Source organism: Aphidius gifuensis, linkage group LG1 (assembly GCF_014905175.1).
Source record: "Aphidius gifuensis isolate YNYX2018 linkage group LG1, ASM1490517v1, whole genome shotgun sequence".
NCBI classification, from domain to species: Eukaryota; Metazoa; Arthropoda; class Insecta; order Hymenoptera; family Braconidae; genus Aphidius; species Aphidius gifuensis.
In genome coordinates, this window is record NC_057788.1 from 1,661,815 (window position 1) to 1,950,172 (window position 288,358).

At 24.0% G+C, this 288,358-nt stretch overlaps 9 protein-coding genes across 15 annotated transcripts in view; 6 read left to right on the forward strand and 3 right to left on the reverse strand.

Moving 5' to 3' along the window:
• Positions 1–5,305: 5,305 nt before the first annotated feature.
• Positions 5,306–8,634, forward strand: LOC122860823. Its single transcript, XM_044164823.1, has 4 exons — positions 5,306–6,838; positions 6,895–7,170; positions 7,248–7,309; positions 7,379–8,634. Coding segments are annotated over exons 3-4 (1,089 nt in total). The 5' UTR covers positions 5,306–6,838; positions 6,895–7,170; positions 7,248–7,308; the 3' UTR covers positions 8,467–8,634.
• Positions 8,635–40,495: 31,861 nt separating this feature from the next.
• On the forward strand, positions 40,496–43,416 carry LOC122860824 (segmentation polarity homeobox protein engrailed-like). The gene is made up of 2 exons (XM_044164824.1): positions 40,496–41,691; positions 42,860–43,416. The coding sequence occupies exons 1-2, from the start codon at positions 40,962–40,964 to the stop codon at positions 43,210–43,212; spliced, it is 1,083 nt and encodes a 360-aa protein (XP_044020759.1). The 5' UTR covers positions 40,496–40,961; the 3' UTR covers positions 43,213–43,416.
• Positions 43,417–61,640: 18,224 nt separating this feature from the next.
• LOC122860825 (homeobox protein 2-like) lies at positions 61,641–95,120 on the reverse strand. Of its 3 annotated transcripts, XM_044164825.1 has the most exons (3): positions 92,939–94,582; positions 65,359–65,364; positions 62,609–63,022 (listed from the first exon to the last, which is right to left on the reverse strand). In XM_044164825.1, the coding sequence occupies exons 1-3, from the start codon at positions 94,506–94,508 to the stop codon at positions 62,667–62,669; spliced, it is 1,932 nt and encodes a 643-aa protein (XP_044020760.1). In that variant the 5' UTR covers positions 94,509–94,582; the 3' UTR covers positions 62,609–62,666. The 3 variants fall into 3 exon arrangements, with proteins under 3 accessions (XP_044020762.1, XP_044020761.1, XP_044020760.1); XM_044164827.1 differs by lacking the exon at positions 65,359–65,364 and having other exon boundaries at positions 61,641–63,022; positions 92,935–95,120; XM_044164826.1 differs by lacking the exon at positions 65,359–65,364 and having other exon boundaries at positions 61,733–63,022; positions 92,939–95,103.
• A 3,097-nt stretch (positions 95,121–98,217) lies between these two features.
• LOC122860828 lies at positions 98,218–153,301 on the reverse strand. Of its 2 annotated transcripts, none has more exons than XM_044164832.1 (5): positions 153,236–153,301; positions 104,556–104,875; positions 103,909–104,120; positions 98,916–99,226; positions 98,218–98,537 (listed from the first exon to the last, which is right to left on the reverse strand). In XM_044164832.1, the coding sequence occupies exons 2-5, from the start codon at positions 104,872–104,874 to the stop codon at positions 98,408–98,410; spliced, it is 972 nt and encodes a 323-aa protein (XP_044020767.1). In that variant the 5' UTR covers position 104,875; positions 153,236–153,301; the 3' UTR covers positions 98,218–98,407. The 2 variants fall into 2 exon arrangements, with proteins under 2 accessions (XP_044020767.1, XP_044020766.1); XM_044164831.1 differs by lacking the exon at positions 153,236–153,301 and adding an exon at positions 121,770–121,975.
• LOC122860829 lies at positions 124,508–134,917 on the forward strand. Of its 2 annotated transcripts, XM_044164834.1 has the most exons (5): positions 124,508–124,610; positions 131,269–131,493; positions 132,239–132,556; positions 132,963–133,087; positions 133,222–133,361. In XM_044164834.1, the coding sequence occupies exons 2-4, from the start codon at positions 131,272–131,274 to the stop codon at positions 133,083–133,085; spliced, it is 663 nt and encodes a 220-aa protein (XP_044020769.1). In that variant the 5' UTR covers positions 124,508–124,610; positions 131,269–131,271; the 3' UTR covers positions 133,086–133,087; positions 133,222–133,361. The 2 variants fall into 2 exon arrangements, with proteins under 2 accessions (XP_044020769.1, XP_044020768.1); XM_044164833.1 differs by having other exon boundaries at positions 132,963–134,917.
• Positions 136,559–143,306, forward strand: LOC122860826 (breast cancer anti-estrogen resistance protein 3 homolog). Of its 3 annotated transcripts, none has more exons than XM_044164828.1 (6): positions 136,559–136,893; positions 139,991–140,153; positions 140,603–140,851; positions 140,930–141,553; positions 141,643–142,480; positions 142,552–143,306. In XM_044164828.1, the coding sequence occupies exons 1-6, from the start codon at positions 136,805–136,807 to the stop codon at positions 142,881–142,883; spliced, it is 2,295 nt and encodes a 764-aa protein (XP_044020763.1). In that variant the 5' UTR covers positions 136,559–136,804; the 3' UTR covers positions 142,884–143,306. The 3 variants fall into 3 exon arrangements, with proteins under 3 accessions (XP_044020763.1, XP_044020764.1, XP_044020765.1); XM_044164829.1 differs by having other exon boundaries at positions 140,930–141,382; XM_044164830.1 differs by lacking the exon at positions 136,559–136,893 and adding an exon at positions 139,480–139,765.
• On the forward strand, positions 148,173–199,779 carry LOC122847820. Its single transcript, XM_044145677.1, has 21 exons — positions 148,173–148,266; positions 167,540–167,764; positions 181,385–181,442; positions 182,204–182,340; positions 182,426–183,152; positions 183,220–183,535; positions 183,613–183,754; positions 183,820–184,000; positions 184,067–184,271; positions 184,363–184,474; positions 190,534–190,636; positions 190,833–191,005; positions 192,353–192,836; positions 192,984–193,380; positions 193,454–193,688; positions 193,777–193,996; positions 194,106–194,261; positions 194,818–194,972; positions 195,048–195,157; positions 195,233–195,757; positions 195,829–199,779. The coding sequence occupies exons 2-21, from the start codon at positions 167,671–167,673 to the stop codon at positions 195,979–195,981; spliced, it is 4,683 nt and encodes a 1,560-aa protein (XP_044001612.1). The 5' UTR covers positions 148,173–148,266; positions 167,540–167,670; the 3' UTR covers positions 195,982–199,779.
• A 1,051-nt stretch (positions 199,780–200,830) lies between these two features.
• On the reverse strand, positions 200,831–203,868 carry LOC122860830 (histone acetyltransferase Tip60). The gene is made up of 5 exons (XM_044164836.1): positions 203,737–203,868; positions 203,573–203,630; positions 203,053–203,121; positions 201,713–202,892; positions 200,831–201,623 (listed from the first exon to the last, which is right to left on the reverse strand). Exons 1-5 carry the CDS (start codon positions 203,779–203,781, stop codon positions 201,515–201,517), a joined length of 1,461 nt encoding a protein of 486 aa, XP_044020771.1. The 5' UTR covers positions 203,782–203,868; the 3' UTR covers positions 200,831–201,514.
• Positions 203,869–286,009: 82,141 nt separating this feature from the next.
• Positions 286,010–288,358, forward strand: part of LOC122860831 (putative uncharacterized protein DDB_G0277255) — a 19,708-nt gene continuing 17,359 nt past the window's right edge. The window contains exon 1 of the mRNA XM_044164837.1: positions 286,010–286,660. Within this exon, the coding sequence (XP_044020772.1) occupies positions 286,624–286,660 (37 nt within the window). The 5' untranslated portion in view covers positions 286,010–286,623. The remainder of the gene's footprint in view (positions 286,661–288,358) is intronic.

A 288,358-nucleotide genomic window follows, 5' to 3' on the forward strand; every position in this document is an offset into this window, starting at 1 on the left:
CAACACTTTGACGCAAAAATATATGTATCCCAAAATATATAACAACAACAAAAAAAAAAGTAAACAAAGAATTTAAAAATAAAAAAAATATAAAACAAAAAATGATGAGCAAAAAATAAAATAATATTATTACCCAGAAAAGGTTTGAGTTTTTGAGAATTTGCGATGGTAACGATTGGTGATTTGTAAACGAACCTGATTTTTCAATGTGTATCTTAAGAATATATATATACCTGGATGATATTTTTTTCTTTTTTTTTTTCTTTTTCTGTTTTATATGCTCCGTGGTACCGATAATAATTTCCTTCGTTAACGCGTTTTTGCAACGTGCAAAATTTCTCTCTCACTTTAGCTGATGTGATGCTGTTGGTTGCGAAGCCAATGGTGCTCGTTATCCTTGCTTTGAACGACCGCAACTGTGGGTATCCTGTGGTTCGTTAACTCTCCACTTTCTGGTCCTTCTTGAGAGAGATCGTAACATTATTCTACAGAACAGTGTAAATTTTTTTGTTATTTATATTTATTTTTTTATTACATTTTACCTTGAAAAACAAATTTATTTTATATATATTTTTACAATTTTTTTTTCTAAGATCTCCATCAGTATATATAAGATTCATCAAGCTTTAATGCTTTTTTTCTTTTTTTGAATAAATACGCTCTAACAGGTGCTGCCATCTATTCGAAATTTAAATTGATAGTCGTATTATAGGTTATTTTTTTTGTTGTTTTTGATGTTGAGAGTAAATCAACATTTGTGAAAGATCATCAAGTAAAATCATATAATAAAATATAAATAAATGAAAAAAAAAATAAAAAAATAATAATAATTTAACATTGATGTATTTTGCATTACAATGTTTACGATGATGTTGAAGATGGCTTGAGGCATTTATCAGTTAAAATACAAACTGCATCTCACCTTTTTTTATTTTATTATTTTCAATGCCAACACAAACAATTTTGCAATGCCGTTACCAAGGCGTAACCAAACAGCTAATCGTCGGGTTTACGCCCCTACACGCGATGCGTAATGAATACGTAGATGCAATTCAACTCTCTCTCGCGTAGGTGAAATCCGTCCACCCTTTTTTATCTTGTGTTCTTCTTTGTTTCTGTCTTTATTTTTATTTTTATTTATTATTTTCCAAACATATCAGGCAGTGTGATACGAGACAGGGTACTCCTTCAAAATTCCCCGAGATGATAATGAATTATAATTTTGATTTTTGATCAATTCAAATTTCAAAGTATATAAATGTTTCATCGAATTTATTATAAATTTTCGCGGTCATTGCGTCATCGTGAATAATGAAATTTATGTAATCATGTGCAAAGAAAAAATGAATAATTTAAAATACCATTGAAAAAAATTCAGTAGCTTTTTGAAAACAAACAGAATGAGATGTTGCAAAAATATTTAATTGATGAAGAAGATGTTGTGTATGATTGACGCTCTCTCACGATAAGAAAAATATATTTTTTTGATAGTTCGATTGGTCAAGACTGAAGTATTAAAATGATGACATAAAATGCCGTCTGATTATCATCAAAAAAAAAAAAATAAATAAAAACTTGATATTATTGCGCTTGGAAAAAAAACTGTGTTCAAAATTTTCTGAATCAACGAAACAATTTTGTTGATAAATACTTTATAAATAATTGAATCTTTCTGGTTTCTATAATTAATAATTTTTTCCCTTCTCAACAAACCTTTCTTAAATTCTACGAATTTTTTTTACGCTAAATAATTCATTTCAATTAAAAAAGTTGTACCGAAATAATTATTATATACCCTTATAATTATTTCAACTGCATTTAGTCAAAGTTTGAAAAATTTTTATTTATAAAAATTAATTATAGGGATGAAATTGTTATTGTTCATTTTACAAAATATTTATATCCAAAGCCATTTAAAATTTTTCTCAGCGTAAATAATCGCAAGGACAATGCTGAAAAAAGTTAAATAAAATTTGAATTTTTGAAGGTGGAGATGAGGAGGCACGCCTCGATCTATATTATTGCCGAGACTCGAAAATATAATAAAAACGCGTTTGTAAAAAAGAAAAAAAAAATATATAATACATATAAAAATAGAGAGTTATAAAAGGAAAATAAGAGAAAAAAAAAAAAAAAAGAGAGTTACACTGTGAAAGAATAAGAGTGGCGGCAGAATCTTGTGTGGTGCGGTGACATCAATAAGAAGCTTGGATACCCCACAGAGGACACTAGGATTACCTGGTCCATTTCAGGTAGTATAGTGGTATATATCGTGGTATAACTTGCTAGTCAATGTCTCAAAATAAAAAAAATATATAAAAAAGGTGCCTATATATATGTATAAATATATTTTGAGTTGAAAAAGCTACGGGATGCGCTTAATAGACCCTATAGAGGAGGCATGTTTGGACGTTTGCGGTAAACAGAGCGACAACGGGTGATCTATACCTCTATAGATTCTCTACAGCTTTTTTTTTTTTATATATTTCTTCTCTATTTTATTTATTTGTGGATAAAACGATACCGCTTTTCTTCAGGGCCAGGGTGGTCTAGGAGCGTCAATGAGCCAGAAGTAACATCAGTCAGCTGTTATGTATAAAACCAAGTTTAAAAAAATGATCCATTTATATATTCACTTGTCTCTTTTTGTCTCTTTTTTATTTATTTATTTATTTATTTTTTTTTCTAAAGTAACTCAATGCTTCTTTATATTTATATGAACACCTCATTTTAATATATTGATATGTTTCGTGCTTGGAAATAATTATAACCAACAACCCTCTTTATTTTTATGATCTCGAGCTTTTCATATGAATTTTTTTTTTAGTTTTTTTGTTGACGTTGTCATCAATTGCCACAACGGGTTATATATTTTATTTATAATTTCTTTTTTTTTCATGCATTTATGCAAGATATATACACAACATGTTTAATATTTGTTGAAAATATTGAATGCCGTTTTATGAGGCCCACCCAAGGTGATACTTTGTGCATATATTTTCATTTCCATGATGTTGTTTGTTATTTAAATATGTTTATTTTTTTTATTTATGTATAAATTATATATAAATATTTATTTTTATTTTTTTTTTCGGGATGATTTTGTTGCATCGTGCTTGCGGCAAGTTTCACCCAGCAGGGGCGATTAGCGTCTCATCTTGGCACTCTTTGATGATGATGATGACGGTGGTGGTGGTCGTGGTGGTGCACCATAGTGTTGTAGATCTTGTGATATAGATTTGCCTGCCACCTGTGACCTTCGGTGTGAATCGTTTGATTTTTTTATATTTTCGATTTCTATTTTTACTTTTTTTTTATTCTTTCTACATTTTCCGATATGTCGATTTTCTCCCACACACGATTTGACTCTTGAGAAAATATATATCACCAAAACTATTCACAAAAGAACTAAAAAAAAAAAAAAAGAACATATATATTTTTTTACAGATAAATTTGTTTAAATTCTTGTCACATGGTTGTTAATATAATTTTTTTTTAAATTCTCTTATTTCTCACATGACATATAAATATAAAAAATCAAAAAAAAAAAAAAAAATAATATTTATATTTTTACATTACCCATGGGGGTGATCATATAACTAGTCATTTAACCGAGTCGAATGAATTAACAATAAGAAAAATCCTAGTCATCCTCTCAATTTGCTCAAAAAAAAAAAAAAAATTCATGTATATATTTTGATGTGACAATAAGGGATGACAAAAAGAAATAAAAAAAAAATACATAAAAAACCAAGTCGGTACGCATCAAGCATATACAATAGTAAACAATTACTTTATTTTGACTTTGTGGCTGGCGTTTGAATTTATATTTTCGTTTTATTCTATTTTTCATTCATTGTTCTCAACAATTTGAACTCTTATTGAATTGACAGTGCATGAAGAAGAGCAAGAAGATGAAGAATAAAAAATTGAAAAAAAAAAAAAGAAAAAGAAAAAAGAAACGACAGACGAAAGACGTCTTCAAACATGTCATTTGGTTGGCGTAAGATCTAACCCAAGATCCATAGATCCTGCGACAAATGGTTTAGGTTACCTTTACTCATTGCCGAATTCTATAAGGGTGTTTTCAACCCCCTTTTATATATATGACTTTTACTCAAGTTCCGTTTTTTTAAACATACATATATGAAAAAAAAAAAAAAAAAAATTTATCCCTGTCTCTTTTACTCCCTTTTAACAAACACATACAATTTTATTTTTTTTTCTCTTTTTTATTATTCGTTTTGTAGGTCGTCTCTTCTCCCTCTGCCCTTATACCTTACCCTCGTGACTTTATATATATGTATATAAAACGGACGCCCACCCTGAATAACACGATGCAATGCCACCATGTTGGCAAACAATCCATTCGATGAAGATTTACGATCTACAATATACTCGCGCGTCGTCGCCAGCAATGTGGAATTTTATATACTTTTGTCCTTATTTTATTCATTGCAATGACATATATATATGTGTGACTGAATATACGAAAAAATAAAAAAAATGTTTGCCACTTTTATTTCTGATTGTATAACGTGGTAACTTTACCATCTTTTTTTTTTTTTATTTTTTATTTTCTTACCTTCAAAGTGTTTGTCCGACCAAATAATACAACAACTGAAAATTTGTATGGAACATTGTGTATCACAAAATGGTATTTTTCGTCTTCATGATTATTTTTTATTCTTCTTTTATATATAAAGCGTGTTACATTCTTGAATTAATCAATTATATTCACTCAATCTCATTACTGATGCTCACATTGCTTTATCTCTTTCTATATGTGCATCAATTTTTTTATATTTATTTTTCATTTAATAATAAGGATATATTTATTGTCATAATTTTTGGAAAAATAAATTTATTCATTTTATGTACTTGGCATACTTTTGAGTGTGTGAAATATATTTTTTTTTTGTATTTATCATTATCATGGAAATTTTAGAAAATATTAAAGGTTATTTATTTTTTATTAATATTTATTATTGTATATAAAATTGACAAGAAAAAAAATTATTTAAATAGGTAAAATTAAATTAAATTAACTCACCTGTTTTGCACTTGAATGAATTTTTTTTTTATTTTGTGGTTGAATACATAACTTTTACTTGAATTTATTTATTTACCCTATTTTGCAAGTGAATGCATTTTCAAGATGTCAAGGATCATATTGTTTGTTGAACCTTTTTTATTTTTTTATTTTTTTCAATGATTTTTCTGCTGGGAAATATTCTTCTCGTTGACTTTTCATGATTTCTTCTATTGTCATGAGTTGATCTATACGCTTGTCATTGAAAATAATAAAAAAAAAAATTATACATATAAAAAAAAAGTCAAAATCTTTTAACAAAAATACCATAGACAATAAATTTTTTAAGTGTGAATATTCAGAAAAGCGTATGATTAGCTTTCACGCTGTTATTTTCATCCAGCTATTTATAAAAAAATTATTCACAATAAAAAAAAAAAGCCACATTTCATCGTTCAATACACAGCTATTCATCTTTTTTTTTTTTTTGTAATCATGTTTTATTTTTTTGGTGTAAATATGACAAAACATGGAGGTTAAAAAAATCAAAATACAATGGGTAAATGGAAAAAATTTTTAACACGTTTGCGACATGGATCATCTGGATTAAATCATAATAATTGTGAAGTAAATAATGTTGGTACATGTGTTGTTAAAAAACAAGACAACAAATCTACAATAAAATGTAAAATAAATACTAAAAAATTAAATAAAAAAAATGATACTTCTAAATTAAATTGCAATGATAGACCAGGACCATCAATGATTAAAACAACAACAACAACAACAAATACATCAATAAATCATGATAAACATATGAAAAAAAAATGTGAAATTAAAAAATGTAAAGGTAAAAGAGACAATGATAATACATGTGATATTGAAAAATTAAAAATATTAATAATAAAAGTAAAACAACTTAAAAAAGACATTGAAGATTATGAAATAATAAATAAAAATAATATAAAAAATTTTAATAAAAAAAATAAAAAATTTGCAATTGTACAAACATGTGAAAAAATAATTGATAATAATCATGATGCTTTATTATCAATTGATTATTGTAAAAAACAATTATTAAAAATTGAGGAATATTTTAAATTAGATAATAAATGTGATGTTAAGTTAAATAAATGTTGCAATATATTGAGTCAACATTATCATACACAAATTGATGGTTTACCATCAATTATAAAATATTCATCAAATAAAAAATCACAGCTAAATATTAAACCATCAACATCAAAAAATTATACAAATGATAATATTATTGATGATTATATTAAAGATGAAAAATCATTGACTACATTTAATAATGATGATACATTAATTGATGGTTATTTTTTAAAAAATAATATTATTAATAATAAATCATCACAAACAGAAACATTTCAAAGTTTAAATACTCCAAGATTAAAATCAAAGACGATCAAGTCTGAAGTTAATCACAATACAAAAAATTAACTCATTGACAGAATTAAAATCTTGATTAAAAATTTTAAGAATTTATTGTTTTGTATAAAAATTATTTAAATTTAGAAATTGATTTAATTTTGAAATTAAATTTTCAAGTCATCGTGGTTGGACAATTGATGTTTTTTAATTTTTACTGAGACATTAATAAATGAAATTATATAAATTTGAATGATCAACAAATTGACAACATAAGGTTATGATTTTGATAAATTATCATCAGATTATTAACAAAGCAACATCCTGCCTTCCAAAATTAACAAGTGGTTGCGTTATTGGCGCAAAAAATTACACCTAAAATTTTGTGCATGTGAAAATATAATAAAAAAATCGGTTCGTTATTAATTATTGTGTTAAAATTATTATTATTATTTGTTTTTTTATTAAAGATAATTGATTTTTTGAATGAAAATTTGATAAATATGGATGTTGAAATGATTGATGCTCAAAGGAGATTGATATGGATAAAATTATAATTGTTGTAAGATGTACACCGCCAAGTTATCGTGATAATTATTTACCAATGGGATCAAAAACAATATTGACACTTCGTGAAAAAGCTCAATTTAGATATTACCCAGTATTATCATCATCATCATCATCATCATCTTCAGCCTCGTCTTCAGATCAATCCTCAGTTGAAAAAAAATCTACCAATTGGACTGGTTAATTTTGTTAAATATTTATCAACATTAAAACAATAATAATATGTTGATTCAATAATTTTAAAATATTATTTTAGCAATGTTTAAATCAAAATTGGGAATGTCAAAATAATATTGTTCATAAAAAATAATACTAAAAGTAAGTTTTTATGATGATTTATTTGAAGTTGAATAAATTGGTAATTTGGATTTGTTTTTGCTATTTAAGTGGGACAGTCAATTTCGTGTCTTAAAAAAAATTCAAATCATTTAATTGATAACAGACGAATTAATAATTCACCAGTGAGTCTATCAAAAAGAGGTATTTCAATTGAATTGCAAAGAGCATCAAAAGTTGAATCATCAAATGAGCTTTCAAAATTATTTAATTCAACTAAAAAATTAAAAAATAAAACAACATCAACTCCAGCAAAAAGTAATTCACCAAGAAATAGTTTTGAAAATAAAAATACCAAAGAAGAAATACCATCTATTAAAATTGAGGCTTTTGTTGATGCAAAAGGTGAATCATCTTCATCAAATCAACAAAATGCTTCTCAAAAAGTGTCAACAAAAATTAAACCCAATGCTTCATCTGTAAAAAATAAGCCATTGATTATAAAAAAAGAACTTGATGATTCACCACCAAAAATAAAACAAGAAAAATCATCAAAAATTAAATTAAATGGTATTAAAAAAGAGCCAATATTATTATCTTCAGATGTAGAAACTCCAGTAGCTCCTTTGAGATTAAAAAAATTAAAAAAAGAAAATTTATCATCTTCTAAAATAAAAACCGAAACACCATCAGATAATTTGTTAAAAAAATCATCAAAAATATCAATTAAAAATCAAGAATTACCAGTACCAATTTCACATTCAAAAAAAAATAAAAAAAAACCATCATCAATATCTGAATCAGCTTCTTCATTATCTTCACAAATTTTTTCAAAATTTATAAAAAAAGAAGCACCATCAGAATCATCAAAACAATCATTAAAAATTGATTCACCACAGGCTGGTTATCAAGTGGCATCAACTTCAGATGTTATTCATGAAACAGATGTATACCCATCAACATCAATGAGGACATCAGTGGATTCAATGATAAATCAACCAACAACTTCAAAAAATTCATTGTCATCTGGAGCCAATCAACAAGTGGTTCAATCAATTGGTAAAAAAAAATATCAATGTTCAGCAAAATGTTCCCGTTCACTTGGTAATGATAATAAAAATTCAACACGTACAAAATGTCAACGACAAAGGCGAGTTTATTATTATCTCGCTGAAGATTTTGTTCGTGGATTTTTTTGATTAATTTTTAAAACAAAAATAAATCTCTTTAGAATCACAATTGAATTTTGTCATAATGGTCAACAACCAGAAAGATGTGCCAATAATAAATATCAAAAATCAACAATTACTGATGAACTTATTGATATTACCAGAAACAGCATACGTGGTTTACAAAATGATACAATTATAAATATTTGTGATAAATCAAGACATACAGCTAGAAAAATTAGAGACAGTATTGCAACATCAGCAATTGATACAATGAAATTTATAAATATATGGAAAGAACCAAATACATCATACTCATGCAAACGTTGTTGTGGTAGTCCTGGTAAAAATAAATATATTAATAATGATAATTTATCAACAAAACGTGATAAATTTATATTTAAATTTATACAATCAATTTGTGAATGTGATGACAATCCACTCAGAATTGATGATTCAAAACCAGCAATTTGTGGTTGTACAAGTGAAATTTGTGACGATGAAATACAATGAAAAATATAAAAATTTAATTTTTTTTTTTTTTTACTTTACTTTAGTTGTTGATAATTCTTTCTTTTTTTTTTTTAGAACAAATGATTGAAATGATAATAACCCTCATTTTACAAAAGTCATAAATTTTATCATGTTTTTTATTTTTTTTTGTTTTCTTGTTTTTTACATATATTAACGATTTACGTACAAATCAACCACAATTTATGACGTGATTCACGATAAACGATGAAATGGAAAAACAATTTTCTAATCATCTACTTTATTTTTATTATTTTAAATACATTTTTTTTTTTTTTAAATGCTATCGTCAAGTGTATATTCTTTTTTTTATGTTTAAAAATGAAATTTTTCATCGGCATTAATTTTAAGATGTTTTTTTTTTTTATTATCGGTTTGACTTTTTTTTTTTTTTAATGCCTTGTGGTATCCGGGGTAAAAAAAATTAACAGAGTATTAGCGTGGGATTGGTTTATTATTTTTTTTTATTTTTTCAAAGTATGATAATGTTGAAAAATTAACTATTGCACCAGTTTGAAAATTTGAAAATAATATTTTTTAAAAATTATAATTATTTTTTTCTGTAAATTAAAAATATTTTATTCTTTGGAAATTAATTAATTTTTGTAAAATTATAAATATAGAATTAAAAAAAAAATATCATTTGTAAATTCAAATATTTATCAGTGCTGTATAATTCTTTAAAATTATATTTTTATTAAAATTTAATTTCTATTATTTATTGACAAATTGGTTATCCAAAAAATTTCTCTGGTTATGATAAAATTTTATGAAACATCAGGCTAGTCTGTCATTGAGTAATATAGACTTGAAAAATTGCGTGTTTATGTAGTTAATAATGCATTGATAAACATTGATATTGTGAGGGTTGTTACGACACACGCAAGGGTCATTTTTTTTATCCGGTCAATCAAATTTTAGGTCAAGTGTCGATTTACCCACTAAATTTATTATTTTTATTTATTTATTTTTCTCTATCTATATTCAAAATTTAAAAACCATATACAATTAATTTATTTTTTATCAATATAACCGTTAATTTCTAATTACAATCAGCTGATTTATTAATATCATTTTATCGATTAATTTTTTATTTTAATTTATTTTCAAATAACTGAAAACTCTCTTGAAAAAAAAAATATATAATCTCATCAATGTGTACATATATATATTTCCTTTTTTTTTTTTTACTTTGAATATCATTTTTTCTTATTTCACTTTTTCATTAGTTGATTTAAAATAAAAAAAAAAAAAAATAGTGTCCATAAACAATGTCGGTATCTGTCTTTCCAAGTTACCCATAATTTTCCGCTCGTTAACCGCATTTGAATCACTACGGTATTTTTTTTTATCATATATTTTTTTGTAATTTAAAAAAAAAAAACACAATTTATTTATTTTGTTAATCATCATTAGGATACAATAATTTTACAATAAATATAAATTGATTTCACAACGCAACATCGATAAATGAAAATAAATAAATAATCAATTCTCACATTTATTTGGAAATATATAAATTATTAAATTACATAAATCATGATAATAATAAGAGGAAAGAAAATTAATTTTTCTCTCTCTTTTATCACTGGTATATGAATTTGAAAAATTAGACATATGCATGATGATATACAGGGCGTGTTTTAATAATTTCTCTTGAATATACTGAACACACTGAAGCCCGGAAATATTACGTCGGATGTGGGCGTAACATCCACATAGTCAAAGCATCATGTTTTTCATTTTATCTACAAAATAATTTATTTTTCATAAGCAAATAAACAAATAAATTTATTTATCAAATAAAATAATTGATTTTTCAATAAATTAACAATTAAATTAAATTTTTCACTTAATAAATTAATATAAATTAATAAATGATCATTATCATAAAAATTATAATCAAATAAACTCTAAAAAAATTAAATAAAATTAATTTTTATATTTGCTAATAAATAATTAATTAAATAAATAAAAATTTTACAATATAAAATTGATTATATTTATTTGAAATAAAATTTAAAATGTAAAAAAAAAAATATACAATTGTGTTTGATGATGTGATACTTGTTGAATATATTCTACATGCGAATAATCACCTGTCTCGTTCATCATAAGATGCATAAGTATATTGGCGAGAGAGTTTTGACCAGATGTAGAATATTATTTTTCAACCTACGCTAAAAACAACTCGTCTACCTTACAACATTTCAACACACACACCCACAGTATATATATGTATAAAATCAAGTCGGCTTGCTTTTATAATATCGTAAGTCAAATTGCCATCAAGACCTGCAACGTTTTATCATTTTATTATTATTATTTTTTAAATCAATCTTTATATGTATATAAACTCTTATTCATCTAATTTTATATATATATTTTTATATGATCCCTCGGTTTTATTCTCATGTGATATGTATTAAATCATATTTATTTATTTATATACACACATACATGAAAACATAAACGATAAATGTGTATAGTCACAAAACTTGTATGATCATCGTGTACTCTTATATATTTATCGTGTACGTTTACTTTGCGCTCTCGTTATACCCGCTGAGAAAATTATATCCCATAGAGAAATATTTTTTTAAATCTTTTTTTATTTTTTGATTTGTCATTTTATTTATTTTCTTTGTTTGTTTTATATTTTTTTCATTTGTTTTTTATAATTGTTTTAAAATAGATTATTTTTTGTTTATTTGATTTTTAAATAGAAGCATTAAATTATTTAAAAAAAAAATAGATTTACAACTATTTTTTAATAAAAAAAAATGTACCTTTTTTTATTTTTAAATTAAAAACAAAAAAAATTAAGAGTTTTGTTTATTTTTTTTTATTAATAATGCAGACGCAAAGTCGAGGAATAAAATGATAAAACAATAATATAAAATAAAAAACAATTCTCACAAGTCATAATGGTGAGAATAGTATTTTTTAATTTTTTTTTTTTCAATCAAATTTCAATCATCTTTAATTCCACCAAGTGTCCGGACTGTCTAGTTATATTTCCTCATGTGAGTCCAGCACTCTTGGCATATTTCTTTGGATATATTTAATTCCAAAGGGATAGAGAAAAGGCAGAGAGATACCCGCCGGGGTGAGAAAAAAATAAATATATATTTTAAAAAAATAAAGAGAAGATGATTCAAGATGAAGAAGACACTCCGGTGTGTGAATTAGCCATTTAAAATTGACATTTGGACAAGCAAAACTCTTGAACAATTCAACTCTCAAATTTAAATATAAATTTTTAAAAATTTTATAAATAAATAAATCAACCAATTAAAAATATAAATAATAAAATTTAAAAGTAAAAAATAAATTACAAAATATGTTTATTTTATTTTTAAATTTCATCTAAATTAATTTTTCGAAAAAAAGTAGTACAAGCCAATATTTATCAGACAACCTTGTGTCTGTAGTATATCTCACTTTTTATCCCGATAAATTTATCATATAAATTTTTTTTTATTTATATAATCAATCAACTGACTTGACCACTATTTTTCACATTTCTTTAATCCATATATACCACCATTTTTGGTCATTCATCCAATTAGTCTCAGAGGACTTCCACTGTCTAGCGTGAAATTCTCTATATTTTTTTTTAAACTTTTTTACAAAATCATACTTAATTCTCAAATCAGGTTATTAAAACTATTTTAAAATTTAAACAACAATGAAGAATACAAGTTAATGAATATAAAAAAAAAAAAAAACATATACCAATGAACAAATATAGTTTTATTATTAACATCAAACATGAAAATTATAAAAAAAAAAAAGGGAATACATCTTTGGCACGCGAACTCACAAATGGTATACAAGATGGATAATTGTTTTGCTTTAATTATGACGTTTTTATAGTACTTAAATTACTCATATGTCTTGACTTAATTTTCTTTTTTTTTTTTCATTTCCATTCTTAACATTTTGTTTTATTCATTTATTTTTGTAATTTCAAAGTTTTTTGTTAATTTTATTTGTATTATTTGTATTTCTTGTTATGGAAAAACTTGATTACAAATGAAAGATGATTGCATTGTGATGATAATTTTTATTTTTAAAAAAAATTTATACTTCTTGTGTAAATAATCATCAAGACAAAGTTGATGAACGAGGTCGTGCTGTGTATATATATTGAGGTACATTATATTTCTCATTGCTCCAAGTCACGTTCGTTTGAGTATGCGCGTGGGAACTCTCATAAGTTTTAATGTTTAAACTAATTAATTCTTTAACTAATTAATATTTTTTTCTTATTTCAATTTTTTTATTTTAATTTTTAATATATACATATATATGATTTTATTTGTTCATTGGAAAAATGAAAATATGTTAATTCAATATTTAAATTACAGCTAAATTGATATATTATTTATTTATAAAAATTAATAGTTTGATAAATTATTTATTACAATATTTATTGAACTATTTATTTACTTATTTGACATTGATAATTCTATTATTATTATTTAATTTTTAATTATATATTTTAATCAATTTTTGACGTGTTTATTTATTTAGTTAATTAATTTTATTTATTTATTTATTAAACACATTTATAGAAATATTACACACACTTGCGGTTATATTTTATAGAGTTAAGAATCCGCGATATAATTAAATTTAACATTGTACTCAATTTCCAATTGATATTAATAATTGAAAAATTAATTTCCAATTTCCATTGATAAATATATTATTCAAAAATAAATTATAATTAGAATTAATTAATTAAAATTAAATTACAATTAAAATCAAGCAACAATTAATTATTTATAAAATTTATTTTTATATTTTTTATTTTCCATAAAATTATAAAAATAAAATAACATCGTCATTTTGCGGTTAAATTATTTAACAGAATATTAACTTATAATAAAATTCATACCATTTTCATGGTTAAGTAACTGACCGCAAAATTAAGAGTTAACGAATGTTGTGTTGTTTGTGTATGTATATACATTAAATAAAAAAAAAAAAAAATTTTATGTACACGCGTAGATAAAGGGCAAGCTTGTGAACTTGCGCGTGATTGCGCGTGGTTCACTGTGCTCCTGGCTGCTCCTGTCGTTGCAACAAAAATAAATAAATAAAATTCCAATATATATGTTCAACAGACGTATATATAAATAAATATATATAAAGAGAGAGAGAGCGAGAGATTTATCAAGAGTGAATGAGTCGGTAAACAGTGTGAACGAGACTTGGAGAGTTGGTCTCAGTTGACGGGCAATTTATCGAAGTTGAGGGTGAGATATATTCGCATGAGATCATGAGATCGAATTTCTTCACATGTATATAAATTATACATATGTATTTGTACATACACGTATACATGGCTCTCACAGAAGCATCAACATCACTTGCTATTTAATACATTATATGCGATTGAAAATTGTTTGTAATATTTTTTTTTTTTTTTTTGTTGTTTGGATTTCTCTTCTTTTTTCTTTAACGCTGTTCTACGAATACATTGATTGATTGATTGATGATGAAGAAATGATGATTAAAAAATATATACACTTATATATTTAAGCTGTATTTGTTTCTAGTTATCGTTGGTTCTTGGTACAATTTATCTTTATTGATATATACTCGAGTGAGAAAAGTTGATAATATTGTTATAAAAAAAAAATCTTATAACTATACACTTACAAGATTCTTTAGCTGGAATTATGAATTTATTTTGATTTTATATTAAATCGAGGTATAATAGGCATATCATAAGCAATTACACATATTATTTTGTATATTTTATTTTTAGTAATAATATCAAAGAAAACAAATTAAAATAGTGATAAATGCATATTTTTGTTATCTAAATTGTATAAAAAATTATAGAAGGTAATCTTAATGGTTATATCCAAGAAATCTAGATTGTTTAAAATAAAAAAAACCATCGAAATGGATCGTGCTTGATTTTAACCCTCTTTTTTTTAAATGCCGATAAAACGACGATATAATCTCAGATCACGTATAAAGAAATTCTTGTGAACACATTTATATATTTACACATAACGACAGTTTGCATTTGTTGAGTATATTATTATTATTTATATTTTCAAGTATAAAAAACGTCATTTTATTTAATTATTTATAAAGTGGAAGAAAATTTAAAAAATTAAATATTGCAGCTTAATTATTAAAAAGTATATAAATTAAATAATTCACAACAAGAAAAGTCTTTAATTTATTAATTAATTTTTCTATGAAATTAATAATAAATAGCATTTATTGATGAAAAATAAATTGTGAAAATTGTCAATAATAATGTTCTCAGTAAAATAATAATTACATGAAGTAAATTATTATTATTATTATTAATAAAAAAAAGAAAAAAAAAAAAGGAATTTTGATGTCCATTAGAATTTAGTATATGTCAAAATAAAATTGATTCTGTTAGATGTGGATCAGTGGGAAGGCAAAAATATATATAATAAAAGTTTTGTAAGACTTAATGTTTAAGGGGGCGTATTGCTTTTCCACATGGTGCTTTATCCCTCAGGACAAAAATATAAAAAATATAATTAGTTTGACTAGCCCCCGATGTGTAGACAGATATCATACACACATATTGATTCCCAGGTATACTTATAAACAATTTATACATGCCTGCGATTTTAAGTTTGAGACGGTCCCCATCACCTCAAAAAATAGTTGTTGGGGTATTTTTCATTATTTTATTTTTTTGATGTAGCATATATCGACGTGTGATCCAGCTGCTGCACAAAGAGGCGCGGCTCGTTCTTACATCCCTATAATAGGAGGGTCCCTGAAAATAAATAAGTAAATAAATAAATAAACCTTATGTGAAAAAAAAAAAAAAATACTAATGGTTGCTTTGTTAAATAGATACTTTTTCAAAATACTTATCTCCGAAACAAATCTATGTTCAATAAAAAAAAAAAAGTTCAATTTTCAAACTGTTTGAGATAATTTATCTGAAAAATTTTAAAATTGATTATTTAAATAAATTAAAAACAATACAAAATAATTGTTAAATTTTTTGGATTTTAATTAATTTATAATTTCATCTAAATTAGTGAATATATGAAAAATTTTTTAAATAAAAAATGGGCGGTACTTTGAATGTTGTAGCATGGTCAAAGATCTAGTCCTCGAGGCTGGCCTTAGTCGATATCTGGCCCTTCCCCGTCTAAAAAAAAAATCAGGTTAAAAAATAAAAAATCATTAAAAACAAAGAGAAAACAAAAAAAAAAAAAAAGGAATGATCAAACGAAAGAAGAAGAAGAAGAAAAAGAAGGTTGTTAAAAAAAAAAAAAAAAGGATATGTTAGGAAGAGAGGGGAAAGGATCAAGCAAGTATCAGCGCGCGCAGAAACAGGGTCTTATATACTACTGATCAAGAGATCCAACCCGAAGATACACATATCCTAGATGCGTATACCTTGATCAATCGATTCACCGTCGCACACAATCGTTTGATCTTGCAACGGTTTCTATTAGACGATCGAATTTGATCATGAAGAAAATCCGTTTGTACTGTTCATTTTTTTCTCCTCAAATTATTTTCTCAATATAGTTTTTTTTTTTTGTTATTTATTCTGCGCGTAAAAAAGTCAATTGAGAAGCAAAGAAGTATACAGAAAAGAGAAGCAATCGTTTGCGGCATACAAAAGCTTATTGATACCTCTTTTCTCCCTGTATTTCGTTGTGTGTCGTTCAAGATGTCGACGTGATCTCCAACATTTTATAGCCACGTATGGCTTGTCGTGGTCGCTTGTTAGTCGAGCAATCTTTTGTCTTTTTCAAAAAGAGTTAAAGAGAAACGACAATCCACTTCAAAACCTGCCACTGTGTATATACATTGAGGATAATTCCTTCATCAACAAAAACAAAAAAAATTTTAAATGCAAAACAATCTCTTTCGAACAAAAAAAAATAAATAATATGAATATATAAAAAAGAGGTAACAAAGTTTGCCAGGTAACACGATCCGGGATTAATCAAAGAGATTCCTGGCAGGGCTAGCTGCCGAGCTTCGAAATTCTTTGGTTTGCCCGCGAGTATCAATTTTCGAAGTGGTTGGGATAATGTTGAAAATGTCTCACGATGAGGGGTACAAAAGGAGAAGAGGTCAAAAATAAAATAACTATTTATATACATGTATTAAAGACATAAAAAAAAAGAAGATTAAATAATAAAGTATAGGTCTCTTTTATTTTTGAAATAAAAAAAAAACACACAGGTTTGTTGTGTGCAAGTAAAATCGCATTGATTCTTGGGAGCCTTGTCAAGCGGGGGCTCTCTAACGCGACGTGAAAAGATAAGCGCGAAATAAGAGATAGGCTTCCTAACATTTGAGTCATCTCACAAGAAGCTAAATCCTTTATTTATTTAAAAGCACAAAACATCGCACAAGATATCAAAATTTATTTTATTACCGTAGATTTTTTTTTTTTTTCAATCTATTTTTTAATATGGTTTCAAAATATTTTGTTGTACATATTAATCACAGAATTCTTCATTATGACCATTAACCTAAAATACAAAAAAAAAAAAAAAAAAAAACAAGCTTGAAAAATAATTGCAAAAAAATAAAATGACTCGAAAAATTCCATCGAAAGAATAAGATAAATAATGAAAAAAAAAAAAAAAAAAACAGAATATATATTTCGTTTGTATACAACAGTTGAATTTAAAATTAGACTTTCAAATAATTCACATATTAAACACAAATTTGAGGTTAAAAATTTGTGATTTTAAAAATTCCAATTATATCAATCATATTTATTTATGATATTCATGTGATTCTTTGATGCATTTAAACATTAAAAAAAAATGACTATCGGATGAAAATTTTCTTCATACCTCTGGATGAATTTTAACCATTCTGAAATCCTCTTAAAGTTTATTCAGCCACGTTTCATTTGCGAAAGCCGAGCTAATTCCCATCGTTCTCGCAGCGGGTACGAATATATACGTGTTCAAGGGAACAAAGTGATGAAGGGGGAAAAAAATGAAAATAAAAAAATATACATATATACTCTCTCAAAGCCGAATAAGAGACCAGTTGCAAAAAGAAGAAACAAGAAAGAATGTGAATAAGAGTAAAAGGTATATATAAAAAAATAAATAAAAATAAATAAATAAATAAATAAATAAAAAGATGTTTGAGGGTTAAAGAATAAGATGATACTATAGTAAATTTCTTCTTGGGTGGTCCAGAATTGCTGTTGAGTCCCCGCGCCGCGCGCGTCACCTTAGCTACTTTTCAGGCCCCGCAATTTATCCCCACTTGATTTTTAATACTCCGCATATATTTCCCATCTTTTTACCCCTACCATTATATCACACAACTTTTGCGTCAATACTCACCACACTGGTATAACTTTATCCCCACTATTTTATTTATATATACGTATATGTATGGGACCTCGCAAGCCACTCCTGATTCTCTAACGTGCCCCAGCCGTTCTTTTCACTGGGCCTAACATCTCCCTCTTTATCCCCCAATCTCCCACCATTCTTAATAATAATTTTCTTTTTTTTTTTTTATCTTTTTTTACCGTCTCTTATTTAACTTTATCGTTTTTCTTTCTTATTATATTTTTCTACCTTCATTTATATATGCCTGTAATTAGATAGCTCCCTAATCTCAGTCACTGTGTGTTTGTATACCGCGGTGTTGGTTTTTTTTTTATTTTTTTTCTTTTAAATAACCCTCTCCCCCATTTCTATAGCTTGTCCGTCATTACTGAATTCAAAATTTCAAAGACTGTTTTTCTTCTTTTGTCTTGTTTTCCTTTTTTTTCTTCAAATTTTTTTTTGGTTATTCAATGGATTTATATTTTGAAATTAGATTTATATACGGACTTGTTTTTTTTTTATTTTCTCAATCAGTTTTGTTGGTGTATAGATGCATTGAAAAAAAATTTATATATCAGATGGTGCGAGAATTGTTGAAAAGTATATATAAGCATGCAGTGCGTGTAGATATCGAATAATCATGCTGCGGCAATGATGGAAAAACAATGGAAGGATTTACGATAACAAGCTGAATCGATGTAATTTTCCATCTCTTGACTGTATATATTCATTCTTCAGATACACAAAAAGACGATGATTTTTTTTTTCTTTTATCTGTATTCAATATTGCTTGTTGGAATTAATGAAGGGTTAATTTAACTTTTGTTCAGTATCTCACCCACGTTGATCTAAAAAATTTGCATTATTCTGTATTATTCAGATATAATTTTTTAAATAAATAAAATATAATAAACAAACATAATTTGTATTTTACAATGCTAAATTTTACAATAAATTATTTATTTATTTTTTTCAATTATTTATAATAAAAGAAAAATTTCTTTTCAGTTGATTATGTAGTAATTATTTTGCAGTTCAAAACGTACAAATATACACACTCAAAAATATTTCGATTTTTTCATGATAAATTTGATAATCGTTACTCGATATATACAGCTTGCGTGAAGTTAAACGCATCCGTCGGATCTCCACACAGTGTAGCCAGTATTTCGGGTGTACAACAAAGACAAAAAATAATACAAATTAAGCGAGACAAAGAAATAAAATCACAATAAAAAATATGAAAACACAATGATATTTGTGTGTGATGAAAAAAAGTTTAAAAATAAAAAAAAAAGAAGCGCTTGTATCAGCCACCGGCGATTTATATTACTACTATGAATCACGCGATATGTATACCACCTTGTCGCTGAAACAACACACACAAAAAATATATATAATAAATGTAAAATTTTTGTGTAGCGTCGGTAGATTGTTTGCAGTCAAACAGAATAAAACGTTCATTAGCCAGTTAGTCTTCAAAACCGACACCTCAGTTTGCAACGTTCTGACGTTCATCACGCAACGATAAATATTCAAGAAATATATTAAGAAAAAAAAATATATAAATTAATAACTAAAGCATCTTTTTTGCAATTTTATTATTTGAAATAATTTCATTATTAATTATCTAAATATTAATAAACAAAAACAAATTAATTAAAACTTCAAGGAAGAGACAAAAAAAAAAAAAATGAATAAATTATTTAGAATAATTTTTTCTTACATTATTATTGTATGCTTGTTATTATTATTGTTAAAATTTAGCAATCGGCATCAGTCAATGTCAAAAGTATGTTATTAATAAAGATACAAAAGGGTATATTCATTTAATCTACGACAGGATCGGCAGAAGGCCAATGGCCTCGAATTCATCCAACTTATTATATATATCATAAAGTGAGTGCGCGTGAATTTTCCAACTTGTAATTATTTATTTAGACGTTTATGTATGAGTGAATTAATTAGCAATGCAATAGTTGTACATATATATAAATATAAAAATACAGTAGCATTTTATAAATTATGGAATTTTTTTTATAATTATTATATTACATGAAAATAATATTTATGTTATTTCTTTTTTTATTATTTTATGTAATGGTAAATTAAAAACTGTATAAATACCATTAAATTGATTAATTCATTTGTTATTTTTTATGAAAATTTATAAATTTATATATTGAAAGAAAATTGAAGCATGTTTTCATGGAAATTTCTTGAATTGAAGTAAATTATCGTAGAAATTAAGAAAAAATTATTTAAACCAAGAGATAATTATATATACTCAAAATTCATTGGACTTTATTTGAGTATAGTCACGCTTGGTTTGAGAAATGAATTTCTTAAAAACAGCAAGTAGCATAAAAATAAAAATTATAAATTTATTACAACCGGAGCGAACGTTTGTTTAAATTGAAAAAACAATAAAACAATTTAGATTTTGTTGCAGTTACACTGTGAAGAATTTGAACCATGTTTGAATAAAAATTTTCCATATTAAAGTAAAGATGACTATACTGAGAATAAGAAATTATTAATAACAGGGATATGAATAAATTTAATTACATAATTACGCATACCCGCTGGGTCTCATGATTTATTAAACAAATGCTTATTTCAATTTTTGATCAACAAAATTTTAATCCATTTAAATTTTTGTCAGTGTGTTTCATATGACACTTGTGTTTATTTTAATTGATCAAAACTTTACATGATTTTATTATTTTTTTTATATTTTTAATTTAATACTTATTGGCAATATTAACTTACATTTGTGGCAGCAATTAATTTGAGTAATCAGTGTCACTGTTGATTGCAACGAATGGGATATTTTATATATATAAACAATTTAAAAAAAAAAAAAGATACTTGCTTTAAAAATAAAAAATTAAATCCAACAGAATGAAGATAGAATGAAAAAAAAAAAAATTATCAAGAGAGTTACAATGATGAAAAATAAATATAAATAAAAAAGTGACATTTATACACGTAGTTAATAGTTGTGCACATGCTGTGGTATACCTGGAACAGTTGCAGAATAAAAATTCACTTGCAGAATAAATTTTTTTTTTTTTATAATACACAATAATTGTTTATTTTATATATATAATTTTACTTTTGGTTGGACATGTGTGAGTTTGCCTAATTGCAAGAGTTCTATATCAATTGAAATATCTTAGCTTCCATGAAACTGGATGGCCTCGATCCGTCCTGGCTGTAATTTCATTATACGTGTTCAAGATGCTGCAAATGAAAAATAAAAAAAATATTACTCGGATGGTAACACCACCATCACTGGTTAAATACGTGTTTGGTTAAGCACCAGTGTATTGCCATTTGCCAGGAATATATAGAACTGATGATGACGAGTTAACGAGAAAAATTGTGAAAAAAATAAAAAATAAAAACAAATTAAATTACAGCAAAATAGAAATACAAAAAAATACAATTTTCAGCAAGTGCATAATTGAATTTATGCATTTAATAAAACAAAAAAAACCTCATTCAAAAATACCCAGTTGATGAATTTATTAAAAATATTATAAACCACTCGACTAACTTGATTTAAAAATTATTTTTCATCAAATTTTTTAAATGAATTTAATAAAATAATAATAATTTAATTATTTATTATTTTTATATTAACATTTAATCGTCGATTAAAATACATGAAAGTCATCATGTGTATAGTACAATGATTACTCAATTATATATTTGCCCAAGCTCGTCAAATTATATGGATAATTTATTTACGCAATTAAATCATTATAGAGTATGTTATAGAGAGAAAATAAAAATAATAAAAAACAACATGCATTAATGATTATCAAGTGTTTTATGAATTAATGAATATATATGTGTGAATTTTTATAAATTCATTTGACTAAATAAAACATCAAACAATCTTGTTTTCTCGTCGTTGTCGTTCACACTGAAATTGTTAGTACATCCTGACATGTACCTTGTGTACAATCTCGTTTCCGTCTTATATAGAATGACTTGGTTGCAATTCACGTTCAAGCTTAATGTGTATATATAAAATACCATGATATTATTTTTAAACTTGGATGGAATATATAAAAAGTAACGAGAGGTGATAGAGAAGCTTAAGCCAAACCAGGGTGTCCATCAATGTCTTGTATCTCAAACAACAGTGGACAGTGGTGAATTCAACGAGATAACAACTATACACACATTCAATTTATTCACACCCATATATACACAAGCTTAATGCACCTTTTTTTTTTTTTTATTCAGTACATTTACAGAGTTATACAAAAATAAAATTGAAAAAAAAAATTATATACACTTATTTCATTTTCAATTTTTTTTTTGAAAGAAAAATTTATTTTTCAAATAAAGTTTCATGATTTTATTTTTAATATTAATATATTAGTATTTTTTTTATATTAATTTAATAAAATAAATTTTTTTTTAGCTTTTTTATTAAATTTTTAAATGTTTTTTTTATAAATTAGTTTTTTATTTAATTGTAATAATTTTATTTTCTTTTTTATTTTAATTAAAAAAAATAGTTTAATAATAAATTAGTGGTTTTTTTTTTTTTCTTCATTAATAAAGTCTTGTTTAATATTTAATTTTTAAATATTTGTTGCTAATATTTATTTGTAGAGAGAAAAAAATTTTTAAAATTGAAAAATGTTATGTGCGTGCGTGTAAGAAAATTTTATCTTTAAAACAAAAGACATTCCATGATCTTGTTTTGATAATAATGAAATAAAAAAAAAAAAAATGTATATATGAGAAATAAAATGTATGAAAAATGATATATATTATGGAATAAATCTTAAATTGTTGTCTTTGTGAATATGTGCGTTGCGCGCGTGCATTCGCGTGCAAAAATTTATATCGATCGATACGATCTAGCGTTTAGTTAGCGCATGCGCAATTCGTATAAATACATGTACATGTATTTGTGTGTTGGATAAATCGGTGAATAACTTGGAAAAATAGAAGTCGAGGATAGATGGGTCGATGAGATATCAAATGAATATACCGGTTAGTAGTCTCTACACTCGTTTTCAAATATGCGTTTGCTTCCCTCTTCAAGTTTGAAAAAAAAATTAAACAAAAAAATTACATAAATATCATACTATATACGTATAAATAATTTAAATAACAAAACGGTTTATTTAACTCTCTCTTTTACGATTTATATATATATATACAAATAACGATAAAAAAGATTTTTTTTTTTTGATGCAAATATCTTGCTGATCGATCGACGACTCTTGACTGCAAAATCAATTTCAACTATAAATATATATTCTTTTTTTTGGAGGCTATAAAGGGCATGTGAAAATAACAATCATTTTTTCATTTCAATTTCTTAATGGTTTTACTAAATTTTCTTCTATAAAGCTCCATCAATTTCACTCCGAAATAAAACATTTCTGTTTCAATGATTTTTTGATTTTTCAAAATTTAAAAAACACATTTTTTTTATCTACCATTGGCTTGACACAAGTTCAGTCAAAATGTTCAATTTTTTTTTACATTTTGAGTTAATAAATTGAAGATAAAAATGACAATATTCATAGAGAATTTTTTATTATAATTGTACAGTTAAAAAAAGAACAAAAAAAAAAAAAAATTTGTTTTGAAGAAATTTTACGATTTTTGACTGGTAGAATTTTTTTTCCCTCAAGTAATGTTATTATTTTTAAAATAAAAACTTGAATATGTCAATGCATTTGTGTAATTATAAATACAGACATATTGTAAAGTCTAAAGACATGTATTTATAATCAAAATTGATAATGCATTATTGAGATATATCGATTGATGACCTCTTTTATATATTTTTTCTTTTATCATTCTGTCAAACTATCTTTATTATATTTTTCTTTGAATTGAACGTGACTTTTAAGTAATCTATATAACCACACAATATAAATTATTCAGAGTTTAACGATATATAAAAGAGGAAGTGATTTAAAGGGTGGAAATATGTAGGTAACAAGTACGTGAACGTCAGGCCATCGTCATGGCTACCAATATTGATTTTTTTTTTAATTTTATTTTTATTCACTGGTATTTTTTTTTTTTTTTCTCAACCAATACCATATAACCAATAGAAATCAACTCACACCCTCTTAAACAAACTGGTACCATTTTTATTTTAATTTTTTTTTTTTCATTTTATTAAAACACTTCAATTGCATTTGAGTTTTATTGATTTTTTCGTTTTTTTTTTTTTCATTTCAATTCAATTTTCAGTCTGTAAACCGATAGTAAAATTATTATTATTATTAATAATTATTATTCAAATTTCAATATACTTTTAGAGAAAAAAAAAAAATTTCTTTTTTTTTCATTAAAAATTAATTTTTTATTTAAATTTTATGAGTAAATGAAAATAAAAAAAAATTGATAATTTTTAATTAAAATTTTATGTTATTTATAATAAAAAAAAAATTTATAATTTGATATAATAATTTTTAATTGAATTTAAATATATATATTTTGATTTTTCAGAATAAAAAAAAATATATTTTAATAAATAATTATTATTTAAAAATTAGTACATTTTTATGGAGTAAGAATTTTTTAATAAATATTTAAATAAATAAATGTAAATAATATTATAAAATGACATTCAAAATACTGTTTTCAATTTTTAAATAATGTTTAAAATATAAATTTTATATTTTTCAAATAAACAACAGCTTCTTGTGTGTATTGTTGATGTTTATTTGTGATTGTCGTGTCAAAGGTTACGCAAACAGAATGATTGATATATTAGGCTGATGGGTAGGGTGACTTTTCTCTTTCGAAATTTTATTTATTTTTATTTTTCACTGCGTGTTGATATGTATTTGTCCTCATCCCACATATTATCTATTATTCGATACCGTCAAATTGATTTCTCTACATAGGGTTCATCACAAAAAAAAAAAAAAAAAACACGATAGTATTTCTTACATTATTTTTTCATGCGTTAAAAGGGTCATGAACTTTTTTTTTTTTTCATATAGAAACTTTCTTTGAATACCAATAAAAATTAATTATTTATTTAACAAACTATTATTTATTTTTAAAATAATAAATTCAGGGGAAAAAAAAATTGTATACATATAATTTCTTAATTTTAATAATAATAAAAAAATAAAAAATTATATTCTTTGATCTAATTCATCCAATTGTGTTTATACAATTTTCAATAGTAATTTTTATATTTAAAAATTAATTATTTATTTATATATTCATAAAATTAATAATATTTATTTAAAAAATACAAATTTAGCATATTTAATTTATTTATACAGTTTATATTTAAAATAAAAAAATATAAAGATCTGCTATTGATAGAAGTCATCACAAAGAAGGAAGACGATTGTAACGAAGAATCGTAATGCAAATGCGATTTGATCTTTGGTAAATTTTTACTGAAACCCAAGGAGGATCTCCATTCATTAACGATGTTTTTCTATAGCAGTTTGTCTCTTATCGGATCTTCGGGGGCTGAACTCATAAGGGCCTCTCTCTTTTTGCATTTACTCAGACATTAAAGAAATTACTTTTTTATTTTTTTTTATTTTAAAACTATATATAATGTGGTTAAAGAAACTTTCAAGGTAGTCGAGGTGTTACAGTTCACGTTTAATTAGGACCAGCGTGTTTAAATGAATAAGTTAATTAAATCCTTGGCTTCTAGATTAATGAAAAACTTGTGTAATTACACAAATGAAAAATAATAAAAAATAATTATATGTCATTTACATTTTTCATTTAGTAATTTTCAATTTACACTACATATTTTTTTTTATGTTTTAAAATTATAAATCCATGTCAATTAATTTGTATCAATCACGTTTATATTTTCATAATTAATTTTGTATTTTGAATAATTGTTTGCAAAAAATTAAAAATTAAATGATAATTATATTACAACATATTTAAAACCAATTATCATTTATAAATTAATTATTTTTTAATTATTAATATTATTCACAATAAATTAATTACATTTTACAATAAAAAAAATTATAAATAAATTCATAAAAATTACATTTAAATAACAACAATAATAAATAGTTTAAAGTTTTTTTCTTTTTTAAATTAAAACAAGCTTTCTATTATTAAAACTATTTCTTTAATTTTTTTTTTTAATACTATTTTATTCTGTGAAATAGATAAACTTAATATTTTATTTTTTTCATTTTTAATCTAATTTTTTATCTAGTTTTTTTTATTCAATTTAACTGTGTGTTTTAAATTTTTTTAATATTGTTTTTTCTTACACTTGTTTTGTTGAGAATAAGGTGTGTTATTTTATATTTATTTATATTGCCTTAAACAGACGTACAGAGTAGATTTACAGTGTGGAAAATGGTATTAAGTTGGTAGCCGATAGAAAAAAAATAAAAAAAACGGAAACGAGTGTGTTTAATGCATTGCTCTTTTTTTTTTTTATTATATACCGTTGTGAAAAATGTGTGTGTATAGTTTTTCTGGGGTGAACCCTCTTCATTAACAAGCCAACATCGTATAAACGCACTTTACGATTTCCTCAAATGCGATTGCATCGACATTTGTAAGACGCTGATGAATTAAATAAGCTGAAAAATATAAATATATTAAATATATTTATCAAGTGGCAATACACACGGCTTGTTATATTAATTTTATCTGGTTAGCATTTGCTAATTATAATGTAAATTCATTGTAGGTTTTTAAATCCTACACACAATGGATTACAAGTTGATGAATATATATAAATATACCAGCTGAGTATGGTCTTGCGTGGTTCTTGACTGGCAGCGTTAAAAATTGCTCGATAAGCATCCATCGTCAAAACGAATTGGCTTTAAAAAAATATTTCTTTTTTTAACTTCATGTTGTTATTTTATTTCAAACCAAAGTTTTAATGAAAAAAAAAAAAAAGAGAGAAATATGTTTAAAAGCTTGGTATGGCGAAGAGAAGATGTATTGAGTGAAGAAAAAAAAAATAAAAAATAAGACAACGTTTTCAAATAAAAGCAACATTGCTCTCTGACTTTAGCACAAGAATTCAATTTTCAGCTTGATTTGTCAGAATGTCAGAGTCTCATTCTCCTTTTTCCAAGCTTAAATTTGCTCTATAACATTGTTCGCTTGACTGAATACTTCCCTCTTTTATTACGACTATACTCCACTATGCAAGGTCGATTTTATATCTAATTTTATATTTTTTTTTTTTAAATATAATTATTGTAAAAATATTTAACTATACTCTCGCGATGGTTATAATTTAAAAAGAAATATACATAACTGTATAACTGCATTGAAATACGCAAATTTAAAGTAGATTTGGATTTTCAATCGAAAGAATTGGATCAATGTGTTAATTAATTTTTTTTCTTAATAAAAAAACAGGTTGTTAATTTTTCCATTTGACCAAATCTTTTCTGTATCGTCTCAATTATATTCTGTTAAATTAACAAGTCATTTAAACTTTGCAAAATTGGTTGTATAAAAATGTTTTTAATAAGCTAAACAAGCCAACGTTATTTTTATAATTTAGCTTTAATTTTTTTTTCTTTCGCATATAAAATAAAATAACAAGTCTATTCTCTTTTTTAATTACTAAATTTTACTTTTTTTAATTATTGTTGTAGATAACGTTAACGTCATTGGACAAGTAAAAAAAACTAAATAAAAAATTTCCATCATCAACTTCAACAAGAGTAAATTTTTCAATTTTTTAAATTTATTTCATTTCGATTCCAAGCAATCCTTAATTCCTTAAAATTATTTTCAACTCACTAAAAAAATAATAAAATATGTAAATTCTAAAAAAAGTTACTATCACTAAAACAATTATTTTCTTTTTTAATTTCAAAAAATTTTAACTAGTCATGGTAAATTAAAAAAAAAAAAAAAAATTCACAGTGTCTCCCCAGACTCTAAATATTTGTATATACATAAAATATAATTATTTCCCAAACCGTGAAAAACATATATAAAAATAAAAATACCAAATTTTTTCTTAAAAAAAAAACTTCCAAAAAACCATGTATGTATAAATAAAAATATAAAACAAAATTATGTAATTTAATATATAAACGGCGTGGATAACAACATAACACTAGTTGATTATTGAAGATGAGGGTGGATTTAATATACATTCACTCAGTTACATGACCCTTCCTTTAAACCCCAAAAAATTGAATAGGGTTGTTATGTACATCAGTACATTATAGAGAGAGACTGGGCACATAATCGACTCGACGACATGGCTTATCTCTGTAAACCTTGTCCCACACTTTGTCACGCGACAGTTTTCCAAAACCACCCTCTCACTATCACAATAACCACTCTATGTATCATCCCCAATATTTTGTCTATTTTTTTTTATTCAAATAAAATTTCACTCAGTCTACATTTCACCAAATTTACCTCGCCTAAAAACACCCCTAAAAATAAAATTATTTCTTCAACGATACATCTATTATTTTATTTAAAAAATCACCCATCAAAATAAACAATTAATATAAATAAAAATAAATTTAATTAATTAAAAATTTATTAATTCAAACCGGATATAATTGTATAATTAAAAAATAATTAAACCACATGTTTTAATGGAAAATACAAAACAATTGTATGTATGTTTTATTGTTCTAAATAGGATGTTAAAAAGCAAGTAAATGTTTTTTTAAAAAAATTAAAAGAAAATATGGGAATTGAGTAGTAAAGCCAACGCCTTATTTTGGTCAAACTTGCGGAACGTCAACAGACAACAATGACTTTTAATTCTTTATAGGTAAAATTCACAGAGTAGTTTTTTTATTTTTTTTATTTTTTTCATTTTTATATACCACCTGATTGACTTAAACTGGTAGAATGAAATTATTATCTTCAGGGCGTGCACACCTTTTGTATATATCCAGGTTATTTATATATTTTTATGAAACAACATACTTAATATGCAGGTCGTTGTTTGTTACAATCATCATTTAAGGGGAATAACATGTAAAAGTATTGTCGGTTGATGGTGCGCGCATATAAGCTTACAAGTTATATTTATAAAAATAAAATAAATAACAGACATACAAAAAATACTTGACTATTCTAATGACAGCTCATTAGGTTTCATTTAATCACTGGTATTAGTGCAATCTGGATAATTGCAAGACCAAAGTTGTACAAATGATTCAAGTCCCGCGCGCTTTAATTACAGACATCTTTTCTATGTACAAACTCATTTTCTCCATTTAATTTTTACCTTTTTTTTTTTTTTTTTTCATTTATAATTTTCTTGCTACTTGATGTACACGTCAATTTAAAAGGATGACTTCCGTATTTGAGGTTAATAATATATTAATGAGAATTATATGAACTTGTACTTGATGATAAATTTGTATTGTTATTTGTTTACTTTGGAATTTTTAAATTAGCACAGCTTTTTATTATTGTTGTGGTTATTTAAAATTGACATGGAATTATAGAATTGTTGGATACCAAATTTTGATATAGTAAATTGTAATTTTATGATAAAAGTTTAACATATATTTATCATTGTCAACCGTGATGGCGAAAAAATTAAATTTTATAAATTCAAAATTTGCTACACCGTTTAAAAATAAACTTTTCCATTCAATTTTTTTTTACAATGGCTTAGTTAAAATTCCAACTATATTGTGAAATAAATTTTAGTAATTAACCTTGAAAAATTAACAAAAAAAACTGACAATTAAAATAATTAATTTTTCCGATATTTATTATAAAAAAAAATTTTTTTTTAATTAACTATATCAATTTTTTTGTTGTTATTTTTCCAAGGTTAATTACCGAAATTTATAAAATAACAAAATTGGTATTTTAACTAACCAGTTGTAAAAAAAATCAGACAAAAGTTTATTTTTAAACGTTGGAGTAAATTTTAAATTTTTTTTGCCATCACGGTCTGCGATATGTGCCAATACCCACTAATTCCCCCGGCATAAAAAATTTCTACAACAGAAAAAAAATAATTCACAAATTAATTTAGTCCATTGAACGACTCAAGTAATTCATTGCAAAAATTTAATTTATTTTTTTAATTTTTTCATATTAAAAACAATTTTCTTGAATATTTCTGTGATTTCTATTTTTTTTTTTTTTTTATCTTCACATTTATATTACTCGCTAGATTTTTTTATTGTAGAAAAAAAAATATATAATCTGTATAGTAGTCTTTGGGCTGATGTTGTTCATATAAGGGTGTGTCACTTGAGTATTTTACCATAAGGGTGCCAAGTGTCTGGTATGCCAGACACGCGTCATGATTTGTTTTCCCTTCTCATGTAGCTGAGCTTTTGCTCATCTTCAACCCGTACATGTGTGCATATTCATTATAAAAAAAATAAAACCAGATATATACATAAAAAACTTGAAACCGATGATCACTTTGCGTTATTGAAAAAACACCTATACATCTTGAATATATATCAAAAAACTTGATATGTAAAATGGTCGAATTTCTATGTAGGATCAAAGTAATGATCATCAGATATATATATTACAAAAGAAAATTATTTGAGAGTATTTAGATGATACGATATTGCTTAAAATAAAAAAAAAATAATAAAAATTGAAAAAGTATTTAATGAGGTGTTTTGATTTTTATTTCATTTATTTCGCATTTATTTTATTTATTTACTTAATCATTTGCAGATAGCAATAAATGTAGATGCGTTTTAACTTTAATCTATTATTTCATTGTTTCTGTGTATATAGTTAAAATTGTTAGAGATTATTATAACTTGTATATTTATATTTTCTTATTTTAATTCTCTTATTTGCTATATGTGGTTTATTTATTTTACTTGATATATATTTTTTATTGATCTTTAAAACACAACTGAAAATCAATGCAAATGAGTTGGCCAATTATGTTTCGAGATCGTAAAAACTGCACCTTGTTAGGGCAACTCGTATGTGAAATAGTTTGGATATGTGAGTTGACTAAAACGCGGTATAAGACACGTGACGCAACAACAGGGTGGTCAGTCGGCATAAAACACACTCAGAGCCGTGGAATGGTATTTTTATGTCACTCCTATGTTGCCGAAAATTTCTACCAAATTCAAAACTTTTTTTTTTTTATTTTTTATTTATTTTGTTAATTGTTTTTTTTTTTTTTGTTTCATCATTCTTGGTTTGGTTAAAATGACATTGTTTAACTTAATCAAAATGCTTATTTTAAATTAATTTATACTGACGAATAAAATTGTTTTTTTTAAATGAATTTATTTATTTATAAAACAAAAAATTCTACTCTACTATTTCATTTGAAAATTTTTTTTTTACATATGTGTTTCTATTATTAATATACAATGTAGCCCATAAGTTTATGTGGCAAGGGCATGTATGAATTAAATAAATAAATAAGTAAATAAATAAATAAATAAATGAATAAATAATAATTTAGAAAATATTTTTTTTACATCTTGTTTTAATGCTTGTATTATATATTAATTTTATTCTTGATATTTCAATAATTTTTCATGAGAAAAAGTTACTTTATTTTTATTAAAAAATTTTAATAAAATTACTTATGAAATTGAAAAAAAATATAATTTCTTTTCAGTAATTATTAATTAATTAGAATTAAGAAAATTATTTTTACCTGTAGTTGATATTTATATAATAACAGAATGAAAAATTTTTAAATAAATAATTTCGACCCAAAGAAAACATATACCAACATAATTTATTAAAATACATATTATTCCCTTAAAAAATGAATTTAAAAATCTAAAAACTATTGATTTTCAAAAACGAAAAATGCAGTTGCTCAAATCAGTGAAAGTAAAATGATAAAATAAAGATAATATATTGAAAATCAATTCTAAAAAAAAAAAAGACAAGGTAAAAGTAGGAAGAGATTCAAGCTGGTTAAAAAAGTTTAAATTCATAAGATAAAGTATCTCAAAGTAGATTCGTGCACAAGCGCCCGTATATAATGATGTGCGAGTTAAACAAAGATAAATTTATATTGTACATAAAATACATACAAGTGTAAGTGAGTTCACCGACAATGGTGGCCACTTTAAATAATCCAAAAAAAAAACCATAATAACAACAGTAACAACAATAAAAAAAAAAAAAAAGCTCTCATATGTATATATATGCAACAAACATGAATAAAAAAATGAAAAAATATAGAATAAAAAATAAAATAAATAAATGGGGTTGGAACAAGAATACGAAGACGAGGAGAGATGATAGTGGAAGGGGGGAAAGCTTCGAGTGTCGGCACCTCGCCGCCACAACGGACCACACACGTTGATTCGCGGTTCTCAATCGGAGGATCTTTTTACCTCATCATTTATTCCATGAGTTATCCACAATATTTTTTACATTAATTTTATATATATATATATTTTTTTTGTTATTTTTAATTCATTAGAGAAGGCATCATTTGAAGAGCTAACTACATTTTAACTTGTAAATTGTTTTTTTTTTTTTTTAAAACAAATTATTATTTTTATTTTTCAAATCTATGTGTTATCAATTTCTACAATGAAAAATTAAAACTTGATATACCGGAATTTTTTCGTTAGATCATTAATTATTTATTTACATTTTTTTTTTGAATAAAAATATAAATTAAGGTGAGATATGCGCAATGAATATTGTCGGAAGTTTGAAGTTATATTTTTTTACAAGCTACATAAAGAAAAAAAAAAAATAATAACCGGTTGGTATTATCTAGTTATCAATGATCATTTTAATATTGAAAATAATACGATAAAAATTTTTTTTTTTATTATACGTAAACAAAGTATTTACTGAAAATTTTAATGATTATAAATTAGCTATTATGATAATGATTTTTTATGTATATATTAAAATATTTATTTTGAATTTTTTTAAAAAATATATAAATCTGTTTTTTTAATTTTTAAATATGATTTGATTATTTTTTTTTTTTTTATGCACTTGTGTATGTTTGAGCGTAAAATGTAAAATATGTTGATCGACAAAAATGGAGGTAAGGCATTTTGCAGTGCCTTTTGCTTATGGGCTTATTACTCTCCTTACAGCCTTCCTCAACTCGTTATCCACGTGCCCTCAGGGTCCATCCACTCATTTTTTTATTTATTTTTATTTTATTTATTTCTCAGATATTTTTTTTTTCTCATCATGTTTCTTTGTCTTTTTGTATTTAACTGTCTTTGTTTTCATTGTACGACATCGAATTATTCCGTTGCTCTTGGCTGTCTTTTGTGCATAGCTATAATTTTTTTTTTATTTATTTTTTTAAATGCAGTTACAATGCGTCTTCCACTTCTTACTTCGTAAAACTTGATAATTTGATATAAAACATTTTAAAACAAAAAATATTATTATTAAATTGTAAATATTCCATTTTAAATTAACAGAATAAAAAAAAATTTTTTAAATATTATTGAACATGTATTTATTACTGTTTAAATAAAAAAATTAAAATTTTTTTTATCACACTTTTAAATGATTGTTTAAGTTTAAAAAAATAATATTTTTTTTTTAACAATATAATTTTGTTTTTTAATGGTTAAAACTTTAAACTGTAATTATGACTATTAATTTTTTTTTTTTTTTTTTTTTCCTCTGTTCGTTCGTTTATAATGGTCCTATTAATGGTTTTTTTTTTTTTTTTAACAGTTGACTACTTTTTTTTTCTATAAAAAGCATGAGAAATATTTCAAGGTTAAGATACATTTCCGGAGCTCTAAAAATTCGTTCCATAGACGCGAAATTAACAATAGTCGGTAAAAATATTTTCGTGAAAAATTCGTTACGGAAGCCACAAAAAAGAAGATAAAGTATATAAATAAATAAATAAATAAATAAAAATAAGAATAGAAAATAAAAAAACATTATAAAAAAAAAAAGATTCAGGTCTGACCCTGACCCAGTATCCCGAAGGATTTAAAATAGGCCAAATATTGTTTGGTCACCTTGAATCACACAGAGGGGAGTGTTCCCGAAGGAGTTAGAAAAACCGTAGCAAGTTTTTTTTCAACTTCTATGAAAGCGTCAGTATTGTAGAGACTAATCGCTAAATCCCGTTTGCTTCGGATGCCTCTCAACATTGACCCCACGGTGAGATATATATCTTACATCGACCTTCGGTTCATCTCTTTGACCAGGTACTTTTAGCTTGTGTTTAGACTTTTCACGTCACGCCTCGTATCTTACCTGATGTCTCACGTCAAAATACTAAATTCTTGACGAAGGTTTTGTCCTCATTTTTTTTTAAACAAATCTCTCCATATTTTTTTATTCATTATCTCATACTTTAAGTGGACATTATCGCATTATTTTAGACTTAAATTGATAAGCAAAAATTAAAACAATAACAACAACACAAAATATACTCTTCATATCACCAATCAGGGCTTATGAATATATTATTTATTTATTTTCTCATGATTAAAATATTTCGTTGCCTATTTCTTTTTATGCTATATCTCTTAGGATTTATTTTGAATATATTTTAAATATTTTTTTAATAACTTATAACATACGCAAATAAATATTTTCATATCTATTTCTGAGATTTTAAATAATGGATTTAGTGATAGGGACAATAGAGTTTTCATAAAAGTAAAAAATTCTGACTTTTAAATCCGGATTAGTAAAATAATGCCAAAAAAATAAAGAAAAGATTTAAAATACTTACATGTCTTAGTTACATTCAATGTTTTCTCTTTAATAATGGGAAAAAAAAAAAAAAAATTATACAAAGCGTACTAAACGTTTGGGGTTTTTACTGTCAGTCATGGATATTGAAGAGTCAATTTTTTGACATCTCAGTCACTGGAAATGAGATTATCTCTTCGAAATAACACTGTTGTAGGTAAACCTGTCAGCTTTATTTTTATTCTTGTTTTTATACATGTATTTTTTTTTTTTTTTTTCGTCTTGTAACTATGGTTTGCTACCTGAAAGAAGTAGCATTTACTTTTGGGTCTAATTTGCTCCGGTGTGTGTTGCAAATAGTAAGTGCAACAGTGTCACAACAGGGGTTGCTATCTTGAAATTAAGAAGAAAAAAAAAATCGCTCATGGGGGTACATGTACTATTGGTTTCATCAATAAAAGAAAAAAAAAATAAAATGTATCCCTTGCCTTGTCAATTGGTCACAACTGAACAACAACGAGACCCCCCTCTGGTTGTGATGAAAATAAACAAACCCCTTTTTATAAATGCTACTACTTCTACTTCTGCTGCTCCTGTAACTGAGGAGACACCAAGCATACCAAAAATATCATTGTAATTCAAACAGTGATATATATAATCTTTTGTTAATAAACATCAACCTAAATGCAACTCTTCCAAGGATAAATAATTTATTCAAAACATTTGCACTGATGGATATCTCTTGACTTTAAAAACTTGCCTTTTTTTTAAGGTTATTTTTTTAAATTTTAAAAAATTACTTTAGCTACCTGTATCGGGGACAAACTACATGCAATTAGTCTTTGTTACTTTTTTTTTGTCTCGTCACAGTGAGGTTCTTCATTGCCGAAACCCACTGAACTTGAATAGAAAATTTAAAGGATATATTGTGCCAGCAGAAAAAAAAAAAAGAAGAAGCAAGATGTGTGTGTGTGTGTTGGCAATAAATTTCAATCCATTGTGACTGGTATATAAAAAAAAAAAAATATAAAACAGTTTTGACATTTTGAGAATAAACTTGCCTACTATAAGGATGCCCGACGGGATGGGTCACCGTGACGAAATGTCGGGCATCATCCAGGTAAAACGCCAGTGTCTTTTACCTTTCACCCCCTGATAACAATCCCTTTGCTTCACTTCTGGATGGAACGAATTGAGTTTTTTTTTTTGTTAAATTGAACGCCTTTTCGCGATTGTAGTTTCAACATCCGTGACGTTAGTTTGACCATTTATCGGCACCTGCCTTTTCTTTATTTATTTTTTTCTCAAAATAGGAAAAACTTTTTTTCCGTATTTTTTTTATTTTAGTTGCATACACAAAGAAGCTATCAATGCAATCGTTTTGTAATATTGACCACTGTGTCCAACTGAATTTTATACTTTATTTTTACCAAGGATATTAACTGCCAAGTTCAATTTAAATTTATAAAAGAAAATAAAAAAACGGTTGTTTATTTAAATTTAAATTTTTATTTAAAAAAACTTGAATTAATTTATTTTGATCAATTATTTTCTATAGAAGCCAATTTACTGTTTTATAAAAAATTTTGAAATTAAAAAAATAATAAAAAAAAAATATATCAATATATTAGAATTGTTTCAATTTTGATAAAAAATTAGGTAATATGTGTTGAAAAAAAAAAAATTACTTGATGCAGCATTTTTATAACTAGTATCAATAAATCAGAGCACCAAACCGAGAGAATGTTTTTGCGGTAAAACACTTAATAAATGTGTGAAACAGAGAGATGAAAAGAGGGGTTTATATCCCGGGGGTGCGGTTATCTTTTCATGTACCGGGTGTACATTATCTCAGGGGCTTCATTTTATTTTTATTCTGAAACCTACTAACAGTAGCAGCACATACAACCATCATCCCAGTCACAAATGAATAGATGGTTATAAATAGTCAAACAAACTGCTTCAATATATATTCAACCAAGGGTTGTATCATATCTCCCCTTCTATACAATCTATCTATATCTACACAAAATGAGGGCTTGAAGCGCGAAAGTAGGTGTGGTCGTTGAGTGTTTTAATAAAATGGATTAGAAAAATCACCATTACATCTGGGAGCTTTTATAAACATCAACTGTTATTTCAATAATCATATCATGCTTATTTGATTTGTAAAATCAAGATAATTCAATTATATTTTCTGCGCAAAGAATTTATTTCTAATATTTATAAATCTCATTGAAATCTCTTGTAAATCATTATCAAATTAATTAACAAACACCTTTAGCAATTTTAATATAATAATCAAGTATATCCACATTTTGCAAAAAAAAAATTTTTCAATTAAATCGAAACAGTTTGAAGAATTTTTGGAATATATTAAAAATTTTTTAATTATAAATTGTATGCTCACTTGTTAACACTGTTTTAATTAGATTGATAGCAATATATAAAGTGGTGAGATATTTTTTGCGCAAAAGTCAATGACTCGTGTTGAGATTAAATTTGGCTTCCCCTGCCACATTTGTAACTTGATATTTTTTTCATCATTAATTCGCATGTGCGCTTCTGCTTTTACCCAAAGGCTTCTGGTTATTTCAAATTTGTGTATGCGAGTATATACTGTGTAAGTATAAATATATGTGCATCAATTTACTGAAGAATAAAAAGCATTTTAATAAAAAGAGAAACAAACAAATGACAATGATGATAATTTATAGCACGTGTATAAAAAAGAGTTTAAAAATGGTATTTGAAAAAAATTAGAATCTAATAAAAATATAACAATAATGATGCTGATGATGATGGTAAAAAGTGAAAGAGAGAAAAGGCGGGATTTAAGGATGCCCTTAGCTCCGCCTACATTACCTACAGTTGATGATAAAGTGGGGATATATTTGTTACGATTCGCCAATAACCGGTTAACATGGGTGTGGCTTGTATTAATTATTCTAAATAAGTCGTTGCCCAACGGCGACTGATTATAGAGTTCGCAGTGCCATAAATAGAACCCAGTTTACAAAAGCCCCGTCCTGGAATATAATCAGGTGGAACTTGACTTTCTGCTTGCTTGCTTGCTTACTTGTCTCATTTATTTTTTATATATATATTTTCTGTCTTTATTTAAACCATTTTTTATTTTTTTTTTTTTGTATTTTCTATTTGCTCAATTTGGCCTGTCAAAGTTTAAATAAAAAATGAAATAAAAAATACTAAATCTATCCGGTCTCGATACTTCTATATAATCAAGCCAGACGATTGGCCCATTTTGTACATTTTTTTTCTTCTTTTCATCCGTCGTTTGTGCTCTTTTCATTTGACGTGATTACTTGAATTCCATATATCCAAGAATGGCTTGTGTCTCTCTAAATTAAATTATTATTATTTCTAATTCAATACGTAAATTATATTATACACATCTTTTTTATTCGTCTTTTTTTTTTTTCTCCATTGGCTTTTTTTTTTCTCCTTTTTTAATTAACTTTTATTGCTATAATCTGGTTTTTTTTTTTCTTTCTTTTCATCCATGACAAGTATATTTAATTAGACAACTTTTATATATGAAAAAAAGTAAAAAAAAAAAAATATTTCAAATTATAAAAACAATTTTAAATGCCGTGATAATATAAACGTATATATCTCAGTCAACAAATAAATTTTCAGCGTGACTATTTTGTCACAAACCACATTTAATTTACAATAATATATATTTTTAATTATTTCAAGCGATATTTAATAATTATTTCAATAGTTTTTTTTCGAGTATGTGTGTGATTATTTGCGTGCGTTACAAATAGCCGCGGGAAAACATGTTTTATTATTATTATTTTTATTATTATTTACTTAAACACATATATATTTATTTACACACACTCGCATTGCCATAAAGGTTGTTCACTTAACCGTTTCAACATCCAGTAATATATATCCCTCCATCAAGTAATTGTTTATTTTATTTTTTTTGTTTCTCTTTACTCACTTTTTATTTATTTATTTCCATTTGTCTCGGAATTCGTAATTTTCATTTACATAAGCAAGATATATCCACCCGCTGTGAAACAAACAACAATTATATTTTTATTGCCTTGATATTATTATTATACATTGAAATAAAAAATGAATATATATAAATTGTATATTAAAAATTTGTAAATCCAATGAGCCTCAGGTACGCGCATATACAATATGTCTATACGTTTATTATTATTATTTTTTTTGTATATATAAATTTGTGGTGATGCCTATAATTTAGAAATCATAATTCATTGATATGTCTTTGAGCAAGACAGCTGCTTCAATAGATGTGGCATGCTTTTCATGATTTAAAACATCAAATTTTCGAGATAATAATTTTACTTATAATCATGAGCATATGTCAATAATTTTCCTGCTTTTATATATTTTTATTCATATTTTATTCTGTTTATATACAATTATTAGTCTGTGTCATTATTTACGATACAATTGTTCAATAATAATTTACACATTAATCATTTTTGTTCAATTTTCGCAATGATATAACACAACATCTTGCATTAATATCAGAACATAACGTATCGTATCTTATAATTATTTCCATTGTCTGGAATTCGTAAATAATGAAGGGATATAAGCTGTGTTGAAAAAAAATTATATTATTTATATATTATTAATTATTAATAAAATAATAAATTTGATAAGGATGAAAAGGACAGAATAACATAACAAATGTATATATAAAATATAATTAGAAATCATAATTCATTGATATGTCTTGGCAAGTGTTTCAGAGTATGTGGAAATTTTCGATTATGAATAGAGTAATTCCCTTACTCATATATATAATAATACAATGCCATGTGAGTCAAGATGAAGAAAAATGCAACAAATTATCAAAAAAGAGAAAGAAACATCTGCTGTTTTTGCAGCGTACAGACAATAACTCTTAAAAATTTATAGAATATAAATAGAAATAATGAAGGATATAAGTTGTTAGTTGAAAAAAAAAATAAGTTAATATATTATTAATTATTAATAAAATAATAAATTTATAGGAGTGGATGGATATATAGAATGGTAAAAATTAGAAATAATTTTTATAGGCGGTTTGGGAGGTCCAGTGGGCGGAGTGAAATTGTGAAGGCGGCTACAAATTTTCAGATCATCCTCCAATAAAATAAAAGTGGGGATAAACAAATGGTTAAATCAATTTTTTAAAAACATGTAAAATATAAATTTACAAATTTTTTTTTTTCATTTTATTTATATATAAATTTATTAAATGAAATATTTGTCAAATGATTTTTCAATTTAATATCATATGAGTTGTAACGAATTTTTTTGTATTATTGATATTATTATTATGATGAATAATGGTGGGGAGAAAAATGATCAAAGTATCATGTATCCCTACTTTGTGGCTGTATGAAAATGGTAAAAAAAAAGGAACCAAATTTGTTGAAAAAGAAAGAAAAAGAGTGGGGAATATTAGAGCCTGCGAAGTAAAGGGAAAAATGGGCGTTTACAAAAATTGAAAGCGTTAATAGAGATACAATCGAGGGTGTCTAGTGCACTGTACCCAAAGCAACTGTGTAGGAGGAGTGAGTAAAAGACAAGTTTGGGTAAAAGAGGGGAGCTGTAAGTAGGGACTTCAGGCCCCTAGTTTAGACATCACTGTGCGACGGATGGACAGCCAGTCAGACCCGTCACGGCACTCGTACGACTACTCGGCACTACTAACTAACTGAAATATCTAATTCTAAAAAGAATACTTGTTCAAGTTCAAAAAATATTCAAACGTCAATATATATTATCAATTTTTTTTTCTTTAATTTGATTTTTTTTAATTTTGATATTATTTTAAAAATATCAAGTTAAAGTGTGTAATATATTGTGAATTAAAAACAAGTTAATAAAGCAACAAAAAATATACAATCAGTGATATATTAAAAAAAAAAAGTGACTGAAAAAAAAATTTGAATTTCAAATTTTAATTGAGTGAAAAAAAAAAAAGGAATAAACATTTAAAAAAAAATTATAAATTAATAAACAATGAGCGTGGCATTAGCAGCAATGGAAAGTGCATATGGTTTGCGACTTCTTGGTAGTCATCAACTGCCATTTCATCATTTACATCATCATCATCATCATAATATACATAATCAATTGCACACATTATCAGCATCATCACCAAGTAATTTAAATTTACGACAACAACCAGTACAAGAAACAGAAGCACCATTACGTTTTAGTGTTGTTAATATATTAAGACCTGATTTTGGACGTGATGCAATAATTAAAACAACAAACAATAAAGCAATAAATAATAAAAAAAAAATTAATAAAACAAATAAAAATTCATTAATTGTACCACATGATTTAAGTTTATCATCATCATCATCATCAACGACATCTTCATCAAGACTTTCACCACAATCACCACCGACAATTTCATCAATACCATCAACATCAAGATATGAGGTGGTTAACCGTGATAGAGATACAACATTCACAGAAACAACATCACCACTTCAAAGACACTCAACAGGACTCAGCAGGAGTGGTAGTCTTGAAAGTCTTGCTAGTAACCGCAGTTCAATAAATGGTTCTTTAACTGGAACACCATCATTGTCTTCAGCAGCATCAACTGTCGGTACTGAATCAATAAGTGGAGACAGTGTTGCTGGTAGCACTGCTGGATCCCAGACATCATCAGCTAATGGACAAAACCCATGGCCTGCATGGGTCTACTGTACAAGATATTCCGACAGACCATCCTCTGGTAAATATACAACTTTCAAATAATATACTTCTCATACACATGTTTTTTTTTTTTTCTTCTTTTTTTCCATTTTATTTTATCGGTACTATTGTTCCTTAAATCAGTTGGAAACCTCAACCCCATTGTTCGCTTTTTATAATTCCCAAAAAGCTTTCACCAATTCCCCCTGCTGATCACAGAAAATGAGAACACCCGCAAATTAAATAAGAAATAACCACCCCATGTTATGCGGAAGAAATTTAACAAGATGTTCCACCTTGAAAATTCATACATATTATTTTACTGTGTGTCTTACTATTTTGTATTTTTGTTGCACATGATTTTGCTTTTTGAATTTTTTTTTTCTATATATTTTAAACACACAGAAATTTATCGCAAGATGATTTAAGAATAAAAATAATTCTTAGCTTAGTCAACATAACACTTGATTCAATGATGAAAAATTTTCAAATGCATATATCAACATCCAAAGGCACCGCGTGTACATGTATCTGTTAATCGAACGCGTTCGCGGATAATAAATATTCATTATAAAAGTTGTAAATAAAAAAAAATATATTTTTATATTGCCTTTGGGTATTTTTAAATTATTTATTTATAAATAAAAATTTATAAATTTTTAATCAATGATTAATAGTATTAGATAATTTTTTTTTTTTGTATTTTTTTTAATTTTTTTTTTAGATCAAAAAATGAAAATAAATACAAATATAATTTAACCGTGGTTTTTATAGTTTATGGTTACTAGTTAGAGGTACTTATAGTCGCTTTTGTGGAGTCTTTGTTCATGTAGTTTTTATATTCACATGATTTTCAATTATGCTGCCTTGAGGCGTCGGCTATGTACAAAACTAAACGTAAATTTCTAGAGTGCGTCATTAATAGTTAAAGACCAGCTGTCTGCACAGTTTGTATACAGCAACTCAAGTTCGTAAAAATTATAAATAAAATAAAAAATTAAGTCTGTTTGTGTACTTTAATAAACAGGGTATATACGTATTTAACATTTGAAAATTCTCATGGATGTTGGGGGTCAGCAGGGCATTGACAATAAGCTCATGTAAAAAGGATTTATTTTATTGATCAATAAATTAAAACTATACTTTTATTAATTGTTAAATTAAATCAGACAGCATAATTAAATTTTTTAATTTTATTTTTGTTATAGGTCCAAGAACAAGAAGAGTCAAACGCACATCAACAAGTGAAAAAACACCTGCAGTTGTCGATGAAAAACGTCCGAGAACAGCATTTAGCAGTGAACAATTGGCAAAATTAAAAAAAGAATTTACGGAAAATCGTTATTTAACTGAACGTAGAAGACAACAGTTATCAAATGATCTTGGATTAAATGAAGCACAAATTAAAATATGGTTTCAAAATAAAAGAGCTAAAATTAAAAAATCAACTGGTCATAAAAATCCATTGGCATTACAACTTATGGCACAAGGACTTTACAATCATTCAACAGTACCAGTTGATGAAGATGGCGAAGAAATATTTGACCCTTCAAGTCAATAATTTTTCAACTTTAAACCACATTTTTTTATTATGAAACTTTTTTTTTTTTTTTAAATTTTTAATCAAGCTTGTTTGAAATGATGACATAGGGAAAAAAAAAAAGAAAAAAGTTTATGCAATTTAATGCATATTCAATAGACTGAAAATTGCATATAAAACTTTTTAAATTATTTCAACAATATGCAATTGACAAAGAAAAGTTTTATTATAAAAAAAAAAAAAAATGGTATTTCTTTTTTTTTTTTTATGTTTTTTAAAAAAGAAAAAAAAAAAAAATTCATATTCTCATTGTTTGTACGCTTATAAAAAATTATATATTTATTTCACTTGTATATATCGCTGTGAATAGGGCAATTGACGTACTTAACAATATTAATAAATATTAAAATAAAAAATTATATGATAAAATCATATATAAAAGTTTACGAGAACGTTATAATTATAATTAATTCTATGTAATTTTTCATGTAAATAATGCATCAACATAAAGCTATTATAAATACTCTTATGTGTAATTTAAAATTGCACGATAAAAAAAATAAATAAATAAGAAATTTTAAATTATATTAATTCAATAAATAAATAAATAAATAAAATATATAAAAAAAAAAATTAAAAAACCAGTGTATTGTAAATATACTATTTCACTTATTAAAAAAGTGATAAATCCTTTTCTTTTTTATTTGTGAAATTTGAAAATCATGATAAAATTATATAACAAATAAATTATATTATAAGAGACTAGTGAGTGTTTGCTGTTGTCACTGATTTAATCAAATTAAATCTCAACAGTAATATAAATATATTATGTTAATAAAATAAAAAATATAAACACTTTAATCATAGAATTACATTTATTTTAATTCACCCAACGCAACAAACGCGATGATGGAACGCAATGTGAAGTCATGAAAAAAATAAAATAAAATAACAACGACTCAAAGAGATACAGTTGAATAAAAGAAAAAAAAAAATTAGTAGAGTAGTGAGAAAATATCTCGACTGTGCATAAAGTCAAAAGAATCGCTAATTATATATAAATTTTCGCAAGTAGTATTTTACGCCCCATTTTCTGGTGACACATTGCCACGTCCACGATAATTGATCTCGAATTAACGAGCACCATTTCTCTAAGCAAAATAAATAAATAAAAATAATATTAACTTGAAAGACTTTGACAAATGAAATTACTTAATTTATTATTATTTTATTTTTTGTTTCTTTAAATATGTCACTAAGCATTTAGTGCAAATTTGTCAATTGTAAATGTTTTATACATCATTGCATTACCAACAAAAAGATCTATATAACTGACTTGAGTAATTTTTTTTCTTTTAATTTTTTAAATTTTCACATTAATTTAAAATGCAGGTGATGAAAAAATTTTATAACAAAATGACTTATGTTCGCAAAGGCAGTCTTTTTGCAATTGAAATTTTTTATCTCAAATTGAATAAAAAATTTCTAAAATAAATTTAAATTCATATTTCATCCTAAATCGTTAAACTAAATTTTTTTTTTTTATTAAAAATTTTTTTCATTTATAAAACAAAAAAAAAACACTGGCCGTGCACATAAAATTTAATTTTGTCATTTTTATTTTTTGGAGCTTTTCGATTTGTGCAAATAAAAATATAATAGAATTAATATTTTCTTTGATAAAAATTTAAAAAAAAAGCTAGAGAGAGAGGGAGAGAGAGGGAGAGGGAGAGAGAGAGGCGCATGTATATATTATCCAAAGGAGAAATGATGTATTTTATAGAAGCATGTATTTAATACAGTAAAGTTTTCAAAAGGAATGGGTAAAATAGGTTTTGTAGCAATTCGCAATTGTAGGAATTCCAAGAGGGCGATACTATTATACACGCAAGGGTGTAATGGTCGAATGTGCCACAGGCATCATGATGGCCATTAGGGGTATTCTAGCTTGGCCGCCAGTGGCTTACTAAATTTTCACTTCTTGTTTCCACCTTTGCAAGCCGCAAATTAATGGCAAATTCTCCCACATTGTGTTCTTGTTAATCGTAAAGTATGATCTCCTTTTTTATTTTATTTTTTTTTTTCATTTTATATATATAAACACATGTATAGACAAATATTCTAGTCGTATAATTTATAACATTAAATAATGAGAGAAAATAGCTGAAAAAAAAATTTCTTTGTTGATGAAAAACATTTAAAAAATATATTTATTGTTTTTTAATTATGAAATATTTATTGTCTTGACTTTGGAGAATATTTCTTTGAAAATATAATATTTTTAATTGTATAAAAAAATTAATTTTCATAATGATTTTAAGACTGATTTTTTTTTTTCTGGTGTTAAAGTATAAATGATGATTTATTGTCGGCAAGGGCTTTTTGAAAATTAAATGACGACATGTTATGAACGTGAAAATGTACTTGGACCACTTAGCTATATGTGAAAAAAATTTTTTTTAATTTTTTTTTTTTGAATAGCACAGATGTTTACAGCATAGATCATCCAACACTCATAGATCTTCTCTTTTGGTATATATCTCTTTTCGCACATTGAAAAATAAATATAATAATACAAAGATATATTTTGTATGATGATAAATAAATCAAAATATATATTTACATTAAAAAATGAATATTTCGAAACTGAACTTAACACAAGATGATTCTTCATACATTGGTTTAATGATATTTATAAACAGCCAATTGCCGAAAGACGTTGCCAACCAAGCACTTCAATGTAATTGGCCAGTGTACCATATGATATTAGATACTCGTTATCCTAACGAGCATAAATATATATACGCGTTTTAAAAAAATTATCAAAGGGAAATGTTTTTTTCTTTTTTAAATAATTAGAAAATATATATGAATATTTTTTTTTTTACATGAATATTCATTCGAATTTCGTAGAATTTATTAATGAAAAAATATTAATAAATAAATATGTTTTAAAAAAAATATATAATAATATTTAATTGTCGTGAGAAAATTAATTTTTCAATTTTTTCAAAATACTGAAATGTATTTCATTCAAATTATATTGTTTTTTCAAATTTTTAATTGTTTATTTTATTTTATTTTTTTAATTTTAGATTTGATAAAAAATTTATTGAATTTTATTTTTATATTTTTGGCAATTTATTAATAAATTGGTGGATTAAATAAAATAAAAAATTCCATTCAAATAATAAATATTTTCTAATTTTCTGTTCAATTTTCTTCAATTAATTTTACAAATTTTCCCTATTTCAACATTAAAAAAAAAAAAAACTTAATTTTTCATTATCAACAATTTATCAAAAAAAAAGAAAAAACCATTATTAATTTTTAACAAGATATTAAAATATGTAATTCAAATAATTACAACATTTTTTTTTCATAAATTATTTATATAATAATTTTCGTTAATTTTCTTAATTTTAGTGCTGAAAAAAAAATAATTTTTTATATTTTTGCTAATGCTCAGTAAAGAGGGGGTTAAAAGGCAAATAAAAAAATTTAAAAAATAAAAAAAATCCCCATTTATATATATGTGTGTGTGTATTTAATGTGTACAAGAAAAGAACGTTGAGAAGCTAAAAGAGCAAAGAGTAGCAAGACCACCCAACGTGATATCTCGCGCGCGCGAGTATATATACTGTTACTGTATTATATACACTTGGTATTGGTTAGTGAGAAAGATATACATACATTTTATTCATGAATATATTGTTAAAGGATAAAGTGAAATAGAGTATCATCATATGTACGTGGAATGTATTCTTGTTGGGTCATTAATGCTACCTTGGCTATGCACACTTATGGATCGGACCAAATCAGTGACCGATTGCCTTCTCCCCTTACCCACCAATCCTCCCACCTTTTTTTTTTTTTTTTTTTTCAATCTCTCTCTCTCTCTTTCTCTCTCAACTTCCCTAAGCCAAATTATTATTTTTTTTTTCTTTAATTCTCAGCTTCTTCGAGAAAGCTACCGCACAGACTCATTAAAAAAAAAAATTTTTTAAAAATATATTACTGTAAGTTGAATAGGGTTAATTTTTTATTTATTATTATTAATTTTTTTTTTTTCTTCTTTTTTACTCTTTAGAGCAATATACATTTGTAGTAATTATTTTTTATTTATATTTTATTATTGTAAAAAAAATTTAAGCACTGTGTTTCGTATTTTTTATTTTTTTATTTTTCAATATTGATGAGTGTAAATTTGGAAAGGAGATTTTTAATAATTATTAGTTAAATTAATTTTGAAAAATTAAGGGATGAAAAAAGAGATAATAAATTGTATATTGAGTCAAAACACTATGCTGTTTTTTTATTTTTTTTTTAAAAGTTATTGGAAAAATAAAAATGCAAAAATAAAGAGATGAGGGAGGAAATAATTTTGGACTAGAGTAATTATCGTCGCGATAGGTCGCATATAGGTAACAAACTGGTAATTAAATTCTTTGTGAGAACGATACTGGAATGTTAGTGTACGCGCAAAAAAGAGGGTGAGGTATCCATGCAATTAAAAGAGAAACGTTTCGTTTCTTGTCATCCCTTCGTTTTTTTATTTTTTTCATTTTCACTTTGTCTGTTTTAACATCCCAACTGCAAGTATAATACTATCATGAATTTCTGCGTGTTAGTTTTAGTTAAAAAGTGTCGGTAATTAAAATAATATGGAGTCGTAATCGGCAACTCACCCCTCTCTAAAGTTATTTTAATTTTTTTTTTTTCCTTTTCTTTTCTGATGGCTACGTCTTTTTTTTCTCTTTTCTTTTTTTTTTTTAGAGAAACGTGAGTCGTATAGATCAGAGAGTCGTGTTCCATGCTAATTTTCTATGAACCCCTCGACCCGTTTAAGAACATCACCGTTAAGGGACAAAGAAAAATTAAAAAAAAAAAAAAACATGAAAAGCAGGTTTTATATACATTTTTATTTTCTAAAGTCATTTCAAATATATATCTTAAAAATCCTATCTCATCCCTTACATTTAAAATTCAACTTTTTATAAATTCAAATTGTTTTGAACAATTATCATTTTGCGAGCTACAAAAATACCAACGAAAAAATATTTTTTATTCATTTTACAAGCTCTCATTATATATCTTGTTATGTGTTTTGCGATAAAAAAAATCTACCGGAAGTTGCAGTTTGCACAAATATATATTTCAAAGAAGTCAAGATGCATTTAAAACAATTAAATACAAATTTTTTAATTTTTCTTTCCAACTGACAATTTATTATTTTTTATTTAAATAGTTACAAGAATATTTTGAGCTTTTTTTTTTAATGTTAAACAAGTCAGAAGGGGGTTGGAATATTTCTTGATAGAATGAAAAATATGCGTCGCTAATTTAAATCGCGATAGAGCAAGTGTGAGAAAAGCTCTAGAGCAAGGAATTTTTTTTTTTTTTTTTTTCTTTTGGAGTTTTGGATAACGTGAAAATGCATTATAGCTTTAAACAGATACAGAATGGCCCCTTTTTTAGAGTGTCAAATGAGGGGGTGTCGACAAGCCCACTTTTGCTATTTTAGACGACAAATATACACTGTATACAATCTTGTGTACATATTCACCCTAACCGACGAAAGATAGAATGGCACGCTTGACGGTAGATGTTTATTTAACCCGAAGTAATTTGATCAAAAATTTAATCAAGTTGGATACTGTCTTTTTTTTATTTATATTTATTTTTCTTTTTTGAACGACGTGATCCACGACGAATTGCTCAAAGCAATAAAACTCAAAAGAATTTTTCTTCATATTGAAATAAAATTTGAAAAAGTTTTTTATTTATAAACAAATCAATGCCTATTATTGATAAATTTTTATGACGAAAATAAAATAAGTTATTGATAAAAAACTTTGTGTTTTTAATAAATTACAGTATTTTAATTTTTTTTTTTTAAACGAGGTTAATAGACACGTAGCAATCGTAAAAAACATCCCTCTAAAAGTTCTTGAAATTTTGCATTAAAAAAAAAACATTTCAAACAACATTTATATATTTTTTTTTTTAACTTTTTGCACTTATTTAATTAACTTTTCTTTTGGAAAATGAGTATGGAGTTTTTATGATTATTTATTTATTTTTATTTTCCATCAACAAACGTGTTGATGCGAGTGAGTTTAGTACTAGAAGTAATTTCCATCTCATTGAAATTCACCCTTGCAATACAAAAAAATAGTGAAAAAAAAGCAGCAAAATTAAATATACACACAGTAGTAAAAATATAGAGATATACACAAGTCATGCACTCGATTTGTTGCTTTCAATTCATTGTGGTTGATTGGTGAAACATTTATTCACATAATCATTAAACAAACTCAACTAAAATATTTTCACAAATGATCTTACGTTTGTTACCAAGAGATAGAGGGTGCCTAAAGTGGGGTCATCTTGCATTGTCACATTGTGTTAATATGTATGAATTTATCAAAGGGAAAAAGCAATGATAGTATATTCAAAAAATTCGAGCCAACTTGTGAGAGTTGTGAGTGCATAGGACACCATTATATAGGGGATGAAATAAAAAAATTAAACAAGTGTTAAAAAATTCAAAGAAACATTCGTCGGATCACAATTGTTGAGTGTATATTTTTTTTTTTTTTGGGATTTGTTATATGGATTCAAGAGGGGCAGCAATTCAACCCCAATCTCTGAAACAATATGCCACTTGCCGCAAAGTTGATATACACTTTTCTAACTCCCTTTTATGTACAAATTTATCTGGGGTTTGTTTCATTCATAAAATATCATTTGAACTTTTTCAAGTGATATAACATTTATCTGATTATCGTACACATTTGTGAGGGTGTTATCTTGTAAATATTATTACCATATTAATTATTTATTAATTAATTATTATCGTTTTTAAAATTGATATTAATTTTCATCATAAATTAAAATTGAATTGTTAATTTGAATAATGAATTTTTTCTATATTGTAAAATTAAATCACAAAATAATAATATAGTTATATTTTAATGTAATTATTATTGCAATTTTATTAACTTATTTTTGTTTTTTTTTTTATAATTTTTTTGATTTAAAATTACGAAAATTAAATTCAAGTATAATTCATTTATTTATAAGCATAAAAATAAATTCTTTTTTTCAATAATTCAACGTTGTTTTAATAAATTAAAAGTTCAAGAATTATAAGTCTTTTTTTTTTTTTATAAATTCTAGGGTTGCTATACAAAAAAAGTTAAATACGACTTGCGAATATTGACTTATTGTTTAAAAAATTTATAAAATAAATTTTAAAATTGACGGGTTAATTTTAAGTAACTTTTTAAAACTCAACCTCAATTAAATTGCTCGTATTAAACTTGTTTTTAAAATCAATTAAATTCTTTTTTTTTTATTGTTACAACAAAGAGTCCAACGACATTGACACTTTCTCTATAAATATATACAAAATCTGTCGATATATATCTTAACAAAAAATAGAAAAAAAAAAAAAAATTGTATTCTCAATATAATATGGTTACCAACTTTAGCAATTTGAAACATTAAAAAATAAATAAAAATTTTCAACGTGAAAGTCATTCAAGTGTGAGTTATCGTTAACATTGCTGATGCGGTATATAAAATTTATATATAAGAGAAATGATCTATCGTCGTGTTTGTTGTCGTGCGATAGTGCTCGTTTTATTATATTTAAAAATAAAATAATATAAAAAATAGTTGTAGTTATATGCTAACCCTATTTACGTTACAAGCTATGCCAGGACACGATCTCAGGGTCCTTCTGTATGTTTATATATCAAATGCGCTATGGTTTTATGCGCACGCGGTACTTCTTATCGGGGATGATGCAGTCGCACAATATTAAACAGCGTATATTAACCAGCATATATAAAATTTTATATATACAAATAAAACAAGACTCATTAATCAAATCACAAAACCTTTCCGGGACTAATGGCCAATGCAATTTCGAAAATAAAAAATAAATAAAAAATCAATTTCTTTTTTTAAAAATTTATATTTACTCAATAAATTTTTATAACCCAATATTTTATTACATTTTTATTTATAGTTACTTCGTAAAAATAACATTACACACTCATCAAATATATAATAATTCATTTAATATTCTGTAAACGTTTTTAATTACTCAAAATAATTTTATATATATGTCTTTTGATTTTCAATTGATTTATCAACTTGCATCATTATTATCTGATATAATTAAAAACAAGTTTTATATTTTTATATATGATTATTATTAAAATGTGTAATTTATACTTTTGGAAAATTTTGATAAAAAAAAAAACTAGTTTGGTTGAATGTATTAATGCGCTATGAAAATCGTTTCGTTTAAGAATTTGTCTTTTTTTTACTAGAGGCAAATGATAAATTAAAAAAAAAAAAAAAATTAATGCAACCTGTAATATTACAAGGGTATATAGGTGTATAATTAAAGTGACTGACTTATTTAGAATATAAATCATAATTATTTTTTAAATCTTGAAGATATAATGCTAATGAAAAATGAAAAATAAAAAAAAGTTGAAAGAGAAATAAATAGTTTATATATTTTTATTTTTTATATTGGTGTGTGTTGGATTATCTTATTTCTTGGTCAACTGTAAAACTTTACGAAAGTGTCATTCGTTTTATGGGGGATGACAACCGAACGCTTTTATTACCCGTAATCGTTGAACGTCAGACGCTCAAAGTCGATAACGCGGCGCCTTTATATAAATACCAGACGCTGATTTTTCCACTTTACAAAAAATATAAATAATCTTTAAAATTATATTTTTATTTTTATTCAATAAATATAAAATATACATGATGTTTTAACATGAATATATAATTTATTTAATTAATGTTTAGCCAACATGTTAGATAAGAAAATAAAAAAACGAAAAAAAATAAAACTTTTTTTTTTTCTCTCAAAAAGTTATCAACAAAATAAATAAATAATAATTATATTTTATAAATCAAAGGATATTTTTTTTTTTATTTTATATGAGGCAATCTGTCATTATTCGATTGACGATACACGATTTTTAAAAGTCCAAAAAAAATTAGACATATGGAAGATAGAGAGCTTACCACATCAAAAAAAAAATAAAAAAAATAACCACAATTACCAAAAATAATAATACAAATTAATTTAAATTGTTGCAAATCATGCAAGTTAAATATCCATAACTGTCATTTTATTGTTTAAATAATTAACTCATATATTTTAACCCTAATTTTTTCATCCATTGTATTTTTTTTTTCGGTATAAATGATTTCCATTAAAAAAAATAAATTTACTAGTTTTATTTTGGACTATTTTAGCAATTTAAATTTACCACAAAAAAAAAATTTACCATCTGGATTTTAATAATCTATATTATTCTTCAGATATACTCGATTGTTATACTTGTGTTTATTTAATGTATATTGATTGATCAATGGAATATTTTAAAATTTGATATAAAAATAAATGAAAAAAAAAAAATTCATTTTTCTCCGATTCTTTTTTTAAAGATGACAGACGAAAGCCGGAGGAATAAGGCATGGAAGAAATATTCGCGTGTAGCAATATTTAATAAGGTCTTTAACGAGTAAGGGAGCTGGGGTAGCAGTCGAGATACCAGCGCAGTGAACGCGTCAGCGGAATGGGACCACCCAAACTGGCCCTAGCACGTGGTATATATACCTGTAGCATACACGCACGCATCGACTACATGAACCCACAACTCTGTAAAATTGATTTTTTTTTAAATTTATTTATTATTTTCTCAAGCACTCTGCCTTCACTGTCATATTTACCCTTTTTACAACTGTACTACCAACTTTTCATTATCATTATTATGTTTAATTTTTATTATGAGCATGTGCGTGGTTTTTTTTTTTTTTTTTTTTCGCTAAACATATGTACATGATTTTTATTTATATTAAACAGTATAATTTTTACAAAATTATACCCTGTACTTACGCATTTACGATATACCAAATTTATTAGGGGATTTATTTTTTTCTCTTTTTTTTTTTTTATTTTCATTATCGATAAAGCTTTAACATGTGTATACTTGAATAGTTTTTTTTTGAGAATTGAAATGTCGTTATGAGTCAGATTTAAATGAATAAAGGATTAATGTATATACGCACATTGATCAAGAGCTTCTGAATACGCCTTTTGATAATTAAAATTTTAAAAATGAAAAAAAAAAAAAACCTACAAACAAGATTCATAAATTATAAAATAGCTCGAGGTATTTTTATTAATTTGAATAAATATTTATAGAAAAAAAAAATCATATATTGAATTATCTCAAAAATATCTTTCGATCAATTTTGGGATAGAAAGTATTAAGCGCCGCCATACGCACTTTTTAATCGATCAAAATATATTGCCCGATTGATAAAACAGATTCCTCTATGATCTCAAACCAAAAAATAATTTAAAAAAAAAAACCTATTACGTTGGCTCTAATTATAAATGAAAAATAATGTCCCTAGTTGACGATAAATAATAATTTACAGTCTAAAAAATGATCAAATGATTATTTCGGAAAATCAGTGGCTATATTGTATATATATAGATAATTGAAAATGTAAATGAATTAATGATGGCCTTGGTAAGAAATATGCCCTCGTGAATTGAACGACTAAAAAAGTAAAACGATAGACGTGGACTGGTTTCGTGCGGATAAACGATTGGCAATTACTGCGGCGATAAATTCAGGCAGGGCCTCATGTGAAATCACATTGAACCAGGCATTATCATTGCGAATGCCAATATATATATAGCATTTGTATGACCATATATAAATAAATATATATACGCAAGTACATATATACCAATCTACATGTTTATACCATTCATGTCTGATATATAAAATTATGTATATAATTAAGCAATATGCCAGTAAGATAACATTGATAAGCAATACAATTACAGCATACTGAGCGGAAGCTGATTACTCTGCAGCATGAATTCAACACAGCTGATAATTACAGCAGTTATGAGACGCACATTTAGGTAGCGACTAACGATTATACATAATATTGATTAATCAAGTGTTGAGTTATCTGTGACAATTTGAGTACTTTTATCTTATTTATAGATATCACTAGTATATGAACATAATTTGTGTGCATTTTCATTTGTTTATCGTGAATTTGATCAGTATGTCTCAATTTCATATATAAACAATATTTAATGATCAATATTATTTTATAACTTATTCGTATTTTTAAATTGCATTATGAAGTTTATTTGTCTTAGATTTGTATATAATTATGTTTATATCAAATACATTGTTAAAATTGATATATACAAAATTTTGAGTATCGTTATTTAATTTCATTTATTTTTAAGCAATATTTGATAATATATTTGGTTATTAATCAAATAATAAAATTGTTATATATACTTACTTATCGACTATATTTTTTATGTATGTATAGTTTTACTGTGCTTGATTTTTGTTAAATCGGGATTATTGCATTGAATATATGTTAAACTTACAAAATACCCGACTACGGCACAGTAATTTTATTTGATTTAGAATTGTTCTCAGTGTACCAATCTACATGTTTATACCATTCATGTCTGTAATAATTAAGCGATGAAGTGGCCAAACGCCGGGAGCGTCGAATGAAACACACATATATACAAGTTGATTCTAGTGACTATCGATTACACAATGATTAGTGGAATTGATCAGATCAAAAAAAAATAATGACATTGCTTATTTTCTTTTGAATCATCATTTTCTTTTTTTTTTTTTTATTTTTGATTATTATTTCTATTCAATCATTTCAAGCGGTGTATTAATTCTCACATTGAAATTTGATACTTTTATTATTATCGAAAAGTATTTTTTTTAGTATTTTTTTTTTTTATGGGATTTTTCCAGTTGATCCATTAGTTGAGGAGGACACGCGGGGTTAATTTTTATTTGATGGGCGGACTGTTATAGGTTATATGCGCGAGCGGTCGCGTACCCGCAAAGAGGGGGCTAAAAAAAATGAATAAAAAAAAAAAAAAGGTATAAGGTGGCACGGTGATAGATGTGAGTGAACAACAGCAACATGGGTGGCCTGGCACGTCCCGTGGATAAGTTGGTACCTACTATAGCCACCCTGAAGACATCCACTTGTACATTGCTCAGTATGAAAAATTTTGTGGTTCCCTTATCCCCCCCCCCTTCAATGATTTTTTTTTTAACTCTAAAATAAAAAATAAAATTGCCAAGTTGGGCACATTTTAACGAGCACAATAAATCCTCATTCTATATATCCTACTCAAAAACCTTTTTTTTTTCTTAATTTCAAATCAAAAGTAAGATTATTTTATTTTGTTGGATTTTTTTGTATTAAAACAAACAAAAAAATGTTAAAAATTGATTATGAAAAATGAATAATTAATAATAAAATATATACTGGTTAAATTATAATGATAGAAAATAAATAAAATACACGTGTTAGCAACTACTTAAAGGTAGCCATCGATTAGGTTATAGGCTGATGGGGATTCCCCTTGGGGACCGATGGCGACCAACGGTCTGGTGAATTTTTGCGTCTTCTTTTTTTTATACACTGGTTTCTCAGTAGCGCCATGAAAATAATAACCTCAATTTTTTAAAAATCATTTATATCATATATTGTATACATTTACATGATAATTATATTATTTCAAAATAAATATATTATTTCATTTAATTTATATGTACTCTTTGCGATTTTGTAGCTTGATTATTTATCTATAATTTTTGGAATACATATATAAATCGAAATTTAATCAAACCGATTTGCATGGAAATTTTTTGTTGTGACCAACCGCAGAGTACACAGAAGCCGCTAGACGGAACTTTAATTAGTTGGAATCACCACTTTTGGAATGGCTACAATCGTTGGAATTAATTATGTCGCGGATAAGCACGGCCCTTTTGCGTAAACTCTTTGACCCTCCTCAATATTCAACCGAGATAAATAACCATCGCTCTGTATTGATTAACAAAAAAAAAAAATATATATACATAAAACATTGATTTTTGTTTTATTTATTACAAAAAAATATAAATTTATAAACTGAATGACATGTATGTGTGTGTGTGTGTGTAGTTGAAATAATTTAGAAAGTTAACAAGTGCTAATTGTAATGACAAAATTTATGAGAATTTCTTTAAAAGATAAAATTTTTTTTTTGCGCACAATAAAAGAGGTTGGTAATGTAGAAATAAAATAATAATAAAAATAAATACATGAGCACCACTGGGCCGTTTACAATTAAGCAATGTAACTGAGTCGCAGACGCGTGGATCATCGTGTGTGGTCCCCATCATTTGAGTCCCACCTCTTTACTCCCAGGGCATTGAGTCTCGTAGTTTTGTCTTTTTTTAACCACTGCAAAACTATATATATATATACATAAAATACTTTGGGCCCGTTTATATTCTCCCACTCTGTATATTACTATATCATAAAACGGGGAAATTTTAATCCCCACTATATTTATACCACTGATGCGGCGCCACTACCGCGTGGTAAATTCTTTTCTTATTATTTCTCATCTGTGCGTTCTTTTACCTCAGATGACTCATCCATCTGGCACGATTTTTAGTTCTCATCCGATTTCTACTGTGTTCAAAGAATAAAAATATATTTAAAAAATAAAAAAGAAAGGTAAAAAGAAAAAGAGTTAACACAGCATGAAGAAAAAGACATCAACGGCCTTGATTTTATTATTTTTTTTTTTTATATATATATTAATTTAGTTTATTTTTAAACAACGTGGGAAATTGAAGATGAAGCTGTGACAAGAATGAGCTGAATTGTGGTAGACGGGTTTTGAGTTCTGACTTGTCCAAAGGCGCGGATGCATAAAGAGGGACATGGCACCAGAGTAACTAAATACCTGAGGGCTTGTGTGTAAATCCACCAAGAGAAAAATAAAAAAAAATTTAATATAGAATAATAAATATAAAAAATAAATCTATATATGTCAAAGTGATTCCTCGTGCCGATATCGAGACATGGCCCTACTATATCTCACTCAAAGATTTCATATCTGTCTAGTCTCACACGGGACTCGAATAGCCCTATGGATCATCTTACAAATTTGATGATCCTCAAAAGAAAAAAAAAAAAAATAAACTAAATATAAATAAAAACAATATTATCATATTTCAATATGAAGAAAAAATTTGGTTTCATTATTAGATTATGATTTCCTAAATTCATTCAATATTTTTTTTGAATTCCTGAAATCGAATAAATAATTTTTTGAAATTTCGATAATAAATATAATATTATTTTACAAATCAAAAAGCCCAACTGCCAAAAAAAATGAATGCAATTAGAGAATATAATAACAGCAAAATTTTAAATAAAATTTTGAATATTTTTTAATTTTTTTTCCAATAAATTGAAGCTATTTGTGCTCATCTTAAAAACTTTTAATTTCATTTTGATAAAAAATTAATAAAAAGAAAAAAAAGTGGGTCTCTTAAAAATTTATTGATTGATTATTTGTAACGAACAAAAATTTATTTATGATAAATAAGTATGTGTGCACTTAATAAAGACTTTGATCATTGTTATGAAAAACTCGTATTACAAAAAATAGCAGGTGAAGTTGCAAGCATGATGACAAACTAAAAAAACAATAAATAAATATATGAAAAATAAAAATAAAAAATGTGTTTTATTTAAAATGTATATTTGATTTTGGTAAGGATCATGTAACATCATCAAAATATATAACATATATAAATATATAAACAATATTCATTGGTTGTGAACAAGTTTAAAGAAAATTTGTTGAGGTCCAGTGATCCCATCATCAGTTGGGCCCACACATCGTGTTGCCAGAACCGTGCAGCAATGGATTGAGCCATTAAGTATGGGGCCCCAACCGGATCATTCGCGGAAGTCAAAAAATACTGCTTCACAACATGCGCAGTTTTGTTAAAATAAAAAAATGTAAAACAAAAAAAATTATATCCAAAACAACAATATAATAATATTTCGCACGATTATTGTATATTTTTATTTAATGTTACATTTATTACATATGAAGTTTGTTTTTTTTCTTTTGAATATATAAATAAATATATTTATCAAGTCACGCTTGAAAATTGTGTATGCCATCTGAAGACCAACTGTTTTGCTCATTCCAAATATGGATCATTGATACATGTTTCGTTTATGGAAACCCGGAGAACCCAAAACACACATCAGACAATAAATTCGCTGTGGGAATTATAATTAGTCCATGCCATACAGTGTATGCATTTGTAATTGTTAATAAAAAATATATTTTTAAAAAAAGTTCAAGTTCATTAAAACCTTGTTTATATAAATGTTTTTAAAAAAAAATATTATATTACCATAAAAAATAAATTACCATAAAAAATACATAAGGTTTTAATCGATTGATTCAAATAAATTTTTAACTTTTGAGTTTATTTTCATTTTTTTTTTTTTTTGTTAATAGAGTCACTAAAAAATAATTATTAAAAATCATTAGATCTAATAATTATCAATAAAATTTAAATTAAATTTTTTTAATAAAAATAAATTTATTTATAAAATTAAAAAAAAAAAATTTTCTCGTTTAATTAATTTTAAAATTAATTAAATTATTATATAATTTTATATTCTAAAATAAAAAATTAGCATTATTTAGTTATTTTTATTAAATTTCATTTTAAACTTGAAAATTAATTTTAAAAATTTTTAAATATTTTTTACTGAATACTGATATAAAACATACAAAAAAATTCAAAAATATTTATCAAAAAAATTCAACAATACATTTGTATAAAGATAATTTAACAATTGATCCACAAAAAATTAAATTCATTTTTTTTTTTGATTATTTCTGTAGGGTATGTATAGATGATACAGATGGTAGACCTTGATTTCATCATGGTGATAATTTATTGGTCAATCAAAATGACGCATGACGGTATAAGGTGACACGTCAGCATTCGCGGCCGATCATTAATTTTAATACAAGTATAAACATTGTGATCGTTTTTTTTATTTATTTATTTTTTCTAATAATACCATGGTGTATACCAGTGGCCTCTTGAATTTTTATATATATATTTATGTACCTGAATCGACCTCCAGTGGATCATCAGTTGACAGTAAACTGGAAAGTGGAATTTATCAGTTTTTTATATTACAAATAATTTTAAAATAATAATAACAATAATAAAAAAGTCGTTGTTAAACTGTTTATCATCAGATTTACTGTCGATCTACACACCATTTCAAGATGATAGTTATTTTAAATGTCTCATCATTACCAACAATTTTCCATGAAATACAAGACATTAAATATTATTTTATTTTTTCAACTTGTATATTTTTAAAATAGCATTTTCAATTTTACAAATAATTTAATGTTAAATAATATATAATAAATTAAATAAATATAATGATGAAATATTTATTTATTCATATTGTAAATTAGATGTTTATTATTGTAAATATATATTCATTCGTTGGATTAAATAAACGTGATCAAGTTGAAGAACCGGATGAGTGTATGGAAATGTTGTTGGTCGTCGAGTAAATAATTAATCGAACCATAAGAATGTTTTTCTATATCACACACACATACATGTATGAATTTACAATATATATATATACAAAACTAAACATTCCTGTCTGATTAGAATCGTCTGGTTGACAGGCCTCGCGCTTCTGTCTGTCAGTGGACACTGTTACTTAAGTCTCAAAAGGTCAATTTCAAAACCCTTACCCCTACCTTAAGTTTAAGATTCAAATCATTGATAGTATGGATTTTTTTTAGTTTGCCTTTAACATTATACAAATGATTGTATATATCTGGCAACATGAGAAATCAGTAAATAAGAAAAAAGATCTTTCTCTCTATTCTTGTATATATTTTTTATTTTTTTTTTTATATATATTTTTCTTGTTTTTTTTTATTTGTTTTTAACTGGAAGAAGGCATCATTAACCTAGTACATTTCAATGCTATATGGTAGGTCAAATTTATACATATTAAGATAACATTTTTTTAGATTTTATTTAAATGTGAAATACATTTGTGAATGTCTATTAGGTCGATAAGAAATAAATCAATGACACATTATTGACGAAATGTAGATTTTATTTTTTGAAGATTTAAATGTTTTTTTATTTATCTGGAACATCTTAAGTAATTATTGAATATTTCCGGTTGGATTTTAGGTTATTTTTTTGTGGAAAATTAATGGTTGGGAAAATGCATTGAGATATTTTTTCACGACTGAATAGTTGTCAGTAATTTTTTAAAATTTTTCTAAATCGGTAAATTATATTATAAAATTCATTGAAATTTAAGTACCAATTAATTCTAGGAGTATTTAATAAAAAAAAAAACTCCCCCAAAATTAATCAATTTACGAGTAAAAAAATGTAGAAAAATATTAGCAGAAATTTTTAAAATAAATTTTTAATATTTAAATAAAAAATATTGACACTTTTAAAATAAATATATTAAATGTATAAAATAATATTTTCATTTTCAATTAAACATTTATCATATATTTTAACAAAAAAATGTAAAAATAATAATTTAAAATTTTCTACAAATGTTACTACAGTATATTAAAAATTCAACATATTAATTTCTATCATTTCCTAACTGTAAATTAACTTTTTTTTTAACTTTGTAAATTACACTTATCCCCAAACAAAATTCATAAAAAAAAACCATAAATTCAATTTTCCTGAAGTATATATATGTATTTAGGAAATTAACAGATCTTTCATCGATGATTATAGAAAATTAAAAGCACTGAATAACAAGATAAACTATATAATAAAAAATATAAAGAAAAAAAAAAAAGAAGAAATCCATGAGTTAATGAATTTAAAATCACGTACATCTTGTTGGTAATAAATAAATTCTTATCTTGCAACTTGAACAAATTGGTTTAGGTAATATTAGTGTGAGATGAAGGGTGTATTGTTTGGTAAAGAATACATTGTTAATAAGGCTTTCAAGGGTTGAACAAATTACTCTGTTGTATACAACAATAACAACAATATAAAAATGAATAAATAAATATATATCTTGGATGAGAGTAACCATAATTCGTTGGCTTGTTAAATGTGTGTATACAGGGGGAGGATTTAATAGGCGTGGCTGGTTTTGTTGATATCAGCTATGGCCACCTTTTGACTGTAAATCAATTGATATCTCTTGCTGGCACAACCCCAACAACCCCTCATTTTTATTTTCCTAAAAATACGAAGAATATTCAGCTGAAGCATGCGCCAAAAATAAATGCGGAAATCGACCCGCCTCTATGTGTGAAAATAATTCAACGCCCACTCGTTCAAATATTATAAAAAAAAAAAAAAAAAAATTTCAAATTAACAATTAGATAAATTTATAAACAATTTAATAAATTTTCTGGATCGGGTAGTTTTTTTTTGTATATAATTTACAAAATAATAACAAGACAAAAATAATTTTTTTTTTTTCGTTTTTTAATTTGAATATTTTTAAATAACTTTATACAGATAATTTAATATTTATTAATTCATTTGAATTTATTTCTTGGGTACCTAGACGTACATGTAAATAAATAACTAAGATACTTTTTTATATTTTTTTTTATTATTTATTTAAACAGTCTATAGGCAACGTTACCACTAAGGGTGACTTGAATATTTACATGTCACAGATTTTTTTTTTTTATCAATTTTTATTTTTATCAATCACATACACGCTATATATATATATTTTTTTTTCATTTATTTATTTTTATACATCTCATTCGTTCAGATAATTTCTTTTTTATTAAATTTTATAAATTAAATTTTTTAAATTTATTTAAAATTTTATCTATCTGATACTATGAGTTTTTTTTTTTTTGTCGTTTCTATATATTGCACAATTTGCAATTATTTATTTTCATTTTTTTACAATAAATTAACAGGCAATATCAAAACACAGCGAGTATCATTATGAGTCAAGGATAATATATAAAAACAAAAATTATTAAAAAACATTAAGGGAGAAAGGATGAACGTAAAATGGCACTGAACGTTGCAATTTTTTTTTTCTTTTTCATATTTTAATTTAACAATAATTATTTATTTCGCAACAGGGAAGCGCACGTATGTATACAATTTTTTTTTTACTTTTTTTTTTTTATTAAACTCGCATGTGTATATGATAATATGTACGAATCATTTAACTACATACAATAAATATATTAAATTCAAATTTAAAATACGAAAAAAATAATAAAATAAAAAAAAAAAATATGAGGATAATCCTTTGGAAATATATTTATCAACAATACATTTAAATAATTTTTTGTTAAATTTAAATTTGTACACTTAATTGATTTTACAAAACACGAATGTTTTTTTTTAAATTAAATTTAAAAAGAAAACAAAAATTATGTACAATTTAAATAGTCGTTAAAAAACAATTTTTAAAATTGAAATTTATATATTTTTTTAAGCTAAATAATAATTAATTAATATTTATTTAGCTTGAAGTTCAGCAGCTTGTTCTTCTTCTTCTTTAGTAAGTGGCACTGTTGAATGATTGTAAAGACCCTGAGCCATAAGTTGTAATGCCAATGGATTTTTTTGTCCACTAGCTTTTTTAATTTTAGCTCTTTTATTTTGAAACCATATTTTAATTTGTGCTTCATTTAATCCAAGATCACGTGATAGTTGTTGTCTTCTACGTTCAGTTAAATAACGATTTTCAGCAAATTCACGTTTTAATCTTGCCAATTGTTCACCACTAAATGCTGTTCTTGGCCTTTTTTCTTCAGGCGTTGTGCCAGCAGCTCGCGTGTCACTCGACCTTTTCACCCGTCTCGTTCTTGGACCTGAGGGCACACGTGAACATCCTATTGTTAGCTGATATCTGCATCGTTAACTCACAATTATATATTCTATAAAAATTTCTACTAAAATTATTAATGATTCACAAAATCATCATTATCTATACTTAAAAATATATATATGAAAATTATTTTGAAAATTGATATTTATAGATTAAAATTATTTATTATTAACTCTATACTTTTTTTTTTTTTTTCGACTAATTTAGATATGACATTTTGTGAATTTTTAAAAATTGTAAAACCCACTACTATATATTTTTTTATTTAAAAAAATTAATGTCTAAATTTTGATTTTTAAAGTGAAAAAAAAAGGATTATTGTTTTTATTTATTGGTCAGTAATTAAATTTATTCTACTCAAGTGGAAAAAATATATTTAATTTATATTTAATGGAAATATAAATTAAATTTTGAAAAAATTTAGAAAAGATTTAGAACAAATATAAATTAAATTTAGAATATGTACAAGTTTGAACATACTAAAATTAAACTTTTTGTAAATATTTTTTCTTAATTTTTTTATTATTTTTTGTAAATTTTTTTTAAATTTAATTTTAGTATGCCCAAAACTGTGTATATTTTAAATTTAATTCATATTTTTTCTAAATTTTTTCTAAATATAAAGTAAATTTCCATTAAATATATTTTTTCCACTTGGGTATGGCTTGATTTTATATTTTATAAATTGAAAAATATTTTCTATATTTAGCTATTTTTGGCAATATTTCTGGTGTATTAAAAAATTATTAATATATTTTCCTAATTAGTTGAGTGACTTGCAAATACAACCCTTCGAGATGACTAATTTTCAAAATTTCAAAACGACTAAAATACTTGTTAAAAAAAATTCTAAAATATTATCCAATAGTTGTTGAAGTATTACTCTATGTAAAAAAGCATTTAATAAATTTATATATCTACTTGAAATAATATAATTTTTATATTCCTTATACAGCAAAATATATTCAAGACATGAAAATAATTCCCACAAAATTTCTAGTACAAAATAAATAAATAAATAAAAAACATGTTATAACGTATTTGAAGTAAATTGGATATAGTGCATAATACATGTTGCCAATAATTCACGTCAAAACAAGCAATAATTGTGAATAAATCAAATCATAACGATCAATGCTGACGTTATCATTTTCCAAAGATCGCGCAGCTACAGTAAAAATAATACTCGTGTAATTTTTCTTCTACACACCACACGCTGTGTGTGAATAATACAAGCCAATAATAAAAAATATAAAAAAAGCTTTCAATATGGCCTTCGAATAATATACAACATATATGTGAAAGACCCCAAGTCATACATTTATACACAAACTAATGTGGCAATTCGCATTTTGTGGCATCATAGTCGGCAAAAAAAAAAAAAAAATACGCGTGAATATTTATTTATTTAAACTAAAATGTTAATCAGATATTTGAAGGACTATTCAACAACGATTTTATCATTTGTATTTTTTAAAAAATATATAAAATAATTGTCCAAGTAAATCCAATAATTTTGCAATGAAAAAAAAAATTATTACACACAAAATTAATTGTTTAAAAATTATTTAAAAAATCATTTAAATTGTGGATAAATTTTGGAATAAAAAAATTGATTGATTAATTTATTTTTATAATATTTTTAAATGATTTTAATTATTTTTTTTTTGATGAAAATTTTAAAATTAAAATGAAAAATTTATTAATAATAATTGATTTAAAATTAGTTAAATGAATTTTTTTTTTTAAATAAATATTAATTAAATTTTTTTAAATAATATTTCTGGTTATTAATTATTTTTTGTTTTGTGAATAATTGTTAAAGAGAATGACTTGAAATAACACGTGTATGACAGTATAATTACTTTAGCAAAGACTCTGTAAACCCTTAACAAACTCATGATAACTGAACTGTAGACAAATACTTAAATGAATTTTAGTAAAGTAGAAGGGTGAAATGAAAACCAATAATGCCAAGATGTCTGTAATTTTGCGTATCTTGGTATGAAACTCGTCAAAATAACTCAAATACCAAATAAACACTTGAACTAAACCACTAATTTTCATTGCTACATTTGAACTTAGACATTAAACAATTATCACCCAATATATATTCATAATTTTCCATAATAATTATCTTTGATTTACACAAACCAATTAATAAAAAAATTAATTACTAAAATTGTTTAATTATTTTGAATGAAAAAATTTGAATTTCGATTTGAAAAAAATTATGTTTTTCATGAATTTTTTAGCTCACTTTCATTGATGATTTATTTTTAATTTTTCTTATGATGTTTTTTGAACTGGATTACTTACTTCTTCCTGTGAACAAACAAGAAAAAAAACAACAATTTAGTATAAATATATAATATTTAAATATAGTATTAATAATAATTTAATTTTAAAATAAATATATAAAATTATTTTTATAAAATTATAATAAACATAAAAATTAATGTTGCATATATATTTATTATTATTTAATTCATATTTATTATATTAACTTTTTATTATAAATAGGTGAAATATATATATTTATTTTTATTTTTTATTATTCAAAGGTAAAGTTAAGTCAGCGTGAGTAATGACTGTCGATTGGTCACTCGTCGATCGTTACCATGAGTGTACGTGACTGCGTTTACGTTTCCACGGGTCGTTAACTCGTTTTCATTAAGGCGCGGCATATACAAGTACTTTTTTTTTTTTTTTTTCACTATTACAATTGCCCTTTTTATCATACAAATATATTTGTTATTTTATTATTATTTAAAAACATCAAAACAAATCAATTGTCGTTGATGTAAATTTTAATTTTTCTTTTAATTTTTTTCTATTTTATTATTAAATCGTGCAGTTGTTAAAATTATTTATAATAAAAATTTATTTATTGTTAATTTTAATACGTTAAATACACGATGTATAAATAAATTTATAAATTAATAAACAATATATTTTTTTTAAATCAATAATCTTTTGTAAAAGAAAATTTAAAAAAAAAAAAAAAAAATTCAGTAAATCATGAAATTATTGAAAATGTTTTATAATAATTAATAAAAATTAATAATTTATATGACTTAAATAAAGCTAATAAATAAATAAACATTTTTTTTTTTTTTTTTTTCAATTAATTAATAATGTTTTTTATATCATAATTTTTTAAAATTAAAAAAACATTTTTTTCTTTTTTTTTTTTTTTCAATTTTAATTATATAATAATACATTTACCGATATTTAATTTACTTAATTTATATTTATTGAATTGTTTTAAATTAATTAAAGAAAAAAAAAAAAAATTGTTTAATGTTATTTTATATGATTAAAATAAAAATTCAACTAATATCTCTATCGTAGCCTTAAGGCTTGCTTTCGAATTTGCTGATCCGGTTTTCCCCTTCAGGCTCTTTTGCACACCTTTACACTCGTTCACCCTTTTTAAAAATTTTTTTATTTATTTTTATTTGATTCTATACTGCGATTAAAACACATATATACATGTATATATATAATCAAATTTATATATAGCTGGCTGAATATATATTACCTCAAATTCATCAACATTTTTATATCCAAAAATGGATAAATTGAAATGAATACATAGCTAATTACCAACTTATAAAATCTTTAAATGGTCAAAACTCACATTTCCAGTCTTAATCATTATATAAAGTCATCATAAAGATGTACTACTGTAATTTTTTTTTCTTTCTTTATTCTTTTCCTTTGACTTGAATAAAAAAAAATTGAAAAAAAATACCGACAATATACTTGTTTTTGTAGAATATATATTTTTATTATTTTTATATATTATTATAAAAAATTTCAACATATTTATACATGTGAAAATAAATACGTGTATAATAAATATTCAAAAAAAAAAAAAATTTTTAAATTTGAGTCTCATCGGGGCGGCGCCCAGTTGATCATTAGGAACGTAGAGACAATTCAAACTAAATGTGAATATATAAATTGAATGACCTGGCGTCTAGATAATCACCGGTGCTGACCATAACAAAATCTTAAAAAAAATAAATGAATATATATAAAAATAAATTATTTAAAATTTTAAAAATATTAATGCATTTATTCATATGCCAAAATTAATAATTAAAATAATTTTTAAAGTACTCATTAATTATCTTAAAAATAAAAATTTTATTATTATTTCTTTTTTGCTATTTTTAAACACTATTTTTTGTGAATAATTTTTTTTTTAAATAATAAAAATTAAGTTTAATTTGATACCATATAAATGTATAATTTAGAAATTTTTTTTTTCAATTAATTAATAAATAGTTAATGATGATTTAATTAGTCAAAAATTAAAAATTTTATGTTGAAAATTTATTTATTTAAATGTACATTTATTGATATTTAATATTTTTTAAATGATGAAAAAAATATTGCTTTGGTTACTTTTGAATTTCGATTACATTTCTATGATTTTTTTTGAATTAAATTGGTAAAATAACGGAAGTAAAATCAGCGCTAGTTGACAAGATGTAACAAGACATTTAGCATAGGGAGAAGTGTATACACTATACATACTTGAATCACCATCATGTACAAGTTATTTTTCACGGGATGTATATACAAATGTTTATAAATTTATACACGTGTACACAAGAAGATAGTAACACATGTATTTGTGAAAATCATCAGCCCTTTTCTTGGCTTATAAACTCTGCAATTTTTTGTATGTTTCAAATAGTTTTTTTTTACATTTGTTTTCTGCATTTGTTTAAATGTTTAAGATAAGCATTCAAAGTTAAACAAAGATTCAAATAAAAATATATAAATTCATTTGTATGCGTGAGAATTAGTGTAGGTGTATTAGATTCTTGGTATACATATATATTGCTCAATGAAAAGACCAAACGAATGAAACTAACCGTCGGCTTTTAGGAACTGGGTGGTTGAAATTAATGTTGTTCGCTTAATTGGAGCCACCGCGAGGAGTGTTTGTGTGGCCAAAAGTGGTGCTCAATTATTATCTTTAACCCTTGACTTATATTTTTTTAAAATTTATATACATTTTTTATTATAATTTTTTTCCAAATTAATTTTAAATAATAATTTATAATGAAAATGAATTTTCATATTTTTTATAAATTTTTGTAACTTTGAATTTTTTTCTATAAAAATATAAAAAATTTAATAATTATATTCCGAGAATTTTTTTCATAATAATTTTGATGTAAAAAAAGGTTTTTTTTTTTTTGTTTCACGTGACATATGCTGGGTTTATTAATGCTTGGCATGTTGAAAGTAATTTTGATTTTATTTTTTCCTCAAATGATTTTATTGTTAATGTTTTTTATTCATTTTCTTTGTTTGAAATTTTTATTTTTGCAGGTGAAAAAAAGACATTACTCTGTCGGTATAAACGGTGGTTAAGTTTGTTCGAAATAATGTTTACGTACTGGGTAAGACCGACATCTCGTTACACTATCGAGAACACACACGCCAACTTATTATTATTATATTATAATTTTCTCTACGATATATTTTACATTTATAAAAAAAATTCGTTAAAATAAAAATTTACTATTTCATTGTATGAGCTTCATATTATATATTTTTTCGATCGACATTAAAAAGTATTTCGAATAGAAAATTAAGCTGATGCAAAAAAAAAAAAAAAACACAAAAGATTAATTTATATTAAAACCTATATGTCTCTTTAAATTTGAATTTTTTTTTTGACCTTTTGTTCAATGATGCATAGCTCCGAACTTTCTATGTCAAAAAATTTAAATAACATTTATTTTAAAACCGATAGAAAAACCTCAAAAATTAAACTTGAATAATAAATGCATTTGTCGAGAAAAAAAAATATAACAGAACCAATAAATTTACGTTAAAATATTATAATTTTCAAGTTTTTAAAAATATAATTATTCAGGGATACGCATAATAATACTAAACCATTTAAATAGCTCAAAGAAATAAAATAAATTTTTAAACAAAAAAAAAAAGTTATTCAGACTAAAAATAAAATTATAAATAAAATATTTAATTTAAACAAGTCTATTATTAAAATATACACAATTGATTGATAAATAAAAAAAGAAAAAAAAAATTTAAATTTATAAATAATAAACAAGATCGATAAATCAATTGAATGCTGTCAATTGACGAACATCCAAACTTGGAATATATTATTATTGATAATCAATGCAGTGACCTGGTGGTACAAATACAATTGAAATAAAAAAAAAAAAAATACATATTTTTATAATAAAATAGATAAATAATCCAATGATAGTCACGCTAGAATTTATCGACCTTGGCACTATTTTGAAGATGGTGATTCTCTGCAGCAAAAAAAAAAAAAATATCCAAACAAAAAAAAAATACTAGAACACCAAGAAGTAGAAGAAGAAGACGAACAAGAAGAACAAATAAATAATAACAATAATCATATAAATAAAATAAAAAATAGGAATATAAAAAAAAAAAAAAAAAGGGAAAAAGAACATTGACAAGTCGTGACGAGAACGTCAACTGCGGGTGGGCCTTTTTGGATCTCACGTGTATTTTACTTTTTCTTGGGTGTTGCTTTGAGCGTAGGCGTCCCAGAACATGCAAATTACCCGAACCAGATTTGCCGATACATCTTAATTTTGTGTTACAATAATCCATCCATATATATATTTAATTTATTATTTTAAAAAAATATAAAAAATCAAAAAAAAAAAAAGTATTAAATTTAGAAAAAAAAAAAAAAAAGATGAACATCTTGATTCGAATGAGAAAGGGGACTAGACTGAAATTTATTAATCGACTTTCTAATTAACGAATCTATTAATTTCTGACTCAGTGATCAACAAAAAAAAATCTTTTTTTTTAAATATAAAACACGCACATATATTTTATTTTTATTTTAATACCGTTATGTGTGTATATTATGTATTCGAGACGAGTTGTTTTATGTTTGTTGTTTTTATAACAACTTGACAATATACATATATGAATTCAAAATATTGGAGACGGGTAGCTCGATCACATTTATACTATATGAGATTTTTTTTTGAGCTCCTGGGAATGATATTATATGTGAAACCTTTTAAAACTTCGTTGGCGGCATTCGTGAGAATAACGACTTCCTGAAAGGTGAAAATTAAGCTATTAATTATTTAAGATATAGCCAGTAAACGCCTACTGGTCTTGAAATTAATATAAATAAATATATTAATAATTTTTTTATTTAAAATATAGATCAATTTATTTGCTCATTCGATAAATTAATTTAGCTTATTTTTTTGTCATATGACAGAATTGAAAATTATTATAACAACTCAACTTGTAATCAATGTAAAAATAAATACATAAAAATTCAATTGACGTATATATAAATAGTCAAATGACTGTCAACAACTTTATATGTATAATGGGTCAGTTGAAGATTAATTTTAATTGGCCAATAGGCATAAATAAACTCATAAATATAAATTAAAATTTACTAAATAAATTTATTGTTCATAAAGCTACTAAGTAGACCACCCTGAATTTTTTAATTATATATTTTCTAATAAAATTGTATCACTAATTATATCATTATGATTTATAAATAAAATATAATCACAAAATTGTTGATAAAAATTTTTAAAACAATCAAACTACTGTCTTTCACAAGTCACATTAACAAAAATTAAAAATTAAAAAAATTATTATTATCTCCAGACATTTCCCATCAAGATAAAATTAAATAAAAAAAATTTATTTATATATTGCAAATTTAAAAATAAAAAATTTTTATTAAATAAATTAGCAAATATAAAATTAAATGATTGATAAATATTATTAAATTAAATGTATAATTTAAACAAAAATTTACATTACAAATAAAATTTTTAAAAAGTGATTGATATATACATGACATGTAAAATACGGGATGTTATATTCAAAAGTATGCAATTTTAACATTGGAATAAATATATTATGCTACCTTGATTAATATTAACCCCGGAAATCACTTAATTTCTTTGGCTCGTATAAAACCACACAGTTGAATTTAATATTCTTACATATAATAAAATATAATCTTTCTTGATTTGATATATATTTATCTCTTTCTCTCCTCGTCTCTCTTATTCATTCATACATTTAACAAAATTTAATAGTTAAATTTACTGTTTCATTTTAACTTCTGTATTTCAACCTATATTACGGATGACTTGTGAGTGATGAGAGTCAAAGCATGAGTTTACATTGAGAGGTTTATACTGGTAGGGTGAATTGGCGGAAGTTGTACGAAATACATATATATTCATTCTATCTTTATGTTTATTTATTATTATTATTTTTATTTTTTTTTTATATATTTTACAATCATACTCACATCTGTGTAACTCTTTCTGGGTTCATTTTTTTTTTTTTTTCTTTTGAATTATTTCTCGACGAAATTAAATAACATTGCATCAGGGAAAAAAAAGAGAAGGATATTTTTAAGCACAACGGAAGTGTTTTATATTTTTGACAGTGAATTAGTGCATCAAAAGACATGTTGACAAATATTTTACCTTTTTTCCCTTTTTCTTTTTTTTTTTTTTTTGAATTTTATTGTCCCAGTTTAAATATCAAAGAATCTCAGGGGGGTCTAGTCAAGGTTTTTTTTTTTTTGCTTTTTTTTTCTAGGTCAAAAGAATTATCTCTGGGAATTTCGAGTATATCAACAAAATCGTTTGGATAAATGTTTTCTTTACAATAAAAAAAAAAACAAAATAAATAAAACTTTGTTGAGTATAAAAAAATAAATAAATAAAAGAACAATAAAAAAAAAAAAAAGAATGAAAAAAATGTGCAAAAGATTGAGCTGTAAATTCTGGGCTTTTTTTTTCTTTTTTGTCCATTGTCCGAGACAGAGTCATCAACCCCCTCGAGACTGTCTGTGTGTTCTGTGATTTATAAAAATAAAAAAAAAGATTTTTTTTTTGAAAAAGGATAAATTAAAGTATGCAGACAATAAATTAATATTTCATTTTAAATATTGACTGAGGGTGTGAGTCAGCCAATAATGATGATTTTTTTTTTTATTTTATTTATTATTTTCAACGAAACGATATAGTAATAACTGAGAAAGAGTTGAGATATATATCTCGTTGTAAAACGTCATTTCTTGGTTTATTCATTCTCAAAGTTTTTAGTGTGTCGATGTGACAGGAGGCCACAATATGACCTTGTTGATATAAATTAACAAACATTTAAAGCTCATTTTTAAAAAATACATTTTCTCTCATTTTACAAAACCATTAATGTCTTGAATTATTTTTTAAAAATTCCAAGAAAAAATATTCACATTATTTTTACATACAAAATAATAAAAATATATGTAAAATAATTTACAAATCTTTGAGTTTATTTATTTTATAAAATAACATATTTTTTTTTCAAAAGCTACAAGTGCCTTAGCGATCTCTTAATAACTTTTACAACAGAAGTTGGAATGCAATATTCATAAAACAGCTACCGTCGACACAAACTGCCAACAAATTTGAGTTAAATATCAGCATAGTACTATGCACAAAAAAAAAAACCATATATACATGACACACACATAAAAATAAAAATCCATAAATGAAATGTATATCTTTCTTTATAATAATAATTACATACTTTTTTTTTTTTTAAAACTTAATTTATCTGCATTTTAAAAATGAAAAGAAAAAACAATTTAAAACATCATCATCTTTATTTTCATGGATGTATCAATACCTGTAATAATATGTGCGTGTGTGTTAATATTAAATATATAAAAGTAAAAAATAAATAAATGATTAAAATAATTTTTTTTTTTTTTATATTCATGTCCTCGTTCAGTAGCATGTATACTAGATGAAAAATATTTCGAGGACGTTATAAACGATAATCATACTCTCTCAAGATGATGATGAATAAACTTTGTTTTAATGTGTATATATTTCAAAGATAAAAAACAAATGGATAACTATTTTTTTTAATACAAACATATTAAATATTTATGTTTGTGTGTTATATATAAATTAAATATGTATTTATCAGTTGATGTATGTCTTGGTTAGCTGTTGGTAGTTTGTTGAATATATATACCAACGTCTCAACGTTCGCAATGGACCACCCAGTTGTTTGACTCCACTATGCTGACGTTTGGATCCAACGAGAAATCGATTCTTGTCGAGATCTACACAAATGATATTGACTCTAACTCTCTAAGAATAATCATTGATTCATATAAACTTTCTCACTCATTCTAATTTTTTTTTTTTTTAATTCTTTTCAACTCGATCTCACTTTGTCACTAAATAAATTTCATAATAAAATACAATTTTTATATTTAAATTAAAATGTTTTTATGGCTTTACTTAAATATTTTACAACATACTAATGACGATGTTTTAAAGTTGTTTATATTTTTTAACTGTTTTATTTACTTCAATTTAATTAATTTATTTTTAATTATTTACAACATTAAATTCGTTTTTATTGTTATTTAAGTTTATGCAAGTTTTTAGTGGTTTTTTTTTTTTTTTTTTTTTTGAATTTGCCCGGCAGGCCAGATCATTCTGAAAGCTCAAATATATATATCTCCCATTAAGGAATTAGTAAGATGATAGACCCGTCAATGAAGGGACTGAGTTGAAAAAAAAAAAACAGCACGGCGCTTATGTTTGCCAGAAATAAAAGAAGAGGGGTAGCCCACCACGAGAGAAAAAAATAAAATAAACATAGATATATATTTTGTATGGTGGATGAGAATTTTGGATGAGTGCCGCCAACTTGGCGGGGAGTCTTTTGAGTGAGACAAAAATATCATAATATTGTTGTATTAGAATGAGAAAGATAAACAAAAAATTCACAAGATAATAATGATAGTAATAAAAAAAAAAAAAAAAAATACGTCTGACCCATAAAAACGTCAAACTTCCCTTAAACTAGAGAAACGTCTTCATCAGTCTCCAGACCAAAGAAACGATCCGTTACATTCTCTTCTTCAAATATGACGTGAATTGAATGAAAAAAAAAAAAATTAAAAATACATTTAAAAAACAGAAAAAATATTTAAATACAGTATTTAAATAAAAATTATTCGAAATATTTAAATAATATTTTATTCTTTTCATATTTAATTTCGTTTTTTTTTTTTTTGTAGAAAAAAATATAAAATTGATGGCTTTCATTATTTGATGTGTGTATCAAATATAATTCTTTTTTTTGTTTATATTTTTTTTTTGTATTTATAATAGAGCTTTAAAGTACATGTTAAAAAAATTATATATTAAAAAAAAAGTACACAAAGACAAGCACACACGTACAGTGAAAAAGGAAGTCGTAATAATATAATTTTAATGTCAGACCACTAGCACTCTCATTCTTCATTTCATATCTGTGGCTGTAATCACCACAAAATAAGGAAAAAAAAAAAAATAAAAAATTCAAAAATATGCAGAATTAAATATTGTAATTATCTGGCTAATTTGTCGTCAAGCCTATCAATTGCATTAATCCTCAATTATCATAATCATAAAACTCGAGCGAAAAAAAAATAAAAAAAATAATTAAAAAACAATAGTTAATACTAATTAAAAATAGATAATAAAAAAAAAGTATAAAGCTGAATAATTAAATTAAGTATTTAGAATAATTTTAGAATAATTAAATTTGATAATTTTAGCTGTTAATCTATTCTATAAATAATTTAAATATAGTTAATTTTTGTCTCTGTTTCATTTTGAAATGTTGTCGAAACAAATTGACCACGACGCATGGTAACAACCACTACGACACGTGCTAATATATAGGGGACATATTTAATATATATAAAACACATATACACTTAATATCATATTTACCAATACAATTTATAAAGTTAATATATCATATTGTTAATTCATTTATATATTTATTTAACTTGCAATCTCATACACGACCGGTTTTTCAACCTGTCCATTACTCGACAGATATATCACCACAAAACCACAAAAAAATATATATACAAGACACTTTATTTACAAAATATTATCAACAAATATTTATTAAATAATCCAAAACGAAAATTATAACTATTGTATAATATAATAATTGTGTCAAGTGTATTTAAATAATATCAAAATGAAAATTTTTAAACAGTTTTAAGTAATTTAAAAAATTCATATCTATTAAATATATATTTTATAAACATTAAAAAATGCAACTCAATGCAGCTTTAATTTAAATTTAAATAAAAAAAAAATTTAATCAAATGAAAATAATATTTAATCTAATCTTGGTGTTAAATTTCCATTAATAATAATTTATTAAATTAAAAAAATAATAATAATAAAATTGATATTTTAATTTAAAATTTTTTTTTTTTTATTTTGCATATTTTATAATAATAATAGTTTTAAAAAAATACAGTTGCACTTTGTACTTGAATAATAATTGTATAATTTTTGATAGAAAAAAAAAAAATAATAATTTTTTTTTGTAAATTGTGTGATATGGTTTCATGAAGTAATAGTAAAAAAAATTAAAAGTAAAAAAATGAAAAAAAGTGTATGAAATAAAACGGGTGGAAGCGCGCACATCAGAGGGGAGTGCCTTGATGCCAAAGAGGAAGAACTGTGTGTATAAAGAGGTGGAGAACGTGGACCACCCACAATGTGCCGCGAAGACCACCGTGCTAGGCCCACTGGCATACATTAGGCGATCATGGTTCGTATATATATCTCCCCCAAAAACTATATACACCGCGTGCATTTATTCTCGCCCTTTTATATTTCTTTCTCTCATTTACTCATTAATATTGTATTCATTTTATCTCATACACTTGTTCACTTCATCACCCTTTCTTCTTCTTTCTTTATTTTTTTACTTTTAACTTTTCTTTTTTGGCTTTCTTTCATCAACCCCATCAACAAAAAAATATACATCTTTTTCTAAAACTCATCTATGTTGAACTGTATCAATGACAACAATCATTTTTATTTTTCACTTGTCATTTAGACAAGTATTATAAATTATTTCATCATCAATTTGAATTATATTTTATCGTTTTTATAAACACTTTGGATTTCATCAATATTCAATAATTTTTTTCCATTTATTTATATTTTTAATTTGAAAATTACGACACAATTTATAATGCGTTTTATAATTTATTTTTATTTTATAATTTTGCAGTATATTTTTTTCCCTGGATATTTTTTTTTTTATACTAAATTTAATATGTCATTTGTGTAGTGTTGATTTGACGTAAATAACACAATAAATGTCTTGAATTTTATAATTTTTATAAAATTATTATTATTGATAAATCTTGATGATTTTGAATTTTTTTTTTATTGATATGGATTTTTAAATGTGATGTAAATATAATAACAACGTGTTTCTCATTATGTAAATTTTTTTAATATCAAAAATATATATATTTTAATTTTATTTTTTATCTTAAATTTTATTTTTGGTCTTGAGATATATATGAAAGGTTACGGTATAAATATTATGAGCTTTATGGATAACAAGTATTTTTTTTTAACGATAAAATTTATATTGGAAAATCAACACTTAAGTAAATATCACAGTGAAAGCTTTTTAAATAATATTAACAAAAAAAAATTGAAAAAATAATAATAATAAATTTATTTTTTAATGTTATTAGGCTAATGTTTATATATTATTACCATAAAAATAATTTAAAAATTTATATTCAATCAATTTTACTTTATATAAAATAAAAAAAAAATAAAAAAATTTTATTAAACTAATTTTTCATATGTATACATTTTAAAGATTGTATATAAAATATGACTTTCTAGTCTGTGCAATATGGACATAAATATATATACATATTAAACAAATGTTAAAGAAAAAAATACAAGCGGTAGAAAGAGGCGAGTCTGAGATATATTTGCCTCCTAATGATGATTAACCTCGCATCTCTCAGGACCCAGGCAAAAGCAGGCAATAGTGCCTTTGGCAAGGACATAATGTTATCTTCCTCTAACCCATCTCAAACACACACACACATATTCACTCACAAACATTCACTGGTATTCAAGATTTTTGCACAAATAACCCTCTGCAATATTAACAAGTGTCCGCTTCATAATGAATCAAACAAAAGCAAAAAAAAATATATTTATTTATTTTATTTATATGTATTGCATGTATACCAAGACATTGCCTATACATAAAATATGAAATTAATAATAAAAATAAATCGATTCAAAGTACACAAAATGTTACAGTATGTCCAGAAAAAAAAATATAATGCTAAAAATGTTTATCGATATTTAAAAAGGAGTGAGTGAATGGGAAAAAAAAAATTGCACGTTTACCACTTGACAGGTGCTTTCAGCAAAACATTTGTGATGTTATATATATATTTTGTAGGACCATCATCATCATCATCATTGAGAAAGAATTTTGCAAAGCCATAAAAAAATAACATGAAAAAATGATAAATAAATTAGAACGGAAATTAATTAAATATATTGTTATTTTAAAATAAATGAAAAAGAAATTAATAGATAAAAATGTGTAGTATAAACTGTTAAATATAAAATAATAAAAATAAATAGGATGTCGATTTCAAGTTGCCTAGTATGTCGTATCCATAAACGCACAAACGGGCAATGGCCTTTTGCACATCCTCGCCCTCGTTTCATCCGGTTACGGACGCCATTATACGCCTCCTGAGAATTCAATATATATATCTCTAAACATTTAGAAAAAAAAAAATTTATATCTTTGTCAATATTAGCCTCAGGCAATATATCCATTTCATCGTTTCTGTCACATAAAATCAATAGGCTACTCAATCAAAATTAAAAATTTTTAAAAATATCAATTTTTTTTATTTTTCATATATAATACATATTATTGATTATAATAATAATATATTTGACAAACCTATCATCACATGTGTAATAATAATCATGATTTTAATAATGTTAAAATAAAAAAAAAATTTTAATATATTAAAAGTGACATATGGCTTATCGAATAATAAGATTCAGGACATTGCCAGAGGGTTTTATTATTATTTTTATATATTGTGAATTTTGTATTTAACTGTTTTTTAAATTTGTAATAGAAATTCCATCGTAATATATTTACTGGAGCTATTAGCACTCAACTCTCAATGAGGCAGTTTGACATTGGCTAAATGATTACATATAGTTTCACTTGTATTTAATATAAAAATAATTTTAAAATATTATACTGTCAATAATGACCTTATAAATATTATTAAATTAATTATAATTAATAAAAGAAAAAAAATTACTGGCAAACAAAAATTTAGAACAAAGATCTTTCGAAATAATTAATAAACATTTGTTTTTTGATGAAAACAAAATAATTGTAAATTAATAATTAAATAATTTTTTGGATGAATTATTAATTGTATTAATGTTTTTTAATTTTTTTAATTAAATAAAAATTATAATTGTTGTAATAAATAATATCTTTAATAGAAAAATTTATTTTTAAATTATTAAATTTTGTTTTTAAAATTTAATAGTTGTTTAATATTTTTATAAATAGGTTAAAAAAAAAATTAATTAATTAATAGAAAAATAAATAATTGAATAAATCAATTGATTAATAAATTGACAAGTTAATTTGTAAATAAATAAATAAATGTATATGAGAATTATCAATTAATCAATTGACAAATAAATTTATGAATAAATAAAAAATTATAAAAATATATATAAATGTGTTGGTTAATTGTTTTAAAAACAATATGTATTATTATTGTTATTTTAATATGAAAAAAAAAAAAAATAAGCGCGTGCTTGTTTGGTGATCATCATCAGGTGCCTCAAATACCACATGTTATTTTTCAAAAGTTTGTTATTTTTATAATTCCCAAACATCATATACTGTATTCTTTCGATGTCACTCGACACACTCAAATATAATTACTCTCAGTGTAATTTATTGAGTCTTTAGAACACCGACTACAAAGAATGACTCAAAAATTTAAAAAATATAAATATATATTTACTGCGGCGTTCTTTTGATGAACAATAAAATAAGTAAAAATATAAATCATATATTAAAAATTCGTGGAAATTGAATAATAATTTAAAACTATATCATTTGATTTTAAATGACAAAAAAATAAAACTAATTTTTTTAAAAAATACATGAAAATAAAAGCAAATAAGAAAAGTAAAAATAGACAAGAAGATATTTATCATAGATATTTTAAAAAATAAAAACATAAATGAAAGGGATAAATGTTAAATAATGAATATTTAAATAGAAAAAAAATATGTATATTTGAAGATGAGAGAAAGGAAATGAGGCAATGAAATGAGAGTTTGAAAAGGCATCGTGTGTTTGTGGCTCGTCGTAACTCAAGTCTAGTTAAGGGAGCCATAATTCAGTGGATAGCACCAGGTCGTCGTTTACTTCAAACGAACCATAAATTATGGCCTTTTAATTTTGCGATATTAAATGAAATATCAGGATGACTCTTAAGTCACCTTTCTCTTACACATAAAATTATTTTTTTTTCATCATTTTAATTTTCTCTAACCCCAGTTTTTAAAAATTTCCCTCCTCTCAACCCTCCCACCCACCCTCATCATCAATAAGATTTATTTATTTTTATTTACAATCCAATCGTGGTCATTGAATTTATCAAAGTGAAATTGTGGGAACTCTTTATATATAAACCATGAAATTATTTTTTTTATTTTTAATGAAGTCGTAATGTTTACAATTTTTTTTTTTTCTATAAAATTTTCCAGTTTTATTATATTAAAACAGTTAATGTAAAATTTATACTTATTCTCGTTAAAATTTAATCGAAATAATAAATTTTAAAAAATATTTTATTTTTCTTTAATTTTCCAAACTTGTTTTTCCATTTTTTTTAAATTTTTTTTTGTAGATATATCATACACTAAATGATGTGTGAAAGTTTTCAATTTTTTTTTTTTTCTTTTATTATTAAAAATTAATAAATTATAATAAATTTTTTTAAATTTATCAGTTGATATATTATGTGAATATGTAAAACGCTTATACCAATATAAAAAATTAAAAACTTGCAAGTATTTGCAAAATATTTCATGTCAGTTTTTTTTGTTTGTTATTTTATTTTTTTTTGTTTTTAAGTGCCTGAAGTATGGAAAATTCCAACGATGAGGGGTTTACCATGTCCGGAAATGTAAGATGAACATAGCTTGTAAATGAAGACGTGATGATGATTGATGATGAATAGTGATGAATATTCTAATTTAATTTTGACATTGACGTACAAAAAAATATTCAAAAAAAAAAAAACAATTTTCATATTCATGCGAGTGGGATTATAATGGACTAATTGTGACAATGGGCAAATTGTAAATTTTTTTTTTCTCACTCTCATATGTATACGCGAAATATCTTGAATATTAACACACACACATGCACATAATAATATGTATGAGTGTTGAATAAGATCGAGATACCGTGTGTACGCGACGTCCCGTGACGAATGCATCCAACAAGCACGCCCGCGCGCTCAACTGATTGATATCTCCGATTTACCAACCCGTTAATTGAGATATTTTTTATTACAAATATATATCTTCTTTAAAATATATGTATTATCTATTTTTCATTTTTTTTTTTATATAAATATTTTCATCATAATTATCATAATCAATTTTTTTGAAAAATTAAATTCGAAAATATTTTTATAAATAAATTGACCAGTGTTTAAAAAATTATATACAATAAATTATAATTATATAAAAAAAAAATATAAATTTTATGTATAAATGATGATCGATAATAAATCAATCCATGGATATTAATATAATTTAATAAAATAGACGTATCACTCACAGGTGTTTTTTTTTTTTCCTCTTTTTTTCTAGCCTACCAAATTTTTCAATATGTACATTTAAAAAAAAAAAAAAAATAGTATACACATCAAATTCAAGTTACCAAAATAAGAATAATTTTATTTCACCCACATCACCAAATAATACCATTAATTTATATATTATTCCAAAAAAAAAAAATAAAGAAAAAATGATAAAATATATATTTAACAAATTTACACTTCAAGAAAATAAATATATCTATTTTACATTCATTAAATAAATAATAAAAAAAAAAAAAAAGAAAATACATTCATAGCATATTAAAAATAAATGTCTACCATAATTTTCCAAATACATACATAAATAAATACATACATTTATGTCAGTCTGTACTTGATATACATGATATGAATTTGTCTGTATGTATATATAAAATAAAATAGTTGGTGTTAAGTATGTTTGTGTGGTCAAGCATTATATAGATATTATACACAAATACATAAATAAAATATAAATATATATACACAGCCAAACACATACACACACTTGTATGGTATCGCGTAAGCCAACGTCAACTTGGGTGGTCTGTTAAAGAAGGGACCGCACGCGGAGTCCCACAGTTTTATTCCATCTCACTCTTACTTCTCAAGTCATATAAAAACTTTACTCGATTGCTCTAACCCCCTCTCTTTTTCTCCTTACAATTCTTACAAACCCCCTCCCCCACCTCCCAACTCCCCCTTTCCCTATTTTATTTAACCATCATCATTGCAATATGTGAGTCGCGCGGGGGCACGCATGTTACAAACTCTCAAGAGCTCCCTGACACGCACTCTCACATATTTTCAAAAAAAACAAGTACATGAATATGTGTATGTGTATGTATTTACCTCTATCACTCTATCCTCTCACCCCTTTTTTTTTTTAATACTCCCTTTATTTCTTTTTTTTTATTTTTTTATTAAACCGCAGAATTGACAGCATCTGCGATACATTCAAACTCAATGATTGTATGTGTATACCGACTTTTAAACATGTTGTTACTTTATTTTAATGTTCATGTATATTATGCTTATTTATTTGCGTATATGTGGGTGGGAATTTTTTTTTTTTTTCTTTTAATTGCATGATCAGTTTAATATCTCTCAATTTAGTTGGACAAATTTTTATTCTAGTAGAATTTTTATTATTTAAATGAAAATTTCTATTTTTTTTTTTTTTGCAAAATAAGTAGAAGAGGTTTTAATTTAGTCAGACATGAATTTTTTTTTCATATGTATTGTTTATTTTTATTTTTTTTGTTAATCTATTATACTGAAAATATTGTTACAGTAAATAAATATAAATAAAAAATATTATTAATTATAAATAATTAGTATTTATAATTATTTAAAAAAATTTGAATTAATTTTTTTTTTTTTAATTTATTAAAATTGATAGAAAATTCAATTAGTTTGTTGGATGAATATTAGAATATAATTATTTTATTGCGAAATTGTAAGAAAGAGATATAAAATAAATAAATTTATTTGTATGTATGTGTGTGTGTGAATAAAATATAATATATATACCATCAGAAGCCGTTTCGCATTCCGAGAACTTTGTCACAGGCAATCATTCTTATTTCTTCATCTTTATTGTTATTATGATACTTGAAATGAAAAAAAAATAAATAAAAAAGAGTCAACGGTTCCATCTGTTGTACTCGCGTAATTGTTAATTGTTGATAATTCGTTGCAGAGTATTTCGTGATATTTCACGCATGCAGTTCTTCCTATAACGATTTTTTTTTATTTATTTTATCATTTTTTGTTTATTTTTAAACGCATTTTTAAACTGTTGTTAAAATTTTTATACTTTAAATTGTATATATATATTTTTTTTTGTCCTTCTTTGGCAAACCGACACAGATCGTTTATAGAAACATTTTCGATCAGAGCTTACTCGGATATATCGAAGGGAGAAGAACAATTTAAAATAATAAAAATAAATAATAATAAAAAGTACATTCCGTGGGTGATATGCTGTGTGACGCGAGTAAAAGACGATAGTGAATTTTATACAGGGGCTAAGAGAATGAACGTGCACGTTCGATTTGTTGTGGAACGCGGAACGATGTTATAGCCATCAGGGTGAGAAAGATAGAGTGAGATATATATATATACACAACTTATCCCTCTTCATGTATTCAACACTGAATGAATGGTAGGCAATTGCAACGCGTCAATGCGCCATTTATTCACAATGTTTTTTTTTTTTTTAAATTCAACAATATAAAAAATAAAAAAGCATTTTTTGTGTAATTAAAAAAAAAGAAAGTATTTTTTCTTCATTGTATTTAAAATGAACGAAAAAAAAAAATTTCAATAGTATATTTAAATTTGTATGTATAATATTTTAGAGTGAATATAAATCATTAATTGATGCGTGAAAATAAAAAAATATATTGAAATATAAGTTAAATTGAGTAAATGATGAATAAAATTTAAAAAAAAAAAAAATTATTTAAATGAAAAATAATGGATAATTTGTTGTTTGAGAATGAAAAACACACACGTTGCGTATCGATAGTGATAAAAGGTAAAATTGCATGATAAAAATAAAATTGTTTGCTGCTGTTACGACTGATCGTGGTATACGCCTCCAGCATTAAAGTGAGAGATGAAATAAAAAAATAAGAAAAATAAATAAAAAAAAAAAAAAAGATATAATGAAGTGAAGTGAGAGAGACAGTGATATATTGAAAATCAAAGTAAAGAAGCATGAGACGACTAATCGCCATCCGTGATGTGATCTCTTTCTTTTTTTTTATTTTAATTTTTTTCTTCCATTTTGCTATGTGCATGGGGTTTTTTTTTTTTTAAACCTTTTTATTTGTCTGTTACCGCAACGGTTACTTTGTTTAAGTACCGGGGTCATTGAGAAAATTGTGGGTCTGTTTGCACTGTCAGCCAAACGGACTGGTTTCATTCGGCTCAAGACGAGATAGACAGCCTATACTTGTACATGTATATCCACAACTAAATCGCTTTATCAGCCACTTCTTTTTACAATAACACAACAGGTTCATTTTATTTTTTATTTTTTAAATTTATATATCCATAATAATTTCCTTTGTTTATGATGAAAAATATATATTTCAATTTATTTTTTAATTTTCATACTAAAAAATTTTTTTAAATGTAATAAATTATTAAATTACACAGAAAAATTAAATTATTTATTTTAAAAAATATTCAAATTTCATTTAAATAAATAATTTTAATGATAAAAATAATTTTTTTGAGCAAAAAAAATTGATTTTTGGAGTAAAAAAAATTGATTTTTGGAGTAAAAAAATTATTTTTTTTTTTAAAAACTACTAATAAATTTTTTTTAAATTTAATATTAAATTTTTTTAAATATATATTCATGTTGTTGTTATTTAACAATAATGAATTTTATCAAAATATATCTCATATTCCATATCCATCCGGTTGTAGATGGAATTTCGCGTGTGGGATTTATTCCAAGAAACTTGACACTTTGATCTAATCCTATACCACTGAATGATCCTACACAAATTTATTATTTTATATGCATATACATATATAAAAATTCAATGTTCATGATTAATTAAATAAATAAATAAATAACAACAATAATACCAACATCAAAAAAACAAATTTATAAATAATGATAAATATTAATTTCCATAAAGAGAGAGAGTGACACGACGGGTGTGAGTCAAATGTTAAAAAGAAAAATAACAATAAAAAATAAAATTTAAACAACAAAAAATCATGGGTCATTTAAAAAGGTATTTTTATAATATGCATCTGGTTATTTATCAAACAGTCAAGTGAATAACGTCAGACAATCTCAGTTGTATATAAATTTTTTTAAAAATCCAGCTATCATATATTTATTTTTTAAATTTATTTATTTTTCAAATTCAATGGTAAAACAAATGACATGTAATAATCAAAATAAATATACTTCTTATTCAAAAATATTTTATTTTTGATGATGACTGAAAGTTATTTAAATTTATCAACTGATTAATTCGATTAATGCATGTAGCTGATAGTTTTATTGTTTTGCGGAAGTTAAAAAAAATTAAAAAAAAAAAAGCATAATGATGATAAAGTTGGACCAGTCATTTTATGAAATCCAATCACACAAAAATATTTTTGTATATATATACACACATTGATAAATTGTATATATACTTGGTATAAAATGAAAAAAAATAAATCGACGGGTCGAGAGCAATATTGTCGGGGGGCTTTTGAGAATAGCCCCAGGGGCAACACACACACACATATTATCATATACATGTTTAAGAGATACTTGTGTTTATCTCTTGAACGATAAAAAATATAAAAATAAACAACTCATGGAGTCTTCTTCTTCTTCTTCTTCTTACTTTTTTAAATCTTGATTATTTTTTTTTTTTTTTTTTTTCATAGACAGTAGCTTGTATATTGACAATACATGCTCAACTTGTCTCTGTTTCATCCTTTGTACCTGTCGTATTTTCATTTCAACTGGAGACAATAAAAGCACATCTTCACGATACAGATTGATGGATAAAAAAAGATTAAAAATAAAATAAATCAAGTTTTATTTAGAACGAAAAAAAGGCTTTTTACTATTTTTTTTTCTCCTTGAAATTTGAATTTGTATAAATCGATGATTTTTTATTTATAATAATTACGTAATAAGTTTAATTTATTTAAATAATATAATTATATATTTTTATATTTATTTCATGTGTCATGTCAGATTTAATGTCTCTATTTTTCATGATCAATTACCGGATATTCAATTTAATCAAAATGATCGATTGACCACATAATACATATATTTATTTATTTTTTTTTTTTCCATTGAATAAATTAAATGATTATTGTAAATTAAAATATTAATAATAAATTAATAAAGCTCATATTTGGTAGTTTATTATAAAAAAAAAAATTTTTAAATTAATATATAAATCATGTCATTTGCGAATGAATGAATTTTCATGTTTTTTATTGCAGTACTTTTATGACTTTTATTTATTTGTTTATTTTTTTTTTTTTATAATGGGTACAATATGAAGAGAGTCGAGTGCACGCTTTTATTCTGGCACGGGTGTACCATAGGCTATTTATAGACACTTATTACTTTATTGCACTCCACTTTGTATGTATTACACCCACGTATATATTAAGCGGCAACTTTTTAACTTGTTTGCAGATGCTGTCTTACATTTTTCATGTTATTTATTTATTAATATTAATTTATTTTTAAATGTTAAGGGTAATATATATAATTAATTTTTTTTTTATCTTAATAATTTATTTTAATTACAATTTATTTAATTTTAAATTTTAAAAATAAAATTTTCTTTTTTACTCAATTTTTGTAATTGTTTTTAAATTTTTTTTGGCTATTTTTATTTAATTATTGGTAATGCTAGTTATGTTTTTTTCTAAATTATATTATTATTGATATAAAATAAATATTTTTCAATTTTTTATTTGTAAATTTACAAGTGAGGGGACGTACTGCGCATGTTGAAGAAGAATTTCGCGCTTCAGGGGCTGTATAAAAGAAACTACATCTGTCTTACTCTTATGTATGTTGTATGTATGTATTGTATGTATGTATACATGCAACACTTTTGTAAGAACTACATAGCAGGTGGTAATCATTACCAAGATAGTGGGATACGCTCAGACCAACCGATAAATTATTTCATTTCATCGACGCCTTTGTTTCTTTTTTTTTTTTTTACTTTTTTTTCAATTTGATATACGAAAATTGCTGGCTGATTCGTTATGCCAAAGTGTTTTCCCATAATGAGTCGCTTGATATAAAATTATAACCTCCCACTTTGATCCTCTCTCTTTCAATAATTATTGTGAAAATAAAAAATAAAAATTTTAATATTATATAGCAAAAAAAATATGTAATTATCGTTTTTAATGTAAATATTATTCTCAACAACTTTACTAATTGATTTGAAATATAAAAATTTTTGTTTTTTAATTATTATCATTGACATGCACATCCGGATGATTTATTGCAATGATATAATATTTATTTCTACTTGAATATAATTTTTTTCGTTTATGATAATAATTATATATTTTCTAACAATTATATTTAATTATTTAAAATTTTTTTTTTAATTTTAAACTTACATGATATATGGCGCTTGTTAATTCTTCCAATTCACTGTGATAATAATTAATAATTACAAATAAAATTTATAAATACATCATGAGATTTTTAAGATCAATATTTTAAAAAATTTTCAATCTGATTTTTGATTTTGTTTTGTCATTTTAGTTTGGTAATTTTATAGGTATATATTGTGTTGAATATAAAACAAATTACTTTTATTATTTTGTTATAATTTAATTTTTTTTTTTTCAGCCAATATGTAAGCGTCATTTTGACGTTCGACAATAATTAGCGGCGCCGAGAGACAGGTGAAGAATGAGAGTCACGCCTCTTTGCTGTAACTGCACACGCAAACTTCGCATATCGTGAGTCTGTTAAAAATTTTGTTATTTTTATTATTATTATTATTTATTTAAACATGTACACCCTCATAGTATTACGACTGTAACATTTGAGAAGTGTATAAATTTTATTTTCATTAATAATACACACCTAAACAATGACAAATTGAAAAACTAAAATTACTTAATTTACAAATCATTGCTCGCAAATATAAATAAAATAAAAAAAACCTCAAATAAAAAAATTAAACACCTATTAAAAATCTGAATATTCAAAAAGTTTTAAATCGATTAAAGGGTGGTAGTTACAAACCCTTATCAATGATATATATAATTTAAAAAAAAAAAAATAAAAAAATAACAATCAGTTATACAAGTGCCACAAAAAAATTTTTTTTCAGCAATTTGATGCTGTAAATTCATTAAAACAACCCTTCACTAACTGTCCCTTATAAAGGCAATTGAATTCCTTAAATTTTTGGCTTTAAAAAAAAACAGGTCGATTAAACAAGGGTCTATTTTCGAAGGGTCATACCAGTTGAAGAAAAAAAAAACATCAAACTTTTTGACTGAGCCAAAAATGTTAAAATAAAAAATTACAATTCAATGGTATGGAATTAAATTTTATTATTCACTTAAGCGTGATATCATTACGTGCAGGACATATTAATAGGGTGAAAAAAAAAAAATAAATTTATCGATTACTTTTGGTCATGAGTTGTTTCAGTGAATTTATATCCAGTTATATGAAAAAGGCTTAGCATTTGTATTATTAATGAACTCGTCAGGTTTTCGTCTATTATTATCACTTTCAATTCTCAAAGTATTATTTATATTTTTTATTTTTACATACAGACGTAGAATTTAAAAAAAAAAAAAACCTGAAACTTGTGAATGATTAGCTTATAAAAAATTAATTTCGATTTTATCTTTTTTTTTTTTTTAAATAAAATACAGAATGTTTAAGAAGAAATGTTAAGTTGTATCTTGGACTTTTGGTTTAGAGATTCTTCTCGTGACTCATAGACGGCACGATTTAAAAATAAAAAAAATATATTATATATTCAATCATCATTTATGCATTTGTTAGTAACATGCTGACGATTATGATGGCTTAACAAGAAAATACATTGCTCATTATGTATTCATTATTTCTGAACAATTTTATTAGCAGCCGTTGTTATTATTCATATTGTTTTTTTTTATTTATTTTTATTTTCTTTGTATTCTTTATGTTTATTTCGAAATTAAATAAAAAATTTTATATCACTATTCACTAGTTTTAAAAATTTAGTTTTTATAGTGTTCATATTTTTTAATATATCAAAATAATGACTGATTTTTTTTTTTGATAAAAAAAAACAAGTATATTTCTCATTTTTTTTCCATCAGAGAATTTTTGTTGGCTAGTTTTTTTTTTTTTTTTTCACCTTTTGATTGTTGTTATTTTTTTTATCAATTATTATATTTTTTTTTGTTTTTTGTATTATATTATTTTATATATATATTTTTTAATTTTTTTTTTTTGCCTACCTTGCGCTTGATTACGCAAGTCCATACGTATCTGTCTCTGGAGACATCTCCAACGGTTGGACATCAGCGAGATGCGACCGTAAACGGATAGGTCTGATGCGCATATATATATATATAAAATATTTTATATATGTATGTATATATATTCTCTCAACAGTCGTAAAAGCCAACAGTCGTTCATCCTGATTTCTCAACGAGCAATGAAATGTCCCGAAGAACGCTCGTTAACTGATATTTTTTTTTCATTTTATTTTTATCATTCTATACATTCTATATACTTTCTTTTTGATAATACTTGATTTTATTTGAAAATATATATTACTGTTCTTTAAGCAAAATTATATTTGCTAATTTTTTTTTTTAAATATAATAATTGTTGTTTCGAAAAAAAATTTTTTAATATTTTTAATGATTATGTTTAGTAATATTTTTTTTTTATTATTAAATATAATTCGATGTAAATATGTAATTATTATTTAATGTTTATAATTTATTTACAATGTAGAAATTTTATTCTACAATGTCAGTAAAATGTCACGACATTTTCCAAAAGAGGGATACATTTTTATAAATTTTTTTTTTGATAAAACAAAATACTTAATTTGTGTTTATTCAAAAGAAAAAGTAATTACTGTATTGGAAAATTATAATTACTATTTTTTATTTAACCTAATATTGAATATTTAAAAATAAACAGTAATTATATTTTTTCGAGAAATATAATTGTTATTTAATGTTGATAAATAATTACCAATGTGAGAAATTTAATTTCACAATAATATACATAATGTCATGACATATAACAAAAAAGGGATGTCAAATACAACCCTAAACAGTGTTGAACAAATTTTCAAATAGCATGACGTGATAACTGAGCAAATAAAAAATTTTAAAATGACAAAAATAAATATGTACAGAATAATAAATATAAAAAATGAATAATAAAATATATTAACAAGATGATGAAGAATAGTTTAAAATAATTAATCACAACAAACATGTAGAAATTTGTCATCGATTCATATCTCTCATTTTAATATAAAAAAAAAAAAATAAATATATAAAATGAAAATTAAGTTGCGCGAGACTTGTGTCCCATAAAGAATCATAAGATTAATTCGTAGTGTCACAGCAGGAACACACAAGTTGCTTTTTTTATATTTTTTAAATAAACTTTTTTATTTTCATTCTTAAAACTATTTAAAAAAAAAAATATAAAAACCATTTATGAACACAATAAGTGGGTGTTATTAATAAAAATAAAAAAAAAAACAAACAATAATATAAAAAATAAAAATTAATCATAATTTTTCATAGTTAAATTATAAATTAGTACGTATTTTTTGACATAATTATTTTATAATAAATTAAATATATTTTAGCAAATTAATAATAAATTTGTATTACACGTGTAATATCGACCTAAATAATATTCTTATCAAAATAATACATAACAGTTGGTATTAAAAATATAAATGCGTGACTATTAAGTACATTTGATAATAAACAGCTGAATAATAAATAAAACTTATTACCCCTGTTGTCATTCATCAAGTGTAAATTAAAAATTTATATATTGTCCAAATTCCAAATTAAGTGAATAAAAAAAATATAAATAAATTAAATCAAATAATAATAATAAAAGTATAAATATATATTTATTTTTCTTGTATTTAATGTGAATAATTTTGTTCACATTTGAATGGGTTTTTAATGTCAAATTAGCATTACTTAAAAACACTCAAAAATTGATATACTGTGTTAACATGTCATTTAAATTGTATGTACACTTGATGCTTTTCACCAGAGTGTTTAAGTTTATTTTTTATTTATTTTTTTTTATATATGTGTATCCACGTGCCTTATTTCTATCGTTTTCCAAATTTAATAAAAAAAAATAAATAAATAGGGAGGGGGCCCACCCACGTATTTCGGGTCTTCTTTCATCCAGGATCGTAACAAACACCTACCAACCTCTTGATGTCACGTTTATATACCGACTCGTAAACTTTGCTTTCACGCTTTCCTATATATATACATGTTTTGAAAAATATATATACAATATTATATGAGTGTTGTGTACCAAGTAGTTGTCGCGTACGAACCGACGACAGGTTCACTTCCGCTTCTCGTGTGGCTCGTTTGTCCTCACTCATCTCATTCTTAAACTCATCACTCAGCATCATAAATATATACAATTGCAATTGATGACACTACTTTTGACAATGTCGATGAGACATTTATTGTTATAAATGAATAAATAAATAAATAAATAAATAAACTATTGAAAGAATAAATAAATTAACAAGTGGCTAAATAATTAAACAAACTATAACAAATAAATAAATAAATATATAAAAACGTTTCAATAAAAAAATAAAACAATGATTCTATATACAAATAAATAAACAAATGGATAATTTAATAAATACATAAATAAATAAATAAATAAACTAGTGAATAAATAAATTAACAAATGACCAAATAATTAAACAAACTAACAAATAAATAACTAAATAAAACGAAATATCTTTCAATTGAAAAATAAAACAATGATTTAAATACAAATAAAGAAATAAATGAACAATTAAATAATTAAATAAATTATAATAATTTTAACTTTAAATTTTAATTAAAACTTTATTAAATAATTTAACAATTATTTTTTAATGTAATTATTTAAATTTTGAAATGCTATTGTTTATGTTGTATATATTTTCAATTGGAATAGTAGTTTTATATTTTTAATAATAAATAAAATTAATAAAATTGATAAATAAATAAATTTATTGATAATAAATATATTAATTATTATATTTAATATTTTTTATTAAAAATTGGCTGACTACATAGAGTTGCAACCCCTTTTTAGACAAATTTTAAATTCATATATTTAAAAAATATATATCGTTTGAAAATAAATATAAAAAAAAAAAAAATTTGCAATTAAAATTTAATTGACTGATAAAAAATTTAAATTGTTATCTAAATAGTTTTTATTATTATCATTGGGCCAATAAAGATAATTACAATTTGCTATTGAATTATTATAAAAAATAAATAAAATTTATCCTTGAATTATTTAAAAATATTATAATAATTTTATAAAAAATAATAATTATTAAATCATGGCAAACAATAGACACCAATTTTTTTTTTATATCAAATAAATTTCCAACAAATTTTTTAATTAAATTTATATTTTTTTAAAAAACAAGTATATTTCGTGCATCAGCTGTTATTAATTGTTTTGATACCACTTGCCAGACACGAAAATACGTTATCCTTCAAAATTAGACAATATAAAAATATATGAAAAAATAAAAAATAAATTAAGTCTCGATTACAAAGATTCCATCGATGTTGTGCAGTGATAGAAACGTGCGATACCAAGTCACGATCGCCTTATTATCCAGAGATAATTAACCGTCGGTTGGACAACGTAAGTAAACTGGTCATTTTATTAAACAAAGTTAAATCGTTATTAAAAAAAAAAGTAAATATTAATAATAATAAATAACATACAAGACATAAAAAATAAAATATTATTTGTCATTAATCATGTTGAAATGCCACAGTGAATTAACATTAAATTACAAAGTTTAAAAATTATTTTATTCTCGTTTGTGTAACATGCAAGTCTCTGATGCGGTCTAGTCTCAATTGCCATTGAGTCTCTTATCATGCTATTTTTACCGATTTAAACCTCAACAAGATCGATGAATCTCACGAGACCAATGCACTCTAACAACCATTTAAAAAATTCAAACACACATTTGTTCATTTTCTAAAAAAAAGAAACATTCACTCTGTAAATTCATGTTCATTTTGTGAAATCCAACATTGTCTAACATTGATTTATATTATTTTCAATAAATTTATTTTAAATTTAATTATATATACTTAATAACCGTCAATTAATATGATATGAATTATCAATGCTTCTGGCAGAAACTTGGCGTCAAACGTCACGGTTACACGATCAATTAAAATGATAAAATCTTCATGTTTATATGCAGTAAAATAATTTTTTTTTCATAAAATAAAATTGTATTAATATATTTTAATTAAACTTACCAGATGATGGTCTGTCTGAGTATCTTGTGCAATAAACCCAAGCTGGCCATAACATATTTTGTTTTGATTGTTCACCATTTGTTGTTGTTGTTGTTGTTGTTGTTCCACTATTTGCCGCCGGTGTTGATGATGGTGATGCTGTTGTTGTTGTTGTTGTTGTTTCAGAACGTGTATCAGAACTTTCTGATGATGTTTCAATAAAATCTTTGGTAAGATCAATTGGTCGTTGTATTATTTTTTTATTTCTTGATTTTTTAAATGATATTGGATCTGTTATACGTCTACCAAAATCAGCTTTTAATATATTGTCTATACTGAATTTTAAATTACCTTGAATATTGTTATTATTATTCATATTAATATTATTATTATTAACATTATTATTATTTCGATGATGACTATTATTATTATTATTTATTTGTAAATTATTTCCAGGTGATGTGACATTATTTCTTCTTGATTCAGAATCGTCACGGATACCAGGTGATACAGGACTACTTGGTTGTTGTTGTTGTTGTTGCTCTCTAACTGGTGAATCTTGTAGCAATTTGTTGATTGACAAACGATGCTGTTGAATGTGTTGTTGATTTGTTTTATGTGATTGTGATTGTAGTGATTGTGAATGATTATGATGTGATGATGATAGTTGATGATTATTATTGTCATTATTATGATGATGGAGTAGCGTTGTTGATGGCACATGTTGCACTTGGGTGGTTTGATGAAGTAAAGGATGTGTTGTTGATGTATGTGAAAGTAATAATGTATCACGATTTGTTGAATTAAATATTGCAGCAGGTGTTGTTGGTTGTATACCAGTAACAGTTGTTGCTGTTGGTGGTGATAATGATAATCTTGTTACAATTGGTACACTTATTGGTACACGATGAAGTCTTTCAATATTTGTAAATGACGATGTATCATTATTGTTGCTATTATTATTAAATCCTAGTGTTGTTAATCTATTGGCTATTGGATAATCATTTAAATCAGATGAATCACGTGAATATCTTGATAATAATAAATGTTGTTGATGTGATTGATGTAATATTGATGTTTGATAACGTGGTATTATTGCTTCTTGTAGAGTATCTGGTCTACCTGGTGATGATGTTGTTGTTGCTGTTGATGATGCTGGTGATCTAATTGATGATGGTGCTGGTGATGATGATGATGATTGTCGTCTTTGTTTTTGTTGTTGTTGTTGTTGTTGTTGTTGTGGACTACAATAACTTTGTGGACTTTGAGGTGGATTACAACTACCAGAATCATTTGATGATGGTGATGGTGATCTTGATAATGGTGATTCATCAATTTGTTGTGTATCAATTTGATAATCCATACGTGATGATGGTGTTTCATTTGTGTATCTTGATGTTTCACAATCATTTATATCAATACCCAAACAATCTGGTGTTGGTTCACTACCGACGCTCAATACTTCGCTTGTTTCACTATCACAATCCGACAATAAATCATCATGTTCATCTTTTTCATTTTGTTTTATTCTATTATCACTGTCCTCGACAATCTCCATACGTGATAATACACGATGTTCCACTAATTCCATTTTTTTTTTTTTATATTAAATTAATTTAATAACAATAATAATAATAATACAATCTTGTTTTCATTTTAATCAATTTTATAATTATATATTCTTAGAACGAGTTTTTTTTTTTATAAAAAATTAAATATAATTGTAATAATCATTTATTGTTGATTAATTATTTTATTTCTAAGTTTAAATTAATGACTGAATTATTATATTTTAATATTAATTAAAATTATCACTGTAATGTAATCATTTTGGAGTTTTTTTTTCCTCAAATCACCATAGCACTTTAATTAATTATTTCCAAGAATTTTTATTTATCAAGATGTAGTTCAAGATGTAGCACATTATTGGCAATTTTTAAAATCACTTTTTTTGAATATACATATGTGTTTAAGGTTGCACTGAACAATATAGCCTAGTTGAAAATGAAAAAATAAATATAAAATAAAAAAAAATACACGACAAGTTCAATAACTTTTGAATAATAACACTCGCGATTGTTTAATCCACGAGGATAATGATACGCGACAAAAATTCCGTCTTTCGCGTGTATAATATGACGATTGTAAGGGACCTGGTACGTTAGTCGCTGGCTGTCCACTTGGTTGTCGCGATACGTCTGCTGCAAATATACAGTAGAGGGCTGGCAAGGGGCGTTACAGGGTGTTAACAATAAAAGTTACGCCTGTTAAACCAACCAGGCCCCTTGATCAAATTTAAATCACGACATCTGGTGGATATATGAGTAAATTTACAATATGTAACGCCTCTAATAATCTTTTGTTTCACTTTGATCAAGTATATTTTTGATATTTTATCTCTATTTTATCCGCAACGATGGACTGGCTGGCCAGTCATTTAAAACCTGTACATAGTGGACTAGTTCCTCCCTTTTTTCTTCCTACTACCTTTCACTAACTATACCAAGAAACAACCTTTTCATGTAATAGCCCCTATCTACCCCCTCCACCGTTACTACTACTCCACTTTTGTACTTCAGTTGGATCCCCATTTTTGTATGACTGCTTTCTCTCTCTTCAATTGATTTTTTTTTTTCAAATTTGAATTTTAGCTAATCATTTAATCGATGATTTCTTATCACAATGTGTTCAGAGCTTTGTTGAACCATTCAATATACATTTTAGTAATTGTTTTATTCGAAAATTTTAATAACTCTACGTGAGAAAAAAAAATTGTTTCGCAAATTTCAAAAACTAGACATTTTTTTTCTATAGTCACCTTCGAAAAATATACATAATTTTTTACAAAGGTTCAGGCTTACAAGGGTGCAATAGAGTTTTATGATTTTTCTATGAAAATTTACATTTAAAAAATGTTTTATTGATTAATTTTGATGAAGCTATTTATTTATTTACAATAGATAAGTATGATATTTGATTGTCCAAAAAAATATTCTATATATTCGACGAAATAAGTAACAAAATTTAGAACCAACCAAGTTGGTAAAGTAGAACCCGGTAGATTGTTTTCCTTCTGTGAATCAGATCCCTATTCACAGTATACTGTGAATTATTTTACCTGTTGCTGAAAGTATTCCAGGTAAAAACGGGATTCCAATGTAACATGTGAAAGTAATTTATCGGCAGTTTAATAGTAGCTACAGAATATAAAACTATCAAGTACTATATAACTACTGTCAACTACTTGACAAGTTACTATTTTAAAAATATATATAGAATATTGTTTGTGATGAATTTGTTTGTTGAAAATAATTTAATTAGTCTTAATTGAGTATTGACATGAAATTTTATCAACCGCAAATCTGGGTAATGCTGAATAAATTGCAGTATCATTGTAATCATCATTTTTATTATGTTCTTGGTCCACTAAACATTTACAATATACACAACAGGTAATTTATATTTAATATTAATATGCATATATTATATTCCAATATTTCCAAAAAAAAAAATTCAGATTACATTATTGGCGTTGTTTATTTCATATACTTTTTTTTTTTTCATAGCACAATTATTCAATCCTTGCTAAAAAAATTTCTATACAAAAATACATTTCAAACATACATCATTCCCTGGCGGTTTCCCTCCCCTTTTTCATTGTGCATAAGTTGTTTTTTTTTTTTTCATTTTTTTTAATCAATTCTAATTCATCATAAGATTCTATTTTTTTTATTTTTCATTTTATGATTTTTTTCAATTTTCGTCTTGTATGTATACGGAATATAATTAATTTTCCATAAAATACTTTCTCATATATTTTTTTTTTTTTATTAATTGTTTTTATTAAATATAAAAAAAAAAAATAAAACTTATTCAAATTATATAATGAAAAATTAGAAATACATATAAAATTGAAATAAAAAAAAAAATATTACAAATTTAAATGAAAAATTTGATGATTAATTTTTAATTTTACGTATTGCTTTTTTGATAATTAATTTTTGGCAATGACAATTTTATTAAGTGTTTAAAAAATGAAATAAAATGGCTTTTAATTTATTAAATAATAATATTTAAAATCAGATGGTTAGTTTTTTAAAATATTTCATAAATAAATTTAGAAATTTTCAAGTGTTTTTTAATTTTTAAAAAACCCAATGATTTATTTTAATTTTCTCATGACTTTTAAAATAATTTAAAAACATCATTATAATATTTTTTCTGTTTTTTCAGGTAAAGATCTACACTAATTAAATTAACATTTTAAAAACACTTATGGCCGACAATAGATCCTATTTTTATATCTAAAAAAATGAGGAATTAATCCTTTGAATTTAAATTGGACCTATAGTAGTTTTTTTTTTTCTCATCAATTATTGTTAACCAATAAACACTTGAATTTTTCATTGACGATACTCCAAAAATTATAAAAGTATGTTTCATTATCCAAAATAAAATAACATAAATTTTTTATTTTCATAAATTAGCATTTTAATTTTTTTTTCAAACTGACATCATGGCAACTCTTCTAATATATTTTTTTTTCAGCAGGACATTAACTACCCTATGTAAAACAATGTCTTAAACATCAATATTATTTATTAATTAATTTAATAAACTACAATATATTTTTTTTTTTTTCTCCATGAATTCTACAACATCAATACATCTTACTTCACGTCTAGAACACTTTTTAATTTTAATGTGTAAATAACTATATCAAACATGTTTTTCATGATATTAATTTTAACGATTTATATTTAATTTATGACAATTGATTACTTATTATTTTTTTTTTTTTTCAACATACAGCCTTTTTAAGAACAATTCATCAAAACTTTATTTTTTATCATACTGGACTAGTTTATATTTTTTTTCATTCTAATGTTACTTAATTTAATGAATTAAATGAATCAATCATTTTATCGTGACATTTTTTTTTACATACTATTAATTCATAATTGCAAAAAAATAAATAAATAAATAAATCAACTGCGCAATAGTCTGATGCTCTTCAAGAAAATAAACATCAATAATCAATAGATTTTTTTTGTTTTTTAAATTTAATTGTTGTTGGTAAAAATTTTATAATAAATTTATGTATATTCAAATATAATTTTCGATTATAAATGATACATTAAATAATGTAGAAAATTTTTTTAAAATTAAATAATGAGAATTAAAAATTACTAATTGGGAGAGCTTATCAGTGTGCGCTTAATCTCATGCGATTATCTGGACCAGCCAGTATAATGCGATTATACTATAGCGCAGTCCAAGCTGTTGTTAATTTTGTTTCATTTTTTTTTTGTTTTTTTTTTTCGTCATTATTTATTTTCACGTTGTTATATTCACTGACTTAAAAAGTCGGTGAAATTAACATAAATACTTGTGGTGTTTTTATATTTTTTAAATTTTTATTTATTCAAGTATTTTAAATTTAATTGTAAATTTCTCATTTTTATGAGGTTTAATGTTGTTTTTTATTTTTTACATTAAACTGCAAAATGCAACTCCATTTTCGAAGGCTGATTGTATAACTGTTGTTTCCATGCAAAATGCACCGTCTTCACACATTGTTGCAAGTCTTTGTTGATGTGCTCGACTTTCACTCAGTGATCTTTAAAATATTAAATTTATAAATTAATAAATTTTATTTTACAAACTTGTTATTGATTTTAAAATTCAATTCTGAGTTTGTATAATAAATTAACGTATTTCAAATTGAAAAATAAAAATTATTTAATTAATTATAATTTTAAAAATATAAATTTTTTTAATTCTAATAATTTACAAAATAATAATAAAAATTAAAAGTTTTATTTATTCCATTAACTTTATTTTTAAATAAACAATCAGATAAATTTTTATGAATTTTTAAAAATACTATTATATTAATAAAATAAACTGTTAAAATAATTATCTTGACTGTAAAAACATCATCGAAATTAAATAAATTAATTATTGAATGTTAGAAATTGTTAGAAATTTTTCTTACCTTCGATTCATCGCTCTTAATTTTTGTTGTTTAACATGTTTACGTAATGCTTGTTGTGACGTTGAAATACTATCATTATCATCATAATTATTGTACTGATGATGTGAATTTTGTTGAATATTATTAGCAAGTGCTAACCGTGCAAGATATTCACGTAATTCTGGTTGACTTGCTAGCAAATCACGTCTTGTATTTTGTATATTAACTGATTGATTTGTTGTATCTGACCATGGTGGTGGTGGTGTATGTGAACGTGAAAACATTGCAAATTTTGTACATAAATAATCTTCATATGATGGGGGCATGCCATTCTGCAAATAACATATTCATTAAATACATATTGAAAACACATTTCAAAAATATATTTAAAATAAATTTTCAATTTTACAATTTACATGATTTATTTAAAAACCCATTACAAAATACAATATTATTTTTAAATTAATTAAAAAAAAATTTTCAATTTACAAGAAAGCTTAAAAAAAAAACCATCAATAAATTTTATATTTCAACTCCGGCTATTTTATATTCAATATAATTATGAATCCATCCATGAGTCTTCTTTGATGTTAGAAAAAATTTTAATTGCTTAAATTAATTATTCAATTATTATCATCATCATCTCTAGTACTTGTGATATATATATAAATTTAGATAAAACAATTTAATAAGATCGTGTTGAGTTGTGCATGACAAAGTGTCACGTAAATACAACGTGTTAGTTGAAAATAGCAAATGTTTCATATTCTGATCGGTCACGTTTTGCATCTAGTTTTATCCTATAATATATTTTGAGTTAGTGATGCATGTGAAAGCTCGGTTAAGTTTCAAAAATAAAAATAAAAAAAAATAACAATTTATAATATAATACTTGACAATTTAAAGCATATTTGTTTTTTTTTTTTTTTTTTTTAAGGAAAATTATAGTTTCAAAATAATAATATATTGATTTAATAGCATTATTATAAATTTATTTAAATATATTTATTTAAGAGTAGAAAAAAGTGCTAAAGTTTATGTTCTAGTTCGTAAATATTATTGAATCAGCATGGATTTCCTATTAGATATCATATACATATTACATTTTGGCATTCGATGCGAGAATTCAATTTGTTTGTTCGAAAAGCTTTCTATATATACTTGATAAAGCTGAACGTGACTGTAGAAAAAGCCTTGCAAAAACTTTATCAGATATAGGGGGACAGACTTATATATGAATCTAGTTTTTTTTATTTCTTTTATTTTACTTTTTATTATTCCAATTTTTATTTTCATATATCAATTCTTTATTTATTTTCTTTTTATATATATTTAAATTTATATTTACTCTATTTTCATATATATTTTTTACTTATTTTATTTTCTCATATACTTGACTTAGTTTTGGTAAATCAGCGAAAAATTTTCTTTATAGAGAAGAGAATATTCAATTGACTTAAATCTTTTTTTTTTTTTATTGAGATATTTTCAAATTGTGAATAGGACATTTATAAAAAAAAATTGGAGAAATCTAAGTGTGTACCCTCGTCTCAAAGTCAGAGTGCTTGTCCGAATAAAATAAATTGCTTTAAGATTCTGTCAAACGTAAAAAGCTATTTTCTTGTTAACCTAAATTTTATTAAATCTAAAATTTTTATATACTGTTAATAATATTTCAATTTTAATTGATAAAAATATCTATATTTTTTAAATTTAATTAATGATTTTAAAAATAAATAAAAATAACTAAATAAATAAACAAATAATATTTATTTTCTTTTTAAAAATAAAATTAAACTATATTGAATATTTTTAAAATAAATAATTTATATTTTACATAAATACTACAAATAAATAAATAAACAAAATAAAGTAATTCGTAAAATCATAATGTAAAAGTTAAATAAAAATAATAAATTTCATCTTTCAACTAATTTTAAATTTTTAATGTAAAAAATCAATGTAAAAATGAAAAATCAACTAATGAAAAAAATAATATTTATCTTGATGTTGTTTTTAATTTTTCAATTTGATTATTTAATTATATTTATTTATTTAATTTTACATTGAGTATTGATTTTACTTTTACCATGATAAATCCATGTGCGGTTTATTAAATAAAAAAAACCTAATAATAGAAAAATAAATTCATCATGTTATTGTGATGTCATGTAATTAGTATAAAATAATAGAACAATTGTACTTTTGTTTTTATTGAATAAACATAAACAATGCTATGAATGACTAGCCTATAGCATTGTGTTTTGTGTGTGTGTATTGTTGTTATTCATCAGTGAGCATGATAAATGTATCCATCATAAATCATCTTATATTTATATAAACATATATATTCATTTTACAGCACATCTTAGTATCATAGAAATTAGCTTTATATAAATTTAATATATATATCACGTAGTTGAAACGTTTCAAGAATTTCAATTCATTCAAACACAAGTGATTTTCAAAATAATAGAATATTCAAGTGCAATTTAAACTAAGCCGATTTTAGCTTTTGTCAGTATGTTGGTATTCTCCCTTGGTTATACTCGATATGCATATTAAATATATCAATTAAAAAATTTTTTCAATCATTTAAATTTTATATTTATTCTATATATTGATTAAAAATCAATCCAATTAAGCTTTTTTGATATTTTAAAAAATTAAATTTCATTTTTTCTTTGTGGATTTATTTAATTTTTTTTTTTTATTTTTAAAGTGACCTCAATGTTAAAACTAACGAATCTACAAATGATTGTTGTTATTCTCCTGAGGGATATACAAAAAAACTTGGTTAACCTCCCGGGGAGAATTGTACACCAATCGACACTCTGTGAAATCGAGTGCAAACATTGAAAACAAATATACAACTACTGATCAATGAAACTATATAACTAAATGCCAAGTTGTTTATTTCTTTATTTTTTTTTCCATGTTATATCCAGTCCAAGGTTTTGTAGAGGATTTTATTCCTTGTATTATTTAATAGTCCATTATCTATCATTGACAATGAATTTTGTTTTTCATCTTTTTATCATTTTAAATTCGACTTATATTTTTTAATATTCTCAAGGTTTTTTTTTTTTTTGGTAAACACTTAGTAGATGTGTTTAATGTAAATGATACTAATGGCTTTATAATTTATGATGAGATTTATATGAATTACAAGTAGCCTCGATATAAAAGTTATTAAAAAAAAACCTAATTTTTCAATTGCAAATTAATTATATTTTTGATGAGAAATATCTTTGAATTTTGACCAGTAAATTATTGAAAATAATTATAAACATTAAATAGTTATTCTAACACGTAATATTGAAATATATAATATGAAGTCTGACATAGCTTGACTAGTACTACTGAATTACGAAATTTGCCATGTAGAATAAAAAAAAATAAAAAAACCGTTCGACTATTGCTTGAGTTGTACTACTGAAATTTGTAATGTCAATTTTCCATGATAAAAAATTTTCAAAAAAAATCATAAAATAATCATTTGATGGATTTTAATTAATTTTAAATGAAAAAATTTAAATTTTGGGTATTTATTCAAGTCTGAGCTATATTCAATTATCGAAATTGAATAATAAAATGAAATTTCATTGCAATGTGCTCAATAATAATAAAATTCATTGACATCTTTACACTGTGATGACTGATGATAAAATAAAAAATATTTATCACAGTAATAAATATAAAAAAACGAGTAAATTTTCTGTCGAAAAATCATGCATATATATTTTAAAATTTATTTATGCCCAACTATATTATACATACAATTTTACATGAATTTATAAATTTAATAAAAGAAAAAAAAAAAAAAAGAGCCACATGTAAGAACATTGAAAAAATAAAATCATCGATAATTTGGTAGTGAATTTAAAAACATTGATCGACCTATATTTTGAATATTTTTTCCTCATTATCTTAACCCTGAATTTTCATATTTTTATAAAAAAAATTAGTCTCAAGTCTTCTTATCTTTGTTGCTACACTTTTAATTGACGAAAATAACAATTTATAATTTTTTATTGAACGTTTTATTTGATGATATCAGATAAGATTTAAAAAAAAAAAAAACCAATGTAATTAGTGAATTTAAAAAGAAGGTAAAAAAAGAGCTTGAGACTCTTGACTAGAGACTGATTAAAATTGCCAGGAGGCCAATGTATTTTCGTGATTGCAAACGAAAAGAAAAAAAAAACCGTTTATATATATATTTCACCTTAAAGAAAATAGGATGTAAATGGAGGTCCTTAAAAATATATATATATATATTTTTAAAATATAAAAAAAAGGAGGAAAAAGAAAAAAAGTATAAAAACTTAAAATAGCTATCAGTTGATGCTGTGTTTGGTAAAATGATGGTATACCAAGTTGGTGGTGAATTTTTGGTTTTTAAGTGGAATGAGAGAAAGCATTTATTTTCTTTAGCTAACATATTACGTGGTATGAGAAAATGTGGTTGTGCTAGTGGTAAAAATTTATGTTACGACAGGCGCCGTATAAAACTCTGTATGCAAGTGGTAAAAGACTTGGGGTGCTTGAAGGCGAATAGTCGAACTTTAGAAGATTCAAAAAAAATAAAATAAAAAGTATAAGGGCAAAGTTTAAATTCTAAAAATTATACATACATAAAGTAAAAAGTATAGACAAAAGTTTTCTCTATATCATTCAATTTTAAGATGAAATTTATTTTCATTTTTATGAATAGGAAAAAAAAATTTAATTTAAATAGATAAGCCAATTTAAAAGCACATGAAGTTTTTTTATCTTTCAACCAATTGAAGATGAATTTTTTTATTTTTTAACTCAAAAAACCATTTATTTTTAGTATTATATTTAATTTATTTTTTCTTTTATTATTTAAATTTTTATTTGTAGGTTTTAAATTAAAATTTTTGTTGTATTTAAATTATACATGGATTTTATTTTAATTTGGACATGTTGAAAATATATTTTGAAAATTGTGGGGTAAAATGTGAGTAATTATTTGTATATATTTTTTTACCTGCCACGTTTTTGCAATTGCAACGTCATATGTTGGTGGTGGTGATGTCATTGATGGAATTGAATAAACTGGTTGTGCACGATTTAATGATGTATCTGGTAATTCACTTGTTAAATTTGAACTTGTATTTGGAAGTTCTGGTATTGTTGCATAAATTGCTTCAGGAATTCTATCATCACGTAGTCCACTACCAACTATGCTTGAACCAGAATCTGTTGACATTTTTTTTTTTCAATTATAATACATGATTATAATTTTAAAAATATATTTGTATTTCTCGTTTATATATTGAGCTTTTAAAAATATTTTTATAAATCTTGTATATATTAAATTTTATTATTTATGAATATAACAGTTTATTAAAAATTATAAATTAATTTATGTTAACAATAAATATATATTGCATTAAAAAACAAAAATTTTTTTGTATTTTTTAAAAGATTTTGACACTTGTAAATTTTGAAATAAAAATAAAAATATAAAATAAATTTAACTCAATTTTATATGCTCAAATTTGAATGCAATTAAATTTTTTTTTTTAGTATCATTTATTCTTAATTTATATATCGTTTTAATTTATTTTTAATGCAATTTATAAATTTATTTTTTCACTTGGAAATATATTTAAATTTTTACTTCATAAATACCTATATAAGTATAATGTGATTCATTTCGTTCAGCACTTCTTGTTCTTCTTGTTGAATTTAGACGTTTTTCTTGTTTAGTACTATTTTTATTTGGTCTCAATTGTTCAGCAACTGAACTTGTACTACCATTATCAAATGTTCTTATTTTTGATAATTTTGTAACATCTCTATCATGTTTTTTTGAACGTACATCTTTACTATTTTTAGATGGTTTTGGCATGACAATTGTTAAATTTGATATTGATGTTAATCCATTACGTGGTTGTGGTAATTCAAGTGGTTTTCCACAGTCACAAATTGGTGCATTTTCTTTTGGCATTCTGTAATCAAATAAAATTTTTCTACATCACCAAAAAATCATCAGGTAAATAAATTAAATAGTAAAATCAGTTGAAACTTTTCAGCAATAACTTTCAAGTATTATTCAATAATCTTGCTCTTTTCTTTGTCATATTTTCTTGGCATCTCTTTGAAAGATAAATAATTATATCCTAATTGAAATTTTCAAAGTTTCACGAAGAAGAAACAACCGCAATTAAGGATAAAATTACATTACAAATATTTTTCATACATGTTGTATGGTTAAAAGTTTATAACAAATATCTAATTAAATGCTCTCACATTGCCAGTTGTAAAAGTTAACCTTACATTGCCAACTAAGTAATGTAATAAATAATAATAATAATAAAACCACTTTTGAGAAGAAAACAATGCAGATAAAATTTAGTTTAGAGGTCAAATAAAAGAGAATCGTTCACTTGTTCGTTTGGCAGCCGGTATTATTTGAAAATACAATTGAAAACTTGAACTAATTGACATCAATTAGTGACATAATTTAATTTAATTATTTCCTATGTATTTTTATAATTATTATTATTAATTTAAAAAATAAATTACATCAAAACTTTAATGTTTTTCAGATAAATTTTTAAATTACATTAAAAATTTTTAACTTCAATTTGAAAAAAATTCTGTAATAATTAATTTACAATATTTTTATTTTAAAAAATTACAAAGTAATTTAAAAATTACTCAAAATATAAATTGATTTATTATAAAAAAAAAAAAAAAAACAAATTGTATTTTAAAAATAAAAACAAAGAACGTAAATAAAAGTTGAAAACAATCGTATCAACAATAAAATCAAATTACGTGCAGTTTTGAAAAGAAAAAAAAAATATTATAGCACTTTTGTCTGACTAAATTCATGGTTCTATCCCTTTCAAAAGTTTTAGTTAACCATTGGTACATACAATACAGAATAGTATTTTAAAATTTTAACAGTCTTTATTTTGTTTGATTACATTATCGAATGGACATACTGTATTTATAATTTAACGATATTTTTTATATTGCATTGGACAATAATAAAGTCGTTTTGCAATAACGTTACATTAGCTTTTATACACAGTGTTTATAAAAAGGTAAAAAAAAATATTTATTCGTGAATTATAAACTGAATAAAAAGTCAAATTATTCTGTTATCTTAAATATATAAAAAATCTAAGACTTTGAAATAACATAGAAGCCTTTTTGTTGGCGATGCAATGATGTTATTTTAAATATAATTGAAATAGTTTTTAGTTTGGGCTCTAATTATATTTTTTTTACTGTAATAAAGTTAAGTCTTGTTGGTGTCAAGTTAGTTATTCTTTCTTCTGTAACAACACCATTATCATTTATCATCGGTTTGGATTATTTTTGAATGAGATATGTAGATATGCAAATATTATGAATTTAAGTGGTAAATTAGAATACCTTGAAATTTACTTGGCATATGGAATAATCTTAGTCTGTTGAATATTAATTTATATATTTGAATTCTTAATTTAATTAAAATGTCATTTATGATATTGTTTGATAAATTTCATGTAATTTTTTTATCAGTTTTAAGTCAAGTTTAGAAATTATTTATTTTGTCTTTTTATTTTATTGTACTTTTTGCTTCAAATACTAATTCGAAATAATTTATTTAGAGAAAAGAAGGTACATACTATTAATAATAAAAAAAAATTGAAAAGAAATATTAACTATGATAATATGGATTAATTTAAAAATTCAAATTTTAAAGTTTTTAAATTGAAAAAAAAAAAAAAAGGATAAATCGTATTTTGCATGTCCTAAGGGATGATTTAACGAGCAACAATTTTGCATACGTTAAATGAATGATTATGAATTAAAACTTTTAAAAGAATAATAAAATGAAAAAAATAAATAAATATTAATGGTCTATTAATTGTCCTTTATTCATTAAAAATTTTTCCATCAAAAGTTCAAAAATTAAGTACTTGAATAATGATTAAAAATTAATAATTTAAATTAAAATGAATTTTGAAAATAGAGTTATAAATTGTCAATGTTAAAAATTTAAATTGTTAGAAAAAATTAATTAAAAAAATTGACTAAAATATATAAATTAAATTTGAATAAAACATTTTCATAGGAAATAAAATATTTAAACTATAAAATTATCATTGAAATAAATCAATCCTGCTAAATAAAATGAACATTAATGCGTTTTTAATTTCCATTAAAACTTAAAAGTATAACAGTTTTTGTGTAGCCTTAATTTATCAATAAACAAAATAAATAAAAAATAAAAATAATTTATTGATAATATTATCAAAAGATTATCATAAACACTTTTATTTATTTTTTTACAATATTATTACAAGGTAATTTCAAAAAAGCACGTGCAAGTTATATAAAATTTCATCGTATCACGTGTAAAAAATTGTAAACACATTCTTCTTTTTTATAATGCTATAAAAAATATTAACGAAATTTTTTTTTTATTTACTATAATGGCTCTGCTTTATAAAATTCTTATTTAACAACTTATTTTTTTATTATTTTTTATACTTTGTTCACTAATAAATTACATTGTTAAATCTCGGTTTTATTCTATCAAAAGTTTTTCTTTATTAATTATATAAAATATACTTTTGTTATTAAAATTTGATATTATGTAAATATTTTTGATGTATTATATTCACGTTATTATATTTACAAAGTTATGTATTCACTATCATGAAAAGTATTTTGAAAATTGATTTATAATCTCATTAATAAATGTCTCTTTAATTATGCTGGATATTAAAAATGAATTGACAAAAACCAACTTTATTATTATCTTCACGTTTCAATTAACAAACTATCGTCAAATATGAAAAGTTGAAATTGAATAAGATGAATTATTAAAATTCCATATCAATGGTTTATTTTTCAATTTTTTTTTCTTCAATAAACTCACGTTTTACTGCATCAGAATAAATGATTTTATGACATTATCAGGTTCACTGTGATTTTTTTATTTTTACTCTCACTTGTATAATAAGAAATATTATTTTATTATTTTTTTCTTTCTTTTTTTAGTCACTTTATTTCTGATACTATCGAACAGAATAAAAAAAATTTTTTTTTAAATAATGTAGAATTATTTTAAAAATAAAAATTTAAAAATTTAATAAAAATATTATAAATACTTTTCAACAAAAATTAACTTTATAAACTTTTAAAACTTGAACTTTTATTTTAATTATTTATTTATTTTTAAAAATTTATTTGTTATATTCGTAAAACAAAAAAAAAAAATTTCAAATAAATTTTTGAATTGTTAATAAGTCTAAATGATTTTTTTGAAGACAATAGTTTTATTGAAAAATTTTTTTTTTTATAGTCAACGATAAAAAAATTACATAAAAACCTTCCGAGATTAAGGGCACACATTGGAGTTTAAAGTTTAAACCTCATGATTTTCCAGTTAGCAGTTTTTGTGTGGCTATCTTTGAAATTTTACCATCTGATATATCTGATTAAAAAGAAAATAATAATAAAATTTTCATTTATAAAATATAATAAATGTTTTACTTCAACAACTCTCTTTAAAAATAAATAAAAGTAAAAAATGTCTACTATAAAAAATATGCTTCTACAGCTTCCTTATTTATTTGGATGATTTTTTTTTTTTCACAGTATATTTCATATTTTATTTACTGATCATATATTCTTCACCTCAAGCTACAAGAAAACATCAACATTATGTCATGACAATAATTCAACTTCCATTTCGAAAAATACCTCTTTTTTTTTGTCACAAAACTATTATTATTATTGATATTATTATTATAATATAATTTTTTTTTTATTACAAGTACTATCCTCTGTCGAATTCATTCAGAAATTTTACAATAGAATATTTTCTTCTTTACAAAATGAAAAGGACAAAAAAATATGAAAATAAAAATAACAAAAATAGAAATAGCTACACTATAAAAACATATATATATTAAAAAAATATTTATAAAAATTTTTCATAATAAATTATGATGAATAGCAAGACAAAACAACAATGTGATTATTCAAATATGAAATAATAATAATAATAATTTTCTTGTTTATCTTGAAAGTGTATAATTTGTGGTTTTATGAATTAATAAAACAAACACACTAATGTCAATGTACATAAATATATGTGTGATGAGTATTAGAAATTGTGTCATTCAAAATTTCATGACACGTAACATCATTCAAGCTTAGTTTATATTGTTGATGAAAGAGAAACATATATATCTTATCTCCAAATACATAATTTAACGTATAAATATTTTGTTATTATTGAACTTGTATTATTTTTTTTTGTTTGTATTTTTATTGTTTATTTTGATGGAGATATAGATAATATGAAAAATAAATAGTGATGATGTTTAATGGTGATTCGGGTAATGAGGATATTGAGAGTTATTTTTTTGATAAAAAAAAATTAGGTCAAAGAAAATATTTAATCAGGTCAAATCCGGAATGACAACCAACAGCGCAATGCTGTATAGTAGAATAAAATTTACTCATTTTATGACATTTTTAAAAATTTTAAAAATTATTATAAACGTATGGTTATTATTTAGCTCAATTTTTCTTATTCAACTGCATCTATTTATTTTTTTAATTTTACTTTGACTTGTTTTTTACTCTAATTCATTTCTTTTACGTTATAATTTAAATGAAAATTTATTTCAATAATTTTTCTTTATCATATAAAAGTATAAAGTTCATAACGTAAATATATTTTTAAAATAAAATATCAAAAATTAATAAATAAAGTGTTAACATGAGTGTCAAATGAATTTTATTTTATTATAAAATTTACTATGTGTATTTATTTGAATAAATAATCATGAATGTGTTAATTTTTTTTTGCAAAATTAATAGGAAAAGCTTGGTTCAATATACATCGTATAAATACTGTGAAATTTATTTTCGAAAAATTGAAAAATGGAAATCATTTAAAATTTAAATTTCGTCTGACTATAAAGGGATATTTTCACTTGAAAAAAAAACCTCAAATTCGACAGTATTATCTCAATATAAAATTATTAACATAATACTCTATATACAACTATCATCATAATAATTTATTATTACTACTAATAAATAAAAAACAAAAAAAAAAAAAAATTTATTAAAATTATTTTTAAATTAAATTTCAAGTTACGTCTGACTATAGAGAGTTATTTTCCCTTGGCTATGAAATTTAATGAAAAAAAAAAATTTCATAAAATATAAAAATTGCTTTTTTCTTTGACTTATTTATTTAGAAAATTTTCAAAATCATTTTTTAATTTTATTATTAATTTTAAAAGCTAATTTTCTAGTTTTTTTTTTTCATTTTATTTATTTCTTTATATTTTTTTCCATGATACAAATTTCTTTTAACTTAGAATATTATTTTTCATAAAAATATCAAATATTTTCAGTATAAAAAATTTATATATTATAACGAAAAAAAAATATATATTTAAAATAATAATAACAGTATAAAAACATAGATATCATCCGGTCTCAGCCACATGAAATAGCTCTTTATTAAACAAGACAATGGATAAAAAATAAAAACAAAAATTAGTATAAAAAACTAAGTGAGAGACTGGAAGGTGAGTATAGATAGTAAAATACATGTATTGGGGTCGTAGAATAAAGATAAATAATAATGGTGATGATAAACAAACAAAAAAAAATTTTAAAAAAAATATAAAATAGTGGGGGTTAGTTTTGTGCCAGGGTCGAATGAAATATAAAAAATAAAAAAAAACATTGAATGTATATCTAGAATAAAAATACAAGTGTACACGTATTTAAAGAAAAATAAATAAATAAAAAAAGGGGTACATTGAAAAGTGCAAAAGAGTATCAAATACTCACCCATGTTCATTGACATTTCTAATCAATGTGATATGTATTTTTTTTTATTTGTTAAATTACGTGTTCTTTTATAAAACTTGCTAGAAAAAAAAATAAATAGTTCAGTAATTATGCAAGCTCATTTGTGTAGAGAATAAAAAAAAAAATATAATAAATAAATCATTTTTTTTTTTGTTAAATGTATAGTGACATTGTTAGTCTAATTGTTTCATTTTGTTTTTTTTTAACTTTTTTTTGCAAGAAGTTTGAAACGCAGTGTAAAGTTGCTAAGAATTTTTATTATTTTATTTTTGAGTTAAATTTTTTATATTTTATTCTTTTCGAAAGGAAAAAAATAACAAGAGTTGTTATTTTTGACATGTAACTTGTACACCAGAATCATGAAAATGTTTTGTATGAACAATTGTTTTGTAGCATCATGGCGACATAAATGGAATTCACAAACTTGGTTATCCTAGAGATGACAAAGTTTTAGCTACTATATATCAAAAAAGTGTATATATATATTTATGATAAAAATAAAAAAAAACAAAAAAAATGTTTTTAATGCACGTGTACACTTGGGCCAGAACACTCTTGACATGTACATAACAAATTCTCAACGGAACTTGTCTCTATCTGGTTTTAAATTCCCATGGTAACTTTGTACATCATTAAAACTTACCCAATGGATTACATATTGTTCTTTGAAAAAAATTCTTTAAAGAAATACAAATAAAACAAAAGCTACTTGCGTGTAAAAAATAAAAAAAAATTGTTGAATTTTATATGACTCTAGAGATAGCTGAGTGTATTTTTATCGCTATACTTAACTTAAAAGTTTCTAAATTTAAAAACTAGATGATAATAGTGATATTGAAATAAAAAAAAATTCATATAAATTGAAAACTTGGATTTAAAAATTAATAAAATTGTAAATGACTTTTTATTTTATTTTTTTTTTCAACTTTTTTTGCACAAGCACATTTTTGTACTCTCACTGGACCGATGAATTATAAAATTTTTAATTCAATATTTTACTATCGCTGACAACGAGAGAAAAAAAAATTTTTTAATTCAAAAAAAAATATAGATATACTATGTTTAATGTATTTTTATTTTTTTTATTTTATTTAAGCTATTTATTTATTTTTAAATTTGAAAATTGATAGAAATAAAAGTGTATAATAAAATTGAAGGTTTTTATTCTACTTGACACTGAGCTTAAGTTAAATAAAAAATAAAAAAAAAAATAAATTGTTACTGTCTATTAAAGTTAGGGCTTGTACGTGTTGTTCGTTCGATGTCACCTTGTTGAGTTAATTTCAAGTTTCTGCAAACGATGCAAAATATTTTTCAAGATTTTATAAAAAAGTTTTTTTTCATTTTTTGCATCCAGGGTTGTATTTTGCATGCTTACACAATATATAATCTTTACTTTTATCAACTTATATACAAGATACCCAAGCATTTTGTAATTTTAAAGAATAAAAAGTATATATAAATTTTTTTTTATTTTGTTATTTCTAGATTACGCCAACTTGCACATTTGAGCTAAGAAAGCTGTGTGTGGCTTTCATAAATTTCTTATTTATTTAAAAAAAAAATAGAAGGACTTTTTGTAAGAAATAAAAAATGTATAAATAAAATGAAATTTTAAAAAGAAAAATAAAACATAAATAAATGAAACATAGTGTTTGTCACCTTGCAAATATATTTTTTATTAAAATATAAATAGAAAAAGAGAAAAAAAAAATTATAAAATATAATGAAAATATGCGGGAAGATAAAGCCGGAAATGATGAAGTTACAGAGGCATGTCAAACTGCAACTCTCATTTTAATAGACAAAGAACTGTGCACTCATGTCGACGAGTATTTAAAAAATAAAAATAAAAAATATAGTTAAATCTGAATTAAAAAAAAAAACAAACATAAAATGTTAATTATTTGTGGGTAAATTAAAAACTGAAAATTGAAATATAATTATTAATAAAATTTAAAAACCAAATATTTATGTTAACAATGTTTTTCAATACAAAAAAATAGAATGATATATTTGAAAATAAAAAAAAAAAATTTACTCTTCTGGTTGTTAATATTTAAATGAACTTTATTTTAAAAATCCTCCCGTTATAAAAAGAACAGTCGTCATCGACAACTGTGAAAGAGAGATAGATAGAATATGTTCAAGTGTGTTACATTATATTTAAAAAAAAAAAAAAATCAAAAGAGGTACCCGGTGTTTGAGGCAGATATATCCTGGCGTAGACTAAGTGCGTAGTTCACATGGTCTATGCTAGATTATATTTACCCCAAAGAGCAGAGGACATTTATTACCTATAATATTGGTTATTACTAATATTAAATAAGTATTAAAATAACAATTTCAGATATACGCAATTAATGAGTCTCGAACTCGAGAATAGAAGCGCTAATAATTTGTCTTACCTAGCCGACTTAACCATCAGCTCACTGGATGAATTATGAAAAAAAATTGTACTATATTATTGATTTGAAAAAAAATTCAACTTGAATTAAATTAATCATTATGTCATTGAATTTACTCTCGTTATTTAAAATAATAGGTCATAGTTATCAATAGTACTATAAATTTAATGTTTATTTTTTTTTCTTTTCATTCAAACTGAATACAAAAAAAAAAAAAAAAAATGCAAAATAAAATTGCATATATGAGTAGAAAAAACAATGTGATATTTATTTTTTTACTGTAAAATAGGTAAATAAAAATATAACAATAAAAATATATTTAAATTACAAAAAGTTAATAATTAATTGTAAAATTTATAAAATAAAAATAACTTGTAAATTAATATTTCTTTTGTAATTTTTAATTTTATAAGCTGATTATTATTCAAAAATTTACGTGAGTAATAATAAAAAAATATGTAATGAAATATTTAAATTTACCGGATTATTTTTATTAAATATTTCCTTTTTTTTTTTCATTTTTTATTGTTAAAATCTAGGTTATCTTGTTATATATATATGGAATATAATATATACATTGACGTTGCCTAATTTTGTAAGAGGATTTGGGTTCCTTTGACGATTTTGTGTCTGTCGTCTGCGGACAGTCCATTAAATTTATAGAGCACGAGTGACTTCTAGTTCTGAAGCTCTTCGAGAATACAAAAGCAAATTGCAAAAATAAAAAAAAATATATAATAAATATATATGATAAAAATAATAATACATCAGAGTGCATATGTGCATGTACACATGGCATCACATTTTCCAGACATTGCTCTTATTTTCGTGTTTCATTTTACATTAAATTAAATAAATTCATATTTTTTTATAAAAATAACAAATTCAAAAGACAAATGTTTTAAATGAAATAAATAAAATTGAAAATAAATATAAATACATCAAATTATACTTAAAAATTCTATGAATATCCAGATTTAAAAAAAATATATTTCAAAAATAATCCAATCATAAATACTTTATAAAAAATATATAACTACATTTTTTTTTTCAAATTTAACAACTCAATCCAGTAAATTAAAATAATATAAATAATATATTAAAATTTAATTTTTTTATAATTAATTTAAAAAAAAAAAATAATAATAATACTCATAATAATAATAATAATTCATTTTTATATTTTTTTTTGTTTAATTTAACGGAAAAAAAAAAAATAAATAAAAAAACATACAATAGGGTGAATCTCTTTTTTTTTTTATAATAATTTTTTTTTATGTACTGCACTAAAAAAATTTCATCCTGGTATTATTCTTTATTATTATTTTTTTTTATTATTTTTATTATTATAACTATTTTCTTTTTTTTTTTTTTAATAAAAATGTTGAAGAGTGGTATTATTGTCAGGTCTGAGAATATTACGTTCAAGCTGCACTAAAGTTGCATCTTTAACTCTCAGTCTGTGAGAATTTTCTCCCTCATCTCAATGTATATTCACATTTTTTTTATGTATACCAATACCAACAGGAATGTTTTTTATTTAAAAAATCCATCCATATATTTATCATATATATTGTTGCGTCGGTTTATATTTATCTAAAAATCTTTTTTTATTTTATAATAAACAACAAGTACATCTTTAACTGGCACTGCCCTAAGCTATGCGAGTATATTGAAATGTATTTTTTTTTTACCTTCAATTCATCGAAAAAATATTACAATGATATTAAAAAACAATAGCAGCATCTATTCTTTATATTAAAAACTATATGATTAAATAAAAACAACTGAATTTATATTTCATTTTATGAATATGTATTTCATTTTTCATAAAAGAAAATAATAATAGATCAATTATAATGAAGCACATTATCGTATTATAAATGATATTAAAATTGAATTTAAATATTTGTTTAATAATAAATTATGGTTAAATGATTTTCAAATTATTATTGTATTATATTGAATGTGTACATTTGAAATTGGGTCATCAAAAGGACAATAGATATCTACTTCCCTTGGTTTTCCTTGGTAGATACACAAAATCATGTACAACACCTCCTGATCCATGTTACAATAAATATATGTATATTTTACTTGAAAGTGTCAGGTTCAGTTGATATTAATTATCTAATGTTTTCTTACCACAATCTACTGATTAATCATGCTGAATAATCCTTCTATCATTTGTAAAACTAAATATTTTAATTTAATTGAAAAAATATATAAATATAATAAATTAAAAAAAAAAAAATATTAACTAAATTCATGAAATTTTAATTAATATATTTTATATATTCACTTCTTTTTCATTATAATAATTGAACTAATTAATTTCAAAAATTATTCAAATTAAACTTGAACCATGCTGTTTCATAATTAACAAATTAAAAAAAAAAAAATATTATCAAGTGACAATGTATAGTCAATAATAATACTGTAATTAAATCAAACTAGATACAAAATTTTGAGCAGATGAAAATTATTTGAGTCGACATAATTTAATAATGATCACTTGTGATTGAATAAAATATTTTACAAAAAGTATTGTCTTCCATTGAGTCAATAGCAAGTAAAGTCATTATTTATTTTTTTTTTTTTTCTTCATATCGATATACATTATTACTAATTTTTTTCATTATTATTTTTAACATTTTTTTTCTCTTTAAAATGCCCTGAACATTTTGAGAAAAAAAAAAATATTATAGCAACAGTTATAAATGAAAAAGCAGAAAAAAAAATATAGAAAAAAAAAAAAAAATCAAGGCTTTTTAAAAGTCAAAATCAATGCGAGAATATATTTTTCATGTATGTATAAAAAATACAAGAGGCATATGAAAAATAAAATAAAAAGAATTGAAATTTTTTTTATTATCATGATTCATTTTTAATTATCAGCATCATTATAATGTGCATGTGTTTTAATGACAGTTATGATGAATAAAAAAACAAGTGTTAAAGTAATTTTAACTTGATATTTCAAGATGAGATATTATGTTAATAAATTTGATATATATTTTTTTCCATTTTATAATTACTTTGAAAATTTTTATACATTTATATTGAAGTATTCGTAAAGCCCCTCTGTATACACATTATTTTATTTTAATTTAATTTTTTCATTTTGCTTTTACCGACTTCTCTTCACTTTTACTCTAATGCAAATAAGCTTTTGATTGTTCACTATATCTATACACTGAAATACACCATCTACGTTGTTCGCTTTTACTTCATGATTCAACAGAAACGACGAGAACACTTCTAAAATTTAATGCCATTAAATACTATGAAATTTTGTAGACTCTTGTGATTGTCTCTACTACTTTTATATATATTAAAAATTTTATTATTTTTACCTACTATTTATAGTGTCATCATCCTTATTATAATTATTTTTTATTTAAAAATATTTTTAATATTTAAATGAATTATTATTTTAGTTAAATTACAAAAAAAATTAATTAATATAATGACTTTTATTTTTTTAAATAAATTTTTTTTTTCTTTATTTTGTTTAAATCTAATGGAAAAAAATTTTTTTTTTTTTGATTTATTATATTTATTTAAAAAAGTTAATTAATAATAGTTAAAAATATTTTATTTTTAACTTTTTTTTTATCATTGTTTTGCTTGATGAAAATAAAATTAATATTTTGATAAATTTCATTTTGAATTTTTTTAGTTTTTTTATATTATTTTATAGAGCAATTTTTTGGGCTAGTTTGAAATGTCATACTAAGTGTGATAAAGTATGAAATTTAAAAAAAAAATATATAATAAAAAATGAAACAAAAAAAAGTCAAAGTAATGTGTCAATGAACGATAGTGTATCCGGAAGTCAAGTGTGAAAAATGGATAAAAATAAGGAAGGGGTATAAATGTCGATGGCATTTCGATAGAAGAAACAAAATAAATAAATAAATATAAAAAATATCCAGGGTGTTAAGTTTCTCCGGTAGAAAAATGAGGTCGATCGAGAGTGAGTCCACACCCCTAATGCCCTCTTGCCCTTGCGTCAACTAAACCCTCTCAGTTACTCAATAGAAATTTTACAATTGCTGCGCAAGTCCATTTTTAATTTATTCAAAATTGCATAGTTTCTATAATCGACAATCAATGCATCTATAAATGCATCTATAAAAAAAAAAAAAAATTGAATATTTAAATAGACATATTTGATAATTATTTTACGCAAATTTTTTTTAATTTTTAATTATAAAAATAAATTTTTAAAAATATTAAAAATAATTGTTTGAAAAAAATATTTAAAATTTTTTATTTTCAATGATAAATTTTGTTTTTTTTTCGTGTAATTTTATATTTCTAATTATTTATTTTAATAAGTGTGAAAAAGATAAATTTAAGGAATTTATTTCTATCATTAAGTAAGTCAGTTAAAAAATTTTTAAAAAAATACTAAGCCAGTTGAAACTTATTGCCAGTGATTTTTCATGAAACAAGAAACCACGCGAATACTTTTTTTTTTTAATTTTTTCAGCAGTGGTAGTAGTTAAGATGGTAGTGGTAAGACAGTGATTGTATTTTACAGTGTTTCGTGTGAAAATAATTGTTAAGGAAGAAGAGCAATGTTGAACAAAAAATAAAAAAACAAAAAAGGTAAAAATATAAAGTAAGAGTTAAGCGGAGATTAAGATCTAGTCACGTAGATATATATAGAGATGTATTTATTATACAGTGTAATTTTTTTTCTTTCTTTTTTTATATTTTTCTCTTCGCTTGCATCGAAACCAATTTCCGCTTATTATCATTATCCCCACGGTAACCGATTAAGAGCTTTACAAATAATGTTAAAAAATTTCTAGCTCGGTGTTTTATTTTTAAAGCTGGTTATTAAAAATTTATAAAATTACAATTGTCATAATGATAAAATATAAATATATCAATAATCAATTGTAAATTTTATTTCATTTATAAAAAATTAATTATAATTTTGTTGATTTTAGTTGAAAATTTTGGCTATTGTAAAATGATTTATTTCATTTTTTTTCTTTCAGTTTTTATTAGACTTTTTTATAAAAAATTAATTATAAATAAAGATTGAAATTATTTTTATTTTTTTTATATCGTTGGGATGTAGAGCAAGCTCTTTATATGAAAATAAAAAATATGAAAAAAAAAGTAAATATATATATTCTAAATTTCATATTGAAATTTTATTTGAAATACTAAATTTTCAAGGAGGAAAATTAATTAAAACTTGATATATTTAATGACTGATTTATACCTGCCTCATATTATATAATGACAAAATTATTTTGATCCTTTCATGCTTTTGAGTTTAGTTATACAATATTGTTGGTAATAAATTATCAAAATTACTTTAATCATCATAAATTTTACATTTTTTTACATATTACGTATTTTTTTTCTGAATAAAAAATTTATATACATTTTTAAAATATATTATGTCAAATTCAATTGACGTTAAGATGAAAAAATAAAAAGTTCATTGTTAAAAAGACTCATGGGAGTTTCTAAAAAAAAAAAAAAATTTATAAATAGAAATCTGAATAAAAACAGTGTTGACGTATTTTTTGAAAAAAAAAAAACACAAAATCAAGAGGTTCAAAATTTTTTGTTGGCCTAAAAAAATATAATGTCTAGCTCGAAATATTTTTACTTTTTTTCACATTTATTCTACGCATTATGTTCTGTCAACTGTATCCTATATCAACATTTTATATATGTGCAAATTCCAATGTTCAAAATTGTACGAGAACAGAATAAATTTTAAATTTGTCAGAATAATAGTATGCCAAAGGGATTCAACATTATCGATTTTATTTATTCTTTTTATTTATTTTTTTTTCCATTTGACTGATACAAGGGGGTGAAAAATAAAAAAATTCAAAAACAAAAAAAAATTTCACACTTGAAATAATAATAATAATGAATTTTTCTTTTTTTTTTCAATACTCGTGAATAAAATTCGAAATTCAGGTATTTCAAAAAAAATATATAGACCTTATTTTCAATTTTTTTTTTTCTTTTAAAGTCTCCCCAGAAAACGTGTAGACATTTTACAATTTTTTCAGGTCAATAGAGACAGGCACTGACTATTTCTAAAAACATTTTCGCCATAGGCCAAGATTTATTTTTCGCTAAGCAATATAAAACGTATTTTCAAGTTTTGATTTTTCCAAAAATTTTCCTTGGGAAAATGCATCAGTAGATATTATTGAAACTTGTCAAGCAAATAGATACTGGCTCTAATTATTCTCAGAAAAATTCCTATCGTAGACTAACCATTTTTTTTTCGTTAATAAATATAAACCCAATTTTTAATTTTTTTTTTTTTAAATTACTCCCAACGCATGAGTAGATATTATTAAAATTCATCCGGTAAATAGAGACAGTCTTTAACTATTGTAAAATAGTAATTATAATTTTTCAGTAAATTTACCAAAAACTGTGAGTAGTTTCATAAAATATAAATCAAAATTGAACGATAATATACAAGTTTTCAGAGCTGTTTATCTTTAGAGTATAAATGTATATAAAATTCAACTTTTAAATGAAAGTTTTAAATAATATAAAATGAATCTGTAGATAGTAGTTGAGTTTACTTAAACCTCTTAATGCTTTTTGAAGGGTTATTGCATGTTTATATTATACAGATATACATGTATACCTAATGATAATCAAAACTGCTTCACAGTTATCTCAAACTAAAACCATTCCAAGTGCAATACTACAAATTATTTCAATAAAATTACAAAATTTTATCTTATATTTAATAAAAAATACTCTAATTATTATTTCATTTATTTATTTGAAAAATATGCTAATAAATTTTCACTATAAATTCTGTATATTAATGTATTTTTTCAAATAAAAATTAACGTAAATTTTAAAATCACTATTTCAAGTTAAAAAATAAAAAAATAATAATTTTCTTTTATTTCAATAATAAAAATGAAAAACCTATTGGTGATGTCGTTGATGGATGTCAATGGGTTAACTCTCGAGGTGATGAATCGTAATGAAACTATCTCCTGGGATTGAAATGGAAAAATAAAAAAATAAAAAAAATAAAAATTATCGATTGAATGAATAGTCCGTAAGTTTATTAATGAATCAATGTTGTTTTTTTTATTGCTTTAATTTAAAAATATATTTATTTACTGATGATATTTTTTTTCTTATAAATTATAAAAATATATATAAAGTAATTTGAATTTTTTAAAATCGAATATTGAACGTGAAACACTCGAGGGAAATTTCCCGCCTTATTTTCAGTATCGTAATAATTTCACTGGGTTTTTGTGAAATGCAGTATTTCTTATTATCAAGAACGTCTTTAAATTAATAAATTAATAATTAATAAGTACAAAAAAAAATAATAATAATAATTACTATTTATTTATATGTTATTTATTTATTTGAAATATGAAAAAAATATTTGAAAAAGAAAGAGTAAAAGAACGGATAAAAGTAGTTGGAATAAAAAAATTTGAATAAAATAAAATATGAAATAAAAAAAATGGAAAAGTATATGCAGCATCGACGAAAAGACCACTTATTCGGTTCGACGGAAAAACCAGTCGAACAGTGAATGGTGGAACTATTTGATAAACTTATTGATTCTCGAGATGGGAATTTTGCCAAGTGGATCGCCACTGTATTCTACTTGCTAGTTTTATTCGTGAAAGAAAATAAAAAAAAAAAATTTATATTTCTGTATATTTATTTTTCTATATATGGAAAATACACACAAGACCTCGGGCAAAAATTTTTCATAAGGATTTTAAAGCTTTCTGCATAGCTTGACATTTGAAAATGAAATAGAAAAAATTTTACAACCACGAAGAGCATCTTCATTCCCAAGGGTAAATATTTTTTTTGTCTAATTTTTTTTCTTCTCAAATTTATAATTGAAATGAACTTTCATCAAAGTGTAAATATTTTTTTATTCTTAAATAATAAAATGTAAATAAAAATACAATTGAAAATGAAAAACGAAGTAAATTATTATCGCTTTATTTCATTCAACATAAAACTCACGTATCACCGGTAAAAAATAGTGAATGAAGTTGAATTTTTTTTTTTCAACAACGTAAGTTTTAAATCTTGCACGTGAGTGAACCATAAAAATAATTCAAAGTCCAAAATAAACATTTTAAAAAAATCTAAAATTATCATTTAATGATCAAATTCATCAATCAACATTTATAAAAAAAAAATCATATATTTTTCCATCCACAGTATATTTATTGAATGGTAAAGAAAATAAAAATAAAAAAAAAAATTTAATATAAAACCAAATTTACCAAAAGATTAATCTCAATAATATCAAAAAGGGATTTATATTTCACCCCATCATAGTGATGATTTAAACGCAAATAAAATAAAATAAATAAAACTTTATTAATATATAAATTTTTGAATTCACAAAAATAGAAAAAAAAAAATTAATAATTAATAAAATAATTAATCCAACACAAGAATCGTATAGTAATAAGAAAAAAAAAATTATAATTGTTGAAATTTATAATAAATAATTCATAAATAAAAAACAAATAAACAAATAAATAAAAATTATTTAAAAATTTAACAATTAAATTACCTTGATTATGTTATTACAGCTTGACAACAGCAAATAAATTAATAAACATGCATGACAAAATTTGTTTATCAATTAAAAAAAAAAGCACAATATTATATTAAAAAAAAAAAAAAATTAAAATATTATTATTATTATTAAATTTTTGAATGAATTTAATCCGTTGATGTTGCTTTTCAAGACAGCAGCGAACGACTGATTTTGCACGTGAGCGGGAACTTCAGTTGAATTTTGTTGGTTGGCAAGAAGGGGGTAGGATGAGAAGGGAAGTTATAGGAAGAGAAGAGAGTAGAGTAGACAAAGTTGGTGGGATAAGGGTGAAACGGAGGGCTAAAACAGACTGAAGTTTTAACTTGGCTTAAAACAAAGATAACATATTGATACTCATCGTTGAATGAGAAGGACAGTTAATATTAACAGTAGAAAATATAAAAGTCAAAATGAAACAGAAAGAGAAAGAATATTAAGAGAGAAAAAAAATAGAGTGGATAAAAAAATAGAGGATAGTAAATAGGCAAACCGCTTCATCCTTTCTCCCATCGATTTACTGATAGTGGCGCGCGCGCTTCAAAATTCACAACGTTTCTTCTGTACAACTCCTACTCTATTTTTTTCTTTCACCTCTTTCACAAACCACCACCATCACCACCCACCCACCCACCCATCCTCCAGCTTCATCATCATCTTTTCCACCCTTTCAATACTCACTCTGTTTCTTTTTAGCTTTTCCTCTACTATTTGTTTTTTATTTTTCTCTCTTTTTCTTTCCTGCTTTTTTTTTTTTACTTTGGATTTCTCTTTTGAAAGTACATACCACCTCTTTTGCTACTTGTCAACTCATCTTCTTCATTCTTGCAAGTTGTACGATTGTGGCCGGCAGTTCAATTTCCACGATTGTCGTTACGAAGATCAATTGCTTTGTATAACTAAACCAACTTGTAAATTTTTTTTTTTTTTTTTATGAATGTATATATTTTTTATTTTAACAAATATGATTGATTATTAATTTAATTTTTTCTTTATTAGAATTAGTATAGGCTGATGATGAAGATAATTATTAATAAAATAAGTAGATTGATTTAAAAAAATTTATAAATTAATGAAAATTTAAATGACGTTTTTTAAAAAAATGTAATTAAATGAATTTTTTTATTTTATTTTTGTTGGTTTAATTTAAATAATGATTGGATGATTAATTTTGTGTATAGAAATTTATTTATTTCAGAAAAGAGTGTTAGATGATGTATTGAAATTGAAAATGAATTGACTTTGTATCTTCTAGCTTGTGGTTTAATTGAAGAAAGTTTGAGATCTTTGATGTACAAAGGATAAAATAAATATGACCGTTGGGCAAATTTCCGTATCCAATATACAGAATGTTTGAAAGTTTTACTGGTTTTAGTTGTCCCATTGGAATTAGAATAATTATTTAGCTTGTAAATTTCATTCATCTTTTCCTTAGATACATTTTTAGTTAAAATTGTTAAAATTCTTGTTTTTATTTTCATATTTTTGTTTTGTAATAGTTAAATTGTTAACGTACTGTAAAAAATTGAATATATAAACAGCTTTTTTGATATGATAAATTTATTTATCGATTGATTCATTCATCAAATTGTTTTATTTATTAAATCATTCATTTATTTGTTGTTTAAAAAATATACTTGTTTATTTTTCATAATAAATAATTATAATATTTTAATTTTGTTTTTTTTTTTTTAAATATTCAATCTATATCATTGAAATATTTGCAAATATTTTTACATTTTTTTAAATAATTGACTGATGTATTTAATATATTGAAAAAAAAAATTACTAATTGAAAAATAAAGTTGTAAAAATAATTATGAAATTTGATATTAACGAAACATGTAATTGAAGTTTAAAAAATACCCGAAAATATTTCCAAATACTGAGAAATGCTTGATTAATTAATTTATTTAAATAATTTATCAACTCTAAAAAAAGTTTTTATATATATTTTTTTTAAATAAAATAATTATAAAATCAATCACTCGATAATTAATCATGATATTGAAACCTCAAAATTATAAAACAAAAATAAAAAAAAACATATTTAAAATCTTAAAACTAACAAGTACAACTCTACACAAAGTTTTACCAAAACTTGCATATACATTGTACATAAACTCACGTTAATTATAATGATAGTAAAGATCAAAAATGCCCTAAGGACCTCCATCCAATATTCTCGAAAACTTGACACTAAAATTTACATGCTCAAACATTATATTATATTAAATCAAAAACATTAACTTGTAAATTATTAAAATCATAAAAAATAACTCGACAAATTCAATATTTTAAATTTAAAAAATATTTTTCAAAACAAATAAAAAACAACAACACTAAATAAAAATAAAAATAAAAAATTTTTTTGTCAAATCTCAATAAAATAAATGAAAAAAAAGTTATAAATTTATCAAATTAAAATGTTCACTGTACAATGCAATTTATATTCAACATGACAAATATCGTGATTTTAAAAAGCCAGCAATTTCCAAATGAAATAATAAAAATAAAAAAAAAATTTGAAATGACCTGAGATTTATGAGATAAATTTAAATTAAAAAAAAAAAAAAATTAAAAAAAAATCTGTTTGGTTTGTGAACTCATTGCGGGTCACGCAAGTCCATACAACCCCCCCAAAAAATATTATCATGTGGTAGGGATGATATAAAAAAATATTTATAAAAAATAACCACAGCACGGCGCCACTAGTAATTTCAATATGGCTGTTGAGCTTTTTATCGTGCGCACATCGTGTTGAATAAATTTTGTGTGTTGATTGATATTTTCAACTCATTATAAGCATATTATTTGGTAAGTAGATAATAAAATATTATATCAATTTAAACTATTTTCATATGGTTATTTAATTAGCTAACAATGTAGAATTAAATTTATAAGCGAAAAAAAAAATAACATAAGACGTTTAATGTCTGAATGAACCCGGTATAAGCACACAAAGTGTACGATCAATAAAACTATGGCGTCGGTATGTTTTGATGGAAAATTTGTTGTCATTCTTTGGTATGTAACTCATTTATTTATTTAATTTTTTTTTTTTTATTATTCGAAAGCTTTGCTACGTTTATGTAATTAATTTTTAAAAAATTTTATTTTAAAATCATTAGATGTAATTATTTTTATGTAATGTATCGTAACAGATGTTTCATCTTGGACATGCCCATTACGTTAATGACGTCTTTAAAGTCTACTCACTAAATTATCCTTCAAAATCACTTTACCGTGAGATAAATTACAAGTTGCAATTTGCTGTAATTAAATCAAACTTTTTTATATTATGAATAATTTTATCTTTTTTATTTGTAAATACTTGGACTGATTTTATGTATCGTTGACTGTTAAATATTCATTAAAAACTAACCTTGAAATGATCATCAAAAATATAAATATCATTTTGTTTAATTAATTTTTTATTTATAATTAAAAAAAATTTTGTAAAATTAAAAAAAAAAAAATGTCAATGTCAAATGAAATTGAATTTTTAATATATTTTTTTAAAACATTTGAAAAAAAAAGACATGTGTAATTTTATATTTTTTTATAATTATACTATTTATTTTGTAAATGAATTTAATTCAAATAATTTGTGTTTGGATTAACAATTATTTTATTCAAATGCTTTTACATAAACAAACATTGAATTTGTTCATCGTTGAAAGAGAAAAAAATTAAAAAATAGAATAGAAAACAAAAAAAAAAAATTGAATTGTACAATAAATGTAGTTGAAAAGCGCATTCGTATTTATACGAGTGGTTGAGTATATATATATATTTATGTTTGATCACATCCAGCTATGTATTTCGATCATTAATTGGTAGATAGTACGCGTGTTTACTAGTCTACTCGATTATTGAACATCCGGTTTTGTTGAGAGCCACGTACGCAGCTAATCGGTAACTATCTATCTTCAAATTCACTCATCCACTATATAAATCTATTTTTTTTTCTCTTCAATTTAACACAAATTTCTCCCACATCCACCCATTCGACCCCTGTACCCACAACTCCTATACACATTGAATATTTTTCTTTCAAACAATATCTATATACCACAAATTTTTTTTTTTTATTCTCTGGTTTAAACTGACATGTACACTTTGCAGTTTAATTGTTAAAAAACAAAGAGAATATTTAAAAGAAAAACTGAGCTTCACAAAATGAGAGGTTAATCCAAGTGACTAGACAGGTAAACAAAAAAAAAATGCATGAAAAAATAAGCAGTGTTTGTTATTAAACTGCCAGCGAATAGAGTGATTCAATCATCAAACTTTCATGCTTTTAAAAAATTTTAATATTCGAAATAACAGCAAATAATCTTTTCCTCGAAAAAAACAAAAAAAAAATAAATTATTAAATTTCAAAAATATCTTCATTAAATTTTTGATTATTATTTTAAAAAAAATATCAATAGATAATAAATAATTTAATTTCAATCAGAGTATTTAATTAAAATAAAAAAATAATCAGTAGTATAAGTAAATAATTGATCAGCCATGTTTTGCATTTTAAATATTAAAAAAAACGAACAATAGATAATAATTTTATTTGATTAGCTAGAGAATTATATTAATTAACAGGATGATATAATTAGTAGTATAAGTAAATGATTGATCAGCCATGAAGCCATTAATTTACTCATTGTATATTCCATTTGTAATGGATAGGAATATAGGATATAGCCAGTATGATATAGAAATAGACAGTATGATAGATTGTAATATGAACTGTTTGATATGTATTGAATATCCTGGATTCTTTAATGGTTCAACAAATTTCGCCACTCAAGTTGAATACGTAAAGGGTTGAAAGTATTGTCAAACATTATGTAAATATCAATATATAAAATACAGAATAAAATTCAGGAAATAAAAAAGGATATTATATATATGGCTGACTGTATTACATTTCACTTGTACATAAGGCTTCTATCTCATCTGTTTTTTTATACCATGCATGTCGATGTATATTTTCACAATATGTGAACAAGCTTCCAAATAACATCTGCAACAATTCGCAAGATTTCCTTTATTTTTTTTTTTCTAGTTTTACTGTACGACATGACAAAAATCTCATATAAAAAATTCAACAACACGTGAGATTAACATTTGAAATAAAAAATAAAATACAAGGTGGAAAAAAAATATATATCCTATATTATTTTTCGAGTGTTAGTTCCACTCTATCAACTAATAATATTATTTGATAAATAAAAATAATCCATCATATGTAACATATGCTACAAAAAAAGCTAACGTCATGATAAAAATAAAAGAAAAAAATTTTTTTACACGAAATTTTTTAACGAAACATTGGAAATGTTTTTTTTTTATTTTTTTTGAGAGTTTGTATATTGGGATTAATTTTAAATTGCTTAATGTTGCAATAGAATTTTTTTTTAGTGAAGATATATTGGTTATATGAGAATTAAATTAAAAAATTTCTAAACTCACCCCTAATGCAATTGATTGACTTGTCTCGCTGAAATTAAAATATAAATTTTATCATTTTAAAAACGTTTTTATAAATTTCATTTGCCAATAAAATAAATACAAATAATTACAGCAACATTTGAAATGTAAATATGAAGGGATTTATTTTCAAGCTGGATATTTTAATGACAGAATTATATACCTATCATGTACCAGCAGTTTCAAATTTCAACGAATATTATATTATCAAAAGTCCTTGTTTTAATTATTTACTCAATTTATAAAATAATAAATTAAAAATAAAAAAAATTCTACAAGCTGTTCATATAATATTACTAAATGTAATTATCAATCACAAAAACACCTGTCATAAAAACCTCTCTCAAAATATAACAGAAAAAAAAAACAAGCCACAAAAAAAAACACCCATGTTAAAAAATATAAAGAAAATTTTTCTACATGAAAAAAAAGTTATAAAAAAAAAATCCATAAACATATAACTTGATTCAAACTTTAGCCAATATATAAAGTCTCGAAAAAAAACATGTCTACCATCATTAATTGTGAAACAAGTAGAGTTGCGTACAAGTCTACTCGAGTTACTCACTGTAACTTTAACAAAAAGATAAACTAGATTAATGAAATAATTTAGAAACCTATGCAATCAAGATAAAAACTTATCTAAATATATTATTCAATAATAATAATACTGAAAAACAAAATAGTTTTTGTTTTTTAATTTTACTTGATAGCTAGATAAATTGTTAATATCGAAGAGATGTCTATCATCAAGTACCGTCTGAAGCTAAATTACTGGCTCCTTCAATCTTGAATTGAACGACCTAGTTTGTCTATTCAACTGACAGTCCAAAGACTTGGAAAAAAAAATAGTAATATACATCAAAATATTGTAGCACATTTTACGGAAGTAAAGACAAACCTTGTCAATCTCAAATAAACGTGTGAATATCTCAGCCTGAGAGATTAAATTTCCTTCCGTAAGTTAAATTTTGATACTCTATATTTGATGCTTGATTTTCTAAGCAACAATTTATCAATAATAATATTTAAAAAAACAAAATAATTACCATTAAAATAAAAATAGTATTGAAATGATAAAATAAAAAAAAATCATTGATAAAATTTTTGAGAACAATTGAATGGCTTACAAAAGTTTTTTACTGGTACTGCAGTTTTTTTTTTTTGAAAATTTTTTTAAGTAAAAAAGAGGATTTTAACAAACGAAAAGTATAGAAAAAGAAAAAGGAAGAAAAGAAAAATGTATATAGGAAAATGGAAAAGGGTTTGATTTGTGAAACTAGGACAGAAGCCTTTTCGATTTAAAGCCCAGGATGAGTGTTGGTGGTATTTGTGAGTTGATAAAGTTGTACACCACGACAAGCATGGAGCACTGATACTAAGCCATCCACTTGGCTAGCTACGTTTTCCAGGGCCCCCCTCATTTTGATGATGGCTTGGGGTGTAACCGGATTTTCCCTTAACCGGGGCAACCTACTTTACCCGCCAACTTCCTGCCCCACCTCATCATTTTACCTTCTATATATATGTTTTTTTTTTTTAAGTCACTTCTCTCTACTACACTCGCATTATTTATTTTTTTTTTTTTGTTTTCCCTTTTATTCAGTAAACCCTTTCTACAGTTTTCACCAAAAACAATTGAAACAACTCACTCGTAACAAACTGATGCAGCAGTTCGTATAAACATCAATTTTAAAATACTGAATTTTCAAAAAGTTTAAAAATATGAATTTTGTAATTTTTTATTTTTATCATTTAGTGGGTATTATATTTTAAATCTTTAATGATATTTTAGTGGGGATTTACAGAAATTCAGTCTATTGAAAAATAGTGATTATGTGTTTTTAAAATAAATTTTGTGAAATATTTAATGTTACTTTATTAATTATTGTGGGAAATGATTGAATAATTCAAATTAAATTTTGTAGAGTTGCAGTAAAAATTATTTTCCAAGAAAAAAATATTTAGATTGAATTACTGGCTATTTGATAAATTACAATTTTAGCTTGAAATTTTTATAACGTAAAAGTATGATCAGAAGATTTTTCTTTGGAATCACTGAGCAGTAAAATTTGTATGAATTTTTTTTTTTTTTTTATTGAGATAAATTAATGAAATATTTTATTTGAAAATTTTTAACCGGCAATTTTGATTGAGATATTCTCGTGAAATAGCAAGTAGTTTTCATATAAAAATATATTTATATTCTCAGAAGATATTTTCAAACAAAATATATTTCTTTATATCGATATGATAATAAAAAATATGTCTCAAAGTTATTTGATTCAAATAAATAATATAAATATCAAAATCTTATACTTTATTAAAAACTTTTTATATAATTTTAAACTTAATAATTTTCTTTGATCAATAAATAAAAATTTACATAAAAATATATAATTTTATAAATAAATTTCAAGTAAAAAAATAAAATAAATAAATTATCTAAAAATCTTTTTTTGAAAATATAATTCAAAGGTATTCTTCGAAGCACAATAATTTAAATTTTTCAAATAAAAATATATTATTTATAGCATTCCATAAAATCAGATAAAAAAAATGTATAAAAAAAAAATGACAATCACGTTTTATTTTTGATTAATGCATCCAGACTTACTATATATTTTTTTGACCTTTATACTCAACGTCGGGGTTACTGATCTAAACCCACCTTTTATTATCAACATGTCACCCACTATCTTTTTTTATTTATATATTTTTTTTTTTTTTCGATCATTATTAATATACTTCCGTGCTATATATATATTTACACTTGTCAACAGACTTTCATTCTTTTGATAAATTTTTTTTCACTTTTAATATATTTTTAAACATTTTTTTTTTTCATATAAAAATACCTATAAAGACAACAACAAGTTTTTAATAGCTTTTATATTTTTTTAATTACAAAAATTCTTAACTTTCATGGATTAAAAATTTTTTTTTTCAAATTTTATCAATTTTAGTAATAAAAAATATATAAAAAGTCAATAACAAAAAAATTTATGTTCAATAAAAATTGGTAATGACAAAAAGGCATATATCCAGCTCTTTTTTAAATATATTTTTCTTTGCAAGCTCTCTGAGCTTTTGTAAAACATCAGAAAAAAATAAAAATTTAAGCTCTTTTACTATTAACAAAACGCAAATTCTGATAAAATGGTGGTTAGGAATTTTTGTGAGTAATGTATCCAATAATAACGTTATTAATATGCCATTGAATAAATAATAAAAAAAATAAATATTTGCCGAATCACGAGCCGCTCAAATATAAATTACCACACCCACAAATATATTTGATTGAAATAAAAATTTATTGATTCAAAACTAAATAATAAAAATAATAATTAAAAAATTTTTTTTCTTTTTTTTAATTAATAATATTTCCAAACAATTGATACTCAAATTTAATGAAGAAAAAAGTAGATTAAAAATATTGGTTTTTAAATCGAAAAAAAAAAAAAAAAAACATATTACTTTGAAAACTTGATTAATTGTTTTTTAATTTTTTTTTTATAAAACTATTTTATCGTATTTACAATAGAATTATTATATTTTTTTTGTCAAATATAATTCAAGACAAAGTCTTAATTTCAAAAATAAAAGAATTATTATTATATTTTTTTTTCTATGATTATTTTTGCTATTGAAATGTTTTGTTCCTAGGCGTTCGAATTTTAAATTCGGTTAGTAGGTCAGTGCATCTGATGTGTTACCAGGACAACGAGGATATGACCTACACTAGTTCGTTCTGATTTCACATAAAATACGGGAATATTATGCTTCAAAAAAATGTTTATCTCAATATAAAATTGATGCAGTATATTTACCAAAAAAAATTAAAGTTTAATGTATTAAATAAAAAACAAAGAAAAAAAAAAGTAAAAAGCTAATTTTAATTTTTTCTTTGTGAAAATTAATTAATTAATTAATGTTAAATAAAAGTCCAATTATTAATTTAATGTAATTTTATATTTTCAAGATAATGGCACCTTTCAAACTTCGTTTTTCAAAACTATCAAAATCACGTAGTAAGGGAAGTAGAAGTAGCAGTACAGAATGTGATGATACATTACAACAAATTCAACATTGTTCAAATAGTCGTCCAGAAACACCAGCAATTGAATGTAATTCAATAACTCCAATAAATGAATTGGGAACATTTCCAAATTCACCACCACCATCATACGAGCATGTACTTCAAGAGGTAATTAAAAATATATTCTAAAAAAACAAAAATTACAATTTAAAAATATTATTTTTTTTCTATTTCGCTTATTGATTTTATTTATTTATTAACTCATTATATCCTAGAAAATAATATTGAATAATTTTTTTTTATTATTTTATCCAAATACTCTATTATTTATCGTGATATTCAAAAAAAAAAAAAAAATATACCAGATAACGTCCGAAGAATAACAAGATAAAAATAGTACTAAATTGACATGCCCATCATACAAGATACCAATCATTTGATTTTATTCAATACTAATAATAATTCCACAGCAAAAAAAACATCAAACAAAAACTAATAAATAAATTTATATGTTATAAAAAGAAAATAATAAATAATAAATTTTACAAATGCATATTGTGAAAATTTAATGATGCAGAATTTAATGCATTTAATCATTTGAATGGTTTAATCAATATGTATAAATTGTTTGTATATTGAAAAAAAATTATTTCACTAGAAATGAGTCAATAATTGTGCAGAGTTTGAAAAATATTATATATATTTTCATATAAACAAGGTCAATTAAATTTTTTTCAATTTAAATTTAAATTCTCAATATGACTACATAATAAATTTTAAAAGCAATTTAACATGAAATAATTAAAGTATTATTTAAATTAAAGAAAAAAAAAATTAATAATGGTAATTTTGATAATTGAATAATAATGTAGAATATTTTGATATAATTATTATTTTTTTTTTTATATAAAAGACAAGATTAAAAAGAACAGCAAGTGGCGAAGAAGAGAATGAGGAAGAAGAAGAAGAAGAAGAAGAAGATAATGGAATTGTTGATGAATGCAATGAAATAAATTGTAATGAACGAAGAAGTTTAACTGGAAGTTGTGATGAAAGATGTGGTGGTGGTGATGGTGGTGGTCCAGGTGGTGGTTGTTGTGGAGTTAGAAGAATCGAAACAAGAGCACCAGAAATAATTCACAAATCAAGCAAAGAATTGTACAGAGCTGTTGCTAAACAATGGGGTTTAACTTGTAAAATGAGTGATCAATGCAGGTGTTTTGATTGTCAGGTAAATAATTATTTTTAATTATATTCAATTTATATTATGTGTAGTTAAAATTTACTCTGATCTTAGTTGATTATTTCGATATTAAAGTTGAATTTTAAAATTTTTTTTTCAAGTTAATTTTATAATTGATACAAATAATTAAAGTTGGTTAAACTTCCATTGATAATTAACATTTAAAATGTATTAATAAAACATTTAAATAGTTTTTTTTAATAGCAAATATTAATATGTTTTTTAAAAAATGTTGATTAGACTTTTTAAAGATTTTTCTAGTATTAAAAATTTATTAGTGCTCTTTGTTTAAATTATTATTAATATTAAATTTAAATTCTCAACTAATATTAATTAATTTTTAATTTATAAAATATAGTTGTTTATATACTAATAAATTAATTTACATTTATAGAGTCACTATTTTGATTCTGAATATGACAAAGATGAAATGGATAAAAGTGATGGGGGCTTGGGTGCTGGTACACCAATGTTTATTGCTGAAGTTATGCACGGTACAGCTTGTGTTCTCCTCTAAAGGTAACAATAAAAAATAATAACCAAAAGAGAACAGAAAAAAAAAATATAGTACTGAAAAATACACTGGAAAATGGAAAAATAACTATGAAAATTATTTTTTTTATATTATTATTTTTTTTTCAAAAATTTTCCAGTTTATTCGAGATAGAATTCATGTGGAAAATTAGTTGATGGACGGAAAAAATAAAAATGATAAAAAATATATATAGAATTACAATGTTGACAGGAGAAAACAAAAAAAAAATGTAATAAAAAAAAAATGTCTATTTCCATTGTTTTAACTTTTTGACATAAAATCAATTTTTCAAACTTTGGTGTTTTTTATTCTGCAGTTATTTTAAAAATAAAATAATAATAATATTGTTGACATAATAATATCATTGTCATTGTAAAAAATTGTTTTTTTATTTTTTTTTAAATATATGTCAGAAAGAGGTGTGATAAATAATGCTGTGAATTAATTATTCAAGTGTATTTTAATATATAATTTAATACACTTGTAATTTTTCAATGGATTGATATTTGATAATGCAAAAATAGATTGATTAAATTTTTTTTTTTCTTCATTATATCATTCATTATAATTGCTAAATTATATTTAATGTAAATTATTTGTTTTTTTTATTCATTTAAATGATTGTATTATAAAAAAAAAGTTATTGATATTAAATTTTGATTATACATCAAATTTAGAAATAATTTTTCGAAGCTAATATATCAAATAAATGTTAAATTTAGTTGCATTTAATAATACCAATATATTTATTTAAAATTACATAAATTAAACATTGTTTTTTATATAATTTTATCAAACTTTAAAAGTTGGTAAATTGCCAAATTCAATATTATTCCGATGATAGAAAAAAATATTCACTTGAATGATCTTTTTACTTTTTTATCAATTTTGTCAAGAGTCATCTTCAATATATAAATAATAAATAATACCAATATATATTTTAACTATCATTTATACACACTTCAATTGACAGAATGCAAAAAAATAAAAAAAATAAATAAGTATAAGTAGTCACTTAAAATATTCATTTATTTCAATGTGAAAAAATAAAAAATATAAATGTATAAATAGCTGTCTAAAAATATTTAAATTGATAAAAAATTATTGATTAAAGAAAATTCAATTTACAAATGAAAAAATGACATTCAAATTTACATTATTTAAAAATATATATATTGACTGTTAAATCGAGACTTATTGGCAAGCCAAAAATAAATTTAAAAAATATCAAATCACTTTTTATTTTTCGTTGGATAAAAAAATTAATTTTTTATGATTTTTTTTTTTGAAATAAATAAATAAAATATTGGTATATATTGTTAATAATAATTTATAAAAAAGTGCATTATGTAGTTTATCATTGTTGCAAATGTCAACATGAAAAACAAATGAAAGTACTAAATGAAAAATGATAATGTATAATAATTAATATTCAAGTGTAAAATTTTAATTTTTTTTTTTCATTTAATTTTCATGAATATAATTAAAAAATTATTTATAGAGCACACTTGATTGTGATGCATATAAATGGGATTGTTGAGGGACTAGTGACAGATAACTCATTGAGTTTTGCTGACTTAATTTTGTCCCCATATTTTATATCACGTATGGATAGGTAAAAATAAAAAATACTGTAGATAATTATGTATAAAAAATTCACATTTGCACTGAAGCGAAAACGCTGAATTAAAATATTAAAAATAAAAATGAAACATATTAGGAATAGAGAGAGAGAAAAGATACCTGTAAAACACTTTCATATGCACTTGAATTTATTTTTTTTATACTTGACTCTAACGAGTATATTAAAAATTTAAAAAAATAAATATAATAAAATAACTACTGTAATTTATATTTTTTCTGCCAAATATTAAATTTTTTTCTTTTTTTTTTGGATCAATACTTTTTGGCGTTTTAAATTAACAACTGATGAAATTTTTGTAAATTTTATTTCACTGTCTACCATTAATTATAATTTTATGACTTTAAAAATTTTAAAAAAAATAATAAATAAACTCTGGTACCTGCGAGTATGTCTATATTAATATAACCAAGAGTAATTTTTACTTATGAAAGTAAATTATCAATTCTTTTTGATACCCATTTTATCAATAAAATATAATAAAAATAATAAAAAAAAAAATAAACCATTGAACTAAAAAATTAAAAAGAAAAAATCGACAAATTTTTTTATTTATTAATTATTTTTAAAGACTAATTGTTTATTAATTTAAACAAATTATTTCTATAACAGCTCAATTGGTCATTGCAATTAATGGTCTAGTGGAGAATTAAAAAAAAAAAAAAAAAAACAATATCAATAATTCTAGCTCACTAGTGTATATTAAAATAAAAATCAAATAAACAAAATCAACATTAATCAATTAAAAATTGAAAAACAAAATTAATTATCAAAAGTCAATGTAAACCCATCAAAATATTTAAACAATAATTAATGGCCTAAAAGTTGAAATAGAAAAATGAAAAAAAAAATCAATATTAGTCGTCGAAAAAATTACTATTCAATCCTCAGTCAATAGTAAAAATAAATTGACAAATTGCTGTTGTTCGTAACTAAATAAAAAAAAATAATAAAAAGTCTCAATCACAGTGAAAAATAAAATTCAATAACATTACGACATTGTAAAATGTAAATTTATGTATGTCTCATTTTATTGCTAGATAAAATATGAGCTTAATCCAACAAATACTCATGTGATGCAACTTTAAATTCAGCAAAAATATATAAATAAATAAACAAAAGTAAAAAAAAAAATAAAAAATAATAATAATAAATCGATTCTCTTCGTTGAATGTTATTCCAATAAATAGTTGAATAAACAAGCGGTTGAATAAAGTCCAATAGCGAAAAAAAAAATATTAAAAAAAAAATTGTAAAGCAATGTGAATTGTCAATTGTGTATCTAAACTGCAATAAATGACAATTGATTAAAATGTGTCAGTCACTTGAATTATTCAAATAATAATATTTAAAAAAAATTTATATAGATGCACTTTTAATGATTGTTTATAGACCAATTAAAATGATTTAAAATTTCTAAGAAAAAAAAAATAATATTGAGTATCAAATGACATCATCATGTTTCAATAATTATCATTTTTTTTTTTTTTTTTTTCCTTTAAATTATGCAGTCATTTGTATGTGTAATATACTCATATCAAAAGTCAATTATTATTATTATTTTTTTTTTTTATTGCCTTCTGTCTCGTTTTATTATTAATAAAAAAAAAATTCATTTAAACTATCTCACTTCTGTGTTTATGGTCCTCATCTCTCCTTCTCATTTTGGTTTTTTTTTTTTTTTTTTATTATTTTTTTATATGCATACATGTCGTTTAAATATCCTCTCACTTTAAACGTATCACCACCTCTCATTTTCTGTTGCATACATACACACACATTCTTTTAACTTTTTTTTTTTATTTATTTTTTTTATTCTACAATACGTTGGTGTCCAACACTGTTCACTATATCCACTATAGCCCAGTTAGCATGATATCGCATCATGTTACACACCGTGTCACAGTTGATGATACAAAAAAAAAAAAGACAAAAAAAAAAGTGAATTATTAGTAACGTGATTTTAAAAATAAATTTTAATATTAAAAAAAAAAACATATAAATACATAAAGTTTAGTAAAAAAAAGGTTGATTTTTTTGAAATTATTTACAGTGTGTTATGTGGTTTAAAAAAATATTTAAAAATATGGGAAAAACGGTTAGTAAATTTCGACAGCCAATGAAATCAAAATCAATGATTAATATAAAGTAAGTTTAATTATTTTTTTTTTTTAATTTATAATTAATTTAACTACGTAATTTAGAATGAAAAAAAAAAAAATTTAATAATTAATTTTCCAAATTTTACAATTAATTGTATATGTTTTAAAAAATAAAATTATAAAAATTTATATTATTTTCATTTTAAAAATAGTAAAAAAAGATAAAAAAAAAATATAATAATAATTTTTTGTTTTTTAAAAATTCCAAAATAAAATTTATCATTTTAGTGATTTTTTTATGACTAGTATGCATGATAAACGTTGTTTGTCGACCTCATGAGTATATACCTACGTAACTAAAATGTGTATACTTATCTCGTGTAAACCAACTTGTTATCAGCACCAACAATCAAGAAAATATTATGTTTTAACAAATACGAGCATGCTACTTTGTCCATGAATATATTTTCACAGTATACATACAAATTTATTTTGACTGTAATATTTTGAATATATCATATCAAAAAAAGTCAAGTGTAAAATAACAAAAGCATATAATAATAACAATAATAATAATAATAAACAGGATTACAAACTAGCAAGTTTAATCCCACCCATAATCTAGGATGTTGAATAAAATATAAAAAAGAATTCAGTCTGAAAAATATTCAAAAGAACCTGTTTTTATGTGTACACATACTAGCAGTTTATCCTAAAAATACCGCAACAATTTTACAATAAATAAATTCACATTTAAATATCAAAAAAATAAAATAAATATCCTTTTTTATTTAAAGAATAACTTAAATTTATTATTATTAATATTTATAATATAAATTATTGAGTTGGTTTTTTTATTTGAAAATATATTTATAATATTGATAAATAATTATAAATAATTTGTATTAATTAAATTTTGTTGTTTGATAATTATTAATTATTATTTCTCGGAATTTAACGCATATTATCAAATTGGAGATGTTGCAATTGTCATATTATTACGTTTCACTTAACATCTGGCTAATTGATACTATTCTAAATCTACATATTGCTTATATTAAAATTCACTCATACGTTAAACTTTATATATGCATAGACAAATATTATACCATATCGTATATAACAATCAACAACTTGCCTATCAATAGAAAAAAAAAATTAACAAAAGAATCTTTATAAATAAAAAAATACTCAAGCAAATGAAAAAGTTTATTTAAAAAAAGAAAAAGACCTTAAAGAAGTAAAATGCTATTTAAAAAAAATGAAAAAATAATCTTTATATAAAAAACTTGACGACTTTTATTTTATCGAATGAAAAATATACATTTTTTGCAAATATATTGAATGTATAAAAGTAATTGACATGCAAGTTTGGATCCTTTGATTCATTATGTATTCACAAAAGTAAATTTGTTTATGTACAAGGTTGAATGGATGAATGGATATGGAGCCTTTGTTTCATTAGAGACAACTCAGCAGTATATAAGTTTACACAATAAATAAAAATACATATGGATATGATGGCATATGAAATATTTTCCTCAAAGTATATAAATTCATTCATTGATAATTAAAAAATAAAAATAATAATAATACTTGTCTCAAGTATAGTGAATGCATTGGTGTTTGTAAAACTCCGGCTCTTGTGTTTACATTCAATAATATAATTGATGAATCCATATACGCAGTAGTTGAAAGTAAAATTCAGCTATGCATATATAAAATACCTAAGAGTTTAAGTCATCATTTTTTCCTACTATGTATTCTTGGTTTTTCTCCCTCGATTTTTCTATCAAACTATACACATTGCACTTATTGAACGTGAGTTTTTATTATACGCATGCGCATATAATAATGTGGATGTATTTTTCACTTCCCTTTCCCTGTTTGAATACAACCGCGTGTGTAATCGCGTCGTCATTGTGAGATAGATCAATAATTCTCATTTAAAAAATAGGGAGATATACTGGTTTTATCCCAAATATATTGTTCATTTCAAAATGAGAACATACTGGAATATTTTTGTAATATTAATTATTAAATTTTTTAAATAGAATTATTCAAAATACAACGAAGAAAAGAGGAAATGATTTATTTTTTTAAATTTTATAAATTCAAGAGAGATATTCATGCGCCTGGCCTAGGTCAAGAGGTAAAGTTTTGAAAAGGTTAATGATTTATCTTAAAAACATGCTGGTTTGTCGGGTTTCATAATAAAATCATTGCGCAGGTTCAATTTATACAAAAACTCAAAATATTAGTATAAAAATCTCAACATAATTTAAAAAAAAAATTAATTAAATTAAATTTTTTAATTCTATAAATAAATAAAAATTATTTAAAAAAAAAAAAATTATTATGAAATAATAATAATGAAACAAAGAATATAAATAATAATTAAAAAAAAATTTTTATTTATTTATTTAATTAATAATAATTTAAATTAAATTTATAAAAATTATTATTTATTTTTTTTTAATTTTAAAAATTATTTTTTATAATGATTTAATTAATTGATTTTATAAAATTTATAATATTAATATTGAAATATCTAAGTACAAGATATTTAAAATAAAGGATTAAAAAATTATTTTTTTTTAAAAACAGATACAGAATCCATGTACTATCGTTTCTCAACGACTATTTATAAATCCGGCTTGCGGTATTTTCGATGAGATGTAAAAAAATATAAGATAAAAAAAAGTATGTGTTTATGTATGAGTGAGAAAAAATATATAATAGAAAGAATAAAAAATAAGAGAAATGCTCGATGAGATCCCCCTCCGATTCGTTACAGCATATACTGTGGGGAATAGGGTCTAACATAGGTTCAGTAGGGTGCGCGCGCTCGACGAGAGCCGCGGCCAAACCCTATATTTACCCGATCGTATATTTCAATGACAGCACGATATTAAAAAGTAAGTGTACAATAGAAAAACTCAGTGATTATTTGTACCTATCAAAATCAAAAAAAAAAAATTTAAACATTGCAAAATGAAAAATAATAATTATCAATAATTTTACGAAATAAATTTCAAAAAATATTATGTAATATTAAAAAAAATATATGTGCAGTGTAATTTAGTGAATGTAATATTTATTGTGTGGGTTGTTGTGTATTTATTTTGTTATTTAATTTATAGGATTGGCGAAACGGTGGAGGTGAATGAGGAAATCAAAGAACAGGACATTGACCACGATTACGCTGAGTGCGCACCACGTAAATTAAATATATCATCTGTAAAAAAAATAAACAAACTAAACAATAACACTGAAAATATAAATAAAACATCAAATTATTCAATGGTAAATATTTGCAATTTATTATTAACTAAGAAAATAATCTTTGCGCAGCATCAAAATATATTTTTCGATAGAAAAAAAAAAAAAAAAAAACAAGTCACGTCTGCGATTTACAGCTATATACTATTTTTGATGGATGACGGAAGCCGGCAACTCCCAAACTCAAGACTGTCATACCCAGATAGTGTAGAAAAAAAAATAATAAAAAAATGATAAAAAACAGATTTATAATATCGTATAGAGCAAGTAGAAAAGAAAATAAAAAATGATTTATATTAGCATCAAAGGTCGAGCCTTCCGACAGACATTTGGGAGTAATATTTTACAAGATATATATTTGTAAATTTAACTGAGAATAATTTTTTCAAGGCTGATCTCATTAAGACAATAAATGTTTCATATTTAACAGACAATTTATTAATATATATTCTTATTTATGATGATTTATTTAGGAGCAACAACAACAACCAGAAGAATCAGTGAGAAGATTACTTGAACGTGAGTTAAGATTACTTGATCCCCGTGATTTACGTTCACATGCATGGTATCATGGAAGTACACTACGTGGTGGAAGAAAAGGTGCTGAAATTGAAGTACCAAATGACGGTGATTTTTTAGTTCGTGATTGTGCCTCACAACCAGGCAATTATGTACTAACTGTACGATGGAAAGGACAACCACTTCATTTTGTAATTAATAGGGTAATTATTATATAAATTAATTAATCAATTAATTAACTAATCATAATATTAAATTGATAATTAAAATTATTGTAACAGGTTGTTCTACAACCAGAAACAGTTTATGAACGTGCACAATATCAATTCGAGGACGAGGCCTTCGATACGGTCGCTGACCTGATAACCTTCTATGTTGGTAGTGGAAGACCAATAAGCCAAGCAAGCGGTGCACGTATTATCAGTCCAAAGCCAAGAACAGTGCCGCTCACCTGTGTTGCACCATCAACCAATCAACATTGTTCAAGTCCATCATCTTTATCTCTCTCTGCTGGATCACCTCCACGTTTACCAAGAAAACAACAACGTAGCCATTCACTAACTCCACAACAACAACATAATATTGATCATGAGACACAACATGGAAAATTTCATCAACAACAATTAAATAATAATAATAATAATATACAATCAAGTACATTACCAAGAGTACCATCAATACAAAATCAATTACCAGCAAGTTCATTATCATTGGGACGTCAAAAAATAACAAGGGTAATATCGGATTCTGCATTACAACAACAACAAAATAATTTAAATCATCAGCTCAGTACAGCACCTCCTAAACCACCTAGAATACCTTACATACATAATCAACAGCATCCTCCACATTTTCATCATCATCCACATAATCATTCGCATCATCATCCGCATCATCATCATCAGGTAGAGTTCATTGTACACAAATCATTTATGGAAAATTATTTATTATATTATTTGATGATTATTTATTTAAATTATAATTATTTACACAGGCTTATCAAGCATCTGGTAGTGACAGTGGTAATGGTTCTGGTGACAGTGAATTTGAAACAAATAATTCTGGTGGTAATAATAATTTACCAATGCCAATAAAAGGTGTTGTTATTAGAAGTCATTATAATCAATTAAATGACGGACAAAATGGTAATGGTAATGAATATGAGCTATCAGCTGAAGAACAACTTGTTATTGCAGCACCGTCATTTGAAATAACAACGCTACTTGATATTGAAGGTTTTACAACATTATTATTACCAACTGGTGAACATCGTCCACTAGATCCAACAGCATTGAGAGGTGTTGCTGGTATGTTACATGATTCAGCACCACGTGTTATTGCATCACATTTAACACGTTTAGATCTTGAATTAGTATTGCAGCCTGGTATTGGTAGTAGATATGGTTTAAGTGGTTTAGAATTAGCAACATTACCACATGGTCATCAAGCAAGACTTGATCTTATTGAAAGATCAGAATGTATTAAATTATTAGTTGCTGTAACTGTACTTGCTGGTGCAACAGCAATTGAACGTGCAGCAACAATAAGTAAATGGATTAAAATTGCAATTGATACTAAAACAGCACTTGGTAATTTATATGGTTTTTGTGGTGTTATGCTTGGTCTTTGTTTACCACAAATTCAAAAATTATCAAATACATGGCATTTACTTAGACAAAAACATACTGATGAAGCATTTAATTTTGAAGCTAAATTAAGACCAACATTAAGAGCAATGAATGAATGTACAAATCCACAAGCACCAAATACAACACTACCACATTTATTACCAATTGCATTACTTGGTGAAAGAGGAGCTGAAGATATTATGGGTAATTTTTATTAATAAAAATAATTACTATCTAATAATTATTTATTAATTTATTTGATGTGTAAATTTTAGGAACTGTTACACAATCTGGTCTTGCTGGTGCAATACTTTCACCATGGGAAAGTTCAGCATCTGATTGTGGTCTATCAATAGTATGGGCACATCTTGAAGCAGCTAGAAAATTAGCTGGTAGCCTTCCATTATATCGTAGAAATGCAGAAATTGCATTGGAAGGAAGTCGAAGTGATGAATTATTAACTGATGCATTTCGTACGGAATTTCATATAAAATTTTTATGGGGAAGTCGAGGTACATCAGTTGCATCAGAAGAACGTCATCTTAAATTTACCCAAGTACTAGAGGCCATGTATGATAAATGTGTATCTAGCGAAGCTGCTGCATAACAAAGTCACAACTAGTCTCAATAAATTAATAATAATAATTGTGTCATAGATCAAAAATAATAATATTAAATATTAAAATGAAGAGAAATAATCATTGAAAAAAATCATAAGCGTAATAATGAAAATCAAAATAATATAAATGAACCCCTTAAAATTTTCATTAAAGTATTTAGAACAGAAAAAAAATAAATAAAGCAATGTCATTCCCCAAAATAGAAATGCTATATAGAAAAAATATCCCTACTTGACAATATACAACAAGCAATTTAAGCGGATCCAAAGATAATGTAGTGATCACGCAATTTATATTCAGGCTGTCATTATATTAACATGTACTTAATTAGTTGTATATTCGATCACTTGTATACTGTACATGTTGTTTATGTTTTTGTATAAGTATATAATATAACGAAAGAAAAATAATTTTGTTGTCTTTTTATTATTTTGTTATTTTTTAATAATTATTTTGAGGTTTTTAAAACATTTAAATGATTTGAATCATTTTTTAATTTGTTTAAATTATTTTGGAAGAAGTAGATGACCTAAAGTTTATTCACTAAATTGTTTGGTAATTTTATGATAATTTTAAAAATTATATTTCACTTATGTATCTAGTAATTGAACGGAACAAAGAATTGTTTTAAAAATTTACAGGAAGGAAGTTTGCTAAATAATTAAAAGCCAAATAATGAGAAAGTACAGTTACCATCAGCAAAAATACAAGAAAATGTACAAGAAAGATTTCACAATAACCATCAACCAGTAACCATCAACCACAAGTTGGAAAGACAAAATTCTCAAACCATTTGATACAAATGGAAATAGTGAAAAATCACTCTGAACTATTAATTTAATATAACCCACAATTACCAAATTCATCAAAAATAAAAATGTCAATTAAATTAGTAAATTAGTAACATAACAATTAACATTCATATAATTAAAACTAGTTAAATTTATAATTTCAATTAAATGATAACATCAAAGTTTATCAATTACTATTAAATTAATTTGATATATATTTCCTACAAAATAATTATATTTAAAAATATACTTCAAATTAATTAATACTAATGATAGAACAGTAAAAATTTATTTAGTGATTTGAACCCGGCTTTGCTGAATGATATAATTAATTATTGTAAATAGTATTATTTTTTTACAAGACTGGTTCGATTCAAATGAGCCCTATTAAAGGAGCTCGTAAAGCAACCTCATGAAACAATAATGCTTTACGTGAGAATTTAACATTCGTGATCACGCGTATGAATTCAACTGATCTCAGGAATTTACATCTTTATTGAAACACGTGATATCACAGATATATAAATTAAATTATTCATTTGAAATGGTCATCTTATTTGCATTAATATATTAATCAATATTCAAAATAAATAAAAAAATTAAATTGATTTTTTTTTCTTTCAATTTTACAAAGTTACTACTATGGGCTAAAGTGAATACACGCACTTGAAATTTCTTCTTAAAATTTTTAAAAATTGTGAAAGAAAAAAAGCAGAAGATTTTATTTTTCAATGATCGTATTAATGAGTATTGATAATAATAATAAATCAAGTAAACCGACTCAGTATACGCTTCATTAACACAATATGGTAATTTCAAAATCAATTCAAGAAAATAAAAAAAATGATTTTTGTTATCTTTCCTTTTTTTTTTTTATAAAAGCTGCTAATTTTTTTTTCTAGAAATTAGAACGTATTGATTGTAATCTCATTCAAGCTTTCCATGAAAGATTTTTATATTTTTTGTTAAATTTATCAATGTTTTAGATAAACGTATTTAAAAACTATTAAATAATTTTTATTAAAATTGTTTATATTCGATTTTTAGTTTGTAATTTTATGTAAAATCAATTCGAGCTTTTCATAAATGATTTTTTTATGTTTTTTTTAACTTACGAATACATACAGTACTGTTGGATTATTAAATAAATAAAAAAATAAAAAATAAATTTTTTAAATAAAAAAAAATTTAAAAAGTATTTAAAAACTATTCAATAATTTTTATTAAAATCATTTATATTCGATTTTTAATTTTATGTAGAATTAATTTTGCTTCAAGATGTCTATTTGACATAGTTTTTATAATTCTTTTTTATTATTTATTATTTTAAGAAAATCTACGTGTATATGTAATTTTTTTTTATGATAGGACACAATGTGCTATGATGTATTGATTGAAAACTATGGCTACAGGTGGAATTTGAGCGCAAGCGCAAAATATCTAGTATTAAACTAAAGTCTGAACCTATATTTTCTTGAACTTATCTAAAATCACCTGTAGGTCTGTGTAAATATACTAATTATTTCATCAATGGTAAATTTAAATTTTTTTTCCATCTATTTGCATCTATTAATCTTAAAAATATTACTTGAATAAAAACTCTCGTTAAAACTTACTGGCAAAGTCAATATTTTTTTTTTTGAAATATTTTTATTAACAAGCTTTTTTTTTTTATTTCATTTAAAAGTTTTGTTATTCATGGTTATTAAATAATACTTGGATTATATTATATTCAATAATTTATCAATGATAATCATTCATTTTTTATAATTAATTTGTTATTTAAATATTTTCAAGTTTTTTTTTTTTTAACTGTTTTTAGTATATTTTTGGTAGCAGGTGGATGCTGACAAAGAATATTCATAAAATAGTCAAGAGTTTAAGCTTTTTCGTCATTTTAATAATTAACTAAATTTTTATATAGACAAAGTGTCATTATTTTAAACTTTTTAATAGAATAATTTATCAGTTTAATTTATGAAATTTCATTTTTTTTTTTTCTGTAAACATTGAACTTTCAATTGCACAAATTCAAGCGAAAAAAATTTTTATTTTTTTACAAAATAAAAGGACATAAGCCCTTTTGTTATATATTTTTTTTCTCATAAATACTTTGAGCTTATGTGATACATTGAGAAATTATCGAAAATAAATTTAAGACTCTTTTATTATTAACAAAATGCAAATTCAAAAAATAAATTATAAAATAGTGGCCAAGCTTTTTTTTTTTTTTGGTTTTTAATGCAATAATTAAGTAATTAATTTATATTAATAAAATGAGGTCATTAATTATTATTTGAAATGATGATTAGATGCATCAATGAGGCCAAATGTCCTACGATTGAATAAGTACGCAATGAAGTGTTACCATATGTGTGACGCTATTGTATTATTATAAAGTTGATCGATTTTATGGTTTTACAAATTAAATGTATTATATAATATACATAATATACAATATATTGTTTAAACAAAGATTTTCAATTTTAACATTTAAAGCTGTCATGAATATTTGCATTGCAAATAGGTCAAAGGATCTATTGTGAATATGTTACCTTGAAAACATGGATAAACTATGGCTCAAGTTTCAAAATAGTCTTTTCAAAAGTCATATGAAATTGACAAAATTATTCATGAGGATTAAATTGTTTTTTTTTTTTTATTCTGTTTCGCAATTTTATTATTCATACAAATATAAATTTTTTATAAAAAATACTGGGAATTGACTAATGATGAAAAATAAATTGTTATTATTTTAAATTTATAGAGAAAATTTAATTGATTTTCAAGGATTATTTATTTTTTATGTAAAAAAAAAAACGTTGAATCAAAATTTTATCATGGAAAGTTATAATAAAATATTATGTTTTTTTGAATAATTTTTTTGTCAAGATAAAAGTGTAAAATAGAGTTTTTAAACACGAAAATATCTCGGATATCTGAAATCGCAATTTCCTGTTAAAACGTAAAGCAAGTTTATTTTGTCAAAGGCTAGATATATATTTTTTTTTATTTATTCATTTTATTTTCTAACTTTTTTCATTCTACAAGTTGAGAAAAAAATATCTTCAAAAAAATGTATTAACTTTTTTTTTTTTCATTATCAAAGCTTAGAAATAAATAAATTGAGGATAGATTAAAATTTTTTTTTTTTTACTTTATTTTGAGCTATTAATTATCAAAGTGTTTTTATCATGAAAAATATTTGACAACAAGTCAAAGTACATTTATTTAAATAAATAATAAAAAATCTAAAAATAAAATCGAGCTAATATTACCATGGACAAATTTAAATAAACAATAAAAAATAGAACAAAAATATTTTCCAGGTGTGTATTTCATAAAGAGCTACGTGATAAATAAAAAAAAAAAATTTGTAAATTAACAACAAGTATTTTAAAATACAGAATGAAATTCTGTGAATATAAAAAAAAAAAAAAAAAAAAAATTATATATATTTAATACAAAGAATACTAGACAATCAATAACAAAAAATAAAAATAATAAAAGAGTGGAAATAGTGCTTTCATGCGCAACTCCTTTTTGTATTTATTTATTTTTTTTTTTCCTTTTATTTAAGACATTTCCTATACGGTCTCTTGAGCCAACACCAAGAGCTCTGCAAACTTTAGAATTTTTTGATTCACTACACTTCATTCAAGAACTCGAAAAAGAAAGAATAAAAAAGAAAAAAAAAATCGAGAATGAACTGACAGGTAGTTAATCGACTTTTAGAATGTATTAAAATTTTCAAAATTATAACTAAATGTTTGTACAGTTAATTATGAATTGATGAAAATTATTAATTGACTAGTATATAAATACAAACTCACATGAACATCATTATGTCAAATAATTTTCCAAAATTATATCAAGCAATATCATAAACTTTTTAATTGCCAATTATTTAGTATAGCATCAAATTAAATGATACCAATATCTAAAATTAAAACAATACCATTATTAATACAATTATAAAATGCTTTCAACGAAAAATAAAAAAATTTCATCATCTTTATTTAATTTTCTTTTACTTTTTTCCATCATCATATTTTTATTTTTCATTAACGAGATGAATTTTAACACAAAAACCTTTCGTTAAAAATTTTACCGATAATTTTTTTTTTCTAGATAATTAAAGATTCATACAACGAAATATTCCTAATGGATTTTTCATATAGATATTATATTTTTCACAAATGAATGAAAATTCCAATTGTGGGAGAGAAAAAAAAAAAAATAAAAAATTAGTTTCATCTTTCTTGAAGTTATATTATATATTTTGTCATTTTTTATTTAAAAAAAAAAAAAAGAAAAAAATGAATACAATTTCTATTTAAATTTATCATAAATTATCTCCCTACTTTTGAATCATCCCCCAGTATTCAGTGTATCTTGTATATAAATATAGGGGTTGAAAAAGCGCTTGCGCAAGTGGAAAAGAGGAAAAAAAAAATATACATATAATAATACCGGCTTTCACTGGTTGACGTTCGGTGGCTCTTGGGCATTCACGAGTTTGTCAGATTGGCCTCAGGAACGACAGTCCTGCTGCACCATCAATACAGGCCACGTAAACGTGAGTTATTTAAAAAAAAAATTATTATATAAATATACAATTACAACTAATTTAATTATAAAAATAATTAAAATAAATTAACATTGATGTTTGGCTTGTCCCCTGAAATTTGATTATATTAATTTTTTTTTTTTAATTTATCCCAAATATACTTATACCCCTTGTTAGAATTAAATGTTTACCCTTCATTAGCCCCCCTTAATTTAAACCTACCACTAAGTGTAAAATATGCATTTGCAAGTATACCTTAAAATTAAAATTGGTGTATATATTTTTTTTTTTTTATTTGAATATTTTTTTTTTTTTCAATCAACATCGTAGAAAATTTATTATTATTGTGAAATTAATTAGCTAAATAGTATTTTTATTTTGTGAAATTTTTTATTAACACAGTGTATTTTAATGATGATTATATTGAAAATTTAAAGAGAGTATTTATCGTTGCGTTAATTTATGAGGGTTTGAATAATCAAGGATAACGAGTTGACCAAGCAAATGGAGGTGTGTAAATTATAACAGCTTGTAGTTATTTTGTTGAGTAATTACTCGTTAAATTTATCACATAAATAACGCATTTATAAATAAATATTATCTAATAAGAAAATTATTTAATTGAAAGCTTTTTACAACTTTAAATAAATGGTATATTTTTTTAAACAGAAAATTATTTAGAAAAGTGTTCGTCTTATTTTTATGTAAACTGTAAAGTTTACAGTAAAATTAATTTAAAAATCATTTATGATTTGAAGTAAATCCTAGAATTACAGAGAAAAAAAAAATCATATTTTAAGTTTATTCGTGCTTAAAAGTTACAATCAATTTTCTTAAAAGCAATTTATTTTTAAATTATTTAAACAACTTTTAAAATTGTTAAAAAATTATATAGTATTAGTTTTTTTTTTTTTTTTTCATTTCAATTTTAAAAATAATATATATTTTTTATTTATTTTTGTTAAATTTATTATTCAAATTTATTCGGGAAAAAATTTTAAATTTGAAAAAAAAAAAAATTTTTCTTTTAGTGTTACTTAAAATTCAATTTTATATTTTATTTATTGAATAAAGTTTTTATATTTTTTCTTATATGGTTTTTATGTTGTGTATATTAATGATGAAATTTAAAATAAAAAAATTGACCTATAAATAAAATCAATAATATATAAAATTGTATATTTGTTAAATTAAAAAGCCAATCATATAAATGAAAAGTATTGAAACTCTGGGGGAATCAAGTGCTAGATCAACAATTTTCTAGCACTCAATTGCAATGATATAATCAAATATTATTAAGAACAGAATTTTTTGTTATTCAAAAACCAACAAAATTGAGATTTTCAAAAAAATTCACGAGTAACTACTAGTTGCTATTAGTATAAGCAAAAAGTAGCCAACCGAAATTTCTCAAACACACATCTCAAGAAATTAATTAACTAAATAATTTCCATTCAAGTAATCAAATTGAATTTAAAAACACAAAAAAAATAAATCTATCCACAAGAAAACAATGAAAAAGAAATAAGCTAATTAAAATAATTTTAAAACAAAAAAAAATAAACATTTAAATTAAAAAACAAAAATGTTAATTTAAATATTTTTCTTCTTTATTTTACTTTGTTCACAATTTTCATTGTTCTACTTTTGCACCATAGAAGATCATCTTACAAACCTTAACAAGAGATTCACCAAGAGATTAGTAGCAAAATATCTTATCTTGCAAAAAAATAAAATCATAACTTATATTCTTATTTATTATTTCAAATGGAAAAAATTCCAGAAGAATTCAATTGTTAAAAATGACAATAAATTGATACTTAATTTTTTTTTTTTTGCATCATTATTACTGACAATTGATACTCAAAACAATACTTGAAAATTTAATAATAATTTCAATAAAAAAAAGGAAAATATATATTCAATTGAAAATTTTAATATTGATAAATTTTTCAATAATATTTATTAATAAATAATTTAAATTTACAAACTTTAAACAATAGAAAGCATTTCATACAAAAAAGACATTTGAATTCAATTTTAAACTTTTGTCATTTAGCTATTTTTGAAACTTTGAAAACGGATGTTTTTAGAAAATTTATAATTAAAATTTATAATAATGAAACTTGCAATTATTCATAATATCACAATGGAATATATATTTATTAGCAATATATATTTCTTCTTTCAACAAAAGATAAAAATGATAATTAAAAATAGATATTCAATATATTTTATTTATAATAAATTATTATCATCTTTTTTATTTCTTATATAATATTGCAAATATTTTTTTTTTATCTGTGTCATTGATGTTATTCTTCATAATTATAAATTATATATTTAGATGAAGGTTGAAAATTTATATCAAATATATAACGCTCTATTTCTTATTTTATACAAAGTTTGTTTGTATTTAATTTTTTAAAATTTCATCCCTCAGATGTATTTTAATGTAAAATTTTATTATCGTTTGTGTATAAATTTTTTATACATTTATTTTTTGAGTATTAGTTATTGACGTTGTGTCATGAAAGCCACCCTTTTGGCGTATTTGGGGCTAAAAATGGGTGAGACTCATGACACAGTAAAAAATAATAAAAAAATTTATAAACTATAGGCAAGTTTTTCATGAGAAAAAAAAATAAAAATATTTATAAAAGAAAATATTACAATTGGTAAATGAAAATATATACTTTTTTTTTCAAACTCAGTAAAATTTATGTATTTAGTTGTAAATGCTGGATAAAAAAAAAATTAAATACAAAGACTAAATTTATTTAATATATTTATTTTTATTTTTTTTTATTTTCTTTGTGATTAACTTGATGTTGAAATTAGAATGAAAAATAATAATATTACAAAAGAAAAGTTGATAGATAAAAATAAATAATTATATTTTTTAAATATTCTTTGATAATTCGAGAAGAAGTTTTTTTTTTTTGAATTTCTTTTTCATTACATAAGTTGTAGATGAAGTTTGTTGATTTTATTTCATAAAAAATCTTGTTAATTATTTTTCTTTTGTCAATTATCGTTGAGAGAATTTTTATATTTATATATTTTTTTTTTGCAATTGAAGATAAGAGCATAATAGAATAAAAATAAAATTAATAAACGAGCAAATGATTTCTTTGATAAAGTAACTTTCAAGAAATGTAAATAGAAAAAAAAATAAGAAAAATGTAATGAATGATTTGTTGATAAGTTGAGAAAAATATTATATTTTCTAAAAAATAATGAGAAATATTTCTCATTGAAAATTTTAATGCTCACTGTGAGTAGAATGCCACTTATTTTATATACAACTAGACTGGATAATTTACACACTTGGCAACATCTACCAGATGTACATTCAGCTTTTAATATATTTTTCAAAAATTACCCTATTTATTATTTTTTATTTTCATGATTATTTTTATCAACATTCAACCATATTGTATCCATAAATTCAACTCTGAATAAAATTATTTTTATTACTATAATAAATATTTTTATTTGTCTTTAAAATATTTAATCATAACTCGAAATTAAATTAAATATTTTTCATAAAAAAAAAGTAAATTATATACATTATTTAATAAATTATATTAATAAAATTATTTAATAATTTTCTCTTGTGGTGGTAGTTATTTTAAAATGCGTATGACCACAGAGATTTTTTTTTTTTCGTTTAATTATTTCAACGAAAATAACAATATAAAATTCATTAAAAAAAAGAAAATATATATACTGCAAGAAAAATGCTACAAAAATAAAAAAAAAAAAAAAAAAACTACTATCGATAATAAATATCAGAGAAGACGAGAAGATATGAGAGGAAAATTTTTCTACGCTCTAAAAACTTGGCTACTGACCCGATCGACACTTTTTTTTTTTATTTAATTTATTTTTTATATTTTTATTTTTTCTATTCACGATTTTTCGATATTCACTAGCATATCATATTGCCAAGTAATAGTTACAGAAATTGGATTTTTATTTATTATTATTTTCAAAACTTTTTCATCGCAACAAAGACGACGAAAAAAAAAATATATATACACAATAGAAAAAAAATAAATAAAATGATAAATAATTATATACAAAAAAGAAAATAATAATAAAAACAAAAAAAATTCATCAAGTATTATTAATAATCTAATCTTTTCATTTTGTTTTTACAAATGGTCAAATCTTTTATCATAAAATCCCCTTGATTATCAAAGACAATAACGAGGTCGGCATTCTTAATATTGTTATATTTTTTTTTTTTTCCTTTATTTTATTAATATAAATCTAGTTATATATATTAAATGTGAAACAGTGCCAGTCTGATGGTACACAAAAAAAAAAGGAAAGAGTAAAAGAATAAAAGCAATATAGTGAGTGAGAGAGAGAGAGAGAGTAGAAGAGGAAAAAAAATTAGGGAGAGAAAAACGAGGTGAATCGGAAAGCGTAGAAAGAGGGTAGGTAACGATCCTTCTGTTCCGGAACGTGGTTGGAATTCAGCGTGAATTCCCACTGTTCAGGATTTGTATCTCGATTGAGCTTGGCTTCCGAAGGATTTTGTTCACTCACAAACGCACACCATCTAAGCATTTTTTTAAAAATCTCAAACTAAAAGCCTTTAACACTCTATATGTACATAGAGCATAGATGTTTAATTTTTTTATTTTATTTTTTTTTTTCAAATGTTTTTATTATATTCCTTTTGTATACTTGATGAACTTTTTTTTTTATTAATGTAATTTGAATTGATCGCGTAATTTTATGATGAACGAATTTCTTTAACTGAAATTCTCTCGTTGAAATATTTTACAGCTAAAATATTTGCTTAGCAAGTATAAAAATTTAAAAAAAATTACGTTTATCGAGTTGATCAAATGAAAGCTCTAATTACTTGGAAAATTTGATAAAATAAATATATTTTTAAGACGCAAAACAGTTTATCTAAAAAACGAAATGAAATGTTATTAAAATTTTTTTAATAACTCACCATTATTGTAGTTGATGATGGAAATTAATGCGATTAATTTTGTTGGATAGTTCTATTCAAATTCACATTACCTGCAACAATAAAATTAAATACATATTTTTATGTTTGAGTAAATATTTTTCAATCAAAATAAAATAATGGCTAAAGAAATAGAAGAAAAACATGCAGTTATTTAAATTCGATAATACAAAATAATTTTAAAAATATATATTTCAATAGAATACATGGAAATCATTATTTTGATTTTGAAAACTTAATGTTTTTCAAACTAACACATGCTACATAATGTCTAGTACCCAGTATATTTTATTATACCGAAAAGTTTGTATTCAGAATATTTTGATTGTGATATTTTCTACGTGATAGTATTTGAATAATGCTATTATGTCAATAAATAAAAGCACATCTGTAATATTATAAATTTAAAAAAGTATATATAATTTTAGTTAAACTTAATTTACATTTGTAGAAAATACTTTTAAAACACTTGAGAAATTCAATTTAAAACTAAACTTATGTACTTTCTCATTATTCTTGCTAGAAAGTTCAATTTAATTTTCAACACTATAAAAATTCAAAATATATCAAGAACAAATTTATAAACTATCAGTTATACGTGTAAAAAAAAAAATCATTTTAAATTTAAATATTCAATTTACAAACTTTTGACATATCAAAATTTTTAAAATTGTTAAATTTTTTTTTAACACTAATAATTCAGTAAAACATAAAATAACAAATAATAAAAATATTTATAAAATAAAAATTTCAAAGTACAAAAAAGTCTCTTTTTTAAATCGAAAAAAAATTACATCAATTGACATAAAAGAATAATTATTACAGCTTTAATTTATTACAATAAATCATTAAAATTAGTCAAAAAATATTCTAGATATTTTAATAAAAAAAAAGGGTTAACAATAAACTAAATAAAATTTATCCGACAAAATATTATGTGGTAAAATGAAAATTAAGATTCTTCCAACGCCGACATTAATACTCCGAGGATTATAATGTCATGATTTATTGGAAAAAAAAAAAAAGATTATTTACCCTTACTTAAAAAAATAATACAAATCAGTATTATAAGAAAACTTATTTCAAAATAAGATATAAATTAACTGTCAAATTATTATCAAACAAATAAAATTGTGATTACAATTATCTGTAATTTGTGAGTCAGGATAAAAATAAAAAAAATAAAAATTCACCACTCAGTTATTTTGTCTGCAAGTTTATTTAAAAACTTGCAAGCTTCTTGAATGAATAGCTCGGTTAGTTTGTTGTTTATTTTTTATTATTTATATTGTTTTTTTTTTTTTTATTATTCGCAGAGTAGTAGACAGTAAAGCTGATGGCTTTTGTTAGTTTTCAGTGTGGTCTAAGAATATATAGCTACTTTTTTTTTTTCTATATATTTTCCCTTGTGTAAAAATGTTGAGGTACATTGTTAGTCAACCAAGCAACCTAGCTATTCTATGTGACTAACAGCATACATAGACAAAGACATACCACAAGTACGATGGCTTCTTAAGCCGAACATTGTGGCTGATGAGAAAGAGAAAATACCCGAGGTGCTAACACACCACCTGTTGCGATAAAATACTATTTTTTATTTATTTTTTATCAACATGTTAACCTGTAACTACACTTATGCCATTTACCTTGAATTTTTTTTCCTTAATTTTTTATTTATTATTAAATATCCATGGGTAATAAATATTTTTATTACAAAAAAATTTACAGTAGTTTTTGATTTTATTAAAAAACTATTGAAATAAAAAATTATATTTAATTGAAATTACAATTAACATGTTCAAAGAAAAAAAATATAAATTGAAAAAATAATTTAAAAATTACTTTGATAGTTGAAAATTTTAATTAACTATTTTATTTTTTTTCCAAGCTGTTGATTTTTTCATTTAATTTTAAAATTTGAATAATTTGTTTTTCAATAATATAATTAAAAATTAATTATTTAAACTTTGTTGAGCTTTGAATTACGTAATTGTTTGAAATCCAATTAATTTAATTATTTAAAATATATATTTTTGAGCAAATAGTAATTTTTTTTTCGAAATAGAAATTTAGTTTGAGGTGATATGGCAAATTGGAAAAAATTCGAATCAATGTTCCAATTATTTTTGTATACTCTCAGTATTGCCCGAAGCTTTCAGTTATTATTTTCAATATTTTTTGTTTTTTTGTATTTTACGGAGGGTGATATTGTTCATATATAGTACTTATGTTTTTTCAACCTGGCTTTTTGATAAAAAAAAAAAAATTATTTTTCATACACTGGTGACAATAGGAAATGGGATTTTTACGGATGAGCTGAATTTTATTTTGTGATAAAAAAAAAAACAATTTTTTTCTATAACTGTTATAAATTGGGAGATATGAAAATTAAAATGACAGATATACACACAGTCTTTGTTAAAATGAAAAATAAAATTGATTTAATTGTTAAAAAATTTATTTTTAAAATTAAAAAAAGATCAATTGAAATATTAAAAAACACTCTCAAATGCGTATATAAAAGGGTAAAATTAGATGACCCATATCCCTTTGTGAACTTAAAAGAAAAATTAAATCAAAAAGAATCAAAAGAAATTTATGAGAGATTAAACACAATCACGAATAACAATTTACAGTTGAAAGATTCAAGTATAAAATAAGTGCCAAGTGAAAAGATTCTAGTTGTTCAAAAGTCTTGATTCAAAATATAAATAATTTTAACGTGAAAACTTTACTCATTAATTATCATCAAGTACATACAAGTCGACATATTGAGCTTGAATAATTTTTCAAGTATCATTTGATTAAACTATAAAATTTTTTATCCTCATTTCTGACATTGAACATACAGCTTTTACAAATTAACAAGACAATTTTGTTAATCTACATTATCATCATGATCCAATGTATTTACAAATTTTATTTTAAACTTAAACATGTTATTTAACTCATTCAAGCACAGTGTTAAAATGTAAATTTTGCTTGATGTTATTTTCGTGACGATACTCTCGAAAAAGTTACATCTCAAGTTGAAAAATAAAAAAACAAAATTTAAGTTAATTTGAAACGTGTAGAAATAAAGTTTTAGTTAAATGACAAAATAAAAAATAAAATACTAAATAAGAAAAAAAATAAAGTAGATGAGTTTAATTAAGTGATAGAAAATCGCTTTAGTAAAATAACAAAGTTCGATGGGATAAAAAAGTTGAAGGTATCATGATTAGATCATGATGTACAAATTCATCTTCATCAAAAATATTTTTATTTTTTTTTTTTACATTGATGAGTTAAAAGTTTTATTAAAGAAAAAAAAAAAAAAAAAATTGTATGATGAAGATTATTGCGGATCAGGATGGTTAAAAAAAAAAAAAATTATAATAAATATGAAAATATAACAAAAAAAATAAAATGAAAAAGTCGAAGATGAAATAAAGCTATAATGTGAAACCTGAATAGGTTGATATTCTCAAGAGAAGCTTAGGGTAATTGAATCTTCAAGCACAACAGTATAATATTTTCAGCATGAATTTAAACATCATGAATTTTTATATAAAATTACACATTTATTATTATATTTTTTTTTTTTTTTTGTTTTTTGTTAAACGACTCTACTCCACTTCAACTTCAGTATGTTCTTGAATTTTTATGCTTCAAAATTCAAGTGAAAAATCAAAAAGAAAAAATATATGAAAAAAAAAAATTTAAACCTTTTTATATTTGTTATTTATTTATGATAATTTAAAAATGTTATTATACATTAATTAGATATTTTTTTTATTTTAATTTTTCATTCGCATAAAAATTAATTAATTGAATAAATAAAGAATATTTTTTTATCATAAATATATTTACTTGAAAAACAAAAAACAAGATGAAAATTATAATTACTAAAAATTATTTATTTTTCTTTTTATTATTTAATTTTTGTAAATAAATAAATTGAGTTAAAATTATTATAATTAATTTTAATTTTTAATTAATATATTTATTTGTTAAATACCAACTAAAATAAATATAAATAGAATTTTTATTTTCATTGATTTAATATTTTGAAAAAAAAAAACCTATACTTTGAGAATAATTTTTTTGTTTTTTTTGTTTCTCAATAAACAGTGACACTGTGTACACAGAAACCACTACTACTGTAACTTTGTTCACACTTTATATATGAACTACGAACAAATATTTACCAAACTCCCAATTTCATTTCACTCCTCTTGGTTTTCATTAACGACATTTTGACCCATCCCTATTACAAAACTACCCTTTGTATATTTATCTTTAATTTTTCGTCAAGTTATATTACGTATTTTGAATACATATTATTCTATATATTATAAATATTATACAATAAATTACAAAAGTTAAAATTCAAGATTAAAATAACCTTAATCAAAAGTTCGATATTAACTCTTTTATCCAGTAAATTTATTCTTCATTACTCTAATTTATGGAATATTTATAATTATATTTAAATATATAAAATTTATATTCCTTAATTTCTGTATACATTTATAAACAACTTTGTAAATATTAATTTTATTTTTTACACCCTTAATCACAGAGTTATCTCAAATTTATGTGGTTTATTTTTCAAAGTTTTATAAAATTCAAATAAAAAAGTTTTATATTTATTTAAATATAAAACTAAATATTTATTTATTTATTTTTTCATTTTGAATTAACCACCATTAAATAATTATTGATTCAATAGAGTAAATAATAGATTAAATTTATCTATTGAATTTTTTTATTATTTATAAATATTTATTTCATTTTTAAAACCAGACAAGTTTAAAAATATTTTTCATTGAATTATTATTTATTTATTTATTGTTTGTTTATTTTTGGAATATAGATAGTTTGGCATCTTGCTGACCTACTTGGATGACCTAAATTCATTCAAGACCAAGTTTCCTTAATGTTTGCTATCACTGATTCAAAAGTACAACAGGTAGTAGTTTGATTTTAATAAATGCAAATTTAAAACAATTGTTATTTATATAAATGGATATACCAATCAAATCGTCGTTGATTTTCTTTTTTTTAAAAAACTCTTAAATTTACATAAATAAAACAAATTGAATATTTTTATATGCAAAAAAATTCAAAAAACCATACGTATGAATGATAATTTAACAAATAAACATGAGATAAAAATTGAAAAATATAATAAAATTAAATATAAATATATATAGAATTAGCAAATTTATTTATTAGAGTATGTAGTATAAATTTTATATTTATAAATAAATTGATAATAATAACGATGATTAATTATTTTAAAAAATTTTCAATCCAAATTGAATATAAAATAAATAATTTTTTTTTTCATTCAATCGTTGAAATTATTGTTTTTATTTATTTATTTATATTTTTAATTAAAATCTATTAATCAACAATGCTCAGGTATTTCAAGACAAAAAAAAAAAAGTACTCTAGATTAAATTGAAATTGTAATTAACGATTTGAAATGAGAACTTTCTCTTTGTCATTTGTTGGTAATTTTTTCTTTTATTTTTTAATTTTAAATGATTTTTTTATTCAAGGTAAATGTCGATTTAATTTTATTCACATTTAACATTATACCTTTTATCTGATTTCAATTTTTTATCTTATAAATCTCGAGTGGAAAATTTTATTTATAATTTTTTTATTTTTTCTTTTCAATATGCTTCAGTGAAAATGAAAATATAAAAATAATAAAAAAAAGTAAAAAAGGCAACAAGTCGATGTTTGCTCAAGTTTTTTATTTATTTATTTTTTTCTGGGGCCTATATCGATTCACCACACAATACTTGATTTTTACCCGTGAGCTGTTTACCAAGCCAATCGTTTTGCCCAAGCAAACTTTCAGCATGATATTTATTTTTTTTTTTTTATATAAGAAAGTTATCGAAATAAATTGGAAAAAAAAAAAAAACAATTATTTTATTTATTAAAAGTTTGTGAAAAAAAATTTATAAATAAAAAAAAAAAAAAACATATTGATTAATGAATTTGGAATAATTTATATCCCAATGAAATATGGATTTTTTTTAAAAAATAAATTGCACTAAGTTTGGCGAGACAGATGATTCACGTATATGCCTTGAGCAATAATCTTTCATGAGATTTTTCAAGTATGATATACGTTTTTTTTTTTGCATGACAAATATATATTTTCACCTATGGCAATAAATTTTTTATTACCCGCATATAAAGACTCTATAAAATAACAATAAAAAACCAGACTTTAAAAAACCGTTTGATTTAGTAATAATTTTTATTTTTGACGTAAAAATTTTATTGTTTTTTTTTTTATATTAATCATTTTTATCTTCGACATTTCATGACTAACTTAATTTAAACATGATTTTTCACAAAACTGATATGCTGACGTTGAATATCATGTTTAATAAATATTAAAAATAATAATAATTATTATAAATTTGAATATTAAGTTTCAAGAATCTATATACATGTATAAATTTTACAAACATTAATAAAATATTGTAGGGTTTTGATAAATTAAATTAAATCAAATTTCATATATGAATTTATAATAAAACAAAGAAAAATAATAGTGTACGTATTATTATAATGTAAAAATTAAAAATAATATTTTAAAAAATTTTTACACGAAAATTAAATTCTATTCATAACAAAGGAATTTGAATGAAGAAAATTAAAATTGAATTAATTAAAACAAAACAATTGGAGCATCTTATTATAATGAATATTAAAATTAATAAAATTCAAAGTTAATTGGTAAATTAAATTCAACAAAAATCAGGCAGATGAAAAAAAATTATTTATCATTTTATATTTCAATTATCATAATTAATTATTGATAGAAAAATATTTTGAAAATAAAATAGAATAAACGAAAAATATTATATTACATTTTATTGATTTTTTTTTAAAACACCAATAACTGGAGCATCTTATTTTAGAAGTTTAAAAATTGAGAAAATTTACAAAGATGTAAATTATGTTTGCCAAAAAGTAATGACACAAAAAAAAAAATATGTATTTATATTTTAATAAATGAAAATATTTATCATTAAAAATTAAAAATAAACTAAAAAAACCCGAGTGACATTTATAATTAAAAGGTGTATTGATAAATATTGATTGTTAAAAGCACTAGAGCTTTTACAATTTGATACAAGTATGGCCACAAAGCAAACCACATAAGATATATGCATCTATATATTTAGAAAACCGATCAGTACATGCTTTGAATTTAGTGGAATGAGTAAAAGTCGATCAAGCTCCGATGGTCGTTTGTAATATTATCAATAAATATATATATTGTCAGCGAACCAATGTAATAAACATGTAACTATAAATAGTGTTAAACCACAAGCCCATTAATAGCCAAAAAATAACAAATTTATCATCTTAAAAAAGAAAAATATAGTTAATAATAAATTTCAGTTAAATATTTTACTTATAATAATAAATTCATAGAGTAAAAATAAATAAACAATAAATTGATATTTAATATTTTACTTGTAATATCAAATTTCGAATAAAAAATAAATAAAAATTGAAATGTAAATTTTATTTTAAAAAATATTTCAATTTACTGATGCAATAATTAAATAAATCATAATAATTAAATTGAAAAATTGATATTAATTATATAAATTATATTGATTTTAAATTTTAAATAATAATTATTATTATTCATTTAATTAAAATCATTGATGCTTAAAAAAATTCAATGAACTGTATTTTTAAATGATTTACTTTTAATATATAATTTATATTAAAATAATAATTATAATAATTCAATATTGATATTATTTTTGGTTATTGGTTTTTTTATTTTTGTTATTTTCAACATGACAGAGACATAGCCAAACTAAATATTTTATGTGACGATTGAAAACACTTGACGATAATTTAAAACAACATAAAAATGGAATTGACAATTTTTTTTTTTTTTTATATAAAAGCACACGATGTGGATAATACTAATGGCTTTATGATTCATGATGAGTTTTTCATACAAATTGCAAATCGTTTTGATGATAATGAAAAAAAAAAAAAAAAGGATTTTAACAAAAATTAATTTTCAAATTGCTTATTAATTATAATTATGAATAATTTTTTTGATTTAATATATATTTTAGCTTTAGCCAAGTTAAATGAATTATAAATAAATTATAAATAATTTAAATGTTGTTTTTTTGGACGTGAATCTAGTGAATGTCTGACATTGGTTGACTTGTACTACTGAAACACTTGCTGTCGGGTTAATTTTTCATTGCTGATTATTTTTTGAATAAAAATTCTCAAGTATGAAATATGATAATACTCACTTGAACATTGAGTTTATGATATTGATGTTATTTAATAATTTTTATAAGCTTTTAATATGAAAATTTATGGAATTAAATTTTGAGAATAACGATGTTATTGACTTGTAATTCTGAGATATTTAATATCACGAGAATGAGTAGTAGCTTCTTCATCGTTTCTATGATTTCATTCAATTTTATTTGAATTTTAAAAAATTCTCATGTTTGATAATAGCATAGCAATATACAAGAGAGAAAAAAAATAAAATCGTTCAGCCAACGACGTTATAAAGTTTTACGTATCACTTCTAACTTTTTTTTGTTCTTACAATAAAAAAAAATATATTTAATCATAAATAATATTGAAAAAATATTGTAAAATAATAGCAATTATTTTTTCATTTTAAAATTTATTTCTATTTTATTATCAAGTTAATTTTCATACTGATTATTTATCATTTATTTTATCTTGTTAAAAATTGGCTATAATATTATATTTATAAAAAATAATGAATAAATAAATTTCTATATTTTAACTGACCCATATTCAAACTATACAAAATAATAATTCAATTTTTTTTTTTTTTGTTATTTCTATTTTATTTTCGGAAAAGATAATTGCTTGGGTGAAGGCGAGTATTCCTTTTTTTTGTTTCCAATTTACATCGGACTACTCCGTTGCTTATTACTATTATTTTTCTGTTTTTTTTTTTTTTCATTTATATTTCGTATTTTTCCCGCTTTGTTTTTTTATTATTATTTTTGGAGCTTTAGGAAAATAGATTTGAAGTATTTAGGGGTTTACTGATGTTTACTTTTGTATTTATTTATTTTATTTTTTCCCTCATTTGTGTGGGTTATTTTTTTCCTTTAGCCCTGGAAGAGGCACGGGTAGTGTACATATATCTATGTTGTGTGCCACAGTGTAGCATATGGGCCACGCGGCCAATCGATAGAGCAAACTGTTGATTCTGGCCAGGACATCGACTGTCGACTACTGTACTATACATATATAAAAATTGTACGTGTATTTATCCAATATTTTTTTTATCACATATTCTCATAAACTCCAATGAACAATTTTTACTTTTTCAAGTGTGACACACACTTGAAAAAAAAAATAAATAAAAAAATATAAACACATATATCCTTCAGGCAAAATTTCATTATCCCAATTTATTTACTTTTTGTCTTTTTTTTTTTTTTATGTATGTCTATAAAAAATATAAAACATATCTTGTATTTTTATTTATTTATTCATTTTATTATCAATTTTTTTTTTTTTTTTTTTCATATACCCCTAGTTGAATTTTTTTTTTTATATTTTTGTTATGCACTCAAGTATTTTTTTATGTCGTTTATTTTATCCTGAACTTTTTAAAATAAATAAATAAATAAAAATATGGTTAACATTGTAAATCTTTTTCTCGTTTTTATCATGTTTCATTTCAAGTTTTTCCACTCGAGCTCAACGCCTTCGCATTTATTCTCTCATGTTTAAAAAATAAAAAAAAAAAAAATACTATTCTTTTTGAATATAAAAGTGAAACATACGATGTAACTATCATCCAGTAAATACGAGAATAAAAAAAAATAAAAATAAAAAAAAGTACAAATAGGGGACAAAAGCTGAAAGCCTCCCCATGCATTGAGAAGGTAGAATTGCCCGCACAGAGAGAAGACTATATCCAAAATCGATGGAGCTTAAACTCCTGGACCAATGTTAGAACCCCCCCTTTTTTTCCACCCCCTTCTACAATTTTGTATTATTATTTTTTTCTTTTTTTTTTTTTGTTCTATACAGTTGTATATGAAACTTTGAGTATTATCGTTTTCGACGTCACAATTCACCACATCAATTGACAAAACAAAGAATAAGGAAATAAGGGATAAAAAAAAAAAATCATCCCTAATGCTTAAAATATAAACTCGTCATTGTTACGAGATTAACCTAGATATAAAAAAAAAATTTCTAGTTTGTATTATAATATTTATCGTATGTAGACATTTATTTTATCACTCGTGCAATAAAAATAACACGAAATTTAAATAAATAAATAATTTACTAATTTTTTTTTTTTATATATTTGGAAAATATATAATAATAAATTTAAAATAAAAAAAAAATAAAAAATGAGTTTTAATGGAGTTTTGTTGAGGCCAAAAGTTCAACGGAAAATCCATTTGACCTAATAACGAGAATTTTGCTTGCAGCCTTGTCTTTCATTCACTGAAATATTTAGAATGTAAGAAAAAAAAAAAGTAATTTTTTTAAAAAATACTTCAAAGTGTAAAATTTGTCTTGGTAGTAGATAAGGGTCCGTCAAATGTAAGGGGAAAATAAGAAAAGTATATAATAGAAAAAACCTAAATAAAATGAAAAAAAAAAAAAAAAATCATATTGTTAAAAATATGTGCTTTGCTAAGCCGGATATGAAGGAAAGTCAGCCCGGGGATTTTCAGTGTTTGCGCATCAGAAGCATCGAATTTCTCAGAGAATTTTCTTTCGTTTGAAAAAAAAATATAATAAGTCACACGAAAAAGCGTAGACTTGTATCTGCATGCAAGAAAAACCATCAAATTTATTTGTACATTTTTCTCTTTTAAAAATGTGACATTTAAAAAAGCCAAAAAAAATTAATTATTTTTTGAATTTTAGAGAAAATTTAAAATAAATATTTTATTAAATTTAATTTTAATAAATAATTATTTTAAAATGATGATGCTTTGAATAAAATTTGTTGGATTATTTTATATTTTTTGTCAATTAAAAAATAATTAATAATTAATATAATATTGGTAATTAGTTTATGATGGTTTAGTAAATGTGGTTTATACATGTACAAACCAATATTAAATTTTACATATTAACATGATTGTAATATTGCAATATCAAATATTTACCAGGGTCACAGAAATTACAAAATTTATTAACATCGAAATATTTGAATTAATACTGATATTAATGAAAATTATTTACACAATATTCCATGCTGTTGATAATTAAATACAATCTTTAATGAATAATTGCTTTCATTGAAATATTTGAAATATTTTCAAGTCAAAATTCATTTTATTTGTAAAATTTTTGTTGATTAATTTCATCATGAAATTGTTTGATTTATCAATGGTATCAGTTGTCTAAAAAAACATAATTTAATATATGAATATTTTAATTTTTATAATTAAATTCAAAATTTAAATGAATTAAATTTAAATTTCCAACAATTTAGTGATGTGAAACCACGTGCTTCTAGCAGTTTCTACGAATTATCATGCAAAAAAAAAAAATAGTAAAAATGAAAATAAAATAATTCTGTGCTTGACTGGTATCATCTACCCTTGACGCACAAAATTTATGAATCTTTTGTTATAATTTTTACAACTTTAGAATAACAATGAGTTTAAATTTTTATCATTTTTTTATTTTTATTTTGTAATTCTTTTTATCTCTATGACGAATTCCTTTGTGTTACTAATTTTTTACATACCGAGTTTTTTAAAAGCTGTAAAAGTTTATTCATATCCGTAATTTTTTTTTATTTTATATGACAATGTGTATATAAAACTTTTCAAAAATAAGTAAATGAAAATATTCTGTAATTTTTATCTTGATATAATTTTTTTTTTTTTGATATTTTATATTTTTAATACTAAAATTATTTGAGGTAAAAAAAAAAATAATTATCCATATTTTAAATGAATAAATTTACATTAAATTAAAAAAAAAAAAATAAACAAATCACATACACAATGGTTTATATTTTAACTCAATTTAAAATATATTATATTTTCAAGTATACACTAAAATTTCAATTTGTATAGAATTTTAATGACATATTTAAAATGTTTTATAAAAACATAATTTTTCTGGTGAATATTTTTATAAAATAATAATAAAACAAAATTCAATAAAACAGTCATTATTTTAATGACATACTCATAGTGGATTAATTTAAAAAAAAATTAAAATTCCCATTGATAAAATAATGCTTGAATTTTTAGTTTCATTTTTGTTATTTTTAATTATTAATTTTTTAAAAATAAAATTCAGTAGAAACTTTTTAATGAAACTGTGATTTCCATGTAACTTTATAATATGTAAAGAATATTTTTACGTTAGTAAATTTAAATATATAAAAATTTCATGAATTTCAATAGCAGTACAATTTTGAGATGCATGTACTCAATCGACTATGGTCATGAGCTTGCTAAACACAAAGGCCTTTGAACGTTCATTCCAGTAACTCAAATTATTGGAATACATACAAGATGTACTGTAATCAAGCCTGATACATACTCAAAGCAAAACCAACAAATTTTCAACGATATACAATAAAACATTTATTAACTTTTCATTTGTTTACATTTCTACATAAATAAATCAAAAAATTTGTATTTTAAAATTCATATATACTTTATAAATAAAATATTAAATTTTTTACTATATTTTTTTCGAATAATTTTAATATAAAATGTTTGCACTTGTATTATTTTTACTTTAATTTTTTTTTTTTTTTCATTCACTATTTTCTGTTTTATTAAAGTCAACAATAACCTAGTGTATATATGTGTACAATCTAGGTTGAAAATATTCATTTTACCATTCTCGACATTTTGTCATTTTTATGATTCTATATTTTTTTTTTTTATTTATTTATACTTTCATTCTTTTATTTATTATTTTACGAAAAAAAAAAAAATTTTTTTTTCTTGCTGTTAACTAGTTTCGAGTATTAAAATTGAAATACTGATTTTTTTTTTTAGATTGAAAATTTTTTAATATAAATAAATGTCAATATTTGAAAAAAAAATATTAAAAAATTGAGCTTTAGTTGTTTTTTTTTTATTTATTAACGTGTATGAATATTTTTTTTACTGTAGAGTTATTATGTTAATTGAAAAGTATGTGTAAATATTTTAAAATACTTTGATGTAAAATAAAAATCAAATCAACATGATGAGAGTATTAAATGACCATAATAATGATGCATTCAGAATGTTTCTTTTTAAATATAAAACACTAACTCACACGTGTGTGAATAGATTATTTATCAATTAATGAACAAACAAAAATTCAACCTCAATAATATGGCAGAATATTTTGACACTACTCGAGTTATTTGATGAATTTAATATAATTTAAATTGAGCTTAACAAAACCGATAGTATTTGTTATTTACATGGATACATTTAAACAAGAGTATTGAAAATTAAATAAAAGAAAAATTTGATTAAATTATTGATTCGCTTCAAATGAAAATCTGAATAATTAATCAAACCAACAATGTTTGGTGTTTTATTTTAAATTTAATACATGATGAACAAATAGCTCATGAAATTTGTTAAATAACTGTGGTTGATATTCAATTTTTTTTATTAAATACACAAGTATCGATTCTTTTTTTTTTTTAGTTACTCTGAAATAATTTTATTAATATAAAATTTTGTTTTTTTTTTTTCTATTAAAACCAATATTAAACTTTTATCAAACTTATAACGAAAACTATCTCATTTGTGGTATTTAAATATATAAAAGTTGACAAAAAGAATTTTTTATTAATTCCTGGAAAAGTTTAAAAAATTAATTTATCATTTTTAAATTTTTAATTTATATATTTGATGGTTTTTATTAAATATAATCCTATAATTAATCCTGTAATTTTTTTAAATTATATATCTGTATTTATAACTTAATTATAAACAGAAAAAAAAAATGTATCATGAAATGTTCTTAGCCATAATGATGAACAAAAATGGCGAAATTATTAAACTATATTTTTTTTTCATTTTAAATATAATCTTTTATATATTTTTGTAGTCGATTTTAAAAATCAACAGATAAACGAGTTATTAAAAAAATTCACCTGCAAAATTTCTTTGATCGAAATTAATCCAGTAGAAAAAAAGACAAGACAAGTAGATGACTAGTACACTGATAATTTGAATACAAAAAAAAAAAAAAAAAAAAAAAAAAATTTAACGTGTTGTTTAGAGGTACAACCTGTATGTAGTGGGGTCATTGATGGTGAGTGACAGGTGAAGAAGAAATATAAGAGTGAAGGAAGAGAGAGAAAAAGAGAGATAACATTGACAACAACAGGGTGAAGGAGACACGATCGATCGATGTCATCTTCTTTCGATTCCGGCATACTGATGAGCGAGGGTGGCTACGCGACTTGCTCCCTGGATGTAGATTCCCCGACGCGAGTATTTCCAGGTATGTAGGATACGCAAAAAAAAAAAAGATTTGTTTAAAACAAAAACAAACAAATTCATCCATAAAATCATCGATAAATTTTTTTCACATATTTATTATTTTAATTAAAAATAAAATGAACACCCGCAATATTTGAAACGTAAATTGCAAAAAAAAAATGAATAAATTTTTTCATTTTTACAATAAAAAATATAGATAATAAAATTCCCATTGTTGAAATATATATCGATGAAATTCCTTTCACTCAATGTTAAAAATAAAACATAAAAAATCTGAAATATTTCATTCTAAAAATATAATTTAAAAAAAAAAAAACCAACAATTTCTATAGAGGAGAAAAATAAAATTTAACACGTGCTAAACATTATTATATATCGAAAACAAATAATAGAAAAATAAAGAAAAAAAACCAATAAACAAATCAAATAAAAGTAGTTTGAAAAAAACAAACTCATTGGTATTCGAATGATGTGAGACAGATCGTTTCAACAGTCGTAGCACAATCGAATAAGGGTCGATTGACTTCTTGCCAAATACGTATTGGGGTGGGTTATAATATATATTTTCTATTTTTATTTTATATATAAAGTAATATATATAAATAAAAACAAAAAAAAAAATTAGTGTCTTGGTTATTTGTGGGTTGTCAGTAGCTTTCAAACTCAAACAAATCGAGAATTTATTTATATAGTTAATAGTAAGTTTTAGAGGATGCCTGTTGCTTGTCTATTGAGTTTACAATTCTGGGAAAATAAATTTATATCTATGAATAAATATATATCAACAAACTCTGCTTAACTTGAATTTACTTTAGACAGTAAAAGTTTAAAGAAAAAACTACATTGAATAAATTCAATTTAAAAAATTATCTAAAATGAAATTTTATTTTTTAAATAAAAAATTAATTAAAATTTATATAGTGATAGAAATAATAATTTTTTTTTTTTTTTCTATTGAATATTCAATTTTATGTAAAATTTTTCTTTTTAATTTTATTTATATTCATGGAATTTACTGAGTATACAATTAATTAATTTATAATTAAATTTTAATAATATAAAATTTAAAAAGAAAAATTTTTATTTTTTTTATAATATATTTAACTTTGATAATCCATCCCTTGAGATTGAGTAAAAAATATTATCATAAAAAACTTTGTTTTGATAGAGTTGATAAAGCCAAGCTAATATAATCTTCAAGTAATCATCCTTTTTCATTTTATTTTTAAATATAAAGTAATTTTTTGATATTGAGAATGAAATTGTCTCACGTAGACAACAAAAATTTCGAAAACGATTGTTAAAAAATTGCACAGTTAATTGCCAATAACCCAGTGAAATTGAGTTTTTTTTTTCAACTTTTTTTTATGATACTAAACTAAAATAAAATGCACATTCAAAAACCAAAGTTAATTATAAAAAAAAAGAAGGTAGCTTTTTATATTTTTATCATTCATCTAGTTTACCGATGCCAAGGTGAATTATCAAACTAATAAAATTAATAATATCATTACTCAATAATCGATAAATTATCCTCATTTTTTTTTTCCAACTCAATAATATCAAATAACTTTCAAATACGTGACCATAAACACGCATAAAATAAGTTTTTAAAAAAGTAATAAATTAACAAATTACCTTTATAAATATTCCACAAAAATTACCACTAACTTATTTATCATAAAACTTTAAAAATAACCTGATAAAAATTCCCAAAACTTTTTATAAAACCATAAATAGCAATTTAAAAGAATAAACAAAATAAAACACCTTATGAAAATCCCGAAAATTTACAAAAAGAAAATTAAAAAAAATATATAATCTTTAAAATATTTATGGAAATTTATATTTATCATTAAATATTAAATTTCTGAAATTTCTGAATTTTGTAATTCGTCATTGACTTGCCCAGATACACATTGTCATTATATATTCGTTATATGGCAAAAAAATCCTTTCAAATTACCACATTTATAAAAAATAAAAAAATAAAAAAAAAAAAACAATTCACCCTCACACACCCTCACACAATCATTGATATAATTTTTTTTCTCTTTTCTTCATAAAATAAAAACGTTCTGATACATTAAAATATATAAAAAAAAAAAAAAAAAATAAAAATAATAATAGTAACAACGATAACAGTAATGAAATGTAACATAACACCCTTATATATAAAATAATTCGTTGAATAATTTATTGTATTCGTGTTATCAATAGTGCGACTTGTCAGTCATAATAATAATAATTAAATTAACTAGAAAATTCCATTAAATTATGACATAAATATTGATTAAGGTTGATGTTAATAAAACATCAGTAAATAAAATAATAATATTAATTAGTTTAATAATATTATGATGGAAAAAAATTGAGAAAAAAAAATAAATATTAATAAGTTTATAAAATATTTTAATATTTTATTTTAATACTAAAATTGATAAATAGATTTTTTTTAAATTTAATTAGTTAATTGATTATTATTATATTAATATTAAATTGAAATGTTTAGATGCATATGCGTATATGGGTTTCATCATAATTGCTTTTACCATAATATTCTCTCGATGATTTTAAATCTAATTATTTAGCAAGTTCAGTAGAGATTTTACCCTGAAGGGGTTCATATTGGCATATGTGTATATATATTTTAAACTGCGCATGTTCCACAAGTGAAGTAGTTTAACAACTTTAAACTCTAATGTACTATGAGTTAATATAAATTTTAGTATTTTGATTGATATTAATATGTATTATTTGTTTTTATTTGAATGATATATATTACTATTTGAATTGTATAAAACAAATAATCTATGGATAAATGTTTTTCGAAAATTCTGTTGAACGACAAACAGAAATGTTTGACTGTAAAATAGCTGAAAAAAATTTAACAGAAAATATTTTATCTATATTTTTATTAGTGAAAAAAAATTGAAAATAATAATTACAATAAAATTTGAGCTTAATTAACTTTTTAAATTAACTTTTTTTTATTTTACAATTTTTTTATTATTGAAGAAATGAAAAATTTGTGTTGAAATATTTTCATGATATTTTTATATTTCAAAAAAATTTTATTTGCATTTACTATTTTATTTTGAGCTTATTTTTTTATTTATGCTTTTCGATGTTGACCATGGATAAAACTCATCGTGTTTAAAAATATTTGTATATTTTTTTTTTTTTTATATATTCTTTTTTTACCTGGGAATTTTAACGAGGTCAGTTGAATAACGATCACTTTGAGGGAAGCTTTTCAACATTGCTACAGAAAAAAAAATAATAACATATCCGTGTTATCATGAGAAGCTTTTTTTTTTTTTTAAGTAAGATTTGTCAAGCAATTTTACTTTTAAATATTTATATAAATATAACAGTAGGGATAAAAAAAAAAATAAATATACAACAAAAGATCTAAAGAAATGTCTTTGAATATTTTTCATTTGATGTATGCGGAGATATTATTCTTTTATTTTAAACAAGATTTATCATTCTATTGAATTTTGTGTGTTGGGTCAATGTTATCATTTGAATGTATATAATATTTCTTTGATCATTTTTATTTTTTTATATATTTTTCTCTGTCATCGACCTTGATGAAATAAAATTTGTAAAATATTTTACATTGTTTTGAGTATTATTGAAATAATTGTTGAATTTATAAACTTCAAAAATTGTTACTATATTGGAATTTACTAACGAAATTTAAACAATTTTAATTTTGTCAAAATTGTTACAAACTGTTATTTGATAAAACTCTTCATATCAAATTTCTCACTATCATTATCACAACAATTATTTAGCATTGTTAATAAAGCATTGAAATAATTAACATTAAAAAAGTTTTTAATTTCAACAGTAGATTGAAATTTCATTTAATTATTATTTAAACAATTACAAAAATTTAATACACTATAAATATTTGTTAATATAAAAAGTTTTCGAGTTTGCAATTTAATTATAATTAAATTAATAGAAATTTTAACTTGTTTATTTATTAATTTAAATACTTGAAAGCAATTTTATATTCTTTACTAATGATTTTTTAATCAACGTTATTTTCGTAAAATAAATACAACAAAAAAATATATATAGTTAACTAATGGAATCGATTGTTTGGGTGTATTTATTTTAGAGTAAAAAAATAAAAATTTTACGATAATTAAACTCTGGAATATGTCAGGAAAGCTCTTGTGGTACTTTGTCTTTTAGTGATCACTTAAAATCATTGAAAATCACTGTAACAAAAATTATCTATTGACTAATAAAATCACGTTTTTTATTCATATAATTTTTTCAGACAAATAATATTAGCAATTTATTGAAAAAACTTTAAATAATTTGAAGAAAAATAAATATTTTTCTTCGAAAAAAAAAAAACAATTTATCAAAGACTGATAATAAATTGAATAAAATTGAAAACGTGCTTAAAATATTGAAAATCAATTTTCTTATTTTTATTCATTTATTTATAATTTTATTATCAATAAAATATTTTTTTTTATAAATAATTTATTCATTTTTCTTTTATCTACGCCAATAAAAAAACCTCCAACATAAAAATTTATAAATTTTATGAAGAGTTATATAATGTAAATTTAATTTTGTTTCATTATTTATTTATATTTTTTTCTTTTCGATAAGTTAAAAATTGCGTGGTTCATTTTATAACTGAACCCTTGTAAAATGATGTAATGTCACGATATGAAAATAAGCAAAAATAATATCATGAGGTATTTACCAAGTAAAAATATATCAGATTTTACAGATTGTTTACTGAGAAAAAATGAGCAATAATAATAATTCAAAAAAAAAAAAAAACCTCATATAACAATAAACAAAAATATACCACGAAAAAAAAAATATTCAAGATTAGATAAGACCTTTTTTAATTATACAAATTAAATGAGTATAAAAAGAAAAAAAATTGAAATAACTAAATAAATAATTTAACGGTTGAATAAATTAATAAATTAATAAACAAATAATTTGATTTTTAAATTAAAAATAAATAAATATATCTTATACTTGTTTTTATGTATAAAAATATATTTATTTTTTTTCATTATTTAATTTTAAAAACCCATATACATTCATTATTTTATTTCACGGTCAAAATAATTTCATTAGACACATATATACACTCTAATTTACACTCCAATAAAAAAATAGTGACCCCATTTTTAACACCCATTTCCACACACACAGTTTAACCATTATATAATTTGAGTAATAAACTCAGATTGGTCGTTTTGTATGTCGTCATAAGAAAAAAAAAAAAAAAACAAAGCTGAGAAGAAAAAAAAAAATCACGTAGAATAAATAAAAAAAAAAAATATCTCAGGGCGAGAAAAAATAATTAGGTCGCATGAGTGGTAAATGAACGGTGCTTTATTGAGCATGAGAAGCGCTTTGAGAATCTATAGGAGGTTTTATAACTAAGAAAAAGAATATTGCTTTATACACTCTCTATATTTCATCTCATATATATTTATAATTTACAAAATTAATTTACCTACGTTTAACATATTTTTATTTAAATTAAAAAATTATTTTAAAAACAAAACGATTTTTAAATAACGATAATTCATTAAGTCTAAATTAAATAATTAAAAAATTTAATACTGTAACTTGTTTTTCAAGAACTACAGAATAAATGATACAAAAAAAGTAAAAAAAAAAAAAGGGTATCGACGATTCTGCCAGTGACACATGTCACGTTCGATAAAGCACATACAACTTGAAAAAAAATGTAAAATAAAAAAAGCTCGACATGTAGACAATACATATAACTGGGTTTAATTTTCACACGAAATGACAATTTACTTTTTCTTTACTTTATTTTTAAATATTATTATTTAAAATTTTTGTTTCAATATTATTTTTTTTTTTTTTTTGATACTTTTATAATGAAAAAGAGAAAATTGTCATTGGCATTCAGACATATTATTCGTTGAGCACATATGCAAAGATATTTTTTTTATATGTGTGTATATATAGATTTTTATTTTTTTTATTTTGTACTATGTGCTTCAAGTTTTGTACTAATGGAATATCGTTATATGCCAATAGCTTCGAGCCTCAGTCAATAGCCATAATGGAAAAAAATGTTGAAGATGAAAAGAATAAAAAGCGCTTTTTGTCATTCGATAGTTTTTTATATTTTTTATTTTTAAATATTTATTTCTTTTTACTTTTAAAAGTCATTTAATGTTATATTGTATTTTGGGGTGTTGAATTTTTTTAAATGAAATAAGCAGTGGTAATATTTGATGATGAAAATTTAAATTTAGTTAAACTTTTTACAATTATTTCTTTATATGAAAATTTTAATCTAATCGTTGAAACACTCAAGTACTTTTCTTGACTAATTATAATTGAATATTTAAACTTTGGTACTTATGTTTTAAATTATTAATTTACTTTTCTAAATGTTCAAACTTTTAGCATACTATTATCAATTATTACATAAACCTAATTTAAATTTTTATCACTTAAAAGAATGTTTCAAAAAAATATATAAATAATGTAATTTAAAAAAAATTTATTTGTCTTATTTGTTTTACGCCATGTCAAAGTATTAATGATGAAATAGCAAACATCTCGAGTTTATAAAATAAAAATAAAATACAAAACAAAAAAATAAATGAAATAAAAAATATATGATGGTTTGTATTTTTTTTCGGAGGCTGAACATGTCAAACTTGAAGATTGATTATGTTTCATTGAAAATGACGGTGATAAAAAAAATATATAAAAAAAAATAGGGATAGTCATACCACCTGAGACATGTGGGCCATCTTAAAATGTGTTGCACTACATACAACATTTTGTGTAAAAGAAAAAAAAAAAACAAGTTAAAAAGCTAAATAAAAAGATCTCTGACGATTCAATTTTATTTGGGATCGTTCTGCAGTCATGGACTTAACACAAAAAAAAAATAATAATAAAAATAAAAAACTATATTGAATTGAATTCCCACGTAGAGGAAGATTTATAACAGCATATTTGTCTTATTTTCAAGACATCGAATTTATCGCAAGCGAAGCTTGAAATTTTTTTTTTTTTTTTTTCTAAAACACTATCAAACTTTCAATCCAGAGAGAATATTTAAAAAGTTGAATGAAAATTGACAACCTCTACAATAAATTAATCAAAAATAAATAAATTAATAAATAACAGCTTATGACCAAATGAAAATTGTTCAATTTAACAATTAAATCACTAAAATTTGTTAGAGCTTATCCATGTCTGACTATTTCAAGTTTTAACTACTTAACTTAGCAAACTTTGAAGTTATTTTTTTATAATACTATCGAACCTATATAAAAAAAACTATTGAAATTTATAATTGTTATGAAATGAATAAATTAATTAATTAATTAATGAAAAACAAAATAAATAAAGGCATATAATAAAAACCAATCGTTGTTAAATTTAGAAAAATCAATATTCAAAAAATTCAAGTTGAATAAATTGCATTGCAAATAAATAAATAGATAAATAAATTGATCAATTATTTAATTAGTTAATTAATTAATAGACAGACAAATAAATTAAAAAAAAAAAGTACAATTATAAAATCAAAATAAAAAAAAATTGAAATCATCAAACAGAATTATTATTCTTGTCAGACGATTACTAAATTCATAAATTGTATTATTACATAATAATAAAAGTAAATTAAAAATCAACATTAAAATCTAATATAAACAAATTGAATATTATTGATTAATACAAGATTATATTTAATAAACGAAAAACAATAAATGAATATAATTAAAATTGAATATTAATAATTAATAATAATAAATTAAATAAATATAATAATAAATGAATTAAAATATCAAAAATTGACATAAATAAAAAATAATCATGATAACAATTGAAACAATATAAAAATAAATAAATAACATAAATTCAAATGTAAATTTAATAATCAATCTAAATTGCTTAAATTCATTAATTATATGAATAAATAAAAGAAAATTATTACATTAAAAATTAAATATTAACTAAAATTAATAATATCGAAATGCAATTGAAAATTAATTATTCATGTAAATAATAATTAAATATACAAATTGACATATTAAGTAACAATTAAAATTAATATACTAAAAATTACTAATTATATATAAATAAATAAATAAAACAATTTATTCATTAAATACTTAAAAATCAATGAACAATGAATTTAAATATAATACATATAAATAGAATATAAATAAAATACTTTTATACTTTTGAAAATTAAAGCAACAAAAAATTCCACATCATTAGAGAGTATTATATTTGACTATAACAAGTATTAACTACTTAGCAAGCTACTTGTAGATATAATACGAGTATTCAATGAGCTTTTAGTAATTCACTGCTCCAATTTCTCGTTTCAATTTATCTGATCATTAAAATTATTATTATTACTATAACTATCAATCAAATAAATAATGAATATCAAAATAATTAAATTAATTAACCATAAAACATTTAAAAAAACACAAAAAAAAATTTTTTTTTCATTATAAAAAGAAACAAATAAATCATACAGTTCATAGATATATTTAAAAAAAATATTTTAAAATTAATAAATAAATTTATTTGTCTATTATATCATGAATTTCAGCTTGATTGTTATTCATTGAACCAATCAACTTCAGTGTTCATTACTATCCAATACATTAACAATATATCTATATATATTTACATTGGCATTTACAACAATGAAAACATATACATAAACTTGTTCTATGTTCAAACATGTATATAAACTTGTCTATTGTCATAAACATCTGTTAAACAACGAATTTAAACAAAAGAAATTGATGGCAAAGTTTTAGAACAATCGTTATTCTCCCTGATAAAAAAAATAACAAAAATATTTTCATATAAAAAAGCCTATTTTTACAAAGATATAGAATGTAAAAGAAATGAAAACAATAGTAAAATAAACATTGTAAAATCATCAGGGAATAAACTCGATTTGAGATTCTTGAATAATAATTTTTTAAACAATGAAAAAATATAAATAATTAAAGTGTTTTAATTTTTCAGTTTGAATAATTATTTAAATAATTTAAAATGATTATTGTTATTTTTTTAGAATGAAAATTTTTTTGTTTAAATTAAATTTTAGATTATAATTTATTATTGAATATTACATGTTTGTGTGAATGGTTTGGGTGACCTATGAATCACCTGCTACTGGCACTGTGACGTAATTTGTATGTTAAACATTGAAGCATTTACTAAATGCAATTTCCCTGCAATATATTGTTGCTCGTTGATTGCTCCAACACTCTCAAGTAAATTAATATTAAATTCTTTTATGAATGATTGTGTAATAGAATATGTTTGAAACATCGTAATGATCCTATTTAAATAATTCTAATATTCATGTTTATATTTATAATTAATAAAATCAATTTACATATTTTAATTTTCAAATATATGTACAAAGTGGTGAAAAATTAAATGGTTATAGTGAATTGAAATATTATCGAGATATCAAGGCGTTAATAATTTGATGTTTTGTAATTAACAAAAGTGAAATGGAACCAATTAAAATTCATTTAATTAATGAGTTTGAATGACAAATGAAAAAAAAAAATAATCAAATAAAGAATCAATATATTTTATCAATTAAAACAACTAATGGGGATTTGATAAAAAAAAAACAAAATTATTATTAATAATGGCATTGTTTTAAAAATAATAATTTACGATGAAAATTTATTTTTTAATTATTAATATTAAAGTCATTTTATTATAAAAAAAATTTGCAAAACAAGCAGTGTATTTTTGAGTTTTAAATAATTTTTTTTCAACACGATTTTGATATAACTGTGGAAAAAGTTTACTTAGACTTCTGAACACGTATTCTGCATCATCTGTTGTAGAAAGATTTTTATTTTTTTCGTTGAGATTATTTTTTATTTAAAAAAAATTAAATTATAAAAAAGATTGTTATCTTTTAAATGCGTATTTTAATTTAAAATTTAATTATTTATTTATTTATAAAAATTATATATAAATAATTAATTTATTTTTAAAATATATTTTTTTCATGTTTACTTTCAAATTATATTTCAATGATTTTTTTCTTTCAACACTTTTTATTATATTATTTTTAAAAAAATAATTGTAAATTTACATTTTTTTCACGTCATTTTAAAGATAATTGAGATGAAAAAAAAAATTATATTCACAAGATGGATATACAATTTCCTAAAGACCAAAGTGAACACCTTGAAAGAAAAATTAAAAAAAAATATCTGAATGACTGGGGCAAGAGTGGTTGCTATGGTGATGTCCTGGCTTCTATATGGTCACCAAGACCATTTCTTCCCCTCAAAACGACCAGGCATTACAGTATTTTCAATGAAATAAAAAAAAAAAAAAAAAACTCATAATAACAGTAACCTCTAAATGAATATTAAAGTGACTCCCTCCACCCAACTAATTTTTTTACACCACCATCAAGACATTATGATAAATTGAAATGATTCTTTAATAGAAAGATATTTATAAAATTATTCAACTTTAATTCAACTTTATATTCTTGAAAGGAAAAAATAAAAAAAAATTGTTTTTTATTTTCTTTTCTACAAAAAAAAAAAAAAGAATATAAGAGTTTATGATTTTTTTCTTATTAAAATTAATAAAGTATAAATGTTTTTATTTATAGTAATAATAATAATAAATATAAACAACAAGAAACTTTGAAATTTAAAAGGAAAAAAAAAACTTTTTAAAAAGATAGTGAAAATCTTTAAATAACAAAGTTTTTAGTAAGTTTTTCTTCTTTTTTTTTTTTGGTTATTACGTGGTAAATAAATGTCAAATATTTTAAAATATTTGTCACAGTAATAACAAACACCTGTAAAAAAAAATATATATTTTTATTTTTAGTAAAAATAAAAAAAACCGAAGTAAAATTTAAAAAATAAATAAACGAATAACACTAAAAGTTTTAGAAGTGAAAAAAAAAAAAAAAACTCTAAAAATTTCTACAGTTTTATTTTTTTTTTTTTTTCATTTATAAAATATATAAAAAAAATATCGAATGATAAACAAAAATGAGTAAAAAGTTTTTACAGAGTTTTTTTTCTCTTATTCAAGTGACATGTGCAAAAGTAATTTCTTTTTATATTTTTTTAAAAACATCCCTAAAAGAGAACTGAATACTTGGGGGAATAAAATTATCACATGAAAAATATATACGATTTTTTTTCTCAAGGTGTGAAAAAACGAAAATACTGTTTTTCTAAAAGCCTAAAGAAAAAGATTTATGATTCCTGTTGGTCGAGAATTAACGAGCGCTTTAAATATTCTAAAAAGCTTGATATAATCCATGAAATTTAACTTTTAAAATGGTTTAAAAAAAAAATAAAGTCAAGAGTTTATTAAAAAAATACAACCAAGAGATTTGTCTAAATGATTTTTTTTCATCATTTATGATTTTATGAGCTTTCAGAAAAAAATTATTCAAGTGTTAAAACATTTTTTTTTTTTTTTTAAATAACTATTTTCAAGTATAAAAATTTTTAGAAAAGTTTTTCAGCTATTTGATCTCGATAAAGCCACACACTCGTGTAGAGCTTTTATGATTTTTTTTTGTCTTCAAAGTTGAATGAAAAAAAAAAAAAAAAAAAAGGACGTATTACAGAAGAAAAAAAAAAGGGTCGCATGTCATGCCAATAATAAATTCTGGTATACACTGTTTCACGCACATTTCACGCAAAAAAAAAAAAGAAATTTTTTTTTTTCCTCTCAATGGTTGTTCATATATTTTTTTATGTGATTTTTTTTTTTTATTTTTATGTCGTTCATAATGGCAAGTTACGATGAAAGATACCTTCAAGCAAAGTTAGACCAGTGCTTTACTAGGCCAAACACTTACTCGTAACTAAAAATAGTTCATACCTATATCATCAATTCAAGTGTTACCGTTGAAAAGACGACAAGAACTATTCATGAGTTAAATGACGTCGGTATCTGACAGTCTTACTCGTTTAAACATAACTTTCAACCCTCTGTTTTTTTTTTATACCAAAAATTATTACTTTTATTAAGAATTTAAAAATAATAAAAAAATATTTCATCAAATATTTTATATACCAATTTTCTTTTTATTTGATAAGTTTAAATGAAATATATTTTTTTTTTCATTCAATTTTTCATATACATACATTGATTATTTAAAGAAAAAAAAAATATTAAATTTTCAAATGTAAAGAGGAAAAAAATTAAGCTTGCAAAGTAATATTAAATCAAAAATTGACTGAAGTTTCATTTATGATCAAAAATTGGTTGCAATTATATTTATAATCATAAAAAATATTAATAAAATTGATATTAAAAGTTTTTTTTAATATTCATCCTTTGATACTATTGTTTGATAAAATAATAAAAGTAAAAAATTGTTAAATTATAGATAAAAATTTAATAGTAATTTTTGTTTTAATTTTTTGATTTTTTAATTCATATTTTTTGTTTGTTTAATGAAATTGAAAATTATTTCATTAACGTTGATAGAATAGCTAATTTTATCGTAAATTCCATTTGTTTATTTTATGCAGAGAAAACCATTGATGCATACCACGTAGTTAATCTATTTTCATGAATTTAACAGAGTAAATTCCTGGTGCCAAGAAATAATGATGCCATGAGCTTTTAGAGTCACGGTTGCAATGTTTAATATATACATCAGCTTAACAAAATCAATTAACAGATTAATTTAATTATTTAATATATAATTTATTTATGAAAAAAACAGTTTTATTTTGATTTTTTTTTTTTATATTGATTAAAAATTTTATTCTGTTTTATCTGGTTATCTATGGAATATATATTTACTGTCGATAAGAGGAAATTTTTCAACGACAGATAATATGAATTGACATTTATCTGTTGTGAATAAAATTTGATAAAATTGTTTTTATTGTATTAATTTAAAAAAACATATTAAAATTAAAAAAAAAGTCTTGTTTTAATTCTCGGCTATTAGTGACTTTTAATGATTTCAAGTTAATTTAAATAAAAAATATTTCATTTAAATTACTAAAATTCTATAATTTTAAATTTTAATCCATTCAAGTAGTACAGCTCAGTTTATAGTCAGACTTAGAATTAGTATTAAAAAAATTGAAAAAAAAATATTGCATTTGCAAGAAGAAAAATTGCATTGATTTAAAAATTATTTATAATTTATAATTTATAATTTCAAGAAGCCAGTTGAGGCATCTAGTGATCATTAATAATTTTCAAAAAAATTTAAAATAATTATAACATTATAAAATTATCTAAAAAAAAAAATTTACTAATTTTGTTAATTGAATATTATTTATATAGAAAAAAATTTATAAAAAATTATTTTTTTAAATAATTTTATTAGAATAATAATTTGCGAATAAATTTCAATTATTAATTTTTAGAAATTAATTTTTCGATTGATTTTATCAGTTAATTAAATTCGTCGAAAAATATAATTTATAAAAGATTTTTAAAAAATTTATTAGGGGACGAGTTCAAACATTTTCATATAAAAAAAAATTAAAAACCATTACGAATTAATATTTTTTTTTATCTATGACAAAATATTTTAATATATTTTTTTCAGGTCGGCCGGGCCATTGCCATGCGATGTCGTTGCAGAGCCCCAGACTTCGACACTACAGGTCGAAAAAAAATTTCTCAAAAAATTTAAAATAAAAAAAAAAACAAATTAAAACTTTTTATAAATAATATTAAATAATATTTTCATATAAAAAATTTGTATTATTATTGTATATATTTATAAATATTATTCATTACTATTCTCATATAATTAAAGAGTGAACAGTTGTTTAATCTAGTCTATCTATTATTTATACATCTATTTTTTTTTCTCGCTAATTTACTAATTTACTAATTATAAACAAAAAAAAGTTTATCTATTTCTTCGCTCTTATAGTTATCTACCCATCTCAGAGTTTTCTGCATCCACGCTTTGGAATGACGCTCGTCGATTTTCGTGACACACGTATCGAGCATAATTATACACCTACGTTTGTTAATTGTAACTTTTAATTTATTTATTTAAAAATTAAATAAAGAATAAAGAATTTTAAATAAAATAATAATCATTATTTTATTAATTATTCATTTAATATAAATATATTTGAATGAGAATGTATTATTATTTTGATATTCGCATTAAAATGAAATTAATTATTTATAAAATTAGTATGAAATTTATAATTATTCTAAAAATGAATATAAATTAATTATTATAAAACTATAAACAATGCTAATTTTTTAACTAAATAATTCTATGATTGCTTTGTTATGGCATGGCTTGAAAATTTACTGTACGACTTTGTTATGTTTATTTTTTCTCTCAACAAAAAAAAATATATAATTTTGATTTTAATGATTATTTTTATTATATTTTTTAAAGGACCATGACAGCAATTTGTTTTGTATGCAACCTGCCGATCCTTAGCCACCAGGTCGGACTTGTATGGCAAGGTGGCAATGGCTGGGATGATCTTGTTCGTGAACAAGTTGAAGAATCAACTCTTAAACAGCGACTCGGTAAAATTTATAATAATTAAAATAAAAAATAAAACAATACTTTAATTGAATAAAATAATTAAAATATTAATAATTTATTATTAAGGTACTGGAAGACGTGATTCAGCTGCTCAAATTGGTGCATCAATATCACCACCAAATGAAATACAAGAGCCACTACCACCGACAAATCAACGTAGACGTAGATCAAGTTTAGCTGATATATTACGTGATTGGGGTAGTGGTGGTGGTTCAAATAAAAATAAAAATTTAAGTAAATTATGTCGTAGAGAAACACTTGCTGATATTGCTAAATCATTACCATGGTCAAGACAACAAACAACAACAGCAACATCAACACCAACAACAGAAATAAATAGTACAACAACAACAACAAATAATAATTCACGTAAAAGACGTGAAAGTTCAATTGACAGTGGTATTAAAAGTCAAGTATCAAATAAATCAAGACGTGATTCAACAATAAGTGAATTTAAAAATGATTTTGCCAAGTTATGGAATAAACGTGATACATCATCATCACAACCGCCATTACCACCAACAATAATATCACCATCACCAAGACGTGGTTCTGGTGAAAGTATTAGAACATCAAGAAGAGGATCTGGTGAAAGTTCAAGATCAACAAGACGTGATTCAATTGTTGGTAATCAAAATGAACGTAAACATCAATGTCGTTATCATCGACGTAAACAATCACAACAATCACAAATATCTGTTGATGTTGGATCAATAACACCAACTAAATATTATAGAAATGATCAAAGACCAAGTGCCTCAAGTACAGATAGTTCAACATCAGCAGCAATGAGGTTTGTATTTATATTATATATAATTTTATATTTATAATGAATAATAATTTTAAAAATTTTTATATAGAGATCATTTGGAAGCACAAAGAAATACAAATGAAATGCGGGAATCAAAAAATCAATTAACACCAGATTTAAAAATTGAAACAAAATCAATGGCTACTGAAACAACGAAAAATTATTTATCACTTGAATCAAGTGGTAATACACCAACAATAATAACATCATCAGTAACACCACCAGCAGTATCACCAATAACATCAAATAATTTACCATTACCTGGTACATCAACATCGGGAAGTTCAAGTCCAGTTGGTACACCAAATGTTAATAATACACCGACACATCCACTTTTAACAACAAGAAGAGATTCAACAACACAAGTAGGTGTTTATTTTAAGATTAAAAAAACAATTTAATTTTAAATATTTAAACACTTTTTTAAAATAATTATTCACAGTGTTATTATGGAAAAGGAAAAGATACATCACCAAATAAATTATCAAGACTGATTAGACAAGCAGCAACAATTGATGAATCATTATCACCAGGTGGTAGAAGAGGTAGCCAACCAACATTATCACCAGATCCAGATGACGGAGGTAATTATAAGTAGTAATAATCAAATAACTTTATTGATTTATTATTTTTTATAATTTTTGTTTAGGTAGAAAAGCAAGAAGAGATTCTCTAAGCCCTGACTCAGCATCATATCCAAGAAGACGAGATTCTAAAAGTCATTTAAGTCCAGATAGAAATAATGAAAAAAGAGATATTAGTCCAATTAGACAAAGAAGACAATCAAGATTAAGAAGACAGTCAACATCACTTGCTGGTCGAGCAGCAAGGTACTCAATTAAATTTAAAAAAATGATATTTATTTACAATTTAAATAATAAATTGGATATTTTTAGATCACCAGATAGTTCAACATGTTCATCTAGAGAACCAAGTCCATGTGCACGTGGACCAGGAAGTATACAAAATGCTCCAGTTATTAGAAGACAATCAACAACTGAAGAAATATTAATTGCACGTGGTTTTAGAAGACAAAGTACAACTGAAGAAATGATACGTTGTAGAAATTTTAGGCGACAAAGTTCACAAAGTGATGATACAGTAAATAAATTTTTCATGAAAATATCATTCAATATTATTATCAATATCTAAATTCAATAATTTATTTATTTTTATTTTAAAATAATGCAAGGTCCAGAGGTATCGAGGTCGACGTGACAGTTCAGCTCAAATAACAGATGGTACATTTGCAACAATGACTGTAGAAACATCAAGTACATTTTTCGATAGCAGTACACAAACTGGTAAGAATATATTAATACTAAAATAATATTATCTAACAACTAAAAATATATAGAATTTAAATTTTCCCGGGTAAAAATTATGGTAGATATTTTTCGATTTAAATATAATTCGCAGGCGCATCTTGATGTGCTTGGATATTTGATACACACTTGAATAAAAAAATAGGAAAAAATGAAAAATATAGGGATGGTCACAAACGCGTGCGCGTGATAACATTTAGCTTTAGTTCATTGTATATAACACAAGGCAGCAGGACAGTCGTTGTTTAATAATAAAAAAAAAATAAAAAAAACTAAAGATACATATATAAAATAATAATAAAAATCGAGATAGCATATAAGGGTAGAAATTTTGTCAACCAGATGAAGCCAAGAGTATGCATGGACCTTTCCTTGCTCAAGGATCAACACGCGCATTTGACTCTTCCACAAAATAATCATCTCTTTCAATAATAATAACAAAGTGAAGTGGTTATAATAAAAATAAATATATTATTTACATTATTTAAGATGATAACTGTGTCAACGAGGTCATGAATCATCAATAGTGGTGGTATAATAGGCACGTGGTGATAAAAACAAAAGAAATTTTAATCAAAAAAAATTAAGACAATAAAATAATTTTCAAAAAATTATAGTGATTTTAATAATTAATTTAGGCAAAAATATTAATACTTAATTTATATAAATAATTAATTTTTTTTTTCATTATAAAATTAATTAATTAAAAATAAAATTTATTTTTATTATTTAAGTGTGATTAATTGTGAATATCGTGAGAATAATAATACACGTTATTTCAATAAATAAAAATAGATTATTAATCATTTTAAATTACTCATAAAAAAAAAAAATAAAAAGGATAAATGAAAATGATAATTAAAAAACCACGAGGATAAATAAAAGTTAAGAAAAAAAAATAGTCAATATAAAAATCTCAGAAACAAATATGAAAAAAAATTAATAAATCAATTTCTTTTTTTTTTTTTTGATGATGATAAATAATAATAATAAAATTATGAATGAGATATAATAAATATAGTTAAATTGTATTTTTTTTTATTTTTTTTTTTATGGTATTGTATTGACAAGCTTGAGGCAAGTTTTCTGTTCGTGTCACTTCGATTTTTCATTAGTCACAACACGGTGGGTGGTGTCCTTCACGAATAAGGATTTTCATTCACATTATTATCACTCTTGTCAACAACAAATCCAAACCAGATTCATTATTATATCGATCATTTGAAATCCCTCAATTTTACTCTATTATATAATATTTATCTTACCATTTGTTTTATACATTATATATTTTTTATTTATTTAATCTTTATTTTTTTTGTGCTTCTTTATTTCCCATTCTCTTTCTATATAAAAACGATTATTTTTTGTATTTTTTTTCTCAGTTAGATAAGACAATTTTAGGGGTGTAGTCAGTGTCTTGAAGGGCTTATATTTATTTTATTTTTATTTTTTTTTTATGGATGAAAATAAACGTAGGGGAATGAAGATGATTTAAAAAAAAAAAATACGGAAGTAAATTGTGGGTTAAAATGTAAAAAAGGTTTGCGTGACTAAAGAACGTTAGTTGTTTATTTTTTTTTAATTTTTTTTTTCTTTCGCTTGTAAGTTTAAATGATGATGGTCGCAACCACTTGTGGATGTGTTAAGTTGTGAAGAGAGTTAAAATAAAAAAAATAAAAAAGCATATAAGAAAAAACGTGTGAAAAATAAAAGTTTATTTGAGACTGATAGTGAAAGTGATGAATTATTAAATTGTAAGGTAAATTAATTTGACATAAAAAAATAAATTTAAAAATAAAAAGAAAAAAATTCAATTGAGATAAGAATGATTTGTCTGATGGGATAGATTATCGAACTAATTAACTTTGTGTAGATGAAAGAAAAAAAAAAAAAATGATAATGAAAAGAAGAGGGTAATTGTGTTAAACTTGAGGAAAAAAAATTAAAAAAGATAAAATTCTATTAGTCATCGAGTTTTAAAACAGTGACATTGGCTCTCAATTCTCAATTTGTAATAGATATGCGCGAAATGCCGTTTTTATCGATCCAAAAATCAAGGCCACGTGCTTTTGGCTCGATCGACTCAACAACGTCTTGTAAAAATTTACAATTAATTCAACAAAAGGTAATATAATAAAATGAAAAATCTACAAATCTATCTTTTTTTTTTTTTCAATATAATCATCACTATTAATTAATAATTATTATTTCCAATCAATTATATTTAATTGATTTTTCTCTCAAAGGAATATTACACAACGCTAATTGTCAATTAATATTTAACAAACACAATAAAAAGCCTGATAATATCAAATATATTTTAAAATGAAAAATAAAATTTTTCAATTATTTTTTTAAATGAATTTTCACCTAAATATAACCGACCCAATTTTTCAAAATAAAATTCATCTATTCTGTCTGGCATTTGAAAATAAATTAAATGACTTTCAAAAGTTTTAAAGAGAAAAAAAATTCTTTAAATAAGAAAAATATTAAATATTAATTAAATTTATTTTATAACAATATAATAATTTTCATTAAATTTAAATTATATATATTATTGATTAATTAAAAATTACTTTTTATTTGAAATAATAATCCCAAGTGTATATTTCAAATATAAACTTTTCAATGAGATATCTGTAAATTCTCATGTGTATATGAAAAACTTTATCGATATAAAACTACGTTTGGATAAAATGAGTAAGTTGAATTAATCCATTACCAACTTATATCTATCATATTACTCAAAAATAAATAAATAAACAGAATCTCATCTTACTTTGTTGAGATAAGTGCAACGAATATTAAACTTAATTTATTAAAAACTGTACTCAAGGTTTTTCTTTTATTCATTCAGATAAATGACCGTAATAAAAATGTCTGACTAAACTGAAATAGAATATTTCCACCAAGTTAGACTTTAACCCTTTTTGTTATTAGATTTTTATTTTTAACTTTATATAAATTTTTTCCATCAAAAACTTATTTGTCCTAGATATTAAAACAAAAAAGACATGTTCACAAAGACAAGTTTTTTTTATTATTGAATTTTCTTTTTTTTTTTTTAATCTCATAAAAATTAAGCTGAAAATTCTTGAAATAAAAGAAGCTTAAAGTCGTGAGATTAAGTTGCATTAATTTTTGACGATCAAGTATTTCTTTTATTAATTTTTTTGTCATTTAAAAAAAAAAGTTAAAAACACGTACTTGCACATCAAGACGTAGATAAGCTTTTTTTTATTTTAATCATTGATGTATTATATTTGAAAAAAAAATAGATAAATTTATTATTAAATTATATAGACAAGGTATAAATAAGACGAAGGTGAAAATTGATATAAATTAAGATTATAATTAATGTAAGATGGAATTTTAATAATTTAGTTATATCGAGAATAATAATTGAGTTATGTTTCATCATAAATACCCTCAAGATATATTACCTATCTATCTGACTAACCAAGGACATCCTGATAAATTCCGAAAATTCTCAAAATTCCAAAATATAGCAAGCAAATATCATAACTTCCTATAATAATAATATTTAAAAAATAAAAATATATAATTTTTTTATTTTTTAATATGTATGAGAATAGTATAATTATATATAGAATTCATATAATCAACTCTCTATTCAAGGAAGTTTTTTTTTTTTTTTGTTTAGGTTGAATAAATTAGATTATTTAATTTTACTCGTGAAACCACAGGCTATATTACAAATGCTTGAAATACATATTTAAATAAACAGCTAAATTAAAAAAAAGAAATTTAATTAATAGCAAAAAAAAAAACATTAAAAAGGGTCAGTGATGCATTGATTATTAAAAATTCAATAAATCAATAATTTTTCATTTTTTTTTTTTTTCTACTCTGAGGGTATTAATGACGTTTTTTTAATTGAATTTAAATTTTTTTTGTTTTTCATCTCTATCACATTCAATTTGATGAGTTATCAATGCTTTCTTTTAAAAATAAAATAATTAAAATTATTCAAATAAAACAACAAAAAAAAAAAAAAAATAGAAATTAATAAATACTTTAAAAAATTAAATTTTTAGAATACTATTTTCTATTTTTAGTTTTTTATTTTAATTAAATTTTTTTATTATTTTCACCATAAAAAAAAGAATTATATAAAGTAGGTTATAAATTTTTGTGGAGTGAATTTCTTAATCTCAAATATAATCAAATTAAAAATGAAAAAAAAGTATTTATTTTCATTTTTTAATTATAAAAAATTTAAGTAGACAAAATTTAACCGATAATTTTGTGTATACATGTATTGTTTTAATTAATTTTTTAAACTTAAGGGATGTTGAACAAGCTCATATAGATAAAAATTAAAATTTTGGTTTAACATTGTTTAAATTTCATGTATATAATTTTGGTGCTGCTGAGCATGGGCATATAATATTGATAAACAAATTGCTTGGACGTGAGAGCGCTATGAAATTGTGCAATGGCTAAAAGTGATTAAATGAAAATTATATACAAATTGATTATATATTAATTTTGTGCATGTGTTGGCTTGACACATACAAACGAGATATAAATTTAACTTGACTAAAAAAAAGCAATAATAAAATGTAGGAAAAAAATTTCAGAATTAAAAACAATAAAAAAAAGTAATCAAGAATAAAATCAGATTATAATAATAATAAAATTAAATTTTTTATTGACAATATTATTATTGAAGATATAAAAAATAAAAACAATGTTTAAATTGTTTTTTTTTTTTTTATTTTTTACGACAGTCGTATTTTTTCATTTTGAGGGTGAAAAGAATAAATAAAAAATTGGTTTTTTAGTATTCCCCGTGGCAGCGAATAAGATACCAGTTAAAAGTTTGTCGTGAATACACTGCAATAAGTTTAAAAGCTCGTGAAGCTTTGAGTAAAATAATAATAATAATAATAAATTGAAAAAAAATAAAAAGCATGGCTACGCATCACCACCTAACTTTGTAAAGAATAAAAAAAAAATGAACATATATTTTATATATTTATAATAATAGCAAAAAAAAAAAATACATAGGTATATTTGAAAAGAAAAAAGCTCTGATGCAAAAGTGTGATATACTGACGTCAAAGTAAAAAAAAAAATTAGTAATAATAAAAAATAGAGTAAAAAAGAAAAAAAATGGAAAAAATAAAAAATTCAACCTACGCAACTATTTGCTATCAAAGAAAAAATACGTTGATAATTTCAAAACTCAATTTATATTTTTTCAAGTTTATAAATAAATAATAATAATTATAATAGTGATAATAATCAAGGTTAAATATATTTTTTTTTATTTTATTCAAATGAAGAAATAAAAAAAATACAATATTTAAATTTAAAAAAAAAAAATAAAATATATAAATAAATTAAAATAAATAAAAAAATAATAATCTAAAAATTCATGAGAATATTTTATGTCATCTTGTCATTTCAAATCATCATAATATATCTTCAATTTTCCACCAAGAATTATTTGCCCATATCAAAATTCCTAAACGTGCGTGATACGAATTATTTTATTTTTTTTCATTTCTATATCCTCTATTTTTCTGCTCTCAGCAGTTGCGAACAATTTTCACCCCCAAAGTGTGAGATAGTCAAGATGAAAAAGAGCAAAAAAAAAAAAAGAAAAAAATTAAGAAAAAAATAGAAAAGACAAGACCACACCCCGTATCATTCTGTCGCCGGAAGTGACTTGAAGATCGAAGGATCAAGATGTTTCCCTTGCCATTAAAAGCGCAAAAAAAAAAAATCATCATCATGCCTACATGTATAAGAAATAAAAGAAAAAAAAAAGGGGATGAAGCAAAAAAAATATACAAAAAAAAAATGAACATAAAAGAAGAAGAGTGTAGATTAAACGTAGGATCTCATTTACCAACCCCAAGTTTTATTTCATCAAGATTATAAATATATAATCATTTGTCTCGCATTTTATTTTTATATTTATATACTGTTCTTTTTTTTTTTTTTTTTACAATTTCTGTTTTATGTGTTGAATCTTGGTTGTGGTACATATTGATGCTTTAAAGAACCGTCACCGCCCTACGACAACAATCACTATCACGAGGAGTGTCTGAAATGTAACAGCTGTGGCCTCAATCTCACTGGACCCAATCAAAAGAGGGCGAGACGGTGAATATTGTTTATACAGATATATATTTTATATATTTTAATTTATACATCGAGAGTAAATTAATTAATTTTCAAAAGAAAAAATTAATTCAATTTATATCGTCACAATTTTTCTACAAGATTAAATTTTTTTAAAAGTTCTATTAATGATTTTTTGTATTTAATATACCAATTTATGAATTATTTTTTTTTCAAGGTTCAAGAATCAAATACTTTGTGATCTGCATTTTGCAGACGTTGCGCTAATGGAGTGTTCAGATTTTATGCAACAATTGCGCAGTTTTAAACCACAAAGTTTAGGCTGCGCAGTTGCTAGAAGAAAATCATCAACAACACTTATATTTCCATTACCACCTCAAGCATGTTCAGGTAATATAAAATATTAAATTAAAATTAATAATAAATTCATTTAAAAAAAGAAAATGAATAAAAATAAATATAAAAACATTTTATATATTTTAAAATGTGTTTGTATTATAAAATTGTTTTTTTTTAAATTCATTTTCTAGAAAAATAAAACAAATTTTTTTTACAATTTAATTTAATATTTATTTTATATTTTTTACGTATGCTAGATTTTATATTTCAAAGTGTTTTTTTTCACAAGATCTCAGTATATATACAACAAGATTTGATTGAATCTATACAAAAAATAACGAAAAACACTGAAATTGAAAAATAAATATAAGTATAATATATATATAAGGATAAAAAAGTAATATATAAAAATAAAAAAAAACAAATTTTAAGTTTAAAAAATGTACGAATGTCAGAGACATAAACGTTCTACAGGTGGTTGTACTACTTTATGTGCCAAGGTCTCAAGAAAACGAGACGACAATATGAGTTTTTTTTTTTTTAAAAAAAAAAAGAAAATATAACAAGAAAAAGAAAAATTTATATAAAAAAAAAATTGATGGAATTTTATCTTGGTATTTCAAGCGTACTAGTTTTTCTCACATCTTACTTTAATGCTTCAACAATTTTTTATATTATTTATTTTTTATTATTATTATTCAACAAGAGGTCATGAAAAAGTAGCCAAAGCTTTCAGACGATATTCATAGGATTCATCAGGGACGTGATATCAAAACTTTTCAATAAAAAAAAAAAATTGACAAAAAAAAAAAAGTTTTGGAGAAAATGAAAAATGATACTGGCGGTTCACTCTAAGTTCGAATACCGAGCCCTGCCAATAAACAGCTTGGTGTTCTACCTTACAGTGACTCGACTGTTGATCATAAAACAACAAAATAAAATATATATTTTTTGTATTTATAATATACTTGAAAATAATATAATGCTATAACCAATCCATAAAGAATCGTACAATCAAAAAGAAAAAAAAAATATAAAAGAAAAAAAATTAGGAGAATGGTGTCTGAGTAGATATTCCCCTTTTAACATTTTCTCAGACAGTTATAAATCACCCTGTGTGACATGATATATTTTAACTACCTAAGCATTTATATGTATCACCACCCTGAAATAATATTTCTTCGCAGGATATTTTTATATATATTTTCTTATTCAAGTTTTTTCTTTTTTTTAATTGAACTTGAAGAAGAAAAAAGTAAAAAAAAAAAACAACTGAGATGATCGATTAAATTCACAACATGATAATAATTTTAAAAACACAAACTTTTATGGTATAAAAATTTATTTGTTTGATTGATGATAAAATAATAATTTTTTTTTTTTTTTGTTATTTAACAGATGAATTTTGCCAAGAATATCCACATAATTTAATATCAACACCAGGTTATTGGATTGAATGTTCAAGACAACAAATAACAACAGATACAATATGGGGTGAAAGTGAAAGTGATCGTGATGGTACTGATCCAGAACAAACAGATGAACAAGATATATGTATTATAAAACAACACAATGATTTTTGTTTATTTGAAGAAAATGAAATTGATGATGATGATGTTGTTAAAAAAAAAACAGTTATTGAAGAACAATGGGAAAAAAATCAAGGCTTTGAATTGACATCTGTTGAACAAGAAACATATGAAAAATATTTTTATGGCTCTGAACATTGGAATTATTTTACAAATGATGAAGATTTAGGTCCAGTTATATTGAGTATCAAACAAGAAACAATCAATGGAAGAGATCAATTTAGAATTCTTGTTAGGGCTATCAGTTATACAGTACATGGACTCATACCAGCAAGTTGTGTTTTTGCTGATCGGTAAGTCACTTTAAAAATATCAAGCAATTTTAATTTAAATCTAATTTCTTTTCTTGAAATTAAAATTATTATAAAATCACCAATTGATTTTTATTATCGAAATATAAAACAAAATAATAAGCACGAATAATTGTTTGAAAAATCTAGATATAATCGTGAAGAAGTTGTTAAAAGTCTTGGAAAAGAAGTCAACATAAATCCACCTTTATGTCTTGGTCAACTTCCTGATACACCAGAAGAATTATTAAAGTTAGATCAAGTATTTATAAAATCTGAATTAAAAGTTGGTGTTATTTATGTACAAGAAGGTCAATACAGTGAAGAAGAAATTCTTGATAATAATGATGGTACATTGTTGTTTGAAGAATTTTTACAAATACTTGGTGATAAAGTTAGATTAAAAGGTTTTGACAAATACAAAGGTGGCCTCGATACCGTCCATGACCTAACTGGTCTCTATTCCGTCTATACAAATTGGCGTGGCATTGAGATTATGTTTCATGTATCTACACTTTTGCCTTATGAAAAACATGATCCACAAAAGGTAATGATAATAAATATTATTTATAATATATTTATGTTATTAATTTATTTAATAAATAATTATTAATTTATAGCTACAAAGAAAAAGACACATTGGCAATGATATTGTTTGTGTTGTTTTTTTGGAAGCAGATAATACAAGTTTTAGTCCAGCATGTATTAAATCACATTTTCTTCATACATTTATACTTGTACGTGTTAGTCCAAGAATTAAAAGAAAAATAACGCGATATGAAGTATCAGTTGTAACAAGAGATGAAGTTGGTGCATATAAACCATATCTTTGGGAACAAAGTGTTTTTGAAAAAGGTTTTTTTATAATTTATAATTTATTAATTTAAAAAATATATAAATTTATTTATTTGTTTGTTTTTATTATTTATTTCAATTAATTTAGGAGCAATGTTTCGTGAATGGATGTTGACAAAAATAGTTAATGGTGAACGTGCAAGTTATTCAGCACCAAAATTTGCAAGAATGCAAGAAAGAACACGAAGTCAAATGTTAGAAGATATTGCATATGATACCATCAGCAAGATCATGCAAGAAATTAACACTATTTATATATATCGTGTTAGATTTATTGGTGTAAGAGCTATACTTGGTGTTAGAAGTAGGCAAGTTTATCAAATTTATTTTTCAAAAAAAATAAAAAATAAACAAATTATCAAGTTTTAATTAAAACTTCAAAGCTAATTATTAATTTTTTTTTTATTTTTTAAATAGAGTTTTTCAAGAAATGCTTTATGGAATTCAAACGGGTTTTGGAAGTCCACAAGTACCAGTTGCTGAATTACTTTCAAGACCAGCACCAACATTAATGAGTCCACAAAAACCAAAAAGTTCAAATTTTTTACAAGTTCCTGATATTGAAAGTCCAAGGTAGGTTATCAATGTCAAATAAATGATTTTACCATCTACTATTATCAAAAAAAGAAATTATTTATTCAAATAAAATCATATTAAAATATAAAAATTTATAGATGGTAAGATCAAATGATTAACTGTCTCAATTTTTTATGTTGAATGATATTATAATTTTTTTTTTTAAATTAATTCTATTGATGTTTTTTTCATAAGGCACATCCATGAATCCCACTTTCCCACTGCACTGCATGAATAAATTAATTAAATGTTTATAAACAAATTTTCTCTCTATATATCCTTTGATCTTTTAATGTTCAATGTGAAAAATAATAAATAAAAATTGTCTTTTTTCAAAATTTAATGTTTAAAATATTAATTCAAGCACGTATTAATTAAGTTTTTTCAATTATAAAAATTATAAAATCTAAATTAACATATGAAAAAAGAAATGAAACTTTTTTTTTTCAATTTAATTAATTTATATACTTGAAATAAAAATAAAAAAAAATGTCCCTGTACCTTAAAGTGCCATTTAACTATTATTGTGAGATACTGGCTCTGACATGTTTAGGCCCAAAAGTGTGCCATCATCACCAATGGTTAAACGAGCATTTTCAAGACTTGGTACAATAACTGCTGGTTGGGGTAGAAGTATACGTAAACATGGTAGTAATACACTTCAAATTGAAGATAGAAAAAGATGGTCAAGTTCACAAGATTGTAGTAGTAAGTTAATTAAATTAAATTACAACATTAAATTCATAAGTTAAATTAATTACATATTTTTTTTTTGATAAATAGATAAAGATTCAAAAGAAAAAGATAAAGGAGCAAGTTCATTAGCTGTTCCAAGGCTAAGTGTTTGTGCTGATGCACAAAAAGTTGATAGAGCAAAATTAGCACAAACAGAGGTAATTAAAATAATTAATTTATAATTTATATAATAATATCTTATTTAAAATTTAAATTGAAATTAAATATTTCAGTTTGACATAATTGAATTTGATCCAGAAACATTTGGTGTATTATTGGATTATTTACATACTGGTTCATGTCCATTAACATGTAGTAATATACCTGGTTTAATATGTGCTGCTGAACATTATGATTTACCAGATTTATTACAAGCATGTTTTCATCATGCAAAACAATTTTTAAGAATTGAAATTGTATGTATTATGTTGTGTTCACTTGAAAATTATTATTGGCGTTATACATCAGCATCAGAACTTGTTAATATGATATTAGCATTTGTTGAAACACGTGCATATCAATTATTTCAAAGTCCACATTTTTTAACATTAAGTGAATCAATGGTACAAACAATTATGTGTCGTGGTTTAGAAGTTGTTGAAATTAAAAAATTTGAAGCAATGTTAAATTGGGCAAGGCATAAAATTAAAAATAAAAATTCAAATAAAATTGATGCTAAACATGAATTTAAATGTATCATGGAAAGATTAAGTAAAGATTTAAAATTATATCGTATAACACCACAAGAATTAATAAGAGTAAGTTTATTTTTTTTTTTAAATTACAAATTCATAAATATATTTTAAATATTTTTTAATTTTTTTTACAGATTGTTTTACCATCAAAAGCAATTAAAAATGAACGTATACTTGAGACCCTTGTGTTTCAAGCAAATTCAGGAATTTATCGTAATGTCGATACGTATCTTGAAGATTATCAAAAAAGAGTTCAAAATCAAGACAGTTTTGATTGTGGTTTGTAAATTATTTTTAAAGAAAAAACCAACATATCTATCAGGAATTTAAAAAATAAATAAAAAATAATACACAAAGTGTTTGCTTGGATATCTAATGAATATAAATTAATTTAAAAAGAAAATAAAAAATAAAAATGTATGAGCAATGATATTGATGCCACTGAGAGAGAGAGTTATAGATAAACTCGATATTCACAAGGATATAATACGTAAATTATAATGATGATGAAGCATAGTGAATAGTGATATCTAGGCCTTGGTTTTATGCAAGCTAGATGATCATGTTGATAATATATGACGTTGTTTAAATACCACTCACTGACCGACCGACTCAGCATACTCAAAAGCAATTTGATATTGCTTGTGTACTAAACACACACACAATAACTTTTTTTTTTTTTTTTTTTTATAGACAAAATAAATATTTACATACGTGATCTAAATTTTCATCATACAAGTATACGCTTTATCGATATAATTTCATTTGCAAAAAATATAATTTTAATAATAAAAAAATAAATATGAAAAAAAAAAAAAAATATACAAAATATATAGATAAATAAATTTTAAAAAGAAATGAATTTTTAAATAATTAAATTATAATTTTGTCGTAATTTTAATTAATGTGTATATCTTTATGTGAAAAAGAAACAATATGTTTAAAATTTTTAAAAATGTGGAGAGTAATATTACCTCATGGCGTAAATAAGATAAAATTTATTTAAAAACAAAAAAAAAAAAAAAAATATATGTATATTGAAATAGTGGCCTGTTTTTTGAAGCATTGAGACCTGAAAAATTGTTAGCTATGTATCTGAATTATTTATCTAAGTGTTTAACTTACAAATAGTAAAATAAAAAATAAAAATATTTATTTTCATTGCTTAATAATGGCCCTGTTTTAAAATAACAATACATTATTATAAATGTATATACGTGTAAACAATGTAAATGTCATAATCTTAAAGAAAAAAAAAATTAAAAAATAGCTTTGCAATTAATGGCCAAATGAATTAATTATGAAAAACAAAAACGGCTGAAAATTTCCGACAATGACAATCTTGTAATATAATAAAGAAAATAAAAAAATATATAGTTCTTAATAAAGTCAAACAAACAAAAGATTAAAAAAAATATTAATTTTAAGTAAAAAAAAATGATATATTAATGATAAATCGAAATGAGTAATATTAAGAAAATATTGAAAAATAAAATAATAATTTTAATAAACAACTGATATGTGAAAAAAAAAAAAAAAAAATTAGAAAATAAAATAATTTATTGATGCCAATAAGTTGATATTAAATGTGAGAGAAATGATAAATGTTTTAAGCCTGTTTTTTCTTATTATAGATTTTGTATCTCTAATACTCTCAGGCAGAGATTAAAAAAATTAAAAAATAAATATATAAAAATTGTTGCAAATTAGCAAAATAAAAAAAAAATATAAAAAAATTATAGTAATTAAAATTATTATTTATTTATTTATCAATTTTTGTTTGTTACCAGTATACTCATGTAAAATTGAAATGTCTGTATGAACATTTCTAAAAATAAAATAATTTTTTTTTACTCAAGTCGTGGTAGAGAAAAAATAAGAATATAAAAGACAAAAAAAAAACGAGAAAAACCTTACTAGTTAAATTGAAAAAAAAATATATATATTAATTATGATAATGGGAATGAATATAAACCCGATTTAAAAATTTGCATCAATTGCAATAATAAGATTTCAAAAAGTTCGATGTCCCCTTGTACATTTCCCAATAAGTCCACAAAGACTGTGTCAAAAAAAATAAATATATATAAAAAATTAAAATCAAATTATGTCAGTTAAGTAATTGAAAAGAAAAAGAAAACATATTCGCATATCGAAAAATTAAATACCATCGTCAAACTTGAGCACAAAATCATATCTAAAAAATAAATAAAAAAAACAAAATTGACTATGCAAAAGAATTCGATTTTTTATTGGATAATAAATAAACTTAAAAATTAAAATAAAAAGAAAATGATTTTATGATATATATATTTAAAAATAAAAAGGAAGACAGTAAAAATAATATTTTCAGTAAAAAAATATCCCGAGGAAATTATTGTTGTTAAAATGAACAAAAAATAAAATAAATAAATATAATAAAAATATGTACAGAGATGATAATGAATATTTAATTTTCGTTGTTAATTTAAAATGGAAATTTCCAGAACTGTTGAGTACTTATTGTTCAGGCAAGGCTGGATGAAAGTAGATTTTCAAATTTCAATCCAACATGGATATACTTTGTAAACGAAAAATAAATAATATAACTTGTAATAAAAAATTTTAAAAAAATGCCAATCGATTGACTAAACAATAAAAAAAAAAAAAAGAAATAATCTTTTTAAAATTGATGCTTCCACAATAGCACAAATTTATAACTCAAAAAAAAATCGTAATCATCAAATAAATATCGACATTTAGCACCTGTATTGGTACTCATACATGACATTGAATAAAAATTTTCAAAAAAAAAAAAAAACTTTACAAAGTCTTGGCAGACAAGTCCAGGCACCGTTCGATATCAATATACATTTTATTCAAATTGAAAAACAAACCAGAAATTCATTTTATTTGTTAAAAAAATTTTCGAAAAAAAAAAAAAAATATAAAAAATTTATAAAAATTAAAACAAAAAAAAAATAATTTAATCATAAAAAAAAATATTATCGTGTCCAGCCATTGCCGACTAAATTGTTCACCCCATAAATGTGTTAAAAAAATAAAGTAATGTATCAATTTGCAGTTGTAATTATTTTCGACTGTCAAATTAATATCTTATTTTATAAATTCATCAAAGAAAAAATAAAATATATATATACATATAATTCATAATATAACGAGAATTTAATTGAGTTAATTTTAAGTCAAAAATAATTGGGTAAAAATAGAGAAAACTTGGTCATTGAATGATGACGTCCAAGTCAGAGCCAAATAATTTTGTGGAGGAGGCAACACGAGGGACAATATATTTTTTTTCCACGGACAAATTTCATGAAATTATATTCTAATATTTATTCACCACCTGGATATCATTATTTCAAACGTCTAGAATTTATTTTTAATTATTTTTATTACTCTGTTACGTTTATGAATTGCTTTGACCTCTAAAAAAAAATTATATTTTTACATAGTGCTCTTAGATATTTTGCTGTTGATGACGAGTGTCTTGATTAATCTTCAAGGATGTATCATTAATTGAACAACGAAAAATAATTTGGGTAGTGCCGCTAACAACGGTATTATTAACACGAAAAAATTAATAAAATCTCAGACATTTTTATGTTTTTTTAGGTTGCAAGAATAATGAATTCTACCCAAGAAATCAATATGCGATAATGATATAAAAACAAAGGGGGTTGTAACTTGAAAAAAAAAACGAAAGAAAAATGAATAAATAATTCAACTATAATTGAAGTTTGGCAATCTGTTTTATTTCTTTCTTGTTGCTTGATGCACGTCCTCCAACAGAATCCACAGGTGACTTTGATTGATCAGTAACATCAACATGATTTCCCTCGAGTTGGTATAATGTTCACCTTTTTTTGGAATTTTTATAAGTGCATCTTTTGGTGTCCCAACATCTAGCATCATGCCATCAGCATCTGGTGTTAGTGTTGGTTTTGTTGGTATAATTTCTTGGGGTATTGGTATAGTTGAATGATGAATCATTACTTGGTGGTGGCTCTTCATCATGTCTATAATTATCTACATTTTCTTCATGTGTTTTAAATTTTTCACGACCTCCATGTGCCTCTTGGTATTTTAATTTTTCAATACAATTCCTTTATTTTATTATTTTACCATAAATCCATATTACCTGTTAATTTTAAACGCACTAATAATTAAAGACTATAAATTTATTCAACGATGCATTTTAATTTTTTTTAATCTCTGATTTAGTGCAACACAGAGCCATTCGATTGGCTCTGGTACTTTCGGATTAACGCAAGATATTAAATATTGATTGAAACTTGATTCTCCAAGTTAAAATTTTTAATCTTTTTGTTTTTTTGATTATTTGATTGTATTAGTTTTCAGTATGGAATATAATCGATCTCATTTTCATATATTCACTGAATTCATCAAGAAAATTAAATATTTTTATTATTTCATTTTGAATATTGTCGTTATTTGATAATCATTCAGCCAATGTTATTTAACTTTCAGCCGTGATCAGATCCAAATTATCACCTTTCGTCAGCCTTTTTCTCTCAATAATTTCTGGCCACACTTTTTTGTATCTATAAAGAATAAAAAATATTTTATATCTATCATAAAATTTAATTACAAAAAAAAATATAAATATTGACATTTTTAATTCATTAAAATTTTTTAAATAATATTTTTGAGCTAATTATAATTTTATTGACTGTTATTTATTTATAACATGATAATTCAATTATTTTTTATTATTTCAAGATTAATTTATTGCAAAAAATATAAAAATTTGTTAATTTTCTTAAAACGACAATGGAACCTAATTTTTAATATTTAATTTTGTTGTTTTTTCACTGTTATGTTATTTGTATAAATTTATGATGTCACGATTGTTTACATGTTTTTTATTTACAAACAAAATAAATAACAATAATATTAACATACCATGCTGCCATTTTGTGTTGTTATTAATGGCCGTGTTTTCCATGCTCAACCGGCTTTGACAGTATGCAGATTTTCCCGTTAAATCAGCAATATTCAGAAATAATTTATCACTCATTTGATGGACAATAAATAAACAAAGTGATTTATTATAAATAAACAATTAATTAACTCAATTTAATAACTAAATTTGATTGTAAAATTAGCACTTGCGCAGCTCTTGCGCAAATATATTTTTTTTTCAACTGAAAATATATAATTCCACAAGAAGAAAGATCGTGACAAATAGAAAATGAGTGCAACGCTAACAAGCGGTAGGAATATCAACTATTATAATATTTTCAGTCGGTAACTTTTACCGCCATTTTTTTAGGAAAAATTTTATTATTATTATTTGTATTTGTTTATAATAAAAACAACAATTTACAAAATCACATTTATTTACAATCCTACTAATGTTCATGTTGTTTTTTTTTTTTAAATTTCATTATTGTTTACCTAATCACTGTATTTAAAAAAATTTGATCTGGTCAATGCACGCTAGACCTGTTTTCGTAGCACCAGACTAGCTGATTTTTTCTAATCAATTTTAATAGTTTATAATTAATAATTTAATGTTTCTTTTTTTAAATTTAGATTTTTTTTCTGTTTTCTTCATTTATGTGCACTGATATTTTAAAGCCTCATTAAAAACATTACACACATTTTAAATAAAAAATAAAAAAAAACTATAATTATTATGTACAATGTTTTTTTTTTGTTTGCACATTTAAATTAAATGTAATTCATCATTTTTCTTTTCTTCTAAATAAATTTTTTTTTCACCACCGAAAATTAATGTTTTTTTTTCTAAATTAATTTAAAAATATTATTGTCTATTTCACTTGCTATTTAAAACTTTCACCATTTAGCTCTTACACTCCAGTCTTTTGGTGTCCAATGTAAACACTTTGGATCTATTCGTATTGTTGTTTTGTCCATCGCTTTTTGATGTTGCTCAATTATATCCCTGTTTAAAAAAAATGAATTATATTAAACCTTATCTTGATTGATTAATTAATTAATGGCAAATAATAAAATTAAAAACAAATAATTTACCTATTTAATGTTACAATATACTGTCCCTTATAATAATTAATAAGATTCATATTTTGTAATGTTGATATGACATCTTCTTTTTTAATTGATGTTATTTCACATATTTCATTGATGGTTATTTGTGCTTTTTCATTATCCACCATTGGTTTCATTGTTAATAATATATCAAGTATTGTATGTGCCCAATAACTACGATACGATAATAAACCAAGATCAGACAATGGTTTTTCTGGTGATCCAGTTTTACCCTCAAATTTTGATAATTCATATGAAAATTCAATTAATAATTTACCATAACCTTTTCTTTGATATGGTGGTAATGTTAATATACAAGCAACATTATAATCTTCAGTTGATTCTTTTTCTTTTGAAAAATATCCAACAATATGAAAACCACGATTATCAAAATCCGTCATAACGTAAAATAAAAATGGATCAGTATCATAATACAATGTTTTATGATCTAAAAATAATTTTGCAAGTAAACATAAATTTTGTGCATAATTCTTATTTTTTCTACCGTCAATTTCGAAAAATGATATTGATCCTTTACGATATATTTCATTACCAGGTGGATGACGTAAATTACATTTAACAAGATGTCGTTCAAGACATTTACGACTTTTTCTATATTTAAGACAAAATTCACAAATATATATACATGGCAAATTAACCATTTCATGTGGATATGGACTAAAGTACCATGGTTTAACTCTGTGTCTACCAACTTCAATTAATTCAATATTTTTCATTCTAGTAACAACATCATCATGATGATGTGCAACCAGTGAACCAGTTGGTCTTGGTCCACTTGTTGGTGTTACATTTATTAATGATGATGCTGATGATGATGATGTTGTTGTTGTTGGAGTTGCTGTTGTTATTGTTAGTGTTGTTGTTGATGATAATGATGTTGATAATGGTGAATCTTGTGAATCATCATTATCAAGAAATGTTGCTTTTCTTTTACGTGATATTTTTTTTTGTAATGCTGCTTGTAATACAGCTGTACCATTAACTGGTTCATTATTTGTTATTGTTGGACTTGGTGGTCTACTTGGTATTTGTTTTTTTGGTGTTGCAGCACCAGTACCAGGTATTATACCATCTTTACGTGGATATTGTACTTTTCTTGTGTCTAAACAATCTTCTTTTATCCATCCATCTAATCTTTTGTTGACTGTATTATTTATTCATTTATTTTTTTTATTATTTTCGTTCCATTATTGATTTAATCATAAAATAAAAATACAAAATTAGTATCATGATGATTTATTAAGAATATATAATATATTAATATTCTTTTTTATTTATTTTATTTTTTTATGTGATATACTCACAGTCTACATAATGCACGTAGTACCATTTGACACCTCGCTCTTCTTTCAGACTTATTATTTCGGCTAGTGCTGAAAAAAAAATTAAATAAACAATTACTATATTGTAATGCAATAAATAATAATATTTTAATAATAATATCATTTATAAAAATATCATTGTCATCATGCTGAGTCAACAATAACATTGACAATTTATTTTTGACAGCCAAAACATAACCCTAGAGCCAAACAAAACAAATTGTTGTTGATGAAAAAAAATAAAAAATAAAAACATTATCAACATGACCAATTATTATATCAACTATCACATAGCTTAATAAACAATTATCATTATTTATCAATATATTATTTAACTAATAATTAACATGTAATCAATTGTTAAGTCAAACATTGAAATGTCAAAACTATGTGTCACTGTGTACACTTGTAAAATTGCCTGTGTTATTGAAAAAATTTTAATAACATTTTTAAATAATTAATTTTTATATTGTTAATAATTATAAATAATATTAATACTCACGCCAATCATCAGTTCCAGGCATTCGAACCGGCAAGCGACATCCTTCAACAAGCGAATTCTAAAAATTTGAGGTTATATTTTTTGTATATTTGTTTGTTGATGATTCAATTGTCACCCGGTCAATATTAAATTAAACAAAAAATTGAATTTAATAATCATCTTACCACTGAGTCGCATATTGTATCACGCTCGTCGTGCTCTTCAATCATTTCAGTCAATAATTACAAATTAAATAAATATTTTTTATCACAAAACACGAGATTGTTTTGATGCGCTCAAAGTCGCTCGAGTTGACTGATGATGCCACAGCTCCACCGTTTTGTCCCGCGGTTTTTATTTGTAACTAAATTTAAAAGGATTCAAACAAAGGTGGCGCTTTGATAGCTAATCGATTAATCGTTTATTGTATGCTCGATTGTATTCGATACTAGGCTTACTTCATTTTATATAATTTAGCTGTAAAAATGCGCGGGCTTGAAAAAAATTTAATATTTTTCGTTGGCAATTTACGTTGTTGCAATTTTGGCGTTGTTGGATTGCAATTCACAATTTAATTGTGATCAATGTTCGGTTATGCTCATATTAACATTCGTTTTTTCATTAGCTATCGATGATAATGACTAAATATTTGTCGTCTAGCAAAAAATACGTATATAATTTTTTATCTATATACAAAATATAATTCCTGCGACAATAACAACTCCATGACAAATTATTCAATAACAATAAATTTTTAAACAATTAAAAATAACGAAATCCATACATTTTCGAGCTCATTATGCAGTAATAATTTATATCTCAGACAAAAAAAATCATTACCTGCAAATAAATGATCATCCTTCATGTCATATCAATTAAACAAGAAAAAAAAAATTACAAAAATATTTAATTTGTAATTAACACTGTCGTATAATTGAGAGTATAATGAAAAATAATAAATTTAAATCAATTAAAACATTGTATAAATGAAAAATTCAACAAATCATAAACAATTAATTTTATTAAAAATTTAAAAATCAATTTTCCATTTAATATATTAAAAAACAAGAGGGAAAAAAAAATTAGCCAAGTAAAACAATAATTTCATCAAATTGAAAAAATAATTTCATCAAATTAAAAAAATAATTTCATTAAATTTTTCTATAATTTAAATTGAATATTTAAATTTTTTATTAATTACAAATTATGGGAAATCAGTTTTGATATGAAATAATGATAAAAACAAAAGCCCCACCCTGTTTATTTGATCTCTATATTCGATATATATATTTACGATGTTAGTACACCATACACTAGCTATATATACATGATATTGCCACATGATAGTACGTACTCGGTCGAGCCACCCTTATATGTAGGGCGTGGTCATGTACGACCAATCAGAAGACCATGTGATTCCCCTCTGGTCGTTCTTTTCAAAAGCCTAAATCGAATCTCAAAGCCAAAAAGGAAAAAAATAAAATAAAAAGTTATAAAAATCCCCAGAACATGTCGAAGCTTTCTTGTGCAAAGGTCGCACACACATACATCTTTACATACCCATCAAAATCATCTTGGTTAAAGACAAAAAAAAATAAAAAAATAAAAACAAACTTTCAAGAAAAAGGTAGAAATATATATATATATTTTTTAAAAAGATATCGACATGCCCTTCCATGCAATGTGGTTTTATATCGGATCTTGAAAAAAATTTTCTTATCTCTTTTTATATATTCTTCCCCTATATATTCAGAAATTTAATTGAACTCTTACACTATAGAATTCATATCATCCTGCCAATCCAAACTCACTCAGGGATCATATCATAAATCTCTAGCTGAACATTTGCCTCAAAGATAAACCCAATAAAATTCGATCTTCGTATATATTTTTTTACTTTTTTTTTTTTCATGAAAACATATTTGTTTATATTCTTACAACAAGATGAGTTAATATTATTTTTATTTATATAAAATACATTATCATTGATATATTATTTAATTTAAAAATAAAAAATATTTAGAATTTTTTTTAAAGAGGGTGAAGAAAGTCTGAGTATAAATTTCCTCAAGAGAGAAAGAGGGAGAGCAGGATGCTGGTATTTAATAGTCTTAGTGTTACCTTGGAGGCCATTTGCCATTAAGAATCCCACAAGACCTCTAGCAACAACCATCTAATGTATACCAATATTATACTAAGAAAACCATTCCCTTCTGTTTTGATATTCCAACTGTATTATAAAGCTGCATCTTACCTAGACATATTACACAACTTTGTATATATATTTGTATATGTTGAAAATGTGTCTTGGTTCACAAAATTCATGTATCCTTATCTGGCTAACCAACTTAACATTTCTCTATCTATTTTCTTACACATTATACATTGTGTGTTTGTGTGTGGCTGTATATATAGCGAGGTAACACTAAAATCATTAGACACACATGCAATTTCTTATGCGCAGAATCCTTGGGCTCCTTTTAATTAGAAATTTTACAACATATATGAGTTTATTCTGAAAATCAATATCTAAACATTAAAATTAAACCTTTTTTTTTTTTTTTTGGAATTTTTTATAACACAATTAATTAATTTGGGATTAAAGCTTTTTTTCTGTGAAAAGATTTTTTAATTTATTTATTTTTAATTGAATTATGAAAAATAAATAGAAATAAAATATTAAAAAAGTAAATTAGTTTGAATAATTTACACAGTTGAAAAAAAAAAATTTATAATTTAAAAAAAATTATAAATAATAATTTCTAACATTTTTCTAATTTTTAAATTTTTTATTTTTCTACATTTTATATACATTTTGTATAGACGAGCACATTGGCGCGCTACACCTTCTAAAAGGTTCATTGTTCATTGATTTTATAAACACAAGTATTATCATAAAAAAAAAAGAATGCGAATAAATTAACGAAAAATTTTTTTAATTTATTTATTTACACATAAATCACACATAATTCACACGTAATTTTTAGTCTAATAACATGAAGATTGAATGTTTACTGAAAAAGTTGTGCTACCTTAATATGTCAATTTTAAAAAAATATAAAAAATATTTAAAAAATTTTGTTTTGAATTATTTCTTCACACATAAAAACACATAATTCGCACAAAATTTCGAGCCCAATTGCATCGAAATCCGATAATTATAGAAAAGTTAAAGGCCCTTAATATGTCAATTTTTTAAAAAATATAAAAAATATTTAAAAAATTTCTTTCAAATTCTATTTCTTCACACATAAAAACACATAATTCGCACAAAAATTTTAAGCCCAATTGCATCGAGATCTGATGATTATTGAGAAAGCAAAGCGAATACATTTGAATTTTTTAAAAAAAATGTAAAAATAAAAAAATTTTCTTTTCAAATTTATTTTTCCACACATAAAAACACATAATTCGCACAAAATTTAAGCCCAATTGCATTTGAGATCCGATGATTATCAAAAAGTTGTGCTAGCTTAATATGTCAATTTTAAAAATATAAAAATATCAAAAATTTTGTTTACTCGCTTTTTGTTGTTTTTCGTTGCTAACGAAATAAATAAAAAAATAATAGAAAAAAGCAAACAGAAAGAAATTTGTATGAGAGTAAGTGAGAAAAAAACAATGACCAATCAAATGTCCGGAAGACCGATGATGTTTGTCCTTTTTATATTAGGATAAAAAAAATTTAAATTTAATTTTTTTATTCAATAGAATATTGACATTTAAAATGTGTCAATTCAACAATTAAAAAAAAATTAAATTATATTTTGAGTCAATATTTAAAAAAAATAATTTTTTAATATTTAAAAAAATTTTAAATTTTATAATTTATACATTGTTTATTTTAAGGCTGAATGTAAATCCCAAAGTAATTTACTCTTTTGGGTAAAAGGGCACCCTATAACCATATAGTTAAAAATAAATAAGCGCCCCTAATGTCTAAAATTTTACAGTGTTTTAATGTAGTGTTCTTAAAAGTATAAGTGTATTTACACACACCAATCTACTTCAGCAGATTTTCAATGCTTCAATCAGTACACTTTTTGATTGTTTTAATATTCTTAAATAATTAATAACTTTCAAAAATCTGTAGAAATCGATGATTTTTTTTTTTATTATTTTCGTAATTTGAAAAGTATTAGCTGTAGTAAAATAAAAGGTTTTTGTGAGAGCATTTTTCAATAGAAGTGAAACGCCGATGTTTAATGCGTAAAAGCGTCAACTTTGACCCCAATTATCTCGCTTAAATCGTAAAGAAAAATTACAAAAAATTTTATAAAATAGATCTTTATTTCACTTAAAAATAATTATACTTTGATTAAAATCTTTGAAAATTAATTTTTCCAATATTTTGACATTCAGCCTTAACTGTAAAAATTCATTAATTTTTCTACATATTATTTTGATTTTTCATATTATTATAAATATAAAAAACGCATAAATTAATTTAATAATGAAAAAAAAAATTGGCTTTTTTCATTTAATAAAAATGACAATCACAATATATAAAAAAAAATAAAAAGAAAAAAAAAATTATATATACAAAAAAAACGTGAGACTGCTTACACAATCTTCCAGCATCTACTTTGCTAAATTGCGTTGGCCTTCTTACCACGTGGCTCGTATATAAAAGGTTGTTAAAAATAAAAGAAACGCTTTTCCACGCCACGCTGCTTAAAATTCATAAGGTGCTCTGTTTACTTACTAAAGATAGGCGCGTCTATTCTCGTTCTTTTTGTTGTACCTTAAACAATTTTTTCATTCTCTTTTATTTTTATAAATATAAATATTTAAAAAAAAACTTTCACACAAATTTTTATAGTTGACAATAAAATCACCAGTTTAGATTTTTCTATTTTTATGATTCAAAATTAATTTCTTATTAAATTTTAAATTCATCAAATAAAAAAATTCATAAATTTACTTTTTTTTTTTCAATTAATTTAACATAAACAATTAAATAATAATTTTAATACATAATTTACACAAAACTTGGCATAGACTTTGTATATGCATTTTGATTAATTAATTTTCATGGCATACATTGTGTATAGAAAACAAAAAAAAATATAAATACAAATATAATAATACAAGGTATATTTGAAGTAAAAGTTTGGTAGCAAGCTGCTATTAACTCATTAACAGAAATTGCATTTTGTAACAATATAACATTCTCTTTGAGGTATATACTCTGTATAAAGCATCATCATCACAATCATCAGCAGTTGGTGTATGAATATAACCTGACAAAGACATGTACAAGTATAAGACTCGCACATAAGATAAACCCGGAAGAAGTCTATATAACTATTGAAGACTTTGACAGTATACTGAAAGCTCAAAGTTTGAAATAAGGGATGATAATATGTTGTAGAATATAAAGGATAGAAATATAATAAAATTGATGATGAAGAAGAAGAAGAAGATGAAGAAGAACAACAAGAAAGCATTATATATATAAAACACATACGAAAAAAAAAAGTATGGGTTGTGCTTTGGAGTTGAAGTTAAGCTTGGATGAGGAAAATGCAGAGTTGGTTGGATAGTTATGGGCTGCAATGCTCGAGGCATTGTTTCGAAATCTAAAGATGTTGTATGTATGTATGATGATGAGTACATACATCCATTTGGCACATGCTTGAATAGAGTACATATATATGTAGTTTCGTGGAAAATAATTATATATAGATTGTAAAATCTTGTAGTTGGCGAATGAGTTTAGCTTGGAATCAGAATATGTGTTCAAAAAATATACATATATATAATGTGAAGGTAAATGTATAGTTGTAGATAATGATAAAGTGAATGAGAATAAGGTGAGAAGGGAAAAGCATCAAGCCTTGCCCTCAAGCAGCCATCTTGCCACAAACTTGACTCCACCAATCAGCGTTGAGACTGTGGTCACCGTTTTACTCTCAGGAACCACTCTAACTCACCATCATCCACCCTCCCTCCCTCCCTCCTCATCTCATCTAATATATATCTTGCCTTACTACCAACCCTTTTAATTCTAATCAATTTACTTGCTTGGTTCTATACACTATATATATAATACTTTGTGAAAAGACATGGGGCTACATCTTTGTACAACTAAACTCATGAGGTAATGACAAAGTAAGGAAGAAAGACAGAGCTTCTAACTCACTATAAAGTTATACTTGAAAATTGGGATTCAATGTATACGTGGTTTTTGCATATATGGCCTCTTTAATTTTCCTCAAATTTTAAACATGCTTTTCATGTTCAACAACTATTATGCAACTCGTAATTTATATAACAATATTTAATATTTTTTTTTTTGTTTTAAATTGAAAGAATTTTAATGGGTTTAAAAAATAATTTGATATAAATATTTTATGTCGATTAAATGATTTTATATTTTTATTTCAACTTGAAAGCTCAAGTTTTATTTATCAAATTTTATTGGATTTATTTATTTATTTTTGACAAGAGGCAATTTTCGTAATGCTGTAATTTAATTTTGTGATTGACATGAAGTGTATTGGATATTTGATGAGTGTATATATGTATACAATGATGTTGAGAGTTTGTATAATCAACTAGATTATTTGAGAATTTTCGATGTCTGATCGAAATGAAAATTTTCTTGGTTGAAAATTAGTGAATTTTTTATAAGATTTATTTATGTTGACTATTCGGTGGTAGAGGGATTCAGAATGGACCTACTTTGTTGGATAAAATATATTGGTATTAGTGCTGGATATAAGGGGTTGCTTGATAAGGTTGAGATATTTTTTTTTGGAAAAGGATTTATCGAAAGAATGACTCGAGGGATGACTTTGACACCCTTATACTCTATCGGAAAGAAAAAAAATAAAAATAAAAAAAACTTCCATCTACGTCTGTGTGAAATACGTCGATAAATCTTTACAATTGACTTTATATCCTGACTCGTGAATTTTGTGTTTTTTTTTTTATTAAATATTGAGCTTGAAATTATTTTTTCTATTTTGACAAAAACAGGTTTAATTGTGGCACTTAAAGATTGAGATGTCAAGCTGAGGCATTTGATTTTTTGATCCTGTTTTTTTTTTTTTTTTTTTGAGGAGGTCAGTCTGGTTGATGATTTTGAATATTAAAAAACAGGATAAACTGGACATTTGGGTGTTGTATATTAAACTTGTCATAATGAATGACGCGTGCGCTTGAAAAACTAGTTTATCATTATTTTGGTATAGTTAATTTATTATTTCTTGTTGGGCTTTTGAAGAATTTACCCCCCTACAGCGCTAGGGGTCTTGAGTTCTTGACTTTTACACCTGTATTCTTATTTTTTGGTCTTTACTCTTGACCTATTTAAAGTTAAATTTTTGATAATTTAAAATTAATTTTACTACAAATTTTGCGGTGTTTACTTTTACTTTGCATAATTATCCATTTAAATTGCATAACAGATCAACCTGAAAGCAAAAGAGATTGCATAAATTAGTCACTGACACAGAGTAAACGTTTTTATTGGAAAAAAAAAATAATAATTAGTAAGAAAATTTATTTAACATAATTGAAAATCTATTTAAGTATATAACTAGTTAAAAAAAAAAAATAAAACAAATTAACTAAAAAAAAAAAACGTGTTTAACAAAGAGAAGATTGATAAATGTTTTTTTTTTTTATCATCAATTTTTTATTACAAGATAATCGGCTTTTCAGTTAGTAAAATACAAATTATTCAAGAATTTTTAAAACTTTAAATTAACATATAATAAAAAGTACATTCAAGAAAAAGTGAAAGTGTTAAAAAAGTTTTACAATAGAAAAAAAATAGAGTAAATAATAAAAATAAAAAAATAAAAATTTAAAACTTTTGAGAATCTTAATGTCACTTAATGCAGCTATCAACGCAGCTATTTTTCTCACAATTTTATTTTATTTTTTTTGTGTTTTATTATTTTTTTTTTTTCGACACTAATTAAAAGTACAAAAATCGTGTGTCTTTATTTACCGCACAAGTATGAAATAAAAAAAAAAAAAAAATGCATATATAAATCTTTTCATCGTATCAAGTATATACACACCAACAAATTTTTATCTTGAATTTAACCTTCTCACCCTGTGCCTCATTCTTTCTCTCATTTTTATTCTTCATCATCATCCCCTTTCTTTGTTTTTTTTTCTCCTCTTTTTACAGATTTTCCTTTTCACAATTCCTCTTTCCCCTTTGCATTTACTATGTCAGCGTAATTATCGTCCAAGTGTTCTTTAAAGACCAAATTACACGCTCGATGTTTGCTCCAAGCACCGCTACTTTTAATTTTAATTTTTTTTTTTCTTTTTTTAATTTTCTTTTAACTTTTACCATATTTTCCCAGTTACTTTTTGTTTTACTACTCGTTTTACTTGTACACTCATCTAACCATTTACAAAATTATTTTTTTATTTTTATTTTTTTCTACCATTCATTGGCATTTTTTCTCTTTTAATAAATATGGGATCAATCGTATATAACAGGGTGGTCTCTCCATGATAAAATAAAAGCATTAAATAAAAGAAAAAAAAATACATCTGCATATTCACATTATCCACGTAAACCCCAACGACTCGAATGATTCAGCCGCACATAAGTTTACTCACAATAAAATTTTCCATAGCACAGGAAACACCTACACATACACCCCAACATTTTTATGCATCGTTATATATATTATTCTTTTTTTTTTATTTTATACTATCCATATACGCATATGTAATCCCAGTGGGTGGTGTTTGCATCACTATCACTACGTATACACATATCAACTCTCCCCAGGGCGATAGCGTTAAAGTCCGTTGCTGTTTTTTCTCCTTGAAAGAAAAAAATAATAATAAAAAAAAATTTCTTTTTTATTCCTTTGAATCTATATATCCGCATATATAAATTCACTGTATAATATCCTACCACCCCCAATTTAAAAAAGAAAAAAAAAAATATCCCCTCAAACATTTACGAACCCTTCAAAATGACGTAAAGAAAAAGAATATATATATCGATTAAGGGACGATGCTCATGTCCCTTGTCGATTACCTCATTTTGTATATATATCGAAGGACAATTTTCTTTTTTTTTTTTTACATCGAAAAATGGACCCTGAGGGGCCAAGGACACCAGAATAAATTGAGCCAAAGAAAATTGCGAAAGATACTATTCGTCGATGAAGAAAAAAATAAAAAAAAAACTGGAAAATAAATAACGTATATATCTATATATTATCCTTGTGGGTTAGAGAAATTTTCAGGCAAATGAAAATGGATAAAATTGGTAGGGGTAGTCTGACAGTATAGGGTATATGCCGTTTGGCCAACATATAGGCTATTTTACCCTTGTGTATATTCAAAGAGGGTTTTTTCCTCTGATATATTGCCTCACTGGTAACCCTTGTGCACCCTCAGTCATCCCTTATGGACGCCATCTTGATCAGAGGGGCGGTTAAGGGTTGGGTGGGTGAAGAAAAGTTAGTGGTGTTTATATATACACATATAGTTGTTAAAGAGAGAGAGAGAGAGAGAAAGAGAGAGTAAGAATTCAAGAAGGTGGAGTGTGAGTTTAGATGGTAAATTTTCATCCCCCTACACTTCACTTTATCTCACCCTTCTAACTTCTCATCGTCCCTTACCAACTATGTCTCGTCCTCTTCAACCCCCTTAACATTTTCTATTTTTTTTTTTTATATTTATTTATCCTTTTTTTTTGGTGCTTCTCGCACGTCCGCCCACGATCGAAAATCCTGTTAGAGTTATACAGGCTTAGCGTCCATTTTGACGAGGGTCGGCCTCTTTCCGCACGCATCAACTTTATATATATATGTATGTGTTTGTATAAAAGTATTTTTGCCACCCGCGGGAATTCACATCGTTCAGCAGGGGAATAACGGGGAGGCAGGAGGAAGTGAATATCGAATGGGGGTTGGATAAAAGTGCCAAGTTTTTTTTATTTATTTTTTTGCCTTTTCACCTTTTTTTTATTTCTGATATCTATGCTGGGTAAATTCATGCTGAGTCGAGCTGGGTGATAACAGACACCCTCTTTTATTTATTTTTGTTTTTTTTTTTTTTTTTGTATATTTGAAATTTTTTTAAATCTCTTTGATGGATAAAATTTATTTGATATATATTTTAGTTAATTTTGCGATAATTTTGGTTGAGATATTTTAATATTTTAAAGAAAAAATAAATTGTTTATTGTCAGTCATTTATATATACAAGAATTGAAATAACAAAAGAGGATTTAATTCTGGAATTTAAATGGTCCCTTGGTAATGTCTATAACGTCCATGGATAAATTCATGGTGACGGTTTGAGAATTATATTCAACCCCACTAATCTCAAACATTCAAAAGTACCATCAAGTGTTTTAGTTATTTCTGGAATTTTTATTCTTTTTTTAGAGGGGTATATTAATGTTAAATTCTAACAATAAACAGTTTTTTAAAAACATATAAAAATTCTTTCAGTAAATATATAACAAAATTCGGATTACATTTTATTTAAAATTTTATATATTCAATACTTTGATTTTATAATTTATTTTAATTATATTCCGTACATAGAAAACCGAAAGAAAAAAAATTTAATCATTATTCTAGTCCAATGATATTACCATATCTATAATTTATTTATTTTTTTTCCTGTTGGATAAATTGATGGGTAATATTATCTATACATTTATTATGCAGATAAATAAATCGTAAACGATACCCACTGTTACCAAAATCATATGCGACAAAACACCCCACATGGCTTAGGAAAAAATAAATTTAAATAATTTTCTATACTTCGATTGGTATTCGAACAGTTACGGATTATCATTCAACTTTATAATCAAATGCAAAATTCAGAAAAATAAATGAAAAAAAGAATACATTAAATAAAAAAAAAAAATAACAATATAAAATAGTTTTTTTTTATGATGAATACGAGGGGGGTAGAGAGAAGAAGAGGAAATACAGTAAAGAGGAAAAAAAGGGACATGTATAAGGTCGAAGGAAAAACCGACATGTAGGTACATAATTTGGGTCTGCAGCTGTGTGGGTCCCAATATGCAAAAAAGGGGTTGCCACATTGGAATTAGAATATACCTCGTGGTCTCATTTGAATTTCAATTTCATTTGGACATTTTTTTTTGGACCTGAATACTCTTTTTCTCTTTCTCTCTTACTCTGTAATATAATTTCATTTATTTATTATTTTTATTCCCTGTTACATTTACTTTTTTTTCTGCAACAATCGTGGCAGCTTTATTTTTATATATAACATCACAAGCATCATCAATGTACTGTCCTTAAATTCCAGGTATATAATTTTTTTTTTTTATCAACTAAAAAGGGTTTGCAAGTTTAAATCTTTAGCACATGTATATCAACACACAGAGAATTGTAGTTTTTTTTTTTAGCTACCTGAAGTGTACCTCATTAGAGTCGCGTTAAATATTCCTTTCTCGATAAATCCAACGGATTAAAACCGTTACTAAGAGCTATTCGTGTTCGATTGTCTGTCACTTTTTTATTCTATTTTTTTTATCATCGATTATTGGGATATTTGTATTATTGATGCACTACTGTGTATAAATTTAAAAAATAATTCTTTTAAATTATTTTTTTTAGACAATTTAAAGTTGTAAAATACAAGCTGTCATTGTTGATTAATTTTAAATATCAATTATTATTTTTAATTTACAATACATTTGAATGAGAATTTTTTATTTGCTATTTTTTAACAAGTACATATATCGACGTTATTTTTTTTTATAAACTTTAGCTGAAATTTTGTATATATAAGATGTGTATTTTCGATAAGATGAAAAGCCATAGCTTGAGGCTTTTCCTTCTGAATATGACGTCCCTCATGTTGTACCACATCTTATGGGCACAGTCAAGCAAAGCAACCCTCTAAAGTTTAATTTCCACTCAACTACTTTTTATATCATGTATATATAAACTCTAAAACCCTATTTATAATTTAAACTTTGCACAGTTGAACTTGTTAATTGCTTTTCAAACAGCAAACCCAATTAAACACAAAATTTGATAAAATTAATTTACCAATTTTTATTGATTTTTAAATATTTTTTTTTCAATATTATTTTTTATTTTTTTAGTTATCAACAATCAACAGCGAACATAATTTCTATTTAATTTAATATCTACTTTTATAAGTAACCAAATATTTTAATAGTGCTAAATTTTCAACTACAGGTATATTTTATTATTTTTATTTTTTAAATTCAACTGGGATATTTTTCTTTGGCATATTTTGTTTGACAAAAGTTTCAAAAGCATGCGAATATATAGAGTATTTTGAGTCCGTCAAAATTTGCAATTGCCAGCATCAATGTCATGTATTCATGGACCTGGAAAGCTTTATACCGACGCTTGTGAAATTTTAGACGTTAGAATGTTATATATTCAAAAATGACAAAGACAGATGTATACATATATAGAGAAAGAGGAGAAGAAAATGGGTGGTGGCTTTGTCAGAGGGTATGAGGGTAAAGAGGCAAAAGAAGAGCGTCGAAATGTCGAGGCTCATGTAGAGGTTGAAAATATATATACATATATATGTGCAGTATGAGTGAAAAGTTTTCCATTCCCCTTAGCCCTGGGGATTTTGGTTAGAATATTGAATCTGCAGAGTGGAGACTCTGTAACGAGCATGAGAAAGCTTCACTCTCTTTTTCTAGTCCTCCTTCGTCTGCTTCAACCTCATCCTTATTTTGCTTTTCTATACTCTCATCGTTTTTCTTCCTCACATGTATACATATACCACACATGACTACACATAAACTGACATGTATAATATGGAGTTGGGGCTAATGGGCGTATACTCTCGTTTTATGCACATTTTGCATTTATGTTACAAGACTTTTTTTTTTTCTTTTCTTTGGTTTCATTGTTATACTTATTTTATTTTATTTTTTTTGTTTAAAGATAAAAAATTATTAAATATCATGAGGATAAATTGAATAATGCGGTAAAAAGTGAATGGTATTTTTTTTTAAATAATTTTATACATAACACTTGGAAAAATTTTATATAATATGAAAATTCAATTTGTATATGCATGTTTAATTAAAGAAAAATTATATTTGAATTTATAAATTTATTTTTTTTCTGTGCAGCTACATTTTTAAATAAATAAATTATGAAATTTTTATTTTATCTTAATATATTTTTAAGTAATTAACAAAGTTTATTATGAAATTTTTTGAATATATCAATTTATCAAAGAATTGTTTCTTATTATTTTCTAAACAAGTATAATAATTTTTTTCTACCCTAATTCGTTTGTATGAAATTTGTTTTTAATCTTAAAAAATTAAAAACATCATAGCAAATTTACGAAAATGATGTATGAGGGTCAGGCCATGTTTCCGCCTGTTTTGACCACCAAAGGGGTCGAGGCCGGGCCGCACGCCCAGGTCGCCAGGGGATGACCCTATCTATACCGTGCTCGCGCCCTCAGGCCCAAAATATATATATGAAAATAAAAAAAAATACATAAAAAAAGGATCAGCACGCGCTGTTCAAAGTAACACATATATTTTATTTTTATTATTACTTATATATAGAACTGGACAGTAGATCGTCCCGTCGAATTATCAGCCTGGTTTATTTTATTTTTCTTTTCTTCCTCAACATCCTCAGGTATATAATAATAATTTTTTTTTTTTAGAAGCTGTCCAGTTGCAGATATGGTCAGTTTTCAACGACCGCGTGTTACAGTCATTGTCATATTTTGGGATGGGTAGCAAGCATCACCTGCACACGTGCCATTTTCATGAAACTGGATCATTTCAGGTAAGTTAAATAACTGCTCTATATATATTTCAACTCTCAAGTGGTCAACGTATTTTTACATATGACTAAAAATAATAAAAATAAACGAAAAAGATAAAACACTCTAAAAAATTGAAAACATTTTAAATTTGATTTAGGGATTCCTTTTTTTTTTTTTTTATTTTCTAAATTCATTTTTGTAATTTTATATAAACAATTTTTAACGCATACGGTTGAATTTAAAGTTAATTTTATTATGGAACATTTATCCTTGTGTATAAATTACATTTCAATGTTACACACGCACTATCATAAATTGCAAAGACCATGCAAATTGACTATACCCTAAATTCCATCAACGATCTTTCTTCTCGGCGCCATATTATTTGCCTTTTTTGTCTGATTATATATAATTTTTTTTTTCAACGCAACAGTCAACCATTTATCCCCCAGCATAAAATATATGTAAAAATAAAAAAAAAAAAAAAAAAACTGGATACTTTCAATGTACAAAGCAAAATTCATTCATTTTAAATTTTACTTTAATAATTTTCACGAGCAATTGAAAATAATAAATAGAAAAAAATATCTAAATACACAAATAATCGTAATAATTTATAAATTTTTTATGCCAATTTTTCATTTTTTTAAAAGTTTGTACATGGCAGTTACATAATTTTCTTTGTATGAGTAAAGAAAATACATGTATATAAATTTTGAAATAAAAAAAAATGATAAAATATGAATAATAGACAACATATATATATTGATAGATAAATCTATGATAAAAGGACGAAGAGGTTTCTTTTTTACGATACAATATATATATTATTATATATTTTTATATATATTATTTTTTTTATTTTACTGTGTATGAAGCTAAGCTTCATCTCTGTGTCTGCCTATATATGTGGCTATACTACTTGCCCGTCGGCTTCCGTTGTCGTCGTCGTCGTCGTTTTGCTCAACTACAACCCAAGTATATCGTCAATATCTCTCTCTTTCTTTCTCTTTTTCCCTCAATATTTTTTCCTCAACTATCCTCGATATTAAAAATTTCAATATCCTAGCCCCAGGGGTGAAAACACATAATGTATTCAGGTGACGTCCCGGCCATTCTATCGGCGAGAAAAACGTACAGTTTTTCAAGAAATCGAATCCAAGTCTTTCGTGACTCTCTCATACTATATTTCTTTTACCCTCTAACAATCATTTTTTTTTTTTTTTTATTTTTATTTTTTGCTCTCTTTTCAATCCTCCCAAGAGAAACGAATTCTCTTGTATGATGTGCCATTTTCTTTGCATCCTTCTACACCCTTTAAAATATAAAAGAAAAAAAAAAGATAATATATATTTTCTTTGTTTCAAACCAAGTCTGTCCTGTGTTCACATACTCACAAATTTTCTTTCTCATCCTGAATGACATATTCACCCCTTCAACACATCTCCCTTATACCTACATGTATGTATTTATTTTTTTTTTTCATTTTTTTTTGATGCGCATAAAATATTCTTCTCGCTTTCTGCACTTCAACTAATGTGTATTCAAAAAAATCGCACCAACGATTATCCTCCAGTGAATTTTTCATCTTTTGTCTTTCCAATTTATATATATTCCTTTCATTTTGTTGTATATATTTTTTTTTTCATATTTTTCTCTTTCCTTCCAGCGACCACTTTTGCATCTGAAAAATAAAAAAAAAAAAAAAAATTCAATTCAATTTGCCATATACAAATAAAATATTAAAAAAGGATAGAAAAAAAAAAATAAATAAATGTACAAGAACCATGAGGGACAGAAGAGAAAAAAAAATAAAAATAAATAAATAATAAAATAGAGGATGAGGTAGTTTGGTTGAGTTTGGTTCGTGAAAATCAACCCTCTGGTGCACAGTGTTTACGGTCCACGGGTCTAAACAACTTAACGATAAAATTTATAGTTCTACAACACGCCTACCCCTTGGGCTCTCGTGTGGCTAACACACAGTCTCGTCGTGGATGAAAAAAAAAAAAAATAGAGAAACAGCAAGGGGTTGTTTTTTTGGGTGGTGAATAGAACAGTAATAAAGAGAAAAAAAGAGGGGTAAATTTTTCAAGGGGGTCGTATGTATATGTGGGTGGTTGGTTGGGTGACAGTAGAGAATTTGAAAACAGCAGTGGCAAGAGGGAAAATTGTGAGAGGAAATAAAAGAGGATAAAGTGAGGTGGGGCCATCTATATGAGGGTTGAAGGGAATAAATGACAAAGAGGATGCAAACAGGGACCACGGAATAACACAACGAGGTCTTTTTACTATATATATATTCTTCTCTCTGTTTTTCTCTCTTTTCATCTCTTGTATAGGACTTTTACCCTGCCAGAGTTGCGTCGTAATTTATGGATGCCGTTCTCTTATCCGCAGGATACGAACTCAACTCTCCCCACACGTTTTCTGTCCCTCTTATCGATCCTTTTATATACACACCATCACATACAAATACTACATGTAATATCAACAGTAGTGTACAACGACAAATGTCAAAATTAACTTGACATATAATTTACACTATTTGTTTATTTATTTTAATTAATATTTATTTATTATATTTTAAATATTTTTATGAAATTAATTGTAGAAAAAATTCATGAAAAAATGTTTTTTGATAATGATTAATTTATTGCTAAAAAGAAATTGATTTAATTTTAATTTAGTAAAATTGATTTGATGAAAATATTTTGTTATATTTTAATTGAATCAATTTATTGTAGTTTCTTTTTTTTTTTTTTTTCTTTTGGTATTTTTGAATTTATTAAGGTTGATATACTTACTTGTAAAAATAAAATTAAGAAGAACATTTATTATGAATAAAATTAAATAAGTTTAACAAGTTTATGAATATGATTGACACTGAGGGTATCAATGAAATCATCTACCCTTTTCATTATCAATCTAGTAAGTCTGTCCAAAGAATACTAATTTGCTAAGACTAAAATGTTTATTCGTCAGGCTTGAATTATTCAAAATGCTTATAAAATCGGTGAGGGGGATTAAATAAAATCAGTAAACTTGACTTTTTTTAAATTTTTACCGGAAAAAAAATACAACTTTACTTGAATATTTTATTTTTTTTTCTTGATAGTAATTTTAATATTTATTTAGATAAGTATTAACGTAAAATTACTGTCAAAGAAATTCCTAAATAAATTTTATTTATCAACTAAACTATTGTAAATTATTATTTTCAAAATATAATGATAAAATAATGTGTCCACACAAACGAGTAGATAAATTCCATAACAGTCAGACATTGAGTCAAAGAGAGGGCGTGCAATGTTTCAACTTATTTCTCTCTAAAATATCAAACATATATATAAATCTTTTGCCCAATAATACATAATATGAAACCCTCTGAAGATGACGAAGATAAAATAGAATAAGAAGACAAGTAAAATAGAGGTAGAACGTACAACATCCCCATCTTATATTGATTTCTGTCCATGCTATTTCCACCTCCTCTTCCTCTTTCTCTATCTCACAATTTCTCTGTCAATTTTTTTATTTATTTTTTTTTGACAAAGACGAAAATAAAAAAAAACCCAGTGAATATGTATACAAACCAACGAACGAATGAAATAGATAGAGATAAGTAAAGTGTAGAAAAAAAATACAAAATTAACAAATAAAAAAAAAAAAAAATAATATATAAAATTTATAAAGAGAGAATGAGAGAGGACCATGGCACTCGCCGCACTTTTGAACAGTTGGATACCCTCAGAGGGTGGATGAAGGGTAAGAAGGGATTTACAAGAGGGTTGCTAAAACTCTGTCACATTGAAAACCCTTCTTCCTCTTTTTCATCCCTCTTGTTCATCTTTCTCACATTGTATTAATATACCTATATATACCTTTTTGGATGATAAAATTTTGCCTGCGCCAACCAATTCAAATAACAACTTTGTGTGTGGGTGAGTTTTGTCGTGTGTGTGTGTGTATGTCTGAGAGGGCTGGTAAAGTGAGGAATGAGAGGGTGTATGAGAGGGTTGACAGAGGGTGAGTTTCGTCCGGTGAAAGCATACCTCGATCGATTGGGCTTGTCCAAGGATGGAGGCCGACAAGTGTGTGCTGCAAGTTCAGTTGCCATGGTAACTTCACCCTTGTCTGCGGGGGTAAAGCGCCATTGGCCGGTTAGGGGATTCGACCAATAGCAAAATCCACACGGCCGCAGTCCACCCTCTTTTCTTTTGTGTCTATTCATATAAAAGTTTTTTTTTTTTTTCTTTTTGACATTTATTATTTTCTTTCACGTAAATGTATGAATTTCATTTTTTTTTTATTCGACTCAATATTTTTGTGAATTTCGTTTATTTTTTTTTGCTATTAATTTCTAATGGATAGATAAATTTTTTCATTTTTTAAAAAGTATTTTAATTATTATTGAATTTTTAGTTGAAAAAAAAATTCTTTGGTATAATAGTTTATTTTTTATTTCATGGAGAATTTTATTATTATTTTTTTTTTTTATATTACTGGTTTCTTTAAAATGTATTTGGATATATTGAAAAAAAAAAAAATTGTATAGGGCGTTGAAAAATCGAAGTGAGGACTTTCTTACAATTTTTACTGTGCGGGTTTTTTTTCCCTTGAGAACTGTTGCCACGGGCAAAAGTAATATCGGCATCGGCAGTATGCACTTACTTCCATTTGATTGGTTTATCCAATGTCGCATCACTGCACCCAGATAACTCAGTACGAAAAATAAAGCAAAATAATATATAAAAATAAAAAAATATTCACTATAGAAATGTAAAAAAGACTAGAAAATAAATAAAAAATATATATTGTAAATTTATAAGCTTGGAAAAATATAAATATTGAAATAAAAATATATCCAAGTTATATCATTCGAAATAAAACACACATTTGCATATAAATTAAAAAAATTTTAAGTGACAATTTCGTGTTAAAATAGCTAAAAGAAAAAAATTTTTTAACAAGTAGTTTGACACAGTTGTTAAAAAAAAAAAATTATTCAATTTTAATTTTATATCTTTATATTGTTTTTAGGGCCATCAAAAAAAAACAAAAAAAATATACATAAAAATAAATATAGATCAAGAAAAGTGAGATGGAAAAAATTAAATAAATAAATAAATAAAAAAGTAAAGAAAGTAATAACCTAGAAGAAAATTAACAGAATGGCAAAAGTCAAGATCTCATTAGTTATACCTACTATTTTGAAAAGAGTTAATCATAATGGCAAAAAGTCTTTAAGAATCTCTTATCAACAACATTGTTTATACCAAAAGAAAAAAAAAAGTCTACCCTATTTTTTTCTATTTTATTTTTCTAATTATGAATGAAAATGTCTACGTTGATAAAAAAAGGGAGAGGGTTAAAGAGCTCTGATGAGAGCCTTGAGGTGAATATAAGAAAAAAAAATAAGAGGGGAAATTAAGACACCTTACTTTGCTCGTCTTGACTATAACTCTCATCATCATCATCATCTTCATCTGTGTACTAGCTATATAATGCTTATATTCTTATTCTCATCTTTTTCATTCACTTATCTTTCTCGTTTACCAAACCAGAACTGCAAGCTCTCTCGTTATGCCAGAATACACCACCAACTTATAGTTCAACTTTTTTTTTTTCTTTTCTTTTTTTTTTTATTATAAATTTTTTTTTTTTTATTGTAATAAAAGTAGGTTAACTAACTAGACGTTGAGTTCATTATCCTACATATTTTATTAACTTTTACTTTCTTATATAGTAAAGAAAAAAAAATAAACAAAACTATTTATATAATGGAAATAATTTTTTATATTTTTATTACCATTAGCTTGTGAGAACTTTTTTTTTATTTTTTCTATTATAAAAACGACTACTGTCGATGACTTTCTGTACATTTGATTGGAGTCTTTTTTATTCGCTATCATTTCATTGGTTATATTATTTTTTTTTTCTCTATTGTCAATAAAATGAATAAATTTTTATTTTTCGATTTAATTATGTTTTTGAGTTTTTTTTTTTTTATGAAAATTCTCTCGGGAAAACGCATCAGTAGATATTCCAAAAATTTGTCAGACAATTAAAGATATAGGTTGCAATTATTCTCAAAAAAATTCTCATCGTGGGCCAAGCATTATTTATTGTTAGAAATTATAAAATAACATTTCCAAGATTTTATTGAATTAAAAATTTTAAAAATTCTATCTACATATTTAAAAAAAAAATATATAAAGCAATTAATATTTATTCCAACACTTGTTAAATCAAATTACGTAACAATTTTCAATTACGTAATTTAGTTTGATGAAAAAAATTCAAAAAATCAATGAAAAACGAAACAATATACGTACAAAATAATTGATGAAACAAAGATAGAATGTAGCCTGAGGTTATAAGTATATGAAATTCATTGCTTAAAGGCATGGTACCGGTTTGAAATATACATCAAGTGCCAAAGTGTCGTTCAGCGTCACACGTGGCTTAACCCCTGAGAGTCAGCCGCCTACGGGGCTTTGTTTCAAAGTCGCTCCCCTTGCTTGGCGGACTAACGAAGCGAATCACAAAGAGACGATGTATGGCATCTTAACGGCATCATACATAAACAAAATTTACATTTACATACACACATACCTACACACACACATATACATATTATACTTGGTTGCATATCCAAGCGAATATGCACGCATCGTGTAACTGCCATGACATTTGACGTTGCAAAGAATCACATCACTTTTTTTTATTTATTTTTTTAAATTTCTTTATTATTTTTTTTACCCCGGTTATAATATATATCATGTATAGAATCATTGCCATCATACTGACATCCCTTTACTCCAAAAACACTTGCATTCTATTCGAAGTTTCGAACAGATGCATAACAATGTCAAGAATTTACAATCTTGATGCAACGTCAACGCCTTTCTGAAATATATATAAATATACTATCGAAAAAATCATTTGCTATTTTGTATAATGATAGCAATTGAATGCTAAATTATTTAAAAAATTAAATATTCATAAATTTATTATTAGAGTGGTGTGGTCGAGTGATGATCAATTACATTAATTTATTTTGATTTAATTTTTAAATAGATATATGAATCAACCGAATTTTAAATTATCAAAAGCAACGAAATTAGATATTTGATTTATAAATTTATATTATTTTTTATTATTTATAATTTTATTAATTTTTTATTTGTCTGGAGGGTTGATTGATGTATCATATATAGATATTTAAAGAAAAATTTTTTAAATATAAAAAAATATATAAATGGCTGAGCATACTGATCGATATTATTATTTTATTTTTTTTTCAATTAATAATTATTTAATTATAAATACACATTTGATTATTATTAATATTCAAATCATAATTTTATTAAAATACAAAAAAAAAAAAAAATACAAAATAAATTTTGTTTCATTAAAAACATTAGAAAATTAAATTTTTATATTTTTAACAATTATAAAATATAATTTAAACAAAATAAATTTTTGATTTTAAATTTTCAATTGACAAAAGAAATTTAAATTAAATAAAATAATACTTGAAAATTTTTTTTCTCTAATATTTTGAATTTAAAAAAATAAAAAAAAAATGAAAATAATAATAAAATAACAATGTTTGGTGGTTTATATTGGTTAAATACGTAGTTAGAAAAAAAAAAAAAAAAAAAAAAAAGAAAATACTAGACATCAAGAGTGAAAATAAAATATATGTATATGTATCAGTAAGCAGCCAGTGAAAAGCATCAACTTGTATACTTCATATATACACATAACCACCCCTATATTCCCTCGTCATCCCCCTTTTATTGCGAGTGAAGCTGTCGGATGGTGGTTTTACCAAAATAGAGGGGTTAAGACACCGTGTGTGGGAGTAGGCGTGGCATTTGTGATGGTCGTTGGCCAATCACATTCAACTGGGTGGCTGGCCACCCCCAACCCACGTAGTCCAACAACCCCCAACATACATATTGATCTCGTGGTCCTTGCTTGTGCGAGAGGTATATGGTATTTTCATACTCTCTGTCTTTATCTTATTCCAATTTTATATGTTTTTTCGCCCTTGTTATTTTTTCACGTTCATAAATTTTTTTTTTTTTCTCTTATTTTAAATACACTGGCAAGTAGAAAAGCTCGTCTGACCAATGAAAAATATTAATTTTTTTCATTTCCATGTGTACTTTTATATAAAAAATTTTTTTCTTTTTATAAATATTGATATTTTCGTTCGAATATATATTATAATTCCCTGAGGGTTTTTTTTTTTTTTACTTCTGTTTGATATTTTTTTTTTAAATTGATTTTTTTCGTGGCTTACTTTTACTGACAGTTCTAATTATTCATTTTATTATATTTTTAATTTTTTTTTTTTTTTTAATTGTCAATCAGAATTATTGGGGTAAATTTCAATTCAATTATACCAAAATAAGTATACGATAAATTTGTAGACATACTGGACAATAAAATAATAATGAATCATCTTTTTTAAGAAATTTTTATGAATTATAAATACTTCGTCGATTGCGAGGTAGATATTTCTACCGAAAAAAAAACCAGTTTTATAATAATAGAAAATAAATTTAACTCTTAATTCAATTAGGCTAAATTTGTAGGGTTTTTTTTTCTTCGTCTGGATGTGTTACATCACTTACAAGTTTAAAAATAAAAAACACAATTGTCTTATAATATTTGACGAATGTCCTGTGAATCATTAAATCATGTCACGTACATTGTCATTTACCTCTATTTTAAAATTAACCACAAAAATACATTTCCATATTGTTCTTCTCATAATTATTAACCCCGTTTATAATTCAACTTGGAATTCTAAATTTATATATTTTTATCATAATCCCCTTTTTCATCTCTCTCTCTCTTTCTCTCGCTATATTTCAAAATGTTTATTGAATCATCCAGCCAATTAAATATATGACATGATTTTCAAAGACAGACAGTGAAGGCATAATTTTGCATAATTTATATATTCAAGTAAGCACACAATGTCTATATAAACTGAAAATATTTTGAGAATATTGGACAAGTTTAAACAAAGTTTACAATTAATTTTCATATACAATAAGTATATAAAAATTATAAAAAATTATATATTAAATTAAAATAAATAAATATAACAACGGGTGATTAAAACAGTTGATGACATAGAAAAAAAAAAATAATTTTACTAAAGGTTAAAACAAATAATAATAAAAAATTTAAATAAAAGAAAAAAAATAAAGTTTGAAATATACAACAAAGCTAGAATTGTATAGTTTATATACCACAAAGCTTGATGGTTTCCCGCAGTCTGAAACAATACATAGTCGTTTTCAAAAACAGAGTGAAATAAACATTAAAATAAAAAAAAAATAAAAATACCAACAATAGAAGACCAGCCGTTTGAATTTTTAATTTGCCCTCGTATTTAAAATTCTTTTGTTTTACATATTTATTTGTCGCTTTTGATGCTTTTGCATTTTTAAAATATAAAAAACAAAAAAAAATATATAAATCAACTTACTCCCTGCTGGACCAGTCGACAAATGATTTTTAAATTCTTTTCTATTTTTTTTTTATTTTAAATATTATTTCTAAATTACTTTTTTCTTTTATTTTTTTAGTTAATTTATACGAACATATGCCAGATAATAATTTATTGTTCTTATTTAAATTATTAAAATAAATTTTAGAAATTTATTTTTTCGATAATTCAATTGATTTTCAATTTTATTTTAATTTATTATAAATTTTAACTTTTAATTTGTAGTTATTATTATTTTTTATTGTAATTGTAATTTAATAATTTGATGGAATTTTTTTTAGCTAGTTTTTTTTATTTTTAATAATTTCTGGATAAGTTAACAAATAATTATTGAATTTTTCAATTGATTATTCTTTATTTCTTTTAAAATAACCTTTCTTTAGGTCTGTAAACTTGGCCCCCTAAGTTTAAATAAAAAATTTATAATTTTTTTTAAAATTCTTTTATGATAGTAGTTGATAGTAGTGAATCATTTTTTGATAGTAGTTCAACCATTAACTAAGAATATTTTTTTGAAAAAATGTCATCCCCCCGATCGAAAATTTTCGAATTCTTATTTTTTTTTCTAGTTTAATATCGTTAGTAGTTAATAGTAGTAAAATTTTTTTTAATAGTAGTTCAAAAATAAAAGTCTTAAAATTTTTTTACTTTTTTTTATTTTATCATAATGTGTCGGAATTATCAACTTCTTTTTTAAAACTAGCTACTATATTGATTGTAGTAATTTTTTTTTTAATAGTAGTTTAATAAATTTGTTTTAAAAAATAATCAACAAAACCAAAATTTTTAAAATAATATATTTTCATTTTTTCATGTCGGAATAGTAAATGAAATCGTATCAATAGTCATTTTAAAATATTCTTTATCATATATGTAAAAAAAGTTCACAAGTTTCTTCTTTCTTTTATTATTTTTTTTAATAAATTTGCATGTGTATAGAAGAGTGTCTGTGTAATGATAATTATTTATATTGAGACATGGCACTACTGAGCCATTTTATATAAACTGATATTTAAAATTCTAAAATTATTTATGAAATTTGTGGTAGGTCGTGGTTGAAGATTTAATGCGTTAAATATATACGTTAAAAAATTTATACTTGGAGTCAAATGAGACATGCGCAAATTTTATATATATATTTTATAATAAGAGACAAGAAAATTCTTGTTAGAAACTTGAGAGAGAAAGAAAAACTTTTTACTCATTTTCTCGTCTCAGTTGAATTATTCACAAGCCCCTTATAACTCCCTCGTTTCTTTCACCTCTTCTTATCATCATCTTAATTTTTTTTTTTTTCTATTATTTTACATTACTTTGCACCTTTTGTTTCTGGGCCAGGGTCGAGTACGGTCGATCAACTTTTTCTTACTTGTACCAATTTTTTTTTACCACGATTCTATATAAAATTATTTCTTTACTCATTTTTTTTTAATTGCTCCAAAGACAGTAGAAAAAGTGAACCTATTTATCGTTGAATAAAAAATAAAATATCATCGAAATTATATATTTTTCTTAATAAAAAAAATAGGCAATCAAAAGTCAGGTGAGATTCGTCAAGTAGATAAATCGTTATCCATAAAGTTCTCATCTTGACTGAGAAAAAAAAAAATCCCTTCAGTAAAAAATAAAAGGGCAACTTCTTCTAACAAACATATCGAAAACACATTCATAATTTTTTTTTTTTTTATAAATAACCATAGACAAAAATTTCATTGTATCTGATATTTAAAAAAAAAAAATTGCCGAAAGGGTTGGAGACATTACAATAAAAAAATGTTTGGTAATCTAGTGACATGCCAGCGGTCACGTTATAGTTTTGCGTCTTTGAGGGGGTCTCTCTGAGAAAAATAATATATATAAATAAAAATAATAATAAAATTAAAGAAATATAATAAATATAAAAGAATAAAAAAAAAAAAATAGGGTTACATCCGTAAGTTGACAATGGGAATTTATCTCGAATTTCCATGGACCTTTTATCGCATCCTTTTCATTTTCTCATTCTTTATACCATTATTGCACCAAATGCCAGGGATCGACTAGACTTCTCTCAATGTGTTTTGCTTGAAGGGTTTATAGGACAGGTAGAATTCTCCGGCGTCAATTACTTTTCACACATATATATATTCTGTTTGACAATACATGTATGATAAAGAAGAGAAATAAATGGAATTTAGAAGTGTATTATATATCCAAGCATTTTCACATACACATTGCAAAATAAATGGAAAATAAAAAATATAAATAAAATAATAAACGAAAGAATTTTATTATTAAAAATGTAATTCAAATATTTTATCAATTGATTTTCAATAATATTTGACTCTATTTATTTTATTATTTTTGTGTATTAATAGGTGTTTATTTTTGGAGTAATTATTTCGATTGGATTTTGTTATTTTTTTAAATTAAAATTTGATAATATTAATGAAAATTTAACTATGCAGGTCATGGTTGTCAAAAAAATATTTGTAAATCGAATTTTCGTAAAATTATACTTTAAGTATTTAGAAAATACCTAAATATTATTATTCTGAAAGTTTCAGAAATTAATTTCGACTGTTTTTATTTTTTTTTCAAATTTTATACTTTTTGGGATCAATAGAAGAAATTTCATAATTTCGACGATTCATCCCACGTAAGAAAAAATATTTCTAAGCATAAATTTCATAAAATTTTACATTTATTATATACAAATTTTCATTTTAATGAATCAGATTTTTTATGATTTGTTTTTTAATAAAACTCAATCTATATGTAGTTTTTCTTTTCCCAGTATTAATAATTGTCAATTTTAGTATGAATATTACATTCGATGATAATTTCAACTTCATATTAATATCATAATATTTTACCTGACTAGTCAAAGTAAATTTTCTCTAGCTTATCTAATTTCCTCAAGCGACAAATCATATAATAAATCAGATATCCGACAATTCCACTCTACATATATAATTTTCCTCATAAAATTTAACTACAAATTTGTACTCCAGTAATTTCATACATTGCGAAAATAACTTTGAATTCCTGCCTTAATTATTAAAACACGAAATTTTCAAAAATAATAATACATCAAACTATATTTTTCAAAAAAAAAATATTTAATTCAAAGTACATTCAACCGCAAAATATTAAAATATTAAATACACAATACAATTATTAAATTTCAAAACGGTTAAAAATTTTACTTTATAAGCATTCTCATAATAATAACAACATGAATATTATTTTGAAATATTAATATATTGGCAAAATTCAATATGTATATAACCCTCATGAATTTATAATTTCCACGCATCCCAAAACAGCAACCCCCTAGTATTCAAGAAAATATAAAAACTAACCTCCCCTTTAACCCTTTTTTTTCAAAATATAACTCAGCGTTCGACTGTCGTTCATCGTCATATAAATCAAAATCAGTTTCATTGTCAGGGTGAAAAGATGCAAGTAAAAGAAATAATAAATAAATATACATAAAAAAAAATAAAAAATAATAAAAAACTCGGTCAAGCCATACAGAAAACAAAACGTGTGTCATGGGTTATGACACTCAGGTAGAAAAAAAAAAACTACACATATACATATATTTAAAATATGTACATGAATTCATATACAATTTTTTTTTTATTTATGTATCAAGGTGTTTGTGTGTACGTGGATGTCTCGTTTGGGTTGCGTACATATGTATGTTGGCCTGGGGTACAATGTATTCAAATTGGTAATAAAATAAAAAAATTGTTAAAGAAAAAAAAAAAAGGGTTGCCCTTTCGCGTTGGATGATGGATAAAAAATGCGACAGACTGGTTAACGAAGCGAGATGGTCCATTGAATGCACCTCAATGGGATGCTGGCGTGGCTTTTTCACATATGCATTTTTTTATTATTATATTCATAAATGAAGGTTTCGTGTTTGCGTTAACAAGCTAGATGTATTGCTCGAAGGAGACATGTATATATACATAATATCATATGTATATTGCCATATGCCATATGTCGTTATAAATTATATATTTTAAATAAATTTACAACATTAAATGAATTGGGATAATTAATAAAAATTCTTTTTTATATTTACACTTTTTTTTTATTCTATATACGAGATCGTTTTATTCGGCTAAGTAGAAGTTGGCGTCATTCTCTTTTGTCGCAATGTATATTCTTTTTTTTTTTTGTGCATAAATTTTTTTACTTTATTTTTACTTTTAGTCAACGAACAAAAGAACTCCGACACGTCTTAAATGAACGCGCTACTTGTTGCGCGAAAGTAGAAGAAGAAAATGAAGAAGAATGAGATGGGGTAGGGGGATGGGGGGTTTGATAGAAAAAGTACAAGAGAAAGAGGCTTTTTAAGGGGGTGGTTAGGGGGTTGTGATGGTTGGGAGAAAATTGTTTCCCTTTTGTTTTCGTTGAGCGTGAGAAAAGAGAAAGAAAAATAGTTAGACAGAGGAAAAAGAGATCGTGTGATGAAAGTAAAAAATAAAAAAAAAAAAAGGAATGAAGGAAGTTGCAATTAAAAATATAGTTCAAGGTTGAGACCCCGGAAGAGAGGGTAAATTTTCTACAAGTATTTATGAGTCAAATATTTATCTCACTCTTTTGCAGTGTCTGTCTTATTTTTATCGTTTATACTTTTACTTTGTTTTTATTATTTTTTTATTTTTTTAAATTTATTTTTCTTTTATTATAAAATTTATTTATTATTTAACCTGTAGTTATTTTTATTTATTTTTTAAAATCATTTTGTTTGACTTTAATTACCAGTTTCATATAGCTTTTTATTAGTTATTTTTTTGTATTTATTTATTTATTATTCTTTGGTGTTTTTTACAACACAAAAACTATCTGACTCTTTTAAATCATCATTTATTGCCAAAATAATATAAAAAAAAAAAATCACAACCTCAGCCACTCAACTGTTTGCTGGGAAAAAACAACCCCCCTGATAGATCGAACGTATATTTTTTTACCTGAGTCTCTTCCCCATTGATTTTTCTCTTTCACTTGGACCCCATGGAAAAAAAGGGTCCTCACCTGTGTCATTTTTAGGATTATTTTTGTCTGGTACATTCCAGTATGTATCAAGCACCCTGCTGGATACTGTGTTTAACGCAGGTTTTTTTTCAACAAAATCCTCAGCGTCAAATACACTAAACGAGAAAATAACGCAGGGTGATTCAGTCATGGAAAATAACAAAATAAACTCGAGTTAGAGAGAGAGATAAAATAAAAAAAAAAAATACATTTATACAATAATTGTAGACTACAATGGGGTAAACAACATCATTGGCTTTTTTTCAAAATAGTATTTACCGAAAATAACCAATTCGAGGGGATTATACTCGTCACACCTGAGTCTGAGTCAGAAAAAAAAATACAACAAGGATTATTGCCCTTCAAAAATAATAAAAAATAAAAATATAATTATCAAAATTCCACAATCCAATGGTGATAAACTGACAAACAAATTTCAAATTAATCTTCTAAAAAAAAAAATGATAATTAATATATTCTAAATAAACTTGATTAAAGCAAAAAAAATAATATAAATATTTTTCATAAATAATTAAGTCATTAACATGAGTTAAAAATTGTGTCAAAATTTTCATCTGTCAAATATATTTTAAGGGTAGAAAGTATAATAGTAATAACTTGAATTTTGAATATTTACAATTTTTTTTTTTCTTGATATTTTTGAAGCAAGTTTTTTTCAAGTTTATCTCTTGAGGGGTTGAAAATTTTTCTTTATATATTTTTTTTTATTATTTTCCTTGGATAGTTATAAACAGAAAAAAAAAAAAAATGAAAAAATGTCTTTCACATCTGGACCACCTATCAGAGGCTGATAGGGTTGGTTGGTTGGGATGATGGAAGTGGATATCAGGGTGTGAGAATACCAGACATTGGGCGAGGCTGTAATTTAAAGTGAGAGAGATAAATATATATTTGTATGTGCAGATAAATATATGTATATATGTAGAGAGAATGGGTCGAACATGAGGTAGGGCTGGAGAGAGGAAGGACGTGCCTTCATTTGTTTCAGTGGGCATGCCGACCCGGGGGGTGGTTTGTGTGTGAGAATAACGGGTAGTTTATATACACGAGGGGGTGGATAGTTACGTCACACGCTCTCATACGGTTGTCATGGTAACCCTCTGGGTTTTATCAAAGAGGGGATTTCCTAGGTTGTCGGTTTAAGACGACGTACGAAACGACTATGTTGCTCTAACGTGATTTCTCTTCTCTCCCACGAGAACAAAACGACGTCCTTTGACTTTTTCCCCATAGAGACTAAAAATTTATGTCGATCTTTCTTCATCATCTATTTTTATATTTTTATATATTCAAGATATTTTTATTTTACTATGAAAACTATCAAAAATTGAATTCAAAATTTTTAATTTAAAAAAAAAAAAAACATGAAAATTAAGCAAATACTACTAAAGCTTGAGAAATTATTTTCCTAAATTGAAAAAAAATTAAAAATAAATCACAAAGTAAAAGAAAATAAAGAAAAAAATTATTTCAATTTAGAAAATATTTATTTAAATGAAGAAAAAAAAAAAATCTACATATATGTAATTTTAAAGTAAAAATATCAAAAATTATTTTCACATTTTTGTTTCATTTTTTTTGGAGATATTTAACAAATGTCTTATTTTGCATTGTGTGTATTTATGTTTTCATGTATGTGTATTTTGAATAAACAGTAACACACTGGGGTGGAAAAAGGAAGAAGCTTGATATTCCATCGTGTGTTTACTGGCATGAAAACGATGAGAGTTTCGTCTACGTATATATAACTAACACACCACACCGACTTGTCTTCCTTTTGAGACTTTTACTCACTTCCTTATTCTCATTTCAAACTTATATATATATATATTTATCTATCTCGTACTTTCTTGCAATGTAGAATCTTCGTATTGCAATTACGTGAATATTCTTGAGACTCTTGTGTACTTGGAAAACTCAACTGTACACTATTACTTTCTCAAACTACCCTGCAAGCATTTCATTCTCAACAACCTTATATATATGAAATACATGAAAAAATAAAATTCAGGAAATATCAGACACTTATTTTACAAAAAATATAAAAAAATATATTTATTTATTTATATCAAAACAAATATTATTTCTTTTTTTTCATCTTGCAAAATTATTTTGTCCTTAGATAATATATAATTTTATTATTATTTTAAAAATAGTATTTAAATTGTCTTAATAATTTTTTAAAAATTTAATTTTTTAATAATTCATTACAAGGTGTAATTGAAAATTTAATTTTCACTTGAAATTTTATTTCAAATCTATTTTTCAAAACTAAACAATTTAGTGTAGATTTTTTTTCCCTCATCTATTCTTCCGATAGAAACAATTATTTAAAAAAAAATAATATAAATTTGAAGATTCAATTTGTAAATTTAAATAATTTCGGACAATTTTATTTTATTTTTTCGATTATACAAATAATTTTCCTAATAAATCATTCGAAATATATATATATGCTGCACGTATGAGTTAATTTGACATTAATAACCGGAAATGAGAATTTACATAAAGACATTTATTTAACTCGCATATAAAATCTGTGAGATATCGAATCGATTTGACAGAAGGATATGGAAAATCTTCTTCGATGCCGAGTCACGTTTGCGCCCTTCTCTTTCTCTTCCCATCTATATATGTCTTGTGCCACCCATTTTCATTCTCCAAACGCACATAGCTATAGCTCCGGAAAAGTGATGAGGGTAGTAGAGGAAAGGGTGAGAGATCGAACGGATGGTACAGAGAAAAGACAGACTGATAGACAGAGACCAAAAAAAAAATTAAATAAACAAAAAATAAAAATTGAAAATAACTAAAATTGAATAAAATAAAATGAAAAAAAAAAAACCATGTCTTTGCCAAAAGCAGTTAGATATAAATATAAAGTCTCATACGAATGCTTGTACAAGTTTTCTTTTAGCTGGTTGTTTTTTTTTTATTTTCCTTTTTTCTATTTCTATTTCTGGTATTACTCTTCCCGAGGCGAACACTGAAAATTTCAAGACATACATAAGAAGCCCGGGGATTCAACGAACCAAACCACCCACTGAACCTTCTTCTTCTCCATCAACAAATCTATCTCTTTCTTTATTTCTCTTATGTTATTTGAATTCACCCATCATCATTTCAACCCATTCTATTTTATATCTCTCTTCAACTAGTTCTTGGTTATACTTGTCTTTGTAAAGAGGACTTTGAATTGCTTGCCAGGAGCTTAACGTCTCCAACAGAAGCAGAAGCAGAAGCAGCAAAACCAGCAGTACCATCTTTTTCTTATTTTATTTTTTATTTTCTATACTATCTACATTGAAATGCATTTACATGAGCATTGAGAGTTGCGCAAAAGCCAGCATCAATTTGTGCCAATTTGACTATAGTATTCCACATTGCTTCCCTCGCAAAATCAACTGAAATCCTAAGATATCTTCTATCTATATATGTGCAGTATATATATAATGATTCTCTACTTGCTTATCGTATGTCTCTTCTTTCCACTTCTCAACTAACTACCTTATTATTCTAAGGGCTCTTTTTTATTTATATATATTTTATATATTTTCATTTTTTTGATCTTGAAAAATATTACGTTATTAAAGATATACCCTTGTTGCAAAATTCGGTAAAAAAATTACTCAGTTTGAGTATATGACAAGGAAAATAATAAACATCAACTGGAATATTTATATATTAGAGTATTTTTCAGTTAAATTATATATAATTTTGTTTTATTCATTTTTGCAGATGTGAAAATAGATAAGTCGCTGATCGCACCTCTAGAAAGTTAGCACACCACAATGGGCACAAACTAATATAGTTAGAACTGAAATTTTATGCTTTTTTTGTGTGGAACTTGCGATTTTTGTGCTTTTATATATTTTTTTTTATGCAATGTTTTGCCACCTTAGTATTAAGTTAACACAACTTCTTTAATAATCAACTTATTCCAGTAAACTCTTGACCAAAATAATGTGATTTTTATGTGTTTTTATTCTACGTCCTAATTAATTTTTTATTCCAACTAATTTTTATTTAAATAATTTTTTTTTCTAACAGTGTTGTGCTAGCTTAATATTGAGTTATCTAATCTTAATTGAACTTGATCGAAATTATGTGCTTTTTATGTGTTTTCGTTCTACGTTTAAATTAATTTTTTATTTCAATTACTTTTTATTTAAATAATTTTTTTTTTTTCCTAATAATAAAAAAAAAAAAATTCAAATAAAAAATATTGAAATAAAAAAATTAACTCAAACATAGAATAAAAACGCATAAAAAGCACATAATTTTGATCAAGAGTTCAATAGGATAAGTTAATTATTAAAGAAGTTGTGTTAACTTAATACTAAGGTGGCAAAACATTGCATAAAAAAAAATATAAAAGCACAAAAATCGCAAGTTCCACACAAAAAAAGCATAAAATTTCAGCCCTAACTATATTAGTTTGTGTCCATTGTGTTGTGCTAATTTTCTAGAGGTGCCGATCGCCGGACGCATCAATGATGAGTTTGGAAATTTTATTTATCTACTATATTTTATTTCCAATTTCCCACTGACCAAATTCAAAAATTCTGCGTTATTCACTCTACAATTGCGGCAAATTTTTTGTATTGTTCGAGGCACTGAGATTGTTGTTCGAGAGTCAACATTAATTTTCACTTCGATATACTTTTTAATTGGCAACACACGAACGAAATTTATTACCCCAATATTTTATCATCCCGTTTTCATATCGTAAAAGTTTTTTGGTTCTCTAAATTTTTAGGTACTCTATATAAATGTCATTTAGAAATATTTTATTTTGGTTAATTTTCGATGGAGTTTCAGCGAGCATAAATCATGGACGGTAAACGTGGCAGACTGACCTCGAAGAGAGGTTGTTTGGGCTGACCCTCGACCTTCGTGACCGAACCCCATGACCCAAAACTCTTGAATTGTATTCGTGGACATAGAGGTGGGACTTTGAAAAACGGTCAAAACCGGATTTATTATTATTTTTTTTTATTATTTGCGAGATTGACCTGAAACGACGTTTGGTATGGCGATTATGTGTTTGGTCACTCCTTCGTAAATTTTAACACGTGCTATCGTGATTTATGTTCATTGCATTACACTGGTTGAAGTTTAGTTTATTTATTTATTTTTTTCATAATTATTTTATCATTTAATGGGAGGTTAAACACTGCTCTGTTTACCCAAAATATTATATGACAATTTCAATTTATTATTTATCTAATATTTAAATTGAAAAAAAAAAAATATACCTGAATAAAAAATTTTTTCTATCAAAACATTTATTAAATCGAAATTAATTAAATTTATTTTAAAATCAATAAACAGTTTCTCATCTTTATATTATTTTTTCTAAGATAAAAATTTTTTTATTTAAAATTTAATTACTTAATTTTTATGTAATTTAATTGTTTTTTTTTTTTTATTTAATTGTTCATTCTATTATTAAATTATTTTTAAAAACCAAAAAAAATTATATACAATTGATTTTTAATGAAATTAATTTTTCACTCAATTGATTTAGTGAGTGTTCAATGCACCGTAGTAAATAAAATTAATCATGGTCAAATAAGTACTACTGACCACTGGTCAAACATGCCACAGCGGGTGGTTCAAATGGACAATTAAACTCGATGAAAATATTTAAACGAAAAAGCCTTTATTTGACCCATGAATAAAGTGAATAAAATAAATAAAATGAACAAAATAAATAAAACTTTAAACGAGAGTCATTTTCAGTTTGACTTTTATTATCATATAAAAAGAAAAAAAAAAAAACAAAGCAATATTTTTCAATTATTTTTAAACAAAAGGAAAAATTAAATAGTAAATAAAAATAAGCATACGAGACATGCACAGTCGTTGACATGTCAACGAGTATTTTGTCGCCATAGTAAATTGTTTTTTATTTTTCCTCATTTTCTTGAAATATAAAAAAAAAAAAAAAAGACAAAGAAAATATATAAAATAATCGTTAAAAGACATTTTACAATGACACACAAAATGTACGGGAAGTAAGTGTGTAAAATAAAAACACTTTATCACGTCGTCAAGAATAAAAGTATTTTGGATAATAAAAATAACGATTTACTAAAAGAAAAAAAAAATATTTATGTACATGTTTCAAAGTATTTCAACAATAGAAAAAAGTATTTATTACTTGAACATCAATAGTGACTTGATAATGCGCCACATTATATGAAATAATTATTACCAATATTCAATATATAATATTAATGGCAATTTTCATTTGACAACCGCAACTAAGAGGAGTGTATAATAAGCATAAAAATTATACAACTGTTAGCGTAAATATTATCATTTTTATTAATCAAATAATAATTTTGTTGAAAAACTTTTTATCATGTATATAACTAGTTTAATATGAAAAATAAATTTTTATATTTTATTTGTCATTTTGAGGATAGATTACAAGTGGTAAAATGTGCATATTTCTATAAAACTTTACAATGAGAATATGAAACTGCGTGAAAATCTGTGTGAATTGGTGCAAAAATAAGCGAGAAACTCTATTAAAAAGTTTCATTTCCGCAGGGTAAAAAAAAGAAAAAAAAAAAGGGTTATACCAGTTTGCTTGAGAGGATTGGTTAAATTCAACAAATTTTCGTATACGTGTCGTTGAAAATTGAGAAATGTTATGACTATAAAGAAGTCACTAAACTAAAATGAAAAAAAAAAAAAAATTTACAAAAGAATTTACAAGAATTCAACTATTTTCTCAAATTTTATAGTATATATTACATTTTAAAATGAATTTGAAAAAAGAAATATTAATTAGGTAAATTCAAGATGAAAAGAAAAAGGTTAAATTTTGAAAATTCGTTAAGATCTTACCTTGTTTTTTTGATAAATTTTTACAACACAAATTTGAAAGATAAAAATACTGGATGATGATGAGAATATGTTACACTCAAATCTCAGAGGTGTTACCAGCTTCATGCCATTCGAAAGACTAAAGGGTTAAATTTATTCTTGAATATATAACACATGCATATTGTGAGACAGGGGCACATGGAGCCCCGGGCCCCTGACACAATCACTTTCTCTCTCATTTCATTGTGAATATATACATATACGTTTGTATTATAATAAAATATGTATATAAAAAAAAAAAATGTATGAAAAATATAAATGAGTATGCTTGTGTATATGAGAGATTGTGTCGCGGGTATTCACCAGGTGAGACCCCCCCTCAGGTCGACGAGTAAAGTATACATGGAAAACGTCAACTTGGCTGTCTCTTTTTTTTTTTTTTTTTTTTTCGGTGTGATAGGCTTTTATAAAAATATAAAAAAAAAATAAAAGAAAAACATTAATTTAAATTTTCATTGAAATTTTACTTATTTCAATTTTTTTTTTGAATTAAATTTTAATTATTCCAACTGTTTCGTAATTGAAAATCAATTTTTGAAATAATTTATTTTTCATTTTGGAGTATTTTTATTTTTTTTTTTAATTAAATTATAAAATTAGGTTTTTTTAAATTTATTTTTCATTTTTTTATCATTTATTAATTTCACTGTGGAAATTTATTTATTTTTTTTGAGATATTTTATTTTTTAAGTGCTTAATTTGAATTATAAAATTTTAAAAAAATTAAATTTTGATCATTGATCATTTTAAATGTGATTTTTATAGGATTTTTTTTTTTTTTTGGCATGTAGAAAATTTTTAAATGAAATTATTAATGATAATGATTGATGTTTCATTGACACCTTTGACAAACCGTTAAAATTGAAAAGTTCAATTGATTGTATAGTCAAGAGGGGTTTTTTTTTAAATCATCAATTTTAATTTTGATGTTTATCAAATGGTTAACCACTGGTTATTGATTTTTCAGGTGGAAAATTAACTAACGTGTCTAATCTAAAGTTATACATTAACAAATAAAAATATATTATTTTAAAATACATATAAAAATTTTCAAAAAAATAAATATTGAAACTTCCTAAAATTTCTATAAATTAAAAGAACAAATCTATCAATTTTTAACACACACATGTATTGCAATATTTATTTTAATTTGAAGAAAAAATAATTCTTCATTTTAAAATATTTTTCTAAAAACTGCAATAATTTTTCTAATGAAAAAAAAATTCTCAATTAACAATTAAAAAATAATTTAAAATTGACAAGTAAAAAAAAAACGAAAAAAAAAATTAAATTGATTTTCAAATAAACTCGTCACTCAAATATAACCAAGTTGAGCTACTCGTTTTTCAAGTACCCACTATTAAATTTTATCAGGCAGATGTATAAAAAAAAAATAATATAATAATAACAGTAATAAAATCACGATCTAAATTTTATTTATTATTTTTTATTCCTAGGACTTAGTTAAGACGTCAGTCAGGTTCGACAATGAGGTCAGTCATGCATGATGAGGCTTCGCACCTTTTTTTATATATTTTTTATTTTTTCTATGCACAACGTTCATTGAAATTTAATTTTTTTTTTTCCTATTTTTTGATTCTTATCTTCAAGGGTACTCGATGGGCTTCGATTTAGAGATAGTCCGAAGAGCGGTATTTTCAAGAGCCCTCATTGACATTGCTTTTATCCGACGGCCGACGTAAATTTTCATACAACCCATTTTTGTGCTAAATGCGCAATCCTTCTTTTTTACCCTAATTTATTCAAAAAGATTTTTAACTTAATCAGCAAATCTTTCAAAAAAAAAAACAAAGCGAAACGTGTAAATTTAGTAATTTAAATAATGATAATTAGATACTTTTTTTTCTGAATATTATAAAAATTGCAAATATATATATAACGCAACAATAATATACTGATTACTCAAATAATAGGCAGAATAGCCTGGGGGTCTGGTGGTTGGGTGTCGAAAATTTTTATACCGGTTGCACAATGACTCTTGGCAAGTATACAAATAATAGAAACTAAGTAAAAAAAAGAAAGCTTCAATACACCAAATAAACTCTCAGTAAAAGTTATAAGAATAAATACGTAAAAAAATTTAAAAGAGAAAGAGATGAAGAGGGCGCGCCCCAAGATACCTAGTTACCCCATGAATGAAATGAAAAAAATAAAAAAGAGTTAGAAATAAAAAACGTAAAAAATATTTAAATTGCAACCCCTTTTTTTTCTATCAAATGAAAAGAAATTCACGCGTTACCCTTCGATCACATTCAATGGGCATCGATATTCAAATTTACATTTGACGTAGGTTACATTTATTATTTATTTTCTATTTTTTTTTTTTTTTTTCATCCCTTATTTAATATACAAAACCGTTATACACAGACAACCCAGAATAAGATAAAATAAAATTAAAAAAAAAAAGGAAGTTGAACAAAAAAAATTGGAACAAAAAATTTGCATTATTTTTATTTAAAAAAATATAAATAGTTTTTTTTTTTTTAAAAAAAAGTAGAACGGAAATGGCAGCTGTTTTTGTGTTTAAATTTGACTGAGTTACAGTGTTACAAATTTTTCCGGGAGGGGGTGGACAGATGAGAATATTGTCGGGTAAGTTTTAAGAATAAGAAAAAAAAAAATAATAATTTTACTTTCATTCATAAGAAAAACGAGAATAAAATGAAAAAAAAAAAAGTGAATGAATGAAGTGGGTAATTCTTTCGAAGTGATATTACTTGCTTGACGATAAAAAAAAAAAAAAAACAATTTAACTTGTTAAATATTTAAGCGTGTTGATAAAATGCATATCACTTTGCATAAATAATTTACAAGTAAAAAATAAATGAAAAAAAAAAAGACTTGATAAAAAGTTAAAACAAGAAAAAATAAAAAAAAAATAATAATGAGAAAGTGTAATAAGTAAACGCAACAGAGGAATTTTCTTTTATTTTTTTAACTTTTTATTTAAGAGTCTATAGACGAAAGAAAAAAAAAAAAAAAAAAAAAAAGAGAGATTAAAATAATGACTCTTTACTAGACTTAGCAATGTACATATATATTATGAAAAATAAAAAGGAAAAGTATATAAAAAAGTAGATGAAAAGATGGAGGAGTTAGTCTACGCCCGTGACCTACTTTTTTATATGAAGCAACAGGTTTCTTCTAATTAAGAACACTTAAGAAAACTTCTTCTCTTAAAGTTAACGCACCTCTCCTTCTATATCCTCTCCCCTTTCTTCCTGATAACGCCATTATATTTTAATAAACTCTCAGAAGGGAGTTGCACAAAAAAAATAAATAAAAGGAAAAAAAAAAAAAAAACATAACGTTCAATTCTTTTTGTATACTGGCACGCGCAACTGGTACCCCCATTTATCTACTCCCCCTATTATTATTTTTTTTTTTCTTATAAATTACTTACCCTCAATCTTGTCATTAAATATTTATCATTCCTCTTATTCTCACCTCACATTGTCTCGGAAAATTCATTCATTTATTCGTTCAAAAAATTTCAACTCAACCCCCCATTATTTTAAAGTTTAAACAAAATATAAAAATTAAAATTTTATAATTTTATAGTATTTCAATTTAAATAAAATAAAGCAACAACCAAGAAAGAATAAATTGAGATAAATAAAAATAAATAAAATTGAAAAATGATGTTAAATAGAAAAAAAATATATATATAAAATAAAGAAAGAATGAAAATTGGCATTTTACATTGAGCTTTTTTATTCTGCTCTTTGTTCTACGTGACTAGAATTATGATATACACATGAATTTATTTTTTTTATACCAATTTAAAGGGATGTAAATGCATATATGTACACATCGAAGAATTTTTTCATTTCTGACTGTACAGTAAACCTTGTAGAAAAAAAGAAAAAAAAAAAACATATATTTTCCAAGGCTTGGCTCATTCGATCTTTCTTTCGCATATATATACAAGACAAAACATAGGTATACATTTAGATGTACATATAGGTATTTTAGTATAGAGAGGGAGAAAAGACACAGAGGGAGGATTGTGGACTTGAGAGGATCCAAGAGGATCCCGGGAATGGTGTGGTCTGGTTGGCAGTTGGTACCCCGGTAACGGAGCTAAAGAGCTTTTTGGTAAAGCATACGTGATAGTAGAGTTGCGATATATAATATATAGATATATTTGTACAAGTGAGATAGAATAAGGGAGAGAAAACGACGGACGAACGAAGGAGACTAGGGAGATTGTGGGTGGTGGCGTTACTGGCGGCCATTTTGAACGCATATATCGATTGTTTGGCGGCCGGGCTCGGCCATTCGACGCGAACTTATATATATACATGTATATCTTCTACTTGTATATTCACAATGTTACATTTTCTCACTATTTTTATTTTGCCCTTTTAAAAATCATCGGAAACTGACGCGTTTTTTTTCATCCCCTACTTTTATTCTAAAATTTGCATATATTATTTATCTAATAGCTTTAAATAATTTTTTTTTACAAGTAGTTTATGAATTTGAATTTTTAATTATAATATTTCATAACCACTGTAGTTTTGATATAGGTATATATTTTTTAGGGTAAATACTGAATTTTATTATTTTATTTTGTATATATGAAAAGTAAAAAAAAAATAAAAATTTTGATAATTATAATAACTTGTCAAGGCTCAATAAAAGCAAATAATATTTGCAAAAAAATTAATTAACCATATGGCTTATTACCATGAAATTATTTGACTTGTAAATTTGTAATTTTTTAATTTTTTCAACGTCGATTTGAACTTCAAGTTAGAACATTAAATCGACGTCAAATAAACTTTGAATTTCTACCTGAGATTAAGTATTTTAAATGAAAATTAATCATCATAAAAATAATACAAGCATAGTAACATGTAAACATAATGATTTTATGACTATTTAAAATGTCTTCAAAATTTCGACAACAATATATGATACGATAAATAAATAAATATTCAATTTAACAATTTATTTATTTTTTTTAAACTTACATTTATCATATATCTTGGATAAATTCAAAATTAATTAATTTAAAATTTAATTAATCAGTCATTTTATTGTAATGACTCAATGTTATTATTATTTTAAATTTTCTTTTATTAATATTTATTATTTACCTTTTAAATGTTTATTTTCATGAGGTATTATAAATATTTTAGAACATTCAAAAATGGAAATATATTTCAATATGAATAATAAAAATTTCAGTTCAATATATTTATGATGTTGATGAAATTTTAAGACACGTGCTATATATATATTCTTTTCTTATGATTATTTTTTAAATATTGAATACACACCTGATGCAAAGACACGTTCCGAGGTCAGGCCAAAGTGTCGTAGACATTCAAATATATCATCTCTGTATTAAATGATATATGAACATGCAAAATAACCACCTTCCATGGTCAGAAAAAATAAAAAAAAAATCAAATTTTATAGTACACATACATGCTCTATGTGTACACACATATAAAAGTAAAATGTGGTTTAGTATATGCTAAAAACTACCCTCCTAAACTGGCTTAGAACCCGCCCAAGATTTCATGGCATGGCCAATCCGCAAGCACTCTGACCTTTTAACCATTCCGCGCAGGTCCACTATTAGCCCCCTGGACATACACATGGCCATATAAATATATTTATAAAATACACACACACACATATAAACAAGGACAGTTATTTTCTTCGACCCTCAGAAACCAGCCAAAAATCATCCCTCTTATTTTTTTTTTATTTTCATTTTTTTACTTAGGCTCATATTTTATTCCCTGTCAAAGTCCCTAAACCGCAAATGTATGATGTCATTTTTCTTTCTTAGAAAATTTTTATCTTTGTTGATGTATGTACATGGAAATCTAATTTATAATTTACATATGAAGATAAAATAAATTAAAAATAATACATAACTTTTAACCTACTTTGATAAATATATTATATATTTTTTTTTTTTCTGTTGAAAGCTTTGTTTTCTTCTGTTGAAAGTAAAAGTACTCTCGATTTTAACTAGATTAAAAAGAGAGTAGAAAGAAGCAAAAAAAAAAAAAAAATTAAAGTTTTTAGAGTAAAAAAAAAGAGATGAAAGTTGAACGGCACGCTTTTAAGACTTTTCTTGGGGTTGAGAATATATACACGAGGCAAAATGAAGGTGAATTGCACTGATGCCTTGACTCTCTTCTAGTCGACAATCTTAAAGGGGAAGTTTTCCAGTTACCCCGGAAACTAAATTCTATCTTGAATTCTTCTCATATTTTTTTTTTTTCTTCATTCTTTTATTAAACTCTTTTTTTTTATTATGAAAATTTTTTTATCTTCTCAAACTACCCCTGGCGGTATGCCAACTAGGTGAAAAGTGTTGAAAGTGAACTTGCTTGTGATATGCACAACGCAAGTGTTGGTTTGAATAAAAAAAAAAAAAATATATATATAAAGAGAAAAATGATATTTCATTTTGAAATTTATTTAAATTATTTCAAGCTAGCTCAACGAGGCATCATATATACACTCCCCTATATTGAAAAATCGAAATTCACCACTTTCACTAGTTTTTTTTATTTCTCATTTTCTCTAAAACTTTTTTACCCTCATTTTATTTTTCTTATAAACCTCTCAGTTTTTTTTTCCGTCAACGATATAATTGTCAGTGAACAGCAAACTTTCTTCATTTTTTTTTTTTTTTCTCTTTTCATCATATCGAACACTTTCTCTGCAATTTATTCGGAACAAGCTTGCAACAGTTTTTCTTATTTATATATTTTTTCATCGTCACTCTTTCTCGTCCATTAACCTCACCAAATGGCAACAAAAAAATAAAACCACTAAGAAAAAAATAAAGGAAAACTTATCAAATAAAATTTCAAAGAATAAAAAAATATGTAAAATAAAAAAAAAAAGAAGCCATAAAATGCCAATCCATCTTCGGTTAAATATTTCGCATGCCAAGGACTCACATTTCTTTCCTCGCCATATAATATACAATTTTTTTTTATTTTCCTCGTCCCTTTGATCGTACATGCGTCTCAGAAAATCTGCACACGTGAAAGGGAAAGCAAAAAATAAAAAAAAAAACCATATATAAATGAAAAAATACTAAGTAAAAATAAAAAATAAAAAAATAGTGAGTAAAAAATGAGTGAGCTGTCTTCTATCGCTCTTATTTCCTATACAGCATCACCCCCCTTCCTCCCTCTCGCAAAATTCAATGTTCATATATATCAGAAATAAATATGTATATGTGTACATGATGCAAAGAGAATATATCCTTACGAGAATACGAAGAGATCTAATCCCCTTTTAGATACTCAGCTCATGCTACACATTGAGATATGCCTTTGACAGGGTTCTTCTGACTTGCTATTGGCTCCACGTAATCTCATGTAAGTTGGGTTGCCTAGCCACAGGATTTCACCCACACTATGAACAAATACAATTTTATATATAATATTGAATATATGTGTACATAAAATTTAACACAAATACATAGAATAATCATGAGTATAGTTTGTTGTAGTAGTGAGTGTCCTTTGTGGCAAAACTATGGTCCTACAGGATTGGCGGGAATAACAGTTAAGGCTGAGGGGCTGCGTTCATATCATGGAGTTTGTATGTTTATATATGACTACCCTTACCATTGCTTACCATCAACCATCCCTGTTTTTGTTGTACACCCTTACAATGACACCCTTCTATACCACTAAATATATATATGTATATAATTTTTCAAAATAATGTTTTTGTGCCCCCAAACGATATATATATATAACTTGTATTCTACTATGGTTGCCCGATCGATACAGCAGTTACCTAGTGTCTCTGGCGCATGCTCCGAAAACCCATGATAGTAACACAAACACCACTAATATTTAATTTTGTGTACTGGTCTGTTGTATAACTTCCGGCGTTGACCGTTGGATAGCGCTGCTTGATTTTTCTTGTCTGATCAGTGAGATACTTTTTTCACTTTTTTTTTTTTTTTTTTTCATTATATTAATATACACTTTGATGTTGCCAATGATTAAGGGTGGAAGATACTGAGGGTGAAAAAATTTAATTTAATTTTTTTTTTTCAATAAATTTTGTAATTGTTAAGATGTTTTTTTTTTTTAAATATTAATTTATTATTTATCTATTTTTAAAGTAGTTTTTTTTAAGAAATAGAACAAGTTATTAAATATTTTTTTAATTTTTTTAAATTATTTTTTTATTATTTAAGATTGATAATTTTTGTTTATTTTAAAACATAAAAGCACAGCATATCTTAGTCCAGTTTTTTTTATTTTTTATATGTTTGTTTTTTTTTTTGTTTTTTAATTTTTTTATCAATTGCTATGTGCTTTACGTAAGGCTATTTGTACATGTGTTATCATGAAATACGACGGTATTTATACAATTGTTTGCTCCGCGACGGTTTGTGACAGCGACTCTTTACGTGACCACGCACGAAAAATTCCAGTGCCCTGGCGACACGAAAAAAATATACATGTATAATAATATCAAGACAGAAAATAGTCAGAGAGAAGAATATACAAAAAAAAAAAATAAATAAATAAAAAAGTATTAGTCTGTGTGATGATGATGTGACTCTTTACTTAAAAGGGGACATTTTGGAATTAAAAGTTAATTTATTGCTTGGCAACTGGGATGTAAAACAGAGTCCACGTCTCTCATTATACATACACATATTTTTTTTTTTTTTTATATAATCCGAGTCCCTGAATTGTTTGCCCAGTTATATCTCGCCACTGACAAACGTCCTTAATTAATAATCACAGCTAGCTATGACGCTTATTTTTCTTGTCGCTATAGATAAGATTTCAATGTTGAATATTCGTATAAAATAATAAAAACATAATTGAAAATTCATTACTATTTTAATTTCAATTTAATAAATAGTACAAAATTTATTATTAATATTAATAGTCAACAAAATTATTTGTTCAATATTTAAAATATTTTTTAAATTTATTTTTTAAGATTTTTTTTTACAATTAGAAATTAAATTATCAACTTGATGATAAATGACAATTTAAAAATGTTATCTGGACGATGACGATGATTTTATTATTCCACGTAAATATATATATCTACGCATACAAATGCCAGTACATATTGCTAATCACAAACAAAAGTTATGATGAAAAATTTTTTTTAGAAACTACCTCATTGGCTCATGCCCGTATAAACTGTCCCGTCAGTTAAACAATGAATCATGTCTGCGGGCTACATATTTTTTTATTACATTTTTTTTTTCTTTATATTCATTTGGCAGGTGTACATTTTTTTTTTTTTTACTTTTTATATCAACAGAGACGGACAACACGTGTTATCAATAATATTCGGTTTCGTTTTTTTTCTTTAATTTCTTAAAGATACACTCGGCCATTTGGTAATCAGTTGAAAATAAAAAAATAAACAAATATATACCCATGACAAATATATATTTATCAAAATTTAAATTAACAAAATTTATTAAATCGAGAAAAACAACTCGACTGTGGAATGAACCAATGAAACAGTGTGTCAATGAAAATCTGATGTAAAAAAAATTGTCCAAATAATTTGCAATATATATTTTAATTCAAATTTTATTTTAAATTGTTTTTTTAAATTAAAATTAAAATTAATTAATTAAGAATTAAATATAGTAAAATTATTTTGATAATTGTAAATTAAAAATTGATTAAATAATTTTACAAATTTACAGTATTTATTTGAAGCTAAAATTAATCAATTAACTTGTAGCTTTTATTTTGATATTTTAAATATTTCAAATTAATTTTTGTTATTTTTAAATATACAAAATTTATCAATTTATTACTAAAAAAAAAATTCAATTCAATATCTACAATATTTTAAATCTATCAAAACATAATTTTCAATATTATAATAAAATTATTTTATTTTGAAAAAAAGCATTGAATTGTCGTTGAACAAATCTAGCGTGATTAAAATCATTAAATCAGTCTATCGAAGAAAATCCTATATAGAAAATTGTCCAAGCAATTTGTGATTAATTTTTTCAATAATGTTCATTTTTTTTTTATCATTATAATAGCCTATGAAAAACATATACCTCGATTATCCTTGAATAAAAATGAACTAACCAAGACGTGCTAGAGCATGTGACATAATCCTGTTGGACATGAACCAGGGTCACTTTGTCCCTTAAATATTCGCCCCAATGACTCTCTATTTTTCCACGACTTTCACCATTTCATACCTTGAACATTAAAGCAATTTTTTATACTCAAATAAAAAAATAAAAAATACTAAAAAATCCCCTAAATCACATGAAATGAACAAAAGATAAAAATCACCTCAACTGGCAATTATTCCTCTTAAAAAATACGAAAAAAAAAAAATCAAATAAAAAAATCCCCATCATGTTTAAATACTATCGTATGAATCTGAAGTGATTTGATAGATTTAAAAGTGAAATAAAAGGTAAAAAGAAATGAAACTAGAGAATGAAGAAAAGTGTCCAGGATGCAGGATACATCCTTTGGATATTTTTTTATTATTTTTCAAATGGGGGTTGAGTGTTTCCCTCTCCTTACAAAATTTAACGTGATATTAACGTGAAACCAGGACATCGTAAAGAAGTGGATTGAAAATAAAAAAAAAAAAAATTTTTTTTTAAAAAAACCTGGTCTAGGTCAGATCATTCATGCACATCTCACTCAAATGCAGGTCTTTTCGAGTTTATTCGTCCAATTTTATAAGATGAAAAAAAAATGATAGAATAAAAAGAATGAATAAAAAAAAAAAAAAAAAGTGAATAGCGGGGGTAAGGTAACGTCTACCCCTGAATCCTTTTGGTCGATTTTACCTTGTGTACACCCTGAACGAACATATACCAGCTGCAAAAACCCAGATCACGGTCATTCATTTTCTGTCTTTATTATTTTTCAACCCCCATCATACAAGGTCCATATACGTTTTACTTGAGTAAAGGATATACTCGTCATAGACATATCCAATTTTAAATTGTGCCCAGAATCATTCCTTCTTTTTTATTTTTTTTTTTATATGTATTTTTTAATTCTTCATATAGATCTTAGATTCTCGTCCGATCATTTTTTATAAACCCTTTTTTTTCACGAGGGTCCTAGGCATCAGGCCCCGATTGACGAAAAAAAAAAAAGCTCACGGGACACCCGGGACCACTCCCTTCTTCTTCACATATATTTTTTTTTTTTTAAATTTTTTTTTTACCTTTCTTTTCCCCTTTCGCAGCAACTGTCGCTTCGTTACGTGATGCGCGTGTGGACCGCTGGCGAGTGTGTGAGAAAAAAAAAAGTCTAGATTTAGTCCGAAGAAAGGGATGAAAAAAAAAAGTGTTTTGAAAAAGTAAAAATAATCATCAAAAGAGGGGTTAAAAAAAAAAAAAAAAACTATGAGAAGAAACAGTAGTCCGGATATGCAGCGAATTCATTTCCCATTGATTGAAAATAAATAATAAAAAAGAGCCAAGATTTTGAATGAACAATATGGATATATATTGGGTTAAATTTAATTTTTGATATGGATGTCAATTCACAATATGTCATATATTGTATTCACAAAAATAAATTTAATTCATAATGAAAATATATTTTTTTTTTAATTCAATTTTTATTTTGGATATACATCTAATAACAGCAACGACAATATAACATATCAACATCTGGAATATATTTAAATTTACGTTAAAAAAGTAAAATAAAAATAATAAAATTATTATAATTTATATGAAATTTTAATAACAAATTTATGCAATTAATATTACATCTATTAAAATTGATATTTTTATGTTATTATTTAATTTATATTTAATTATTTATTATACTGATATTATTTGATTTATTCAAATTGGTGTTAATAAAAAAAAATAAATAGTTGTATTTTTATACAAAGGAAATGTTTTGAATAAAAAATAAAATTATCTTTTTTTACTTTAGTAATATGTGCGATGTAGGAGACGGCCCGGATATCGTGACTACTGGTCAGTTTGTTCGATAGTCTGTGCCAGCCAGTGATGGCCCAAACTTTGATATTCATGATAAAATTTTTGAGGGAGGGGGGAGTTGTTTTTAGCACGTTAGGAGGACGAATAAGGGGGCCTTGGTACCGAGCAGTACCAAGAGGGCCACCGGTCAATACCATCGACCTAGCCACCCTTTCCATCAACCCTCTCTCACTTGTGTATATGTATATATATCATTTACCAAGGTAAAGAAACACATAAAAAAAAATTAAATAAAATTGAACAAAAAAAAAAAAAAAGATAATAAGGAAATAAAACGAAATGCCACATTGACTGTGTAATAAATAGGGGCTAAATCGCTGTAAATGTAGAACACTGTGCGCGAGGGTGTCACTGACTTCCACGGTTTTTAAACACGGAAATTAATCTTTTGTCATTTTTATATTATTATAATTTACAAATTATATATACTATTTTTTTTTTTTTTCTCTCTAATTTAAAGTAATTTAAATTAATTAACAATGTAATTTTATAATTATTATACGTATGTTATATATTTTTCACTGTTGATTATTTTGATAATGGATAATTATTGAAAATAATGGTAAAATATTTTTAATCAATATATTTATTAATTCATAATTTTTCAGTATATATTTTTTTAATTTGTACAGCAAATAAAGACGAGCTCCGCAATTATTCACAAGAAAAATTTGCATTATGAGCCAAGGATTATTTATACTGCTAAAAAATATATAAATTCTATTTTAAAGTTTTTATTTTTTTAAATTACCGTCGGTCTTGCCGATTCAAAAAGTAGATCACTCGTTATAATTGAATTATAAATTTGTTATAGTTATTGTTTGCAATTTTTTTTACAAATTGAATTTAATATAAAAATTATAATATACCAGTTAAGATCAATGATAGATATATCACTGATTTATTGCATTTTAAATTGACACGTCTTGAGATTCTATTTTCATTAAATAATATAAATTGATCTGATAATATAAGCGGTCAAAAACCGTTATGTATAAATTTGTGTTGGAAAAAAAATTGCTTACACAAATAAATACGTGTGTATGATCGAAAATATATATTAAGATTATTATTGTCTTTTAAATTGACGAGACAAAAAGAGTTAATACTCGAGAATAAAATATTTAAAGAATTTATATACTTATTTTTGGATTTTTATTCGTGTCGTTTATGTGCTTGAATTATATTTGAAATAAATGTCGACTTTAAAAATCTTATGGGTCACAAAAAATAGACAAAAGGGGTGGCAAACTTTTCGATACTTATTTTATATATTTGAAAAAGTTTTAAAATTAAGAAACTGTGATAAGTTTTTGAGTGTAGTTGAAGGGGATGCATGGATAAAACTAAAATAGGTATTCACTAGTTTGTCGTTTATTTGAAGATGCGAGGGAGACGTTATTTTACAACCCTAAAAACGGATGTTACTACTGTGATTCTATTTTAATTTTAACGGCTGTTTTATTCTATATATGGTTTCTAATAGGAATCACTTCTTATGTTATTCTATTATCTCATATATCTCTTTTTATTTTATTTTTAAAATTGGTGTTTTTATTTTTAACTTGATTTTGTAAATATTTTATATACAAATTTATTTTTATTATTTTTTTTTTGAAAATAAAAAAATAAACAAAATTTATTAAATTGAGAAAAACAACTCGACTGTGGATTGAACCAATAAAACAGTGTGTCAATGAAAATCTGATGTAAAAAAAATTGTCCAAATAATTTGCAATATATATTTTAATTCAAATTTTATTTTAAATTGTTTTTTTAAATTAAAATTAAAATTAATTAATTAAGAATTAAATATAGTAAAATTATTTTGATAATTGTAAATTAAAAATTGATTAAATAATTTTACAAATTTACAGTATTTATTTGAAGCTAAAATTAATCAATTAACTTGTAGCTTTTATTTTGATATTTTAAATATTTCAAATTAATTTTTATTATTTTTAAATATACAAAATTTATCAATTTATTACTAAAAAAAAATTCAATTCAATATCTACAATATTTTAAATCTATCAAAACATAATTTTCCCAACATATGTCTACATATTTTTTTTACGTAAAATAAAAAAACTTTAAAGCATTTATAAATCTTAAAAAAAGAAAAAAACGTGGGAATATGCAATTTCATAGATAATATTCGCATGGTTTTTTTAAAATCTAAAATATAATTTTTTTTTTCTCAATTTTTTCATACCAGAAAAAAAACAAGCTGAGAAATTTTAGAGACCATCAAAAAATCGTGAGAAATTAGGGAAGACTCAATTTTTTAAAAACTAATATTTTTTTCATATAAATATCCTCTTGACTCGTCCTGGAAGATAAAAAACTACCCCCCAAAATTAAGTGTACACTAAAAAAGTGTAAAAAAAAAAAACACCTAAAGATGACCACTATTTTTTTGTTCAGATGTAAAAAAAAAAATTGTATATATAAACATCGATCGATCGATGTGATGGACACTGGATAGTCGCGTTTATTGTATGTTGAATATGTCTAAAGAGGGTTTAAGAACCCCCCTCTTCTTATTCATCATACAACCCCCGTGAATTTTTGTCCAACAATCTCCCTTATTTTTTTTTTATTTTAATATTATTTTCTACGATTTTTTGGCTCGCTCATCTTTGTGCCCCATGCGATTGCTCGTTGTTTCCCCAATTTGAATACGCGCGTGCTTTCCCCCCTCGTATATGTATTTTATTCAACCACCAATTTATAAGTATACCGATATATATGAATTTATTTTTTGTATTATACGTAAATTGTATTATTTTTATCCCCAAAATATATTTTCAGTTGCCCTTGTCTCATCAAAGGTCAACAGGTCAAATTGCACATGTCCACCAAAAGTCACCCCTCCCCCTTAATATTCAATATTCAATCTCAAAAGTCATATTCGCACTTACATATTTTTTTGTGGTATTTATTTGAATTGGTCACGTGTTTGTTGTTATTTTCCAAAAATCAAAAAAAATATATATAAAAATATCACGCCAAGTGACTGTTTATATTATATTTATTTATTTTTTTAACTAGTATATTTTATGATGCTTCATTTTATTATTTAACCCTTTAAAAAAAATAAAAAATACCCAACGGATTTTGGCAATTACTTAAAATATCTTTAGCTATGATACTGAATTTTTTTTTTTTCGTTTTTTTTTTCATCTTTTCTTGTCATATATTTAAACAATTAATTTTTTTTAAATAATTTTTTTAAATCACCCCTCTCGCAATTTGAGCATAATAATTTTTCGGGTGATTTTAAAACCGTAAATTTTTTACCTTGTAAATTTACAACAATTGCTCACACTGCCGGTTATCGTTATTTTATTATATAATTTTTTTTTTCTTGTTTTTAAATTTTTTTTATCTAACTTTTTTTTTGATGAAATATTTTTTTTTTATTTGTCGGTGATGTATCCTTTGTATATTTTTGAGTTTTTGCACCTGAGAAATATACACACAGTTGCTATCTCGGTTATGGAGACCCACGAGATCGGTTATGATTTCACACCGATTACAATAATGCAGGTGAAAAAAATATCTAGTAATAAAAAAAAATAATAAAATAATAATTCAAATAACAATAATAAATGAGTACATAAAAAAAAAACTTGAGGATCATCTTGTGAAAAAAAAAAAAAAACAATAGGGTTGGTTATGTGGGGTTAAGAATTTTGCAAGTGAAAATATAAATAAAAAAAATTCTACAAGAAAAAAACTAACAAAAAAAATTTGTTAAAAAAATTTACAGTAAGAAACTTAAATAAGTATATAATAATTTTAACAGGGGTATGATCTAACCCTTTTTTTTTTTACTCATTTTTTTTTTTCTTCAGTAAACTTGGCTCTTTTGCACATCTCAAAAAATATTTTTCTTTAGTTTTTCACTCTCATCTGGGTTAACGGATAAAATCTAAATTAACTAAATTAAGGGGTCCAACTTCTTTGCATATAATTTACAAAAACAATTTTTTTATTAAACTAAATTTTTTTTTCTTTCATTTATTTTTTTATTCTTCTTCCAACCCTACAGGTTTTTTTTCTTTCTTATTTTTTATATATACCCACATTTTTCTATTTTCATTTATTTATAATTTTTTTTTTACTCAACTTACATTAAATTTTTAAAAATTATTTATACATTTTTTTTTTTGTCATCTCTATTTTGCGAATGATCTATACATAAAATCCACATGAGTGAAACAGCAATATGAAATTGTAGTTAAATCCTTGAGAGCTCGATTTACGGTTACGAAATTACTCGTGTGTAATTCGAGACGGGCGCATTTAGAACGACGTAATTTATAAACCCTAGAAAAAGACAGAATAAATAATAAAATTATATACAATAATAATAATAATAATTAGAATCATAAATAAAATAATAATAATAAAAAAAAATTACCAAAAGGATTGGTTCCTTTCAATGAATCATGAACGAAAAAATTTCCGTTGTTGTATTATTGAAAATAAAAAAAAATACAAATCGAATCAGATATTTATGAAGGCTTATTATCATTCGTTTATATAGACATAAATATACAAGGTGTTGATGTTAAAAAAACCTTAATAATAAAACTTGTTTTGGGAATAATTTTTTTCATATTAAAAAAAAAAAACGTTGAAAAAAAAAAAATTGTATTTGAGTACATAATTTTTGGGCAATCGAAGGTCACGATTTATTTAACAATTGTGTTTGGTCATTTTTATTATGGGGTGGATACTCACCCTTAAAGCTATTTTTTTTTTATTCTATATTTTTTTTTTCATAACGCAGTTGACCATATGCGTTGGCCATATGCAAAAGTGTCGAGAAAAATTGTACACAAAAATGAGAATAAATTTAATCGATTGGCTTGAAAATAAATGTATGAATAAAGTTACATGACACAGAGGGGATTATTTTCTGTATCCTTTGAATATTAGATAAAAAAGTTATAATAATTATAATAAAAAGACATTAGTGTATAGGGAGATTTGTTGATGATGAAGCAGTAGTTATTTTTACGACTAGTTTCGTAATAAGCTGAGGATTTCTTTTTTTTTTTTATTTAATTATTTTTTTACGTCATTGTGTGTTGGTAAATATTTGTAAATATTTAGCATAATTTTAACGTAAAATATTGTATACGCGTTGACAAAGAATTTTTCCATTAGGTGTCTTGCAGATAATTCGTTGGGAAAAAAGACAATAAAATTATGATAAAACAGAAGCATAAACATTTGTCAAGTTAGCCGGGTGGAAAGCGTAACATTTTCATCACAATACACTCAGAAATATGACAAAAAATAAAATGGATTAATTCTTTTTTAAGCTTGGACACTGTTGCTCGAGGTGTCAATTAATTATAAAACTAAAAAAATATGTTTTTACACATTTTTATGATCAAAAGAAAAAATTCATTCGAGTTAATTGACCAAGGGATGATTAATCAAATTATTTTTATAACATACTTCAAAAGTACATAAATAAAAAAAAAAAAAATTTATTTAAAAAATATCAAGCTTTAATAATTAATCATGTAAAAAATATAAACTATTTTTTTTTAATTGTTTAAATATTATTAAAAAATATATTAATTTAAAGAAAAATAAATTTCAAAAAAATTTCAAATTTTGATAATTAATAAATTATCATAAAAATTGTTGCTATTTTTTTTTTTTTTTATGTTATTCTATTTTTGAATTATAAAGGGTTGTATAATTTTTTTTTTTTTAACGATGGGTTATGCTAAGTACGGGGTGCGAGGTTTTAAAAAAAAAAAAAATTACATTAATAGCTATCCAGCCCCCGGATTTTTTGCATCCCTGGTACGATGTGTATGTTTTTCTTTCTCACCCTGAATCAAGCAATCTCCGTGACAAAAAAATAAAAAAAAAAGAAAACCCTTGTGCGGTAAGATATAGCCGTGATAGGTATCCATCGTGACTCTCATCGTGCCAACGACTTTTTTATTTTTTTTCTCAACTCGTTGTAATTTTGTTATTTATATATATATTTTTTTTTATTTCATTTTATCCCCTCAATAAGACTGTCTCTCTTTAACACATCCATTAACATTTTATTTATTTTTTATACATTATTTTTGACATCCACAAGTTCACAGTGCGTGTACAATAATAATTCGATATAATCGAAAATTGACTGGCAACAGGCAGTTTTTTAAATTAACCCCTGAATACAATATTGAATATATTTATTTGTTGAACATATTTTTAACTTGTGAATATTATACTTAACCCTTTTTATATTATTTATTATTCATTTTATATTTTTATCAATTATATTCCACCTTTGTAATCAAAAATTGTACACGATCCAATTTTTTTTTTTTTTTCTTTCACTTCCATTATCATGAAAATTTATTTAAAAATTAAATGAGACGTAAAAAAATTATTTCTATATTTATTTTTCTATTATTTATTAATTTATTAGAATTATTATAATTTTTTTTTTGCTCGATATATTTATTTAGTCAATGTAAAAATGGACAGACATCAAAAAAAAAAAAAAATTCGGTTAACATGTTTTTCTGCATTGTCATGCCGTTAGCAGTCAGCAGATCAAAAACGATGAAGAAAAAAAGGAAAATAAAAAAAGAAAAATGAAGGGAAAGTATGATGAGGGGGTGTGAAAATGTGTGATGCTACAGTGAAAGGATATAATATAATGCAACCAAACGTAAGTCCATATGCGTCCTGCGGGCATTATCCAAAAAACCCTTTTTTCTTTCGTTCTGGTGACGTTGGATATTTTTATTTTGTTTATATAATATGCATTTATATTATTATATTTTTTTTTTGGACATTGAAGTGAGAATGTGTGCTATGAATGTGCTTAGTGCGGGGGCGAATTATAAAGACCAACCATTTGAAGGGATACAAGCTTGCGCAACAAAACAACAGCTGGCAATCTCTGGTATTTCGAATTTTCGACACTGACGAGACGAACATGTCAACCCCCTTCGGTCCAGTTTAGCCCCTTTGATCTATACATATTTATTTTTCAAAATAATTATTTTTTTTTAATTAAAAACACATGACAATTTATTTTTTTTAATATTTTTAAAATCAATATTAGGGAAAATTTGTTTTTTTTTTTTTTTCTTTAATTATTTCATGTCAAAATAACATGATATATTAATTATAATATTTAAAAAAAAAAAATATGTATTTAATTGTTTGTTAGTGATGCACGCAAATCTCATCTTTTTTTTTTTCTATTTTATTAACTTTTTGTCCCTTTCTCTTGCAACCCCACCACCCGCCAATCAAATATATGTCTTATTTTATCCCCCACATATTTTCCATCAACGCGCATCACCTTCATTCTTTTTCTTCTTTTTTTTTTCTCTCTATTTTTCTTCATTTCATTTGAGTTAATTACCCACAACTTCCGGCGATCTAGATTTCATTATTCACCACGCAGTTAATATACTGTGTGTGTGTATATTTACCAAGAAAAAAAAAAAAATGTTAATAAGTTTACGTGACCCATGTGGTCAGTTCACACGAGAAATGAGACTTTGAGACATTTATGTATATGAAAGGTGTATTATACAAACTAACACATATATCAGTGCATTTGTATATATATAAATATAAAACTCTAGTATTCTAGGTACAATGGTCTTGTACTCTCCCACACTCTTATTGTCTCACGCCCTCACATCCTCCTTCCTTACACTAAAAAACTCCTCAAGACTATTAACCAACATTATTAATAATCCATATTTAATTATTTATAATTTTTTTAAATATTATTTATCCTATTTTTTACAAAATTTTAGAAAATAATTTTTCATTCAAAAATTTCTAATTTAATTTTAATTTATTATTTTTCTTGATTGAAAATATATTTATTTAAAATATAAATAATAAAATTTATTTAATTATTAATTAATAAAATTAATAAATAGTAATAATTAAAAAAAATTAAACAATATAGTCTAAAAATAGACATTTAATAATTCAATAATCAAAAATTTCAGTTTGAATTTTTAATTTATTACTTTTTCAATCTAAAAAATATATTTATTTAAATTATAACTGATGAAAAATTATTTATTTAATTTTACCAACAATTATTAATAATTAATAAAAATTAAAATAAAAATTAAACAAATTTATTTTTATATTTTAATTTATTCTTTCAAGTAGAAAAATTAAGAAAAGTCAAAATTCAACAATAAAAAAAAATTCAAATTATTTATAGTTAACAATATTAATAAATTTGTAATATAATTATTAATTAACATTATAAATAATTAATTTATAATGAATATTTAAAACATATTTTAACAATTGAGTATTAAAAAAAAATCATAATTAAAAAATTTATAAAAATAATTTAAAAATATAAATTCAATAATAATATAATAAGCTTTAAAATTATTTATTTATTTTAAATTTAGTTTAATAAATATTTATAATAATACAAATTGCTATATTTGTCGTAATTTAAAGTACACATTTTGTATAAATCTATAAGTATGTTTATAAATATCGTATTCAAAGTAAATTGAATTTATTTATTTATTGTAAAATTAAATTATATTAAAAGTATATATATAACATGTTATAAATATATGTGTATTAAAAGACCTATATATCGGTGGATAAATAAATAAATAAAGTGAAGACTAACGAGGCCCAGAAACTTATAGTAACACATTATAGTTGAGTTGCATTGGCGTCGCGCGATTCTGTCGTTTCTCAGTTACTTTATTAAGGGCATTCCTGACCCCGTGGCACGACCTATACGAATACGAGCGCAATCGCTTGAGTTAACTTTGTAAAAACAAAATATAAAAATAAATAGATAAAAAATAATTTAGAAAAAATAAATAAATAAATAAAATGTTTATACAACGTTACATACAGAGAAAGTTGGTGATGCCTCTTGAGGCGTGCGCTGTAGGTTTATAGCTATATATATATTTTTTTTTTATTTATATTTATCAGTGAGAAACATTGTTAATATATCTATATACCTGTACAATATATCGTAGACTTTCTGGGCCCAGCTTGCCACCGTCATTTTACCTCGTTACCACGACGTGTCTTAAACATCATGATGTCGACTTTCGACTCTTCTTCACTCTTGATTTATTCACGTGGGATTTTTTATAATCATTATTATATTTTTTTTTTTTTATTTAAAATTAGATAAATTTAATTTTTAATTGAATATAACTTGTCTTTTGTTGTTGAATTTATCAATATTATATTTTTTTTTTGCAAATGAAAAATCAAGGGTTAATGAGGAAAATAAAATTGGTACAATAATTATTTAATTAATGACTTTATATAATTATTATTATTTATTAATTTTTTTAAATAAATAAATTCAATTTTCAATTAAACATTTAGCTAATAAATTTTTTTTTTAATTATCAAATTGATCAAAAGTAAATAAATATTAAAACACAAAAAGCTAAAATTAAAAAATGCTGTCCAAAAAAAATTCAATTAATATAAACAGCAAAAAATTTATTCTTTATTTAAAAAAAAATTTTTTTACATAAAGAAAATTTAATTCTTGAAAATGTTTTATATTTAAAATATAAAAAAAATTATTTTTATTATTAATAAATAATTATTAACAATATAATTAAATTTAAATAAAAAAAAATTCAACAAAATTTTTTATTTAATTTTTTTTATTTACAGTGTAAAAAATTAAAATACAAAAATGATATATTTTTAATAAAATAAATATAATAATAATAATCTATATAATTTATAAAGAAAACAAAAAATTTATTTCAATGGACATGTATCTATAGTACAAGCTCGTGTTCTTTTTATGCGTTAATCGTTGCGTGTCATCATTGGTCTGCGGTGGACAGCCCTCATTTACAAATAATTTGCATACTCAACTCTATTGAAAAATATAAACACAAATCATCTTTTACAAGTATCATCATGATTAGACATACGTTTATTTTTTGCTTATTTTTAAATTCTTTTTTTTTTTCATTTTGTCAAGCTGAGTAGCTTTGTTTCAATAAACAAACCCGTATTTATATCGGCAAGCATACACGTGTATAATTCAATTATTATATATCTTTTTTTTTTTTATTATTTAAATGTCTTCTTTGATGATGATTATGATGATGATAATGGGTATTTAATCTTTGCACATGTACAAAAAATATATGATCTTTAACCGCATTTCATTATTATCATGACCGAATTTGTTTTTTTTTTTTTTTTCCTTATTTTTCTATATATATATTCCATTTTTTTTATAAAATTTACGATTACAATGGGATTAATTTCTCACCGGATGAAATTAAATAAAAAAAATATAGGTATATATATTTTTTTTTTGAGGGATAAAAAAAATTCAAGTCGACAAACTGGCGTATGGCTCTCTCGCACTGGGCGAATGAAATCCCAGTATGTTTGTGTGTATGTATGCCGACAGATAATGCTTGCAAATATCGTAAAGATAAGGCCGGAGGCCAAGGCGGAATGAGAGATGATGAGGAGCCGCTGCTAGCCAAGAAATCATACATACACATATTGTGTACACATTAAAATCTAGAAAACACATGCCGCAAATCAAAAAATTAAAAAAATTATATATTTTTATTTTATTATTTTGACACACATTTTTCCTTATTATTTTTTTAATTTTATATAGTTTTTTTAAAACTGTATATCATAGATATATTTGGTACATATAAAAATCCCGGACGTTAGTGTGCCCTTTGGTTAAAAAATAAAAAAAAAAAAATAGAATAAAAAAAAAAGGCCCTTCCGCCTGCTACCCCAGAATCCGTTAGCCCCCAGAGCACATATCTTAAGTCCCCGATTTATATATTTTTTTTACTCTAAATTTTTATCCAGAGACCCCAAAAATATCTTTGTTCTCACTTGCTTATACACCACTCGACTGTATATACCGTTTTCAATTTTTTATTTTCTATTTATTCATTTTTTTTTTACCAATTTCGTACATATACCTATAGTTTTTTTGAATATTTTTTTACTTGTTCTTTTATTATTTTTGTACGAATACAGTTTTACTTATTCTGATGATTTTACAACGCATATAAACATTGAATTGAGTATATTGAAACGAGATCTCGTCAAATAGTCCTCGTGAATAAGATCCATATGGTTACGTTAATACATGAATGTGTATGTGTGTTTTAAAGACAGTTAGGTTCATGGGAACTAGAACCTCGTAGATACATGAACCATATACGCGGTCTCTTTTGCTCTCAATTTTAAATTATCCAGGTGTCAATCGTTGCTGAATATCACCTGATTACCAATCGAAAAAGAAAAATTAAAAAATCAAAAATATAATAACAATGATAATTATTATTAATAAAAAAATTAAATAATAGTTTCTTCAAAGATCTAGGTCTCGTAAAATGTACAGGATTTTGTATTTTTTTTTTTTTTTATCCGGGTGGTCCAGTGTGGAAAATTTTCCTAATCCCAAAAGGCATTATTCCTGCCACGACTGTCTTGGACTTAGGACTCTTCTTATTGTCATATATTTTTTATTTTATAGAGCCAATGTGTGCATGAGTTTATATATATCATCGTCTATTTTAAATATATGTATTCACTGTATATTTTTGCTACGTGAGAAGGCATATTATAAAGGCGTGAAACGATCCGTAATTCGTCAGAGTCCGGCTTAAGGATGTCTACAAAATGTAAAAGATTATTTTCAACAATTACGTATTGTTGTTATTATTATTTTTTTTTTTTTATACAATATTTATCAAGTGATTTTTATTCTTTATGTACACTTTGTAATTTTAACATTTGAAATTTGATATATTTTCTATTTTCTATTGTTGACAATGACACTTGATGACAATGCGAGTACAAAATAGGATTTTTTATTTTTTGAAAATTAAATATATTTTCGAGAGGGAATTTTTATTTTTAATTTTTGTTTGATTGTTTTAGCTCGGAGATTTGTTGAATGATAATAATTTTATTTTTGTAGTTTTCTTTGTTTGATAAAAGTGAGAAAATATTTATTATGAAAAATATATAAAAATGTAAATAAATAAAAGGATAAGAAGTGTATTAAAAGTTATGACGAATTTATATTTTCCCGGACGTACGACAGCGGATATGACATGTTTGTCCAGATAAGGGCACAAAGGTGAGGCCAAACACCGGACAGTGCAACACTTCATCTCCTCACAACGTTTGTCCATTCTTTTTTTTTTTTATATTTATATAATTTTTTTTATTATTATTATAAGTTTGCACAGTGATAAAAAATAATATAAAAAAAAATAAACCCACGTTTATTTTTATTTTTTTTTCAAAGATTTTTAAAATATAAAATTATAAAATTTATTTTTTTATTCATTGTGTGGATAGATAGATAGAGAAAAAAAAAAATTAAAAAAAATATACCGACAGTATAAAATGGTTTATATATACACAAGATTATTTAATATCTTGAGATGATTTAAAAAAATTTAATTTTCATTATTTTTTAAATTGTTTATTATTTAAATAAATGGAAATATTAATTTTTAAAATCAATTTATAACAAAAATATTTTATTTTGTGTATTGATAATTATTTATAGTTAAAAAAAATTTTAAAAATAATTGAAATATATTTTAAAACAAACTTTGTTTTTAGTTAATGCAATGGCATAATGAATAATTTAAATTCAAATTGAATTTTTTTTAAAATCAGTAATAAAGTTTGATTATTTTTTATTGGCAATCGAGTTAGCCGATGGTCAAGTCGTCAAGAGCCCTGCCTACAGTGTTGGAGGTCTCGGGTTCAAATCCCATTTGTACAGCGAATTTTGGTAGGATGATCTATGTTTAAAAACAAAAAATTTTAGTCGCTTAAATCTAGCCGGTGATTATTATCGGTATATGGGGCAAATATAATCTAGTATAGACCATGTGAACTACGCACTTAGTCTGTGCCAGGAAATATTTGCCCTAAACCTCAGAAGAAACCTCTTTTCATTTTTTTTTTAAATAAACTAACACACTTACACATATTCTATCTATCTCTCACACACAATTATGGATGACAACTGTTCTTTTTATAATAGCTAGCTAACTAGGATAAAAAAAATAAAATTTAATTTAATATATTACAATTAAATCGTCTCGATTTATATTTCAAATTTTGTAAAAATTTTTAATTTATTATTATGATTTGCAACAATTAAATACGTATGAATAATTCATCAATATAAAATTTATTTTTTTATTCATTGTGTGGATAGATAGAGAAAAAAAAATTTAAAAAATATACCGACAGTATAAAATGGTTTATATATACACAAGATTATTTAATATCTTGAGATGATATTTAAAAAAATTTAATTTTCATTATTTCTTAAATTGTTTATTATTTAAATAAATAGAAATATCAATTTTTAAAATCAATTTATAACGCAAATAATTTATTTTGTCTATTGATAATTATTTATAGTTAAAAAAAAATTTTAAAAATAATTGAAATAAATTTTGAAACATGCTTTGTTTTTAGCTAATGCAATGGCATAATGAATAATTCAAATTTAAATTGAATTTTCTTTGAAATCAGTAATAAAGTTTGATTATTTTTCATTGTCAATCGAGTTAGCCGATGGTCAAGTCGTCAAGGGACCTGCCTACAGTGCATGTGGTCTCGGGTTCAAATCCCAAGCTACCGATCTTATTCTTTTTCGTTGGGTTCTCATCTTAAATCAAAACGGGGAAGTTATGAGTGTTTTCTGGCGTTTTGGGGCAAATATAATCTAGCATAGACCATGTGAACTACGCACTTGGTCTATGCCAGGAAATATTTGCCCTAAACACCAGATATCTCTTTTTATTTTTTTAAAAATAAAGTAACACTATTACACATATTTTATCTATCTCTCTCTCACAATCATGGATGACAACTGTTTTTTTTTATAATAGAGAATAAACAAAATACAATTTAAATAAATTTTACAATTAAATCGTCTTGATTTATATTTCAAATTTTGTGAAAATATTTTATTTATTATTTGCAACAATTAAATATAAATAATAATTCATCAATATAAAAATTTTTTAATTATATATTTTATATTTTATTTGAAATTTATAATTGCAATAGTTATTATTTTTTTAAATTATGGTTTGTTTCATTTATTGACTATGTATAAATTAAATTATCAAGCTTGATTTTGATAATGAGTATTAAAAATAATCAACAATATTAATTATAAATTTTATTATATAAACAGTATTTTCAAAAATTTGTTACATCAGCAAATTTTTTGATGCTGTAAGTATATAAAATAATAGAAAACAGTATCTATATACAAAACTGTAATATACATCAATTGTATTATATACTGACCGTTAACGGTTTTGTCTCATCCCTGAAACGATAAGACAACAACCATTTGTTAGACTGTCCTCGAAAGCATTGTTTCCAAAGACGATCGATACTCTCTCACTATTTATACTGATACATCCTCAAGCCCATTCTCCTCCCATCCTAATTTTTTTTTTTTTCATTATCCATTACCAGTATGTTCTCTAGCATTATTCAAATCTTTTTTATTCCGAAAAAATTACACAAAAATTTTCGTATAGCTGTGAAAAAAACACTCCAATCAAACAAATAATTCATCAAAACATTAGAAAAAAAAAAATTATTTATATTAATTAACAATTAATATTCCATCAATTTAAAATTTATTTTTTCAATTTTTAATGATTATTTATAATCATTGTTAAAAAATTCTGAACTTAATTTTTTTACAATTTTATCAAAGCCATCAATGATATTTCTCCATTAAAATAAAATACAAAATACACACAACCATAAATACTATTTTCTCCATTAAAAAAAAATTATATTTTCAATCATAAATTGAGCTATCTTTATTATCAAAAAATGATCAAATGTTAAAGCTGTATGCAGGATATATTATTGGTATCCCAAACAATGAAGAAAATATATTAAAAAAAAAAAAAAGAAAAAAAGATATATACATACAATATATATCGAATGTAGGTGAAATTGGATTTGTGGATATGGTTGATTTTATAAAAAGATCCACGATCAAGGAAGACACATATCAGTATGTGCAATATATACATATAATAGTTAATAGTTATACAGTATCATGTACATAGCTTGGCTTCAATTTCATATCACGGTAAAATCGGGGTACCAAATGTATATACGGGACCGTGTACACGACACATCAGAGCCACAAAGTCGATAAGTCACGGAGCCAGGCCAAAAGAGTATAAGAGAGATACACTCTTTCATGTTCATATATTCCCCACAACTGCCTATATATATTTTTTTTATTTACTGCAAATGTATTTGTGAATGGATGATGCACACAATTCACACTAATACTTGCAAAATTATTTGGTCTTCAGTCTTTGTGCAGGACATGTGATTTTGTATGGACTACGTAGACATAGACCAGTATTTTCTCCACTAGATTTTACATGTTGTGTATGATTTTGTGTTTGTATATAAAATAATGCAAGAGTAAAAGAGGGAGATGATTTGTGGAAAGGGATAGGTGAAGGATGGGTGAGGGGATCAATGTGATCACCGGTCATATAGGCTAGAAAAGTTGAAGGTACATGGGAACTGACGACGAGGTGGTATAGAAAATAGAAGAAAAAAAAATTTATGTATATGTACATTGCAAGGTATGAGGCCGAAAAAAAAAATATAAATTCGTGCGCATCCCGTGTGCCCACACATCCTAACTTTCACTTTGGCAAGATATCAGGCTAGTTGAATATGTATACGAAATAATACTGATGCACTTTTCTCTATTTGAAATGATGTGGACTAAGCGATTCGCTTCTTTTATCCCACTCAATTTTACCATGCTGTATATTACTATCTAACTCTTTACTTGCTTGTTTCTTTTTTTTTTTTTTTGCCACGATTTACCTGGGGCAAACTTCAACGCCATCTCTCCTGATGCAACATTCTTTATGCAGTTTATTTTATTTTTTTCCTTTTTTTTTTGCTCACTTTGTTACATGCGTATTTTTATCAATTAAGGATTTTAATTTTTTTTTTTTTTTAATTAGATGTATCGTTAACTTTTAAATATTTTTTTAATTTAGAATTACATTTATTTTATTTATAAACAAATATTTATTTAAATAATTTTAAAAAATTATTTTATTTTTGAATTTGAATTTTTTTTTCTTTTTCACATCTAATTTCCAGTTGAAATATCAAACTTTTTATTACCAAACTGCAAAGAATGATTGATCGAATTCATGAAAAAAAAAAAAATTAAAATTTACCCGGATCTTTCATCGTATTAGCAATCACTTTGTGAAGAGTATGCTGAAATGTCGAGCACGTCGAGTCTCTATCAACGAGAGTAAAATAAAAAAAATGAATATATCGATACAATCAAGAAAAAAAAAAAAAAATCCTATTTATCCAAAGCATGACCGGTGAGAGTGAAAACTGATCAAACTATATATAAATCCACTTTGCCCTGCACATAGTAAAAGCAAAGTTTACATATTTTTTTTGAAAAAACTATAAATTTTATTTTTGTATTATTTCAAGTGTGTTAACTAAAAAATAAAAACGAGATCAACCAAGTTTTGTACATAGCATGCAGTGCATTATATATAGTCGACATATTCTCAGGCTCATGAGATTCACGTGACGTATTATACATCCGTATATTTCTTGATACTGATCTTGTCAGTCGCGAGCACGGGATCTATCGATTTATCTTTTCCTCGCCTTGCTAAATATATTTATTTTGCAACATATACAAAAGTCATCCAACATTTTCTCATATTAAAAAAAAAATAATCCCTATTTTTTCTCTCCACAAATTAATAATCAATAAATAATCAAAAGACCGCATCAATAGCCATAGAGAAAAAAAGAACCTTTAACTCAAAAAATAAAACAAATAAATATAAAATTCTTTGTTTAAAAAAATTTGTAAAAACCGCTAAGAGTGCAATCTGAATACCGCTTTACCGCGTCACGATTTCGCATCGCAGTAGTAACAGTCATCAGCAAAAAATAAAAAAATAAAATATATATAGAAAACAAAGAAAATAGAAAGATACTCGACCACCACTGACACTACTCATCACAATCAAAATTACACTTTGTCATTTACCTCAATCAAAATACCTACATATTTTATTCACCCCTTCTTTATTATTTTTTGCCATTTTATTCTATTACATGAATAATTTTCACTCAACGCGACCATTTGACCACAAATTTATAAAAAAAAAAATCATCAAAAGAAGAGAGTGAAAATAAATCTACAGTAATTACGACAAGACAGAGGGTGTCTACATCAGTAGATTGATGAAATGAAGGAAATAAAAAATTTAAAAAAAAACAATAATAAATAAATAAAATGTTGAAATGTGCCGACGTCCATCTAGAAAAATAAAAGCGAGTCAAGAAATATAGCAAGAGTCCGCGTGCATTGGTGATGATGTTGATGTTGTTGTTGTTGTTGATGATGGTGGTGGTGATGATCATAGTGGTGGTAGCAATCCATGCAGATGAATAGTGCCTGCCGCGAAAACCGTGAGACTACAGTTGCCCTATATATCGGTTGATAGAGGCGCACCGCGTACAACCATGCCAGTGAACCAGAAGAAGGGGAACTTGTATATGTTTTTCCCTCATTTATATATATACATTTTTTTTTTTTAAATTTTTATTCTACATACTCTTTTGCTTCATGAATCTCAGTATCTATTCACCATCCACTTTTGTATATTTTTTTTCATGCAAACATATATAACAGCAACAACAACAACAGCATTAACTGTATAAATTGTATTATTTAAATTAAAAAAATGAAAAAAAAAACAATCAACATTATAAGACACTTGATCAGCAAGTTGTATATTTATTTTTAAAGTCTTGATGATATGTTTCATTGTTGCCCAGTAGTTTGTTACATACACAAAAATAAAATTAAATAAACACAAAAACGACCAGAGCAAAAGGGAAGATGAGCATAGTACAAGTTGTCGTGGTTATAACCGTATATATACCAATGAACTTTTGGCCAAGTTAATATATATATAGTAAATGCATTAAGCCAACACGAGTTGAATTTATATTTATTTATTTTTTCAAATGGAAAAAGCAAGTAGACGAGTGGTCAGTGGACGTCCGCATCTATATAAGTTTCAATGAGTATTGGCTCAACAGTATAAAAATAAAAACCAATATTTTTTTTTTTTTTTAAATTAAATGTATATGGGTTTTTTTTTTTGATTGGTAATGGTTAGCTATGGGCTAAGCACGCCGCGCACGTGTATATAGCGGCCAACTAAGAGGTCGTGCCGTCCTCGGCCCGGGAGCAGGATCGTGCGAAACTCACATTTGATTCAAATCCTTCCGTATGTATTTATCTATATATAGGTCTATGTATATATTCATTTACAATATATGTGTTAGCATTGTGCACATTTTACTTTTATTAAACATAACATTTACACTGAATTTATATTCAATTATTATTCGATATATTATTATCGTATTATTTTAAATGATTATTGCCGTTTTAAATATTAGTGAGAATAATATTTTACTTGACTTTTTATTTTTTAATATTATTGTTTATATAATAAAGATTTATATTTTGAATTATTTAAGATATTTAATATTGATTTTAAAGGCGGGAAGAGACACCTTGGATTTTAAATATTTTGTTTCGATTTTTTTTTTTTTTGAAGAATTATTTTGTTTAATTAATTGTTTAATACTTGGAAATTTTGATAATTAAAATTTTCATTGGAAAAACTATTTTTAAATGTTTTGAAAAATTGAAAAGAACATTGGCGGTATTTTTTGAAAGTAAGAAAGTGTTTGAAGGAATTCTTTTTTTGCTTTGAAGATTCAAAGTAATTCGAAAAAAAAGGAGAAAAAAAATTGGACCCAGGATAGAAAAAAAAAAAGGGGACAAGGATTTGTAGGACAAAAAATAAAGGGAAAAAAATGAGGGGGGAATAAGGGAAGGGGGTGTATCACAGGTAGTCCAAAGTCCAGGGATAAGTAGTTTCAAAATACCGTTATATATTATTTACAGCTAAAATAAAATAAAAGGCATAGAGTTAGAAAAAAAAAAAAGGACCAAGGTCAGTTTTAACAAAACATTTTACAGTGATTTATTAAAATATAAATTCAACAGTGCGTAATATAGTTTCAAGAAAACGAGATGATTTTTAAATAATAATTTATCTCAACAATTTTTGATGGCTAATGGCTATTTTTATCATTGACACAACACCAATAAACAATTTGAACTTTCAAATGAAAACCAGAGTTTTCTATTTTAAAAATAAATATATACTTAACAATAAATATTTTTCTTTTTTCATTGTTAAATAAATTTTAAATATATTTGAAAATATATTTGCGGAGTATTTAAATAAATATATATATGAAAAGCTATATTTTTTTTTTTTTTTCAATAGAGAATCTTTATCAGTAAAATTTTATACATATAAATCATGAAAGATGAAATTTCCTTGTATCTTTTGCTGATGAATAAATCGTGTTTGCAGATCGTGCAAAACTGTTAGACAAAAAATAATAAATGTATAGTGAAATGTGACAGAAACACAATTTTTTTTTTGCCGCCAATATGTGGAAGAGGGGTAAATAGTTTAAGAAATTTATCTAAGATCCGGGATTATTAATTGTGACGAGATTAATAAAAACGATAAAACATTAAAATTTATTTTCTCATTTATTGATTTTCATGTTTGAAAATTATATTCACATACATGATATGTAATATCAACAAATGTAACCTATATCGTTTTAATAAAAATAGATAAATAAATACGTTATATAGATTTTACGATATAGTAATTTCATAATTGTCTCATAACAGTATCATAAAATCGTGATTTAAAATCAACATAAATATCCAATCAAGAAACTATAAATTTGATTTACAAAAATAATTCAAACATGATAATTAATAATGAGGAAAAAATAAAACTATTAATATTATTTAATTTATAAATAAAATGTGCATTAAAAAAAATTAATTAATTATTATTTTTTATAGTATTTTTATTGTTTATATAAATTTATTGATTTATAAATTTTTTGCCGGCACAAAATGCCAGTTTTTTTAAATTTAAATAGCAATTTTTTTGTTAATAATTTTGAAGATTGAAGTAAAGAAATTTAATTCATAAATAAGTTGGCATTTCAACTGACCAAATGAAAAAAAAATTTCATGAAAAAGTCTATTCATAAAGATACGAACGAGTTTTAAAGATATATATTTTTTTTTTTTTGCTGTGGGAAGTCGATGAGCGTGGCAGAAAAATTATAAATTAACAATTGCATCCTACGTTAACAAATAAATTTTTTCGTCTTTTTCTTTTTGCATTGAATAATTCAAAATACCAACTTATCCATGTGATTTATTTAAATAATCAACTTGAAAAATTACCAACAAAAAAATAAAAAAATAAAAAAAAATTTTTTTTTAATTTTTTTATTTCAATTTTGAGCATGTTTAGTCGTTTTTATGTAATTTGATAATCATAAATTTATTTTTTCCTTCATTTGTTATTTTTTTATTCATTGAGTGATAGTTATATGTGAAAAAAAAATAATAAAAAACTTTTGGATTGTTAGGAAGTTGATGGGGAGGGATGTATTGCCCAAGGCGTAGCCAATCAATCAGTATTGGCGGTTTTTTTTTGCGCCACCCATATGTCATAGACTATATATATCGATACAAGAACATGCCACAGCATAAGGACCAGGGCCCAATGTCCATTCAATATACAATATGTATGTGACGTTATTATTTTTTTGTGGGTGGCCAAAATATTCTTATTTATTTCTTTTTTTATTATTTTACAAAACATAAATATTTAAATTTATTTTTTTATTCTTATCTTTTATTATTTAACATTTATTATTATTATTTTTTTTACAGTGTTATATTGTCATTTCTAATTGTTTATTGAATAACGATATCCGTTTATTTGTCTCTTGTTTGTACAAAAATTTTAAATATTAAATAATGGAAATATTTAAAAATAAAAAAATACAGAAAATTCGTGGGTGCAGTGGGTGTGTGTGTGTGTTTCAAGCTAGAAAGTGTCCCAGACCAAATGAAAGAAATAAAAAATAAAAAAAAAAAGAGACCGGGTCAGTTTGAATAATTTTGACCACACCTCTCGCAATACACAATCGTATGAATACATTTAAATGTTCTCCATGATGCTTGTAAAACTATTGTCCAAAATATTATATTTTAAAAAATATATATATATATTTAAACACAAAGGCCAAGAGAATAAAATGTCACTTCAATTCGACAAACAACAAGGATGTTTTTAAAAAATATAAAAATTGTATCTACTTCATTTTAAATTATTTTCGCTTCACATTTAATTTTTTATTCTCATTGAAAATAGTTATGAAATATATTTAAAAAAAAGATAAATATAGGTTATTAATTTTAGGTACTTTGATCAAAAGAATTTTTATATTTGAAAAAAAAAAAAAAAGTAGCCAGGTGAATAATTCATCTCATTAAATAGCAACAAATAAATTTTAAAATATCTCAATAAAAATTGACAAAAATATATTTAAAATTTTATGGAATATAAAGTAAAGTAAAAAAGTTGAAATTAATCTTAGTTTTTTATATATTTTTTTATTATTAAGTAATATATTTTTTATAAATTTTTTATGCTTTGCAAAATGTTAACAAATCGATCGTGAAAGATCACCACGTACTCGCACATGTCTTCCATCATCATGAAAATAAAAAATAATTTAAATTGAATTTTAAATAACATAAAAACATTTCATCCAATACATCAGACTAAATATATATTGACTCGTGTGAATGATAATGCTAATTACACCTGAGTATGTTAACCAGTTGCAGGTGACAAATGTCAGCAAATAATGCATTCCAACTCATACATCCCCTTCACAATTAAAAACCTAAATTAAAAAAAAAAAACTACATTATGTCTTAAAAACAAAAATAACTTTCATTATCATAAATTTTTTAAATTAAAAATTCAAATCAATTTTACCATTACTATCATTAAATTAATCCATCTAAAAATATATGAAAAAATTTATAAATAAAATTACAAAACATAATTATACACAATATTTAAAAAAAAAAAAAAAATACTAGATGACCTATAGACAAGTACTCGTGTCTTGTACATATACATGATGCATGATAATATTAAAAATTGAAAAATAAATATTATAATATATTCATAAAACATTGCTTGGACAATAAATGTTCCGGTCCAGTGTAGGATGACCCAAACGCCGCGCCTATTGTCGAGTCAAAAGAAAGGTTTTGTATACCAAAGTTAAAATGCCGACCTGGCTCGTGTCTTTGTCATTATTATATAACGCTATTGTAGCCACACTTGCCCCGACCCCATCTTATATATATTTTTTTTTTATTTTTATTTATTATCACTATCTCTTTTTATCTTACCCACTCGCTTCATCATCATCATCATCCAACAAGTTAAACCTTTGCATATTATTAAAATGACGATGATTGTCATTTTTGTGTGTTGTTCAAAACTCCCTTTATCTCTTTCTCTCTTTGTATATATTTATATATATATTTAATTTTTTTTATTTTTTATTTATTTATATTTGTATTTTATAAATGCAAGATGTTGGCCCGCCTTCACCACCATCACCAACTTTCTCTCTCTTTTTTATTTTACTTCAAAAATATATCTCTCATATGTGTCTCATAATATTCATGTCCTCTATATTTTCATCTCACCCCCTTCCTCCCTCCCTCCCTTCCTCTGGCAGTGCTCATCACTATCTCTCTTTTTTTTTACCCCCTTTACTGACCCCCACAGTTTGGCTCAGGTTAATGTAAAACGGTCCAGAGAAAGAAGCACACACCAAGGAATTTATTTCCAGCACCGCCTCAATTTTTTTTTTTTTTTTTTATATTGTTATTAATATTTTGTTTTTTATTATCTTTTTTTTTAGTTGGTTTATTCTTTATTATATCTTTACATTCAACACCCACGCAACATTGAAACAATAATCTTTTTGGATCCTGGATAAGAGAATATATATTTTATGTGTATGATTATTCAAAAAAAATAAAAAATAAAAACTAGGTTTGAGACATGAGAGTCATTTAGAGGATCAATTTCTTGATATTTTTTTAAAAATTTTTTTCGCTGGTGATTCTTTGGACAACAACAGATTGATATTGATTTATTAAAATGATTTATTGTGATACGTGATTTTGTGGGGATTTTAGGTTGATGGTGGTGGTTGAACTTTATTTTATTTTTTTTTTTATGTGGATGTTTACACAGCTGAGTAAAATACCGACAGTCTATGTAAGCTGGCAAATGTGCATATATGCGAATCTGGATTTTCAATAAATATTTTCTTTTTAAAAAGATTATCAATTTTTTTATTTTTTTTTTTTCATTTATTTTGCAAAATACGGAGTAAGAAGTTTTTTTTTTTTGCATTTTTTTAATTGAGGATGTATTAATTGAAATTAACATGATACGAGTAAATTAAAAGTGTTAAAAAATATTTATTTATGATACGTGTGGGTCCCCTCCAGTATATGACATGATGCAACCGAGGTCTTGGTACTTGTCACCTTCGGGTCCACACCTGTGTTCTCATTGTTTTGACATGTGTCTCTGTACCATTGTCCGAAAGGGGCCAAGAGGAAATATATATATTTTTTTTAAACATTGGTTTCACGTCATAAGACACGCCAGACATCATAAACAGGACACATGATCGTATTACAACCAGACAAAAACGTTTGTTTTTCACTTAGATATACATGCGGGTTTGTACAGTCTCAGATAAAAAACTAATAAAAATAAAATTTAATTATTATTTCAAGTATGACAAAACAACAACATCTTGTAATTTAAAACAAAAATTAATTATTTAATTATCAAATGAACATAAAAAATTTTTGTTTAAACATTTTACAATATATATAATAATTCTTTCGTAAAGATATTTCAAAATAAAAAAAAAAAAAAAAAGACGTTTCTAATTTAACATTATTATTTTATTTAATAACTTTTAATCAAATTCTCTTTTTGCATAAATTTATACTCAAAATCTTCCATAAATAATTTTTGTAAATTAAATTAAAATTATCATTGAATAATATATATTTTAATTAGATTATTTTACTTTCATTTTTTCGACTGTACCGGTCAGTTTCTCCGCATAGTGAGAACCCGCATGTTGATGATTTGACAGGTGAGACACACAATACATACTAAAGATAAAATACGATCTGACCCTCATAATAAAATCAATGAAAAAACCATTCATTTCACATTATTTTTTTCCATATAAAAACGGGAGGTAATTTTTTAAAATCTACAAATTGATTTACATGAAAAACAATTCCTATTAAATAAAATATCCTGGACAATTATTTTTCAAAGAAAAAAACTTGTATTATTCAATTTATAATTTGTTTATAATTTTTTTCAAGCTCATTGTAATAGTTTTTTTTAAAAAAAAATAAAAAACTACTTTCTATTTTTACAATAAACTTTAAGATAATAAACGTGAAGGGATGAGGAAATGTAGACGACTTAAATCGTTTGTACGTGTTGTTATATATAATATTTAAAAGGACAAGGGTAAAAAGCGTCTGACAGAGAGAAGAATAAGAGACAAAGAAAGACAGAATGATTCAAAGAATATTCTATATAGTGATCCTAATCTCCGACAATTCAAATGGTCGAAAATTCAATTAAACTTTTGATACGGGCATGGGTATTTTACCGCGGCTGTGTAAACTTTAATTTCGCAGGCATGATGTACTTTCCTTGAAGGCATATCTTTAAATATTCTTGGTTTTATTTTTTGGTCAGGGCATAGTTGGTAAAACGATTAGTCCGGTTTCTTATATATCTCTTCTATCCCCATGTATATCTATAAATATATAAACACATATAAAAAAAAACCCCATACGGTATCCGGCCCCTCCGCTACACCAATTTTGTTTTTTTTTTTTTTCTCACATCCATTGGATTTTTCATTGCCGGAAGGCAACCAGGAAAATCTTCAAATTTATCTTGAACGATTTGTCGGTCTCTATTACTACAGGATTTTATAACTAAAAAAAAAAATAATATACAGATAAATATATATCGCACGCGTTTAAAATTTAAAAAAACGCGCCTGTAGCTTCTTGGACAGTCCACGGAAACTCTATCGATTTATCATTGAAAAAAAATTATATATCATTTTTTTTTTGGAGCATCCGCTCTTTAGCAAGGTGCTTGATATTATTGAAATGTGGATTCTGTTATTTTTATTTTTTGAAAGACTCATAAATCTGTATATTTATTGGTATCGTTTTATTTTTATTTATACTAGCTCGCTTTTGGATGTATTTAGTTGGATTATAAGATGGAAAATTACGTGAGCAGGATGACGTTACATTTAGTCAAATGGTTTTTTTTTTTTTCTATTTTTTCTCTTTGAGTTTTTTTTTTATTTGACAATGAGGCGTCCAAGCAACTGGCCGATATAGTAACGAACGAAAAAAAAAAAAAATCCATCTCACCTAGCCAGGCGATCATAATCAGGCCCCAAAGAGGAGTGAAGAAAAAAAAAAATATAAATAAAAAAAAAAATGAAAGAGGATAGAATAATGTAAATTGGAGGATTGCTGAAATGTGGTGCGCACCGTTCGACACGAATGAAAATTGGTAGGTGTAAAAATTTTCATGTATAAGAAGCCCCGAATTATTGAGTGAATGAAAACATGCATGTCATTCTCGTGTGCGTGTATGTTTTGTGTCACAATGCAGTTGCGTGTTATATCCATTTTTATAAAAAATTTTTTTTTTATATATATTCTTTGATATATCGTCAATCATAGACAAATATGACAAGCGGACAGCGTTTATACTTTCCTTAAAATCACGTATACACAATAGTTAAATGCTTGGCAAAGCGTGAATAATCTCGGTAAACTGACTCGGCGAATTCGGACATTGTATACGTCACACTTATTTTATCAAATAGATCGTAGAAAAAAAAAATAATCACAATATATGGATACATCGTTTAACGTGACATATGTTGCAGAATTTTTTTTATTATAATTTTTTTTTGTCGTGTAGATCCAAGCTTATGATGAGTCAAATTCAAATAAAAATTTTTGAATTTAAAATTTTTTAAAAGTCCATTTTAAGTATTTTAAAAAATTTATAATTAGAAATTTAAATTATTTTTTATATATTAAATAATAAAACAAAATAAAATTTAGATTAAAAAATTATTTAATGTTTTTTTAATTTTTAAAATTACACTAATTATTGCACAATTTTTTTGAAAATTAAAAACACAAAAAATATGAATAGTAATTTTTTGAATTATAGGATATTATTATAGTTAATAAAAAAATTTATTTATCTAAAAAACTATATAATATTAAAAAAAATAGTTTATTTAAAATTATATAATTATAGTTAATATACTTAATAATTCCGTTATTAAAAAAAAAAAATTATTTAATTTTTAATTTGCACATCAAGAAATAGACGATTTGAATATTTCAAGATTCTTCAAGACTTTCACTGCACACACGAACGTGCCTGAGAATGAGTCTTGGCCTTTTTTATTTAAATTTTTATATAATTTTTTTTCAACTCGTGTGTTGGAAGCACACGGATGAAAAAAAAAAAAAAAAAATAGTATACAACAAATAAGAATATAAAATAAGAATTAGAATAATATTTCCAAAACAAGGAAATGCCTATCGAGTGCAATGAGCAATTAAAAATTGAATAAAAAAAAATAGAAGAGGTAAATCAGGGGGGAAAAAAGAGGGAGAGAAGAATTATATATAAAAAAAAATAAAAATGAATTTATACATAACATGTATGAAAATGGCATTTACGTTTAGTTAGTCATGAGATATCTCGCGGTATGAGTGTTCACTGTGCAGTGAGGAAGATTGAAAGAGTTTTAAAGATTGAAACACTAAGAAGAAGAGAATAATAAAACAAGGAGCCACTGGAATGAGAACACTGTTCACCAACACCCTGATCACTTGATATTTCTCTTTATGCATTGCCGTTTCCACAGCATATATATGCAACTCATTTTTATCATCATTATATCTTCTTCTTCATCTTCATCTTCATGTTTTTTTTTTTTTTTTACAAACATTTTTTTCTCTGTGTTTCTTATTATAATTCTCCCGCAAAGAAAAATGGGTAACACATCTCAAGGCGGGAGGGAAGGTCGTGGCTGAGTTTCTTCACTTTTATTATTTTCAAACAACTATATTTTTTTTTTTTTTTAATTTAGACTTTTGTATTCCTCTGTATCAACTTTAAAAAAAAATTCAAAAATATCAACTGTCTCACTTGGAAAAGTCAGTGAATGCATTTATTCAAGAATTTATTTGTTTTACTTTTTTTTATACAATATTTCTTTCTTTTTTTTTTTGTTCAGAAACACAGAGTAACACGAAAATAAAAATCTATTTTTGCATTGACGATTGGAGTTACTGACCCCTGGCCAGTTCGTGGTACACATTATTAAATTATTTTTAAATTTTCGAATGAAAATTAACAAAAGAAAAAGTGAAAATTAAATTATTTAAAAATCACGTTAATTTAATTATTTATTTATTTAATTACATTAATTAATGTTTTTTTTTTTCCTTCCAAATATAATATTATTTAAAAAATAATTTCTAAATTTAAAAAATTAAAAAAATTAAAATCAAAATATTAAATTAAAATTAATTAATTAATAGTCAAAATAATTATCAACAAGATTGTTAAATTTTATTATTATTTTATATGAAAAAAATTAAAATTTAATATATTTTCTATTTTTAAATATATTTATAAAGGAAGCAACTTAATCGTTGCGCATATTAATGTGGGAAGATTTAAGCCGACAAGGAGGTGGAGAAAAGACGAGACAATGGAAAGACTAATTTCACGGCTTTCCGGAAACACGCGGATTCCGGACATTCATTTGTGTGTTCATTTACTTGTTGCTATAAATATATATACACATATAAATAAATTACATATTTCCATTTTTTATTTTTATTATTTCTTTACAATTTAATGTTATTTATTTTATGTGGTCAGCAACTGATTATTAATTTTTTTTTACTTTACATCCACATTAAACATTAAAATAAACAAATAAATATAAACATTTAATAATTTAATACATCCCGCTAATTCAAAAATATAATTTATATATGAAAAAAAAAAAATTGTCCTTGAATTGAAAATAAAAATATGAAAAATCATTCATAAATTCAATGAATGATACACATTATTATTTCATTTATCATTCAAAGTACCATATGTATATAAAAGTGGTCAACAAGTGTAAATAAAATATCAAAAAAATTGTTAAATTATGACCACTTTTGTAAGACAATATATACATATATATACTTATAAACATGTTAAAAGAGGGCATTCTTGCTTCCCACGCTTGGTCAGCTGGTCTGCGTCCGCGGTCCTGTCTATGTTCTTTCAACAATTTTTTTTTTTTTCATTCTTTTTTTTCATTCTCCTTTTTTTTCCCTGATTTTCTATATACATTTTTTTTTATCTTACTACCTGCGGATGTGTCTAGGCTTAGGGTCATCAAAAATTTTCAAGATTAGCTTGCAGGCATTTTACAGTTATACACACTCAAACAAACAAAAAAACGCAAATAGATTATTCAAAAAAAAAAATAAAAAATCTATTAATTTTCTATTAACAAAAATTATTTTATTAAAAATATTCTATTTTTTTTTTTTACTTGAAAGTTTTTTATCTATAAAAAAAAAAAAAAAAAATTGAAGCATATCTTTTTACATCTTTATATATATTTATCATAAAAGAATATAAAAATATTATTATTATTTATTTATTTATCATTATTATTATTATAATGGGTGTCTTTTCTTTTGCAGATTGAAGGCCACTAAACGGTAAATATATTTCATTGAATGCGCTTGAAATACGATAAAGCAATTCTTCGGGTTCATTTGAAACACGCGATACTCATCTACTTTCTCTGTCGTTGCATTAGAGATGACTAGAAAAGAGGAAAGCGTACATCTTACATACGTATGTACACTATATATAGATATATTTATAATACATATACATCGCTGTAAAACACACGTGGTCCATCCAAGCGTCTCGGGGTCCCGCGTCCGTTTCAAAAAAAAAAAAACTTTTTTTTTTCTTTTTTTTTTACAATCGCTTTTTATAAACCCCGTTTTTTTTTCATACGTCTTTTCTCCTCGTCTTGAGGTTTTTTTTTTTTTTCTATTTTATTTTCTCTTTTTCTATCATCTCTGGGTACAATTTTTTTTTCTTACCCCTTGGCCGGCCATCTGCCGACAGTGGAAGGGGACAAAACCAAAAAGACGCACGTATTCTCAAACCAAAAATAATAATTTTTTTATATATATGTGTGATGTATATTTTAGGCAAAAGGGAGTAAGGGAGGAAAAACTATTGAGGAAGTAAGAGAGAAAAAGTATATATACAAAACTACTTGCTGGTTCTTCAAATTAGTTAAAAAAGTCCTTAAAAATTTTTTCAAATTAGTTGTCCAGATGGTGGATAAACTTGGATTCATCGTTAGACTAATTTTCAAAATGAGATATATATTTATTTTTTTGATTTCCTGGTTTTTATTTTGACAATCAGTTCATCATATTTTATTGGAGATTTTATTTTTTAAATGAAAACAAGTGCCAGATGATTTTTTTTATTTATTTATTTTCCAATCAGTTTATATTTGTGATTTTTTTAATATCGAAATTTAAAATCGATATACTCAACTGTGGATTACAAATAATTCTCACAGTACATCTAGCAGAAAAATGAAATGACTAATATATAAATGTATAAAAAAAAGGGAAAAAAAAATTGTGTTGGTTTTTTTAAAATAATAAAAAAACGCAAATTCTCACGAGTCAGTCGAGAGTATATTGACGATAATTCAAAAGAAAAATATATAATCGAAACAACTGTTTGTGTGTATGTATAAATACCATCATGATCAGCCCCTTTTTTTTTTTAACTTGGCCCAACAACCTCGTAGTATATTTCAAAAATATAAAAAATTAAAAAAATCTCTTTTCCATCCCTCCACTAGTCATCTAATTTTTTTTTTTTCCAGTCATTCGCATCGGCATTTTTTTTATCCAGCCACCTTCCGGTCGCGAGAGAATCTGTGCCACTCGGGGGATATACCGTAAGTTTTTTTTTTTATTTAATTTTTTTAAAACATTCTCGCACAAGGTGTTTCCGTCCTCAAGAGTTCCGGCAGTATTTTTTTTTTTTACACCCCACACCCCTAGATTTTCCACAGACCACCGGTAAAAAAAAAAATATAAAAATTCATTTTAATAAAATAAAAAAACCATGAATTTCTTCGACCCCTGAGATTACTGTATTATTTTTTTATTTTTCTCCCTTATTTTACAGTGTGTTTTGTCTCACTTTAGACTCCATTTAAAAATATGTGCACCTAGCAAAAATACCAATAGGGTAAGTCGAGTTTTTTTTATAAATTTTTTTTCCTTTTTTTCCCCCCTTAAATCGATTTCCCCATCTTCATTGGACTCATTGACGTGTTAGATATATACATGATACTTTTTTATGCAATGCCATGCACCTTGAAAATTTTAAAAAAAAACCCATTGGCCCCCCCTGTGACATTAAATACATCAAGGGTGGGGGTGCCGTGCGAAACTCTGCTGGTGAGAATATATATCTCATTTTTTTATTCCCCTAAATAAATTTTTTTTAAAAATTTCAATTTTTTTTTCATTACACTCTGTAATATTGATGGGAAAATTTTTTTTTTAAATAAATTTTAACCAATGGCTTGATAAAAAGAAAAAATTATTTAAAAATAAAAAAAAACAAAGTTGTTTATAGATGATGTTAGAAAAAAAAAAAATATATTCAGAGTATGTCTGTTTATTTATAAAACTGCCTTGAATTTATATATTGAAGAAGGCATCTGGATGTGAGGAGGTCCGGTGTGTGTGGACGTCCGGAAAAAGGGCTTGAACAAATATATCTCATCAGCAAATGACAAACATACAACCCTTGCATATATATAACGGTTGTTCTAAAATTAAAAAAAAAAAAAAAAAAAAAAAAAAATTGACGTATGTGTAACGGACGATGTGGGAGGATAAGACCCGTTTCAAGATTTAAAATGAAGAAGAAAAAAAAAGGGGGAACGTCCAAGAGTCACCAAAAGCTTTTAGCCCATTTTTGCTGCCATCAACATCATCGTCTTCATCATCATCAGTTGTGTATTTTTGGTATCCGTTTTTTTTTTTTTTTTATTTTTTACTTCCAAGTTCAACATGTGCCTTGGTTGGCTACATTGGTGAATGGCATTAAAAAGTCTCTTCTGGTCATGCATGAAAATAAAAATAATATTTAAACATGAAAATAGATAATAAATTTAATAAAATTAAGTAAATTAAATGACAATATAATTAAATGAATTTTAATTGTATATATTTCATAGTTGTATATATGTATTTTTAAATTTTTATCAAATAAAAAAGGAAATATTTGGCGTTGATAAAAATAAAAATGATGTATAAATTTATCTTGTTCTATTTCATTTAAAAAAATATAATTTTATTATGATTATCTATATCTGTTTTGTGTATATTCATCGTCCAGTTATTTATCAGTTTTTTAAGGGTCATTGACAGTGTAAAATAATATGGTGTCGAGTTCACGTCACTTGGCGGGTTACACTTCTGTCCCTGGGCCTCCCAAGTCCGTCGTTAAACTCCCACGACTACCAAAAATAAGAGAAAAAAAAAATTCAACATAAAAAATCACATATAGCATCCAATGTATACAACGACGTCCAAATATTCCTACCACTGGACTTGAAACGATGTTTGTGTGATATGTGCATTTTGTCCCCGAATGCGTCGGTCCAAAGACACATGTGCTTTGGGGGTATCGTCGTACACCAAATGACAAAAATAAAAAGGAAAAAAAATATATAATAAAATAAAAATACTTAAAATAAAAACGATAAAGAAAGAAAGTCACCAGACAGATACTTTTTTTTTTTTTTTTTTGCTCCGATGTAAAAATAATCTTTAAAAACCCCCAACAGGATGCGTATGTAGAATTTAATTTTTTTGAAGCTTCGAGAGATAACTGGGCATCGTCAACTAATAATATTTTATTTTTTAATTCAAAATTTATTTATTTATAATTTTTTCTTTCTACCCTTTCGTAGATATTACATTTTAACTAACAAAATTTTATTTTTTTATTTTTTCATTATTTTATTTTCTATAGAAATTCAAAATTTGTTTATACACTTTTTCTTTCAACCCTTTTTTAGATATACATTTATCTTTCGACGTAAAAAAAAATTAACATTTCCGTTTTTATATATAAAATAATAATTATTATATTTTTAAAATGTGTATATATTTATTTTTATAATAAGACAAAGAAAAATATATAAAATTAAGATATTAAAATTTAAATTGAAATGAACAAAAAAAAAAAAAGAAATTGATAATTTATCTAGTCATTTTGTGTCGAGGTGACATAAACTAAATTGCATTCCTGCGTTTTGATAAAATAATATTTGAAAAGAAAATTATAAAAAGAAATGACAATCTAATGTTGACTTGAAAGCCACGAACTGACCGCGCCTGATGAGATTTTGCAATGAAAAATAAAAAAAATAAAAATACAACAAAGAAATAATATATACAGTGCGTTGGAAAATTTGGCGGGAGTATTTTCCTATGCGACGGCGGGAAAATATGAAAATTAAATATTTAATTACAATGTCCATCTCTCAATGTTACGTAAATATTATATATATAGATTTTTTTTATTTTTCTCGTGGACAAGTTTGTGCGTATTATCGTCAAGAGTATAAAGATTAACCTCTGACCACTAAAAAAAAAAAAAAGTGGTTTTTATGGTTTACAACCAAATATAAAAATATAATATATATATTTAAAAGAAAATTATATTTTTTTGATTTAAAAGCCTCAAAATTTCCTTGAAAAATATAAATTTATATATTATTTTTTTAGAAATATTTAAAAATATAATATTACTATAAAAATAGATTATAAATTATATCTTGATGGAAAAGAAAAATAAAATACAAAAAAACACTTGAGATAATTTTTTGGACAAAATAATGGATAGTGTCCAGACACCCTTGTGTGTGTGGCTGCATTTACATTAAATGGTTTTATGGTTTTGTCAAAAGGTCACTTGAGACACTTTCAACATGAATTTTTCCTTTTGCCCCCCTCTTATTCTGGGTCTCATTTAAAAAACGCACACATACACATGTTATTTTCACGTGTCAAAATTTGAAAAATTAAAAATAAAATAATAAAAAATTGTTCAAGGATGCTGGGAAAATATTCCTGGCGCCCTGATCTGTGTGTGTGTTCTGATATTTAAAAAAAAAATTATTTTGTAATATAAGGCGAGGCTCATGACACTCCTATACAAAAATTAAAAGCCGCATATTGCAACACATAATAATCTTGACCTCCTCCTCCTACTTTTTCTCTTCTTCTTTTTCTTAAAAAAAAAAAAAAAAATTGCTTAAAATTTACTATCTTAAATTATTTAATTTTCAATTTTTAAAAAATCATTAATTTATTAAAAAATTATAAATTAAACTTGATATATAAATTTATAAAAAAAAAATTAAAAATGCATTATAACTTAATAAATTTTTTCAATTACTCAAAAACAAAAAAAAATTGATTAAATAATTAAATATAAATTGAAAAAATAAATAAAAATAAAAAAAAGCACATGTAAAAAATAATATTTACAATTAAGTATTTCATATATACATGAGTTTTTTTTTTTTTTTAATGAAAATTATATAGCCAATATACCCCCACTCAAAAATTTCGCGGTCCGCGGGTTCATCCTCCCCACTTATCATCAGGTTAACTTGATATCTCCCCTCTTTTTCATCTTATCCGTCACGCTTACTCGCGATGCGCGCATACACATACACTCTATCCCTTCTCCAATATTTTCAATCTTTATACATTTATTTTAAAAAACCCATACAAATACATTTCACTTGCATCATCTCACTTGCACATTTTCTATCCTCGTAATATTTTCCTTATTTTACAGCTGATCCTTGTTTATCATGATGATTCGATCTGTCTCTTTTCAACTCCCAGCATTTATCACCATTTGACTTGTTTTCTTTCTTCATTTATCATACATAAAATACCTATGAGATATTTTTTTTCTCTCTTGTTATTTGTCGTTATCATTGACTCTTTCTCTCTTGTCTCGTTTTCGACTTGTAATAGTAGTAGTAGTAACAAATACATTTACATTTATTTCCCCCACTTTTATATAAACTAAGGGGTATGAAAACTACCCTAGAACGCGTGGGGTGTCCGGTGTTCATTCTGCTCATGTTTATACCGAGTTGTACCGAGCACGTCCGAAGTTGAGTGAGCGCCAGTGTGCCTTGAGACACCAGGTTTCATACAGCACTACTAGGCACACTACACGTCCGGCACAGTCCACTTAGAGATACGACCCATGCTGGACCATCATTGCCGCTGGTCCACGCCGGAGCACCAGCATCCGACGTACCAGCAACACGAGTACTAGTGTTACTTGTTTGTTATTGTTTATATTTGCCACTTATTTATTTATTTTAAATTGAATATTTAACTAAAAATATCAACAAATATTTTTACATAAACGATTAATGTTAAATTATTTTTTTTCTTTTGTTGATACAAAGTCAATACAACTTTTTTTTTTTTTTCTTGATGTGTGATCATATTTTTTTTAATTATTCAATGTTAATTTCTCACTGCAATGTGCCGGATTGATTGAGAAAATATTTTTTTTTTCTGTCAAGTGTAAAAATTTAAAAAAAATATATAATTTAGTGAATTGTGACAAGAAAACATTACGATATATAAAAACTTAAAGTTGAAATTTTAATTTTTGACATTGACAGTTACAAGGATTATTGTTTATTTAATATTTTTTGGTGAAATTAAATTGACAGTGTTATTTATTGGCAAATTAAAAATAAAGAGTAGTTTGTTGTTTTTTTTTTTTTCATTGAGAAAATAGAAACTTGATGATTTATTGACGATATTTTTTGGAAAATCATCAAGAGTCAAATTGTGACAGTGTGGTGAACATAACTGAACAATTTTTCTTATTTATTTTTTACATGAGAAGAACTTGATGACTAGAAAACATGTGGCGAAACGTCATTTGACACGTTGTCCACTGTGATTAATATATATATTTTTTTTATTATTTAATTTATAAATTTTTTAAAAGCTAAAAATTCAACAAAAAAGCACGAGGTTACGATTGAATAAAATTACAAGAGTTTTTAAAAAAAAAAAAATTACTTAGAGGAGTACAAGTTCAAGTGATTTTAATTTCATTTTTTTTAAATTTTTTTTCTATAAAAATAATATATCTCACCTTGAATATTGATGAACATTGTTGCAACGAAAAATAAGCAAACTTGAGAAAAAAAAAAGAACAAAAAATACATAAATACAGAACAAGTGAGAGTCCTGAAAATTGTGTTACTTTTGTTTCTCTGACCAGAGCAACGTGGACATATTTAAATAGTTTATTAATAAGCTAATTTATTAATAAAGTGTGACAAGAAATTGTCAAAATTGCGACCATCATGAGGATCAAAATGCCTGCAGTTCGGATCGCACAAGGTAACATCAATAAAACATAAATAAATAAAATCAAAAAGTCCAATAACAATATAATAAAAATATTTTTTTTAATTGATATTTTTATTATTCTTGTATTAAAATTATTACACCTGTATAAAGATTATTTATCAAATATTTCATACCGTTCGTCTCGAGCAAAAAAACAAAAAAAAAAACAAACAAAAATTAAAAACAAAAAATAATTAAAAAGAGAAAAAAAAATTGTCTTAATAATTATTTTATTCCAAAATTAAATTCTCAGTAATACAAAACAAAGACAGTATAAAAATTTAAATGGAAAATTTATCTACAATGTATTTGACCCTTCCAAGAAAAATGTAAACAAAAAAAAACTTTAAAAAACTATAAATATAAAATTTTAAAGGCCGAATAATATGTCGAAACAAATGATACGGATGAATAGAAAAAAAAAAAAAAATAACTCATTTTTAAATACGATAAATAAAGAACAAAAAAAAAGAAAAACCAAGAGGCCAGAAGGTCGTCGTGAATGAAAGTGTAACGGTACTGTCACGACTATGCAAAAATAAAAAAAATAAAATAAAATTACTAGGATAAATATAGGGGTGGATAAAACAGCCACTATCATCTTAATTTAAATTTTTTAATTATCATTCCTCACACCATTAGCAACCAATAAAAATCTAAAAATTTTCCTCCATTTTTTTTTATTTTTTCTTTTCCAACGACTTTTCCTTTCTACAAAATAAATTTTCTCCTCAAATTTGTCACGTATTATTACAACCCCTTCACACATTAAAAAAATACAAAAAAAAAAAATTAAAACCATCCCCTCAATTGGTGTTTCAATTTTTCACCACTCGTTGATGGTCGTCGCGACGGTAACGCGGTTTTCTTAATTACTTAAAAATCTTATTTTAGTTCGCGGTATGACACCGTCAAGAAAAGATCTCATTGAAATAATATACACAAAAATAATTTGAATATAAATAAAAATAAATAATAATTTTGATAAAATAAAAACATGTAATTTAATTATTAAAATAAATATTAATTAATTTTATAATAATATTAATTAAAATATGCATTTATGATAAACACTGTACATCGTTGTGATAACAACACTTTGAAGTTTAATTAGTATGACGTTTAAAACAACATAAAAAATAAGAAAAATTAAAAAAAAATATTATTTAACGATGATGAGTGTTGTTGGGTACTTGCAAGTTGTCTTATTTAGCAAACAAAGTGTAAAGTTTAAACCTATTGCTTAATGTTGGCACGTGCGAGGCATATGCCCCGGTGTATCCGTTAAATATTGTCTTTGATATTGTACCGTCGGAAGCCCTTTTTTTTCTTTTCACTTTATTTTACAATCATCATTTTTTTTCTTCACATATAATTCAACATTACAACACATCTTTTTTACTATTTAATTTTTTTATTATTATTTTATTTTAGTATAAATAAAAGCTCAATGAAAATTATTTTAATAAAATTAGTGTTCTTTTTATGAAAAAAAAAATTATAAATATTATAATGATTGATATAAAAAAATTTATATATAAAATCAACATTGACTTTATTTTAAAGATTAACCTTGGGGCGTTGGGCGCGTGTCATAACCCTTTTTTAATATTTTTTTTTTTCTTCATGTATTATTTTTTTGCGTCTTATCCTCAGCCTCGGAGGGTCCAGCACGCGCCCAGGTAATTC

Excerpts from the sequence above, each read along its gene's own strand:
- LOC122860824 (XM_044164824.1), top strand. The coding sequence starts at position 40,962 with ATGAGCGTGGCATTAGCAGCAATGGAAAGTGCATATGGTTTGCGACTT. Across the intron at positions 41,692-42,859 it reads TTCCGACAGACCATCCTCTG|GTCCAAGAACAAGAAGAGTC; the intron begins GTAAATATACAA and ends TTTTTGTTATAG.
- LOC122860825 (XM_044164825.1), bottom strand. The coding sequence starts at position 94,508 with ATGGAATTAGTGGAACATCGTGTATTATCACGTATGGAGATTGTCGAG.
- LOC122860828 (XM_044164832.1), bottom strand. The coding sequence starts at position 104,874 with ATGCCAAAAGAAAATGCACCAATTTGTGACTGTGGAAAACCACTTGAA. Across the intron at positions 99,227-103,908 it reads CAATTGCAAAAACGTGGCAG|AATGGCATGCCCCCATCATA; the intron begins GTAAAAAAATAT and ends TGTTATTTGCAG. Across the intron at positions 98,538-98,915 it reads TTAAGAGCGATGAATCGAAG|ATCACTGAGTGAAAGTCGAG; the intron begins GTAAGAAAAATT and ends AATATTTTAAAG.
- LOC122860829 (XM_044164833.1), top strand. The coding sequence starts at position 131,272 with ATGGCACCTTTCAAACTTCGTTTTTCAAAACTATCAAAATCACGTAGT. Across the intron at positions 131,494-132,238 it reads ACGAGCATGTACTTCAAGAG|ACAAGATTAAAAAGAACAGC; the intron begins GTAATTAAAAAT and ends TTTATATAAAAG. Across the intron at positions 132,557-132,962 it reads GCAGGTGTTTTGATTGTCAG|AGTCACTATTTTGATTCTGA; the intron begins GTAAATAATTAT and ends TTACATTTATAG.
- LOC122860826 (XM_044164828.1), top strand. The coding sequence starts at position 136,805 with ATGTGGTTTAAAAAAATATTTAAAAATATGGGAAAAACGGTTAGTAAA. Across the intron at positions 136,894-139,990 it reads AAATCAATGATTAATATAAA|GATTGGCGAAACGGTGGAGG; the intron begins GTAAGTTTAATT and ends TTTAATTTATAG. Across the intron at positions 140,154-140,602 it reads AAACATCAAATTATTCAATG|GAGCAACAACAACAACCAGA; the intron begins GTAAATATTTGC and ends TGATTTATTTAG.
- LOC122847820 (XM_044145677.1), top strand. The coding sequence starts at position 167,671 with ATGTCATCTTCTTTCGATTCCGGCATACTGATGAGCGAGGGTGGCTAC. Across the intron at positions 181,443-182,203 it reads CCCAGACTTCGACACTACAG|GACCATGACAGCAATTTGTT; the intron begins GTCGAAAAAAAA and ends TATTTTTTAAAG. Across the intron at positions 190,637-190,832 it reads AATCAAAAGAGGGCGAGACG|GTTCAAGAATCAAATACTTT; the intron begins GTGAATATTGTT and ends TTTTTTTTCAAG.
- LOC122860830 (XM_044164836.1), bottom strand. The coding sequence starts at position 203,781 with ATGATTGAAGAGCACGACGAGCGTGATACAATATGCGACTCAGTG. Across the intron at positions 203,631-203,736 it reads ATACAATATGCGACTCAGTG|AATTCGCTTGTTGAAGGATG; the intron begins GTAAGATGATTA and ends TCAAATTTTTAG. Across the intron at positions 202,893-203,052 it reads CTACGTGCATTATGTAGACT|TCAACAAAAGATTAGATGGA; the intron begins GTGAGTATATCA and ends TAAATAATACAG.